Raw genomic sequence first — 288,358 nt, 5'->3', positions numbered from 1 at the left:
GATGGGACCCCAAGAGGCGAGCCTGTGTTCACTGATGATTGAGGGTTTGGCCAACCTGCGGAGGTGGCCTTGGCATTCACAGTCCATGAGAGATCGTCAACTGGCACTGTCACAGAGCTCCTCCACGGGGGTGTCTGAGGGTCCACAGGGCAGCTCCCGTGGGCAGTGGGGGATGGGGAAGCTGAGGGTGGGTCGGAGTAGAAGCACACCCCAGGATGACCTGAGAAAAGACGTGCCTCCCGGTTGCTCCGATCACCTTCGCCCATGGTCCCTGTCCTCCTGTGCCGTGACCTGGTGAGAGGACATTGCACAGAAACTCTCCAAACCAGTTCTGTTTCCTGTCTTCTATAACACCTGCCAGCCCTGCTGGAAAGTGACCAGTGGCTGTCTCTGAATGTCACATTTGAATACCAGATGGCAGCATTTGCCCTAATGGGCCCGGGTCCAGCAGGTCTTGGCTATATGATCCTGCCTATCTTGTGGCTGCCACACTACCCACGTACTTAATTGGTGGGCTCACAGCAGGGTGTGGCGTAGCAGAGGCTGTGTGTCTGCCTCCCTTGGAGGGAGGGGCCTTGTCTCTGCTGTAACTGAGGCCCCCACTTCCGTCATGCAGGTTTCCACTTGAAGCAGACAGACGTCGCCTGCAGCCTGCACCAACGAGGGGGCTGGGCCTAAAAGAGGGCTCCACATTGTTGCAGAAGGCAGGCAGGTCCTTGTTCTGAGGGCACCTGTGTCCCCATACTGTGTATGGAACTGGTGCTCAAGGATAGGGCAGCTGGGAGGCAGAGCAATGAGGTTGCTGCTCCCTGTTCTGGGCCACACTTCAGGGACCACCAGGGCCAGGACAAGTGGTCCAGGGAGGCAGATGTCCCTCAGCATTTGTTGTTAGGGATGGTGCCTAATCTACTGTCCACCCAAACTAGGAAACTTCCTAGATTATTTTTGTAACAATAAATAATAATTAAAGTCTGGAGTTCAATCTCTGTTTTGGAAAATTTAAATGAACATAGTTCACTTAAATAGTTTATCTTAAGAATGTTCCTTCTCTCTCTCTGTCCACCTCCTCCCATGCACACAATCACACCATTTATCTGTGTTCCTATGAAAATCTCAAGAAAAAATGGACACGGATTAGTGCTTTCTAAAACCTGAAAGAGCCAGAGCAGACACGCAGGCAACCAACATATTATTTGATGCCATTGCTTGCCATGCACAAAGGCAATCAGAATATACACACAAGCGTGAGGGTGACTGCAGCCAAGGAATTCCCAAGTACATTCAGGCTCCTGTACCTGCTCCCTGGAGCTGGAAGGGTCAGGAGGGGGACATCTAGGGCTGCAAGCAATGCTGGGCAGGACTGGGGTGGGAGGTGAACCACACTGATGTCTCGTTGGTCCAAGGTTTAGTCTCTGCAGTGACAGTCTGATGCTGTGTGTGCCATCTCTTCCTCTCCCCCTTATCAAATCCTCTGCTCCCAGAAAAGATCACTGCCATAGTGAACATGCGGGTCTCGGCTGGCCCGCCAGGGGTTCTCGCTGCCCCTAGGACATACACGCTGACTCTTGGGCACCCGGTGGCTGATTAAATGGAGTGGGAGGAAGTCATCCTGGGGAAAAACTTGCACTCCTCTCAGACTTACCTTGACACAAAAAAGCCTAAGTTTTTTTTTGGGGGGGGGATGTCAATATTTCCTTCAAATTTGAAATTGTGGTTTTTAATTTATGTCTTGAACTCCAGGGACAGATGGATGAGTCTTCTTGCACTGTTCTCAGGTTACCCTCCCCCGCGCATCTGCATCCTGTTCTCTGGAAGGCGCCATATATCACGGGGTCCTCCAACCTCAGCAGGGAGGGCGGAGGTGGAGGGAATGGAAGCTGCTCTGGTTCCTGGGGTTTTGCTGGGCTTCAAGCAGGAATGTTTCCAACCCCAGCCCATCCCAGAGAGCACTCAGTGTCTCCCAAAGTTAATAAGTGAGGACAAAAAGGAACATTTGCGCCAAGTCAAGATACGCAATTTGGGTTGCAGTCACTCCCCTGTGCTTGGTACTTATTTTGTTTCAAGATAGGCTCTAGCCCCCAGGAGTAATTACATGCATTTCACATAGAGTGGGGTCTGGTCTTAGGAAGAGCCTGACTGGCTGCATTGGGCTGTGGCTGCCTTGATGGTACTGGGCATGAAGAAAAGATAGATTTAGAGCAAAAGAAGTGCCAGGGGACCTGCTATTATCTCATTTGAGAATCAGTTTAATCCACAAGGAGGAGTCCAGATATCTTTGTTTGGGAATGAAGACCTTTACTTTTAAAGTTAGAGTATAAGCAAACTTCATAGGATAACATGATAGGGGTTTCTTGGCTGATATGCTGGCACTGACAGAAAATCCTAAAGTCTTAGGGCATCTGATCAGCCTTGGGCCTTCTTGTATAGAGCACTAAATATTCTCCCACATGATTTTTAGTCAGGAAATCACAACAATGCTACCCTTTCCCTGGAGAAGTAAGGATCAGAGAACTGGAATGAGATGAATTTCCAAGTCCTCAGCCTGCTGCTGCCCCACCCCCACCAGCGACCACCAGGCCTCACCCATGGCTCCCAAGATACATCTGCCCACACAGATGTACCTCTGATGCGTGGAATATTATTTCCTTAACAAAAAAAAAAAATTCCAAGCCGTCTACAGGACTCAGTTTCAGAATTTTCTTGGAATGTTGTGAAAATCTGTGTTTTTGCCATGGGAACATTCAGAGGTAGAAGTCTGGGTGGCTCCAGTTACAAACTGGTATGTCTGAAGTTGTCCTACACTAACCGGATATTCTCAGGCCCTGAAGCTCTCCTGTCCTGTGCAGCAGTGAGCCCAGGAGAGGAGGGAAACCACCTTTATGAAATCTCCTCACCCCCTCCTTTATTGCGTCTCCTTCCATCCCTGCTCAAGTGGATGCTAGAAGGTGCCATGTGGTTCCCTCCTGCTTCTTCCAGGGTACCCTTCCAGTCACCCTGATGCGATAGCCCAGACACTGCCAGGAACCTGGTGTTTCAAGAAGAAGTTGATACCTACAGAGCAGGCTCCACTTTCAGATATTTTCATTGTCATGACCAAGCTTTGAAGTCCATGATACTTAACACCTATAAAAAAAAAAAAAAAGTGGATTTTTTTTCTTTCACTCTAAAATGACAGCTTTGGAGAAGTCTGGCTTCCCCCCAAGCCCCAAGCCCCTGCCATTTTGGGCTGTCTGCTCTGCTCAGCTTGCAGACCTAAGCCTGCAGCTGCTCAGGCTCCAGAGTCTGACCTTGTGCAAGATCCCCACGAGACTGCTCTCCATAGGGAGGTCTGAAAAGAGGGTAGTGTTTCCAGAGCTGCCCCCAACTTGTCCCCTCAAGCATCTGACGGGTGGTTGGTAAAGTGGCTGACTTTTTCCATTCTCTGCCCATTTCCACAGGATCACCTCCATGCGGGACCTGCGTGCACATGAAGGGATGAGGGTGGAAAGGCATTGGCAGTGGAAAGAAATCACCTTTTAATTGGGGCCTTTGTGACTTGCGGTGGATTTTTTAGAAGTACAGAGATGCCACCTAATGTGGGTTGAATTGTGTCCCCACAAAGACAGTCTTCACTCCCACATGTGTGGCCTTAATTTGGAAATACATTATTTACAGATATATCAAGTTAAGATGCGATCATGCTGGAGTAGGTAGGCCCTAATCCACCAGCCAGTCAGAGACTGGAGCCAAAGGACAGCCAGCAACCACCAGAAACTAGGGAGAGGCAAAGAAGGACCACCCTCTTCCATGCCTTCAGAAGGAGTGTGGCCCTGCCAACATCTTGATTTCTCCAGCCTCCAGAACTGTGAGAGAATTAATTTCAGCTAGTTATAGCAGCACCAGAAAACTAAAATGCCATCTTTGATGTCCAAAGCTCTTGCATTGGGATTATACATCCTTGAAGGTCTCTGCACACAGTGAACAGTGAATTCTCATGTGAGCACTGAGTGGTCAGAAGTTGCTGAACCAACGCCAGCTTCCCTTCACTCATGGCAAAAAAAAGACTCGAATGGACAAGAGGTTGTGTTGTATAAGAAATAAGGAAATGAGAATGGATGAAACGGAAAATGTTCCATTCTACTTACTGTGCTGCAGAATGGTTTACATCTTTACAATTAGAATATAATAATGCAGTTACTTTGTGTAATTAAAAAATAATACAAGAGAAGGTCTTCAAAAGAAAAAAATAGCTACATCCAGCTAAGATGGGAAACTGTCTTGACAATGTGGATACTATCTTCCTGTCCAGCGGCTGGACCAAGTGAGGTACTCATGATATAAGCATAGTGGGTTTGAATGATCAGACTCTGGACCCAAGGCTTTTCTCCTGCTGGTCTTGGATTGGGATGAAGAGATGCTTATAATTTTTATTGATGGAGAGAAAAACAATTCAGATGGGAAAAGGAAAAGGAAAAAATGTTTTGCTTGTGCAAAGGATGTGTTGGTTTGGAAAGGCACTACAATAGAGCTTCACAGAAATGGATTGATGGCCACATCAGTCACAGTTCTGCAGGCTGGAGAAATCAAGATGTTGGCAGGGCCACACTCCTTCTGAAGGCATGGAAGAGAGTGATCCTTCTTTGCCTCTCCCTAGTTTCTGTGGTTGCTGGCTGTCCTTGGTGTCCTTTGGCTCCAGTCTCTGACTGGCCAGTGGATTAGGGACCACCTACTCAGCAGGATTGCATCTTAACTTGATTATGTATTTGTGTACCTGATAGTCTCCTCATCTAAATTTTGGGTAAATTGGGACAGAACCACATCTTATCTTTGCATTACTTGCTAATGTGTCACTGGAGTTCAATATGTATTTGTTCAAGTATACTCTAAATTTCTTGGATTAAAATCGCAGATATGGTTATGAAAGATTTTTTAATCATTTGGTGAGATGAAATTGCAAATTTCTCCAGAGAAACAGGACAACAGAATGTTTGTATTGATAGAGAGAAAGATTTATATTAAGGAATTGGCTCATGCAACTATGGAGGAGAGGTTGAAAGATCGGAAAGGAGAGACAGCAGGCCAGAGACAGGAAAGAGCTGTGTCCAAAGGCAGCCTTCAGCTTACAGGGAGGTGCAGGGAATTCAGATTTTTGTTTTAGTCAAGACTCATCTGATTGGATGTAGCTGGCTCACATTAGAGAGTGTAATCTGCTTTACTCAAAGTCCACTGATTTAAATATTCATCTCATCCCAAAAATACCCTCATGGAAACATCCAAAATAATGTTTAACCAAACAGCTAGGTTCTATGGTTATCTCTGCCAATTTGTGTTGCTGCAATGGGATACCTGAGATTTGTAAAGAAAATAAATTCACACTCACTGTTCTGAAGGCCTGGAAGTCCAAGACCATGGCACTGGCACCTGCCCGGCCACTGGTAAGGGCTCTGTTGCTACATCATAAAATGGCAGAGGGCGTCATTTGTCAGACAGAGCAAGCATGCTAGGTTGGGTCTCTCTTCCTCTTCTTATAAAGCCACTAATGCCATCCTGGGGACCCCACCTTCATGACCCTATCTAATTCTAATTACCTTCCAAAGGCCCCTCCTCCAAATATCATTAACATATAAATTTGGGAATTAAGTTTCCAACAAATAAACTTTTGGGGGACACATTCAACCACAGCAGGAGCCCAGCCAAGCCAGGACATTAAATTAATCACAGAAATTCTCTGAATCTATTTTTCATTGGTTGCACCACTGTTGTTTGGGGAAGAACAATACTTCTCTGTGCAAGGCTGTCCCCAGCACTGCCCAGTATTTGACATCCTTATTCTCTGTCCACTGAACAACCATAGTGGCCCTTGTTATTGTCACAACAAAAACTGTGTGCACACATTCTTCATCACCTTCCTGGGGCTGATTCTGCACAGCTGGAGAACCACTGGTCCAGGCTATCTCACTTTGCAGTAATGCTGCCAAAACACCGGCAACATCAAAGCGAACACTGGGCTCCTCTGGTCTAGATGAGCAGATGTCATATGGTGACAGCCATCGTCTAATCCAGGGATCGGAAAAATTTTTCCATAAAAGGCCAGAGGGTCAATATATTAAGCTTTTTGGGACTATATGGTCTCTGTCAGAATACTCAGCTGGGCAGTGGTAGGAGGAAAACGGCCACGATAGTACATGAATGAATGAATGTGGATGTATTCCAAAAAATTTTATTTATGGACACTAAAATTTGAATTTCATATAATTTTTAAATGTCAGGAAATATTAATATTCTTTGTTTTTTTCCCTGGCCATTTAAAATAGAGCCAGGTATGATGGTACATGCCTGTAAACATAGCAATTCAGAAGACTGAGGCAGGAGGGTGGCAAGTTCCAGGCCAGCCTTACCAACTTAGCGAGACCCTGTCTCAAAATAAAATGAAAAGGCTGGGGATGGGGCTCAGTGGTGCAGGACCTGTGGGCTCAATCCCCAATACTGGGGGGAAAAAAGAGAGAGAGAGAGAGAGAGAGAATAAAAATTTTAAAAATAAAGTGTAAAAACCATTCCCAGCTTACAATCAGAATTTAACTCTCCTGTGATATGCCTCATCCCTCAAAAACTCACTGTATCCAGCTGAGAATTGAACAAAGGTTTTAATGAAGGCTCACTGAATTGAAAGAAATGAGAATTGAACAATTATAGGACTTTTCAGACTTTTTTTTAACAGCAGAAACTTTTTGGAATTCAAATATGGTAGAATCCCTAGTGTTTTATTGACAACTTTTTTTTTTTTTTTTTTTTTTTTGGTACTGAGAATTGAACCCGGAATGCTTAACCACTAAGCCACATCCCAACCCTTTTTATTTTTTATTTTGAGGCAGGATCTTGCTGAGTTGCTTAGGACCTCACTAAGTTATTGAGGCTGGCTTTGAACACAATGATCTTGCCTCAACCTCCAGAGTCAATGGGATTTTAGGCATGTGCCACTGCACCAGGCTTACTGGCAAAATTTTATTTTACAAGTTCAAATGTATAATATTTGCATATTTTGATGAATATAACATTTAAAGAGAAGTTCCAGATGACCAAGTTAAGGTACTCTGATTAAACTGAGCCAGGTGGTTCTGCAGCAGAACCATTGTTCATATCTAACTGTAGTTTTCATTCTGATTCATAAGCATAAGTCAGACAAAAAACACCAAAAACTTACAGTAAGTGACAAAGATAAACTCATGGCTCAACATGTCAGAAACTGCTTTGCACAGCTGGCTCCTCTGGCATGTTGAAACCATGCTCCACAATTTTATGTGAGTGGATAAAAGCAAGTCTAGCTCTTTAAAGGATCAATGCTGGAGATACAAACTTCCTAACCACTGGCATATTTGCAATAAATGCAAACTTCCTGTCAGAAATTCCAGAAGCAGCTTGAGTCCTAGGTGAGTACAGAGGAAGCCCAGTTTAATCCACGCATTCTCTGATAGATTGAGTATCTCAGCATCTGTGCTGCACCTATTATAGTTTTTTAGTAGATGGAAAACATTTAATTTTTTAATTTTTAAAAATACATATAACATAAAATTTACCATTTTAATCATTTTTAAATGTAAAATTTGGTGGCATTAAGTATTTACATTATTGTGCAATCACCACCACTGTCCACTGCAGAACGTTTTCATCATCCCAAACAGAAACCCTGAGCCCATTAAACACTAACTCCCAGCCCTTCCCCCAGCCTGCGACTCATCAATCATTTTCTGTTTCTATGAATCTGCCTACTCTAGGTACCTCATATAAGTGGCATTACACAATATCTTTTCTTCTATACCTTGCTTATATCACTGGCCATAATTTTAGCAGTGGTCCACATTGTATCATATGTTAGAACTTCATTAATTTTTAAGGTTGAATAATACTCCATTGCAAATATACATCACATTTTATTTATCCATTCATCATCAATACACATTTTGACTATTCCCACCTTTTGGCTATTCTGAATAATGCTGCTATGAACATTTGGGGTATAAGTATTTGGGTCCTTGTTGTGAGTCCTTTGGGAATCTCTCTAGAAGAGGAATTACTGTATCCCACAGTAATTCTAATTTTTGAGAAATGTCCATCCTGTTTTCCACAATGGCTGCACCATTTTACCTTCCTACCAACCATGCCAAATCCAGTTTCCCCAGACCCTCACCAATGCTTGTTTTCTGGGAAGTTTGCTTTGTTCTGTTGATAATGCCATCCTAAAGGGTATGAAGTGAAACATTTCTTACCTGAGATCTTAGTTGACCATTTGCAGTCCCCGAAGCACTTTCACAGGACTCTAGGTCACTTGAGAGTTCCACAGATCACAATCTGAAAGCCCAGGGCTGCAGTTTTGACCTTTCTTGGGTCCGCATTGTAGGAGGAGGCCTTCCTTGACTTCATTCTAAGAGTAAGTGAGGCACTTGCTGTCCCGCTGGAGGCAAGACCAGTGAGGGAAATGGATGCCTCAGGCAAGGGCAGGAGTTCAGGGCCTGGCGGAAACCAGCCACCCCATCCTGTAGACCAGTCATCCCATCTCATCAGGACGTACAACTATAAGGCACCACTTAAAAACGTGGGGAAAATTTATGTAAATAAAAAAAGAACAGTCACCCTCCTCACACTTCCTCTCCCTCCTCCCCTGTTCTCTTCCTGCTCCTTTCTTCTCCTCGCCCCTTACCCTTCTCTCTCCCCGCCACACACACACTCCCAAGCAAGCACAGTTAAGACTTCATTTTCCTAGGCTCCATTCAGGGTTTCAGCTCTGACATGAGATGATCCTGGTTTAAAATGGTTCAAGTCAACAGCAGCTGGGGACCAGTGAGGTTTAATTCAGGTAGGCACACTGACAAACCAACCGAAAGCATCAGAGCCTCTGGAGGACCCCAAGCATTCTGGCAGGGGGTCCCCAGCTCTGCTCCGCCCAGTTCTTGCAGTCCTTTGGATTCCCTAAGGCCATGGCTCTGCTCAGAGCAGCAGCTGCCAAAATATCAAGTTCACTCCAGCTCCCAGAGTCCAATACTGTTCTCTCTCCCCACATGCCCCTTGAGAGCTGAGGTGCTTTTTGCTCTGGGGGAAGGAAACTTCCCTTCATGTAGCCCTAAACTGAGATGGCTCCTTTGGCCTCCCAAGTACAGCTCCTGTCTCCAGAACTCATAACAAATGCCTCAGAGGCCAGCCTGAGGTTCACTTTTCTACTCTCTTCCTACCTCACCTCATTGACCTCTTGCTGCTGAGCCACCAGGGCAGTGAGTGCCCCTGTCTCTGGATGACTTCTCAGCTTCCCCTGAGCTCCCTCTCTCCTGCCCACCACAAAGGGTTCATGACCCCCCTCACCATTTTGTAGTGTGTCCTCGTTCCTAGGGGGCACCAAGGACCCAAATTTTCTCAGATACAAAGGGGCTTGAGGCCTCACAACCAAACTGAGTTCCCAGTAACCACTATCTGGACTGAGCTGCAAATACCAGATGATCCCTCTTCGACTGGCCTAAGCAAAAATAAAAACCGGTTCTCTCTCAAGTCCTGACATAGGGCAACTCCAGGGAGGTTGATTCAGAGGCTTAATAACTGTCTTCAAGGACACAAGTTTTGCCACCTTCCTACCAACATCCTCATTTGGCTTGGTCCCCAGGTAAAGGCAAAGATGGCTGCCACCTTGAGAGTCATCACATGCAGAAACTGCACCATCCAGTAGAAGGAAAAAGTGCTTTATCTTCTTCATTCCCCTTTTTAAGAGCACTTAACTCTCAGTACACATTAATCAATTTCATTTACTTTAAAGGCTATTATTTCATAGTGTGGATATTACAATTTCTTACATTTTAACTAGTTTTCACTCATGAATTTTAGCTAGATTAAAAACATCCTGAGGCCATATTTTTCTTCTATGTCTCTGCACTTCCATACAATATCTTCCTAGAAAGTGGAAGTCAATTCAGAGTTACTGATAGAAAATGTCTCTCCCCTGGCCATGCGAAAGTTGTGTTAGTATTTCTGCCTGCCTCAGGTATAGCCCTTCTCTCAGTCAGTAGAAGGGGACACAGCATCATCAGCTTATCAGTTTGTCCCTCTTCTGCCTCTCAACAGCAGAGTCATTAATTTTGCACTGTTCCTTTGGCAATGTTTTCTGGGCTCAAATGGCACACCATCCCTGAGCAAACCATCAACTCGAGCACCTGGCTACTGGCAAAGTTACACATTATCTCTTTATTCAGCTCACACAGGAGCATCGGGGCAAGTCATTAACAGCTGGCACTTCCTGAAGAACCATTTCAAGGGTTACTAATGGTGTTCACAGACTGTTGGGTTGGAACAGTTATCCATATGCCTAGACACACACTCCTAATAACCTTTTCCAGGTTTTTTGAGGCAGTCAACTACATAAAATAGATTACAACTGAACCAATTCTAGACCCTTTGGAGGGGAGAAATTACTTCAATATGAGGCTATCACCTCAAAACAGACCAACCAGAATTAGGACTGGGATGAGCTTCTCAGGGCAACCATTCTCTAAGCAGATGTGGGTATCCAGACTTGCTGATAGCGTCAGTGATTATCATCTCAGGTCTTAGTGTGGATCTTTATACTTTTGAATCTACCAAACTTCCTGTAGTAGCAAAAAAAAAAAAAAAACCACTGTGCAGGAGCAAAGAAAATAAACACATGGCTCACAGATGTGCCCCCTGAATCAAGGAAGACTCAGGAACACTAAAAAGCTGGAACAATGAAAGAAAATCAAGTAATAGGAATAAGACTAAAATTGGTTTATGTCTCTCAGCTGATGATACACAAGGAGGAGTTCTTTGATGAATCATTTTAATTAACATTTATCATGAAAACCCTGGTCCCTACTACTAAGAAGTCTACCAATAATTTGGGAACAACAGTATTCACATATAAAAAGTTGGACAAAGACACAAAGTAGGATAGGATCAAGACTAAGTAAATGCCCACTGGGGGGCTTCAGAGGGATAATCCACTAAGATGGCAATACCATGCTTCCAAACAGGGCCAATTTGCCTGGAAACACCCTGAAAAGACTACATTTGACCATGACTGCTCACTTATACAACCATATGCAATTTTCTCTGGGAGTTCAGCCTGGATCTCTTTGCTGATTTTCATGCCTTTATTTGTGTCTACTAGGGCCAAAGGTTGCTTCCTCCTGTGTTCCTACCATTTTCCTTACCCTTGAAATTGCCATGACCATTGAAAAGCTTCATTTTTTTTTCCTCCCCTCATCTATACCCCTACTACCTCACTCCAGTTTGTGGCTTTCAAAGGAGAACAAAGAATCAGGAGACAATCTCTTGATAGAAAGGGTAAAGAAAGTTCTTCTGTAGGTCAGGGCCTTACTTCAAGGATTTGGCTCCATCATTCCCTGCCCTGTCATGGGTGTCCCCAACACCCCAGTAGGTGTTTCTGCAAATAAATGTTTTCCCAACATTGGATTACATGGCTGTAGATCTTGGGATTCAAAAGGGAAAGATGAAAACTTCACAGTAACTTGGAGGGTTTTTTCAGGGGGAATGTTCTTTACAGAATGTTTTAATTGGTAATTAAAGGTGGACAAAACTCTTCTGGTTTAATGGGTTTTCCTCCTCTCTAAGGCTGTCCCTCAAAGAGAAACAGGCACAGGCAGGGCCACAGGGCCTGTTCTCCTGACTACAGGCAACTGCTCCTGCGAGTTTATAGTTTGGTCCACTTTAATTTCTCATGTATCACCTTTCTAGGAGCTACAAGGCCCAACGATTTGGACACAGGCCAAGAAGTCAAGGACTGTTGAAGCCACAGTCTCCACTCTTCTACTGACACCAACGACCACCCAGCCCAGCCAAACCATATGGCCTCTTGTTTTCCTGATGTATGAGGTGGGTAGAATGCTTTTAACCCAAAAGAGGACTCCAAGGGATTAATTAGTTAAAATCTGTAAACATGTATCATTATAATTATTATTCCAGTTTCTATTCAAAACTGAACTGGCCAAAAGGAAAGAAAATACTGACAAGGCCTCCAAGGTTAGCTGCCTCTGCTTTTCCAGTATTTCCAGTCTGGCTGGTGGGTGAATGCACCCAGAAACTTGCTGCTTCTCTGGTCCAGTTCTGTAACTCTCAATCTGAAAATCAGGTGGCTGAGAATCCTACTGCACCCCGGACATAACTGGACTCTAGGTGTTTGCAGCTTTTGCTCTAGAAAAGCCTGGACACCCCACCCCACACCCCAAGTCTGCAGGGGATACAGCATGTATACAATAGGGACTTAAGCCTTTAAGTTCTTGGGGGATTAATAGGTTGTATAGGTGGCGAGTAAACAGAGTTTTGGTTTCTAAAGCATCAATCCAAAAACAATGACGCTTTCATTCTGAATGTTCAGGGCAGTACTACTCCGCAGTGACTCTCTCCCTCCACCACATTTTTGGGAGTCCCTGGATGGGTGCTTCACCAAGACTTCCCTTCTCTGTGGCTGTAAACATCGTCCCATCCCCATTCTTGCTTCCCTGTGGCCAACACCACTTCCAAACATCTACCCCTCTCAGAACTCTGCCCAAAATAAGAAAAGGCGCCGTTCTCACTCCCCAGCCCCAAGACTCCTTCAGGCTTGCCAGTAACTTCTGGCCTGAGCTCCTCCCAAGATGGCTGACACCGGAAGCTCCCTGCCCAGTGAGGCGGAAGTTCCCCACTAGGGCAGAAGCTCCACCCAGTGAGACGGAAGTTACACACACAGGCGGAAGTTCCGCCATATAGGAGTAGAGTGTGCTGCGCTAATATTTCCCCCACACATGCACATCCGGCGGCACCTGTGATGCTAGGGTCTACTCCTGCTCAACTACGGAAAATCAGGAGATAACCAGTGAGCACAACAGCCCTGCCTAGGGCCAGGTGGAGGCGGGGCAATAATTTGACACTGTTTAAACGGGTGGTTTTAAAGTATTTGTTCAGTATTTACTCAGAGGAAAGGCTCAGTGCTCTAAATAAATAAAGGAAGGGCCCATCAGGAGGAAAGGCCCCAGGGAAGGCATGCTCAGCCTCTCCCTTGCCTCCAGAGAATTCGTTTCTGAGCCTAAATTTGCAGGCCCCTCTCCGTTAAATGAAAGTCCCGCGATGAATGGCGCCTGCCTGCTCAACAAGGCAGTGTCCTGAAGCAGGTCCCCACTCTGGGCCCTTTCATCTCCCACACTACTTACTGCAAGGGGAATTTTTAAAAAGACTATGTCCCTACTTCTTGCTACTGGTTTCAGTGATGTTGCAGCCATTCAGTTGAACCTGGCTAAAAGATGTTGTTCCTAAGTGCAGTGGGAGACCTGAGTGCTCTGGTGTCCCTGTAGGGGATGGCCCTGTGCCTGCATGCCCCCTACCCACCACTCCTAGCTTCTTGAAGCCTCCCAACAGTATCTGTCAAATGGAACATGGCATAGAAGGGCATAGAAGTGTGCTTGCTCTTTGGGTCTTTATTGAGCTTGATTCTGGTTCCTACCTTGATACCCTCGTCAAGTCCCCTTTTTCATCTCTCCCAGCCCTGCAATGCTGTTTAAGATGTCCCATCATAAATGCAAAGGATTTCCACCTGTCCCCCATGGCTTGCTGAACTTCACCATCTGCTTCTTCCATTATTGCCACAAAAGGCAGTTTGAGTTACATGGAAACTGGCTGATTAACAATGAGCATAGTATTCTTCCTTTGTCTCTTCACGGCAAGTCCAGAACTATTATTTAAACACTTTTTACCCACAGCTGTGGATGAAAATGATCTCTAGAACATGAAATAAGTAGCAGAAAGGCCAAGATAGAGTAAATAGCATACTTTACAGAACATGCACAACTTAGGACAGCACTGAAAATACTCATTGGCTGGAAGTATTTGTAGTGGAGTGTGCTTCGATAAGGGCAACAAAGAATACATGACAAGCTCCTTCCCAGATTTCACTGGCTGAGAGCACAGAGCATGATGTGTGTGTGTGTGTGTGTGCATATATTTAATTCTGTATGTGTATGATAATTATATATAGCTTTTAAGAAAAATATTTCTGAGAACAGTGGTATCATAATGAATCAGCACTGTGTAGGGTAGAATTAGAAAAGAAAGGTGTGTCCCTCTTGTGAAAGTTAACAGTGCCACTGCTAGCCAGCACACTCTGTTTATGAAGCAGGGCCAGACAACCATTTTATATTTACATAACCAACCCTAAACTCCTTTCTTTTGGTTCCATTTCCACACAGTAATTAAACACTTGGGCAGTTCTCTCTGAATTTTTTCACATGGTGATGGCCACAATCCCTGGAAGCCATGGGCCCCTGCTGTACTGGGTTTTGTGGGGTCCCCTGAGGCAGTTATTGCTTTTTTCTAAAAATATTCACTGGCCATAGGTGAGAGCAAACTAGAAGTTGTTTTTCATTGTTGTTGTTGCCCATATCTCTTGAGCTTTAGGGACTGCTATTTTATGAAACCCCTTGTTTCAGGTTATGTCTGACTGATATTTTTTGCCATTTCTTCTTGCTCTTAATGCTCGCAGAGAGGACCTTGTTCTATATGAAATCATTGCATGTTTTACTTTTGAAATAATGAAACCATACAGAAGGGTATGAGGATAAAAGTGAAAGTCCTTCTCTCCAACTTTGTTACTTGACTCTACTTCCCAGAGGGGACCATTGTGAACAGTTTTTTATAAAGTTTTCATGATTCTCAGCACCCTCAAAATGCATGTGCTTCTTTTTCACACAAATAAGATCATGCTGTGCCTATCATACTTCAACTTCCTTCCTTTACTTCACATCGTGCCTCTAAAGAAGTATCTAATTTTTTTTAATGGGGTCTTGCTAAGTTGCTCAGGCTGACCTAGAACTCTTGATCTCCTTGCTTCTGCCTCCCAAGTTGCTGGGAGTACAGGCATGTGCCACCATACATGGCAGTATCTAATCTTTTTTTAAAACATGACTTTAAAAAAAATAGATGGGCATAATACCTTTATTTTTTATTTTTACATGGTTCTGGGGATCGAACCCAGTGCCTCACACATGCTAAGCAAGCGCTGTACCACTGAGCCACAACCCCAGCCCTTAACCTTTTTTTTTTTAACATTTATTGTTTAGTTGTAGTTGGACACAATACCTTCATTTATTTATTTTTTACGTGGTGCTGAGGATCGAACCCAGGGCCTTGCATCTGCTAGGCGAGCACTCTACTACTGACCCAAAATCCCAGCCCAGTATCTAATCTTTTAATGATACATTTAAAACTGCTGAGTTAAAGAGTATTTACAGTTTACATTTTGATAGATATCACCAGATGGCTTTTCCGAAAAAAGCATTGACAGTATGACAGCATACCCATGGCCATTCTTAAGAGCAACAAAGTGACCAACTCACATTTACTCATAAATGGAAAGCTATGGCACCTTAGACTTCCCTTCCATCAAAGCCAGATGATTTTGCTGGATCAAACCAAAAAGAAGTCTACTATGGAACTCTCACTGTGCCTGGATTCTGAACCTATATATATGAGAGTTGGCAATTCAGAGTGATTTTGCATTTTCTTTTCACTTTGAACACCTGAGTTCCTCTTGCCCCAGGGCCAATTTAGCTCGCTCTTTTATATGTGCGCTGAGCAAGGGGAAGCCTCTGTGAAGGGTGATGGTTCAGAGTCCCTGAAGAGTCCCTGAGACTTTAGGGCTGGTGAACTCTTGGTGAGCTGCTAACGGCAGGCTCAGAGGCTGGGGCTCCCATAAGTTTGCCATTCTTAGGATTTCTTTTGACCTTGATTCTGAAGTTCCCTCCCCCAGCAAAAAAATAAGAAACAACAAAAAATAAGAAAACAAAAACCCTAATCTCTTATGGGTTGATATTTTTGTAAAATACTGGAACTTTTGGAATTCAGTGCCTTGCACATGCTAAGCAGGTGCTCTACCACTAAATGACATTCCCAGCCTCCCAATTTCTTTTTATTAGACTTAACAGACATAACATTACAGATTTACAGTAAAAGCTTTGAAGTACTTACTCCCAGTGTCTGTTCTCATCTTACTGGAGATTGCTAGAGCCAAGTTGCTCTACTCTGAGCACATCTCTGGAAGTTTTGTGAGCTTCCGTTTGGCCCTGTAGCTTTTATCATTTTTCTGGGAGAGTAATTCTCACCCAACAGGGAGAATTTAGGGTTTTAGCCAGGGAGGTCCTAGGTCAATAACCAGCACCAACATTGGACTGGGATTTAACTCAGGGCCCTTTTCCACCCAACTTTTCCTGTCAGGACAAGCAGTGAATCTGCTATCTTCAGATTAGAAGACATCATATTTTTTTCCTTTAAATAAAACTTTTTATTTTATTTAAGTCCAACACTAGCCCTCCTATCAGTATTGCTATCTGTCCTCTAAAACCCACTGTAGACTAGTCATGAGATTGACACAAGTGAAATGTGACATCTGGGGATGTGGATAGAAGGGAGGCAACAACTTGTCCTCAAGGAGACAAGATGTTTCAATTTATTTTCAAATAATTTTACACTTCATGAAATATGTCAGATAAATCTTAACAAAGAGAAATACTGGAATACAGCTCCTCGAATTATGAAAATTTTAAGTCTTTTGTCTTAAGGGGTAGACTATTTCAACTTTAAATACTTGCGTAAAAGTGGTTTTCAGACTGCCTTTCAGAGCCTGAAGGAGCAGATCACAGCGGCATCTAGTGGAAGTTAGTGGTATAACAATTGGAGCCAAGTAGCAAAAGAACAGTGGTTTTAAAATACTTTGTTTATTAATTATAAGGCTCCTAGCTTTCTGTTTTTAGCATTTTTTAAAATTTGGATGTGGCTCATAATAGATTTAGTACTATGATTAATTAAAACTTATTTATCAGTGATCTTTCATCTAACAATGACATTGTAGGTCCATCAAAATATGGTTTTTCATATAATCTTTTGCAAGATGTCATCATTCCTTTACTCTTTTAGTAATATTTATTGAGCTTCTACTTTGTTTCTGGAACTTACTGATTTCTTATATTCATGATATTAATTGCATGTGTTTAGTTGTGTTGTATTCAAAACTCTTGATTGTAGTGCATAACAGACTTTTCTCCTGTGTGAAACATTGATGTACTGATATTAATAAGACATTACTGCATTATTTTAAAAATCCATTACTGCCAAAATCTAGTATTTCTCAACATTGGCTGCATGTTAGAATCACTCATAAAGTTTTCTAAATTATCACTTCCCAGAACAGACTTCTCAAGAGATCTGAATTTTTGGTCTAGGAGTGGGGCCCATGCATTAAAAATTGTTAAAAGCTTCCCTAGGAATCTAATATGAGCCTGGATTGAGAACTTTTCCTTCCTTTAGGACAGATGTATTCAAAGTTACAAAAACATTTTAATATAAATATGGTTTCTATTAAATATCCAGTGGGAAATATTCAGTGTTTTGTTCCATAGATAATAAGTAGTTTTATTACTATCATATTTTGAATGCAAATAAACTATATATTAAAAAATCAGTGGATAAACAAAGTCATGCTGTTCAAGGGGAAATTAGTTTCTAAATACATTCGTGTCAAATAATGCATGACCTGCATTTGTTTTTTACACACTCATTCACACAATATCATTTGAAGTGAACACCACCACAAGATCAGGAATGCTGGTGAAGTGTAAGTCAGTAGCTATAAAATTTACAAGATGTCACAGTAATATATCTCTAACATACCGTAGCCCTCTCAAGTAATGCTTGTGCACTAGCGGGGAAAATCTAAGGTATCATTTCCTTGCAATACTCCTTTCTCAGCTGAGGGTGAACTCTGATAATTCTAGGACTGACCCCCGGGCATACTGCAGGGATGTCATAATTGTCCCCAATCTTCTAGCTAGTGCAGAAGTATAATGTGACACCACCTCAGACCACAATGAGGGTAAGAATAGTATTTTGTGAGAGCCAACTTAGAGAAGAAAGGATCCCTTTCACTCTGGGCCTTATTTCTTGCTAATATTATAACGTCAGATAAGTCACTGGGCTCATTGAATCTCTTATTCCCCAAAATGCAAAACGGGGACAATAATACCTCAGTCAGCAGGGGATGTTAGAGTTAACATATGTAAACATGTAACACATAGTGGGCAGCCAATGTGGAAGTGTTACTCTTACTCATGGTGATTTCTTCTGAGTGTTCTTAGTTTTCTGTGGTGTTTTCAGGATATTGAAAGGAAATTAGCATTAACCCCTTCCAGCCTGCCTCACCCAGTATCTATAAACTGGTATTCAGGGTCCATGCCTGGGATCCAAGTTTTAAATCATAGTCTAGTCCCTTTTGAGTTCCTTGGATTAAGCCAGTAAATAACCTTTTAAATTCATAGGACTTTGTATTTATCCAGTGTTCTCTCATGGCCACATCATAAAGTCCAAATGTACACTCATCTCCATAACTACCTTCCATCAGAACAACGCCTATTGAGGGTTGGGACTGGCTCAGAGCCTGTGGAGTTTCCCTTCAAGTTCTTTAATTTAGGCCCAGGCTGCTGAAAAGAGAAATGAACATGACCCCTGCAATCAATCCAAGTAGTGGCCTAGTCGGTGTGGGCTGGGTCTGCATCCATGTCAGTACAGCAGATGTGGGGAACAGGAAGAAGGGGCCTTCCAGTAAGAAATTGTGATTTTCTTGGACTCATTCCCTAAAGCCCATATTTCCAGTTCATAGTCTCAGTCCCACATGTCCCACTCATTTCCCAGGGGACCTCTTCTTCACTATCAGAATCCACCCAACATCCACGGGCCTTTGAATGGGACCCTCCCTGGGTCAGGTGACCATGGCCATATTCCAACAGTCTCTCTTGGATTTTAACCTGTTTCTACCCTCCACGTTAGTGTAACCCAATTGTGCTTTCATTTCAAGAAAGCGCCACTTACAGAGACCCTCATGATAACATATTCATACCCTGCAGATGTGTTCCTGTAAACAGGTAACTTTCTTCATTTGTCATTTTGCTGCTATAAACTACATCTAAAGTAAATATGGGCTAAGATAAAATTGTTCAGCCCTCAGATAAGTTTGGCCCTACTTCAAGGCAAAGGAGGGCAGCTGAGGATGACATTGGAGGTTCAGGATGTGGCAGATCACCAGCCAAGTGGAAGCAATCACTCACTGAGAAGATGTGCTACAGATTCGCCCTCTGTTTGAGAGTGGGTCATCTTGGGCCACCCAGACTCCATGAGTTTGTTTCTCATCATGAAGTGGGATCTAATAATACCCTCTGCATAGAGTTCTGTGCGGATTAAATGAAACGATGCAAATGGAATCGCTGGCACAGATGCGATTATTATTAACATGTAACAAGGCATCTGTTTGAAACTTGAGCATAAACATCAAGAAGGATCCACAATTTACTATGGAAAGTGAGTTGACTTTTCAAAAAGAAAAGAAAATATGAACACAGAGTAGGTGCTAAAAGAACGGAATGTCTTCCTTGGTTGTTGGTCAGGCTATGGCAGCATGTGTCTGGAGGCATCTCTGAGGCCGTAAAGTCCAAACAGCCTGGTGCCCAGCCTGACCTCGGACTAGCTCCAGGATGAGGTGGGTCTGGGGAAACTTGACCCTGCCCTCCGTGCATCCTCTGCTTTCTGCTAGGTCTGGTGTGGGGCTCCTGGATATGGGGCCATGTGCTAACTCGCCATAAACAGGCTAAAAAGGGGGACTTTGCAGCTAAGCCAAGGCAAACACCACTGTGAAAACCTATCCTGAGTTGCCCCGAGGTGTTTCCAAAAGCAAAGCAAACATTATAAATGAACAACACGCTCTAATTCCCCCACTCAGGGGAACCCGAATGGAGAGACAAGTCAACTCTCTTTTTGCGGCTGAGGCAGGCTGCTGGCTCAGTGCTGCCCATGGGGTCACGCTGGAGACCCTCAGATTCTCCCCGACAGTGTTTGATTATGTGAGAACATCCTTCCACAACCAGAGACAAGGAACAGCAGTGCTGGGGGCAACTGATCACCTAGGAAGCACTCAGTCTCTGTTGGCTTTGCCCATCAGACTCTGTGAGCTATGTCGCTAGTATTGTCCCCTGCTGCACTAGCAAGCCTAGAGTGAACACTCCTGTCTATGTCCAGATCACCTTTACCATGCACCAGAATCACTGGTTGGGCTAGACTGACATAAAAGCAGATTCCCAGCTCCACCTCCTGAAATTCTGACTCAGGAGGTCAAGTTGGAATGCGCTGTCCACAAGCTCCCCTGCAGGCCCAGGGACAGACACGCCTTCAACTCTGAACTCTCCCTAATGACCCTACTCTAATCCTACTCATTTGTCATTAAAATCCTAAACTGACTCAGTCCCTCCTGGTAATTGTCTGTAGGAACCCAGCCCACAAAGCAAAGAGGCTTCATTACTTTTCATTGTAAGTGAAAACTTATGGACTGGTCTCAGTTTCTGTAATGTGCCACAGGGTAGAAACGCGGACATGCAAGCCCAATATAGCTGGGGAGGTGGCTTGTTGGTGAAACACCGTGAACCAGAGAGGCAAAGGGGAATTCACATGCCTGCAAAACACATCAGGGCAGCCTGGCTGAGGAAGAAGGATCGCAGGGCATCCTAGTCAGTGGAACCAACCTGTGTGGTTGGACCCAGTGCCCAGGAGGGAAGAGGAGAGAACAGAGGGCACAGTGGCCAGAGGACAGAGGATGGAGAAGCATGAATGGGAACCCCTTCGACGGTGGGAAGATGTATGTCGGGAGGGTGCTGAAGAGTCAGGTGCAGCCATTTGGACTTGACTAGGGCTTGGCTAATGGGCTCCCTAGTGTGATGGAGAGAGAAGGATGGCTCCTGCCTCCCAGAACAGACAGACAGGATTCTGCTGGGATGGGCGTGGCCCAGGGTACGCAAGCTGCGAGGATGGCAGCTTCCATCATTTACGAGTCAGTGAGAGGAAGTCTCGGGGTCGAATGATGCTCCCCTGACTTCATGTCTTTCCCAAACCTCAGGATGTGACCTCTTTGGAAAATAGTGTGGTAGATACTGGTAGTAAAGTTCAGATGTGGTCACCCCAGAGTATGGTGGGCACTAATCCCACTGGTGACTGTTCAGGCAGCCCCAGGAAACTAATGCAGGGGGCTCAGGGGAGAAGAGAGAGTTCAGGGCAGGTTTTCAGGCCTGTGGCAAGCAGTCCCTAGGGCTGTGGTGGAGACCAGGGAACCTGGTGGTCACCCATATCTGCTTCTTAAAGCATCTACTGGGTGACAGGACCATGTCCAGTCGGCACAGTGGCCTCCCCCGATACTGCGTTCCTGTGACCCTCCTTTTCTTTTCCGTCAATTTCCTAAACAGACATCGCGGGAGCCTCGTGTTTAGTGGGGGTCTCCAGGCCTCTTTGGGAAATGAAGGAAGGTTACTGGTGATTGAGTGTGTGCCAGGTGACTGTTCAGAGTGGGCCTCGTTCATCCTCTTTGGTATTGGGTTGTCTCAGAGGGAAAATAAAATGCCCATTCTCTTCACTAGTGATGGCCCTGGACTTTCTCTGTAAGTTTAAAATTGGAAAAGGCTGAAGATGGACCCAGGGCCACCTTCACATTCCCAGGAGCTGCCAGAGTCACTGGCTCTGTGTGGCCCACTCCTTGAAGCCCTCTGTCACTGATACATCTCTCCCCTTCCCCAAGAGCAACCACACAAAGCTCTAAGACTGGATAAGTTAACAGGGGGAAGGTCTTCTACCAAGTGGATAGATGGAGGCCCACAGGGCCTCACAGTGGCCACCTTAGCACAGGCCTGATGTTGCACAAGCAAACACAGCAGGCCTGAGCCAAGAACCAGGAGTCTCTTGACAGTGTCTGTGTAGCTGAAGGAAGAGCTAACAGCCAGCTCTGAGTCTTTCCTGGGTGGAGGGGACAAAAGCTTGGCCGTCTGTCTCAGCCATTTTCATGCCCCATCACTCACAACAGCGCTCCGTTTAGGAGGCAGATGCTCACAGCAGGCTTGCTGACTTTGAGGCTCGCCTTGCCCCTGGGACTAGAAACCTCCTATCTCACCCTGTCAGACTCTGCTGTGCAAGTACTTTGCCCATTAATTGTTGTTTGGTAGCTAACTCCAGATAAGAAATGAAAAATACAATTCCAGGTAGATTTTCCAAGACCAGAGAAAAGGCGTTATTATCATTATTTTAATTTTCTTCTCTCTTTACTCACAAAAGCACCCCCTCCTTGTACATGTCAACTCTGCAAGGTCCCCACCAGCCTCGGGGTCACCACTGAGACCCTTCATTTCCATCCATTTCCCTCCCACCCCACTGGAAGCTACAAAGGAAATGGAACCTCCTTGGCCACGAGGCCCCCACCCACACTCTGGGCAGCGGAGCTCTCCTGATTGGCATTTGGGAGAGGGTCTTCAGGTACCTCCAGGTGCTCAGGACCCCAGAGGGGCAGTTAGGGTGAGAGATGTGACCTGCACAGGAGAAAGTGATGACCAGTTCAACTGCGATGATGTAAGGGGTGACTTCTGGGCCTCCTTCCGGCTTTCCGGGGCTTCGGTCAGTCCTTTAAGATGATTTGTGTGAAACCTTTGAAGTTTGGTATTTTCTCAGCTCATGCAGGGCCCACTTGAGTTTGCTGAAAGATAAGAGTTAAGATAAAAGATTGGAGATAGGAAAGATCCATTTGAAAGGAAGGGAAAGAAAACAGACTCTAAGCTGCTTCCTTTCAGAAAGCAAAGAAAGTCTGGGTTCACGATGGACTCTTTCCTTCCCTCCTGGGCTTTCTCCTCACTTGCCGGAGGGAGTCCAGAATGATCCATAAGCATCTTCTGGAAGGGGCCCTTGTTGGGTGCTTTGAGCTGGGAGGGGGAGCAAGGGTGCTCCATGCAGAAGCATGTGAACCCCTGTGCCTCTCAGTCCCCTCCTGGTTCCCTGGAGGCCTTAGCCTGCAGTGGACCGGCTGCTAAGCCCCCTTTGATGTAGCCACCGCTTCAGGACCTCAGTCTATGACACACGTGTTCATTTCCCAGGGCAGCTGTTGCAAGGGTCCCAATCAGGCGGCTTATAACATTTGAAATTTACTCTCTAGAAGTTCTGGAGTCTAGAAGCCCCTAAGCAAGGGGTCAGCAGGGCCACGGTTTCTCTGAGGGCTCTAGAGGAGAATCCTTCCCTGCCTCCCCGCTCCTGGTGGTTGCCCCACTCCTTAGTGTCCCTGGGCTCATGATAGGATAACTGCCACCTCTGCAGCTGCCATCCTGTGCCTTCTGCCCTGTCTCCTCTCTTCTAAGGTCACCAGCCAGATTGCATTAGGGCCCACCCTGATGCAGGATGACCTCACCTCAACTAATGACATCTGCAGCAGCCCTACTTCCAAACAAAGCCACATTCGGAGACTCTGGGTGGACAAGAACTTGGATGGGTGCGCTATTCAAGCCAGCGCACGTGGTGATGACGCGGTTGCTTCTCGACTCATAGGCAGTTAGCCTAGAGCCCCGAGTTGTCCGGACTAGTCTTCATGGTAAACACCAGTGTCAGCTTCCAGGACGTGTGCAGAGTGGCTCCTGCTTCTATGATTCAGACAGTGCTTGCATTTTTGGTATGACTTCCTTAGGCTACGAAATTCAGGTAGGCAAGAATTTGTAGATTTACTTTTCCATGAAGACTTTTGTCTCAAGCCTCCATAATGAGTTGTGAAACCTGATGTTGGGCTGGGGGTGAAGCCTAGCGGTCGGGAGCTTGCCCAGCAGGCAGAGGCCCTCACAATTGAACAACACTCAGTCAATTCAGGGTAAAATTCATCCGGTCAGAAGTTCCAGTTCCCCTTCTGTGTGTGGATTAGATTCTCAGCCCTGGAGTCCCATGTGACAGCTGACACCCAACAGGAGTCAAGGCAGCACCAGGCTCCTGTGTGGCCCTCAGTGGACATGGTTGTCTGCGGGGAGGCTCCGTCTCCTATGGTCTCAAACACAGCCATTGTATCAGTCTGTGAAGGCTGCTGTGACAAAGCACCATGCTCTTGGTGACTAACAACAGAAATTTGTTTCCTTGCAGTTCTGGAGGATGGAAGCCTCAGATGGAGGGATCAACAGGATTGGTCCCTCCTGAGGCCACTCTCCCTGCCTGGTCCATGGCATCCTCTCCCTGTCCTTTCATGGTTGTCCCTCTGTGTATGTCTGCATTTTAATTCCTCTTTTCATAAGGACATTAGTCAAATTAGATTCATACCCATCCATGTGATCTTCTTTTACCTTAATTCCCCTAGAGAGGTCCTATCTCCAAATCCAGCCACATCTAACAGATTTGAAGAGAAAAAAAAAATGCCTTTACAGGAGAGATTAAGGGAAGAAACCAGGGATTAGGACTTTGATATGGGAATTTGGAGGAACACAATTCAGTTTATAACAATCATCCTTCCATGCCTGGGTAGCACAATCTCAGATTCATCTGAGATCCAGACCATTCATCTGTGCAGGGGTGATGTGGCTTCTATAGTTCTCTTCCTTGTGAGACCTTCTCCCACGGGTAGCAGAGGGATCTTTAATTTGTCATTAATTTTCTTTCTACCCCTCTGGTTGAAAAAAGAAATCTTTGATTGAAATGGATTCCAGTAGGTAAATGCCAAGAGTCAGATCTCATCCAAGCTCTTCCTTTCTCCCCACCATTCAAATGGCAGCAGGTATACAGGAAAGTTTGTGGTCTCCATGGGGAAGGGATATATCCCCTCTCTGTGCACTCTTCTTCAGGCCACTGTGCTGGTACTTGTGAGTATGCTGACAGGCATCCACCCAGGACCAGTGGTATGGGTCTAACTTTGGGGCATCCATTTGGCAACCCTGCTGAAGACCATGGCCTAAGGGACTAACAGCTTGAGTTTGGAGGCTCTTGTATGCAATCCCCACAAGGTCTGATGGGATTCTCACCCCATTCCAAGTCAAGATGGGCCATTAGTTTCCAGCCAGACTCTTGGCTGCATGCTATACCTGCTTGGAGGACATATGAGAACCCTTGGTCTCCTCCATGCCACAGAGGAATTGAAGGCAATCAGAATCCAACCTATCCCCATCCATCTACCTTCCTTCAGTCATATTGTGCCTCCAACTCCCAGTTGTACCCCCATGTTAAGATGGGTCTGACTCTTCTAAGGATCCCCAACAGGGAACAGAATAAAGCTCCCCTCCAACATGTTAGATTTGGGAAAGATCTGAGCAAAATGTGACTGGATTCCCCTTCTTGGCTCCACTTCTCAAGCACCAGGATTGGGGAATTGAGCTTCTCTGTTGGTAGGGGCTTATATATAATGTCCTGAACTTTCTAGATTATTATGAGAACCTCACAGATCCAATCTCCAGTCCTGAATCTCTACATGGTAATAAGAACTAAAGGAATTTTGCAAATTATCTCTTTCCCACACCTAGTTTACAAGAACACTATCTTGCTGAGAGCATAAAAACCTATCAGAAGCCAAAAACCTAGACTTTCTTGCTGCTTCTCCTCCACTCCCTGCCTCCCAGGGCAGCCAGAAGAGCAGCCCTCTCTGCTTCAGACCCCAGCTCAACCGGGACCTCTGCAGTGCACCCAACCTCAATCTGTGGAGCTGATCCTGAGAGCAGGACAGGCCCCTTCTCAGAGGCCCTCTTCCCCGTGGCTCACTTTCTTCTTTGTGCTCCAGAGAGCCTCAATCTCCCTTAATGTGGCAGGAAAACAGCCAGCAAACAAGTATTCTCCCAAGGACACTTCTGTCCTACTCCTGGTCCTCAATTCCTAACTGAAAAGAACCTGACAGGGTCCTTGGATCTGTGTCCCATCCCTCCCCATGAAGCCCTGGGCTCCAGTGCTCCTAGTCAGAAGGGGACCACCTGAGTTCCCTCCTACAGAGAACTTTATTCTCCCTCAGTGCTGGCAGCCAGAAGTCCAAACTCAAGGTGTCATCAGGGCCAAGTTCATTCCAAAGGCTCTCCCAGCCTTCAGTGGCTCCCGTGCTCCCTAGCGCTCCCTGGCTGAAGTCGCATTTCTCACTCTGGGCCTCCATCTTCATTTGACTGACTACCCCCGTGTCCCCCTCTTTCTTTAAGGACAGCAGCCATTGGATTTGGGGCCCATCCTAATCCAGCATACTTTCATTGTATTTTAATCACATCTACAAAGACCCCCATTCCCAAATTAGCTCACATTCTGAAGCTCTGGGTGGATGTGAGTTTGGGGGACACAAGATTCACCCACTTCAGGGATTCGTGGCTTAACGCTTCATGCTGCAGCTCTTCCCCCACTGGTGAAGCCCCAAGCACAGAGTGCGATGGTCAGGAAGAGAGCAGGGCCCGTTCAGCCTGGCCCAACCTCCCCACAGGCACTGAAGTTGTTCCAAAAGCATCCGTGTTTTCACAATGGCCCTACACACGACCTTCAGGAGTCTCCAGCCTCCTGCAAACACTGGCCTGCTGCCTGTGGGCCAGGCCCCTTTCTGAAATAGCTCTTTCCCTTCTCCTGATATTTTATGACCATTTGCTTATTTGTTTATACCCTCTTTATTCCAAAAAGGTTTCAGGCAGATGGTTTTTATTACCAGGCTACACGAACACAGCAAGATCCTGTAGCAAATACAGTCTTCCCAGCGAACATAAATTTCCATGAAGCCAACATGAAAAGGCCCAAAGGAACTTGGCAATTAGAACAATGGCATTGAGTTTGACGTGGGGCTCCCTTTCTTATTCTCGTTGACTCACTGAAACATGCTACACTCCCGCTCTTCTGTTTTTCAAAGTTTTTCAAAGTTTTTCTTCCTCATGGAGGCAATCGTGAACCAAGGGGAGATTCCTGATTAACAAGAGCTGAGCCAGTGATCGGGTGCCTATTTTTAGGGCACGAACCTCTGCAAGAAGCCTCTGTGATCAGAGTTCACTGGGATATCTAGGGATCCTTGTTTATGGGCCAGACCATGCCCTGAAATCATATGTGATCTTAGTTGGCTGGACCCAGGATTAGGGAGGCCACTGACTGAAGTTTTGTACTGACAAAGGTGAAGGATGAGCAGCTTCCTAATTTAACTTGAGGCAAAGGAAAGACTTTCTTGGGCTCAAAGTTATTCTCCTTTTTATCTTAACGGTGAGAATTCAGAAAGAATTCTGAATGGCTTCACTGCTGCCAAATGCCATTCCAAGGAGAAAACACGTATGAGTGTCCAGGTTTGCGTCCGTGTGTGTGGCTGCGTGTGTCTGTGCTCATGTCCAAGTGTGGGCTCGTGTTCCCATGTGTGGTATGTGTTCAGAGGCAGGAAGCTGAGGGGAGGAAGGGCCCAAGCTCTGCTCCGTGGGTATCAAATGGAACATTGAGAGCACTGGTCAAGCACCCAGTGGTGTCTGGGTGCACTTCTTGAGCCGCTGACTCCCTCATCCCATAATGCCTGATGGTGACATATTTTGAAGGTGTTTTAGGCCCCCTGCAGAGTCATCCTGGCCCCACAGCTGGGAGTGGGGTGGAGAACAAGACTATTAGAAAAACAGTGCTTGGGAAAGTTCCTACAGTGACTCCTAATCCAGTGCTCGGTGCCCAGGCCCACAGCCCTGCCTCACAGCCCCTTGCTCAGGACAACTGCCTCTTCTGACAGCCCATGGGAGGGTTGGCGACTCTGGGTTGGCAACAGGTGGAAGAAGGAATGTAGATCCTTCAGGTCAGCTGTGAGTGCTAGACGAGATGCCTGGCACCGATAGCAGCTACCTGCCTGCACAGAGCTGTGGGTGCCGTTGAACAACTCAGCGTGAAGACACTGAGGAAATTATAAGGCTGAGGCCCACTGCGGGCATGACACTCGGCGCCAGCAGACCTGTGCATCCAGGAGGTAGCAATCAAGCGGCATCCAGAACAGGTCTAACCTCTGTCCAGCGTGGCTCATTACAGTCTCCCCAGCCCATCTGAGGCAGTCTCCACACCAGCTCTTCCTGTGAGGGCCCCACCAGCAAGGGAGCCCCACACAGCACAGCCCTAAGGAGGAAGGGCTCGCTGCTTCAAGGCCCCAAACCTGGCAGCCACCCTCCTGGGGTGCATGGGGGCCTGGATTTGCTATTTGGCTCTCAGAATTAGGTAGAATGGAGATAGGAAGTGTTGTGTCAACTGATATCCAAGAACGTTTATGCCAATAAAACTCCTTACCTCATAAACTAAGGGACAGCTGCAAGATTACGTTCAATAGGGCGGTTCAGCTCAGAAAGCCTACAGCCCACCCGGCACCTTCCAGAGTTTAATAAGAGACTGCTCTAGTTTGGATCTGGAATGTCCCCAAAGGCCCATGTGTTGAAGGCTGAGTTCCCAGGGTGGTGCTATTGGGAGATGGTGGAAACTTCAAGAGCTGGGGCCTAGTGAGAGTCTTGAGGTCATAGGTGTGTCCTCAGAGGGAATCGGGGAGCCTGGCTCTTCATTTACCCTTTCCCGTCCCAGCCTGAGAGGAGCAGCCGTGCTCCACCACACCCTTCCCGTGACGAGCCGCCTCACCACAGCCCCAGAGCAGCAGGACCAACTGAAGGTGGACGGGAACCTCTAAAGCTGTGAGTGAGGGGAACCTTTCTTCTTTTAAGTTGATTCTCAGATATTTTGTTCCAGTAATGGAAAGCTGAATAATGAAGGTACGCATAACCTAAATTACCATTTTAACCATTTAAGTGGACAGTTCTGTGGCAGTGAGTATGGTCACCTTGTTGTGCCACCGTCACCACTATCTATCTCCAGAACGTTTCCTCTTCCTCAATCAAAACTCTGTACCCATGAAATAGTAACTCCCCATTTCTCTATTCCTCCAGCCCCTGCTATCCCAGCATTCTACTTTCTACTTGAATTTAACCATTCTAAGTACTTCTTCTAAGTGGAAGAATACAATATTTGTCCTTTGGGGACTGGCTTATTTCACCTAGCATAATGTTTTCAGGATTTATCCATGCTGTAACAAGTGTCAGAATTTCCTTCCCCTTTAAGATTGAACAATACTCCACCATATGTGTGTACCACCTATTGTTGGTCCATTCTCCCTCAGTGGAAACTTGGGATGATTCCACCTCTTGTCTATTGTGAACATGCGTGTGCAAAGATCTGTTTGAGCTTCTGCTTTCAATTCTTTTGATCGCTTTAAATTTTAAGACATAATTTTTTGGATGTCAGTCTTCATCAGAGGGTCCCTGGGCACCTTAGCTGGGAAGTAATTGGCATCTGTCTCTTCCAAACAGTTACATCTTCCAGCATCCAGAGCACAAAAGAACAATAAGCAAATACAGGACCATGTCAAAAGCCTGTTGCGGTTGTCAGCTAAATCATTGGCAACGGGTAGATAAAAATGAAATCCTATCCCATTCCCTTCCTATTCTGTGTGACCTGGCCAGCATTAGCCAAAACATTTCTGCAGTGACAAAGCCTGAGAAAGCACAGCCTCCAGTCAGTTACACCTCGCTTTTGAAGATGAAAGCATAAACAGGAACTGAGTTAATTCATTTCCCTGTTCTTCTAACTACATTTGCCACCAGTTAACTTTCCTATCCTCTATTTGTAATTTTCCTCAGCAAAATTCTCTCTGATTCTAAGTAGACTATGAAGTCCTATTAATAATGCTGGTTATTTATGAAGGGTTATTTCAAGAAACAGGAAAATGTCATAATTTATAACTGATGGGAAGGAGGGCTCTCCACAGTGGGCTGTATGGTCTCCAAACAGTGACCTGTTTTGCCTTTATTGTCACTCTGTGGCACTCATGTCAGGACCAGAGGGTGTCATGAGGCACAGGGGCAGCTTCAGAGTAGAGTGTGGGGTTGGGAGGCACCTAGCCTTTCCCTTGTTTGGAAATGAACTTGACTGTAGTAGCCATTGGTTCAGCATCTTCACTTTGTTGACTCACTGGAATTTGGGCATCACTGGCAATAGCTGAGCTCTTTCTCTTCCAAATAGAAATCACAGTCGCACTCCATGTATTAGAACTAGGGCTAAGTAACTGGTGGACACAGCTATGACTACCTGGTATGGGTTGAATTTCATCCCCCAAAAAGTCAAGCCAAAGCCCTAACCCCGGTACCCAGGAATGTGACCTTATTTGGAAATTAGGTTTTTGAAGGTATATTCAAGTTAAGATGAGGATGGTAGTGTGGGTCCTGTTCCAGTATGAGCTGGTGTCCTTATACCAAGAAATGCTACATGAAGAGAGATGAAGCAACAGGCCTCAGACTGCAGCAAGGCCGCCGCCAGCCAAGGAGGGCCAGGGACGACAGCCCCCACCACAGCCGCAAGAGGCGGGGAAGGGTTCCACCCAGCGTCTTGGGGTGCAGCAGCCCTGTTGACACCTTGGTTGTGAATTTCCAGCCTCCAGAACTGAGAGAGAAGAACGTTCTGTTGTCTTTAGCTCCCAGTTTGGGGAGCCCCAGGAAACTATGCTGGCCAAAGTTCAGGGCTATCTACTTGGTGAAAAGTAAGGATCTCTGAATTTGCGGTTCATTCTTCACACCAGAAAGCATGATCTAAAACCCAGAATCTGGGGCAAATCCAGACTCTAAGGGACATTCCTATGCAAACAGAATCTGACTCTCACCCGCTTCCTATCTCACTTGTCTTTAGGGAAATTTTGTGGGATTTTCCTTTTCTTCGAAACAATTTAAATCCATAACATCTGAGCAGGGATGATCTAGATGCCCTCCATACTCCATTCTGGTGACTCAGGAAGTCCTGTGATCTCATCATGATGACAGGAGACACCCATGCCTGATGTGGATATACCTGTCCCTGTCCCTGGGCGTCTCTTCACCTGTTGCAGTTGGGCCTGATCCTGGCTTCTTGCTTTGCTTAAACCCCCAGTGCCCTCCCTAGATGATGCCCTCAGAAGGCCCCAAGTCCCACACCAGCACCTTAGTGGCCAGGCGCCCACACACTTCATCTCCTTGAAGGTGTAGGCCAAGCTCTCCTCCAGCGGTGCCCATGATAGACAGGCCCAAGCAGCACTCTGCACCCGTCAACCGTCCTTCCAAATCCTGGGCTCTCTGCTCTTTGAACCAAAGACAAAGGAGCCCTTTGCCAGGCTGACAACGGCTCTGCCAGCCGTAGACAGTGAAAAGTCTCGTTTCCCTCACACCGTGGCTCCCATGACAGAGAGGTCTGGGGGAGAAGGGCTGGAGCCTCCAAGACAAACCTTCCTGCCCCTAACTTCCCTGCATGGCCAGCTGACCCCACGCCCCGACAGGGCGGGAGGATCTGCCTCGCTCACCAGGCACCCGGTGCTCCACAGGCTGGAGTTCAGTACGTTTTGGATGAATGAAAAACAAATCAATATTTAGGCCAAGTCACGTGATGTCCCTGTAACTTTGCCCTGGGGCCCAGGAGAAGCTGTTTTATCCATCAGGAGCCTCAGGCCTGGGTCCTCACATACTTCAGGCCAGAACAGGAATGATTGTTCCAAAGAAAATCAAGATTAATAAAGGTTTAATGAAATAGCTACAAAACATAACATTACGTCCACCTCATTCGTTGTTTAATGAAATACTCCTAAACATATCATAAATAATAAAATAATTTAGAGTTTACGTTTCTCTCTTGACAGGATTTCCCAAGAATACTCAATCAGTGCCAGGAAATCAAAGGCAGTTTTAAATTAAATGTATTACCTGTAGCCAAATCATCCCAAAGGCCAGATTACAGAAAGTCATCTCCAGAAACTTCTAGCATAAAATGGTGGATAATACGGGTGCATTTTACTACGGAGGCTAGTGCCCATAGCATGTGCCAGTGTTCTGAAAATATTGTTATTTAACAAAAGCAAACCTCAGGTCGGCTCACTCCTGCCACGGCTTCCTCTCCACCATGTAACTCTGCAGGTGGGGTGGAGGGTGTGCCAGGCAAGCTGGGGTGGCTTATGTAAGTGTCCTGGCACAGCGAGATAGTGTGCATGGAAGGACAACTCTGAATACAGGAGCAGCTGGACCCAAGAACAATCCTGAACCAAAGTGTTTTCATTTATGACTTACGACCTTTTCTTCCAAAGAGGTGGGGAAAGACTGTGCAGATTGGGCGGAGGATCATTTCTCCATCAATAACGCTTGACAGACACTTGTGAGGTCCTGGTGCTTCCCCTCCCTGCCCGTCCCCTCCCATTGCAGGGACCCAGAGAGCAGGCTTCTGGTCCACACCCAGAGTTCCAAACAGCATTCTTTTTTAAGCTCCAGCCAAAGCCGGAAGAGATTCTGATTCTTGACCATGGAGCATCAACAAGGAAGGAAAAAAAGTGCATGTCACGTCAAAGCAGTGACTTTGAAGACACTTTTGAATCCCAGAATCACCAGCAGCACACAGAAGGGGCTGGAGACTCCTAGCATGGCCGGTTCCCTGGGCCACACTCAGGGGCTGTCCTAGCCTGTCCCAGCCCTCCTGGGCCCTCAGGGCCAACGTCTCTTTCTTCCTTGGACACTGCCTCCCATTTCCCTGTGTCCCTTACCTTCAACTCAGGGCCCACTGTCCATGGTTCTGCACTGATCCGCTTGGCCACCCACGCCCTCCCTCCACCCACAGACAGCACCTAAGCCATTTACGGCCACAGTTGGAGCAGAATAAATAAAGCTCACTCCTTGATCAGTACAGGACCCACCGAGCTGGCAGGTTGAGAAACTGAGTTGCTCAAGAGGAGAAAAGTCCAAAGCAGTGTGGGGACAGCGGCCAGGTGAGCGGCTCAGAGGTCACTGTGGCCAGACGGCCGGGATCAGGAGGGGATTTGCTGAGGACTTTTGGTCACTGACAGGAATCGGGTGAGTCTTGAGGGAAGCCCTCAACAAGGCTGAAGAGAAGCCAGTGAACAACCAAAGGCCCCAGAGCAAGGAGCCGGGGCAGCGGGAGGGGCTGGGTCTCAGGCAGCCTTCCGGATACACCTGGGGAGGTAAGGACTCCCGGCCAGCGGCAGCCATCAGAGCATATTTAGGAAGGAGATGACCGTGTGCAGACACCTCGGGCATTCTTGTTCTAAAATGCAGAAAGAAATTTCTGGTTGGTCTTGAATGTCTGCCTGCACCAAGCCACCTCCTGTGGTTACACGGGGTAGTTAACCTTCTAACCCAAGGGCACGTGTGCCCACAGAGGCCCTGCTCAGAGCACGGTCATTGTCTAGGTGATCTTCTCTCAAATGCCCTGGACTTGACACTTCCCATCGGTGGAGGAGGGAAGACAGCAGCACCACAGCGTCCCAGCTGGGGTCCCCAGCAGTCAGGCGGATGGGACCCAAGTGTTCTGCATGTGAGTTTGGAGTGAAGCTATGAATTGGGGGGGGGGGGCCTGAGGTTGAAAGTCATTTGTGCCAGAAGCTCCGAGGCCCCTGCTGATCAGGTATGTGAGTGGGTGAGGCCAGTGGCACGGTTACTATGGCCTCAGCCAGAAAAACCGCTTCAGGCTGGGCCTGGAGCCCAGAGGACACTAAGCAGCCAGAAGTGAGGGCAGCCTGGCTCCTAAAGAGCCAGGTAGGACAAGAATGCAGCTCCTGAGTTCTGGGCAGAACTCTTGTCACTTGAGGGGCTTCAGTTTGGGAGCTAGGACTGACTCTGTGGGTGTTGAGACCCCCAAGTTGGCTGGTGAGCTTGTCATCACGTGCGCTTCTGTTGGCTCTTATTCCTTGGTTTTTCCAGCAAAGGGGGCCAGGCAAAGTGCACAGAGTTTCTATGCTTAGGAGCAACATCCTCCTCACCCCCGGAACCCCACCCCTGCCCACCCCATACACACACTGGCACTCGAGAAGGGCAGAAAATTTGTGGATGTCTCTTACTGAAAGACCCCTGTCCAATGAAAGACCCCCGTATCCCTGTCCAAGGAGAATCACACGAAACACTGGCTGCAAAAGCAAGAGGTTGGTTTATTGGGACACAGGCGCCTGCGGGTGCCCAGCAGAACCTCAGCCGGAGCTTTGGTGAACTGGCACACCGGACTTGGGGATACAGAGATTTTTATAGGGTTTGGGACAGGTTTCGCGCGCGCGGGAAGCAACAGGTTTCTTATTGGTTTGTTTAAATCTAGCATATAGGCCACCTAGGGGGCATAGGTCTGCATTCCAAAAACCACAGGTCTGCATTCTATTCTTTCTGTTCCTGCTTATCTGTTCCGGTTTATTCATTTATGCCTCAGGATGCAGGTGCTCTGTTCTTCAACCGGTTGTCCGGAGAGCATGCCTGGTGCCTGAACCTGTTTATGGCGTGTCTGGTATCTTGGTTTCATATCTTGGCCTTAGGTAACTAGGCTAACTGGGCTAGGGTCTTTCATTACCATGAGGAAAACCTGGTAGAAAGGGGAAATTGCATGCGATCTGATCCGTGAGTTAATCCTTCCACCACCTCGAGACCACTTTCCAACACAGTCTGCCCAGGATGGGCGGGAGGACCCCAGACAAAACATCAGGGGAACCACAGTTAATGCCCCAAGAGGGTCCCCAAACCGTGCAGCCACTCAGGGTGCTGGGTTTTGGCTGTTGAATTCCTCCAGTTTTCAAGACCAAATATCTCTGAAGCACTGGGTTTAGTTTTGAAGGCAGGAAACCAGGGGATTGCCCAGTCCTCGCGGCCCCCCAGCACCCTGGCCTGGCCTGGGGAACATCCTGCTGGTGCCTGCCTCTGCTTGTTCCTGTGAGTTTGATAAAACCTCAGCAGAGCACCCTTGAGTTTGTTGATGTCCTCCTCTGCTGGGCTTTCAGAGTCTGGGTTTTTGTTTTCATTTTTTGTTTTTGTTTGTTTGTTTTGTTTTGTTTTTGTGAGATGAGGGATCCAACCTGACTTTCAGGTTTTTACGCATATTATCTTGGCATCTTCTAGAAAAGCACTGAGAAGCCCTTGCTCCAAGGGAGACAGCAGGTGAGTCACGAGGGGCTGGGCTACTCATCCATGATCAGTCAGACCAGGCCCGGCCTCCCTGCTATCTGGCTCCGTCCGATCCGCCCATCTCTTAGGTTTACTGTGTTGCACTCACCCATCTGTATAATGGGGCCAGTGCATCTTTCTACAGAGAAAAACACAGGTTCTTCTTTTGGTCTATGAAAATATTTCTAATAAGATGGTCACCATGGCACAGGCTTGTAATCCCAGCTAGTCAGGAGGCTGAGACAGAAAAATCACAAGTTGGAGGCCAGCCTCAGCAACTTAGCATGACCCTGTCTCAAAGTAAAAACTAAAAAGGGCTGAGGCTGTAGCTGAGTGGTAGAATGCCCCTGGGTTCAAACCCAAGTACAGTAAATAAATAAACACACACACACACACACACACACACACACACACACACACACACATCTATATATAACTAATAAATATTTCCTCCGATTCATTTTTTTTTTCTAAGATGAAGGTCAATAAAATTGAATATGTTCATTTTTAAAAATAATTTTCTTGCTTATATTGGAAAAGATCTTGCCCTACTGAGCAGCCAAGTCTGTTTTGGAGGCTTGTGCTGAAGCAGGTGGTCAGCCTTGCCAGCTCAGGAGTGATTCTTGGCACTTTTAAGCTCAAAACATTCCTCCTTCCAGCTGACCTGCATCTTCCTCCCGTGGGCAGGCTGGACGGTCCACTGGGGACCTGAGGCAATGTCACCCAGGGAATTCTCCACCATGGGCCATTCACCTCCACCATCTTTCCTAACTGGGTGACTCTGTAGGAAAGGAGAGAGACAGTGGGACTCACCACCTAGCTTCACTCCTGCCAGGGTGGGAGACTGGAGCAGAGGAGTCTGGGGCAAGAAGCAGGCCAGGGGCCTCCAGCTCCCGTGGACACCAGGTGAAAACCGAGGCTCAGAGCCCAGGTCTGTTTTAACTGGTGGCCATGTTCGGGCACAGGAGACCAGCAGTGCTTTGTTTTCCAAAGGCTCCTCCTTGACAGATATTCACAAAGGCATCAGGGCCCCATTTAAGTGAAGAAAAAATAAAAACACAAAAACTTATTTTTATTCTACAGAACACTTCAAGAAAGTCTCCAGTTTCTTTCAACAACCTGACTAGATGCACTTATCCCTTTAAGAGAAGAAAAATCCCTACATCCAGTTTTTGGGCATGTCCACAACAGGCAGAGTTCAGCTTGGCTTGGCTTGCCACCAGCGTCACAAGGGAGCCCACACTTGGTGGCGCTCCGCACTAGGCTGCAGGTGCTGCTGCCACCACCTTGAAATTCTTAATGATTTACAAACCAGGGCCCTGCACTTCCATTGCATTGGGTACTGCAAATTCTGTAGCCAGTTCTGAAGGCAGGAAAAGGTAACAGGTGGCTTCAGAGAGGCAGCTTGGTCACCTCCTTGAAGACTAAGCGAGAAAGGCCATGTGCTGTTTTATTGGCAGGGCCTTTGCTTTGACCAGGACTTCCCAATCTGAACCTTGCATCTGGCCCAGCTAATTCTAAACTTCTTGAACATTTAAAAAATACATACTGGCTTCCCCTAGGAGTGACCTTATCATATTCTTACCAATGTTAATGTCGTTCTCTGGAGCCAGAGCCAGGAGTTTTATTTTCAAGGGTCATCCATGAAGATAACAATGTGCATGGGTGACCCTCTTGGCCAGGAGCAACCTCCCGGGGCTGGTTGGAGCTTAGTGGTACAGCAAGAGCCAGGCCCTGGGTTGCCTCCTAGCCCTGGGCAGGGGGAAGGCTGAGTGCTCAAGAAGAGCTGGGGGCCCAGGAAGAGGGCCCTGGTGGCTTAAGCAGTAAAGTGCTGGGGAGGTGGGAGCCAAAGGTGAGTAGGAAACCCCTTCTTTCCAGATTCTCAGCTGTCAAAGGAATTATAGAGGCAGGTGGAAGTTCAGGGTCAAGGATGGGGGAAGAACACAGATAAGATGACGAAGAGGATTTGAGACAGAGGGAGAATGAGAGCCAAACTGGTGGTAGATCAGGCAATATGCAGGGGACAGGGAAAAGCTCAGGCCGGGCATGACTGTCTCCATCTCAGGGAAGCCCACACAGGCAGGCCCAGCAGAGCAGACACTTGGACACGACTTGCTTCAACAGTTTCAGACTCGCCTCCCAGTCCCATGCCAGTACAGGTGAACCCACCTCTACACTGCTCTACATCCCCAGGCCTTTTTAGTTCTTACCTTGAGACAGGCTCCAAGTTGGGATCTTCCTGCCTCAGCCTCCCCAGTCACTGGGGTTATAGGTATGCGCCACCACACGTGGTTATCTTAGACTCTTTTAAAGCTACCTAGAGAAACTTTCAAAGTCATTTCAGTTGAGACAGTGGTTCTCAACCCTGGATGCATGTCCAAGTCACCTGGCTGGGGAGGAGAGCGCAAAAATTCCCACGTGTAGACCCAGAATCCAGGCACCAGACTCTGGGGGTGTCCTGGGCTTCAGGGTCTTTTTATAGCTCTCCAAGAGAGAGCTCCATCAGGGGTCAGAGGGCCCCTGAATTCTAGTCAGTTGGAATATAGAGATGTGAGCTGGGGGAGCTGAACCAACCAGCCCAGCCGGGAGGGCAGCTGCCTCTCCCAGCACACCCCAGGGCACATACCCACAGCCAAAGCTGCCCGCGAAGGCAAGAGGAGGAAAGCAGAAGAACCAGAGGTCCGTTTATCTCACCTGTCCAGTTGTCTGGGGTCTCACGCACACGTTCTGCCATGTCCCTGCCCAGATCAGAGGTCATTTCCCGACCCCCAGGCTCTCAGATCCTCTGAGTGGACAGCCACTGTCCTTCATTACTCTCCTGCTTTGCAGAAAAGAAGAGCTGCAGGGCTCAGAGAAAGAGGAGTGGCCTGTGAAGACCGCGTTTTTCCCACCGCAGGCAGTCCCCGAAGAACAGAGTAAAGGGCAGGACAAAGACTTGGGCCGAGAGTCAGCTCATTATTTTCTCCTAAGCTAGGATTGTCCTTAGAAGACGTGCACGCCTCCGAGCCCTGCTCTCTAGCCCCGTTCTCTCCCCTCATTCACAGGGAGCACCTAAATTAACCATCAGGGACACCTAAACTCCTGGTGAAACAACCAGGTGACAAGTTGCTCAAAGTGACTCATGGTGGCTCCTTTCCCCACAGGTGGCCCTTCCACCTCTCCCCCTGGTCCTCCATCCCCCCTCAGGGTCCCTCCCCTCTGTGATCCCACCCTGCCTACCGATGGCCACAGGCCTTCCCAATCACTGCAGCAAGCGTCCCCTCCCACCCTCCAGCGCACTGCCTGCTGTCCGTCACTACCGTCACTGTCTCCACCCCTGCACCTCCCTCCTTCCCAGCCTCACCTCCACGCCCGCTGCTCCACGGCTCCTCTGTGCAACTCCAGCTCATCATTCCCCTCGGGAAAGTCCCTGCCGGCTTCAGTCAGCCCTCGGCCACGCGGGGCCACGTGGGGTCCACACAGTGCAGCGCCTGTGCTGGAGAAGGCCGGGCAGCAGCCTCATGGCCACCCAGGCACCTGGGACTGACTCACCCGACCTTTCCTCCTCACGCAGTCGTGCTTAATCCCCTGCACAGACACAGCACCGGCCCCCATCTGCCTTCCCTAGTCACTGCTCTGCTTCCTGTTTCCTGAGAAAACTGAAGCAATCCAACAACATCTATGATGCCCATGGCCACATCTCCCGGTGCCCTGGACCAGCCTGCAGAGAGCTGTCTGCATGCCCGGCCCCGCTGTCCCCTACCAGGACATCTCCTCAACATCACAGTGTCTCCCTTCTCCCTGGATCATTCCCAAAGGCATGCAAATGTGATTTATTTCTCTCATCTTCAAAACAACAGCAGATCAAAACAAAGATCCCCTCTTGGCCACACACTGTCAGGCAGCGGTTCCTCGTGGTTACTTAGTTGTTGATGGTGACATTTGGGGATTGTTGATCATTTTGCCTGGGATCCCTTCAGCCTTCTGATGAGGCCCGAGCATCTCTTAGCCCATTGCTTTCGAATGTGCAAAATAATACATGGGATACTAAAGGGAGAGGACGCTATGGAAATGCAGTTATCTAGAGATCTCAAACAATTTGTCCATAGTGATTTATGCGCTTCTCTGTTGATGCATTATATCCCGAGATCTGGCAGGGGTTGAAACAGCGGCAATGCAAGCGACCTTCCCAGGTCTCTGCAACACCTGGAAGTTGATGAGAAATGTGGGTGGTTTCTGTTGCTCACAGAGTCCCAGGCACTGTCACATCGCCGTAGGTGCCTGCTCCATGCATAGTGAAGGAAATGCTGTCAATCAGACATCCCTGAAGTAAAACTGTGACTTTTTTCCTATCCCAGTTCACAGCTTGAATTTTTCAGGCTCTGGACCCTGTCTTACAACCATCGCCTCATCCCTCCTTCCCTTGGTGGTCCACGTCCTCTGAAGGCACCCTCTGGGCTCAAGCTCTCCTGTCCCTCTCTACATGACCCACTCCAATCACCCACGAGAACTGTACTTCCCAAGGTCTCCAGCTTCCTTTAAGTTACTAACCCTATCGAGCACCTTTCAGTGCCTGGGGTACGTGAGTGACCTGATTACGGCCAGACTCAGGGCATGGCTCTCTCCAGTGTGGACCATCCTCACTCAGCTCCCTCCCTCTGGGTTGACTCACTCCTTCCCCCTGGCAGGCTCCTGCCCCTCCCCCCATCTGTGATGCTGGACCATTGGGGAATCAGTCCCCAGCCTCTGCTCACCCCGTCTACATGCACTCCCTAGGAACTTGCAGTCTCAAAGCTTTCAATCCCATCTCCATGCTGATGAGTTCCAGTGGACTTCCAGTTCTGTCCCCTCCCTGAACTCTGCATTTATGTATCTGACCCTTATTATCCCACTGGATGGTGAAGGACGTCTCAAAACTGTCCACAAGCAGAGCGCCTCTTTTCTTCTTTTATTTTTTTTAATTTGCAGATATACCAGACAATAGAGTGTATTTCGACATATTATACATACAAGGAGTATAATTTATCCTAATTAGGATCCCATTCTTGTGATCGTATGTGATGTGAAGTTTCACTGATCATACAAGAACATAGGATAGGGTAGGTGGGGCTGGGGTTGTGGCTCAGTGGCAGAGCACTTGCCTCACACATGTGAGGCACTGAGTTCGATCCTCAGCACCACATAAAAAATAAATAAAATAAAGATATTGTGTCCATGTATAACTAAAAACATTTTCTTAAAAAAGAACATAGGATAGTAATGTCCAATTCATTCTACTTTCTTTCCTATTCTCATCCCCCTCCCTTCCCTTCACTCCCCTTTGTCTAATCCACTGAACTTCTATTCTTCCTCCTGCCCTTATTATGTGTTAGCATCCACATATCAAAGAGGACATTTGGTCTTTGGTTTTTTGGAGACTGACTTATTTCACTTAGCATGATAGTCTCCAGATCCATCCATTTACCAGCAAAAGTTATAAAGTCCTTCTTTTTATGGCTGAGTAATATTCCATTGTGTGTGTGTGTGTGTGTGGGTGTGTGTATATATATATATATATTCCATAGCTTAGCCATTGTGAATTGAGCTGCTATAAATATTGATGTGGCTGCATCACTGCAGTATGCTGTTTTTAAGTCCTTTGGGCAGAGGAGAGGAAGAGCTGGGTCAAATGGTGGTTCCATTCCAAGTTTTCTGAGGAGTCTCCATACTGCTTTCCATAGTGATTGCACCAATTTGCAGTCCTACCAGCAATGTATGTATTTTTCCCCACATCCTCACCAATATTTATCATTACTTGTATTATTTATTTATTTTAAATTTTTTATTTGCTGTAATTAGTTATACATGACAGTAGAATGCATTTATGCACTTTGATATATCATACATAGATGGTATATGATTTCTCATTTTTCTGAGTGTACATGTTGCAGCATCATATTGGTCATGCAGTCACATATATACACACAGTAATGATGTCTGTTTCATTCTACTATCTTTCCTATCCCCAAATCCCCTCCCCTCCCCTCCCATCACTTCCCTCTACCTAATCTAAGGTAACGCTATTCTTACCTAGTGCCCCCCAGCCTTATTGTGAATTAGCATCCGCATATTAGAGAAAACACATTTGGCCTTTGGTTTTATGGGATTGGCTTAGTTCGCTTAGCATGATATTCTCCAACCATTTACTGTCAAACGCATAATTTTACTCTTCTTTAAAGCTGAGTGATATTCTATTGGGTATATATACCACATTTTCTTTGTCCACTCATCCACTGAAGGACACCTAGGTTGGTTCGTAATCTAGCTATTGGCAGTTGAGCTGCTATAAACATTGATTTTTTGGCTGTGTCACTGTAGTATGCTAATTTTAAGTCCTTTGGATATAAACCAAGGAGTGGGATAGCTGAGTCAAATGGTGGTTCCATTCCCAATTTTCTGAGGAACCTCCATATTTCTTTCCATAGTGGTTGCACCAATTTGCAGTCCCACCAGCAGTGTATGAGTGTGCCCTTTTCGCCACACCCTCACCAACACTTATTGTTGCCAGTATTCTTGATGATTGCCATTCTGACAGGAGTGAGATGAAATCTTAGAGTAGTTTTGATTAGTATTTCTCTAATTGCTAGAGATGTTGAACACTTTTTCATATATTTGTTGATCATATATTTCTTCTTCTGTGAAGTGTGTCACTTGTATTCTTGATAATTGCCATTCTGACCAGAATGAGATAGAATCTCAGTGTAGTTTTAATTTGTATTTCTCTAATTGCTAGAGATGCTGAGCATTTTTTTATATATATATTTGTTGACCATTCGTATTTTTTCTCCTGTGAAGTGCTTGTTTAGTTCCTTTGCCCATTTATTGATTGGGTTGTTTGTTTGTTTGTTTGTTTGTTTTGGGTGATAAGTATTTTGAGTTCTTTGTACATCCTGGAGATTAATGATCTATCTGAGGTGCAGGTGGCAAAGATTTTCTCCTATTCTGTAGGCTCTTTTCACATTCTTGATTGCTTCCTTTGCAGTAAGGAAGCTTTTTAGTTTAAAACCATCCCATTATTTATTTGATCCAGATCCATCCATTTACAAGCAAAAGTTATAAAGTCGTTCTTTTTATGGCTGAGTAATATTCCAGCACTTTAGGAGTCTTGTGGAGAAAGTCGGTTCCTAAGCTGACATGATGGAAAATTGGTCCTACTATTTCTTCTAGTAGGTGTAGGGACTCTGGTCTAATTCCTAGGTCCTTGATCCACTTTGAGTTGAGTTTGCTACATATGGATTTCCAATTTTCCCAGCACCATTTGTTGAAGAGGATATTTTTTCTCTAATGTAGGTTTATGGTGCCTCTGTCTAGTATGAGATCACTGTATTTATGTGGGTTTGTCTCTGTGTCTTCTATTCTATTCCACTGGTCTTCATCCCTGTTTTGGTGCCAATCCCATGCTGGTTTTGTGACTACAGCTCTGTAGTATAACTTAAGGTCTGGTACTGTCGTGCCTCCTCTTCACTTTTCTTACTTTGACCAATCCAAGAGGATTGCTTTGACCATTCTGGGCCTCTTATTTTTCCAAATGAATTTCAGGACTGCTTTTTCTATTTCTATGAAGAATATCATTGGAATTTTAATAGGAATTACATTAAATCTGTATAATGCTTTTGGTAACATGGCCATGTTGATGATACTAATCCAGCTTATCCAAGAACATGGGAGATCTTTCCATCTTCTAAGGTTTCCTTCAATTTCTTTCTTTAGTGTTCTGAGGTTTTCATTTTCACCTCTTTTGTTAGATTGGTTCCCAAGTACCTTATTTTATTCTTTGAGGCTATTTTGAATGGGATAGTTTTCCTAATTTCTTTTTCAGCTGATTCATCATTGGTATATAGAAATGTAATTTATTTATGGGTTTTAATTTTATATCCTACTACTTTGCTGAATTCAATTATGAGTTCTAGAAGTTTTCTGGTAGAGTTTTTTGGGTCTTCTAAATATAGAATCATGTCATCAGCAAACAGGGATAGTTCGAGCTCTTTTTTTTTTTTTTTTGTATCCCTTTAATTTCTTTCTTTTGCCTAATTGCTTTGGCTAGAGTTTCAAGGTCTATGTTGAAAAGAAGTGATAAAAGAGGGCATACTTGTCTCGTTCCAGGTTTGGAAGGAATGCTTTCAGTTTTTCTCCATTTTAGAACGATGTTGGTCTTGGGTTTAATGTATATAGCTTTTACAATGTTGAGCTATGTCCCTACTATCCCTAGTTTTTCTAGTGTTCTGAACATGAATGGATGTTGTACTTTGTCAAATGCTTTTTATGCATCTAATTAAATAATCATGTGATTCTTGTCTTTAAGTCTGTTGATGTGGTGAATTACGTTCATTGATTTCTGTGTGTTGAAACAAACTTGCATCCCTGGGATGAACCCCACTTGATCATGATGCACTCTCTTTTTAATATGTTTTTGTACAGAATGCCTCTTCTCTTTACTTTCTGTATAAGTCAGGGCTGTCCTAGAGACATAGAACTAATAAGACGTGTGAGGAATTGGCTCACGTTATTATAGAGGTTGGCAAGTCCAAAATCCACTGAGTGGGCCTGGAGGTTGCAGGCCCAGGAGAGATGCTACTGCTGCCCCAGTCACAAGGCAGGCCCCTGCAGAACACGGAAGGAATGAGGTTGAAATGGGGTCTGAGGGCAATCTGCAGGGGAAAAGACTTTTCTCTTGAAACGTTCAAGAAATTTTAAGAACATTCAAGAAATGTTCTTAAATGTTAGTGCCCCCCCCCAAAAAAAATGAATATGTGAGAGCTCTAACCCACCAGGTGATAGTATTTGAACATGGGGCTTTGGAAGGCAATTAGGGTTAGATTAGGTCATGAAGGTGAGATGCTGTGATGGGATTAGTGGCCTTAAGAGAAGAGGAAAAAAAGAAAGGCTCTCTCCACGTGTACATAGAGGAGTGAGTGACTACACAGTGAGAACCCTCGCAGGAACTGAATGAGCCAGGACTTTGATCTTGTACTTCCCAGTCTCCAGAATTATGAGAAAATTCGTTTCCTTACCCTCAGCCACCACATGGGGTATGATGATACCTCGTCGTGGCCGTCTGAGTTGACGGAAGACACATTTTTTTGTTCTGTTCAGGCCTTCTACTGATTGGATAAGACCCACATTAAAAAGGGCAATCTACTTTACTTAAATTCTGCTGACTCAAATGTTAATTTCATCCCAAGCATTCTCACAGAGATTTTTTTTTTAAATAATGTATGACCAAATACCTGGCACCCCATGGCAATAAATGGCAGCTCCATTTCTCCAGTGATTGAAGACCAAAACCTTGGCCATGTCTCTTACCCCTCAACTAAACCACTGGCAAATCCTGCCAGTCCCACCTTCCAAATGTACTCAGACACCAACATTTTCTCGGCTGTACCTGCCTTTATCACTATGACACTAGCCCAGTGTCCCAGTATCTCTTACCTGAATGACCACAATAGCCTCCTATTGGTCACCCTGATTCAGCCCAGAAATGACCTTGGACGAGTTACTTAACCTCTCTAAGCCTCAGTTTTCCCAAATGAGGACAATAAACACATTGCAGATTTAAGAATTAAATAAACACCAATGGGAAGACGTAGCTGTGGGTTGGCATATCATAAATGCTGACCAAATTTTGCTGTGATTGGTTTTAGTCTTATCATTAATAACTAACAGCCACCCGGGCTCAAAATGAGCCTACAGAGAGCGAGCTTTAAACAACATTATTTTATTTAGCCTCAGTAAATCTTAGCCTTATGCTTTCATTTGACACCACATTTGTAACCACAGAAATATATTCCTATTTCAGTACTCAAATAATTGGCAGAGTCTTACCTAATTCACAGAATAGTTGTCTTGTTCATGAAGGCTTCCAGCCCAGCTGTGACAATGTCTTGTTGCTTGGGGTATTTTTTCTTTTCTTTTTGTTTCTGTTTTGATGTAAGTCCCAACTGAGCGGATACCCCACGGAGCTCCGCTGCATTTCTAAGGTAAAGTTTCTTCAGCCCTCTGAGTCACCTTATCTAAATCTGGCCTGCACCCCAAATTTGGGTTTTTATGATCTATGAAACCAACACATGTTGATTTAACAGAACCAGACATCCAGACCGAAAAGGTCAGCCGTCAGTCCGAGTGCTGCCCGGCCCCTGCGCACACCCTGGAGAAAGAACTCAGCCCCAAACTCTTTGCGGGTTAAGTGAACTTTACGTGCTTTTTAATCGTGGAGAGGCTGAGCCGTGGGCACCACTGTACGGGCTGTTGGCTGCAGGCAAGCCTCGCTCTTGAACTTTGACATCTATGAGGGCTTCCAGATTCTTCCCCCGGGATTCTGTCCTCCACACTTGGGGACGTGAAGCTGACTGCTGCTTTGCTTTATTCAGTGACAAATGTGAACAGGCAGATGGTTCTGGGCACCTGTTGGGAAGGAGACTCACTTTCCCACGCCCAGGTGTAAGCGTCGTTCATATCACTTGGTGCTGCCGGGCACCAGCTGGGCTGCCAGGACACAGAGTCACAGCCTGGTTGACAAGGGCCACGTAGCCCCTCACAGTTCTAGTGCCTGGAAGTCTGAAATCGAGGCGTCAGCAGGGCTGGTTCCTCCGGGGGCCATGTGGGAGAGCCTTCCCTGGGCCACTGCAAGCTTCTGTGGTAGCTGGCAGCGTCACTCTTCCCTGGCTCACGGCTGCACTGTCCCCGCCTGCACATGCCAGCTCCTCATAAAGACCAGTTTATCAGATGAGGAGCCACCCGCTTCCAGCATGCCCTCATCTGAATGGACCATATTTGCATGGTGGTAGAGCACTTGCCTTGCAAGTGTGAGGCACTGGGTTCGAACCTAGCACCACATAAAAACAAATAAAGGCACTGAGTCCAAATACAACTAAAAAATTCAAAAAAAAAAAAAAAACAAAACAAACAACTATTTCCAAAACAGGTCACATTCTGAGTTATTTGGGGTTGGGACACCCAGACATCTCTTTTGGGGGGATGTGAGTCAATGTCAAGCATTCTTTTAAAGTTTTCCCACAAAACATTTTACCAGTCATCTAAATTCATCTACCACTTTAGAAAATATCCTGTGTTCACTTATTTTTCTTTTTTAACTTTCCTAGATAGTTTTTTCTTATATGGCAAGTTCTTAGTCATCCAAACCTTAAAAAATGAAGCACAACAATGTGGAAGAGTTACACGACAATCTCATCAGGAGAAACAGCTCAGAAAAGGCACCTGTGGGTTTTATGAGATTAAATTTAATCGTTTCATTTAAAAATGTTGACCTACGGCATTTCTAAGGAATTCTAATGACCTTTGGTGAGTTGGAATTAGAGAGAGAATGCCTCCCGGGAAAGGGTTTAGAATTTTTGTGGTCACCGTGACTTAGGTTCATAGTTTGGTAAATCAATAGCCTTCCATCTTATTGAATTGAAAACGCCTCTGCTGGCCTCTAACCACACACCATGGTTCCCAGTTGTGTTGACACAACCTGTTCTCCAAACCAGTTCTTATTTTGAAAAATAGGTTGTTCTTCACTCGTCCAAAAGAGGGGAGGTGGAGTCAGCCTATGACCTATGACCGTCTTCTGTGTGACCTCGGAGGATGTGTTTCACATGGCTTTACCACGTAACATTGGCCAGCATGACCCTCATGACGTACCCAGCTCTGGTCATGCCATTATCCTAAGACTGTGGAGGGCGTAGAGAGTTCTCATAAGTTTAAAATATCCATGCCTTCCAGTCTGAAAAGTAACCCAAGGAAAGTTACAGAAAGTCTGGGACAGCAGTGAAGGAAACTTGACTTTTAGAGCCAACAACCCCACACAGAGGTGCATCCTCAGAGAATACGAAATGGTTTTTCCAAGGTAGTATTTGATGGCTTCATCATGATCCTTTCATATTTGTGTAAGAAGATGTGCTACAAACAGAATCTGCAAAATTTCTAGGAAATAAATCCACCTGCTTCCTACATGATTAAGAAAGCCAGCGTCCAGCGCGTGCGCGGGTGATGCCAAACTGGAGCTCTTTCATTCTGTGCAGAGTTCAAGTTTTTTATGTTCTCGCGTCGGGTACTTTTGCTGCTATATCTCATGTAAGGGAACCCAGTCTCCCTGGAGTTGATCTCCGATCCCAGATCTGAACCCTCAACAGTAGTGAAGAGGCAGTAGGGTCGGGGACAGGACGACCTTTCTCAAGTTGCTGAACGGGGAAGTCAGGGCCACTCCAGCCATTGCTCATTCCAAGACAGCTCTTTGTTTTTTTCTCTGATAAAGTTATTGGGAGCCACCTGTTTGTTGGGTCCTCCATCATGGATCCCACACTGTGTCAAGAGCATTTAGAGACAAGGTCACATGTGATGGCTTGTAACCAAGCAGCTCTAAATGTGCTCCAAATACACAACAGCCCAAAACTGAAATGAGGCACAAACAGGTGGTTCTGGGTAAGAAACTTGTACCATGCCTGGTTCATGCCCCGCTCCTCTGCACAGGACCTGTGCTCCCATTCTGGGACTGACGCATCCTTCACCAGTCCCAAGGGATCGGTGACAGGAAGCCATGTGTCCATGGGAAAGATGTCACGATAGGGGCTGATTTTGCAAAGGATTAGGTGCCAGCTGCAAGTAGCCAAAGGTGAGACTTGTGAGGGACAGGGAGGCACGGGATTCAAACACCCTCCAGGGCCCATGATCTGCAACCCTCTAAGAAACGTGGCTGGCCAAAGAGGCTGAGCGGATGCCCCAAGGAGCAGGAGGAAGGTCTTCAGAAGGCAGGACGATGTGCATGAGGACATTGGATGGACAAAAAGCAGAACTGTCCCATAGCACATCTGTCCCTTTGTCTTGGCCTGGCTGTCCCTGCTGGCCACGGCTGTAGAAATGACGCTTAACTTGGAGACGAAGCTGTAGGGTTTGCACAGCTGGGGTCCAGGCGCCTGGCAGGTGAACAAAGTGTGGGATCCCCCCACCCCCGGCTCTGCACGGAGGGTGCCTTTTTTTTTTCTTTAATTCTTTCCTTTAAAAATAAATGTAGCTCACAGACTACAGAGGAAGGAGACAACATAAAAATTTATATGGAAAAAAACCTTCATCCCTCAGAGCCAGTGCTCATAAAACCAGATCCAGTTTCAGGGGCCGACGGTAGCTCTGGGGTTTCTCACAGCTGTCCTTCACAGATTTTCACATCACTTTACAGCCGGGTTTTCTGACCCTGGAGGGAGGACAAGTCAAGTCAGAGTGTCCTCCTGGGCCTTCTATTGCCACTCACTCTTCCTCCTGAAAATCAAATTCTCTTATTTTCATTTTTTGAGTCAATTCTGTCTCACCATTGCCTCCAAAGAACTTTTTTTTTTTTTTTTTTGGTACCAGGGATTGAACCCAGAAACACTCAACCACTGAACCACGTTCCCAGCCCTTCTTTTATATCTTAGTTAGAGAAAGGATCTTGCTGAATTGCCTAGAGCCTCTCTAAGTTGCTGAGGCTGGCTTTGAACTTGCGATCCTCCTGCCTCAGCCTCCCTGGCTCCATAAAGGTTCTAAGTCTAAGGGATTTTTTTAAAATTATTTTTTAGTTATAGGTGAACACAATGTCTTTATTTCACTCTATGTGGAGCTGAGGGTCGAACCCAGTGCCTCACGCATGCTAGGCGAGCGCTCCACCTCTGAGCCACAACCCCAGCCCTAAGTCTAAAGGATTTTGCCCCAGTGATTTTACTTCAAGTTGTTCTTCAGAAAAGGGGATGAGAGGGTGTCTTTAGTCAAATAAATTTAGAAAATAGTTTGTTTGAGCACTCCCAGGAAAGCTGCGTGTTTTTGCGTGTTATGACGATGAAAAGTCTTGCCAGGGTCCAGCTTTTCTCAAACGTAATTGACTTTTATGTCCTTCATGTGAGACGAGCTGCAAAGGCAGCATTCCATGAAGCACCGCTGACAAACCCTGCACCAACGCCTCTCCCCAGCGCTGAGCCACAGGATACTGGTCTTGTTAGATTCGGCCCCACCCAGCCAGCCTATCAAGGTCTTCTGGGAACTTGACCTTGGAATGCCTTTTGCTTGGGGCTTATCTCTCTAGCCACACACATCAGTGGAGAAAGGGTAGCCACAGGCAAAGCCAAACACAGCCCTGGACCTGCGGGTTCAGCCCGAGTGCAGCAGCTCCTGTAGGCCAGAGTGGGCTAGCTCCTCCCTGTACACAGAGCCCCGAGGGGTGCAGGGTCTTGGGGTCTGGGGTGCCAGGGAAGAGTTTTCTGCGGTTTCCAGGGAGATGCACTCTATTGAAGTTGTTTTTTCATTGCATGACCCAAAGTGAAGGCGATTGCCGGGCAGTTGAATTATTACCTGACGCCTGCAGCAGCTGCTGCTGAGGAGGGAGAGGAGATGGGAGTCGGGGGTCATTAACACTCACTTCTTAAATTAACAAATCCTTATAGCACAGGTTAAAAATAGCAACCTCATGGTTTCTAAAATTAGCCCTCACCTCTTTCCATAAATATGCAGACCTCCCGTGAACTGGGGCTCCACTTGCCCAGCCTAATGGGGTCAGACAGGCTTAGCTTTCCTGCCACATTCTTCAGGATCGGCATACTTGGTAATTGACCTTGACAAGTGAGAGGCCACAGAATGTCCTGGACCCAGGACAGCCTGTGGGGCCATCAGCCTGAAAGTGGCTCTGGGCAGGCCTGGGAGAGATCTCAGGGTCCTTTTGGAGACATCTGCAGCCCCTGGGCCTGTTTGCTTAGGAAATCCCTGACCTGGGCGACCTCTCCATCCCCAGCAAAATGGGATGGTGGGTCACCCTGGCCACATAAACCACGGCAAAAGGACCAAGGTCACGGTTCTGGGACAATCTGGGGAGGGGATTCAGTGCCCCGGAGTCCACTCCTCAGCCGCTGACTGGGGGCCTACATAATCGAGGAAGGTAGCGTTTAGAGGAGGAAGGAAATCAAGGGCCAGCCAGGTCGGCCATGGGACGCTCCTCCCCTGCACCTCCCCAGTTTCCTCAGTGCAAGAGGGTTGGCAGCATGGCGCCTCAGGACATGGGGGACTGCCAGGCATGTGCCAGCCGCGTCCCTGTTACCCACCAGGTGCCCGTGCTCTCCATCAGAGGGTCAGACAAAACACACCGGAACAGGAACAAGACTTAGTTCTATGCTCAAGCCCCGAGTGTAAGGAAAGGACCGTATGAAGGAAATGAGGAGGGGAGAGGAAGCTCCGCAGCAGCCCAGGTTCACTCTGGCCAAAGCTGCAGAGGTGGACCCGGCGGAGACTGGACCGTCTCCCACTCACAGCCTGGGGTAGTTGTAGGGGCAAGAGGAAGGGGGAATTGTTGCAGTTAGGCCATTGCTAGGGGGTTGTCAGGTCAGGGAAGGGTCCTTCTGGCCGTCACCTCCATTCTTTGGGGTGGTCACTGTTCTAGGCGGAACTGGTGGGGTTATTTCAAGTTGGCAGGATGATGGGGTATTGTCGGGGTTTGAGGCCGGCTGAGTCAGAGCGACCTTGGGGTGATCTTGTCTAAGATGGAGGATGTTTCAAAATGGCACTGCCAGTGTCCAGTTCTTCCAACACCAAGGACACCCAGGTGACTTACATAGAGACAAAGGATGCAGCTTTTATGCCCTCCACAGGGCGGGCAGGGACCACCGTGTCATTAGGGGTGGGTTTGCGTTGCGCCTGTGCTCTTCATTGTGTCCCTGCACCTGTGACACGTCTACGTCTCCAGCCCTGGGGTGACTTTACTGCGCTGATGGAGTAAAGGTAACCAGGTTACCTCAGGCAGGACTCTGCACTTGCGTTTGCCCCTCTTCACCTGGCATCTCTGCCCCTGATGCTCTGGGACCGTCCCTGGTGTCTGTCCTGTCTCAGCGGGTTTGATCCTCGCATCTGGCTCCGGCCTCTCCGAATCTCCGCTGACCCCAGAGTCTCCGAAGGCTGCCCGACTGCCCGGCTCCGTCTCCAGGGGCCTTTTTAGCTCCACAGCCTTGAGGGCTGGTCTGCTGGGCAGCACCCCTTGTTCTGGAAAGTCTGACCGAGCAAGGCTCAGCGTCTCAACCCAGGGCCTCCGGCCGATGAGCTGGCGGTTGGTGGTGTAGCTGCGCTCGGGTGTGGGGCAGACCCCCAGCAGCAGCTCTGACCAGGTGGCCACGTGGGCATTGCTTGGGCCCCACTTCCTCCACAGTAGTGACCACAGGACAGCTGGGACTGGAATGGTGTCCCCAGCCCCTGGACAGGGTGTGTCTATCTGCTAAGTGGAGGGATGACAGAACTTCATGCAGGACCTAAGAAAGGCCAGCTGGGGACAAGGTGGGGAACCTCCTCACGCCTCCTTCCCGGGACGCCTCCTTCCCTCCCTGGTTCCTCCCTCCCTCCCCACTTCCTCCCTCTCCCCCTCCCTCCCTCCCCACTTCCTCCCTCTCCCCCTCCCTCCCTCCCCACTTCCTCCCTCTCCCCCTCCCTCCCTCCCCACTTCCTCCCTCTCCCCCTCCCTCCCTCCCCACCTCCTCCCTCTCCCCCTCCCTCCCTCCCCACTTCCTCCCAGTCTCTCCAGGTGTCCCTGACACTCCAGGTACTACCCAGCTGCAGGGCTCTTGTCACCACGGAGTGTCCTGGATCTTGAAACTCTGAGGTTCGTGTTTTAATGTTGACCTCTGGAAGGTTCCACACTCCCTCTCTGAAGGCCAGCTAGAAGCCTTGGTTTTGTGACCACTTCCCTCTGAAGGTCTTCACTGGGGCCGCAGGCTGGGGTGACCTGGAGGCCTGTGCTGGAGGAAGGGAACACTGGCCTGTCCCTGGCTGCGGCACCTGACGCGCTGGTGACCCTGGTGGCCCAGCCCCTTGGCATCAGCCCACCATCCCCACATCACATTTGTCCTGGAATCCTGAAGGCAGCACCTGACCATCCTGGAGGGCTGAGCCTCTCCCTGACTGAGTGGCAGGAAAGTCATCCCCTGCAGAAAACCCTGCATCCTGTGGCAGCCCAAGACTGTTTTCTAATCATAACCAGCATACGAGTCCAGGCTTGTTTAACAACTGCCACTACTGACCACAGAGGACGAAGTAAGACTCAGGTGCAGCAGCAGTGCTTGAGGGTAGAGACATGGTAGAACTTCCCACACATGGTGCTCCCATGCAGGTCCAAAAGGAAATCAGAAAAAGGGGCTCTGGAGTGCCCTTCCCTGAGGTCCCCTGAGGGGGCTGCCCAGACCTGCTGTCATCCTCCCCAGCTCTGGCTTTCCAGGGAAAGCAGCCTATTCTTCCTCTCAGTGAATTGTCAGAAACTATTTTTCAGAATGTTAATTGCTACACCAACTGCCTATGGAAACCCAGTCTCAGTGACAGAAATAAATGCATTGAGATAATATTTAACCTGCTTCCTTTCTCTCCTCCTCCCGCCTCCCTCGGCTTTATTAGGACGCCTGCAGGTGCCTGAGGAGCAGCGTGATCCCAGGGCACCAGGGTGCTGCCCGGCAGGGCTAGGCGGGCACGGCAGCCATGGCCAGCACAGCTGTGCAGCTCCTGGGCTTCCTGCTGAGCTTCCTGGGCATGGTGGGCACGCTCATCACCACCATCCTGCCGCACTGGCGGAGGACGGCGCACGTGGGCACCAACATCCTGACGGCCGTGTCCTACCTGAAGGGGCTCTGGATGGAGTGCGTGTGGCACAGCACGGGCATCTACCAGTGCCAGATCTACCGGTCGCTGCTGGCGCTGCCTCGTGACCTGCAGGCGGCCCGTGCGCTCATGGTCATCTCCTGCCTGCTGTCCGGCATGGCCTGCGCTTGTGCTGTGGTGGGCATGAAGTGCACCCGCTGCGCCAAGGGCACGCCCGCCAAGACCACCTTCGCGGTGCTCGGAGGGTCGCTCTTCCTCCTGGCCGGCCTCCTCTGCATGGTGGCCGTCTCCTGGACCACCAACGACGTGGTGCAAAACTTCTACAACCCGCTGCTGCCCAGCGGCATGAAGTTTGAGATCGGGCAGGCCCTGTACCTGGGCTTCATCTCCTCGTCCCTGTCCCTCATCGGAGGCACCCTGCTCTGCCTGTCCTGCCAGGAGGAGGCACCCTACAGGCCCTACCAGGCCCAGCCCAGGGCCACCACTGCCACTGCTGCCACCGCACCCGCCTACCGGCCACCAGACGCCTACAAGGACAACCGGGCCCCCTCGGTGACCTCCGCATCCCACAGCGGGTACAGGCTGAACGACTACGTGTGAGTCCCCCAGGGCCGTCCATCCCTGAGGGCCACCTGAGTGACAGCCGATGGATGCAGGGTGCAGCCCAAAGTTTACTGCTGGGTTATTCTGTATCCAAGGGATGTGCTTAGACACAGGGAAGGGGGAGAAATAAGAGGAGAAAACTCGGTATACCAAAGACTTTTTTAAACCCTTGCTGTTTTTTGTATTTATTATACGTATTTATGTGGGTGATTTAATAAGAGCTAAATAAAGAGAGACTCGGAGTTTGGCCTGGTGCTTACTTGCGACAAGGTTGTCTATGAAATGGTCGGCAGCAGCTTTGGTTTCCTTTGTGGCTCTGTCTCCAAGGTGCGAGGGATCGCAGCCGGAGCCTGGGGGACTTGGGGTCTCAAGGGCTGCCAGCTGGGCCAATGACCAGCTCTGCTGGCCGGACACCCAGCAGTGGCCACCACCGTGCATGATGGGAAAATCAGAGGGCAGTGGCTCAAACTCAGCCACAAGATGCTGGAGCGACACCCACAAACCCAGTCACCGTATCCCCACTTCAACTCCGAGGCAGGGCAGGAGGGAAGGGGCGCTCTCGGAGGAAAGAGTTGCCATAATCACAAAGTAGGGACAACGCGGCCTTCTACCATGAGCAGGAGGAGCCCACGGTAAGAACACAGAGTGAACAGAGAAAACAAAGCGAAGCACACCTGGCGCGACTCTCTGGGTGTCGGCAAGAAGCTCAGGAGCTCTGCTGCCCCCAGGGGCCCCGGGGAGACTCCTCTGGCTTCCTCTCTGGGGGGCCAGTCCCAGCCGCAAGAGAGCAGGTTGACTGCTCCTTCCGCCACAGAGACCTTCTGGGACAGTCGGGGGGACCTGACTGTTCCCAGAGCATTGATGTCCTTTCTGGCTGTGACCTAAGTCACATGGCCAGAGCGCTGTGCCTGGTCACACACATCCCCATCAGCACTGGGAGCCTGGGCCACTTGGCTTTAGCGAGTGGGACCTACCTAGACTGGAGGGAAGCCGTATCGACACCGAGGTCCCGGTGTGAAACAGGAAGGGGTGACACCAGAAGTGAGAGAGGCTTCTATTCTACAGCCTGTCAGCTAAAATAGGAAGCTGATCCACGCGAGACCTCGGTTCCCTCCCCAGGTGACAGGGTGTGAGAATGCAGTGTCCCCCCCACCCCCACCTCCTTCTCGCTTTCCCATCTTCCCCCACTCCCAGGACAAGCGCCCGGTCCTCTGAGCCTGTTATTTGCCACCTTATAGCCACATCCATCCAGGAGATGCCTGCTTCTGCCAAATCTCCAGGGCTGGGAGGAGTAACCCAGATGGTTCTGACAAGGACGTGGCCAGCTTTTGGGGGCAGGACACACAACTCCAAACCTTACAATGAAAAGGAAACACGAATCAACTCAGCTCTTTTCCAGGAAAACATCATTACAGGTATAGATCACCCCGCAATCCTCATGGATTAAGAAATGCTATTTCTTTGTTTCTCTAAATCAATTCAGAGTTGGCTGTGATCCAGAGAGGCCTGAAGTCAGCCATGTTTTCCGGCTCCCTCCTCCTGCGTCAGGTCTCGGGGCCCCGGTGCTACCAGAGGCCCTAGGCTTGGAAGGGGGAACCCCTCTTCCACCTCAGGGATGTCAGCCCAGGGCCTCCCGACATCTCACATTCACCTACGAATAGGCCTGAGACTCTTCTGCCATGTGGAACTTGGGGGAAAAATAACTTTTCCCACTCGTCCCTGGGAGGCCACTCTGGAGACAGGGCTGCCACCGTAATGGCTCTGGCCTTAGCCCTGGGTTTGGCCTTTTGAGATCAAAGGCCTCCTAAACCTCCCACAGGATCCTACTTCCATGTCATCCTAAATGGAGACATTTTGAAAACTAAAAACCGTACGACAGCCCATCCCATGAGGTATAGACAGAGGAGAGCCAGGATTTGGACCCTGAAACCAGGCCCCACTCATGGCTTCAGGTCAGGTGCTGCAGTGTCTGCACGACTGGAGTCAGAGGGGAGCTGGGAGAGACCAGGGGCCCGTAAGCCCAGTGAGGCCAAAATGGGTCACTCCTGCAGGAAGCAGACTCCAGGCAACCGAGAGCCGGTGACGCTGTGACCAGTCACTGTGGGACGAGGAGGAAGAAAGCAGAGAAACCAGGGCAAGACGGGGCTGAGGACGTTGAAGAGATTTAATTAAGATGAAAAGTTTTTAGAAAGCTGCTCCACATCTCCTTTAGCATCCTCACCCCTTTCTTGCCCAAGAAGAGACACAGTGGTGTGTGTGAGAGAGACAGACAGACACAGAGGCAGAGCGGCGAAGACAAGTAGTCTCGGGCCCTGTATGTTTTAAGCCATTTTCTTAATCAAAAAGCACAAAGTCAACTACTGGGCAACCCTCCAAAGGAGAGCAGAGAAACCTGGTTCAAGTAAATTATTTTAAAATACCACCAACTGGCTTCCGCAGGTGTGTGGAGGGGAAGGCATTAGTAAACAGCCCATTTCCTGCCTGGAAAAGGCCAGGAGAGGTCACCCCATAAATCAGGGAGGGCCCAGCCTCTGGGAGGCCAGTGGCCAGCCTCTTCCTCACTCTCACCTCCCACTCAGTGGCCTCACCCCAGGCGCCCAGCATGACCTGAGGCGCTTTCTCTTTAAAAGCTCAGCCCCTCCCCTGCTGCTGCTGGTAAATGATTGACAGGGGAGCCCTCCCGGCTGCAGACTGCCCACCAGTCCCCGCCTGGAGCATCAGCTCCCTCCAGCTCTGGGGAGGTCTGGGATGTTGTCAGTCATCCCAGGCATTTTTCCAAAATAAAGAATTTCCATAGGGTTTCCCAACCAAAATAATAAGCAGCAAGAAGGTCGGGTCTAGTGGCTGCGACAGGTGTCTGCGGGAGCCATGCCTGCCTTGGGGAGGAGCCTCCCACTGCCCTGCCCATCATGCATTGGAGGCAGTGAGGGTCCAGGACACTGGAGAGGGTGGGAGAATGGGGAGGCCGGGTGCTGGAGGGAGCTCCGCATCCCGGCCCTCTCCTATGTGTACCTACCCATCAGGCATCTTTATTTTTCCATCAAATCTGATTAAAGCCAGAATAAGACACCACTCCACACCCAGGAGGACAGCTGATCTTTAAAGACTGACCATGTCAAATGCCGACACGGGGGGTGGGCCAACTACAACTTGCTTGGGTGGTGGGGGTGGGGGTTTGCAACTTAGTGTAATTCCTTTAGTGACTGGAAGGGAGCAGAGAGTGGCAAGGGTCCCCCTCTCGACCTGGGAAGCAGTTCCACAGGTGTGTTCATTCTGTGGTCATCTAGCCCGGTGGACACTTAAAACTGGGACTCTTATTTGTTTTTATATTCTTCATAACTCAACGCTATGCTTCTCCATTTTCCCCAATAGACTGTGAACTTGGCCGTCCTGGTCACTTTTTTACTCCCGTGACACTGCACATGGTAGTTGCTCACCAGGGATTGATGGCTGAACGTGTGGCCCTGTGCTTTAGAGAAGCAGACATGCCACTCCTCTGACAGGTTTTACGTACGACTTAGTTCAACTTGAAAATCCACTGGCACAGAACGTCCCAGGACCATACTGTATGTCAAAGAGGCCTCCTGTCACCATAGGCCCTTCCACTGCTGGACAAGGGGAAGGTCTTGAGGGAAGCCAAAAGGGAGGAATATGTGGAAGGCCCATCCCTTTTCCTAAGTGGAAGCTGCACCTCGTTTCACCAGAAGGTCAGCAGTAGACAGCAGAGACGGACATTCCCCCACCAGCCCAGAACATGGTCAGGGTTATGGTCAAATCAGGGTCCTGGGGAGAAGCTCTGGAGTGTGATCCTAGGTGCTCCAAAACATCCAAGCCATCTGGTCTTCAGTGCATGAAATTCTTTTAATGAATGCAAAGCCCTTCCATTCCTATTTAAAGAAAATAGGCTTCCTCCATCTTCTCTCTAAATCTGTGTCACTACCCATCTTTACTTCCTGATGGCTACCTCCTAGGTCAAAGGCTACTATGCACGAGGGTTCCCAAGTCCTCCCGATCTCCCCAGCTGCTCCTTCGCCATTCTTCTCTGTCTTGTGTTGTTCAGTTCTTTGGCGTCCATCTGCTTTTCTATTTCTATCAACTACAGAGAGAAATGTCTGACTACCAATTGAGGAACTATTTCCCTTTCAGTTCTGTAAGGGTTTTTTTAAAAAACATTTTTATTTGTAGATGGACACAATATCCACAATATCTTTATTTTATTTAGTTTTTTTTTTTTTTTTTAAACGTGGTGCTGGGGATCCAAACCAGTGCCTCACGCATGCTAGGCAAGCGCTCTATCACTGAGCTGCAACCCAAGCCCCAGTTCTGTAAGTTTTACTTCCTGTATTTTGAAGTTCTGTTGGTAGGTGCTCCATTGTTCAGGGTTCTTCTGAGACAGAATATATATATATGAATGAAGATATAAGGGACGCCTTAGGGGAATTGCCTCACATAATCATGGAGGCGGAGGAGCCCCATGGATTCCAGTCTTGGAAATCGGGGATCCTCCTTTCTCCAGTGTTGAAGATTAAACACCCAAGAAACCCTGAGGCAAGCACAGAAAGCAAGTTGTGAGGGAGAGAAGGAGGTGGCTGTGTCTTGCCTTTTTATAGACCCAGGTTTCCTCTCCCTCCCCACCTGCCTAAGGGCAGGAAAAGAGCAGCCCAGGTGGGTAATCATTAGCAACTCTTTGATAATTAGTCAACCAGTCCTCATCTCTCCCAGGGATCATTCACTGTCTGCACTGACCACCTGTCCTCTGCCCCTGTCTCACCATGACAGGCTGTCTGCAAGCAAGAGACCCTGATATGACAGTAGCATGGCTCCATGCAAGTTCAAAGGTCCAGGAATGAGCCCTGGAGCCCAGATGCTGAAGAATCTGAGTTCTGATGTCCAGGGCCAGGAAAACAATCATGTACCCAGCTGTTCTGTCCTGATCCCCAGCTGATTGAGTAATACCTGTCCAAACTGATGGCAGGTCTTCCCATTTAGTTCACTCAGGCTCACATGCCAATCTTCTCAGAAAACCCCTCACAGACACACCTAAAAATAATGTCTTATCAGTTCTCTAGGCTAATCCAAACAAGTTATCAGTTAAAATTAGCCACCACAATGCATAAATTAGAAGTGTTATGTTCTGGGCTGGGGTTAGGGCTCGGTGGTACAGCACTTGCCCAGCACATGTGGGGCACTGGGTTCAATCCTCAGTACCATATAAAAATAAATAAAACAAATGTATTGTGTCCATCTACAACTTAAAATAATTTTTTAAAAAAAGAAATGTTCTTTTGATTTAAACCTAACCATATCAATAATCACATTAAATGTTAAAGCTCTAAATAACACCAATTAAAAGGCAGAGATTGTCAAATGAATGGAAAACAAAAAACAAGACCCAATAGAAATCTACTGAAAAATAAAGACATAATCAGTTAAAAGTAAAGGATAGAAAAATATGCAATATTAACTCTGATTTTTAAATGATGGAAGGATGTATTGAAAGAAGGTCATTCTAAAGGGATCCTAACAATTCTGAACAGTTTACCCTTTCACTTCCTTCTCATAAAACAGCCAAAGCAATCTTTAAATTCAGAGTTTTCCTTTCAATACAGTAAGACTAAGTTCATATGTTTGAATGCCTATTCCAACAACAAAGGGGATGGGAGAACAGTTATCAAGTTTTTGTCTGGCTGCTTTTAAACTTTTCTTTTTGTACTGGGAATTGAACCTGGGGTGCTTTACTTGCTAAGATACTTTCTTTTTATTGTTCATTTGAGACAGGGTCTCACTAAGTTGCTGAGGTCAACCTCAAATCTGTGATTCTCCTGCCACAGTCTCCTGAGTGCTGGGATTACAAACATCTGCCACTGCACCTGGCTTATTTTTTAATTCTTGAAAAGAAATTCTTTTTTCAATACTAGGGATTGAACCCACAGCCTCGTGCATGCTAGGCAATCATTCTACCACTGAGCTACACCCTAGCCCTTTTCATTTTGAGACAGGGTCTTGCTATGTTGCTCAGGCTGGTCTTGAACTTGCCATCTTCCTGCCTCAGGCTCCGGAATGGCTGGAATTACAGCTGTGCACCACCATGCCTAGTGAAACATAATTTTTAAATCAGGGTGGTGGGCTGGATGTCGTGGCACATACCTGTGTTCCTGTGACTCAGGAGATTGAGCCAAGAGGATAGTAAGTTTGAGGCTAGCCTCAGCAACTTAGCCAGATCCTGTCTCAAAATAAAAAAACCAAAAGGGGTTGGGGACACAGCTCAGTTGGGAGAGTGCTTGCCTCACGTGCACAAGGCCCTGGGTTCAATCCCCAGCACCACCTAAAAAAAAAATTAAAAGGAATAGAGTACCCTTGGGTTCAATCTCCAGTACTACAAATAGAAAGAAGATCGAGAAAAAGAGACCACCACTATCTTTTGTTAAAAACTGGGGTGGGGGGAAGCACAGCAGGGAGTGTGAGCAGGGAGTACTAGGACCCTGGCACATTCTAAGAGCGGGATCACGAAAATAGGAGGAGAGAGGGAGTGGAGCTGAGAACCCAGGGCCAGGAGTCCTCTTGTTCATGGCCCCCACCCACCCACGGAAGATTCTTCTAGAGCAATAAAGCAAACACCTGGAGCACAGGCCTGGCACCTCACCACAAAACCTGACGCTTGGCATTGGAGGGGGCCATCGTCATAAAACCAGCTGCCTCTTTCTCTGCAAAAGGGAGGTATCCCCTGGAGGAGTCCCGCTGACATCCACAGAGCCCTGGCCCCACTTCACCCCTTCACCCCTCAGGAAATCATCAGCCACAAAAAACCAACAAAGAGAAGAAAACTGACACCAGAGGAAACCGTCCAGGGAAGAGACGTCAGGTCTCCGTTCACCGATCTCAGAAACATTCACTGTTATTTAATAAGAATAGGATGCTAGGGGGCTGGGTTGTGGCTCAGTGGCACAGCGCTTGCCTAGCACTTGTGAGGCAGTGGGTTTGATCCTCAGCACCACATAAAACTAAATGAAGGTATTGTGTCTATCTACAACCAAAAAAGCTAAAAAAAAAAATAGGATGCTATAAAAAAAGATTAGAAAGCTCTTAAATATAAGATTTTAAATAAAATATTTTAAAGGTTTAAATAAAATATTTTTTTTAAATAAAGAGAATTGGAATATAGAGAAAATGTTTCAGAGCAGAACAGAGATTGAATACAAATAAAAGGGGGCCATGGACTAGCAGACAAAGACCCAGCGCTCCACGGGAGGAGCCAAACCTCTGACAGATAAGAGATCCTCAGAGGAGGAAACAGAAACACATGAGCAGAAATCATCTCTAAAAACTATGAAATGAAACTTCCCAGGACTGAAAGGAGACATGAATTTACAGATTTAAAGGGCCTAACAATTGTCAGATAGAATTAGGAACTGATTCTAATCAGGAACACACATCCTCGAGAAGTTTCCTGATATCAGGCCAGGCATGGTGGCGCATGCCTGTAACCCTGCCTCTGAAGCAGGAGAATCACAAACTGGAGGCCAGCCTCAGTGACTTAGAGAGACCCAAAATGAAAATCAAAAGTACTGGGATTGTAGCTCAGGGTTAGAGCGCCTAGCATGTGTGAGACCCTGAATTTAATCCCTGGTAGTGCACGCATGCACACACACACACACACACACACACACACACCATCTTCTTTCCATTTCAGCTGCTGACTTTATTCATGTGCAGTAGCACATGCCTGTAATTCCAGTGGCTTGGGAGGCTGAGGCAGAAGGAAAGTGCTAAGCAACTCAGTGAGACCCTGCCTCTAAATAAAATATTAAAAAGGGCTGGGGACATGTCTCAATGGTTAAGCAGCACCGTCCCTGAGTTCAATCCCTGGTACAAAAGAAAAAAAGAAAAAAAAGAAAGATTAAAAACATCCAGAAAGGGAAGAACACGAGATCATATAGACCAGCTGGTGCCTCTTCTCCACTCCCTTCCCAGTACTTCTCAGAGCACGTGACTGTTACTAACTTGGACCTACTTTCTTCTGACTCCTTCATTAGAGAGATTTCACCCAGGTCGTCCTCTGCTGCACATGCAGGGTCAGGGTAAATTATAGGTCTGCATTTTACCTGGGGGCGAGCAGGGAAGACAGGAAGCACCGGGCTCCTTGGCTAGCTGGCAAGTCCACTTTGACCGCGCTGTGGAACAAACGTCCGCTGCCTCAGCTAGTTCAAGTGCCTGAGGGTGGAGGGGAAAGGACGCCACAGGGGAAACAGGGTCAGGTGCCAAGGTTGTCAGGGGTCAAGGTAACAGGTCTTACACCACCTGGCGGCTACACAGCCGAAGGGCACTCGTGGGGGGCCTCAGTCCAGAAGCTGCATTTGAAAGGCAAGTGGAATTAACTCAAAGCGCAGGGGGTCACTGGAGTGCGAAGTCTGGGGGAGATTAGGGCACAGCGGGGAGGGCAGTGGGACAAGGAGGAGACTTGGGAGCCCCAGGAGCAGCCAGTTCCTTAGCCACCCTGTCCATCCAGACCCAGTGGGCACTGCTCTGCTTAAGCTCAAGGTTAGGTCAGCAGTGGACACTCAGCTCAGACCCCTCTACATAGACTCACGGCCTCTCACCTTCTCTCCCTGCTCCCCAGGCTGCTGCTGGTCACTGTTCTCGGCCATAACTTACTCTGCTGGTTCCAATTCCAATGGCACTAAAAGAACGACAGGTTCATCCAGCCTCTGCGCCTCCACCGTGAGGAGCAATCTTCCTGTCTTATTTCCTCTTTCCATTTCAGCTGCAAACCACAAAACCAGAGCAGTGTGTGAGGGCCAAGGTCAAACAGAATTCAGTGCCGCTCAAGGCGTGCACCTTCAGTCCACGGGCAGCTGGATCCATGGAGCACACCCAGCAGGCCAGGCAGGAGAACTGGACAAGCGTGAAATGACCACAGGAACCTTAGGAGCCACAGGTGGTGATTCTATCAACCTGTGTCGAGGAAGACAGTCCTAATTCAAACGCAATAATGACCCCACAGTTCTACTCCTGGGGATATATCCAAGAGGATTGAGAGCAGGCGCTCGAATATGAATGCGCTGCAGATGAACCCACAGCAGTGTTATCACAACAGCCAAGAGGTGGGAACAGGACGCATGTCCGTCTACAGAGAAATGAAGAAACAAAATGTGATATATCAGGACAATGAAACCACATAAAACATTCAGGTACTTCTACAGTGTGGATGAACCTCCAAGGAAAATTTTGGTCCCACTGGGACCAAAATTATAGAAACCAGATACAAAAGGTCACATATTGAAAGACTTCGTGCGTGTGAAATTGCATGATGTTTTTAAGATTCATCCACGTTGTAGCATGTACCAGTCCTTCGTTATATACCTCCTGGTGCCCTGCTGTACCACCTGATCAGATTGGTGGTTGCCAGGGCCCAGGGGGAGAGAAATGAGGAGTGAATCCTTAATAAGCAGGGGGGTTCTTTGGGGTGATCAAAATATTTTGGAACTATATTGATGTGGTGGTTGTGGAACACTGTGAATGTGTTAAATGTATTAAATGCTACTGAACCGTGTGCTTTAATGTGGTTGACTTTATTTTACCACAGTTTAAAGTGGCTAACTGTGTTAGGTGAATTTCATCTTCTTTTTTTAAGTATAACGCTGAAGAGTCTTCTAAGGCTGTAACCAAGGAGGAGAAAAGGAGCTCACAGCCTGAGGCTGCAGCTAGGAGGGAGGAGGCAACAGAGGGACTCAGCAGGGGGACCCGGACACCCCTGCTGTTCCTCTCTGACCACTCAGGGAGGAAGAGAAGCGATGGCACCCCCAGGGGTGCTGAGCACCAAACTTCTAAGGTGGAGGACAGGAGACCCCTGCTCTGCCTCCCTCCACACCCTTCAGTAAAGATGCAAAACCACCAACACCTGTGGGCAATGGGGAGCGTTTGCTGGGAAACTGAGGGGACTCTGAGCTCTGTGACCGGGTTGGCACAGCGTGGGACACACGTAGACTCAGAAGCCAGGACCCGGGAAAGAGGGATCGATGACTGAGTTTATGAAAAAGAAAGCTCCCTTTAGTCTGAAATTATGACAGGGCCCAACCCCTTATTACAACCTTCAAGACCATTGGCCAGAGGCAAGTGAGAGAGCACCAACCAGGAGCAAGCACAAGTGCGTCAGCTTATGGGCACAGCAAGTGGCGTGGACGAAAGAGAAGGAAGCCAGGCATGGCGGTGCACACCTGTAATCCCAGCGACTCAGGAAGCTGAGGCAGGAGCATCGCAAGTTTGAGGCTAGCTTCAGCAACTCAGTGAGGCCCTAAGCGACTTAATGAGACCTTGTCTCAAAATTTAAAAAAATAATAATAATAATAATAAGGCCTGGGGATGTGGCTCAGTGGTTCAATCTCTAGTGCCAAAGAAAAGGAAAAAGGAAGAGAGAGAAGGAAATTCTGAAGGCTCTCTCTCTCCACCCCAAAACAGCTCCTAGGAAAGAGCTCAGGCATGACTGGGCTCCCTCAGAACAGCCCTCCCACTGGGACCAACAAGGCTCCAAGAAAAGGCCGCCCGCACCCAGCACCCCTCCCAGTCGGGGCTCCTCTCTGCAGTTCCCGCCACCTGCTAAGCTTTTCCCTGGAGCAGCAAATGGTTCTTTCTTCCTTTACTTGGTCTCTGCTCAAATGTCAGCTCCTCAGTGAGGCCTCCTCCCCTACCTAGGAGACCTGAAGATTCACCTGCTGCTCAGCCACGGACACCTGGTGCCCGCTGCAAAGCATCCCCCCAACTCCACTTCCCACCAAAGAGTCTGCACAAGAACCAGCTGGAATCTAAAGGTTAGCCTTGTGGACAGAACAAGAAGCCATCGACCCGCTTTCCCAGGGAGTCGACAAAATCAGAGGGACCACAGGGCCAGAGTGGTCTGTCCTCCCCTGAACCTTCAAGCAACTGTTCAAGCCACTGATGCTCTAAACAGAGAATCACGCTATTCATATCCCACCTTCCACAGCAAATGCTAAGGGGAGGGTCAAACAGTGCTCAGGGACGCAGGTGCTAGGTCGGACTCTGGAATGTCCCTCAGAGGCCAACGTGATACAACGTGTCCTCAGCTTGGTGCTGGGGGTGGGGGCGGTACTTAAGAGCTGGGGGCCTACTGGGAGGTCTTTAGGCCATGGGGGGCCTGCCCTAAGAGGACACAGTGGTACCCCAAACCCTTTCTCCTTTTTGTTCCCCCGCCATGAAATGAGTGGATCTGTCCTGCCATGTGCTTCTGCCTCCACGGGCTGCCTCCACGGGCCCAAGAACCTTGGGCCAACAGACCCCAGACTGGAAGTCCAGGAGCCAAAATGAACCTCCTCTGTTTCTAGGTTGATCAGCTCAGGGACGAATTACAGTGACAGAAAGCTGACACACTAGGAAGAGAGGTTCCAACAGACACCCCACGTCTCCATCACCTCTGAAAGTGAGTCAGGCTCCTTTGCCACCTACCCCTCTTTTCTCCCCCAGCCCAGGTAACACTGTGCCACTCCATCTGTATAGAGCTCTAGACCACGCAAACAGGAATGATTTCACTTTGTCACTTGTCATGTGTTGTGCCTGTGTTCATTTTTTTTGCCTATTGTGAGATCCGTAACCTTTTAACCCTGCTGCATGGAAGTGTTGGAATCGAGCATGTTTATTGCAAATCTGGGGGAACAGCTTGGTCTTTCACCCTCTGCCTGACGTTAGTTGTAGTCAGTATCCTTAGAGAAGACCAAATGAAGGACGGAGGTCAACCAATTCCTGGCTATACGATAATGCCTTTCTGTTGACTTGTCACATGAATAATAACTTGGCTGGGTATAGAAAGTTGGATGAGATAGCACCCCTCAATCAAAGCCCTCAACAGCCATTGTCCCATTTTCTTCTTCCTTTTAAAATGGCTAAGAACTCTGAAGTCAGACTAATGTTTCCCCAGCAGACAATCAATTCCAACCATATTCCTTTTAACCTCGTCTTGCGATAATTTTACTCAGAGTTTATAGTTCCTTATTTTTGACCTGAATAATAAAGGACTCCTTTGATGAACAAATATAAGCCTTCCTTTATTGCCAGAAGCTCCATTTTTATTATACAGTTTAACTTTTTTTCCTATTCAATTTTCTCTACCATATTTTTTAGGGCTACAAACTAGCTGTACCTCAGTTATTTGGTCTGTCTGTCCCCTATATTGAGAATTGCTCTTCCTTGGGTGGAAATGTTTGTTATCTTTATAGTAGTGATGGTTTCACAGGGGTGTGGCTCTGTGTGTGTGTGTGTGTGTGTGTGTGTGTGTCTACATAAACTTCCAAACTCCACATTTATATATGTGCAGCTGCAATATAATTAGAAAAATCTACTTGAAGATGGAATCTGTTTGAAATTAAAATAAATAACTCAGAAGTGAGGAAGTCACGCAGTGAATAATCATCATTGAACACTGAACTTGTTACATAATAGTGACACCTAAATAATGCAGAAATTAAATTCTAAGGCTATAATCAATATGATTCCTGGGAAAGAGAGGAGCATTTAATTATTTTTAATTGGTGATGACATAGAGTAGGACAAAACTCTAGGAGAAGCAAAGACAATCGAGGGAGAGGGGAACAAATTCTCCTTGGACTAATTTTCTCATCTTTTATATGAGAAAACAGAGAGGGCTAGTTATGCCCTCCAAATTGGTACACCGTGAGAGAGACACTCAGCACACTACTGAAAGTTGCAGAGTAATTACTAGTCCAAGGCGGGGGGCTGCAGGTCTCCCTGACTCAAGAGAAAAGAAGTCAACATCAGAAAAGGGGGAAACCAAAGACACAGCAGGAACACCTTAAAAAGACAGACACACTCCTCCCTTCTCTTCCCGATGAAGGCAGTCCAGTAATACAGTCAGGCAAACTTAATAAAAGCCAAAAGTGTGCATAGTGTATTGAAAAAAACCCCAAAATCTAAATACATACTTATTTATTAAAAGCAAGTTAGAAAAGCTGAAAAAAAAAACTTAGGAAAAAAAAAACTTAGAAAACCTGAAAATCAAATTAAAGCAAAATCAGAGGCAAAATGATGGTACCTAAATCCAAAGAAAACAAAGTAAGTGATATTCATCTCCAAGGAAGCTGGCTTCAGGGAAAACTCCTCAGGTTACGTACAAGAGTCACTTGTTCTGATAAACTTTATCATTCACAGGAAAACACTATTTCTCAGGAACCAGAATAAATGACAGAAACACACTGATAGCAAGATATATAAACTCAATTCCTCCAGACCTAATCATCAAGCAAGATGGTCTGAACAACAGGCTAACCAAGACTGAGCACCTACATGTATATCTAATCCTATGCCCTGAAAAGAGAGAGAAAATACAGTGCACTGTCTTTTTAAAAGCAGCAAAAGACTTACAGTTTTACGATATGTGGGATCGGGAGGAAAACCTCAGTGAATTCTTAGAAGTGAAATACAAGCCACATTCTCAACCTGTAATAAAACTAAAATTAATAAAGTCGAAGCAAAAACATTAATAGTCAACCTATTGGAAATGTAAAAAAATCTTGTTTTTCCTTATTTTAAAGAGGAAATCCAAGGACGACTGCAACCCCTCTAGGAAATTACAATAATGAGGATATTACGTGTCGGAACCCCACGGGAGAGGGGCAGAGCTGAGGGCAAAATAATCATCACATCCTCGAACACTTGGTGGAATGCAAAAACTAATCAAGCATTTTGGGGGAAACTTGGAAAAATTAGTACAGAACTTAAAGAAGACAGAAGGGGGAAACACAGCAAGAACTGATAATGAAGTCAGGATTTATTTTCTTATTGAAAAACCAACCACAAACAAGCTTGATCTTTTTTCTAAAGGTAGGGGATGGGGGAGCACAAATACATAAAACTAGGATTAAGCACCGAAATAATCATAAGACAATGCTTAGGCAACTCTGCTGGTTAAGGATCTTGTAAGAAAGTCTCTCTTACTTACTAAAACTGCTGAGGAAGTGACCAAAAAACTAGTAGGTCTTGGAAAAGGTGACAGTGACTATTCCCAAGCTGATTCGATGGCAAGTTTTTCAACCTTCAGAAGGCAGGTGCTATCAGATGCAGTAGCGCACATCTGCAACCCGACAGCTTGGGAGCCTGAGGCAGGAGCATCAAAAGTCCAAGGACAGCCTCAGCAACTGAGCAAGACCTTGTCTCAGGAATGTGGCTCAGTGGTGGAGGGCTTGCCCAGCATGTGCAAGGCCCTGGTTTCAATCTCCAGTACTACCAAAAATAAAAATAAATAAATAAAAATGTTTTAAAAACTAGAAAGATGTTTTTAAGTAGAATATAATGTGGTGAAATTTCTTTAAAATGCTAACAGATTGTATGGACATGTGTGGACACTTACACACACAATAAAACCAATCAAACACAAAGCCCAGACACGGAGAAAATGGCGGCAGGGTCGAAGTGGCAGCAGAGGTGGCAGTGAGGGAGCCCAAAATGCAGTAGGAGAGCGGTGGCCCAGCGTGCCCAGGGGCAACGGGGCTCTGGGCAGGAAGGGTGAAGGAAAATGACCTAATCAGAATGAAAGGAGAAGGCAGACAAACCTAAAAAGAGAAGGCAATCGCTTTGAGCCATATGCGAATCCAACTGAAAGTTACAGAGCCTTCCTCACAATCCTACCTTTTGATGTGAAATGGCAGTCACTTAAAGACCTGGTTAAAGAAAAAGTTGGTGAGGTAACATAGGTGGAGCTCTTAATGGACGCTGAAGGAAAGCCAAGCGGATGTGCCATTGTTGAATTCAAGATGGAAGAGAGTACGAAAAAAGCTGCTAAGTTCTAAACAAGCACAGTCTGAGTGGAAGGCCACTGAAAGTCAAAGAAGATCCTGAGGGTGAACACGCCAGGAGAGCAATGCGAGAGGTGATGGCTACGACTGGTGGGATGGGTGTGGGACCAGGTGGCCCAGGAATGACTAATATCCCACCCAATATCCTAAATAATCCTAACATCCCAAATGAGATGATCCACGCATTACAGGTGGAAGACTTGGAAGCACAGTGTTTGTAGCAAATCTGGATTATAAAGTTGGCTGGAAGAAACTGAAGGAAGTTTTTAGTATGGCTGGGTGTGGTGGTTCGAGCAGACATTCTGGAAGATAAAGATGGGAAAGTCGTGGAGTAGGCACAGTGACATTTGAACAGTCCATCGAAGCTGTGCAAGCCAACTGCTATTTTTTAAAGCTTTTTTTATAACCTGTATTTTATTTATTTACTTTTATGTGGTGCTGAGGATCGAACCCAGTGCCTCACAAGAGCTAGGCAAGTGCTCTACCACTGAGCCACAACCCTAGCCCCGCAACTGCTATTTGCTAGACCAATGCAGTCAAAATGGATGAGAGGGCCTTACCAAAGGGAGACTTTTTCCCTCCTGAATGTCCACAGCAACTTCCCCATGGACTTGGTGGTATTGGCATGGGATTAGGACCAGGAGGGCAGCCTGTTGATGCCAATCACCTGAACAAAGGCATTGGAATGGGAAACATAGGGCTTGCAGGAATGGGAATGGAAGGCATAGGATTTGGAATAAATAAAATGGGAGGCATGGAGGGACCCTTTGGTGGTGGTATGGGAAACATGGGGCGATTTGGATCTGGGATGAACATGGGCCAAATAAATGGTGGAGGTGGAGGCAGTGTCCCTGGGATCAAAAGGATAGGCCCTGGCATTGACCGCATTGAGGGTGCTGGCATGGAGCGCATGGGCACAGGCCTGGGTCATGGATGGATCCAGTGGGCTCCGAAATCGAGCACATGGGCTCTGTTGAGCTCATGGGCTATGACATCAAACGTATGGGCCAGACCATGGAGCACACTGGCTCTGGTGTCCAGCGCTTGGGTGCCAGCATGAGTTTTGGCCTGGAGTGCACGGCCGCGCCCATCCACCGTGCGGGCCACACAATTGAGTGCATAGGCCTGAGCCTGGAGCGCAAGGTGCCCGCAGGTATGGGGGTGTGGCCTGGAGCGCATGGGCCCGGTGATGGATCGCAGGGCCACCGGCCTGGAGCTAATGGGCGCCAACAACCTGGAGCATATGGGCCTGGAGCCATGGAAGCCAATAATCTAGAGTGCATGGGCCTGGAGAGAATGGGCCAACAGCCTGGAGCCCATGGGCCCAGCGATGGGCCCAGTACTGGGTACTGGCATTGAGTGCATGGGCCTTGCCATGGGTGGTGGCGGTGGTGCCAGCTTCGATCGTTCCATTGAGATGGAATGTGGCAACTTTGGAGGAAGCTTCGAAAGCCATGCTCCTGGGGTGGCCAGAAAGGCCTGCCAGGTATCTGTGAGAAAACTCCCATTTGATTTTACACGGAAGATGCTAAAGGACAAACTCAACGAATGTGGCCACGTGCTGAACACCGACATCAAGATGGAGAATGGGAAGTCCAAGGGGTGCCCTGTGGTTAAGTTTGAGTCGCCAGAGGTGGCTGAGAGAGCCTGCCAGATGATGAATGGCATGAAGCCAAGTGGCTGAGAGATAGATGTTCCATAGAAAAGCTTAAGCAGTTGCCTTTTTTAAACATCAATTCCAGACCTGAATTTGTATTTCTTCTTGTTAACCATTTTAGTTTGCTGGATAATTTAACAAATTTAATTTGTTGGCTAGGGACTAATGAATAATGTGATTTGATGTTTAAAAAATTCAGTTACTTTTTGGGGGTAATTTGAATTACTTTTTTTAATGACTGGGGTTCCATTTGACTGTTTGCATTGAGATCACAATGTGCACAATTTTTTTATGTAATTGTGGCATCTTGTTGACATCAACTATGACTTTGATAATAAATACCAGTTCCTGAAAAAAATAAATAAAAATTTAAAAAAATAAAACCAATCAAGAGCATGTCTACTCTGTTGTTGAGCAATATCCTGGAAGAGTCTGACTATAAAATGAACAAGATAAGAAAAATCTGTGGTTGAAATTAAGAGGGGAAATTATATTTATTTTCTCATGCTATGACTAGAAAAATCTAGTTCAATAAAAATGACTGTTAAAGAATAGATAGATAAGCAAACAGACAAGATAGATAGGAGAGATCATAGGTAGGTAAGGTAGACAGACAGGTGCTTAAAAAGCTTTCATATTGCCAGGTGCTATGGTGCACACCTGCCATTCCCAGAGACTTGGAAGGCTGAGGCAGTGCAGCAGTCCGGCTGCAGCAAAATAACTGGGGGGTGACGAGCAACTTGTGTACATTGATACAGCAGGAGTGGGAGCCATTTATTATAGGACTGGAGGGGTATATATACATTCCACACAGCTTATCTTCATTAACATAAACTAGATACAGCAGTCAACCAATAAGGAATCTCCATACTTAATGGCTCGCTGGCGTTACTTCACAAACCACTCCCTCTGGCAAAATGCCAGGCTCCATCTTGACTTGTTTACAGACCCTAACAAGGCAGGAAGATCATGAATTCAAGGACAGCCTCAGCGACTTATTGAGGCCCTCAGCAACTGAGCAAGACCATGTCACAAAATAAAAAAAATAAAAAGGGTTAGAGGTGTAGCTCAGTGGTAAAGGGCCCTTAGTTAAATCCACGGTTAAAAAATAACAAACAAAAATGCTTTCATGTAACAAGCAATAACTACAGTATCAGGATCGGATGGGATCCAGTTAGGTAAACTGTGCTAGTCACAATGGAGAATACAGGGCATTCATGAAACAGAGTACAGGTGAGGAAAGGGGACTGTGACGGGCAAAAGAAAGACCCTCAAGGATGCCCACTAGTAGTGCCCAGAGCCCGTAAATAACATGAGGGTTCAGCCAGGGAATAGAGGTGGCAGGTAGAGTGAAGGAAATCATCAGTGGATCCTAAGGCCTCAAAAGGCAAGGAGATCTTCTGGGTTACCCAAGTCCACCATGTCACCACAAGGGTCCCAAGTGGAGGAAGGAGACAGGAGCAGCAGAACTAGAGAGGGAGCAGCTGAGAAGGCCTCCGCTGGTGTGGCTGGCCATGAAGGTGCAGCAGGGTCCAGGAACCAAGGACAGCAGCTGGGAGACCCAAAGAAGCAGATCCTCCCTGCAGCCAGGGGGAGCGGAGGGCTGCCACTCCTTGATCTCAGTCCTGCGACACAGGGTTGGACTTCCAGCCTCCACCATGGTGAGAGAGTGACGTGGTGCTGTTTGAAGCCACTCTATTTGTGGACATTTGTTAGCGCACAAAGGGAAATTCATAGAGGGCCACTCAGGCAGGAAGCAGTTGTCACCTGAAGGACGGGGAAGCAGAGGAGGAGGGGGGAAGCTTAGCGCCAGGTCTGTGGAGCTGGGCCGCACCTGAGAGGAAGGTGTGTCTGGCTGGAGCTGGGACCCCTGGCACCAGGCACCAGGAGGCTCAGGGAGTGTGGCGGTCACCTGAGGGGTATGGGTGGAGCCTAACGCACAGCCAGCTTCCCAAAGAGCAAGGTGGCTTGGAGCGGCAGCCTTGGCATCCCAGATAGAGAAGTGTGAGTCTGGAGCTACGAGACAACAGGGAACAAGTAGCACCCGGCAACTTAAAAATCATTGCTGGAAACGTATTTTCTCCTTTATATCAACTCAAGATACATTTTAAAATCCCCAAAAATACATTTTAAATCCCATTCGGATGCACAGATGGAATATTATTCAGTGATAAAAAGAAATGACCTGTCAAGCCACAAAAAGAAAGAAGGACATATAAATGCAAACTGCTAAGTGAAAGAGGACAATCTGAAAAGGCCACACACTGTCCGATTCCAACCACGTGATACGCTAGAAAAGGGAAAAGTACGGAGACAGCCACAAGACCAGTGGGTCCGTGGGTCAGCAGATCAGTGGAAGGAAGGACAAACAAATGGAGTCGGGGATTTGGGGGGCTGAGAAACAATTCCGACTCTTCCGCCCGACCCTGCAGCGGTGGCTCCCTGTCATCATACGTGTCAAAGCCCCTAGGATGTACAACACAGAATGAACCCCAGTGTAAACTAGGCACTAATGAATAACGTGCTGACGTTGATTTGATTGTAACCAATGCACCACATCAACACAAGAGGTCAATGACAGGGAAACTGAGCCGGAGGGGACAGGCGAGGACTTACGGGAACTCTGTACTTTCTGCTCAAATATTCCGTAAACCTTAAAACTGCTCTAGTAAACACAGCCTATTAAATTTTTTAAAGCCCAAGGAAGGGTCTGGGGGTGTGACTCAGTGTTGGAGTGCTTGCCTGGGTTCAACCACCAGCACCACAATCAATCAATCAATCGCCCAAGGAATAAGCTTCAGGAATACACAGGACCTTCATGAAGACTCTTCAGCGCTCCTGCGAGGAACCAGTAAAGCCAGAGAGAAGAGAAGCACCCCTGGGCTCACCTAGGACAACCAGGGTGCTGAGTGCCCCTTCTCCCCAGAGAGACCTAAAGTCCAGTGCAATCTAATAAAAGCTTTAACCTATTTTAGGGGGATGGCAAGAGCTTAAAAATATTATTTTTGAAATTCAAACATAAGAATCAACATATTAGGGGCTGGGGTTGTGGCTCAGCGGTAGAGTACTCGTCTAGCACATGCAAGGCCCTGGGTTTGATCCTCAGCACCACATAAAAATAAATAAAGGTATGTGTCCAACTACAACTAAAAAATAAATATTTAAAGAAAAAAAAAGAATCAACGTATTAGCCAGGGAATTTCAGGAAATGAAGAGAAACATAGGTGACATGTGGCACTCTGGGTCTTAAGCCGGCTTGTGGCTCATGTGCAGGAGACAGCTTGTGTTCTGGCCACCAGCCCCGCTCACCCTGACTTGCCCCTCTGTTCTGGTGGCATTCCCACATTTCCTCTGTGGAACCTTATCCTCCCCTCTCCCAGCCCAAGAACCCTAGGTGCAGTGACCCCACCACCATATTGACCAGGCTGCGCCTCAGGCCCCATCAGGGCCAGTGAGAGGTGACTGGGCTTGTGCAGGAGTCAGAGAAGCCTGAGACAAACCTGGGAGAGACAGGCCTGGCAACTTTGGCCCAGTGAGAGTAAGGTCCAAAGAGGGAAAAAGAAACCGTCCTTGGCAGTGCTAGCATTGACCCCGTCCCTGGGCTCCTCATTCAATACATCCCTGCACCCGAGCCGGGGTAGATGGATTCTCCCCGGTGGCTGGCAGAAAGGCACAGAACCTGCAGTGATTCAACCAGCGGCACTGCCACGGCACTGGGGAATTCACAGATGGTTCATGGAACAAGTGAATATAAAAACAGACTCCCCAATATATGGAAATGTAGCAAATAATAGAGGTGGCATTTTGAATTAACTAGAGGAATAAATTGCTCAAGAAATGGTGTTGAAACAGCTGGCTAACCATTTGGAAAATGAAGCTTGGGTTTCAGCCTCACTCCTGCACCTAAAGAATTCCACATACATCAGTGATTGGCTCTTATAAAGAAACCGTAAAACCTAGAAGAAAAGGAGTGAATATTTTTATAATGGGGGTGGCAATGTAGGCCTTTCTAAGCAGAAAGGAAAAAAAACCAAGAAATTTAGTTTTGTACTAAATACAGACTTTAAAGTTGGGGTAGGGGGAAAGTACAAACCCAAAAAATAATCCATATACTAAGAAAACAATTATAACACATTTATACGGAGCGCTGATGCATCAACAAGAGAAAAGAACAACTGAAAAGAAAATGGGCAAACAGACAACAGGGACAGGAGGAATTCAAGAATTCAAAGGAAAACAATAATATTTTTCAACTACCAGATTACCAAAGACTCTCTATTTAACTGACCTCACCTGTGCTGCGGGTGGGACTGCAAATCCCTGTCACAGTTTAGTAGGTGTTTGGTGACAACAGGATTACAACTTAACCTCTGTGCACCTTCCGATGCCACAGTTCCTAGGCCTGTCATCTACTATTAAGGCTGGGGTTAAACAGCATGTGAAGTCCACTAGACAGCCTTCGGAAGCCATTACCAGGCTCACAAGTGGCCCATCCCTGGCCTCTCCAGGTATACCATGCACCGACCCCCTTCATCTGGGAGAGCTTCCAGCCCAGAGACGCTGCGTGCTGTGGTACAGTCTCTCATCTTGTCCCCTTCAGACCCAGGCCTCTGTTCTGGACTTTCTTCTCTTCTCTGCCTGGCGGTTTCAACCAGCCCATAAATTTAAATTCTCATTCACATGCTGCTGGAGCTCTGGTTCTGCTCGTCCACTGCCTCCTTGATTGCTCTACTCCAACTGAACAGAGCTTAAAGAGAAGTTCGGATCTCCCCATACTCAGCAGATACTGCCTCTCCGCAGGCTCTCGGGCCTGGAACCCAGGTGTTCCTCGTTCCCCTCTTCCCCTCACTTCTTAGAAGAATGGCTCTATACTTAACAAAACACCTGAGGTAATTTACAAAGAGAGGTTTGTTCTGGCTCGGTTTCAAACATTTCCGTCCATAGTGTGTTGGCCCCATTGCTTTTGGGCCTGCAGCAAAGCAGCATGTCAGAGCAGGGGGTGCATGGTGCATCAGAGCTGCTCACCTCAAAAAAAGACAGAGGGACAGGAAGAAGGAGGAGGTTGGGTCACACAATCTTCTTTGAGTGCACACGCCCAGTGAGCTAAAACCTCTCAGCAAGCCCTACGTCAAAGCGGCCACCTCACCATAGCACCACCCTGGGAACTAGGCCTTTAAGACATGGGCCTGTGGGGACATTCTAGCTCCAAAGTATAGCAGACACTAATAATCATGTCCCTGTTGTTCCTTCTCATTCTTTCTGCCACACCTCCAATTTTGTTTCAGGGTAGCCATCCATGTTTGGAGGCAGATAAAGGCATTTATATTTCTTTAGTCTTTCTGACAAGTAGATTTTGGCTAATGGACTTGCTAAGGCTTCCAGAAATTTATTTGGCAGCTTTTAAAAAATGCCTGAAACACATTTGTGATGCTGGAAGTGTGTGATCACCTTGTGACTATGAGGCAACACATATGAAGTGGTTTGTTAAGTTTGGTTTTCATTTGTTTTTTTTATGGTGCTGGGGGTCAAATCCTGGGCCTCACACATGCTGGTCAAGTGCTGTACTACTGAGCTACACTCCTAGTCCTATTTCTATGTTTAAATCCTACAACTCTTTGGAATGCACCTTAATATATATATGTGTGTGTGTGTGTGTGTGTGTGTGTGTGTGTGTGTGTAGCAGGGCACCTTTATTTTATTTTTTATTTTTTTATGTATCTATTTTTTATTAGTTGTTCAAAACATTGCGAAGCTCTTGACATATCATATTTCATACATTTGATTCAAGTGGATTATGAACTCTCATTTTTACCCCGCATACAGATTGCAGAATCACATCAGTTACACATCCACGTTTCTACATACTGCCATACTAGTGTCTGTTGTATTCTGCTGCCTTTCCTATCCTCTACTATCCCCGCTCCCCTCCCCTCCCCTCCCATCTTCTCTCTCTACCCCATCTACTGTAATTCATTTCTCTCCCTTGATTTTTTTCCCTTTCCCCTCACATCCTCTTATATGTAATTTTGTATAACAATGAGGGTCTCCTTCCATTTCCATGCAATTTCCCTTCTCTCTCCCTTTCCCTCCCACCTCGTGCTCTTCCTCCCTGCTCTGTTACAGGGCACCTTTTTTTGAGGCACAGTTTGACATTTACCTGATCATTTATCACTTGTCAAGAGATCCACACTAGCTGTCCTCATGTTACAGAGTTTCAGCTCTACTTTCCAGCTCCTCCTAAATTAGAATTTACCTGCAGACTTCTAAAAGCTCCCTGAATTCAGCAAGCTGGTTGAAACCTCTTGTTCCCTTAACCTGGGAGAGCGAATTTATTTATTTATTTATTTGTTTGTTTATTTATTTATTTATATTTTTTTGTACTAGGGATTGAACCCAGGACCTTGTGCACGCAAGGCAAGTACTCTACCAACTGCACCATATCCCCAGCCCCTCAAAGGGTGAATTTTATTTTATTTTATTTTTATTTTTATTTTTTTTAAAGAGAGAGTGAGAGGAGAGAGAGGAGAGAGAGAGAGAGAGAGAATTTCCAACATTTATTTTTTAGTTCTCGGCGGACACAACATCATTGTTGGTATGTGGTGCTGAGGATCGAACCCGGGTCGCACGCATGCCAGGCGAGCGCGCTACAGCTTGAGCCACATCCCCAGCCCTCAAAGGGTGAATTTTAAAAGGAAAAAAGAAAATTCATCATTCTCACCATTCCACAATTGATTCTGCTTCTGCCCCCAGGCTGGAGAGTGAGGCACCAAGGGCAAAGAGAGGGGACCCTCAGGGACGGCTGGACCAGAAACTCCAGGTACCTAGGAGAGCAGAGCCTTCCGCAGATGGTTGCCAACAGGGCCCTCTTGGAACAACACTTTTCCCACTGAGCATTAGCACTGCCAAGAGGGCTTCTCAGTCCATTACAAGGAAAACAAAAGGAGAAACCTTTCGAATAGCCATTTTATTGACTTTTAGTGCTGACTTTTGTTTTTTTGTATTTCCCCTACTATTTCCTTTCTTTGCCCCTCTTTTTATCTCCAAAGGTACAATTTTTCTAAATGGACTAAATAAATAATCCTGTGAAAGGCCAAATCCATAGCAGGATATGGGAGACATGGCAGGGGTCTGGGGCAGGAAATGCTCTTGCCAGGGAGTCAATAAAGTAATCTCTCTTTTGAGGTGCACTTTTGAACTGGGAAAGAGTGAGTCTTTCAGGCAAGAAGAGGAGCAGCATGCACAGCCCCAGCTCTCTGCAAGCACAAGTCTCTACAGGACACCCTGGAAGGTGCTAGTGAGCTGCTAGGGACCCAGGGCTACTTTCTGTTAGTATCCCTTAAACCATGTGTCTTACTCTTGGAAACCTCTTTTCCCTGGACCAGAGCTCTGGACCCATTTAAGCATGGACTGTTCCAGAAGGGGTTACCCAGGGATAAGATGGAAGCCAGTGGAAGCTGAAACCACAGACGGCACTCACATGCAATGGGCTCTGATGGGTTGTGTGGGCACCATGGAGGGTTGGCGGGGACTGACGGACTCACTCCCAAGATGTCCACATCCCTGCCTTACAGACTAAAGGCCTCAACTCTGCCTACTCCCAGCCAAACGGCAAGGAGGCATGGCACTGTCTCTGGTCTGAAAGAGTGGTACCAGGAACAGGAAGGCCCACAAGGCAGCAGTTCATGTCCCTTCTGTTGGTCCCTGAGTCTTGGGCTGGATGCTGGCAACAGCAGTATGCTCAGGTCAGCAGGCCAGGCTCAGGTCTTCTCCTCTGTAAATGAGGCACTGGCCAGAGCAGCTGGGAAGTCCTGGCCAGCTCTCATGCTCCAAATGCTTCCTATTTCATCCTCTGGTGGCAAGAAGAGAAGCAAGGTTGGGTGGGCAGCTTCAAGCACACTTTCAGACATCTGCCGGCTCTCCCCTTGGCGGAGGATATTTGAAGCACAGATCTCTGGGTCAGACAGACCCACACCTGATCTCTGAATAGCCACGCCCACCCCTGTACCTGGGCCTTCTTGGATCCCTACATCAGCAGGATCTGGTGGACTCACTCAGAGCCACATTTTGAACACACACAACCTTCATTTTAGGACATCTCAAATGGGAACTGCCCTGAGCACACTGCGGACCCCACAACACTATTCAGTTCCACAGGGGCCCAGGTCCACACCAAGCAGCAGATGCACGCATAGGAGAAGGATGGTTGGTGGGTGGATGGTGACTTCCTGGATAGGCTGGTGGTAGTCCAAGGGTGGGTGGGCAGGGAGTCCAAGTGAGTGCCTGTTCCTGGAATGGTGGATGGTGGGTAATGGGCATGCAGCAATGTAGTGGGCAGGTGCAGAGCCGAAGTGAATGGGTAGGTGCACCAGTATGTGGCTATAGTAAGGAAGTACAAACACCCCTTCATAACAGCTTTAGAAGGAAACAGCTGGGTTCACAACAATTCCAACAAAACTCAGAAAGGGCAGTTTGAGAAACATGCACTTGGTACGCCCAGCCTGAGTCCACTCTTTGCAGAAGCATGCCTTCCACCAGGTTTTTATTATTTCCTGCCTGTCATTTCACAGTCGCACCACAGAGCTTTTCTTAATGGCTGATTCATTCATCCAACAGCTAGTCATTCACTGTCTGGATTTTGCAGGGCACCGTGCAACAGGTTGGTTCTATTTCTTTTCAAATAAAAAAATAAACACAGTCTAGAGTAAAGTATGCAAGGAAATGAATTTATAAGTGCAAGTTGTGATCAATGCTGTGAAGAAAATGATCCCGTAGTAGTGGAGAGAGTAACTGGCAGGTCCCTGATGGAGAAGGAGACACTGAGCTGAGACCGGAAGGCCAGGAAGAGCTCGTCAGGAGGAAAGCAAGAGAAAAGGGACCCAGGTGTGGGTACCAGCCTGTGCAAAGACCCATGTGGGGACAGAGTTGGCATCCCAGGGCACACAAGAGGCCAGTGTGGCTGACGGAATTGAGCAGGGTGACCTCTACCCTGGTGTGAACTCAAAACAGTTCCCCAGGCGATCCTGTTGTCCCAGCATATCTCTCAAAGACATCCTGGTTTGGATAATAATTGATGGCCACTCTGAATGTGAGCAAGAAGCAAATGGTAAGAAATGAGGTGGAAGGGACTGTGGGAGCCAACCACAAAGGCCGCACAAGGAATTCTAAGCTCACTGAGAAGCCACTGGATGGGGCTTCTGTGACGTCCCCCAAGGTATACTGGTGTACACAGCAAACACTGGTGGGAAGTTCCAGAGCAGAAATTCCCATTCACTCATAAATCCAAATGCATTTAACGAGCACACCAGAAGTTGCAATGTGCACGTGAAAAGCTCCTCCTTAGGGAAATGCAAACCAAGATCCCAGTGAGGTACCACTGTGCAAACCATCGTGGTTTGAAAAAAGAAAGAGCAGAAGTGTTTACAAGTCAGCTGAGAGGCTGGAGTTCCCCGACGCTGCTGGAGGGATGGAAAGTGGTGCAGCCACCGAGGACAGCAGCTTGGCTCAACACAGAATCACAGCACATACTGGCTTCTCAGGTCTGCCACAACTAACAAACTGGTGGCTCCTTATCTCACAGACTGGAGGCTGAAAGTCCCAATCAAGGTGTTGGCAGCCTGAGTCCTTCTATGGGGGAAGGGTCAGTTTGGGCCTCTCTCCCAGCTTCTGGGAACACAAGTATTCCCTGGTTATAGATGGCCATCTCCTTGCGCTCACCCTGTCCTTCCTCTATGCCTACTGTCTCTGTCCAGGTTTCACTTTTCTATAAAGACACTAGTTACACTGCATTAGGGTCCACCCTCTGAGCCTTGTTTTACTTCAGCCCTTCTATACAGACTCTATTTCTAAATAATGTTACAGATTAAAGTACTGGCTAGGGTCTCAATGTATCGTTTTTTTTTGGGGGGGTACATAATTCAACCCCTAAGCCAACTGTCACAGCAATCCCACTCCTAGGCAGACACCCTTAAGAATTGAAAACAGGAACTCAGACAGACACTTGTACAACACTGTTCACAATAGCCCCAGTGGATATCACCCAGTGCCCATCAATGTGAATGAATACACAGAGTGTGGTGTAGCCACACAAGGCAGTTACTTGTCCAGAGAAATGGTGCCAATACAAGCCTCCATGTTGAAGGAAACAAGGCAGATAAAGGACTGATAACATACGATTCCACTTAAAGGAAGTATCTAGAACAGGCAAATCCATCGAGACCCAGAGAGAGAGGATGCCCATGACGGAAGGGAACCACAGCTTCATGGACACAGAGCTTCTATCGGGGATGAGGATGAAGATCTGGAGATGGACTGTGGCAGTGCCACAACATCGTATCATGAATGCCATTGTTTATAAACTTAAAATGGTTTAAGATGGCCAGGTTTTGTCATATATGTGTTACTACAATAAAGAAGAACGAGGTCCAGTCCCTGCCCAAGTTTACAGGCTGGTGCTGGTGGTGATACCCTGCTGGGAGGGGAGTGCCTTATGCTCTAGAAACGCCCTTGGGGATGGCATCCATCAGTGGGGGGCTGGGAGGGGAAGGCTTGAAGCCATCCCTGGAGACTGTGGCTGGTGACCTGTGGAGTCCTGAGCTAGGGCAGGGACACCTAAGGATGCCTCTAGGACTTCCACCCTCCGCAGGTCAACAGCCAGCTCAAAGAGATACCAAGAGGGGCTGGGGATGTGGCTCAAGAGGTAGCATGTTCACCTGGCATGCACGGGGCGCTGGGTTCGATCCTCAGCACCACATAAAAATAAAATAAAGATGTTGTGTCCACCGAAAACTAAAAAGTAAATATTAAAAAATTCTCTCTTTAAAAAAAAAAAAAAGAGAGAGATACCAAGATGATGCCTGGATTTCCTATCAATGTTTTCAATTTTAGAAGTAAAACAAAGTGCTGATTAGCTTGGAGCAGTAAGGAGCACTTACTGCAGAGACAGGTGGTGCTCGGTTGGAATGTCCCCTCCCAATCTCAGGCTGAAATGTCCTCTCCATCATGATGGTGTTGGGAGGGGACCTTTAAGAGATGTTCCACATGGAGGGTCAGGGAAGGGGTCCACAGTAAACTCTGGGGAGCTGAGGCTCCTTCTGCTCTCATCTTTCTCTTGTGTACTTTCTCACCACATGATGCCCTGTGCCATGTCATGATGCAGCAAGCAGGCCCTCACCAGGGGAGGACACTCCCCCTTGGAGTTCCCAGCCTCCAGAACAGAAAGAAATCAATCAATCAACCACCCAGGCTATGGTACCCTGTCCTAGTAGGAAAGCAAGCCAACTAAGACAGCTGAGTACCATGTCACTTCACCCTCATGGAACACAAGGAAGGAAAGGCTATTCTTACCCTGATCTCTCCCCAGAAAGCTAAGCTACACAGAGACATGGGACATCTCAGGCGTCACTTGTTCAGTGACAGTCAGTCCAGGGAGACTACTCCCTTTCTGCCAATGGCAGCCAGAGTACTTCTCTGACAAAGCCAGGCAGGGAGTTGGCAAGCTCAGTCTCCTCTTGTTGTACCACCAGCTATAGCTGGAGTCCTCCATGGAATACTCTGGATTCTGCACAGGTCACCCAAGAATCTCCACTGAACCACTTCCAATCCTTCCATTCAGCTAAGCACACAGAATGAATGCCCCATGTTACTCTGGAACACAGGACTCCGACTGCACAGCTCCGCTTCTGAGCAGGAGAGCACCAGAGGCCAGCGTTCTGCCATGCCTGGGACTCGGGAGAACCAGAGGTGGTTTCTGGCCCCACCCGGCAGAGCTTGGGTCCATGCCCAGCAGACCCTGTGTCTTACACAGGCCTCTGGACGGCAGGGTTGTATTTCTTCCATCTGTTCATCAGCCAGGAAACAGGAGCCCCCGATTAATCCACAGCTCTGGCCTGAGAAGAAAAAATAGCCAGTGACTCAGGGGCCAGAGCTGAGACCAGACAGACCCTGTTCTGTTGCTGAAGCCAGGCTGCTCCATGGAGCTGTTGTGTTCTCTGCCACTGAAGTGGTTTCTTCCACTGGGGAAGTGCCGTGGTTTGGCAGATTGTGTGTTTGGAGGTCCCCCTCTTCCTGAGGGGTGTGCATCCTGGAAAAGAAAGTCCCAAACGGAAAGTGACATTATCTTAAATACTGAGAGGAGGGAGCAGCCTGTGGTGTGGCTCAGAGCACACAGGGAGAGTCAGGATTTGACTCCCTACAGAGAGGAACTGCTTGCTGAGGGCTGAGTGGAAATGGAGCTGGCTTCCCACTTGGTGGTGAGCTGCTGGTCACTGGGAGGATTCAAGAGAGGATAAGTGAGACAAAGCAACAGAGATGGAATAGTACTCCTGCATTAGAAAAAGGATTTGTTGGTGACCGAGAACCTATGCACCTTCCCCCATCCCTTCTTCAGGGAGACTGGGCAGACATGCTTGGTCCCATTGGCTTGGCTGCTTCTGGCCCTGAACCTCAAACTCTAAGGCTCTCCTAATAAGAGCTCTAGAAGTTCACATCACTAGCAAAATAACCACACTCTGTTGTCCCAATCATCAAAAATGGCCCTCAAATATGCCCATCCCTCTGCCCCCAAGCTGGCACTTGTCCAGGTCCATCCCTGCCTGGACCATAAGGGTAGCCTCCTGACCAGGGTTCCCTCTACAAGCCATTGTTCTCACAGGCTCCAGAGAGGTCCTTCTAAAACAAAGATGTGGACTTCCCTTTGCATTATGATTACAGCCAGGCTTCCTTCCCGGTCCCCACCCTCTTCTGTCCTTATCACACATCACCTGCCTGCTGGCTCCCCAGGCTCCCCAGCTCTAGGCACACAGGTATCTGCCTGTCCACTCCCCAGACAGGCCAGGCCTTCCCACCTCAGGGTTTCCGGTTGTTTCTCCTGCCTGAAATGCCCACCTTCATCTCTCCTCATAGTCAAGTCTCAGTTTAAATGTGCCCTCTCAAGTTGGCCACTTTTAAAAATAGGCCCACCTCCCTTTACCCTATGCCCATTCTCCAACACTGTCCTTTGAGACCACCAGCTGCATGGGCTGGAGCCAGTCAAGAGGGAGAGCCTTTTCTCCAGACACCCAGCTCACACCCACTTAGCTTCTGGTCTTCATCGGGATCTTCTCACAGGCTGTGTCTCGAGCGCCCCCTGGGGGTTAGGCGCCCCAATCCCACCTCTCTCTTTGACTACTGAAGGGAAAACAGGATGGATATGGCAAGGATTTGGACTGGCTTCCCTTGATGTCCTGGGGGTTTTCCTTCATGCAGGTACACCCAGGTTCAGGCTGGCTATGTGGTCTCATTCCCTGTATGATGATGCATTCTGGTAGTACAGTATGTAAGAGCAGGCTTCAGAGCCAGGGACTCCCAGCTAGGTTCTAGCTATAACTTTAGGAAACTAATCTTTAATGCTGTTTCAATATTCCTTCTTAAGCGCTCTCTGCTTCAGTTTCCTCACACCCCCAGGACCAGCTGAGGTTCCAGCAAGCTAGTACAGGTGGCAATTAGCTGACTTCACCAGTCTCTCTGAGGGCTATCACCCTCTCTTCCAGCCAGCACTAGCCAAGGCACCGGGAACTTGGAGGGCCTTGCCCAGCCAGCTGGGGACAGCTCAGAGGACTTGTTGCATTGTAGCAATTAAGTACTTTTTTTTTCCTGTTTTGGGTTTAGCCATGTGACACTGGCTCCTACTTTCCAGACAACCTTTCCCACAGGTCTGTCTTCTGGCCTTCCAAATTTCCACTCACCTGAGAGTCGCCTTATTTGGAAATAGGGTCTTTTTATACATAATTAGTTAAGGACCTTGAGAATAGATTGCCTGGATTAAAGTGGACCCTGAAACTAAAGGCAAGTTCCTTTTAAGAGAAGGGAGAAGACAAGAGGGCAAAAATCATGTGGAGACAGGAGCAGAGGCTGGAGCAATGTAGCCACAGGCCAAGGAAGACTAGGAGCCACCAGAATTGGGAAGAGGCAAGAAGAGTCTTCCCTTAGAGCCTTTTGAGGAGCACAGCCCTGCTGACACCTACAGAATCCAGAGAGTGAGCTTTTGTTAAATCACTTGAGATGAATTACATGGACTAGGATGTAGCTCAGTGGTAGAGCATGTATGTGCAAAGCCCTGGGTCAGTCCCCAGTGCTACAAAAAAAAAAAAAAAAGAAAGAAAAGAAAAAGAAAAAAAATTCATTATGGCAGCTCTAGGAAATTAAAAGACAAAGGCTCCAATACTTCGTTTCACACCAGCATGGTAGATGATGTTTTGTGTTACTTCCTAAGCACTGGCTATTTAAAACACCCTTTTGGGGCTGGGATTGTGGCTCAGCAGTAGAGCACTTGTCTAGCATGCACGAGGCTCTGGGTTCCATTCTCAGCACCACATAAATGTAAAATAAAGATACTGTGTCCATCTAAAACTAAAAAATATTAAACACACACACACACACACCCTTTTGCAACTATGGGTATGAGAGTCTCACTCAGCATTCAGCCATAACCAGAGATGCTAAAACTGGAGCCCTGTCAACCTGAAGAAGTGAACAAATTGTCATTTCAAGTTCCTGCAGCTGTCACAGGCTCCCACCTCCTGCCTAAGGTTGGCTGCTCCAGAGGCCATTCTGGTTTGGCCTTCTCTAGTGGGCATCCCCAGAGCCGGCCTCCTGCAGGCATCATGACTGCTCATCTCCCATCCCTCAGGATGCTCCAGGACCCTGCCTGCCTGCCACAGCAGGTGCTTCCTTGCCGTGAACAATGTGAATCCTGTCCTGCCCCAACATGGCCCCAAAGCTGGGATCTCCCCCTTTAATGAGTTCTGTTGATATCTCTCAGTGGCGAAGAATGCAATTACCCAGTAGGACTTTTGTGGAGTTAATTTTACAGCTTCTGGCAGAGCAAAGGTCATCTAGGAGGAGCAATGTGAGATGGGGCCCAAAAGCATTGTTTTTTAATCCAACACCTGCAGCACGTGCTCCCATTAAGGAGGGGGTCATGTTCAGTGGCAAAGGAGGTCAGAAAGGGGGCAAGAATGGCCAGAAGCTCATTCAGGGGTCACCTGCACCAGGTTCCCTACTCTTCCATGTAAGTCCATAATGAGGGTCTTTCTGTTACATTTTAAACAAGAAAAGCAAAGCTCAGAAAGATTAAGCAACATCATCCTTGGTCATGCAGCAAATGGCAGAATCCACGTTCAAGCCAGGCACAAGGGCTCAGTCTGCAACTTTAAAATCACTGTGATTGCTTAAGACCTGTTACAAGTTAACTCACAAGCACTTTTGGTTGTTTCTGCTATAGGAAAGAGACTGTTTTGATCTTTAACGCTGTTTCAATATTCCTAAACTGCTCTTTTGGAGGTTCTCAGAGTATCATGTATTCTCATTTTGTAGATGAGGCAATCTGGATGGAGAGGAGTTATCTCTAAATGTCTGGGAGGCCAGATTAGCCACGGCTTTGGGATCCAGACCAACTGCTGCTCAGAGTCTAGACTGTTGGTCAGCTCACCAAGCCACGTGCATGCATCTCAGTTCCCAGGGTTGGCCTGAGTTAGTGGTTAACTTTGTGTGTCAACTTGGCAAGTATTTTGGGGTGAGATTCACATTTAAATCAGAGAACTTTGACTAAATAGACTGCCTTCTATAAAGCAGTAGGCCTCCCCTAGTGAGCTGGAGGCCTGAAAAGAACAAAGACTGCCCCCACTGAATCCCAAGCAAGAGAGACTCCTGCAGAGAATCCTCAGGCTCCTCTGAACCACCATCAGCCATGCTGGGTGCCCAGAATACCAGTACACAGTGGGGATACTGGACTCACCTGAGTCCATAATCACATGAGCAAATTCCTTATACCAAAATCTCCCTACATACTCATGTCCTGTCAGTTCTGTCCTCTGGGGAATCCTAATATTGCGGTTAACCTCCGAGAAATCACTGAGAAAATAGAACTCAGCTTAAGGAGGAGGTACCTGCCTCTCTTAATCCTTTAAACAGACAAGTACAATGCTGCATTTCCTTTTAATAGATGAGGAAACTGTGGCCTGGGCAGGTGAACTAAAACATGCAGTCACACAGCAACTTAGTGACTGATACAGAAATAATTTCACCCCTCTAGCTCCAAAGTCCCATGCTCCTTCCACTGCCTTGGCTCCCACACTCAACAGCCACATTTTGGGGAGAAGTCCACAAACACTTGACTACTGGCCTAAGATCCCTGCCACCATCGTCCCTCACCAGTCCCTGTGTGCCAGCTTATAGCTTAAGGTCTAAAATTCATGTCATGTGCTGCCTAGATTCCAAAAACTGGAACAACCTCTAATGGCCTAACTGCAGGTGCCTTCCCCACTCTGCCCCTGCAAGGGGTCCCGTCAGACCACCCTCCTTATCACAGGGCTAAGTGTTCTGGGTACCTGAGAGGACAAAGATGTCTCACTCCTGGATGAACCCAGGACACCCGATTGATCTGACCACCTCCTTCTTCACCCTTCCTGAGTTTCAAGCCAGGCTGTAGCCAGCTCTTCTGAGACCCCTCACCCTGTTTTCCCATGGTCATCTCCTAATGCAAACCTACTTATGTTACTGTTGGCCCCCCAATCACATCAGTTCCATGAGGGCAGAGATGAATTTCTGCTGTCCTCTGATACGTCCTCCAGAGCCTAGAAAGTACTTGATAAACATTTCTTGAATGAACAAAAAAAGCAATGAGCAGTCATATATTCCTTTCATTATCCTCTCACCCCAGCTGCTGAGCAGTGCTTTACTCCAGGTCTGTCACCACAGGCCGAAGCTAGTATAGGTATCTGGCCCTACTTGCCCTCGCCCTCATCCAGGGGCAGTGGGCCTGAAGTGACAGTGCCTTCCAGCCTAGGAAACACAATTGCTGAGTAGATTCATAGTGGGAACAGTGACCTCCAGTGGCCATGAGAAGGGGTGTGTGAACAGTGTTTGGAGCTTGGATATACAGAGGAAGCCTGTGATTTTGGCCACTCATTCATTTGTGCACTCTAAGTTGCTGAAGCTGGCTTTGAACTTGCAATCCTTCTAGCTCAGCCTTCTGTGTTGTTGGGATTGCAGGCCTACGCCACCATGTCCCTGGCTCTGTATGCTGTTTTCGCTCAATTTCTCATTTCAGCATGGATGGCTCTCCTGCCCTTTGCTCCTATTCCCCTCCTCTAACAAGAAGGTAAAATCCAGGCTTTCAGAGCTGTAAAGGACCCTGTGGGAGTACACGAGACTCCAAAGTGGGAACAGGAGTAGACCAGTCCATCTTCTAGCACCCAGGATATCCCCAGAGCTAAGGCCTCAGGGCCACAAAGTTGCTTAAAATGGACACTGACAACTATTTTGGTTAGAAGGGTCAGGGCACTAGCAAAGCGCAAGTGCTTTCAGCAAAGACAACAGGGGCAAAACTGAGCAAAGGAGGACCAAATAAGACCAGACTGTGGCATCCGGACTGCCAGGGAGCCTTACCTGTGGGCGCCTCCTTAAGGCTGGTCAGCCTGGTTATCACTGCAGGCCCAGAGGCCCCTGCACCCTGGTGCAATGGAGGCTCTGCCTCTACTGCCTCTCCCCTCAGTGCTATCCAGGCCACCCATCAGCATCCCTCCTGAAACACCCAGGCAGTTTCCTGGGCCTCATTCCCTTCCAGCCACCTAGCAGCAGGGACTAATATTCAATAGCAGACTTACTGGAGACATCTGGAAACAACAAAAACCCCATATGAGCCCCACCCAGAGTGGCGGACTGTTTGTAAGAGGACAGCACCTGGCCTACAGGTGGGCTCCTGCGCAAAAGGCATCCCAAATGAATTATGCAGACAGACCCCAATGAATTATGCAGACAGAGATGGGCTGGGTTTTAGACCACAATGAAGTGACATCACCTGTCATTTATTGCCAATTTTATCATGTATATTCAAGAGTGATAGCTGATGAACAGGCAGTTAGTAGTCTGGCTGAAGGTGTGTCCCTGCCTCCCCCTTAATCCCCCCATTTTAGTTGTACAAGAAACAGATTTTTAAAACCTGACACTGTCCCTGCCTTGAGTGTGGCTGGGAGACAGCCTGCTCACTGAGATCAGGAACATGTGATCAAAATGATCAACAACCACCAGCTACATGTGTGGTTTGTAGCCGTTTCTCTGGCGGGGGCCCCAGGCCTAGGGGTGATGTCAGTTCTTGGTGTGACCTCAGTGCACAGCTACAATTTAGAACCACTGGTCAAAAGGGACAGTACATGACAAGTTAAACCTTTTCCTTCTTGATGTAACCCACACCTGCATTATGACAAATGCATACACATTCACCTGTCAGTTCTCCATGCCATGAGTCATCCTGACTTTACACCTTCTTATCTAAAGAATGGCAAACTCCTTCTGGTTTACCCAGATGTGGATTAAGCAACAAACTGATGCTTCTTCCCATTTTCTTTGTTGTTATAGACAAAGAAGAATGTTCTTCCTCTCCTCAGCCCACTCCATCCTTCACTCTGTGGTCTGTTCCAGCCTGGGAAGGAAGCCCTGGGCTCACCACCCTTATCTGCATGGCTTGTCCAGGCCATGTGTGAAAGCAGCAGGCATCATGCAACTCTTGTCAGCACAGCAGCTGCATGAGCTTCTAAAGTGAGCCCAGCCCATGTGCCATCAGGTAACTAACCACCTCTCAACCATATCACCCAGGAAGCACCTCCTGAGCTGAGAGGCTCCAAACTCCCAAGATAGCCGCCCTCAGACGACAACAGCCCCTCCTACACCCAGCACCAACTCTCACATTTATTCCTAATAGAAAAGGAGAACATATGATTTTCCTGGGTCCCAGGGAAAGCAAGAGACATAAACTGCTGGGTTTTTTTTTTTTTTTTGGGGGGGGGGGCTTTGAAAAGCCAATCTAAAAAGTAAACCTATTCAGATACAAATTGTATCTGAAGTAAAATCTCAGCTGTCTTTAAAAAGAAAAATCCATAAAAATGCTAAGAAAATATGCTTAGAAATCAACAAGAGTTTCTTCTAATAGTGAGATAACGAGGGAGTCTCACCTCCAGCCCCCATTTATTTTTTTTCTTCACTGTAGTTTATTAACTTTCCAGAATGAGCATTATTACCTTTAAAATCAGGGAAAAAACATAACTTCTAAAGTTTGAATAATCAACTAATTAGAAACTTAATCTAATAATCACTTCTAACATTCTAAAAATCAACAGCATAAACCTCCTCAAATCTCTTTCTCTTCTCTCTGCTCCTATGTTGCAAGTCCCCCACAGCATAGCTGTACTTTCCTGACAGTTTCAAGGAAGGATTTACTGATTTTCACCTCAGATAATGTTGAATGCTCCAGTTTCTGAAACTCACCAAAAAGAGGATTTAGTCTATTACAACAGACACATCCCCATGGTAAAGATGGATACCAAATACAAAGTATGCGTATTTCTGGAGAAAAATCAGTACATGTGCTTTTTCTGTTACAGAAATCAACTTCCCAATGTCTATTTGGCTCTGATGCCACTGGCCTGGGCGTCTCCCTCCTGGCTGCCTTGCTACATGCCCAGGCACTGCCCAGCAGGCCCATGGGCAGCAGTCAAGGTCCTAGCAAGGGTCCAGGCTTTGGGGGCTTCCTTGATCCTCGTCAAGTCTGGGCTGCTTGAGCTCTGGAGGACTGCTCTGAGGATCTCCAGGCATCTCTGAAATATCAATAAACACAAAATGGGCAAGTGAATGAGGACTTCTATAGGCTTAAAGCTGACATAACAAAACACAGAGCCAAGATGAGGAATGGAACTGCCAGCAAGAGCCTGTGTTGCTAAGATGGGATCTATACCACGGTTCTCCATCGGGGGCAACTGTCTGTCAAGGGAAGTGGGCAATTTTTGTGACATTTGAGAATGTCACAGAGCAGGGGTACAATCTGGGGATGCTGATAATACCCCACAATAGAACAAAATTATCCTGCCCAATCATGAAGTCATCAGGTCAAGAAACCCAATCTAGACCATTCTTCCTGAACCCAAGACAGATCACAGGGATTGCCTTATTCTAAGATAAACATCCAGGCAGGGATTCTTAGAAGACAGCTGCATCAGGATGCATCCTTGCTCTTTTAGAAGTGATATAAAGTTGGGTGGTGCTAATTTCCAAAAGAACAAAAGAGAAGCATTAAACCATTAACAACATCACTTACCTAACTGAATTTCTTCTGTGGAAGAGGTAGAAATTATACTGGTTGGTACAGAATTTGGTGGTGTATCTGTCTTTAAGGGTGTTAAATTTATTCTCCTTGATTGAAAGAATAAAAGGAAAGAATGGCTCATTAGTATTACAAAACTTATTTATATATGATATTAAATATCAAAACTACCAAAGTTCACCTGAGCTAGGCACAGTGGTCCAATGCCTGTAATCCCAGTGACTTGGAGGCTGAGGCAGAAGGACTACAAGTTCAAAGCTAGCCTTACAATTTAGCAAGGCACTGTCTCAAAAATAAAAAAATAAAAAAAATTTAAAATAAAAGAGGATAGGGATGTGGCTCAGTAGTTAAGTGCCCCGTAGATTCAATCCCTAGTTCCAAAAAAAAGCAGCTTAGACAATCATATAGTGCCCAGTTATTTAGAAAGAATTACATCCACCTACTAAGTTTAACTATCACACTTACAATGGTCAACTCAAACCATAACCAGTCATCTAAAAGCTTTAAACAAAACCTGAGTTCTGTTAATTAACAATGGTCCAGTGAGCACCTTACTGAATACTGCATACATAAGATTATCAAAATTTCTACATATGGAAAGCACCAAACAATCTTTTTTTTTAAATCCAGAGCCTTAATTTTTCAATGACTATTTTTCTCTTTTTAATTACAAATGCAAGAAACTTGGTAAATAGTTTAGAAGAAATCAGAAGAGGAAAGCAATTTAATACCAACAATATTTCAAAGAATGCCTTCCACTATCTAAAAACACACAGGAAAAAAAAAAAAACCCATACTTGCTATTCTGTAGAAATGAGAGATTTAGAAAGAGCTGAGCACTACACCTGAACCACACTGTGACTAAGCCAATAAAGACATAAGAGCACAGCAGAGAATGGGGGCTGTGCCTCACCTCCCCTTCCTGCCCTGCCATCTCCCTCTCCACTAGTCCATCTGGAACATGAGGAGGTAGAGGGATTGGTGGAGAGGAAGTGCAGAGTCACAGGGGATAACTGGGCATCAGAGGTAAAAAGAAAGGAAAACCAAAGGCCAGCACTGCTTGGCGAAAGAAGGACATGCAAAGCAGCTCTGTGGTGGGGGCAGCAACGTGGATGAAGTCAGCTGACTGGTGAGAAGGGGGAGAAATAGCCATAGCATCACAGGGAGCCCTTTGTTCCTGGTGACCAGGTAGCTCAGGAAGACATTCCTTATAAAAAAATGAGCACTACTCTGCCACAGAAAGGAGGGTATCTGGCATTTGCAACAACATGGATAAACCTGGAGGACATTATGGTAGGAAACCAGGAACAGAAGACAAGAACAACATAGTTGCACCATCTAGAATCGAAAAAAGCTGATGTCGTAGAAGTCAAGACTAGGAAAGTGGCCACCAGAAACTGGAGGGCAGGGTGGCAAGAGGAGGAGGGATGGGGAAAGCTGGCCAATGGGTCCAAGGTCAGCTAGATAGGAGGAATGGATTCTACTGCACAGCAGGTGATGTAGTTACAACAAGTGGCGTGCATTTAACACAGGATCCTGAATGTTCCCCACCATGCAAATGGTAAGTGTTTAAGATGATTTGATCAGGACATGAGGTATACATGTATCAAAATACTGCTGTATATGGGGCTGGGGTTGTGCCTAAGTGGTAGAGCACTCACCTAACATGTGTGCGGCCCGGGTTTGCTCCTCAGCACCAAATAAAGAAAAATAAATAAATGTATTGTGTCCATCTACAATTAAAAATATTTTTTAAAAAAATATTGCTGTGTACCCCACATTAACATACAGTTATTATGTGCTAACAGCCAGGCATGGTAGTGCATGCCTGTAATCCCCAGCAACTGGCAGACTGAGACAGGGGATTATAAATTCGAGACTAGCCTCAGCAACTTAATGAGGCCTTAAGCAATTTAGCAAGATCCTGTGTATCAAAATTTTAAAAAAAGGGTTAAGTGCTCCTGGGATCAATCCCCAGTACCAATAAAAAAAAAAAAAAAAAAAAAAGAACAAAATAAGGGGCTGGGGCTCAGAGGCAGGGCGCTTGCCTAGCATGTGTGTCGATTCTCAGCACCGCATATCAATAAATAAAATAAAGGTCCACTGACAACTAAAAAAAATTAAAAGAAAAGAACCAAATAAAATGGGTAAAGGTGCACTGTAAGTCCAGTTACTTAGGGGACTGAGGCAGAAGGATCTCAAGTTCAAGGTCAGTCTAGGCAACTTAGCAAGAACCTATCAGAAAATACAATGAAAAGGGCTGGAGTATAGCTCAGTGCTGGCTTAACATGTGCAAGGTTACAGGTTCAATTCCCAGTATCTCAAAAAAAAGAAGGCACTTGGCTATAGCTTGACTGAGTGTTGCCCAAAGGCCCACATCTAAAGGTTTGCTCCCAAGACTATGGCACTACTGGGAGAAAGAGCCATTGTGAAGTGGTACCGGTGGAAGTAAGATCCTGGCAGACATGCTCTTGAAGGGGATTTAGGTTCCCTGGCCTTTTCCTCCCTATCTTTGCTTCCCAGACTCCATGAGTGAGCAGGCTGCTCCACCACCGTTCCTGCCACAATGCACTGGGCTACCACAGGCCCAGAGCAACAGGACCAAGTGACTATGGACTAAAACCTCTGAAATTATGAGCCAAAGAAAGACATTCATTCCTCCTTCTAGGTTGACTTGTCTCAGACATTTATCTCAGTGACAGAAAGCTAACCAGCACTCCCTTTTATTTCCCACCTGTCATGAAGCACCTGGTACCATCTTAGGAAAAAGAGCACAGGTACAAAATGAGGACATATTTCCAGGATCATAATCTAACAGAGGAAACCGAGACCTAAACCAAACATCTGCTATTGAATGTGATGGGTGGTGACAGGGTAAAGGGCTGAAGGGCCACAAAGTCCTTAAACAATGAAGACACACTCAGATGGGTCTTTCAGGAGGACTTTGGTGTTACAAAGGGGACAGACAATACAATGAACCCAAAAGAGGCTGACACAGAGGCTGCAAAGGCAGAGTGTGCTCTGGGAACACAGATTAACCACAGCGAGTGGTTATGGTCCTGGATGGCAGGCTGTGACCAAATCTCAGTCCAGGTGCCTACACAGCAGCTAGGAATGAAGGAACTGGCAGAGGCCTGCGAGCCAGAACATGACACCCTCAGATTTAATGTCAAGTAACCTCTCATAACAGTGGGAAGGACTCACTGCAGACTTCTACCTTGAACAGACGGGGAGTGTTCACTTTACAATGTCAACTTCTTGTTTTGTCAAATGTGCTTACCGGGGGGTGGTCTTGCTCCAGGCTTGTAATGTGTTCAGAGTGACCCTCCGGGATGGGTGCGCTTTCGTGTTTTGACTACTGGGCTGTAGGGTCTTCTCCTCTGAAGGCCCTGGCAAAGAGTTTTTGATGCCAGGAGTTACTGAAGGAGTGTCCTTGAGAGCTGCTGGGGCTGGAGGCTGTCCAGATGACGAGGGACTTGTAGAGGGACTGCTGGAGTCGTGTATTCTGCTGCTGGGAGTCCCCTCTCCCAATCTGGGTCCTGGTGAAGATCCTTGGTGCATCTGACTTTTAGTTTTCTTTGCTTTATCAAGAGTTCTCATGCTCAAAACAGGCTTCTCTTTCAACGGAATGCCAAGTTCATCTTTCTCAAATGTTACAAATGAGCAATAACCATCTGTGGAAGAAATGGCCAGGAAAGCCCCATCGCTGGACCTTTGTTCCCAAAGCAGAGAAAAAAGTTAAAGACTTTAGTGACATTTACAACCCATATTTAACACTCTCAAGACTAATCAGAAAATAAAGTCTGATGAACTGGGTGCAGCAGCCTGTGACTACATACTACTCAGAAGCCTGATGCAGGAGGACCACTTGAGCTCAGGTGCTAAGAGTCCAGCCTGGGCAACAGGACAAGAACCTGTCTCAAAAATAAATAAATAATGGGTTGGGTTATGGCTCAGCGGTAGAATGCTTGCCTAGCACATGTGAAGTCCTGGTTCGATCCTCAGCACCACATAAAAATAAATAAACAAAACAAAAAGATATTGTGTCCAACTACAACTAAAAAAAAGAAAGAAAAAAAAAAAAAAACCCAGATCCCAGTGGGTGGCACTACTGGGAGGTAGTGGAACCTTTAGAAGGTGGGGCCTGCTTGGAAGAGGGGAGTCACCGGGCATACCTAGTCCCTGGTATACTCTCCCTTTCTGCTTCCTGAGTGCCAGGAGGTGAGAGGCTTTGCTCTGTACACACCTCCACCCTGATGTTCTGCCTCACGTTTGGCCAAAGGCTGAAGCCTCTGAGACCAAATAAATCTTTCCTCCGTAAGTTGTTTTTCTCAGGTATCTCACAGCAACAGAAAGCTGATAAACACAGCATGTAGCTAAGTCACCACAACTCATCTGCACTATTATTAACTTTCATATAAATAACAATGAGATAGATGATCTTTTCCTTTCTCAAGATTAAAAAAAAATTAAAAGAACAGAGAAATAAAAAAGAGCAATAAAGAATAAGAAATAGATGGTGAGTGGCCAGGCCCCAGCTAAAGCAAATGCAGGTCTAGGCAGGCAGCAGAGGCCAAATCAGGGACCAAGGACTGGGGATCTAGCTCAGTTGGTAGAGTGCTTGCCTTGCATGCACAAGGCCCTGGGTTCAATCCCCAGCACCACAAAAAAAAAAAAAAAAAAAAAAAAAAAATTAGGGACCAAAAAGTGGCCGAGGGAGAGCAGAGCGCCAAGTGACACCACTTCCAATGGCTTGTCAGTGAGTTTCCTTCAGAGAACCCAACAAGATCCCAAATGATGAGGAAGTCCCTAGGGCCTCCCTGCAGTTTATGAGAGCTCCACTAGTCCCATAGGGCAACCTGAATGACATCAAACCTACAGCTGTTAAACTAGGAAGCAAGCATCGCAGCAAACCAGAACAGCTTTCCCTTTAATGTGACTGGCAAATGGGACCAAAAGGGCCATTTTTAGTATTGACATATCTCCTAGCCCAAGGTGTACCCAGGTCACAAGACTCTATCTCCTCCTTTGCTCACTGGCAAGCACTCACCACGAAATATCACTCAGGGTGTGGTAATGTATATTAGACACATAGCCGAAGGGGAAAGGCTGCTGGGTGTCATAGAGTAGCACGGAATCCTCAGAAGCCACTGCAAACACCACGCGGTAGGGCAGGCTCAACAGTTCCATGGCTGGCTCGCGTGATCCCTGATCTGCAGGGGAGATGGGCAGAACAGAGGACAAAACCAAGTTCCCAAAGGAAATAACCAATTCCCTCAAAAAGCCCTGTCTCAGGGAAATGTAAATGAGAGCTTTACTAAAAAACAGTTTGCTGTTCTTTACAAAGAATTCTTTATATATGAATAAAAGAAATGTACAAAGGAACACAATATAAGAACAGTATGCCTTGGGCACCGAGGTCCAAAAAAAGATAAGAAAAGGGAAGAAGTAATTCTGAGTGGTCACGTTCCGATAAGAAAACACATGGTATATTTAGAAACATTCCACCAGGTGAGGCTATAATGCTCTGTCAATCTGGCTATATTCATTTACATTAAAAGTTAAAAAGTCAAAAACAGCTTCTGCTTCCAGCAGAATAACAGGAATAACAGAGACCAACCCTTCACTTGAAAACCACTAAAATACCAGGTAAAATATATAAAGCAAGTTTTCAAAACACTAGTCATCAGCAACAAAGGATGATCTCTGAGAGATACAGCAAGTGAGTTAAGTCCTACAATTGCCTCAAATTACTGCCTGGTGTGCTTCCAGGTGCCAAAAAGGTAGCGAGAACCTAGGTCAGGCCTCGCAGACCCCTAGTCGAGAAGAGAGAGCAGGCAGTGCTCACAGGCAGGGACACAAAAGCTACAGAAAGAGTTGCAGAGAGCTTTGAGTCATCACCTGAGTACTGAGCAGTGCATACCTGTGAGGACAGTACCTGAGGCTGAGCAAGATCTATCAGAAAGAAAGAGCAATCCCTGAAGCTCACAGCAGGCCAGGAATCCAGCTAGAATGGATGCTACAACTTGGATCTGGAATGTCCCCCATAAGCTCATGTTTTGAAAGCAAGGTCTCCAAATGCAGCTTTTAGATGATTGAATTTTGAGGGCTCTGACTTCATGAGTGGATTAATCCATTTGATGGATGACAGATTAATCCATTAGCTGAATGAACTACTGGGAGGTGGGACCTGTTGGAGGAAGTAAAAGTCACTGAGGGCAGCCCCTTAGAAGGGTTTATATTGTTCCTGGCCCCTTCAAAGCCCTCTTCAGCTTCCTGGCTACCATAAGCAGCTTTCTTCTGCCACACCTTTATAACATGTTTTTGCCTTGGAGCTAACCAACTGAAACCACAACCAAAATAAACCTTTCCTCCTTTAAGTTGTTTATGTCAGGAATTTTGGTCATAGTGACAAAAAAACAACTCAGTAAGAAGCTTCATATTTCACAGGGCATAGATTATTCAGAATGATTTGCCTCAAGAGTAGGGAAAATTGGCCCAAGACCAAATGCTACTGTGACGGCATCTAACAAAGCTTAAAAACAAGACCCAAAAGAATCAAAATGTTTTTAAGTAACTTCCCTACATCTCAGAGTAAACCTCAAGAAAACTTATAGGAATGAAACTATCCAACACATCCACTAAGGTAAATTGCTTGCGTAAGTTCAAAGCATGTGAGGAGCCAGGAAAATATTACCCACAATTAGGAGGAAATAAAAAAAACAACTTTATGTACAAAAACATTAAGTTATTGTAACTGTACTCTATAAGCTCAAGAAGCAAGAGAAAAGAAGCAACATATAAAAGACATGGGTTGCCAGGCACAGCCGCGCACATCTGTAATCCCAGAACTTTGGGAGCCTGAGGTAGGAGGATCAAAAGTTCAAAGCCAGCCTCAGCAAAGAGTGAGGCACTAAGCAACTCAGGGAGATGCTGTCTCTAAATAAAATACAAAATAGGGCTGGGGATGTGGCTCAGTGGTTACATGCCCCTGAGTTCAACCCCCAGTACCCTCCACACACAAAAAAGAAGAGACAAGAATATACATAAAGAAAGACTCAAACTGAAACTAAACTTCAAGAGATGAAAATTGCATGTCACAGATGAAAAATACACTGGACAGGACCACAGGTAGATCACACAGAAGAAAAATTAATGAGCTCAAAACACAGCTGTCAAAACTTCTAAATCAAAGCACAGAGAGGGAAAAAAAACCTGAAAAAGGAAACGGTTATCAATAAGCCATGGGATAACTTCAAACAGCTTAATACATCATCAAAGTCCCTGATGAGTAGGGCAACAATCACTTGCAAGAACACCCTAATTTGAAAAAAACCATAAACTGACTTAAGAAATTCAATGACCCCCCAAGCACAAGAAATATGAATAAAACTACATCTAGGCACATCATATTTATATTGCCTAAAGTCATTGATAAAAAGAAAAATCTTAAAAGCAGCTGGGGGAGGGAGTTAAAAACAAAAACTTAATTTACACATAATTTTACTGCCTAGAAAATCAATAATGAGGGGCTGGGGATGTGGCTCAAGTGGTAGCGCGCTCGCCTAGCATGCGTGCGGCCCAGGTTCGATCCTCAGCAGCACCACATACCAACAAAGATGTTGTGTCCGCCGAGAACTAAGAAAAAATAAATAAATGTTAAAATTCTCTCCCTCTGTCCCCCTCTCTCTCTCACTCTCTCTTTAAAAAAAAAAAAAAAAAAAGAAAATCAATAATGAATCAGCAGAAACACAAAACTAGCACTTATATTCTCTAAAGTTGTAGTAAGCAAGAAAATGTATTCTGGACAATGGGAAAAAAAAGCTGACATACATGTTGATAACATCATCGGTCCTTGCTCCAGCTTTTAAGGGTAACTTAACTGATGATCTCATAAAAGGCGAGAATAGAATAGCAATTACCAGATATGAGGGAGAAAAGAGGGAGAGGGAGGAATTAGGAAAGGTTGGTCAATAGGTACTAAGTTACAGAACAGGAAATAGAAATTCTGCTGTGGATGATGAATATAGATGACACGACTATCCTGTATATTTCAGAAAGCCTACAAGAAAGAATTTTCAATGTTTTCACAACAAAGAAATGATAGCTGGGCAGAGCAGTGGTGTATGCCTATAATCCCAGTGGCTCAGGAGGCTAAGGCAGGAGGACTATAAATTCAAAACCAGCCTCAGAAATTTAATGAGGCATTTAGCAACTCAGCAAGACCCTATCTCTAAATAAAATATATGAAAGGGCTGGTGATATGGCTCAGAGGTTAAGAAATGATAAATGTTTGAGACAGATATGTCCTGATTTGAACTTTACATAATACATACATGTATTAAAACATCATATTGCACATTAACATAAATAGGTACAATTTTTAAGTATCAATAAAAAAATAGGTTCAATTTTTAAGTATCAATTTAAAAAAATGAGTGAATCAAACCCACATACACACCTTTTCCCAAAACACATGCAATCCCCACCCAACCAGTGACCTGCCTCAGAAAGAACACAGCACAGCACAGCACTGTGGCCCTAAGGGTACCTGTTTCCATCAACGGCCTCAATTCAAAGTAGACAGGGCAGCAGCGAACAGCGAGTGTGGCTTTGCTAGGACACGGAAGATGGGCAATAGGCCTAAAAAATTAAACATAGTTTAGAAATAGTCACTGCTGCACAAAAGCACGAAGAGAGGGCAAGCATCTCAAATATTCCCTCTATTGTATACCTTTTGAGATTTTTCCTGGAGAAAACATAAGTTGTATTCATTACATTTTCACCGGATTCCACACATCCAGCTGTGGGAAAGAAGGGAAAGAAAGGTGAGCCAGTGTTAGGTTAGACTGTTCTCCAGCAAAAGTTTAAGAGCCTTCAATTCTGGTTTGTCATTTTTTCCCCCATAATGCTATTCTCTGGACAATGTTATTTTATTATTGAAGACAAGTACAAATATTCCATCACTATCTGTTCTTGCTCTTTACTCCAGTTCTACCTATCTGCATCTTCACCTGAGGGTCTGGCAGCTCCCTGGGAACTGGAACATAAAGTAGGGTACCCTTGCTATATAAAACATTTTTGAGAATCCAGGCAAATCAAGCTGATGAAGCCTGAAACTAGATCCAGCTGCCCAGGATCCGCCTAGGAGCCAACTCTCTGTCCCTGGATTTAGTCCTTGGTTGTCATCCAGAGACTGAGACCCGGGCTTTTCCCCATCTGCCTGATCCAGACTTGACTATGCGAGGAGAGCCAGCCAGTGCAGCGATCCCCAGCCTCAAGCAGAGCCTAACTGCTCTGGGGAACAGTTCTTTCTGACAGCTTGTCCTCACTAGATATACTGAAAGCCAGGGCAAAACCTGCCAGGGAGAGGCTGTGACATAAAAGTGCTCTTATAAACTCCTCCCTACTCCATGTTCGTATCTCTTGACACATACACATATCATTTTATATATGACCATTTCATATCTATCAGAAAGAGCAGTTAGCAGTACCAGCTGTCTATTTACTATTTCTTGCTTTGCTAACCCTCTACCCATCTTGTCCATCTTTCCACCTCCAAGTAATCCATTTTAATAAACCATTGTCACTTTTACATTTCTTCTATTCTCATATAATCAATGCAGACAGCTGTAACTCAACCACAAGTATACCCATCTGATAGATTCTTTTTAGAATCTTAAGAAATGAGATATTATTTACACTTTTCCTTATTTTGCTTTTCTCAGCCAATTACTCATGAAGGTCAATTTGTATATACTTATTTTTGGCAACTGGGAATTGAACCCAGGGCCTGACTTACACTAGGCAAATGCTCTACTGAGAGCTGCATCCCTAGCCCTAATGCATTTTTTTCTTAGTAGCTGCATACTATTTACTGGTATAAAACTACCTCCTCTGTTAATGAGTATTGCTTTGTGTTTGTTTTTTTTTTTTTAACCACTACAATGCTTGCAATAAACATCTTTGAAACATACCTTACATACTATGCATTTACTTTTTTTTTTTTTTTAAATGATTAAGGTGGTAAATTTTGTTGGGTATCTTTTACTACCATATTTAAATTAAAATGCTTATACCCATATCACCTTGCTCCAAACTATTAGCCATCTGGCAAATGTGTATTCATTTTTCAGCACATTACTAAAATGTTTTCTCCTCTGGTAAGATCTTCCCCACCCAGATAATGGGCAAGGTCTCTGGGCTCAAGATCTTGGCTTATGCCAAACCCTGGGAGGCCTCCATGACTCTCAGGTTAGATTCCAGGTTGCATTCACTTCTTAAGGAACTGGCTCTCAGAGTGGACAGATGGACTGGATGGCACATACATTTAAATGTTACCAGACTGCTTTCCAAAATGGTGATCCACTCTCCCAGCAACAATACCCACATTCTGCATGCAATAGTTAGTATTATTTTTCCAGTCTGATGGAAATAAAGAGACATCTAATTGTTATGATACTTCAATCTGTACTTCCCTACTGAGTTTTAGAATCCTTTTCTGTGGTCCACTCAATGTGTAGCTTTGCTCTGCTACAAACTGCCATTTTTCTTCTGAGATTTTCTTCCTCTGTGTATTTAGGATTGTTGAATACAATATATAGCAGCCCTTTCTTCCTTATACCACAAACACAAATATTATTTTCCAGTTCCACCATCCATCCACTAGTTCAACTTGCTGCATCTTTTGCCATTATCAAAGTTTTATATTAAAATGCAAACAGACCTGTTGTTTCTTTAGGAGTTCTATATTCTTGTATTTATAGATAAGTATTATATTTACCTGAAAAATTTTTTTCCCTTCTTTTTTTGGTATTGGGGAATTGCTTTACCACTGAGCTACAGCCCCATTTTATTTTTTGAGAGACAGTCTTGAAAAGTTGCTGAGGGTCTAAGTTGCTGAGAATGGCCTGGAACTTGGAACTTGTGATCCTCCTACCTCAGCCTCCCAGAACTTTGGGATTACAGGTGTACACCACAGTGCCTGGCTTAGAATTAATTTTTTATCTTCTTTCATACAGTTATTCAGTACCATTCTTTGGATAACCTATTTTCCCCACTAAAATTCCACCTATGATCATATGTTAAATTCCCTTATATCCCTATTTCTCGTTTCTCAGTCTAGTTCACTAGTTTTTAGTGTAGTCCTATTCCAATACCATATTGATTTGACAACAGTAGTGTCAGAGTGTTTTTTGGTATCTGATGAGGCAAACACTCAACTCTTTTTCCTTTTTTTTTTTTTCATATTTCCTCGGATACTTGTCAGCATTTGTTCTACTAAAGAAAACTGAGATTAAAAAAAAAAAAATAGGGACTAGGGTTGTGGCTTAGCAGTAGAGAGCTCACCTAGCAAGTGCGAGACCCTGGGTTCAATCCTCATCACCACATAAAAGAATTTTAAAAAGTATTATCCAACTACAACTAAAAATAAATATAAAAAAAAAACAGGGAGTTGGGGATATAGCTTGCTTAGTAGAATTCTTGCCTTGTATGCACAAGGCTCTGGGTTCAATCCTCAGCACCACAAAAAGAAAAGAAAAAGAAAAAATAAACCTATAGATTCAGTGGCACCCAACCATAATCCCCGCTACTCAGGAAGCTGACATAGGAAGATGCCAAGTTCAAGGCCGGCCTGGGAAACTTAGCAAGGCCTTGCTAAAACAAAAAAGAAAAAGGGCTGGGGGATGTGGCTCAGTGGTGAAGTACCCCTGGGTTCAATCCCCAGTACTACAAAACAAAACAGAACAAAAAACTCTCTAATAGGACTTAAATTGAAAATTAAACTGGTGATAATTTTTAGAATACAATATATTTCCATTTATACAGAACTTGTTTTATGGGGCTGGTTGTGGCTCAGTGGTAGTGTGCTTGCCTAGCATGTGTGAGGCACTGGATTTGATTCTCAGCACCACATATAAATAAATAAAATAAATGTCTGTCGACAACTAATAAAAAAATATATTAAAAAAAAAGAACTTGTTTTACAATCTTTAATAATCGAATCTAGAATTTTTCATAAACATTCTGTGCCTTTTTTTATTAAATTCACTTTCATGTATTTTATGGGTTTTTCACTAATATAAATGGATTCTTCCTCAGTGCTGGGATTGAACCCAGGGCCTCATTCATGCTAAGCCTGCACTCCACCACCAGGCTGCCTTCCTGTAGCCAATAAATCTAGTTTTTCCTTGCTGATTTTGCTGACTTTTCAGATTTGACAACTAAACTCCCACAGTTTAGTTCAACCAAACTTGTCCCTCTCCAATGAAGGTGCCTTCTTTCTTGAGAATAATAAAAATAATAGGCACTTTATTTTTGGCTTTAGAACTATGACTTCCACATACACATCTAATAAAAAAATCATTCAGTAAAAGGTTTTATTGGTAATTTTTTTAACCGAAAAATTTATCTAAAATAAACTGTTTATCACTCTAGTTTCATCATTCCCAAACTTACCTGAATACCAAAATCACTTGGAAATGTTTTTAAAATTCCAAAAGCCAGGTAATACACCCCATACCAATAAACTCCCATCTCTAGAGTGGGACACAGCACTATCTTTTTGAAGCTCCCTTGGAGGTTTCAATGTGCAGACAAGTTGGGGACCAATGCTCTGATCAGACTTCACTGAGTTGAAAAGAAGCATTACAAAAGGGCAGCACAGACACGCCTGTTCTGTCATACCCTTAGATCAAAAGCTGTCAACACACCTGGGGCGAGGAGCAAAGATCCATCAGGAGTAAAACTGAGTCTACGAAAGAAGGACTTCATACTGTCATCATGGAACATCCGGTAACTTCTCGCCTATAGCATACAAAGTTTAAACATTACTCTAAATCTCTAAATAAAGATTTACACATTAAATCTTTACCATTTATTAACGATGTAATAATAAATAAAATTAAAACATATTACAAATCAAATAATCATGAGAACTGAATATCTCTTTCTGTTAGGGAAATTTATATATGTGCATCTGTGTCTCCATATGTGTATGTGTGTTTGTATAATAATTTTTAAAAACTCTGTATACATCCCACCCCACCACGGTGGTTTGTCTGGAGAGTGAGACTGGAGAGAAGCAGGAAGACAACCAGGAGACCTTTGCTCTTACCAGGTTTTAACAATATTTCTTGAACTTCTGTGTGGGATAGCCTCTGCCACCATTTATTAATAACGTATAAACTGTTAGCATTCCATTCTCAACACCTGAAGGAAGCAGGCATTACTATCCTTCCTTTATAGACATGATCTCTCAGTGCAAGTCAGTTTACACCCACAGGGCCTTCCCCTGGCCCCTCCGGCTGGGTTTGCACCAAGTCCCCTTGCTGCTCCAAGAACTGACTTGCTCCCCCTCACCTAAGTGTCTGCCTCGAAAGTCATGACTGCTTAGGAACAGAGTCCTACTCGTTGTTCTTTCAGATCCTTCCTACTCCTCCTAACTACCAACCCTGTGATCTATGCTGGCTCTGTCAGAGCTCTCCAATGACCTGCAAGATGGTATACTATCTGCTACCGCTGAGGCAACGTTCAACCCACCTGCCTTTTTTTTGGTACTGGAAACTGAACTCAGGGGTGCTTTACCATGAACCACATCTCTAGCCCTTTTAGTTTTTGAGAGGGCCTTGCTAAGTTGCTTAGTGCCTCACCAAGTTACTGAGACTGGCCTCAAATTTACAGTCCTCCTACCTCAGCCTCCCAAATTCCTGAGATTATAGGTGTGCACCATCATAACTAACTTTTTTCTTTTTGGCACTGAGAAATGAACCCAGAGATGCTTTAAATTTTGAGACCAAGTCCAAGTTGTTTAGATTGTTTTTTTTTTTAATTTTTTTTTTGAGAGAGTTTTTTTAATATTTATTTTTTAGTATTCGATGGACACAACATCTTTGTATGTGGTGCTGAGGATTGAACCCGGGCCGCACGCATGCCAGACGGGCGCGCTACCGCTTGAGCCACATCCCCAGCCCTGTTTAGATTGGTTTTGAATTTGCAATCCTCCTGCCTCAGCCTCAGGAATTATAGGCATGCACTACTACCCCCAACTTGCCTTCTGCTGCCTAATACAAGAATCTTCCCAGATCAGTTGTGATACACTCTAGCTAGACCTGAGAATCCTGGAGACCCTGCTACCTCAAGCCAAAGGAACACTCACTTTTAATGCCTCCCAAGTGATTTGCTAGGTTGCAAACCACGATCATCCACCACTGGCTCTCTCCTGTCCCCAGATGTCCCCATTTCCATATAGACCAGTCTCTTTCCATTCCAAGAAGAAACCTTATGGTATAGTTAGTCCAGGTGTCCAGTCCCAAGGCCAGTGATTTAGCTACAAGGGAGGACCTCCTGACTTCCTAAGTCTCAATTAACAGACTTTTGAAAGGATGTCATGATATTTCATACCTCTCCTTCGGCCCCAATTCCAGACAGCATCTTTGAAACATTAAAAGCCACACGCTTCTTCTGTGTGCTGTACACCCTCAATACCCTGAAGAAAGAATAGATTTTCCTCTTCTAGCAAATGAATTATGATTCATACAGAAGCAATCTATTACCAATCTATGACTGCCCCAAGGAATCAGAGTCTGCAGACCAGTACCACTGACATTTAGACTTAATTGAAGAATTATGACAGAGGCAAATATTAACCACCTTAAGGAAACAGCAGTGGTAAAAATGTCACAATTTTATTTTCAGTGCATGTTTCAACTTCTCAAGTGAGACACACTTCAGGCCCAGTCTTGTGTTTCAGGTCTTTGACATTTGTCCCAGTGGCAATTTGTATGACTATAGTGAAGTTTGTTTTGTGTTAAAAGAGTCTCACTCTCGGAGAGTTAGAACATTAAGGGAACTCCAGCAGAAAATTGGTTGTTAACTCATATTATTCTTACTAACCAATCAAACTGGTTACTCCTGATTGCCTGAACAAAACACAAATATCATAAAATAAATGGCATCCAGAATACAACAGGAGAGTCTATGAAAAATAAACACTAACTCCTACATGTTACTTTTAGGCCAGGGTTATATTAAATTCAATTTTTTAGTTAAAAGTAGTTGGATGAATATTTAAAAGAACTATTATGTTAAACTACTTTGTTCTATGTTCCCAGATATTAAAGCTTAAATATACTACATATAATTATAATAAGAATCTAATTGTATTAATTATAATATTACTAAATAATAATTTACATAATATATAAACTCTAGGTTATGATTTCTAATCTATTTAAATGCGCTTATATCAATTTTATTAAAATATTCACTGAATTAAAAACTTAGAACTTAATGGGTTAAATAATACACCTGGAATTCCAGATCTTTTTTAACCCTTTGTTCCAAGAACATAATTAAATGCAATTGTACCAATAAATACAGCAACAAGACTTCTTTTCAAGAAGGACAAAATATTTAGTTTCTATTAAATTTAAATGCAGTCATTAAAAATTTAAATGGAGTCATTAAAAATCATTTAGAAATCACTATACTAGTAACTATCATCAAAAAGTAAAACATAGGAGCTGGGGTTGTAGCTCAGTGGTGGAGCACTTGCCTCGCAGTATGAGAGACACTGGGTTCGATCCTCAGCAATACATAAAAATAGGTAAATAAAATAAAGGTATTGTGTCCATCTACAACTAATACAAATTAAAAAAAAAAGTTAAATATAGGAGTTAGGGATATGGCTCAGTGATAGAGCACTGACATAACATGCATGAGACCCCAAATCCAATCTCCATCACCACAAAGAGAGAGAGAGAGAGAGAGAGAGAGAGAGAGAGAGAGAGAGAGAGAGAGAGAGAGAGAGAGAGAGCGCGCTAAATAAATACTCCAACTAGCTTTTTTTGTTTAAGTCATATTCATGAAAGACTTTTGGGGGAGGGTGTACTGAGGACTGAATTCAAGAACACTCAACCACCGAGCCACATCTCCAACACCTTTTTTTTTTTTTAAAGAGAGAGTGAGAGAGGAGAGGGAGAGAGAGAGAGAGAGAGAGAGAGAGAGAGAGAGAGAGAGAGAGAGAATTTTTTTTTAATATTTATTTTTTAGTTCTCGGCGGACACAACATCTTTGTTGGTATGTGGTGCTGAGGATCGAACCCGGGCCGCACGCATGCCAGGCGAGAGCACTACCGCTTGAGCCACATCCCCAGCCCCTCCAACACTTTTTTTGAATTTATTTAGAGACAGGATCTCACTGAGTTGCTCAGCACCTCTCTGTTGCTGAGGCTGGCTTTGAACTTGAGATCCTTCTACCTCAGGCTCTCTAACCGCTCGGATTACAGGCCTGCACCACTGCGCCCCACTCTTAAAAGACTTTTTAATTCTCCTGTGAAATCAAATGCAATAGTTCTTCCTACATTAATTTATCCCTTCAATAAAGATTTACCAAGTGCTAAATCTGTGTAAGGTACCTGCCCTAATCAGTTTCCACTTATTATAAGAGTATGAAAAAAAGAACAAAAAAAATCAGAGCTAGACTATTATTGATCTTGGTTGTAATAAAAATACCTCTGCAGGGCTGGGACTGTGATTTAGCAGCAGAGCGCTTGCCTAGCTTGCGTGAGGCAGAGTTCGATCCTCAGCACCACATAAAAATAAACAAATAAAAGAAAGGCATTCTATCCATCTATGACTACAGAAAAAAAAAATTAAAAAAAAAAACTTTCTGCAGAAAATACCAAGCAATACAAAGACAACTTGCCAAATACTAACATACCTGTCACAGCTTAGAGTAGCAACATATTGACCCAAAGGATCCCAGGTTACTCCTTGTACATAGCTTTTATGTTCATTAAAAATTGAAATCTTTTGTCCTACAAAAAAAGCAACAGATTACCAAAACCTCCTTGGGAACAAATTGTATAAACTATGACATAAATATTATTCCCTTATTCCACTGCATCATTCAGCAGGCAGCAAGAGACAGGCTGAGGACCCAGAACTGACTCCACACAACCCCCACACTCAAGCTCATAGAATAATGGAAAGCCAGGGCAGCTACAGACAGGTACAACACTACACAGATCAGAGGAGAAGCAGGAGTAAGCATCAGAGAAGACCCGATGTCTTCACATCCAGCAGGATGTAGGGGGAATGAAAGGGAAAGGAAGGGTATTCTACAACATCTGAGCTCAGCATAGATGGTGTAGTGACAAGTAACTGAGAACTGCTAATGGGTAAGGTGAGAGCCAAATCGTGAGGAAAAGAGATATAATCCAGATTCCCTGTGGGTGAGGAAAAGGCACAGGCATGAGCCAAGAACACTCAACTGGGAAGTGACCACGTTTTAAAGATGAAACTGAGGCTCAGGAGAGTTGGCAAAAATGGTCACTAGTTAGGAGCTCAGCTAAGAAGGGCCTGAACTGGAGCAATGTTAATAGGGATGGTGAAGAGACTTTGAGGAAAATACTCGGAAAATAAAGCCAGCAGCACAAAGAGATTCCCTGGATAAAAAGGAGTTATGGAACCTTAACCATTTTGTTCATCAGCCAATTTTTTATTTGTTCAATTCTTACATTTTAAGTATTCTCTGATGACATTCATCTGATGCCAAATCCTTAACCATGGCAGACTGCAACCAACTAATTGATGAAGTTCCCTGTGTCATTTTACAATGCCCTACCCATTCCCCTCATCTCTTGTCATCAACCTCAATCAGACTGATTTGATGCTCACACAAAAGGCTTCCACCAACTCACACATACAAGCCTATCGCACAGGATGCAAGCCTACAAGGATGCTACATTCATCTGCAGGCCTAGATTCTTCTGCAACAAACATCAGCCTGAAATCCTACTAATTTAACTTCATACTCATTTTGCTAACTTCTAAACAAAATGAGGCTCCCTATCTGCCCTTCAGAATGTGACTAGCGCCCCAAACTTACAGGTTTGCCAGACTGTTACACTTCACTCACAATAGGAGTGAAGAAGTATTGACACTTTAAATCATCATTCAAAAGCCTTAATCGTTCTTAAAAAAGGAACAAAGCAAGCAAGAAAAGCCTCTCAAAAGTGGTATGCAAGTCACTTTCCCAGCACTTCACTTTGCAGTCGCTCCCCACCACCCACCGAAACTGTCAATCTTCAAGCTGCCAGTGACATACACACACAACATGAACATACATGTTTCAGTCTAACTCCCTGCCCTTCTGCTCTACTTGATGGCACTTCTCTTTCTCTCTCTGAAACTCTTTTCTGGAAATCTGCTGGGATTGAGGTGCTGGGGTTGAGAAGAGGGATGCAGAAGACCTCTGAATGTCTGAAATAGCTAGTAGGAGAAGGCGAATGGGTCTGACCCTGAGAAGCAAAAGGAATGCAGGCTTGGAAGCAACTGCACTCAGCCCAGGCTGGGGTTTGTGAAGGTGGACGTGGAGATGGAAAGACAGTCAGAGGGACTGATACACAGGTATATGATTCTGTTGGGGAGCAAGGCAGGGGAAATAACAGGCCAGAGGGGCTGAAAAACAGTAAGCAGAGGACTTAGGATTTGTGCACACTGGAAGACAAAGCTGAGGGTAAACACATTCAAAATCCTGAAGGAGATGAGGTTTTAGTGAAAGAGCAGGACCCTTGGTTGACATTGGCAGAACAGTTAAGCATCAAGGGTCTAAGATGTATCCTTGACTTCAGCCACCCTGACAAAACTATTTCTCCCCACAGAGTCCCTAATCTCGGGAAATGGCACCAACATCCACCTGGCTGCCAAAAGCTTAGAATTATAGCCAGTCCATCAGCAAGTATTGTCAAGTCCCATCCTCCCTCACATTTACTCCATCCTGTTCCTTGGATAGAGCAGGCGACTCCTGCCACAAGGCCTGTTCTTGTAGTTCCCACAGGTGAAGCACTCTTTTCCTAAATAATGTACACAGTTTGCTCTCTCACTTCAGTCAGGCCTGTTTGTACAAGGGCCCAAAGCTCATGGTAGCTCTCCTAAACAGCCTTTCCTAGAACCTATTTTGACATTATACCAATCTGTGTATTTGTCCGCACCCCGCACCACTACCATGTAGCCATTTCAGATCCATTGTTGTCAGCAACTACAGTAGTGGCCAGCATACTCACAATGTTCAAGGTCATTACAACTGGCTTGAGGGGGTACTAGATGCACTGGCCTCACAGAACTGAAATCATTGAAAACAATGGCCAGATGTGGAGAGGACAGAAGACAGTAACACTGGAGCTGGGGCCGGAGCTCAGTGGTAGAGTGCCTGTCTTGCATGTGTGAGGCCCCGGGTTTGATCCTCAGCATCATATAAAAATAAATAAAAAGATATTGTTCATCTACAACTAAAAAAAAAAAAAAAAGACAGTGACACTGGTCCTTTATCATGCCAGAATACTGGGTATTGATTAGTGAGAGGATGACAGACATAGGCTGGAAAGAGGATGGCCCAAATGGCTGGATAGAACAGAGATTTTTAGAATAGATGAAACTGAACTGATATAGTAGACAGTAATAGCCAATGCCAACTCCACTCCTGGATTCCCTAGCCACGCACTTGGGTTGTGAGACAGTGAGTTGCCTGCACATTAGACAAGAGTACAGGAAGAGTCTGGGTGAGAATAAAAGGTCTGAATAAAGGATTGTAGGGGATAAAGATGACTGGGAATTAGCTACTATTGGGTTTGGAACTCACTGCTACTTATATACCACTGCAACTTCTGATATAGCTCCTGTCTCCCAGAACAGAGAACAAATGCCGTAAAGGCAGTGGAATGTCTTCAGCTATCCTTGATTTCCTAAAATGGAAACCTGATTGCACCTACATCAACCAGGATGCAATGCATATTAATTACAAATGACCAAGTCCTCCACTTGTTGCCTGTACCCCTCCATGCCTGCCTCCCAAGCACATGAGATTTGCTTCTCACAGGCACCAGTAACTCACAACACCACTGCAAAGCCTCCTACACTCTGAGTGGAGCCCTAAAAACTGAGTTGGTCCCATGGTATATGGGACTAATCTGTCTTCTGTTAGTACAACCACCAATTTTAGTTCACTCAAGAAACTTTTCTTATGGCTTTTAAAGATAAAGCAGGCTAGACTTTTTTAAATACTTAGAATATTCCATCCCCCACTAATAAAAAATCTCTCTTACCTTTACTAACATCCCATATGATGGCTGTGTTATCCACAGAGGCAGAAGCCATTAAATTCCCATCAGTTGCCCAGCAAATATCATAAACATCTTCTAAGTGGCCCCTAGAACCCAAACAGGACAGAGAGGAAAAAAAAGTCATTATCCCAAAAAGGAAAAGGTTGCTAAAATTATAAACACAAACTCTGGAACCATGCATTAGAATGAGATTCTAGAAATTTCCACAAGAATTATATTAGCACTGGCTATAAACAACTGCTTTTAAAGATATTTGTATATTTGATATTGATTACTTTCTACTAAGGAAAACTTTATAAAAGAAAATCCTCTTTAACTTATTTTATCTTTTATTGTCTTATGACTATCTCATATAAGTAAGTTTTAAGTTAGACATAAAGGTCAAAAGGCATATTCCATTTAATGTGTCAGGTGATAAAGATAAATCACTCCCATGGTCCCTCCTCAGGTCACCTCAGGGTTTTTACAACAGTCCAGTTCTCCTTATTCAGCTGAGCCTCATCCTCATCCTGAAAAGCAATCTGTTCTGGCTCCTTGTTATCATTCACCTTCCACAACAAAATGACAGCATCTGTGGAGAGATTCAATTTCAGATAAGCCATGCTTCACTGCACACTCTTCCATTCTGGATTTTTAGGACATTAAACAACATTTTTTTCTGTTCAATGGACACTGTGGCCATGATGATTTACTTTTGTTAAGAATCTGGACAGGAAGAATAGGCTTGCCTTCTAAACTAACATTACAAAAGAATCAACCTCAGACCAGAGCTATATAAAGTCACCTTAAAGAAGGATTCCCATAGTTGGCAAAATGCCATTGCCTTAACAAATTAAGGCATAAGCTACATGTAACTGAATAGGAAAAAAAAAGGGGGGGGGGGGCAAAGACCCACCAATGCAAAAGTTTACAAATTGTTCCTTTGAAACTTTCAGCAAGTCACTGAATATCTGATGACTGTTTCCTCAATACAAAATGAGGGGGTGGGAGGGCCTGTGGCTCAATGGTAGTGCACTTGCTTGGCATGTGTGAGGCACTGGGTTCAATTCTCAGTACCATATATAAATAAATAAAGGTCCTCAACAATTTAAATATATAATTTTAAAAATGACCCTTTAAAAAAATATGTATACATATAAATGAGGATAATGATAATATACCTACCTAACTGGGCTATTGTGAGGGCTAAGTGGGTCAATATGCATAAAGCATTTACAACATGATGCTTGGTACATGGAAAGCTCCATTTAAGTGTCAACAATTAATTCATTATGGATGTACCAGTCACCTTAGCCTGATGCTAGCTAGCTATGTCTTGTGCCTGATGACTCCTCACATTTTGACTCTACACTTCCTACAAAACCTTCTGACAATGATTTAGCTTCCTGTTTAAAAATGTTCACAGGAGCAAAGTAAATGGATTTTGCCAATGTATGAACATATGTGTCCCACTCAAACTTGACTGGAACCCTGGTTGCATGCATTAGTCTGGGAGTTTGGCTGACATGATTGGCTCTGACAGATGGATACTCTACATATACTGAAGAATAGCAGGTTTCCAGGTCTTCAAGGCCAAGAGGCTTTGCAAAACCAGAGCTGTCCTGTGCAACTTCACAGGAGACAGCCTTTGGCCTCCTAGTGGTCTTCCACCCTCTACCTTTTCCTGTAAACACACACACACACAAACCACATACATATGACACACTCTGAGCCTCATAGCACTGAACTCAACTATTTCCCTTTCCTCTTGTTCCAAATAAAAACATACTTTTGCTTTATCTTATACATTTTCTAGACTATTTGAAAGTATGGTAAAAGGTTTACTTTTCTGTACAGTTTTAGCAGACAGAAAATCTGAATCCATCTGCTCTTACCAAACAATGACAAGTTAGAAGGCTAGTCATTAAAGTAATTCCTGAAACCAATTAATTACACAGAGCCATGGAACCCACTCTAATCACCACAGATATTAAACAACCAAACAGAGCCAGAACTGTTCAATACTGACAAAAGACAAGCACCCTTCCTGCCTGATTCCAACCATCTTCAAGGGAGCAAGTGGAAAAGAACTGTTTTCAAGCAGGTCTTCTAAGTTTAATATTGTTATCCTCCATCTCCTCACTCTGACACACTTGCCCAAATAGTATTTTACTGAACTATCTAAATGCCAGATTGAGAAGATCAGTGATACCTGAAATAAAAAGGATATTTAGCTCAAATGTCACTAACTGACATGAGACAAATAGGTATGTAGATCCCAATGGATTTTTGAAGTACAATACTCACCATCTCCTCCTGATGCTAAAATTTCCCCAGTTGGAGAAAAACGAACCACATTGACAGCTTTGGTATGACGAGCAAGATTGGATAAAAATTCCACAATGGCTTTTCCATCTGGTCCTTTTTCTACCTTCCAGATCTGTTGATACCAAAACATTCACTTTAAAAAAAAAAACAAAGAATGAGCATTCACTACCTTGCTTGTACTAAAACATTTCTATGCTTATTTTCAACAAGAAAATTTAATTTTCCTTTGAAACACAAAATGAAGGAATCTCTCCTTTCAGACCATGAACTGTTCAAGAACAGCAGGCAGGCTTTGAGGTCAACAGATGTGGGTCTGATTCCCACCTGGCCCTTTCCTGACTATGGATTTGGGCAGGCCTCACACCCTTTTCTGATTCAAATTTCCTCATCTGCAAAGTGAGCTCAACCATACCTCAGGTAGGTAAATAATGAGAGGAGGAAAGGAGGTGTCCAAGTTCCATACCTGTGATCCTCCCTCCCACAGCTTTCTAGAGCAAATTGTTACTCCAAAGGAACCCAGACCAGGATTCTAACATAATGGGCAACCAGTTGGAACAATGTAGACACTATTACTCAAATAAGAAAGCTACTCTCCCTGGTGATGGTAGTGCACACCTGTACCTGACTACTCAAAGAGGTTGAGGCAGGAGAGTTGCAAGTTTCCCATCAGCCTGGGGAACTCAGCAGACCCTGCCACAAAATAAAAAGGCTGAGAATGTAACTCAGTGATATAGTGCTTGCCTAGCATGCAGGAGGCCCTGGGTTTCATTCCAAGTTAGATTTAAAAAAAAAAATTTTTTTTCAAACACTACTCTGTCTCACTTTCATTGCTCATTTCAGGTTCTAAGAATTTAGCATTCTGGGCTGACAGAGCAACCTGAGGAGGATGCCATAAATTTTAAATAAAAGAATGAAAACTGTGGCTCCAAGTGGGGCTTCCCTGGGTCTTCCGGTCTCTGCCCCTTTACCCGGACAGCGGTGTCCACCCCCGCAGACGCCAGTCGGTGGGCCCGGCCAGACGTGGCATGCTGGAAGTCCAGGCTGTACACAGGCTCCTTGTTGTGCCAGGCTATTTCACACGTGATGACTTTCATCCTGCCGAGTTCTGAAGGGCGGTCCTTTTTCCGAGCAGCGGGAAGCTGGATCAACTGAATTAAGTACCGGTGTTGGGCAGGAATCCCGCTGCCCGCCCGGGAAAGGACGCCCCCTACCCCGACGTCCCACCTGCGCGCTCCTCCCGCAGCGCGGCCTCACTCAGCGTCCCACCGCGCAGGTCTCTCGGGCAAAGCCGGAAGGCACGGCGGAACGCGCGGGCAGGGCGACCCGGCAGGGCGACCCGGCAGGGTGACCGGGGGCTGCGGCCGCCGCAGGAGCCCCGCTGGGCGCAGGCCGGAGGCGAGGGAAGGGTCCACTGTGGGGCCGCCTCGGGGAGAGCGCCGTCTCCGGAAAGGGCGCCGCGGAAGGCGGGGGAGGGAGCTCGCGGGCAGGGCCTCACGGGCGAGGGACGGCTGCGGGGTCCACAAGACCCCACCTCAGGCTGGGGCGCAGGGCAGCGGGAGCCCGCCCGGGCCTGGCGGGAGGAGGCTGCGCTGGGCGGGGCCGGCTGCCCGCACAAGCGCCGCTCGGGAGCCACCCCGGCCCCAGCAGTTTGCCCGCCTACCCGCCAGTCCTCAGCGAGGCCCTCTCACCCCGGCGCGGCGAGCGCGGAAAACCTGCGGGGATAGGGGTCAACCCCAGGAAGCCTACCTGCAGGGAAGCAGCCAGTCCGCGGCGCCACAAGCTCCCGCCGTTGCGCGCGCCTCTTCCCGCGCACCGCAGGCTCCGCCTCCCTGGGGGCGGGGCTCCGGACACCTCACCTTGCGGTGGGCGGGGCTCCGGGGTGCCCCGCCTCCGGCGCCCTGTCTGGTCCACCGCCATTCTGCGGGTGGCGAGTACGAAGGAGGGTTCCTCCTGCAGACTTAACGGATTCCTGCAGACTCGCTGGGACGAAAGAATGGATGAGACTATAAATTATTTACTACGATCACTTATTCCCTTGGTTCGATTTTTTTTAGAGGGGCTACCAGAGATTGAACTCAGGGGCACTCGACCACGGAGCCCCATCCCCAGCTCTATTTTGTTTTTATTTAGAGACAGGGTGTCACTGAGTTGCTTAGCTCTTCGCTTTGGCTGAGCCTGCTTTGAACGTGCGATCCTCCTGCTTCAGCGTCCCGAGCACCTGGGATTACAGGCATGTGCTACCGCGCCCAGCCCCTTGGTTCATTCTTGCAGCAAACAGGTACTAAGCATCTGCTATATGCTGGCCATATATGCTGGCACTGGATCCTCAGTAGTGAGCAAAGCTCAAACTTACCCTTGGGGTATTTACAGTCTCATAAAAGATAGGTCAGGTGGAGACCTGCCCAAAACGTCAAAATGTGTTCATGAGTAGTTGAGAGTTATCACCCTGAAAAGAGGCCAGCCTAGTCACTGGAGTTTCAAATAACAATAAAATAGAGACTGTGTCTTCCAGGAGCAATGTACACAATTACAATTAAAAGGTAAAGTGAGGCCCGGCCAGGTGGCGCACCGTGGCTCCGGAGGCTGCAATTTAAAGCCAGCTTAGCAATTTAGCAAGCCCCTAAGCAATTCACGGAGACCCTGTCTCTAAATTTAAAAATTTTAGAAGGGCAGGAGAGGTGGCTCAATGGTTAAGTGCCCCTTGGTTCAATTGCTGCTACTAAACAAACAAAAAGTACTGAGGAAAGAGCTCAGTGGTAGAGTATCCTGGGTTCAATCATCAATGATACACACAAGTACAAACGAAAGAGCCACAATTAAGGACTAGGGTTGTGGCTCAGGGGTATAGTGCTCCCCTGGAATGTGAGAGGCCCTGGATTTGATCCTCAGCATCACATAAATAAATAAAATCGAGATACTGTGTTCAGTTACAACAAAAAATAAATATTAAACAAGAGCAATAACTTAACATTTTGAAGTTGTACACCAATCAGTAGGCAAAGACAAATACAGCAAGCCTTTTTAAGTGGGGTAAGTTTCCAAATGAGACTTGGCCCACCCCTGAGCTTCCTATTAGATCAGGAAACAAATGTCATGGGATGCTTTGCTTTTGCTTGATAGAAGAAATGCACAGGTTCATCTGAGGAGACTTTTCCTGGCATTTTTTGAAAGCTGGCTAACCAGGTATGGTGGCACACTTCGTAATCCCAGCTTCTTGAGAAGCTGAGGCAGGAGGATGGCAAATTCCAGGCCAACCCCAGGGCAACTTAGTGAGACCCTCTCAAAATAAAATAAAATTAAAGGCTGGGGTTGTGGCTCAGTGGTAGAGCACTCAGCTAGCACAGGCAAGGCCCTGGGTTCAATCCTCAGCATCACATATAAATAAAATAAAGGTACTGTGTCCAGCTACAACTAAAAAATATTTTTTTAAAAAATTAAAGTCTGTAGCTCAGTGGTAGAGAACTCCTGTGCTCAATCCCTAATACCATTAATAAATAAATAGGGACTGGGGTTGTAGCTCAATGGCAGAGCGCTTGCCTAGCACATGTGAAGCACTGGTTCAATCCTCAGCACCACATTAAAAATAAATTTTATACATATATAATATGTATATTATATATATTAATGTATCTGTGTAGGTAGTCAATATTTTCTGAAAGAACATACAAAACTAGATGAGGGTTACCTGTCGAGAGGTATTGAGCAATGTTCCATTTACACTTCCTCCTTGACTGCCCCAAGGAGAAAATGGCCATGCTGATCCAGTTTGTTTCATAAACAACTTGAGTTCAGTATTTAAATATTCATGAGCAGAAGCTACAGAACAATAAGTCTCAGCTCTGATGGCACATTGGGGGTGGGAAGGCCTTAAAAAAATACTGTTATGGGGGGCTGGGGTTTTGGCTCAGTAGCAGAGCGCTTGCCTCACACGTATGAGGCACTGGGTTTGATCCTCAGCAACAAATTAAAAAAAAAAATGAATAGAGGTGTTGAGTGCATCTACAACTAAAAATAAATACATAAAAATACTGTTATGGGGTTGGAGTTAGTGGTGCACACGGTAATCCCAGTGTCTCTGGAAGCTAAAGCAGGAGGATCACAAGCTTAAGGCCAGCCTCAGCAACTTATTGAGATCCTGTCTCAAATACAAAGAGTGGAGATATGGCTCAGTGGTTAAATGTCTCTGGATTAAATCTCCAGTAATAAAAGCAAAAAAAAAGGAGGGGGGTGGGAGGGTTGAGGATGTGGTACATAAATTAAGCACCCTTGGGTTTAATACCTGATACAAAAAAAAATCCAAAAATACTTATCTGGGTTCATCCCCCAAAACTGACTTAATAAGAATAGAGCGCAAGCAGGTATGGTGGCGCATACCTATAATCCCAGCAGTTCAGGAGGCTGAGGCAGGAGGATCTTGAGTTCAAAGCCAACCTCAGCAAAAGTGAGGCACTTTATCAGCTCATTGGGACCCTGTCTCTAAATAAAATACAAAATAGAGCTAGGAATGTGTGGCTCAGTGATGCCCGAATTCAATCCCTGGTACCCCCCCCCCAAAAAGGAATGGGGTGCAGACTCACTAAGTGTGGTAAGGCATACTTATAATCCATCACCAAGTTCAAATCCAGCCTCAGTAACTTAGTGAGACTCTGTCTCAAAATGTAAAATTTAAAATAGGGGGAAGGGCAAGATGGGGATGTAAAAGCTCCGTGGTAAAACACTCCTGGATTCAATTCTCAGTATAGTACTTAAAAAGAAAAAAAAACAAAATCACTTAAATGATTCCTCAATGACCAGTATGACCCAAATGTAAGAACCAAGCATCTGAGATCACAAGGCAGTATGACCAACAGGACCTCCCCCCACATTAGAATTTGAGGCCCAAAGGAAGGACACAGGATATGTTCATTGCGCTTAGTCTGTGCCATCCCTCAGCATTCACTACTCTGTAGACTCAGTTGACCAAAGCAGGTCTAGACTGTGATTTTTTTTGGCTTCCTCATACTTTGGTTTTTGCCATTGTTAGTCTTAGAAAAAAAAAATTTTAAGACTTCCCTCCTACACTAGATTTCTACAAACTCAACAACAAGGAAAACTGATAAGTCTTGCAAAAGCCCTCGATGTCTTAAGTTTGTTGTTAGCTACATTTTCAGCCTCATATCTTGGCAATATTTCTTAAAGGAGTGAAAAATATAGAAGTACTTCTAAAGAACCAATTTAGAGCCAGATGGAAGTGGCACAGTCCTGTAATCCCAGCCTCAAGTAGGAGAATTGTAATTTAAGCCCAGCATGGGCAATATAGACTGTCTCAAAATAAAAAGAACTAGGGTGTAGTTCAGGGGTAGAGTATCTGGGCTTAACATTCAGTACTGCCAAAAATAAAAATAAAAAATAAAATTTAGCAACTTTCTCTTACTAATTCCATAATTATTTTTTCCAGATTAATTAAGATAGGTAATTCAAAAATATAAAAGCTGACCAGCAAAAAGGAAAAAAATGGCAAATTCCAAAAAAACCCTATTACATCAACAAGTATTCACAAACTTGTGTGATTTATACAGGTGTCATCATTTAGGCAAGTTTTCTCCAAATGAAATGCTTTTTTTTTTTTTAAACAAGAAAAAGTTTTCCTCTTGAATACAACAAACACATTCTCTCTTAAGAAAAACGAACTCAGCCTCAAACACTTAGTCTAACAATTAATTTAGTAGAATGAGCTCAACCTGATAATCTAAAGAATACATTTTTAGTTTTAAAATAATTTGAAGTTAACATTGATATCTTTTAAAAAGGATATCTGAAGAGGCAGACATCATATATTTTATTACAATGTATTTTAAAAATGTGGGCAGTTACAATTGAGACAAAACCAGTTTCATACCAAAAATACACTTTCAAATACTTTATCAAGCAAATAAAAACAATCTTCATTTATTTGCTCTTTCCAGAAGGTAATATACAATAGAAATTCAATATTGTATGACAGACATGTAATTAAGTACACATACAAAATGAATATGTATTGAATTTTCAGAAACAAAAGTAAAAATAAATAGCGATGATAAAACTTTGGAAAAAATAATGCCTATTTTAGTTGTTGAAAATATGATTTTTAATTATATACACATAGAGATATACACTTAATAAAAAGCTATTTCTTTAAGATTGCACAAAACATAAAACAATAAAGCATATATTATGGCATGTAATACTATAATCCTAGGGCAGTTTGTTCCTTAACTCCAGGATATAAAACACTTAGGTCTGTAATATAATAAAAGGTTTGCAGTATTGCTGAGAAAGATTGTCTTCCTCAACTCATATTAATCTGCAATAATCCTACAAAAGGCTGTACAGGAAATTTCACAAAAAGAAATATTAAATAATTATTGTGCCCACTCCATGCTGACTAAACAGCTAAAAATGGGCTTCAAAAGTAAACTTGGTGGTTATTTAATATTTTCAATACTTTATACTAACGATTGTTTCTTTGTTCTATAAAAACACTTTGTGTTTGATCATGATTGGCAATCTCAGCACAAGAAAAACCCTGGCAAAATGGAGTCAGTTTTTGCTTACAATATTTTCATGAATAATGTGTGTCAAGAGATAGGAATTTATAGAAAAGAAACACTAATGCTCATTCCCTTATAACCAGACTGTAATCAGGAGTGCTCTTACATTATTTAAAAATTATTTAAACTCCTTTATAAGAAAATCAAAGGTAGTAGCATTTTCATTTATATCATGGTACAGCCCTCAATTCCAAGAAAAATACTCTTTTGGCAACCAGAAAAAATTGCACAAAGCTTAGGGGCAACCTGAAAAGCTCTTGGTGAAAATCACTTATGTATTTTAGGAACAATAAAAAAATATGTATGGGCCTAATATTTACATTCAAATATATACATTCAAAACAGTCATAAGTTAGCTATTCAGCTGCTCAATACCAACAATTCACAGGCATTAAAAAAAGATGAAAATGTGCCCACAATATCTGTGACCACATTTGAATGCATAGAATACAGTAAAGACAATGGTTCTTCAGTCTGTTACCTACCAAAACTAAAGAACAAAACTGTTTATATTTTGAAAGCCATACAACAAAAAGGACTGGGCAAGTATTTTATTAATTCATGAGACATACTAAGTACTACTGATTTCACTCATTTGCTCAACAACTTGCCCTAAAATCTCATCAACTACATCAACATCATAATTCACTTGCTGAAGATCAAGATCAGGTACAATCATGGCCAGCAGTTGTCCTACATTAACTCGAAGAGATCGAAGTTTGAGGCTGCAAATACAAATAGGCGACTCATTAGATGAATAACAGTATAGATTACCCCACACACAGAATTTTAAAGTGAAAATGTTAGAATCAACTCTTTGCAAAATGAAACAGAGTTAAAAGAAAACTTAGTGGTTATTTAATATTTTCAATACTTTATACTAACGATTGTTTCTTTGTTCTATAAAAACACTTTGTTTGATCATGATTGGCAATCTCAGCACAAGAAAAACCCTGGCAAAATGGAGTCAGATTTAAAAAGAAAAGCAAAACTTCACTTGAAGAACTGGATTTAATCATTCATTTTATGCATTAGATTCATTAGATTTTAATCTCCTTACCCATCAAATGCTAGCCCAGGTCAAAGCACAGCGTTTCTACAATTACTTGCTTGGTCTGGTCCCTATTTATACTTTTAATTTGCAGACTGAAGAAAACATGGACTAGCAAAATATCTAATTTAAGTATCATTATCACCTGGAAAATAGTGATATGCTAGACAGCTTAAGGAAATGATTAAGAGCATGGAAAGCATACAGAATGGAGAAGATCTTGGCCAGCTACTCCTCCAATAGGGGATTAATATCCAAATATACAAAGAACTAAAAATATTTAACACCAAAAAAAAAACAAATCACCCAATCAATAAATGGGCAAAAGAACTAAACAGAAACTTCTTAATAGAAGAAACACAAAAGGCCAATAAATATATGATATAATGTTTAATATCTCTAACAGTCAGGGAAATGCAAATTAAAACCTCATTAAGATTCTATCTCGGGGCTGGGGATGTGGCTCAAGTGGTATCGTGCTCGCCTGGCATGCGTGCAGTCAGGGTTCGATCCTCAGCACCACATACAAACAAAGATGTTGTGTCCTCCGAAAACTAAAATAAATAAATAAATAAATATTTCAAAAGAAAAAAAGATTCTATCTCACTCCAGTCAGAATGGCAATGATCAAGAATATAAACAACAGGCCAGGCTCAGTGGTGCATGTCTGTATCCTAGCAGCTCATGAGGCTGAAACAGGAGTTCAAAGCCAGCCTCAGCAATGGCAAGGTACTAAGCAATTCAGTGAGACCCTGTCTCTAAATAAAATTATGAAATACAAAATAGGGCTGGGGATGTGGTTCAGTGCTTGGGTGCTCCTGAGTTCAATCCAAAAAAAATAAGAATGTAAACAACAAGCCAAGCATGATGACACACACCTGTAATCCCAGTGACTGGTGAGGCTGAGGCAAGAGGATCCCAAATTCAAACCCAGCCTCAGTAACTTAGCAAGACCCTGTCTCTTGATAAAATATAAATAAGAAGGGCTGGGGTTGTGGCTCAGTGGTAGCGCACTCATCTGGTATGTGTGAGGCACTGGGTTGGATCCTCAGCACCACATAAAAATAAATAAATAAAAGTTTTGTGTCCATCTATAACTTAAAAAAAATTAAATATATATATAAAAGCACAGGAGACATGGCTCGGTGGTTGAGCACTCCTGGAGTCAATCCCTGGTACAAAAAAAAAAAAAAAAAAAAAAAAACAATAAATGCTGGACAGGTTGTGGGGAGAAAGGAACACTGATTGTTAGAGGACTGCAGACAAGTACAACCACTCTCTCAAATATCACAAAAAAATAATGTACATAAAATGGAAAGCAGTTGGAAATTCCTCAAAAAACTAGGCATGGAACTACCATATGTCCCAGCTATCCCACTCCTGAGTATTTTCTTAAAAAAAAAAACTAAAAAAACTAAAATCAGCATACTAGGCAACACAGCCACATCAATGTTCATAGCAGCACAGCTCATAAGAATCTAAAATTATGGAATCAACCCAGATGCCCATCAACAGATGAATGGTTTTAGAAAGTGTGGTGTGTGTGTGTATATATATCTTTCTTTTTTATTTGAGGCAGGGTCTCGCTAATTTGCTTAGAGCCTTGCTAAATTGCTGAGGGTGACTCTGAACTTGTGATCCTCCTGCCTCAGTCCCCAAGCCATTGGGATTACCTGTCTCAAACCATTTTTTGTTCCTTCTAGGTTCTTTCACTTAAACAGAACCTTAACTGAAGGGATAATGATGTTACCTCTTTTGAATCTGTACAGAACACTGGGATGACAGCAGACATCAATGACTTCTTTTCATAGAACAATATTTAATGTGTGTTAATAGAAAAAAACAGCATTCTACTCTAACTGCAGCCCCAGCAAAATACCTCATTAAATATTACCTTTCCCCATCTGCATAATTTACAGACTCCTCAATGTTACTTGAAGTTGAAACATCGGTTCCTCTCTGAGGACTTGCAGATTTTAACTGTTCAATTTCAGTTTTGAGTTCTTCACACCGAGAACGAATCTGTGATTTTTCCATTTCCAATAATTCAACCTGACAAAAACATAAATTAACTTTATAACTAAAATTTAAAAATACTGTTGAAGTGCAAATTTAAAGTAAGAAATAGAAAACTGCCATGATAAAAATTTCCAATTATCAAAAAATGTTAAATACACCCAATAATTTTACACAAAGTTTCATTTGTTTAGCTTTACTTCTACATCTTTTTATAGTAAAAGAAAACAAAATATTAATAACTACATGAATGGTACCTAAAAATTGAAACTTTGAAAGACACTAATGCCTAAATTTTGCTGTCACTGTGGTTTTCATTTCTTACACACTTAATACCAACTTATAAGCTTGTATTGACTGTTATATAATTTGTCATCTAGATCCTGACCTAACATATCATGAAGAATGTCTGAATGAACAGTTATGTCAGCAATATTTCCAGAAAGGAGCAAGGAAACTCTCTGAAACATTACAAAATATAATGTACATAAAATAGATTAAAAAGGAGCTTCTTAGATTTCAAGTGGAAGCTTATGCACAGGCTACCTACCAATTATTTCCTGGTAACTACTGTTTCTCTCTTTCTTCAGTAAAAGACCCCTTAGACCGATTCCATTTCCCTGACAGGCACCCACTAACCAGGTGACTTAAGTTCTGCAAGATGGACTACAAGCAACTGCAAGAAACTATACCCCTTCTCTTTCTTGCAGCTTGGAAAGCAGATATGATGGCTGGTCCTGAAGAGCCATCTGAGAACACAACTGCATAATGAGAAGCAAAGGAACAATTAAGAAGTCTGTTTTTGGTAACTTCGAGATATTGTGCCATTTGAGAACAAACCTAATCCTCAGAGAGTTCATCTATAAGATATGGATATCAACATCTAACTCATTATGGTTATTGAAAGGCATACTAATAATGGATGCAAAATTCTGACTATATTGAGGAATTAAGTATGTAAAAGGGATGGTATCGGTATTCTGAACAAGATAATAATCTATCTTACAGCTATATCCTGTGCACTACAGAACTTACCTTTATCTAGATAGATCTACTCTTTTCCAGCAATCTCCTCAAATGTTAACCAAATACACCTACATCAACTACATGCCCCCAATAGGCCCAACCCCCTTGTTAAGAACCAGGAGAGTAACAAACACTTATTTATGAAATGAAAGTTCTCCAATCTAGCAGTTCCTTAAGTTTTAAATAGCTCTGGACTTTCAAGACTATGTGAAATGATATAACTCACCTCATTTTTGTACTGGTCCCTCTCAATACTGCATTTGTCCAGTTGCCTAAATACACTGTCAAGCTGCACAGCCATTTCATCCATCTCACTTTTACTCTCAGTATTAGAACACTGGCTGCATTCAGCCTTTACATGTTGCAAAGCACTACACTGTTTTTTCAGCCTTTCTATTTCTTCCAAAGCTTGCCGATACTGAGATACCACATGGTCTGGACTTTCAGATTTGCCATTAATACTCTCAAGTAAAAAAACATCAGTTTCAGTAGACTGATGACAAGTTTCCTTCTTCACATATTTGTCATTCATTTCTAGTATTCGTTGTTGTAATACTTTGATTTGGTCTGTAAATGTATGACACTGTCTCTTATAATTATCTTTTTCTTGAGTGACTAAAAGTAGTTCATTTCTCAGCTCCTGTAATTGGCAGCCAACATCATCTGCAGCCTTAGCAAAGGTTTCCTGGGCTTCCTGTATCTTTCCTTCAGCATCTACGCAGGAGGGCAGTATTGCTATATCATTTCTTATATCTATCTCATCTTCAATAATTTCTTCCTTTTTAATAACTAAACTTGGTGCTTCCGTCTGGGTGGCTGCAGTAGTACCCTGATCACACCTGGATGATGCAGTGCTTGTTGAGTTAGCCTGCCCACAAGGTTTAGCACTGCCCACAAGCTCAACTTGAACACTACTTTGTTCAATGTGACTCTGTTCTAGTTTAACTTCAACATCATGATCTACTGCAGGTTTGGGAGTACTGTTTTCTTCTAAGATGATCACATCTTCATCATCATCATTGTCATCTTTGTGAGCTGAATTTTCAAAAGTCTGATTACTTAATCTCCGATTCTTTGCATTCAAAATTGAGGAACGAGTAGAAAGCCTCCGTTTTAGGCTGGAAAAAAATTATATATAAAATGTAAGATTATATATTACAAACAAGGGGCTGGGGATGTGGCTCAAGCGGTAGCGCGCTCGCCTGGCATGCGTGCGGCCCGGGTTCGATCCTCAGCACCACATACCAACAAAGATGTTGTGTCCGCCGAGAACTAAAAAAATAAATATTTAAAATTCTCTCTCTCTCTCCTCTCTCACTCTCTCTTTAAAAAAAAAAAAAATTACAAACAAAATGGATGACCATTAAGTAATGATTCTAACAAATGCACTATTATAAATTTTTTAAAATAATAATAATTATTATTACTATTATTTTGGGGGTAGTATGGGATTGAACCCAGGGATGTTCTAACATTGAGCTACATTCCCAGCCATTTTAACATTTTTATTTTTTTAAATATTTTATTTTAGTTATAGTTGGACACAATACCTTTATTTTATTTTTATGTGGTGCTGAGAATCGAACCCAGCACCCCTCACGTGCTTGGTGAGCACTGTACCACTGAGCCACAACCTCAGCCCCTTAACGTTTTTATTTTAAGACAGGGTCTCACTACTGAGGCTGGCTTCAAACTTGTGATCCTCCAGCCTCAGCCTCCTGAGGAGTGCCACTGTGCCCAGCATTATCTTAAACTTTTAATAAATGCCCATGCTCAACAAATTAAAAAAAAAAAAAAAAAAAAAAAGCCCATGCTCATTAAAAAAAACAAAAACAGATTTACAGAATTGATCATTGAATCGATGAAGTCATTATTTTCTCCTTTTACAGATCAGGAAATAGTTGACTATTGAGATCTCCTTCAAGCACTAGATCTGTATACTGTAAAAGATCTCTTCATCTGAGCTCTTTGGAGCATTTCAAAGAATACATACCCAAAACATAAGGTCCCCACCCCAGATCTTATCTTTGTATTTTCTAGGGAATAGCACTTCCATTTTCATTTGTGCATCATAGTTTTTAATCAGCATTCAATGACCAAAGGTAAACCATAAAGCAAACTAGTATTCCCTATCATTTCAAATAGAACAGTTTCCCTGAATTAAACCTGCCTCATTTTCCATTTATATTTTGTGTAATTACTAATATATTTGAGGTTAAATACATACTTACATACTTTTATTTTTCCTTAATAATATCTGTTTCTTTTCTTTTTTGGTACCAGAGATTGGACTCAGGGACACTCAACCACTAAGCCACATCCCCAGCCCTTTTTATTTTATTTAGAGACATGGTCTCACAGAGTTGTTTAGCTCCTTGCTTTTGCTGAGGCTTTGAACTTGCTATCCTCCTGCCTCAGCCTCCCAAGCAACTGTGATTACAGACATGAACTACCATGCTGGGCCTAAAACCTGCTTCATTTTTTTTTTTTTTAAGTTGTAGACAGACACAATACCTCTATTTAATTAATTTATTTTTATGTGGTACTGAGGATCAAACCCAGTGCTTCACACATGCAAGGTGAGTGCTCTACCACTGAGCCACAACACCAGTCCTCATTTTCTTTATGTAGTTTCCTGTCAATTTATCACCAATGGATTACTTTTTCCACACTTGGAGGGCTATCTATACTGGTTTACTATTTGGGCAGTATGTTTGGCAACCTTGAGGATGAAGGAAAATTTAGACAATAAAAGCAAAGTAATTTGTCCTTAAGATATTTTACACTCATATAAACTGTAATTGCCTAGAATTGCACTATTGCCATAGGAATGTCACATAAAGGCTCAATTCAATATTCCACAAATAGAAAAACACAACAAACCTGTTGTTCTCAGGTTCAGACTGAGGTGAAACTCGATGATTATTTATAGGTCTTGTTGGATAGGAATTTGTCACTTCTGAATGATGTCCCCTTGAAATACTTTCCCTCACAGGAGAAAAACTCTGACTTGAAACAGGGGTTGTCCGAAACAGTTCAGCATTAATCTGTTGGAGGACCAAAAACAGATCTTTAAAAGAACTATCTAAATGTTACGAAGCACAAGATACAAGCTTCTCTTTTCCCATTATCTCATGGGATATTGAGAACTATCCTAAATATATGCTAACCAGGGAGTAAAAATACACCAATAAGCCAAATCCAGCCTAGAAATGGGCTAAAAATGGTTTTACATTTTTAAAGGATGTAAACACAAGAAAAAATATGCAATTAAAAACTCTGTGGGGGGGCTGGGGTTGTGACTCAGTGGTGGAGTACTTGCCTAGCATGTTTGAGGTACTGGGTTTATTCCCAGCACTGCATACAAATAAATAAAACCAAAGGTCCATTGACATCTTAAAAAAAAAAAAAAAAACACAATCTATGTGGGACTGGGGATATAGCTTAGTTGGTAGAGTGCTTGCCTCACATACACAAAGCCCCAGCTTCAATTCCCAGAACCAGATTAAAAAACAAAAACACACACAAACAAACAAAAAAACATACACAAACCCAAAAAAAGAGTTAGTAATGTGGTGACACTATAGTATAGGACTTTCTGAGAGATGCTAAGAATATATTTTTTGAGAAAGGAATGGAAGATATACATAAACCAAAATAAACCCACTCTTCTTTTTCCTTCAAGATCTTTCACCCCTAAACCCTCTACACTAAAACATTTCAATGAAATTTTAAGCAAACATACACATCCCACAGGAGATTAAAACTCCTTATATAAGAAATGTAACTACTCAGCAAAATTCCTTAATATCAGTAAGCAATAAGAAAGAAATGTGAAGGGCAGTCTGAGAAGTCAACAAAGGAGAAGAAATCACCAGCTTTGGATCATTTTCTCTGGGTGGCCCTGTGACTCTTTCTTTCCTCAACTGCCTAATAGTAAGATTCTTTTTATTTTTTTAATTTTAAAGGTACTGGGGAATATTCCACCTCTGAGCTACATCTCCAGTCCTTTTTTAAAACTTTGAGACAAGATCTTATTAAATAGATGAGGCTGACCTTCTTCTGCCTCAGCCTCTGAGTAGCTGGGATTACAGTCACTTCAACTAGCTAACAGTAAGATTCTTATTATAAGACTTTGTTTTGCTTTTACTCAGATGATGCCCAACTAAATACAACTGAACACTCTGAATGAGTTGCTTGGTTAAAAAGTTAAGAGTCAGAAAAGAGGGCATGGAGGGGTAGAAGGGGGAGGGGGAGGATTGTGAAATAAATAAACAATATTCCTTCAATCTGTTACGAAAATCCAAAATGTAAAAGGCAATTATTGGAGCCGGGGTTGTGGCTCAGTGGTAGAACACTCGCCTAGCATGTGTGAGGCACTGAGTTCAATCCTCAGCACCACATAAAGTGAAATAAAGACACTGTGTCCACCTGTAACTAAAAAAGTTAAAATTAAAAAAAAAAAAAAGGCAATTATTGGTTAAAGCTATGTACTACTAAAATTAATCCACAGCTATGAAATGGAAAGCTTAATTACCCGTGGTATCACTTCTGGTTGTCTGATCCTGAATTTTTCTTTGTTGCTTTAAAAGAAAAGATGAAAAATGAACATTTAAATTTACCTCATTTTTACACCTCCATCCCATTTCCTAATGTTATACCTGCTCCTTCACTACCAATTACTCAGATATGTGCACTAAACTTTGCTTTAATTTCATTATAAAGAGTGGCAAACCCTTAGAAAAGGGAATACTTTTTATATTTTTAATTAACTTTTAAACAAAATTTTGTATCCCTACAGACCTGAACTGCAAATCTTTAAACTAGAATATCACATAGGCTTCTAACTGGTTTCTTTAGTTCTAATACAGCTATTAAATTTAACTAAAGAATAGTACACCAGAAAGATTTTTAGTGAAGTCAGCTTCTGTGTACAGTAGTACATTAGCCTTAAGTTTTCCCATCTTATTTGCTCCACTTCCATTTTGCATTATTACCACTCACATATTTACTCTAATTAGGCTCTTACCCATCCTGCAAAGCCTATTATAAAAATGACCTTCTTCATGGAAGTTTCATGACCTATTTCTACCCACCAGCTCTGCAACCCCAGCTAGAGGACTCTCCTTAAGAGCTTCCTTATAATATTACAATGTACCTTTCACAACACTCGCAAACTTCTAATTTGTAACACACACACATCACCTTCTCTGTTAAGACTGTTAGTTCCTAAGGGTAATGTGTTCACTTACAGTTCATGAACAGTTCAAAATGATCAAAATACTTTATATAACTTATAAATAGGATAGCAATACCACCAAGTGATGAAGAAAAAGATGTTCACAGCACAAACTTAAGAAAACACAGTGCTTGATATTATGCATTCCATATCATCTTTTTTAGTTATACTAGCTTTGCCTTGGGGGAAACATCAATTAATGCTGCCAAACATTGCTACTTATGATTTAAGCATCATATCCTCACCAGACATGAATACAGCACTTACTTCTTTTTGTAGGTTTTTTCATAAGTGGGATGTACCAAATCTTCATCTTCAGGTTCTTCTGGAACGTCACAGTTTCTAGACAAAAATCAAATAGGAATAACATGTTACCAGTGCCTATTCATACATATTAAAAAGCACTTTCTGCCTTTTCAAAAAGGGTACTACCAACTATATGGTACCTGAACTGTGGGTCAGGGTTATTGGAGCAATACCATTTTTCTGGAAGTTGATCTATCCCATCTGGTAATTTTCGCCACTTCAGACAGGAATCACACTGAACCCACATTTGATCAGGACGTTTCCTGTAACAAAACAAAACCAACACTGTAGGGATACAGACCCCTGGGCTGGGGTTGTGGCTCAGGGGTAGACAACTTGCCTAGCATGTGTGAGGCCTTGGTTCAATCCTTTTTAAATAATAAAAAGGCATTCTGTCCATCTACTACTAAAAAAACTTTTAGAATTTAAAAAATATAAAAAAGAAAAGAAATATAGACCCTTAAGGACTTTATTTGATTTTTATATTATTTCTAGCACAAAATGTCTAGTCACTGAACTCTTTTCCTGAAAAATCTGTGACATAGCTATTATTATTATACATATTTAAAAAAATGATATTGGCTGTCTCCAAAAAGTTAAATAAAGGTCATAGGTCAATTTGAACAAATTTTATGTTTAATAACATACTATTAAATTTGTTTGATGATAATAACAACTTAAAAAATTACAAATGCCTTCTGAAATTTACATTAAGTTAGCATCTAGGACTGAGGTTGTAGCTCTGTGGTAGAGCCCTTGCCTAGCATGTGTGAGGCCCTGGGCTTGAGTTTCAGCATCACATACAAATAAAGCAATATAAAGTTCCATTGACAACTAAAAAAAATTTTAAAAAAAAAGTTAACATCTACAGTATTGAATCTATCTATAGTTTATTTATTAGCACAGTAAAACTCAGAAGTATAAAAAACAAAGAAACTACATTTCTATAATTTAACCAATTTTATGTTGTGTGTTCTTTTGCTTTCTTTTGTAATTATAGCATGTTTCTGAATTTGTCAAAATGTAAAAAAATTTGACATATAATATTGTACTTTTCTTTTTATGGAAGTTCATAGACTGCCCTTTTTATCTTTTTTTTTAAGAGAAAGAAAGAGAGAGAGAGAATTTTTTAATATTTATTTTTTAGTTTTCGGCGGACACAATATCTTTGTATGTGGTGCTGAGGATCGAACCTGGGCCACACGCATGCCAGGCAAGCGCAATACCACTTGAGCCACATCTCCAGCCCCTTGCCTTTATATTTTTCTCATTGAAAATTACAAGTTCTATAAATAAGTTATGCAGACCCAGCTATTGCCCTTCTCGGACTATTCCCTGAAGACCTTAAAAGAGCGTACTATAGGGATACTGCTACATCGATGTTCATAGCGGCACAATTCACAATAGCTAGACTGTGGAACCAACTTAGATGCCCTTCAATAGATGAATGGATTAAAAAAATGTGGCATTTATACACAATGGAGTATTACTCAGCACTAAAGAATGACAAAATCATGGAATTTGCAGGGAAAAGGATGGCATTAGAGCAGATTATGCTAAGTGAAGCTAGCCAATCCCTAAAAAACAAATTCCAAATGTCTTCTTTGATATAAGGAGAGCAACTAAAAACAGAGCAGGGAGGAAGAGCATGAGAAAAAGATTAACATTAAACAGGGACGAGAGGTGGGAGGGAAAGGGAGAGAGAAGGGAAATTGCATGGAAATGGAAGGAGACCCTCATTGTTATACAAAATTACATATAAGAGGATGTGAGGGGAAAGGGAAAAAAATCAAGGGAGAAATATGAATTACAGTAGATGGGGTAGAGAGAGAAGATGAGAGGGGAGGGGAGGGGGGATAGTAGAAGATAGGAAAGAGCAGAATACAACAGACACTAGTATGGCAATATGTAAAAAACGTGGATGTGTAACCAATGTGATTCTGCAATCTGTATACGGGGTAAAAATGGGAGTTCATAACCCACTTGAATCAAATGTATAAAATATGATATGTCAAGAGCTTTGTAATATTTTGAACAACCAATAAAAAAAAAAGTTATGCAGACCCATTTTAATATATTAAGACATCACCATAATGTCAATAACATTTTTAATCTAGTTTTTAAAAAACAGGAAGGGGAGAGTCTGTGTTTGGCATACAGAAGATCCTAGAGTAAATCCCTAGCACCAAAACCACAGGATAAAAATTCATTTTATAGGGGCTGGGGATATAGCTCAGTTGGTAGAGTGCTTGCCTTGCATGCACAAGGTCCTAGGTTCGATCCCAGAACCACAAAAAAAAAAAAAAAAAAAAAAGAAACCCTCATTTATATTGGTATACAAAACTTCAAAATAGTCCAGAAGTTTATGAAGTAAAAAGCTTTTCTTTCAGGAGACCACCTCTGTTAATTTTTTGAATCATGGAAAAAATTTTCCATGTTTATGAAAATACAGATGTGTATATGTATGCTCAAAAAAAAAAAAGTGGGGAGGGAATTTATACACTGAGCTGCATCTTTACTGTTTTTCATTACATCTGGGATATCTTTCCTTATTGATATATATAGATATTACTCATTTGTTTATAGGATTGTTAATATATGATATGTGTTATTAAGTACTTGTCAGGCATCATACCGTTAATACTTTATACATAAGCAGAACCAGAATCTGTACTTGTTTGGGTTTAGATTCATGCTCATAATGTTTACACTAGACCACTGTTTTTTCAAACTATAAAATGTAACTTGTTATGATTATGAAATCAATTTAATGTGTTGAGATGTGCATTTTAAAATGAAATAAGATATAAGCATGTATCATATAGATGGGTGAATACTGGCACGGGGTTCGATCTTAGCACCACATAAAAAATAAAATAAAATAAAATAAAGGCGTTGAGTCCATATACAACTAAAAAAATTTTAAAAAAGAGTTTGTGAAACAGTACAATCACTTTATTCTCCAATACCACATCTTGACAACAGAGTGAGTTGGTACTTTTTAAATGTACTTACTGTATATCTTCAACTGGCAAATTTAAAGGATATTCTGAATTTTTCTTCACTTTCATTTCATTCCAGTAATCATTCAACTTTTCTCCTAGTGCTGTTATTGTAAGTCTTTAAAAAGCAAAATTATAAAATCAAGAAAAAGCATAATAAAGATTTAATTTTTTCAAATACAAGAGAAAATGTAAATGATCTAAAAATCATTACATGGCCACCGTGAAAAGAAAAGATGTCCAGAATATATGACTAATAAAGAACATTCAAAGTAATGCCAAGTTCCTATAAGAACTTTTTGTAATTTCCTAGGAAAGAGAGAGGATCATCTTGGAAATAATACATAAAACAGTTGAAGAGTCCAGGATACAATCCGTAGCAGAACATTTGCCTAGTAAGTGTGAGATTCTGGGCTGGATCCCCATTCATTATAAAAAATAATAAGCAAGCAAACAAAATACTAGTGTAACAGGCCCTCCATTCAGAGGTATATTGTAAAGTAATTACTGGGAGACTACCAGAGGCTCCCTTCATTTCAATCCCAACCAAATTCAATTCAAATTAGAACTCAAAACTTTTTTTAAAAATATCTTATTTTTGTTTATTTATTCATTTATTTATTAAGGATCAAGCCCAGGGCCTCATGCACAAGGGGCAAGCACTCCACCACTGAGCTACAACTCCAGCCCCTCTTTTCTTTTTTTTTTGATACCAGGAATTGAACTCAAGGACACTGCGCCACTAAGCCACATCCCTAGCCCTATTTTGTATTTTATTTAGAGACAGAGTCTCATTGAGTTGCTTAACACCTCATAGTTGCTAAGGCCAGATTTGAACTCAGGATCCTCCTGCCCTAGCCTCCCAAGCTGCTGTGATTACAGGCACGCGCCATGGAGCCTGGCAAAACTTTTGATTTATGAAAAGTACTCATCACTACCAGCAAAAAAATATTAATACTTCAAAAGATCTTCTTTTTTAGTTGTAGATGGACACATGCTTTATTTTGTTTACTTATTTTATGTGGTACTGGTGATCAAACCCAGGGCCTCACACATACTAGACAAGTGCTCTACCAGTGAGCTAAAATCCCAGCCCATCTTCAAAAGATCTTATACTTTACAATGAAGACTTTCACTTTTCCCACAATAAGACATTAATAAATTCATGAAACCAAGACAAAGGCCACAACTAAATAATTAATTATTCATTAAACAACTACTGTAAGAGAAACCACATACAAAGAACTTAAGAGATACAAATAATACAACATTTTGAATTTTTTACAAGTTTTTAAAAATCAGGATTTCATATTTTACACTCTGGCAGGTTAACATTAGGTAGAAACCACCTCGTAACCTACCCAACTCACCATGGCATCACATTCTAAGTCTAAATGGGAATGTATCACCCCTCCCAAACCTGCTCCTCTCCTCATATCCCTTGACTCACTCTCATCTTTTTCTCATTCCCTGTATTCCCTAGCCTGTGAGACATTACTCACTTTTGCAAGGTCATAAGGTGTGCACTGATACTCACTTAATAGTTTAACAGCTTTCAAAAACAATTAAGGGGGGGGCATTGTGGCTCAGTGGTAGAGCACTCACCTAGCAAGTGCGAGGCCCTGGGTTTGCTCCTCAGCACTACATAAAAATAAATAAAATAAAGGTATTGTGTCCAACTACAAAAATAAACTAAAAAATAAATATTAAAAAACAAAATAAACAACAATTAACCATTTCCACAGATAGGATTTTTTTTTGGGGGGGGTGGTGCTGTGTATTAAACCCAGAGGTGCCCTACCACTAAGGAATATCCCAGTCCTTTTAATTGTAAGACAGGATCTATGTTGGCCATATTGGCCTTGAATTTGCTGGGATTACAGATGTATGCCACCTTCTGCATAGGACTGGTGATTGAGTTCTAACTGCTCTATATTTTGCCAACATTAGTTATATCTTTTTCATTTTAAACAAGTGTTTCATTTTGCCAAGAGGAGCAACACTTTTGGGGTTCTGATCTGAAAACATGCCTTACGGGGCTAGGGTATTCCTCAGTTGTAGAGCTCTTGTCTAGCATGAGTGAGGCCCTTGGGTTCCATCCATAGCATCACTTACACCTACGCCCCCTAAAAAACATCAAAACCCAAACAAAACCAAAAACCCACATAACATTTTTTTTTCTCATTCAGGTTGAAAAAATCTAGAATTGCCTTTCATTTGAGTTAAGGTTCCTTTTGTCCATATGGAAGCCAAGTGACCCAGCAGTTTTTAGAAAGATGATCATTTTTCCATTACACAATGATGTAATCTTTGAGAAAAATCAGGTCACAAGATACATACAAAATATAAGTCCCTAAACTATCTATCCTATCACTAATACCAGACTTCCTTACTTACTACAACTTTGTAATAAATTAATATCTAGTAGCATTTAAGTACGTGTAAGTCCCCCTGCTTTGCTGTTCTTGAAATGACTGTCTTAGGTAGCTTTAATCCTCCCAAATTCTCACAAAGAATTTATAATAAGACTTTTAATATCAACACCATCACATATATGGCAAGATTAAAAAAAATCAAATGGTTTAATTCATTTAATCATTTAGAGAAAAACTTAGTTTGTAATTTTCAGCCCTCCAATTCTTTTTTTTAAAATTTTATTATTTTTTTTATTTTTTAGTTGTAGATGATCACAATACCTTCAGTTATTTATTTTTATGTGGTCCTGGGGATTGAACCTAGTGCCTCACACATGCTAGGCGATTGCTCCATCACTGAGCTTCACAACTCCAGCCCTTCAGCCCTCCAATTTTTAACTCTGGTATACATACTTATTTACTTCTTAAATTTCTTTCTACATTATTTTATAGTTTGCAAGTCAGAGGTTTTTGCATGTTTTGAAAGTTTTATACACTTGTTACAATCAACACTAGATAATGAATTTTCTTCTACCTTTTTAATCCTTTTAATTTTAGTTTTCATTTATTCTTCCTACCTTGAACTAATTACTATTTCAAAAACAATGGTGAAGAGCTGATATCCTCATCCCATTCCCATTTTTTTAGAAGAAAGTTGTCAATAACAATTCACCATTAGAAATAATGCTTGCTGCTGGGTGCACACCTGTAATCCCAGCAGCTGGGGAGGCTGAAGCAGTAGGATCATGAGTTCAAAGCCTCAACTTACCGAGGTACTAAGCAACTCAATGAGACCCTGTCTCTAAATAAAATAAAAAATAGGGCTGGAGATGTGGCTCAGAGGTCGAGTAACCCTAAGTTCAATCCCCAGTACAAAAAAAAAAAAAAAAAATCAAGGTGATGAATTATACTGATTCTTGAATATTAAAACTGCACATGCTGGGCTGGGGTTGTGGCTCAGTGGTAGAATGCTCGCCTAGCATGCACGAGCACTGGGTTCGATCCTTAGCACCAATAAATGTAAAATAAAGATATGTGTCCACCTACAACCAAAAAATAAATATTAAAAAATAATACACATGCTATCTTCAGATATAGCTCACTTGGTTTTAATGGTATCTTTTTTACATGTCACTGGATTGTATGCTATTATTTTCAGATTTTATAACTAATTACAATTGACTAATTTTAATTAAGATGAGAGATTGATAAACATTTCCTTTCTTATAATGTTTTGAGCTTATTGTCCAGATTATGTGACCTCAGGATATCTTTAGAAGAGTTTGTGTATGACTGATACTACTTCTTCCTTAAATGTTTGAATTTAATATATGGGAAGTTTTCTAAGCAATGATTCAATTTCAAAGGAGTATGTCCATAAAAATAGTGAAAACTTGTTCAAGCTATCCTTTCAATGTTTTTATGCCTATAGGACCTACAGTGTCTTCCTTTTCACTTCCCATACTGATGATTCATATGTTCTTATTTTTTTCCCTTAGTCTTGCCAGATACTTATAGATTCTGTTAATCTTATTAAACAATCATTTGACTTTTTGATTATAACATTATTTGTTTATTGTTTTTCAGCTCCAAATTCCATCCATGTTCTGTACTCTGATGTTGTTTGAGTGGAGCACTGTACTCACAGAGGAGCTAGAGCTGTGGCTTTAGGCCATGCTTCTCCCACTAACAGCCCACTCCAGCAATACCAGGCACCTTCTTGAGATCAGGAATGGCCAGGCCTTCTTGCTACCTACTTAAAATTATTGACTTCTTATTTTGACTGTGGTGGTGTTGTTAATTTTTGATTTTTGTTTTTTTGGGTGGTGGTGCTGGGGATTGAATCCATGGCCTTAGGCATGCTAGGCAAATACTTTACCAACTGAGCTATATCCCCAGCCCCTCACTTATTTTGTAAATATTTTCAAAACTTTCTCCTCATCTAAATTTCTTGCCATAACATGGATATACATTTCATTTTACAAAATTAATACTACATTATAGAACTTTCAGGTAAATGGGTGGGTGAGGTGCTTACACAGAAAAGGCATTTAGCTATTTTCTTCCATCCTATAAATTCTAATCCATTCCAAGTGTATTCTACTATCTTTACTGATGAGATCTACTTCTGTGATTCATAAAAAATAAAGAAGATCCCAGATTTCTTAGTAATCCATTTCCAAAAATCTCAGTCAATAATTTAAATATGTAACATACCTGTACTCATTGGTATAGTCAAAATCTTGCTTATTATGAGTTGGCTTAAGGAAGTTACATTCTATAATTCCAACTACTCCAACACCCATGTTGTTTGCCTGAAAATAATAAAATAAAATCAGCATTTTAAGCATAACACATTGTGCTCAAAGTACTCTTAAAGATTCAAAATTTGTTTTTAAAAAATCATTAATCTGAGCTGGAGATGTGGCTCAAGTGGTAGCGCGCTCGCCTGGCATGCGTGCGGCCTGGGTTCGATCCTCAGCATCACATACAAACAAAGATGTTGTGTCCGCCAATAACTAAAAAAAAAATAAATAAAATATTAAATTTCTCTATCTCTTTCTCAAAAAAAATCTTTAAAAAGAAAAAAAATAATGCTTTAAAAAATCATTAATATATACTCACATGAGTCTCATGAAATTTAGACTGAATATTTTCATTTTTATTTTATTTTTCTGGGAGTTAATTACTAAATGTATTAAAGCTTTTCTCTTAAAGCATTCCAACCATACGTTTATACAAGTATTATCATCTCCAAATTTATACAAAGAAAAAAGAACTACCACAACCAGGATGCAATTTCTTTTTCTTTTCTTTTCTTTTTTTTTTAAAGAGAGAGAAAAGGAGAGAGAGAGAGAGAGGAAGAGAGAGAGAATCTTTAATATTTACTTATCTATTTTTAGTTTTCGGCAGACACAACATCTTTGTTTGTATGTGGTGCTGAGGATCGAACCCAGGCCACATGCATGCCAGGCGAGCATGCTACCGCTTGAGCCACATCCCCAGCCCAGGATGCAATTTCTTAAGACAGGAGAAACAAGAGGTAACTCATTGAGGAGGGGGAGGGGGAGGGGGAGGAGGGGGAGGAGGGGGAGGAGGAGGGGGAGGAGGGGGAGGAGGGGGAGGAGGAGGAGGAGGAAGAGGAGGAGGAGGAGGAAGAGGAGGAGGAGGAGAAGAATATGATGAAATAAAAACTTATGTCACTTGCACCAGTTATTTGGGGCAGACGAGAGTGTAACCAGGGATTGAACTCAGGGGCACTCAACTACTGAGCCACATCTCCATCCCTATTTTGTATTTTCTTTAGAGACAGGGTCTGAGTTGCTTAATGCCTTGCTTTTGCTGAGGCTGGCTTTGAATTCATAATCCTCCTGCCTCAGCCTTCCGAGCTGCTGGGATTACAGGCGCACACCACCACGCCCAGTGCATCAGTTATTTTTTGAAACTGTACTAGCTAAAATTAATCAATTCAAATTAACTGTTGAATTCTGATTATTTACATGCTATTAACAAGTATATTTTATTCACAATTATAGCTTATTTTTGAGTCTACTTACAAATGGAAATGGAAGAATATGTAACTTATAAAATAAAAATTTTCGTAGTTATTAATTAAACCATGTAAATCTAATCACAATTCTGCTCTTTTCAGAGCCATCAGTGGGGTCTAAGGATGTGGCTCAGTGATTTGCCTACCATGCATGAGACCCTGGATTTGAGCCCTAGTACAGTCAATAGTGGAGACAGGCAAGGTATTGCATGCCTGTAATCCTAGCTTTGAGAATTAAAGCAGGAAGATCACAACTTCAAAGGTCAGCCTAGGCAACTTAGCGCGAGACCCTTTCTCAAAAATAAATTTTTTAAAAAAGTGGTGAGGGAAGGGGGTTTGGAGAAAGGGTTCTGTGGTAGAGAACTTGCCTAACATGTATAAAACCCTGGGTTCAATCCCTAGTGCCACAAAAAATCCAAATAACAACAAAAAACATCAATGGTTCTTCATTTCAGACCACCAGTAAACGGTCATAACAAGACCCCTTTCATTTGTAGTTCTTTTTTTTTAGAGAATTTTTTAATATTTATTTTTTAGTTTTCGACGGACACAACATCTTTGTTTGTATGTGGTGCTAAGGATCGAACCTGGGCCGCACGCATGCCAGGCGAGCGCGCTACCACTTGAGCCACATCCCCAGCCCCTCATTTGTAGTTCTTGTCATCCTTCTTTCCAGCTTCATCTTCCTGTCTTTCCAATTACTTTGTTCCCCAATTACAATATGGTTCAGCCACACAAGTTATTCTTCATGTTGTTACACTCTCAGAAACTTCTTCCCCTTCCTTTGCAGAAGCTTGCTCTGCCTAGAGAGCCCTTCGCAGACTTTATAAGGCAGTGAAGTCAATGGAGACATCTCATCATCAGTCTTCAGAAAGACTTTTTGATGGTCTAAGGATATTCCACAGTACTCTCACCAAACTGAGCTGAGGGCATGCTCTGTGCCTCATCATAATTTTCTGCTGAACACCTAGCATGGTAAGTCTGAGCATCTGCATTTTGGCCCACTCCACCATCTGGTAAAGACAAACATTAAATGTTTGTTCTAAAAGCCTAATTTTACAAGGTAAAACTGAACGCTGAACTAGAAACTAGAAACTAGAAACTGTACATGATGAAAAAAAAAATTTATTTTTGTGGTGTTGGGGACTGAACCCAGGGCCTTGTACATGTGAGGCACACACTGTACAAACTTGAGCTATATCCCCAGCCTCCATGATGCAAATTTAACTGTGTTTCCAAAATGGGCCCTGTATCCTATGAAGTAAAATTCATAAATGACAAAAGAAAAAGAATTTATATTCTATAGCAGATAGATTATTTTTTTTTGAATCCCAAAGCACTAGAGAAATAAGGCATATTATCAAAAATGCATTTCTAACTACCAATGAAATTTATTAACTTAAATAGCATTATAGAATATTCCTAGCAACTAGTATTTTAATTGCAAATGAAAATTAGCATTTTAAGTAAATGTCATTTATATCTCATATCACAATTGCCAGATTTTTGCATTAATTTTCAAATGAAATTAACAATTACAAAGAAAAGCCCAACAAAGTTCACATACTTCTGCAAAAATGCTACTATTCTCGGCTCATGCCATGAAAATAGGTGAAGCAGAGTTCCAACCTATTCAAATAGCATTCAAGATAAATCCACATGACTATACTGTGTAGAGCTTACAACATTCTACAAAGAATTTAGAATAAAGATGAACAGAAAACAAAAACAGAGAACTAAAAAAAAAGGGGCTGGGGATGTGGCTCAAGCGGTAGCACGCTTGTCTGGCATGCATGTGGCCCGGGTTTGATCCTCAGCACCACATACCAACAAAGATGTTGTGTATGCCGATAACTAAAAAAATAAATAAATAAATATTTTTTAAAAATTAATAATAACAAAAAAAAAGAGCTAGCCTTTTTGTGTGTAAGGCAGACTCTCACTAATTTGCTTAGGCTGGCCTAAAACTTGTGATCCTTCCGTCTCAACCTCTTGAGTTGCTGGGATTACAGGGGTGCAGCACCACCCTGGCAAAATATACACCTAGCCTGAAAACCTTTTTTCCCCGGGTGGGTGCGGAGGTGCATGCCTGTAATCCCAGCAGCTCGCGAGGCAGCATCAGCAAAAGCAAGGCACTAAGCAACCCAGTGAGACTCTATGTCTAAATAAAATACAAAATAGGGCTGGGGGGATGTGGCTCAGTGGCCAAGTGCCCCTGAGTTCAATCCCCAGTACCCCATCCCCCAAATATTTTTTTAACAAAGTTGATTTTTAGAATTATTTGCATTATTGAGTTTCTACAAACCTCAAATTATTGAATTCATAGAAAATGCACACACACACCCTAAAAAATGCTTATGTAAATATGTACAGGACAGACAGACATAGTGAACTAGCTCATCATCTTAACATGAATTCTACAACAATGGAAACTTTTTAAGAGGACAGTCCCAATATATTTAGGAATTATCTCCTAAAAAGCAAATAGCCTATTAGATACTATTTTTCAGGCTATTTCAGTCAACATTAATGAAAATCTAACCAATATCATTCCAGTAAGAAAAAAAATCACTGATCCCATATCAAATGCAGGCAAAAGAAGGGCATCTATGGCTGAGATCCACACTCACTGTTAGATCTTGGGCAAACTGCACATCCTATTTATTAGCCCCAATTTTCTTATCTATAAAGTAGGAGCAAAATAAATATCCTAACTCCCCTTACAGAACTGTTCAGGATCAAATGAGAAATTAATACAAAATTAAAATGTAATACTAATATTATTTTTAATAGACTGGCATCTAAAAATCATGAGCAAAACCACTATAAAATAATTTTGCCTTTATCCCAATAACATTATTCTAATTTTTATTAAAAATAGTCCATTCTTTTAAAATATAAAGCTTACCCTTAGCTGACATCCAACTTTTTCATAAGCTTTGATGAGTCTATTTCTGTGATACATCATTATGCCATAATGATCTTTATTTCTGCAGTTGAATCCAAAAGTAATTCTCACTGTTTTAGTCTTAAAATGTTAAGGAAAATTCTGAGAAGAAAAAAAACAGTCCTCACTCTCCTCAAATCACTCTGTTTCATTTTAATGAACTCTGAAGTGCATAAATAAGGGAAAAGTTGAAGAGAATTAGAATCCCTATCAAGGGGAAAAAAAAAAAAGGAAAAGGGGGCAAAGGAGTGCATGCTTGATTGACATGCCTATACAGTGTCAAACAATAAAGGATACTAAAAATTTAGGTCGATAAACATCACGTTCAATGTAGGCAAGACTCTTCGAAACTAGCTGTGTCTTCACTTTCTGTCCACGTAAGATTATCTGCATTCTTGGCTTTAAATATAATATACTGCAGTAAGCCTGAAAAGAAACATAACAATATTGGTACTTTCTAAATAATTATCTACAGGTTTATTCAACATTACTTTGATGTAGCTTTAAACAGAAAGTTATTGCCTTGCTTTAAGAACAAACATACCACCATTTCAGTAAAATAATACATATTGTAGAGCTGGAGGTATATAACTCAATGGTAAACCATGTATTTATCAGCATATACAAGGCCCCTGAATTAAGTTCCCAGAGTCAAAAAATAGTAACAGCAATAACAGATTTCAAAGCGGTACAGTTATTCTAATTTGATTATTTTCACTAAACTGTGGTCAGAAAAAATGATATGGAGATAACAATCTAATGACCTAAAATTCAAAAATAAAATAATGAGCAGGATCTAATATAATTCAGAGAAAATTACATAGGCTTGACAAGTAAAAAATTCTAAATAATGCACCAATGCGTAAGCAGAACAGAGAAATACGGCACTTTTTCAAAACTGAGCTATGGTCAAAGTATGTTTTCAGTTTTTAATATATAAATGTTGAGATGCTTAATAAATCCGACCAAACTTCAGACCTAAAACATGTTACAACATGATCTATATTTTTTTTATTCTTAAGTTTTAGGAAGACACAATATCTTTATTTTACGTTTATGTGGTGCTGAGGATGGAACCCATGTGCCTATCTCATGCTAGGCAAGCACTCTACCACTGGGCCACAACCCCAGCCCCTACAACATGATCTTCTGAAACCTCTAACAGAAACCCCAGATGGAAATACATGAGTAACTCACAAAGAAAAGACGAAAGCTTCAATACAAACCTAACTGACCATTTCTTTTTTTCCCTAATTCCCAAGTTCAAAAGAAGTGGTGTTTGTCATTTATAAAATTCATTAATAGCTCAGTTGGTAGAATGCTTGCCTCCTACATAAGACCCTGGATTCAATCCCCAATACACACACAAACATACATACATACATACATACATACATACACACACACACACACACACACGCGCGCGCGCGATTAATATCTTAAAATACTGTACTTCTAGTGTATTCAAATCAAATCCCCTGGCTGCCTCTGGATCTGGTTCATATTTGAGAAAGATTTTCTAAACAGCTATGGCATCCCACAGCAACAGGAATAATACATTTCAGATTACAGTAATTGTTAGGATTGTAATTATGAAATCACATGGTAAAACATGTAAATGTCAAACAGATTCTCAGCTTCTAGTTACTACATAATTTTAACACATAAAATTTTAGCACATAAAAATGTACCAAAAACATTATTATCATGTCTTATACTAAGAAATTTAATATTCTTATATCAACACTGTTAAATTGAGATTTTCATTTCTTTGGTCTAGAAACATACCCATTTGTGGGCTGATACTTGCCTTGCATGTGCTGGATTTTATCCCCAGCAACAAAACAAAACAAAACAAAAAAAAAAAATCAAAGCCAGTTCTAAGGTCAAATCTTAAGAGATATTTATCATAAAACTATATTAATATATACTCTCTTCAGGATGATAATTAAGGTATAGTGAGTATTCTAGAGTATTATAAAAATTGGTTTAGGGGCTGGGGTTGTGGCTCAGTGGTAGAGCACTTGTCTCGCACATGCGAGGCCCTAGGTTCGATCCTCAGCACCACATAAAAATAAATAAATAAAGGTATTGTGTCCAACTACAAAAAAAAATAATATTTTTAAAAAAATGGTTTAAAACATTTTGGTGTTTTGTGATAAAATAATCAGTACAGGCCTAGGGATATAGCTCAGTAGGTAGATAGTGCTTGCCTAGCATGCACAAGGCCCTGGGTTCAATCTCCAGCACCATAAAAAAAAATTAAAAAATCAGTACAGCCATCATAAAATATGCTGATTCCAACAACGTCAATTCAAAGAATCTAAGCACATAGTAAAAACTATTAAGCACTGTTAGATCTGATGATTTTGCAATTACAAGGTTTTCTAAGCAAATGAAACAACCAGTGGGCCAATGAAAACTTATATATCAGTTCTTTCTGCAATGCTTTCCTATAGACATCACTGCCAACCTTTAGAAAAACAGGGGGTACTGTAAGTCTGCTAATAATTCCTTTACTCCATGACTTTCTCATTTCCATGAAGAGAGCTGCATACATACCCTCAAGGAATAGTCACTCTCAGGGGCAATTTGGTCCATTCTTTCTTGCTTCTTGTACCCTTTCTTCCCCGATGCCTCATCTAAATCCTCAGGAATTCTGATGTCATATTTATCCTTTTCAAAATCAAACTCCGTCGCATTTTTGTAGCTGTAAAAGTAATTTTCAGAAAGCAGCAAAAATTTAACTTCAGACAAGATAAGCATCAAATACTATCCTTAGGAAAAAAACAAAAATAAACTCACACCCAGTAGACTTCATGAGAGGGACAAGTATAAAAGAAAAGGAATTCCAAAGATTAGGGAAACTACCACTCACACATTGCTGGTGGCAATGTAAAACGATAAGAGAATTACGTTAGTGAAAAAAGCCAAAAGGTTTCACATTGCATGATTTCATTTATATAACACTATGTGAAATGAAAAAAAAAATTATAGAAAGGGGACAGAACAAAGATTGACAGTAATTAAGAAAATGTGGGTGTGGCTATAAAAAGGCAACATGAGGGATTCTGGTGATGATCAAAGTGTCCTCTACTTAGACTGCATCAATGACAATATCCTGCCATGATCAACAGAACTACTGTGAGATGTTACCATTAGGAAAACTGGGTATATGAGCTCTATTATTTCTTAGAACTGCACATGAAAATCTACAATGATCTCAAATAAAAAGCTTAACTGAAAAAAGAAAAAAAAATCCAGGAGGAAAGACAAGGAAGTAAAAGAAGAAAAAAAAAAAAGGAAATTCAATAAGTCAGAAAAGCACAAATTTTATTATTTATGACTCCCCCACACCATCAAAAAGCACACTTTTTTTTTCCCCTCAGTACTGGGGACTGAACTGAACCCAGGGGTGCTCTACCATTGAGCTACACCCCTCGTCCTTTTTATTTTTTATTTTGAGACAGGGTCTTGCTGAGTTTGCTTAGGCTAGCTGGAACCTGTGATCCTACTGCCTCAGCCTCCAAGTCACTGGTAGTGCAGGTGTGTACCACCATGCCTGGCTCAAAGCAGTTTTAAAGTTCTTTAGACTTACTGCTATTTGTGCTTTATTCCTATGGTTCAGTATATCTTTAGATATCTCAATGAAACAAATTGTTCTTAAATTTTAAAGCTTTTATTTACAAATATTTTTATCCTTGAATGGATAAAGAATCATAAAGTTTAGCAACACACATACAAAAAATCTCATCTATGATGCTAGATCATGCTTAGCTTTTTTTTTTTTTTTAAATGTTCTTTTTTTTTTTTTTGAGAGAGTGGGGACAGAGAGAGAGAGAGAGAGAGAGAGAATTTTAACATTTATTCATTTTTTCTTAGTTCTCGGTGGACACAACATCTTTGTTGGTACGTGGTGCTGCTAAGGATCGAACCCGGGCCACACGCATGCCAGGCAAGCGCGCTACCGCTTGAGCCACATCCCCAGCCCCCATGCTTAGCTTTAATGGACAAAAATGGAAGATTTCTATAAGCTGAACTTGTTCCTGGGACTTTCATCGTCTTTTTTTTTGAGGAGAGAGGCAGAATGATTGAAAATACAGTGCTAATGGAGATTGAGTGGCATAAACAGAAATTCTTTTCTAGTATTTCAAATTGAAGCCAAAGTGACTTCAATAAAATATCCTGAGAAAGATAAATCATTAACTATACCAAAATTACCTTTCCATGTATTTCTTCTTTGTGTAATAATGAATGTACTTAATGACATTAACCAACCCTAAACATGTACTTTACTTCCCAAATGGTCACCAACTAGCTGGGGTCTACATTTACCTTCTAAGATTCCAAATGATGATTCTTGTCCCCTTCTTACCCATAATAGCATCAAGTTCTGCCAGTAATTTCTGTTCCGTAGAAAACAGAGAATGTTCCAGAATCGCAGCAAGGCTTGCTTTTGATTCTGCTAAATTAATCATCTGACGTATGTCCTTGGTTAAAGACTCAGATCACCAACATGCTTTTCACAAATATAGTATGTAAACTTTAATAAATAGCAGAAAAATATTTTCTCAAGTATTTTCAAAGTTTTAAAATGACAGTTTGATTTCAAATGAATATCAGAAAGGATAAAAATTAAGTTTATTAATATTATTACTAATTTAATTTAATGCCTTCCAATATTTCAATGTGTCAGAAAATTTTCCTAAAGTTATCCTGCTTTTCATAATCATTAGCAAAATTTTCAAGTCATACCACAGACGTCTTTACTAATCCATAATAAACCTAAAATAAAAAGGAGAGCTATGGAAAAAGTTGTTTATTTCTTTTTATGGTGCTGGGGATCAAACCCAGGGTCTCACTCATGCTAGGTTCACTATAACCACTAAGCTATCCCCCCAGCCCTTGAAAATAACTTAACATTAAATGTAACTACCTTAACATTCAGGATTTCCATAGCACAATTCCAATAACAAACCCTGAGCTTCAGGTGTAGGGTTAAAGGCAGTTGACACAGACAAAAACTGGAATAGGTGTGATTAAAAAATAAGAATCTGTAGAAAGGCAAAAGGGTAGAATGCTTCCCAATATTTTTTTCAGTTTTGAACAGCTTCTATTTCAAAACCAAAAGGATATGGTGTTTGTTGAATGCCACTATTGGAACAACAACATGTTCTGCTTTTATGACTTCCAAGTAGGTCTGAGACAAGAAGCCCACACTCATGGTTTCTCCATTTTTGGTAAAAACTATTGCATCTTTACCCAAACGCATAGAACCTGACTTGAAGCCATTCCCATACAATCCAACCGGGACATGACCATTCATGGTGACTTTGTCACTGAAGCCAAAGCTAAAAGAAAAAGAAAAGATTTAAAAATAAACACTCATAATCTTCAATTTTTTCAAATTCAGCAAGTATAATACCAAGTTAAAAAAGCCTGGGTCCAAATGCTGGCCTTACCTTCCTGACTATATCATCTTGGGCAAATTACTTTTAATCTATCTTGATGTATCTTCCCATCTCTGAAGCAAAGGAAACCAAATCTTATCATAGGGGTGTAAGAATTACAGGTACTAATACAGGAGCTCGATGCCGGCACATCCTGGTCAATTAGTTGGCCGAGTTATAATCTGGGGTCCTGGGACTTGAGATTTTACCCCATGAACCTCTTCCTCTAAGTGTTCATGATTCTCTTGTTCTCAGCAAGCCTACTGTGATATGATTAATGATGGGATCAACTAAACCTTTTAGCAGCATAACATTTAAGGGATAACAAAAGGCCTATGCTTCTAAATTTTTCTTGTACCCTGTATCTATACTACAGTCTGTTTCCATTTCAGACACATTTGATTCACACTGGCATCCTATTCTCTGATCCTATAGCCCAAGACCTTAGGACTACTTTATGCTGCTTTCTCAATCTCTCAATCTATTTAAAGTTAGCCCCCCATGGTAAGTTTTAATAGAAATATGGTCAGAGGCAATCACTCACACTGAGTGTATGAAATTTCATGTTTAAAAAAACCAAAACAGGATACAAAGTATGACACATGGAATTCTTTAACTACTTAAAGCCTTGATCTTCAAATGTATGGCACATTTTTACATACCTTAGCATTTTGTGTAATTTATCTGATGTCATACCGTTCCCATTATCAGTGAATGTCAAGCATATACAGTCATTTATCACTGTTTTGTCAATCCATATTTGTTTAGCATTCACATCAGGATCATAAGCATTATCTGGGACACAAAAGGTTTTCATAAATTTTGAGTTTGCATTTTAAAGAACAATTAGAACAATCCTTTAACAAGCAACAGATTACCACATTTAGGACTACTTCAAAAGCTACAATTTTTAGGAATTCATAAGGTTTGGAAACAGGAAACTATATTCATTGTCTACTGCAGAATTAATCCTTCTACAGCTCTTCATATTAAGTATAGAGCAAAGACTGGTACCTGTCACACTAAATTGGTGTAAAACATCACTGAACCCAGAGATGATTAAGAGAAGGATCAGCCTGGCTATCATAAGGGAAACTGAGAATTGAGTGTCAACTAGCACTATGAATTGACATGGAAGGTACATAACATTTATTAAATAAATGAAAAGTCAATTTCATTTTCTGTTAAGCTACATATATACATATATATAAGCCACAGTCATAACCCTTGTTAGTTTAACAAAAGTTTCTTTGGCTTTTATTTCTATTATTGTATATTTAACATCCTTGTTTAGCTCAACTTAAAATTTCTCTTAGACCATGTAAGTATAAAGGAATACATTTAAAAACAGAAGATATTTTTTAATATTTATTTTTTAATTATAGGTGGACACAACATCTTTATTTTATTTTTATGTGGTGCTGGGGAACGAACCCAGTGCCTCATGTATAGTAGGCAAGCACTCTACCTCTGAGCCACAGCCCCAACCCAAGATTTTTTAATGGTACCAGAAAGTAAATCAACTAGTGATTCATCTGAATATTCCTTAACCAATCAAAATATATTTTGAAGACCTTATTATAGGTATTATAGATATTTTCAATTATCTGCCTACAAAGCAGCCTAGAATTAAATAATCTTTTTACTCCCAACCCCTTCAAGATAACTATTTTATTAAAAACTTAAAATGCTGGGCTGGGGATGTGGCTCAAGCGGTAGTGCACTCGCGTGGCATGCGTGTGGCCCGGATTTGATCCTCAGCACCACATACAAACAAAAATGTTGTGTCCGCCGAAAACTAAAAAATAAATATTAAAATTCTCTCTCTCTCTCTCTAAAAAAAAAAAAAAAAAAGTTAAAATGGGATATACCCCAAACAGTGCCATGAAAGTCATGGGAAGCAGGATGCCATAAAAATAAGAACTACAAAAAAAAATATATACAAAAAAAATAAATAAATAAGAACTACAATGTTAAAGCAAACCCACTCCAAGATTGGGGGGGGGGGGAAATCACCCAAATACATGTGTTAGTTGGACTACTTGGAAAAACCTAACTATAACAAAGAAAAGTGCTTGTTCAAAAAGTCCTTCTTTTCCTTGCACATGGACCCTTCCTTGATAAGGAATTTAATTATACCTAAGAACAAAGTGTCCTATTACTATATTTTTAAAACATATACTAAAATCCTAAAAAATATTCATCTGCATGAATCATGACCCCATAATGCAAATCTGACTGCAACCCTGCCTCTTTTAATGTTCATTACAACACTATTAAAATAAAATCCTAGCTGGATGTGGTAGTTCACGTCTATAATCCAGTGACTAGGAAGGCTGAGGCAGAAGGACTGCAGGTTCGAGGCCAGTCTCAACAATTTAGTGAGACCTTTTCTCAAAACAAAAACAAAGGGCCAAGAATGTACCTTTGGGGTAGAGTGCTTGCTTGGCATGTACAAGGTTCTTGGTTCAAGCCCCACACAGCAAAACATACATACGTACATACATACATATATAAAAATCTTTGACCCTGCTCATCCTATCTTTTGGATGAAGCAAGAATTTATTATCACAAATCTAACATATTAATCTTCTTAACACCAGAAAAACGATCCCATTCTATATATTATATACATTCTCTATTATATACTCAGTATATATTGAGAAGCATAATTCTCATTTTTAACTTTGATAATCAGAATAAAAATGTTTTCAATATAAACACTGTACAAACTTAGCAAATTGAATCCTAAATGTTATGAAATACTTGGGTAATATTATAAGGAAAGTAAAACAGTGATTTTTGACTCCTTTTTGCATAATTGTTATGCTAGGTAAGCCTTACTACTAATATTATTAAAGATAAAAATTTTTGAAGTACACTCGTATATTATTATTCAATAAAGTTTTAAAACTGTAAGTGCAAGCAACAGATAATATATGAAATGTCAATTTACATACCTATTAATTCAGCAACTGCACTGAATGGCCAAGTATGACTAGTAGAATTTGTATGTAAAAACTTCGGGCAAAGCTGAAACAAACCAATGATTCATGTAAATTAATTTAGATCTTACTTTTAAAAGAGAATAAAATCCAATATAATTTATTTGTCCTAGTGTTAAACAAACTGAGGCTGAACAAAAATGACTTAGCTCCAGGATATATCTGGAAAATACAACACAGAAGATTCTTGGAAACCAACTAAACAACTTACATATCAAGACTTGTTTCAAAACCCTTGCCTTCTTGTATCCATCCACAATGGCCCAATCCCCAACAGCTACCTGCCTTGCAAGACCTACCTTAAAATGACTCAGCCAAGGTCCTAAAATCCTATAAACATCCTAATCTTCCTACTCTGAAACACAATTGTGTGGGAGAGGGTCTCCTTAGTGTACTGGATCTAATGAACTTGCTTCATGACAGGTTTTTCTGATGGTCTCATGAACAGTCACTACTGGACCCTTTGACTTGGTTTATAACTCTTAAGTTCATTACAATTGTGTGACATTGGCACAGTATTCATCTAGAAATTCTTCAGACAATATCAAATATTAGTTCCAATGAAACAGACCATTCTTATTCCAAGGCTTTTAAGTCTGATTTTATTCACAACTCCCAACCCCTTCAAGATACTATTTTATTAAAGAATATGTGGATTAACCTCATACTATAGGGAACTCTCTTAATTTCCTGAATGATGTAGACAGCAAATGTATAAAATTGTACATATGGTTTTAAAAGGTTGAGGGTTAAGGGGCTGGGATTGTGGTTCAGTGGCAGAGAGCTTGCCTCGCATGTGTGAGGAACAGGATTTGATCTGCAGCACCACATAAAATAAATTTAAAAAAGTAAAGGTATTGTGTCCATCTACAACAACAAAAAATTTTTAAATCTTTTTTAAAAAAGTAAAAGATTGAGGGGCTAGGGTTGTGGCTCAGTGGTACAGTGCTCACTTAGCATGCACGAGGCACTGGGTTTGAGCCTCAGCACCACATAAATGTAAAATAAAGATGTTGTGTCTACCTAAAACTTAAGAATAAATATTTTTAAATTTTTTTAAATAAATAAATAAATAATAAAAGGTTGAGGGTTGAAAATTTTACTATGCAGAGAATTTCCATACAATCTTTTTTGTGTTTATTTTGAACAAATTTACTCATATTTAAAGAAGAAAAACAAAAAGAATAGGGAGCACTATGGTAAGTGTTAAGAGTTCCCCAAACTAGATTAAATCTAAAGCAAGCCAAGGACATTTACAATGCTCAGTTGCTGCCACCAGGTGTCAGAAAAAGGTCAATTTTTCCTTTGTCCACACTTGCTTTCAGATGATCCACAAAGTCCTCGGTACCACTCATTAGGTGAAATACTACACATTTGAGAAATCATATCCTGTAAAGACTGCTCTTCAAATTAGAAAATATGCATTTTGGACTTTCTACAGTTATATGTTTATAAAATATGAAATATATATAATTAAGACTTTCCTAAGAACAATACCATAAATTTCTAAAGAAAATCAATTTCCAGATTTACATCTTGTACAAGCTTTTTCTCAAATTAACCTACATGAGAACATGCCAGTGCTTAGATCTTTCAGTCCCAATTCTACCATTTATATAAGAATGAAACAACCTTCACCCATTCTAAATTTTACCCTGAGGCATGGTCTTGGGGTATAAAACTTCTGGATACCAAACAAGGAGACAAAGACTGGTTCAACCACCATAACCACCATGAGATCAGTCCTTCTATTTTTGCTCCATTTCATATATTCATAAGAAGTGAGGTCTAGGGCTGGGGATGTGGTTCAAGTGGTAGCGCACTCGCCTGGCATGCGTGCGGCCCAGGTTTGATCCTCAGCACCACATACCAAAAAAGAGGTTATGTCCGCCGAGAACTAAAAAATAAATAAATATTAAAAATTCTCTCTCTCTCTCTCTCTCCTCTTTCACTCTCTCTTTAAAAAAAAAAAAAAAGAAGAAGAAGTGAGGTCTAGAGTTAAAAAGGTATTCAGAGCCAGGCGAGGGGGCATAGATGGCCTGTAATCCCAGCAGCTAGGGAGGCACTTAGCAACTCAGCTAGACCCTGTTTCTAATATATTTTCTTAAAAAGGCTGGGGATGTAGCTCAGCTAGAGCACCCCTGGGGTTCAATCCCCCAGTACCAAAAAAAAAAAAAAAGGTATTCTGGTCCATGTTACTATACTAGGAATTTAAATGTAAGGTAGAGTGTGATGGTAGGAATTTCAATTCTCACTTAATTCTTAAGAGATTCATATAAGCAAAGAGGACAGCAGTAAAAACTGAATTCTACCTGGGCATGCTGGCGCACACCTGTAATCCCAGCAGCTCGGGAGGCTGAGGCAGGAGGATCACTAGTTCAAAGCCAGCCTTAGGTTGCTAAAAGCAGTACATAAATTAAATATTTGTTTAAAAATATAAGTGATTAGAATAATGCCTGAAAGACAACAAATATTTTAAGTGTCTGTTTAAAAACTATCTCTTTAGAAAGGAAAGTTACTAGCCAGGCCTGGTGGTATACACCTGTAATCCCATGGGCTCAGAATGTTGAAGGAGGACCATAAGTTCAAAGCCAGCCCCAACAATTTATCGAGGGCTAAGAAACTTAGTGAGATCCTGTCTCAAAATAAAAAATTTTTAAAAGGGTTGAGGATGTGACTCAGTGGTTAAGTGCCCTAAGGAAGGAAGGAAAGAAGGAATGGAGGGAGGGGAAGAAAAAGAAAAGGAAAGGTACTAGGGAATGAGACTGATCAAATTATGTTATTCACATGTACAAGTACAGCATAATGAACTCTACTATTATGCATAATATAATGTACCAATAAATATATATCCTTTTGGGCTGGGGTTGTGGCTCAGATGCAGACCACTTGCCTCACACATGAGAAGCATCAGTTCAATCCTCAGCACCACATAAAAATAAATAAGCAATATAAAAATATTGTCTCCATGTATAACTAAAAAAATATTTTTTAAAAAAATATATCCTTTATGGGGCTGGAGATGTGGCTCAAGCGGTAGCGCGCTCGCCTGGCATGCGTGCAGCCCGGGTTCGATCCTCAGCACCACATACAAACAAAGATGTTGTGTCCACCGAATACTAAAAAATAAAAAAAATATTTAAAAAAAAAATATATCCTTTAAAGAAAGAACTGAGCTCATATAAAATAAGGAAAATCTGAGATGTAACTCAATGGTAAGAGTGCTTCCCTAGCATGCACCAGGCCCTGGGTTTGATTCCCAGAACCACAAAATAAATAAATAATAGGATTAAGATTTGAATGGAAGCCAGGCGTGGTGGTGCACGCCTATAATTCCAGCAGCTCAGGAGGCTGAGGCAGGAGATCAAGAGTTCAAAGCCAGCCTCACAACTTATGGAGGCGCTAAGCAACTCAGTGAGACCTTGTGTCTAAATAAAATACAAAACAGAGCTGGGGATGTGGCTCAGTGGTCAAGTGGCCCTGAGTTCAATCCCCAGTACCAACAACAACAATAAAAAGATTTGAACGGAGATGCACTTGATATGAGAGTGGTGATATTTAACTGGATATACAAAGCTTCAGCTAGGACAGGAGAATTGTGAGTTCAAAGCCAGCCTCAGCAACTGTGAGGCACTAAGCAATTCAGTGAGACCCTGTCTCTTAAAAATATATATACAAAATAGGGCTGGGAATGTGGCTCAATGATTGAGTGCCTGAGTTCAATCCCCAATATCAAAAAAGAAAAAAAGATATACCAGATCCTTCCTCACCCTGAGTAGCCTTGAAATTGCCTTAGATAATCCTTATATAAGAATGAAGGTCTGGGCTGGAGATGTGGCTCAAGCGGTAGCGTGCTCGCCTGGCATGCAGCCCGGGTTCGAACCTCAGCACCACATACCAACAAAGATGTTGTGTCCGCCGAGAACTAAAAAATAAATATTAAAAAATTCTCTCTATCTCTCTCTCTCTCCTCTCCCATTCTCTCTTTAAAAAAAAAAAAAAAGAATGAAGGTCTGTTCTCTGGAGAAACTGATGGTGGTAAGCTCTAGATTCCTGTGACAATGGAAAACCAGTGGACTAAGATCAAGACAGTGAAGAGTCCACATACACATAAACCTCCATGTATATGGTGCCAAGATCATTTAATGGGAAAAAAGGCCAGTCTTTGACATTTCCTGGGAAAACTGGATATGCACATTATCTTAACCATACAAAAATTAGATCAAAATGAATCAAAGAGCTAAAACTATTTAAAAAAAACTTTAGGAGAAAGCACAGGAGAAAAGCTTCATGACACTGGATTTGAGAATGATTTCTCAAATATAACTATGTCATAAATTTAAATTATGCATCAAAAGACACATATAGTGAAAAGACAATTTACAGAATGGGAAAAATATCTGCAAATCAAATATCTGACAAGGGATTAATATCCAGAATATATAAAGAACTCCTACAATTTAACAATATGAGCAAAGGACTCCAAGGTATATAAATGACCACTAAACAAAACACATGAAAAGATGTTCAACATCATTAACAATTAGGGAAATACAAATCAAAACCACATTTAGATGCTATCTCACTCATTAGATTGGCTACTATTTAGAAAACAAAAACAAAAAACAGAAAATAATAAGTGTTGTCAAGGATATACAGAAACTGGATTTTTTTTTCTATTGTGTGAAAGTTGTCACTACAAAATGGAGTCAACTTGTGTCAAATCCTAAAAAAATAGAACCCAGGAAGGCCATAAAGGAAGGATCCTCACAAATATCTGCCTAACAGCACGTTTCCTATGTCCATACTTACTCTGCCACCATATTCTGCATTGCCAACAGCTTGCTTTCCCCAATTAACTCTTCATTTTGAAGAGCTATTCTCTATGTTGTTATTTAGGTTAACAGTTGCTAGGAATGTATGGTGCAGCTGCTATGAAAAAACAGAATGGTGGCTCCTCAAAAATTTAAATATAAGCCAGGTGTGGTGGCACCTGTGCCTGTGACTGCCTGAGGCTGAGCAAGGACTGTTTCAGCCTGGGCAACATAATAAGACTCCATCTCAAAAATAAATAAATAAGTTTGTTTGTTTTTTAAAGGGAATCACCATATAGTCTAGCAATTCTACTTCTAGGTTTAGACCCAAAGGAACCGAAAGAGATATCTATATATCCAAATTCAAAGAGCATTATTCACAAAAGCCAAATGGGAGAAACAACCCAAATGCCCATTAATGGATTAATGAACAAATAAAATGTGAGGTTTTAGGGGGAAAAGTTTTTCTATACTCTCATAATAGTTCTGATAAAAAAAAAAAAGTGTGGATTTTTCCCACACCAGCAAAAAAATTCTCCAACTCTTAATTCCAACACTAAATACCTGGAGTTAATGCAGACACAAGACAGACCCCACTTCAGATGCCAATTTTAAGTTCAGATCTCCTATACTTCACAGGTTGGGGGTTCACACAATCCCTACCTATTTGATAATTTGTTAAAATAGCTAACAAAACTCAAAGAAAGAAATAATTATGTTTATTGGTTCATTGTAAAGGATAACACACACACAAAAGAGATGAATAGCCAGATGAAAATCACATTGGGCAAAGTATGGGGAAGGAGATGGAAGCCATCAGGATCTTTTTTTATTGCTGGGGGGAGGGGGATTGAACTCAGGGGCACTTGAACACTGAGCCACAACCCAGCCCTATTTTGTATTTTATTTAGAGACAGAGTCTCACCAAGTTGCTAAGCACCTCGCTAAATTGCTGAGGCTGGCTTTGAACTTAGGATCCTCCTGCCTCTGCTTCCCAAGCACCTGGTATTACAGACATGGGCCACTATACCCGGCCTCTTTACCTCTTTTTTTCAGGACTGGGGATCAAACCCAGGGTCTCACATGTGCAAGGCAAGTCCCCCCCCACCCCACCCCTTTTAAAATTTTGAGACAAAATCTACATTGTCCAGGCTGGCTTTAAACTTTCAATCCTCCTGCCTCAGCCTCCCGAGTAGCTGGGAGAACAGGCAGGCAGCAAGCTCTGCATTATAAGTACTTCTACAGATCCCATTTACTATGCTGACAGGATAAAGATAACTGTGGGTTACTTCTGTGACTATTACACACATGGATTTGCCCCTCACAATCTGGAATTTGCCCCTTATCATGTGGGAAAGTCTCTAATGTTATTTTTTAGAACATTGCAGACTATTGTCGTGTCCCAGCGGCCTTGTCTTGGTGATTTTGCTTTGTCTGGCTCTAGCTTCTTGGCATTTCTGCTGACCACAAAACCCCAGAAGGCTGAGCTAACTTCTTGCCTGCCATCCATCTCCTGGCATGATATCATACTCCCATAGCTTTGAAGACTGGTGCACTTTTTAACTCCTAATTTTCTGGTACGGCTGTTAACCCCATAAGACTGAGAGCTAGCTTGGTCATCCTACTTCCCCTGAGAAGTCTTAATCCTAAGGATTCCTGTTTTGGGGGGAGGTCCCTGACTGTTTCAAAAACATGTGAGCAAAGGCAACAACTTGATACTCCTACCTCCCTCTCTCATGCCAAATTACCAGAATAGCTAGCAGCCAAGATTCTACATGTCATGGCAGATGACTAGGTGTGGTACTCCTCTCTAGAAACTGACTTCTAAAAGTTCTATTTGGTTCTTTTATAATTCTACCTAGCCCTCTAGATAGCTATTTTTATTTGAAAATAACTGTAAATTCACATACAATTGTAAGAAATGACATCCCATTTACCTTCTTTTACCATCTTACCCAATATGATAACATCTTATAAAACTGTTACTACTGATAGCAACTCCTTTTGTTCTCATTTTTTAAAAAAAATCAATGCTTTTGGTTGTTTTAAACAGACTTTCCCATTCTTTAGGGTCTACCACATACTTATGTGCAGTGGTCTCAATAAAATGGCTCTTTCCTACTTGATCAACCCAACAGTGAAGCCCATCAGTAGGACTAGCCCTACTCACGCAGGTACATCTAGTCAGTTTTTAGTATCTCACTTGAAAATGTAAACTGAAAGCTAACTATCTCCACACATCTGAAAATGCATAAATTAGAAACCAAAAATACACAGGAAAAGAAACAAAAAATAAATAAAGACAATGAAGTATGCAAAAGAAAATCACTAAAACGGGGGCTGGGGATGTGGCTCAAGCGGTAGCTCGCTCGCCTGGCATGCGTGCAGCCCGGGTTCGATCCTCAGCACCACATACAAACAAAGATGTTGTGTCCGCCAATAACTAAAAAATAAATACTAAAAAAAAAAAAAATTAAAAAAAAAATCACTAAAACGTTACAGTTAATATATCCGGCAATAGGCCAGGCACGGTGGCATATGCCTGTAATCCCAGCAACTCAGAGGGTGAAGAGGAGGACTGCAAGTTCAAGTCCATCCTCAGCAATTTAGTGTGGCCCTAAGCAACGTAGTGGGACCCTGTCTCAAAATAAAAATAAAAAGGGGGGATGTGACTCAGTAGTAAAGCACCCTGGGCTCAATCCCTGTACCAAAAAAAGTTAGATGACATCCAGTTACCTATCAATCAGAATCTGAACCCAGGAGGGCAGGCTCCAGAGCCTGTGTTGTCAGTCACTAAACTATAATGCTTGCAAAGAGTAAATCCCAAAAGAAAAATATCTGGGATGGAGAGACAGAAAAAGGAGAAGGAATTTGGAGAAAAACATTAAAGGGAAGTAAGTCCTCAAACAACAATGACTCTCAACTTGTAACAGGAACTTGAAGAGGGTGCCTTTGCCTAAAAAGCAGACTCTTGGGCCTGGGGTTGAAGCTCAGTGTTAGCGCGCTTGCCTGGAATGTGTGAGGCACTGGGTTCGATTCTCAGCACCGCATATAACAAATAAATAAAGGTCCATTAATAACTAATAAAATATTTTTTAAAAAAGCAGACTCTTCATTTGGGCCTGCAGTTACCCTTCACAATTGGTAACTAAAAGCAGAATAAAATTTGGCATCTCTAACTGCATTTTTGTGTATGTATGTGTGGTACTGGGGATTGAACCCAGAACTTTGTACATGTGAGGGAAGCACTTTACCAACTGAGCTATATCCCCAGCCCTTTGACTTCAATTTTTATCTGTCTCCTTTATTATCTTAAATTTTGGGGAGACAGATTCCCATTCAACTCTGCACCTACACAGGTAATCACTTAAGAAGTAGATCCTAAAACTGGTAATTCAAAGTTTATTAGCACTAAATTTACCTAACCAGTCTCATCCTGTTTCAAGACTGAGGCTGCCAAGATGGGAATACTAAGATATCTGCAACCCTTGCAGGAACATTCATCTGCCAGCTTTTACAACATCCTGTTCCAGATCCCCTACAGAATGCCTAGAAATGTCTAGTACTTGGGAGCCTTGCAGGCAAATCACCCCATGATGAGACTGCCCCCTAAGCAGAAGCAATCATCTTATAGGAACCAAATGACCCCTCTCCAGGATCACAGGTCTGACAGATAAAAATCCTACAAAGCAAATAGAGATTATCCCCTGAACAAGGGCAATTTCCTTTACAAAGATAAATTGTGTGACCAAAACTGAGATAAGGATCAATCAGATCACATTTTGACCAAATCTACTTAATTATGCATAACTCTTGTCTGCCCCAATTCCTCCTCTATTTAAACCTAAAGCTCATCTCAGAACCTCTGAAACCAAAGCTAAGGAGATCTGGCACCCCTTTCCTTCCCTGTGGAAGGAAATTAAGTCCGTTTCCTGTTTCGCAATTACTTTTTCCATTTGCCCCACCTGCTCTGTTGGGGTCCCTATAGCAGGGCCTCTGGCCAGACTCCAGTAACAAACTGACAAAATATTGGGTGTATCTGAACACATCTGGAAAAGATTTCCCAGTTCCTCTGAAAATCTGGATTACTGAGTGATCAGCACAAAGAAATAAAGCAAACAAAATGTAAGTTAATTATTAACTTCAGGGAAAATAAAAAGCCATATAGAAAAGAAAATGCAATTATAGTACACTGGCACATGAGCATAAAGTTAAGAGTAAAAACAAACCATATTAATAATCGAAACCCCCAAAAGTGACATATGCATTGGGAGAAGAGGAGGAAGTGAAGAGTGCTTGTGTAGGGTAAACCCAGAGAGGATTTCTGAAAGGGTGTGGGGAATCAACAACAAAGAAATGGTATAAGCATTTTACTTAAAAGAGAAAAAAAAAAAAAGCACAAATATTTTTAAAGTCTTGTCACTTTCATCCCATCCTGGGATCTCGGACTTCCTAAATAATTTTTTTTTTTAATTAATATATAGTGGGCTGTGGATGTAGCTTAGTGTTAACAGCATTTGCCTATGGTATCCAGGGCCCTGCATTCCACCCATCTCCAGCACAGCACAGAAAGAGAGAGATCTTTTTCTGATTAAAATTTGTACATACTAAGGAGGTCCCCTTTGACACTTGAATTCTATGGTTTTTATTAAACATTTTTTTAAATTTTTCAATTTTTTTTTTAGTTGTTGATAGACCTTTATTTATTTATACATGGCGCTGAGAACTGGACGGACCCAGTGCCTCCACATGCTAGGCAAGTGCGCTACTACTGCTGAGCCACAACCCCAGCCCAAATTCTATGGTTTCTGAGAAATGCAAAAGCTCATTAATTTTTGTACCCTCTCTTAATAGAAGCATCTGACAGCTGTAGGCAAATGAATGGGTATGGGTGTGCTCCAATAAAACTATGCAAACTGAAACTGTATTTCATATAATTTTTGTTATGTCACAAAATATTCTTTGATTTTTTTCCCCCAACCAAACTGTCCTGATCTTACATGCTATACAAAAACAGGTGCTAGGCTGATTTGGCCCACAAGCTTGCCAACTCCTATCCTGAAACAAAAGCAGAAACTGGTAGAGATACTGTCCAGAAGCTGCAGATGGGAAATCTCTTGTCAATTAGGTTCCAAACAGATCATATTACCCACAAAAGAAAGACCTAGCACACTGACAGCTGCTGCATGGAACCAGCCAGCTAACAAAACTGCTTTCTTTCTTGTTTTTTTTTTTTTAGTTGTTGATGTACCTTCATTTTATTTATTTATATGCAGTGCTGAGAATTGAACCCAGTGCCTCACACACGCTAGGCAAGAGCTCTACCATCGAGCCACAATTCCAGCCCAAAACTGCCTTCTTGAAGACTGTTTTGATTGTTTTGTGTTGCAGTAATGAGCATGGAACCCAAGGCCTCAAGCATGCTGGCCAAAGCACAATTTAGACAGTTTTGACTCTTGATTTTGTTTGATTTCTCACTTAAATATTTGGGGGTTGGGGTATAACTGGCACTTGAACTCTGGGGCATTTTACCACTTGGGTTATATCCCCAATCCTTCTATTTTGAAACAGGATCTTGATAAATTCCCCAAACTGGACTCAAATTTACAATCCTCCTGCTTCAATTTCCAGAATAGTGGAGATTGACAGGCCAGTGCCACATCAGGCTTTCCACCTCAATCTTAAAGAGGCAGAGACAACAAGTGCAAGGAGGCCAGGGAGATAAAACAACCAAATTGCAGAACCAGTTAAAAAACCAAGTCACTCCTATTGTCCACTACAGGTTTCTGGGCTTGACTGAAAATGACTCAAACTGGTCATGTTCTGCAAAACTTTAAAAAAGTCGTCTTTTGATACAGGATATCATAAAATTGCTGAGGACCTCACTAAATTGCTGTGACTGGCCTCAAATTTGTGATCCTCCTGTCTCAGCCTCCAGAATTGCTGGTATTACAGGCCTGCGCCACCACACCAAGCTAAAATTAGAAATTTCATTTTTATTTATTATTTCTGGTGCTAGGGACTGAATCTAGGGCCTCACACCCCCCACAGCTCTGAATAAGTATTTTAAACTGGACATGATCACACTCATATCTGAAGCCAAGGAAAACGTTAAGAGTGCCCAGATGCACACAGGTGAGAGGAAGAAATTAATAAAATTTAAAGGCAGTAATAAGAATAAAGCTGCTCTCTATACTCCCAACTACTAAAGACTACCTCTTTCAATAAGCCAGTTATGTAACCAAAGGACCTTTTTCCGGAATGTGTAAACAACTCTCATAAATCAATAAAGATCCTGCCCTCAAACCCAAGAAAAAGGAATTTAGGAAAATGGGCAAACGATTTAAACAGGGGGTTCAAAACAATAATGATGCGAAAAAAATGATCAACTTCACAAATAATCAAGGGAATGAAACCAGATTTGTAACACACAGGATTGGGGAGATGTTAAATTGGAACTCTACCAGGTGTTGGTCCGTGTCAGGCTAAATGAATGAAACAAGTGTCAAACACGCAGCATTTCAGTGCCAGCAGATACATTTTTGCCTAAGAATGCCAACAGTGTCAAATAAACTTTTCCTGGATAATCAGGTGAGGAAGCCACTCCCACATTTTCAGATCTAAGTCCGCGGGACCACTCCCTAAGGTTCCAGATACTAGAAATGCTAGAAGGATTTCCAAGAGCTCCCAGGGACCCGAAACAGAGCGTCCGAAGGGCAAAAGGAGAGCCCGGTGACCCAGAGCCGGGGCCTCGGTGCCAGGGAGGCGCAGGACCCGCAAAGGGCCCAAGGCTGGCCCCGGCTCTGCCCGCGGAGTCCCGCGGCCCGCCCGGGCCCGGCGTCCCTGCTGCGGACTGCGTTCCCGCCCCGCCGCCCGCCTCTAAGAAGGGGCCTCGCCCTCCGACGACAGCTGCTAGGCGGCGGAGACTGGACAAGAGGAGGGGCCGCGAGGGCAAAACGAAAGCCCGCGCGGAGGCCAGGGACGGAGGCCAGGGACGCAGCCCAGCCCGCCTCCGAGCCGCTCCGCGCAAAGCGAGATGGCGACCCCTTCCCCAGCCCCGCCGCGGCCCCGGCCGCCGCGCCGGGCCCTCGAGTCGCCACCGCCCACTGCCGGCCCCCCCTCGCTTGCCCGCCTGCCCGCCCTCCTGGGACACGGCCCGCTCCACCCCTCGCGGCTGCTCACCGCGCTGAGGCGGATCCCGCTGGGTGGCTGCGCCGCCATCTTGAGCGAGCTACAAAGCCAGGACCGGCCTCGGCCGCGACGCGACTCGGGTGTGCGACGTTCCACCCACTTCCGGGGCGGGTCCCAAACAAGCCCCGCCCTCGCTTCCGCCTCCAGGCAAAGCCGAAGTCCAGTCCCGGCGCTTGGACTCGCTGGGCTTGTTACCGCGGGCTGTGGTAGGCGTCAGGCCGGGCGTCGGGCGTTTGTTCGCCAGCCCGAAACTCCTGGGTCCGGTGGCGGTCCGGGTGCTTGACCTGGCATGTTGAATTGCGCTGGAGAAAAGCTTCAGTGCTCACTGCTGTCGATATTTTAGGAACCTCATCGACGAGATGAAGACAGGCCCGGGGTGCGCGGTGGCGCACGCCTGTAATCCCAGCAATTTGGGAGGCTGAGGCAGGAGGATCGCGAGTTCGGAGTCAGCCTCAGCAACCGCGAGGCGCTAAGCAACTCAGTGAGCCGCTGGCTGGAGTTGTGGCTCAGTGGTTGAGTGCCCTGAGTTCAGTCCCCAGTATCCCGGTATTCCCCCCACCACCACCACCAAAGAAAAGAAATTAAGACAGAACATAGTTCATTCTTTGGGAAGTTACCAGAAGATTATCAGCCTTCAACCCGATAAACGCCTTTAGCTGAACGCCCCGGTGCATGTCTGTAATCCCAGCGACTCTGAGGCTTTGGCAGAAGGATTCAAAGTTCCAGACCAGCTTGGGCGACATAGCAAGAACCTGTCTCAAAATTTTAGAAAGACTGGGGATGTAGTTCAGGGGAAGTGCTACCCTAGTAGCTTGAAGCCTAGGTTCAATCTCCAGCACGGAAAATAAATTAATAAAAGCAATATAGAAATTAAAAGGCTTACTCCAGATTTACTACTTACTAAATATTGTTTGCATTATGGGACTCCATTGAAGCAAGGTTAGAGACAGGCAGTCAATATAGATAGGTAATCAGACAGGATGGTTTGGGTCTGGGAAGTTGAAGGCTGCCTCTGGGGCATTGAAATGTTAATGCCTGCAAAGTCCTTACAACCTGTAGCTAAGGTAACCTGTGGCAGGAATTGTTCCTCCCTGAAGGGAATTGTAAAAGTTGTTAAAGAATGCCTTCTAGCCCAGAATTCTTCCCACCCGGATCACTCCACCTTTGGCCATTCTCCCTTGTACATTTGCTTCTCAGCTTTTGGCCATCCCAAGGCATCTCCTGGACCAAGTCAAGTGCGTCTGGGAAAACAGAGCTCAGCATTGGTAATCATCAAAGGTAACTCAGCAAAGGTATCACTACCTTTCCTACTCTTCTGCAATTTGCATCTTATCATGTATTTTAACTTGAGACTCGTAAATGTCAAGGATTTTTAAATTAATGAAAGAATAAGGAAATATAAAACCAAACAACCCTGTGATCTCTTGTCATCTTTGTCACTGAAGAATAAAGTAAATCACCTAGAAGTGCTAGTTATTACCATTTGCGAAGCTCTGAACCAGGCAAGTTCTCGGGTTTCCTGGGGCTTTCAGATTGTTTTGTTAGGTGCGAATCTCTTTCATCAACTGTGTATTAAGAGCCTTCTTGGTGTCTGGCAAAGTAGAGTATTGAAGGGTACACTGGTAAGCAAAATAGAGAAAGTTTCAAGACTCTTAAATGAGAGGTGGCAGTAATGACAGTGAGTTGTGAAATCAATGGTGAGTCTTAGCCTCTCTTGGTTAAAAGAAAAAGCATTTTAATATAATGGCAAAGTGCAAGGTCTCTCTGAGCTTCCATGTGTACTTACTAGCTGTGTGACATTCAGCATGTTACTTTATCTCGTTGTCTCAGTATCCTTACCTGTAAAATGGGGGAAACTATAGTACTTTCCTTGTAGGGCTATATGAGAATTTAATTATTTGGAGGGGGCGGGGGAGGGGTTTTGAACTCAGGGGCACTTAACCACTGAGTCATATCTCCAGGCCTTTTTTGTATTTTATTTAGAGATAGGGTCTCATTAAGTTGCTTATGGCCTCGATAAATTGCTGAGGTGAATTAGTGTTTTTTTTAATATTTTTTTATTTTTTAGTTGCCAATGGACCCTTATTACTTATATGTGGTGCTGAGAATCGAACCCAGTGCCTCACACATGCTAGGCAGGCGCTCTACCACTGAGCCACCACCCCAGCCCCATGAATTAATATTTTTAAAAGAGCTTTGAAGCTTACCTGGCACATGGAAAGTGCTGTATCAGGCTTGGTGGTGGTGCATGTCTGTAATCCCAGCAGCTTGGGAGGCTGAGGCAGGAGGATCACCAGTTCAGAGCCAGCCTCAGCAACACCAAGTTACTAATCAACTCAGTAAGACTCAAAGGAAATCAAGGAACCAGAAGACGGGCAGGTGAGAAATGAAAGATGGAGACCAGGCAGAGATGCACAGGAAAGTTTATTTGTCAGAGCTAACAAATAAAGGCCATCTCTCCATAGATGGAGATAGGCAATCCAGGCTTGAGTTCCTCAACTCTTATGGGGCAGGCTCAGGGATTAGAGCAGGGCAGGTCCTAATGTGGGCAGTTAAGGATGGGGTTGGTATGGTCCTTTCTCAGAAAGGTTCTTGGGTGAGAAAGCAAAACTTTTTCCTTAAGATGGTGCTGTCACTTACAAGAACTTACAAGACCCTGTCTGTAACTAAAATACAAAATAGGGCTGGGGATACGGCTCAGTGGTAGAGTGCCCCTGAGTTCTCTCCCCGTGACCAAAAAAAAAGAAAGAAAAGAAAGTGCTATATGAATGTTAAATGAACACTTACAAATTTGAGGTCTACTTTAGATACAGTGACAAGGGGAAGGCCGACCTAATGAGGCAAATGGGAATAGAGAGGAGTTTCCACAGCCTCCTGTGGAGGCATTTCAGGGAGATATGACTGCATTTCCAAGGACAGAGCAACTGCAAAGCCTAGAAGATTGGAGAAGGCCACTCACTAAAGCTGAGCTATTGCCTTGGCCCGTGACTGTCTCTTTGGCTGTATGCTTTTAGTCCTGAAGTCTGAATTTTTTTGTTAACTGTCATTTGGGTCCACCCCCATTTCCATCCACCACTCCCCACCCCCCCACCCCCCACTCTGGAGACAAAGGAATGGACCAGAATGCTAGCCTCACAGGGTTGCCTTTACATTTGAAAAAACCTTATCTGGGGTGTATTACACTCATGTATGGCCCATCACATCATGTTAATCAAGATGATTAATTTGCCTATCTTACTGGGGGGGTAAAAAATAAAAGCTGCTAGTCACAAGAAATGGGGCAATAGGTTCCAGTACTATTAAATAAAATTATAACCTGGGGACAAAATCGTCTCCACTTTTTAAGATCTAACAGGATGCCCTATTTGGCCAGAGGACACTTCCGAGTGCAGCCCTTCCTGTTGCCCAAAAAGCTAAAATATAAGGGCCTCCCTGAGTCTCCACGAATTCAAGCACCGATATCTTGGCTTCACTGATTTCTACAAAGAGGGGTCCCTAACAATCTTTGTATGGTCGCTGTGACCTTCATCAGACAGAATGAAGGTCTTCATGTATGTATGTATCTAGGACCTTCGTTTTCCCGCCCTAGGGAAATTGTAAGGGTCTAGCGGAGCGTCAGAGGGAGAGACCACACAAGAGACCAGCTTTATGCAATTGCAGGGGGAAGTTTTATTGAACCAGCATGCTGGGGCTCAAGGCTCACTCAGGAAGGGAGAGCAGCCCAGAGCCTAGAGCAGAGGTCAAGCAGAGCTTATGTACACTTTTTGGAGAGGGTGGGGGGCTTTGCATACATCAGAACAAATCATCTTGAGGCGCGGGAAAATTGAACAACAACTCTGAGCCATGATTAGTACATTCATTGGCGGGAACAGTCTGGGCAGGGGTGATTGGTCACTACTAAGCAGGGTACACATTTAAACTGATTGGTTTTGTGGCCTGGATGCTTTCTTATCGAGCTATTTGGAGCCCTTAGCTAATAAACAACCAGGGAATCAATGGAAATATTTACTGGGCAGTTCAGGTATTGTCCTAACAGCTACAGAGATTACAGGTTCCGGGGGTAGCAGAGGAATTTTAACAATACCTGGCCTATTATTATTTTTTTTTAGCCCAAGCCTTTCAATTTAGAAACCTTACAATGCCCAGTCTTTTACACTTTAACTCAGACTCTTGCAGCTTAGAAATTTTACCTTTACAAAATGAAGGCCCTAGATACATACATATTAAAAAGAGAATCTCTGGGTACAATTGACAGTGGGAAATTTACTTAAAGTTGATGGTATTATGATGATTATGATAGACTAGTCAAACAACAATAACCTGTGTTCCAACCCCATGAGTGCAAACTGGAAGGGAAAAAGATTTAAGGCATAGTTGTTGTTTTTAATATGCTAGCCTGTCTGATAGCTCACCTGGGATAAAATTTGTTATGTAAATTAAATGTACAAATAACATGCTCTCCCAAAAAGTAACAAATTCATTTGAAAGTGCCTTCCTGGAAAACAAAACAGAACCTGTTCTGCTAGAGGTCTCCTAGCAGAGAATAAGGCCTTAGGCCAAAGGGACTCTAAGAAAATGATCAATGTTATCTTAACCAAGATTTTATTTTAGGAGGAAATAACTTGCCCCCTGGGTGGGGGGATAACTGCTTAAGAAACATTAATGGGAATTCTGGGGATTCATTCTCTTCTGAACAGTTGTTTAAAATGTGAATTGAGTCAGCCTTTCCAGATATCTTACTCTGCCTATTCTTCCCTTTTTAAAAAACCTCACACTGATGAGTAACAATTGGTGCAAAGCTTCAGAGCTATAAAATACTAAAGTTTAGTGTCCATTACTTTTAGGATTTTTATTGTTGTTGTTGTTAGGGAAACAGCCAACTTACAATTTTAACCAGGCTTGATTTTTCATAAATAACCTAAATATATGTGTCTAGAGATATGTATATATCTGAAACTAAATATGTTTGTCTGAATCTTATCTCAATGTTCTGTAATATTTATAAAATGAAAGTTTATTTAGGTTTAAACAATAAGTGCTGTCTTTTATATTTTGCATCTGGCATAAAAAGGGCCACACTGCCATTTGAGAAACTGACTTATATCTGTCTGCTTTAACTAAGTCTAGTTCTGATCATTAACACAGTTCCCTAAATGTATAAGAGATTTAAGTCTATCCTTTGATTTTTGCTAGTACCGCTAAACTCTGCAAGCCTATAATGATCAACAGATTCTAAATTTTACTGTGAAAAATTAAACCTAATTAATATAAGGACATCTGTGTAATGGTGATGCTAACTATTAGTTCTTTGCATATTAAGTATACTCATGTTCTTCTAGTATACAAGTTTTAAAATATAAAGCTTGAAAAAGTACTTTACCAAACTAATGTTCTCCAAACTAAAGTTGTCTGAAATGGTAATTTTAAACTTAAAGAAAAAACAAATTTATTTATTTTTTTTAAGAGAGAGTGAGAAAGAGAGAGAGAGAGAGCGAGAGAGAGAGAGAGAGAGAATTTTTATTTTAATATTTATTTTTTAGTTTTCAGCGGACACAACATCTTTGTTTGTATGTGGTGCTGAGGATCGAACCCAGGCAGCACGCATGCCAGGCGAGCGCGCTACCGCTTGAGCCACATCCCCAGCCTGAAAAAACAAATTTAATTGGAGATTTATTTATGTCATTTAATGTTCTGTAACAGGACCTATTATCAATAAGATGTATGTAAAATTTTGGTACTTTTTACACTGGGGTAGAAATTTAAATGTATTTTTAAAAGATAATGAGAGCCTGATCTGTTTAAAGCTAAATATTACAAAACATAAAAACATTTTACCATTTTCCCTCACAAAAAAGGTTAAAAGCTCTCTAAACCAATTTTTTATTTATATTTCAGATGTAAAGATGTATTATGTTATTTGTGAAAAGCCCTGCCATTTCTGAGATAAGGCTCTGCCTCCCACCTTACCCCATGTTAGAATGGCTCCAAAATAGGCTAAACTTCAGCTCAATTAAAGTTGGGTTCAAGGGGCTGGGGCTGTAGCTCAGTGGTAGAGCGCTTTCCTAGCATGCATGAGGCACTGGGTTTGATCCTCAGCACCACATGAAAATAAATAAAATAAAGGCGTTCTGTCCATCTACAACTCCAAAAGAAAACTTTTTAAAATGAAATAAGTTGTGTTCAAAAGATTATTTTTATGTTAAAGATTACTGTGATCTCAAACGGGATATAATGTGTAAGTAAAGGTTCAAGATTATAAAAATCATTTTTCTTGATTCATAACTATTATATAAGCTAAATGTTTTTGCTCTGTTCATTTCACTTCGTATATTCCTTTTAGACTTTACAACTATTGCCTGTTAGTGTTTTACAAAGGTTCTGCTTCTAAAAACAAAACTCTCAGGTTAATTTGAGAGCATAAACCATCACCTACAGGACAAATAGTATATAATGGTGATTTCCAGCCCTAATACTAACCCGATTAAATAAAAGGGATAACTATAAAATTAAAGTTGTAACCTGTTACTGAAGCCAGATTTAAAGTTAGGTAGTTAGTGTAGTTAGGTAAATCCGGTCTAATACCCAGTGAAATCTAAAATGGAGGCCATGCTGGGAATGACTCAGGGAAAACAGGACAACTCATGGAATGTTAATGAAGTCCTGAAGAGGCCCTAGGCCAAAGTCCACCTCAAAGAAGTGATAATGAAGTCCTTCCTGACCAGATTATTTCTTTGGCCCACCGGTGTCCCACCTCTCGGGCCTTCCAACCTACATTCCATCACCAGAACTATAAAAAGGGGAGACAACCGCACTTCCACGGATTCCACCTTTTGGGTCCCCTTCTTCCTCCGGCAGAAGTCTTTTCTGCTGTCCTTTAATAAACTTTCTACTCTGACCTTGCCTCGGCGTGCTTCTTTGGTGTTATTCTTCAACATCGGTGAAGCAAGAACTTGTCACCGGTCAACAGCGGTAACATTACTCCCTCTTTAAGACTGGTGAAACTAGCTTGCAGGGTGTTAAAACTGGGAGACCAAAGTCAACGAAGTAAAAGGGTCAAGGAAAAAGCAGCCAATATTTGGCCTTTGCCCTCTAACGTCAGCCAGCACACAGAGAAGGATGGGACCCCTCTGAGGGCTCCTATACTCTGATGAGTCACGTGATCTGCCAATCAGGGAGATGGAGAGGACGAAAGTCAACTGGTGATACACATTCTGCAAAGGGGAGGGTCACTGGAGAATGAAATGCCTGATGTTTCCTGGAGAAGCAGTAGTGGCACCCCCTCCTTCACAGAAGATCTTAATTAAGCTTCTCCAGAAATCTTCACCATGATTGATTTTAGGACTATAAGTAAAAGAGTCTTGACAAAAGAGTTCAATGTAGTTAAACTTCCTATTTTCCTGTTGCTCTATTTTACTTGGCCACAGGCCTAAAAGAGATCACTCCAGGTGCTGAACGCCCCTTTACTAGTTTTTCACAAACATTTATCCAGCATAGTAGTTTGCAGAAGTGTGTTTGCAAATGCAAAATGTATAAAGGAATTGTCTTTTTTTTTTTTTTTTTTTTTTTAAACAAAGCCTCTGGCCTTGAGCTGGGCTTCTCAGAGATGTCTACATTTCTAAGATAAGACAAGTTACTAATTGACTCCATGGTAATAGCTGGCAGGGGGAGGGAAGAAGGTGGGGGAAGAAGCTCTCCCCTTCTCAGGAGCTGTCCTTGAAGGGTTAACTTGCCAGAACAGTGAAAGGAAAAGCTGCTTTTGTGTGAAGTTCTGAGCCCCTCCCCTTACCTGCTGGGTATAAAGTTCTGAAAATACCTGAACAAGGGGTTCAGGGGATTAATTGATTACAATGAAAGGAAGCTGTGCCCTCTGGACCTGACTGCAACCAAATAAAAATCTTCCCTACTATCATCTTTTTTCAGTGGTGCATGCCTTGGTACATGCAATGCAGACACTCTACCAAGTGAGCCATATCTCCAGCCCCTGTCTCTTGCTATCTTCAGTGCCCTGCCTGTCTGTCCTCCACCACAAAGCCACATATGTGGTCATCAAGACCCTGCCTTGACCCACCCTGGCCCATGATACCACTGATAAATGAAACCCAAAGGAGCCAGGAGGCTTCACACAGGTCCCCAAGAGTGATCTCAGAGGAATCTCAGCTGGCTCTTAAGAATAGATAAGAACAAGGTCAGTTTTTACCAGCTTGGTCTTAAACACCTGGCAGGAAAGTATAATAGCCTGAGCACAGTCCTATATGGACAATGCCTTTTTTTTTTTTTAATTTAAGATGTACAGTTGTGTCAGCCCTAACAAAAGTAAGTAAAACTGGAGGCTGTAAAGGAAGGGTTCTTATAAGAGTGATCAATAGTTAATTATCACAAAGAACTCTGGAGACACAAGCTTGTCTTGCATTCCAGAGACTGGCTGAAATACTAATTGTTTTCATATTAATTGTTTACCAAAAAAGTAATGCTTTTGCTATCTTGTTTATTGTTGTTCTAGCATAAACCTTGTCCTATGGATACCTTGTGCAGTCACCTGCCAATTGCCACCATGGACCTTTGGACTGCTGTGGTGCCTAATACTCTTAACTCTCCATGCCCCACCTGACAGAAAACAAGGACTTTGGGCTACTCCCCCCAACTTCAGCTTTTCAGCAGGAAATCACCTGCAGATGTTGTTGGCCACTTTTTATTTTTTAGTTATAGGTGGATGCAATATTCCCATTTTATTTTTAGGTGATGCTAAGGATGGAACCCAGTGCCTCATGCATGGGGCGAGCGCTCCACCTCTGAGCCACAACCCCAGCCCTATTGCCCACTTTTCCATAGAAATGGAAGGTAGAAATTGACAGTGGGGAAATGTAACAGTGGTAATGAAGCCAGATTTAAAGTTAGGTAGTCAGTGTAGTTAGGTAAATTGGGTCTAATATCGAGTAAACTCGAAAATAGAGGCCATTGTAGAGAATGAATTCTGGGAAAAGTTGAACAACTCTTGGAATGTTAATGAAGTCGGGAAAGGAAGGAAAACTCATGGAATGTTAATGTCCCCAAGGCCCAGAGCCCATCATAAAGAAGTGTTAATGAAACAGCTCCCAGCAAACTTGAAGATGCTGACCCCAAAGTCCTTCCTGCCCAGATTACTTCTTTGGCCCACCTGTGCCCCACACTTCGGGCCTTCCCACCTACATTCCATCACTGAAGGAAATGGGGAGACAACCGCACTTCCACGGATTCCACCTCTTGGGTCCCCTTCTTCCTCCAGGAGAAGTCTTTTCTGCTGTCCTTTAATAAACTTCTACTTTCCACTCTGACCTTGCCTCTGCGTGCTTCTCTGGTGTTATACTTCAACACAGGGGAAGCAAGGACTCGTCACCCCAGTCAGCAGCGGTAACAGTAACAACCTTCTGAATGTAGCTCTCATTGCTCTAAGACTTTTTTTTAAGTACTTTAAAGAATTTTTTTTTTAGTTGTAGATAAACACAGTACCTTTACTTTATTTATTTGTGGTGCTGCAGATCGAATCCAAGGCCTCACACGTGCTAGGTGAGCGCTCTAGTGTAGAGTCGCAATCCCAGCCCAGACTTTATTATTATTTTTTTAAATTTTTTTCCTCTCTTCTCCCCTCTTCCCCTCCCTAACAAAATTGGGGAGAGGGTGTTACTTTTTCTTCCCTAGTTAATTGCCCTTGAACACACCCACTACGGAAAGCAGGTGACTGCTGAGGATCTTGGAAGTAAACAACTCCCAAATTAACAAGTGAATCCTAACACGCTGAGGTCGGGCCTGCCCTGGGCCCCCTACCAGAGCACACCTGGAAAGTAACCCTTGAATTTCCTTTAAAACTCGCTGTCCCTCCTGATCTGGAGAGTCACAGGCTTTGGGACAGGAGTCTCCTGTGTTTCTCCTTTGCTAGCAAAGGAACAAATCTTCTTTTTCTCAAAACCATGACCTCATTAAATTGGCATTGATTGACACTGGGGACAGGGACCTAGCTTTTGGTTACAGAACGAAATCGGATGAGTGCATTAAGAGTCTGGCAGTTGGAGCAGAGTGTGACAGGACAGCGATAAGTTGAAAAGGCAACTGGTTGCACAGTACAGTGTATCTTCCAAATTTCCAACAGTGGAGAGAATTCTGGAAAGACGGTGTGTGGGTGTAGCTTTTCACTCTCCCGTTAGGCAGCTAGTCGGCCAGGAATGGGCTAGCAGGGAAAAGACCTCGCAGGGCAGCTGAAACCACAGGGAGACGTACCTGACAAATAAGCACTGGGAAGATGGGGCCCCGTATGTGACCACCTCTCCTGGCCATAATTACATTCCCGTAAGACAACATTGTTTCCAGGTCTTGCAGCACCCCACCAGCTGGCCCTGACCCTACCTCATCCCAGAAACGTCAGAACCCTCAACCACCCTAACCACCAAAATATCAGGACCACCACAGAGAAGGCTTGTGGAGGGCTACTCCAGGGTAATAAGCTGATTAAAGGGGCAGGACATTGAGGAAAACAAGGGGACTCAAATTCCTTAAAAATTCCAACTCTGTGAGCACTCACCCTCCTCTCCTGGAGGGGTCCTTGCAGTTCCTATGATGTCCATTAAAGTCAAAAGGAGGGGCTGGGATGGGGCTCCGTGGCAGAGCGCTTGCCTCACACATACCAGGCCCTGGGTCCAATCCTCAGCACCACATAAAAATAAGTAAATAAAATAAAGGCATTGTGTCCATCTACCAAAAAAAAAAGTCAAAAGGATGACCTGGGCAGTTCTTTCTGGAAGCTTCCTTGGACTCCACCAATAAAGCGGAGGACAGGAGAGACATATTGTCCCTTTCTTCTCTGACAGGAAACATTCTCTCCCTTGAGAGTGTCCCCTTTCTGAGGAACATGTCTGAAAATTTTCTGACTTGGTCACCAGAATCAGTGTTTGATTTTGCTGGAGATTGAACCCAGGGCCTTTTGCATGCGAGCCAAGCACTCTACCAACTGAGCTATGCCCCAGCCCCAGGAACCATGGCTTTGAAAGGGGGTCTTTGCACGGCCTCAGTTTCCTGGAAGGCCTCAGCCAGGCAAGAATTTCATATAAAATAAGCCATAAGAGGCTGGGGTTGTGGCTCAGAGGTAGAGCGCTTGCCCAGCACGCGAGGCACTGGGTTTGATCCTCAGCCACACATAAAAATGAAATAAAGACATTGTGTCCACCTCCAACTAAAAAAATATATTTATTAAAAAAGTAAGCTGCTGGGCTGGGGTGTGGCTCAAGCGGTAGCACGCTCGCCTGGCATGCAAGGGCCGCTGGGTTCGATCCTCAGCACCACATACAAATAAAATAAAGATGTTGTGTCCACGAAAACTAAAAAAAAATTAAAAAAAAAAAAAGTAAGCTACTTAAGAGTTGTGCCATAAGCTGGGCCAATGTTCTTACGGGAAGTTAAGCAGCTTTGCCTCAGAATCGAAACTTGGGAGCCTCTTGATAAAATGGCAAATCTAATATTGATCTGATGCCAATGTTGATCTGATGCCAATAAGCACTACAAAAGAATAAAAAGAAGCCTAGTTAGGCTGGGTGTGTATGTCAAAACCTGTCTTCTTTGGGGCAGGAATTTAAAAATCCCATACAAGGGTCAAATAGACTTATTTATTCAAATCTAGGTGCTTTCAAAATAGTCTATGAAGCTTTCCATCTTTATTCTTATTTTATATTTGACACTGGGGATTGAGCCCAGGGGTGCTCTATTACTGAGTTACACCCCTAATCCTTTTTATTTTTTGAGACAGGTTCTCCCTAAATTGCCCATGCTGATCTCACACCTGCAATCCTCCTACCTCAAATCTCCTGAGTAGCTGGAACTGCAGGCACACACCACCACACCTGTTTGTAACTTGATTTGTTTTGGCAGGGGGCTACTGGAGATTTAACCCAGGGCCACTTTACCATACTGCCCTACATCCCTAGCACTTTTTGAGACAGGGTCTCACTAAGTTGCTGAGGGCCTCATTAAATTGCTGAGGTTGGCCTCAAGGATGCCATCCTCTTGCCTTGAACTACAGGGGAGCACCACCGCACCCGGGTTGCAACTTGATTTTTACATTGATCAATATGTCTTGGAGATCCTTCTGCGTCAGTATTTTGCGCTTCAGTAATATTCCATTATATCAATATATTGTAATTTATTTAGCCAATCTCCCCCTGGAGGACATTTAGGTTGTCTCCAAAGTTTTGCTATTACTATTAATACTATAATGCATAATGTGTACATAAAAATTTTGTACATATGCACGAATATCACATAAATTCTTGGAAGTGAACTTGTAAGGTCAAAAATATGTCCATTTGTAATTTTGATAGAAACTGCCATTTCCTCCATCAATCAATTTATATTTCTACCAACAATGTTTAAGGGACTACTCTATTTTTGATTCCACAAAGTTAGTGAACGCAGAGCAATTTTCTTTCTCATCTTGTAAACTTGGGCATCTGGTCATAACAGAGCAAGGCGGTGTTGAAAGTCTCTTCCTTGGTGATGGCCGGCAGCAGCTGCCTAATTCCAGTTTCACTTTCCCTGGTACTGGGTTGATAGGCAGAACTCTCTAGTGAAAGGGCCCTAGGTTTCGATTCCTGGCCCTGAATCTCTGAAACTCAGTTCTGGTTTTTTTTTTTTTTTTTTTTGTTAATATTTCTTAGTTTTCAATGGACCTTTATTTTATTTATTTACATGTGGTGCTGAGAACCGAACCCAGTGCCTCACACGTGTTAGGCGAGTGCCCTCCCTGCTGCTAAGCCACCACCCAACCCCCTCAGTTCTGTTCTGCTGGGTTGCAGAATGGGTAACAGCCCTCACCTCCCAGGGCGGTGAGAAATGAAGTCCTGCCTGCGAGGCACTGGGAGCCCTGCCTGGCCCCTGCAGCAGGGATCCTTCATGCCCACACATGAACTATACTCCCACCAGCGCCCCCAGAGCTCCCTACATCTAAAAGTAGAACACAGCATGTGCTCCCACAAGCCCTGGCAAGCACCTCTCCTCCAACATACTGCCTGCCCTCAGTGTGGTGATCCTTTTCTCCTTGGGCCACATAAGCATGGAACTTAGAGCAGGTAGCTCTCCTGTTGAATGGAAAGAAGAAAGTATTAGAAATGCTCATTTTGTTTTCCCTCACACTTTGACAACTGTTTATAGAGGCCACAGAGATGGCATGGAGTAGCCTAGCTGCTACCTCTTGGGGTGGTAGCATCTTTTGGATCAGAACTGACGTCCCATTTTATGGATGAGAAAATTGAGGCACAAAGCATCTGCCCAGGCAAGTAGGAAGGGAAGCTGAGAGTCAAGTTCAGCCATGTGGACAAGAGCGCCAGCACTCTCAGCTACAGCAAACAGCTATGAGGAAAAAGAGATTTGGGCATTTATCACTTTAGGAATTCTTTCTTGTCAGGAGTGGTGGTACATGGCCTGTAATCTCAGAGACCGGGGAGGCTGAGACAGGAAGATCATAGACAACCTCACTAATTTAGCAAGGCTCTAAGCAACTTAGCAAGACCCTGTCTCAAAATACAAAATAAAAAGGGCTGGGGATGTGTCTCCATGGTTAAGCACCCTGGGTTCAAGCCCTGGCACACAAAAAAGAAAGACTTGAGTACTCCCAGCTAAACATAAATATGCAAGAGTTGAATCCCCATCTTTTAGGATTTCTAGTTAACAAATAAAGATTAAATCATATGTGGAATCAGTAGAAAACAATAAAGTATTTTAAATACTGGAGAGAAAAAAGCCAAAAAGTTGAACTTGTAAGTCTACATAAAGACTCAAGAACCACCTTTCAAGGCCTAATAGCTGCTGGTGATATAAATCAGCTATTGATTTTGTTGATAAATGTACATACACATCTACCTTGACATCAGCTATTAATCAAGGTAGGGTCAGCTTCACACAGCCTGAGTTACAGATAACTCAATGTGTAAGCAATTGTGACACAGAACTTACTATTTCACACTTCAATAATTTTAGTGACCAAACATTAAATGTTTTTAAGAATATCTCCTTGCACACAAAAATGACATACCCTCCATGTAATTTTCAACCAGTATTTGCGTGATGGCCTTCACATCCGGGGGTAATTTTTAGCTCTTAGGCAGGGAGGAGGTTTGGTGAGGCCAAAATGCTGTTTGAGCTAATGACATAACTGCTTTTGCACTGCACCGAATCAGTAGTCAGATGTTAAAGTAATACTACTAATCAAATTCCCAGAGTACCCTCGTGTGCAGTAGGAGTGGGTGGGTGTGTGAGCATTCACAGGAGAGAGGACTAAGCTCGCTCTGCAATGTGGACATGAGGAGGGGCTGGAGGACACTCTGTGCTCACCATGGAGAAGGAGCTCCAAGCCAGGAACTGAAGCAGGGGAGCGGGCAGAAGACAGAGGCTGCCAAGCCAGGGTTATCTGAATGTACAGCAGTGCCTGCCAAGTGGTACAGAAATCCCCGAGGAGACCGTAAAGAGAAAAGGCCAAGAGCGAGCGCTGACTGACTTGTATTACATAGCACGCACTTGGAAGGTACCCAGACGTGCCGCAGTCTGGCTGGGCACAATTCAGGAGCCACTTGTCAAAAGAAACTAACTTTATTTTTAGAACTACAAACGCCAAACAAAACAGCTCCTCAGGAAAAACCCTCAGAGCCCAACTGCCACCACCAGCTTCCACAAGCCTCTCACCCCCACACCAGCCTCTCCACCTCCCCCAATCCTCCTGCTCTTGAGGCCAATTGGCTGGGTTGTGTGGGCGGAGCCAAAGAAGTCCCCCAATGAGCAGCTCCGTGGAGGAGCCAATCAGCTAGATGTTGCTGGGGCCGCTGTGAGCCAATCATCAGCTGGCAGTCTGAAGGGCAGGGAAATAGCCCAATGAACATCACCGCAGAGGAGCCAATCAGCTAGATAACTAAGGTTACAGTTGTCAGAATTTTAAAACTACATAATTCTTATGCAGTGATTTTTGTGGTCAAGAGCCAAATATGTTGGTATATATTACACACACACACACGCACACACACTCACACAATTTTGGTACTGGGGATTGAACCCAGGGATGCTTTACCACTGATTCACATCCCAGTCCTTTTCTTTTTGAGACAGTGTCTAAGTAGCTAAGGCTGGCCTCAAACTTGTGATCCTCCTGCCTCAGCCTCCCAAGTCTCTGGGATAACAGGAGTGCACTGCCACACCTGGCTACTATTGAGATATATCCAAGTGCTTACCTCTGCTGAATCGGTAACAGGGCAATTATTATTTTCAGAAAGCAATATATTTTAGCTCTAAAATTCAGTATCAAATAAATGTTGAAAGGACATTTGTGTGAAACATTAAAGATAACATTCTTAAAAGTTTAAACTTTTTGAGAAAGACCCATTCATCTGCTTCAACAAAATGACTTCTTCATTTTCTTTATACTTTACTTCATATTATAAATTGTGCACTGCCATTAGATGATATATTAATTTTATTTCCATTACATAAATCCAGGAAGAAACACAGAATGAGATCCAGATATATTACAAGGCATTTAGGGAGGTGTGTTTTGTTGCCGGACAGAGAGTTATCTGAAATTAACTTCTGGAATTGAAACAAGAGTTGCTTAAAAGTACTATCCTGGCTCCTTTTTTGTATAGACAGTTTCCGGGTTTTCATTAAAGCATCAATAAATGAACTGAACAAATTCTTTCTTATGAAGTTAACATTCTGGGTGTTCCAAAAAATCATATTCCACACATTCCTCCAGTTGTCTCAAGACCCTTGGGCTCTCGGTGACGGGAAGCTCTGCGAGTGGAGCTGTGGGGGCATCTGCAGGCAGCTGACTCTGGGTTTTAAAAGCACAGTTGAGAGTCCTGAAGAACGGCACCAACTGCCGAATGCTGGGAATGGAGTGCTGGCGCAGAAGAGGAAACTCGCTCCTCATGGTGAGCTCATCTGAGCCGCTGATTTCCTGCAAAACCAAGACCACAAAAATGATGTGGCTTTACTAGGGGAGATGCCCACGAAGCACCTGAAGCAGCCACACCTAAGAGATGAGTTCTTCAAGAAAACTCATGCCCAGCTCAGTGACAGGGGCAGGGACTCAAACTGCAGGTCTTCTATTTATTTATTTATTTGGTTATAGGGGATTGAACTCAGGGGCACTGGACCCCTGAGCCACATCCTCAGCTCTATTTTGTATTTTATTTAGGATCTCACTGCAGAGGCTGGCTTTGAATTCCCACCCAAGCTGAGGCCTTCCATTCCTCCCAGTGGGCTCTCCCTCCTCCTGGATGCAAGAGCAAGCTGGGGAAGGTGACTTCCATGGGACTGTGCCACCAAGGGAGATGTATCTTAGCCACTGGATGACAGGTAAGAAAACAAGGTGGAATTTCTAGTCCTTTCAAGTTTTAAAACTTGTATTTTGAAAAACTTACAAGTCATTAAAATCAAGTCACATAGAAGTTACTTTCTCACTACTTAGCCCTTTTCCCAAAATATTATTATTTTTTGGTACGAGGATTTTTGTTAGAGACACTTTACCACTGAGCCAAATCTCTAGCCCTTTTTACTCTTTATTTTGAGACAGGGTCTCTCTAAGTTGCTTAGGGCTTCACTGAGTTGCTGAAGCTGGCTTTGAACTTGTGATGCTCTTTCCTCAAGTCTCCTGAGCCACCAGGATTACAGGTGTGCATCACTGTGCCTGGCATAAATGTAATTTAAAAAAGAAAATATTTACCCCATATTTCAATCTCAGAAGCTCTAGAATCCTAACAGTGTGGGGTTTGCATTCTTGATGATTCTCCTCTAGATCTGGTAGGAAGGCAGGGCTCTCTGTGTCCACCTCTGGAACAAATGCCCATCTATAACTGGAGAGAAAAACCAAAGGTCAGACATGCTGGATCAGAGCCCATGTAAAAATTTTTTAATTTTATTAAGATATAATGTTTGCCTCACCCATTTAATATATACCACCCAATGGCTCTTATGATGTTTGAAAGAATTATACATTTATAAACACGATGAATTCTAGAGTATTTATTACCCCCAAAAAACCCCTGCTCTCCTCGGCTCTCACACCTGGATCTCCTCACCCCTTGGTCCAGGCGGCCCACTGCTCTTCCTGCTGCCCCAGGGCTTTCCTTATTCTGGTGATTCCACAGGAATGGAATCACTTTATGTGTTCCTTACACGGGCTCCTCTCACTTAGAATAAGGTTCATTCACGTGTAGCATGTCTCAGTTCTTCATTTCTTTATGCTGTTGGGTGAGATTTCACTACCATCTGGGCAAGAGTTAGTCTCCACTTTTTGGCTAACACTACTGAGAACTATCTGTGTGTATCTGAACCCAGGTTTTTTTTTTTTTTCTTTTTCTTTTTTTAAAATAGATCTTTTTTGGTGATTTAGGTTCACATTTAAATCGAGAAATTACAGATTTCCATATATCACTTATCTCCCCTCATACTGAGCCTCCCCTACGACTGACATCCCAAGCCACTGTGGAAATTTGTTACAATTTGTGAAATTTGTGAATCCACATTGATACACCATTATCACACAGCATCCATAGTTTACATTAAAGCTCATTCACCCTTGGTGGTGAACTTTATAGGTTTTGACAAACATGTAATGACACATACCCACCATCACAGTAGTCTATAGTAATGCCCTAAAGACCTGAGCCCACTCCCCTTCTTCAATCAATCCCTAATAGCCACTGCATTTTTTTTTGTACCAGAGATTGAACCCAGGGGTGCCCAACCACTGAACCACATCCCCAGACCATTTTAATATTTTATTTAGAGACAGGGCCTCAACTGAGTTGCTTAGGGCTTTGCTAAATTGCTGAGGCTGGCTTTGAACTCGAGATCTTCCTGCCTCAACCTCCCCAGCTGCTGGGACTACAGGTGTGTGCCACAGCAATCAGCACCACTGCTCTTCATACTGTCTGTGTAGCCCTGTCTTTTCTAGAATGTCATACAATTTGGAATGATACAATGTGTGGCCTTTTGGTTTGGCTCTTTCAATTAGTAATACGCACTTAAGAGAACCCACAAATGTTTTAACCTCAAGCATTTCCGCAGGACTACTCCTTGGTGGGCCAGGACAGAGAGCAGTGGCCTTGGGGGCCAGGCATGAAGTTAATCCCCGAGCAGCTGTGTCGAGCCTGAGGGAAATGTGCGCCAGTGTGCAAAGTGACTGGACTCGGCACATTCTGAATAAAGGCATTCAGATTTAACTACAGATGGACAATAAAATCTATGTGAAGGCAGCGAGGACCACAAGGAGGTGACCCCCTGTTCCAGAAGCATCCAATAGCAAAAAATAAAAATGTATGTTCAAGCAAAAACCGCCCAAACTCACAACACGTGCGGGCACACACTTCGCAGAGACACTCGTGAACACCACTGCAGCCAAACTCGTGGAACGTCAGGGCTGTGCGTGGCGTGGCATGGGTTCCCAGCCCGCTCTGGGCCACTAGAAGCTCATAATGGGGCTTCTCGCTACTGCAGGGGGGAGAGCAAGCGAAGCTGAAGGAGAGGAAGGCCCCACTGGGAAGGGCGGCTGGTCTGACTTACATTTGAAACAGCGGCATCTTGTCGGGTGGGAAAGACAGCGCCGTGTCCAAGAACTTGCACGCAGATAAGTACAAGAGGAGCTCACTCGGGGCCATCTCCCCCACTGAGGGCCCGTTTCCATCAGCCACTGAAACTTTTGTTCTGTTTATTTTGCTGTTTCTATAAATTAGCAGAGACATTTTTGTTATAAATCTCTTCACATCTATGAGAGTTCATTTCCTTATGAAGAGTTCATAAGGTGAAGTTTTCTTAAGAGATTTTCACACTAGCTGGTCCCTTCACAAGTCCTCTGAGAAGACAGTACTTGGCATTAGACAACCCTCCGTCACACAGGAACGTCCCTTAGCCCTGACACACACACACACACACACACACACACACACACACACACACACCTGGTTCCACTTACCTCAGTGACTCGTCTTCCTCTCTCAGATCATCTTCAAGCTGGATGAATGTCTGAATCTTAAAGAGAAAATGTGTATTCAAGTAAATATCGGGAGGAGATTAAATCTACTAAAATCAATATGTCTAGAAGAACTAGCAGGGCTGGGGACACAACTCAGTGGTAGAGTGCTGGCCGAGCGTGTGGTGAGGCCCTGGGTTCCAGCCCCAGTGCCACGGAGGGGGGATCTAGCAAATAATATGAAATGGTACAAATCAATTGGCTTAACTGACAGGAGGGACTAAACCAGGATAAAATATTCTCTATTTAACAAGGAGCCGACTAGTACTACCAACCTGATTAACAAGTTTCAGATAAAATAAGATTACACATAAAAAAAAAAAAAAAAAAGATTACAAATGGAGTGGCATACTGCGCAACAATGAAAAGCATCTCAGAAACCCCAGCCTGCTCTCAGGACAGACAGTAGGACAGACAGGCGGACTCACCAGTTCAGAGACCATTATTGGCCACAGTGAGGTGAGGTGTTGAGGAGATATCCTTAGCAGCAAAACTCTGAAAAAAAGAAACATCTGAGCAGCAACTGTGGATGTCTGTCCAACTCTGAGATTGTCTGTCAGGCGCTCTACGGAAAGAAGATTTTAAAGATGTCACGCAAAGATGCAGCTTGGGGTTTCTCATTAGCCAAAGAAGAAAAAAACAAAACTGCTAACTGCTTTGACATTTTCATGACAGTGCTGGGGGGAGGGTTCTGTGCAACCCGCTGCCTGCAGCCCATTCTGGGAAGTGAGCAGGCCATGGCCCTGAAGGAGGGGAGCCAGATGGCTGTCAACCCCCAGCCATAGCTGAGGAAGGCATGGCCTCTGACAACCTGTGACACTTACATCTCCTCCTCCTCCTCTTTTTTTTTGGTACCAGGAATTGAACCCAGGGAGCTTAATGTCTTGAGCCACATCCCCACATCTTATTTTTCTTTTTGAGACAGGGTCTCAGTGTGTCGCTTAGGGCCTTGCTAAGTTGCTGAGGTTGCCCTCGAACCTGTGATCCTCCTGCCTCAGCCTCCCAAGCTGCTGGGATTACAGGTGTGTACCACCATGCCCAGCTACATCTTCTTCTAAGGATGAGAATTAGGAGACATGGGAACCAAAGGCAGCCTTGGCTGAGTGACGTAGATGACCTTACAGATTGCCCGGCAGACAGCACAACTTGGGGGGGGCGGCGGTGGATGGGAAGTGAAGCAAGTGAATAAAATAGATTTATCCAATAAAGTTTGGATTTGGTGACCATGCAAAAAATAATTCCTCAAGGGAGAAAAACACCCCAAGCTAAATTCTCCGACCTTTAACATTCTTCCCCACTGAAATCACTGTTTGTAGAATGAGAGTTTTAAGGGTTTCTTAGGAGTGTAACACTGCTAGAGCGAAAAGCTCAATGATGGTCATGCTAGCTAAGATCTGCTGCAGAACATCAGCAACTTCTCTTTTTTTTTTTTTTTTTAAGAGAGAGAGAGAGAATTTTAATATATATATATATTTTTTTTAGTTTTTGGTGGACACAACATCTTTGTTTGTATGTGGTGCTGAGGATCGAACCCGGGCGGCACGCATGCCAGGCGAGCGCGCCACTGCTTGAGCCACATCCCCAGCCCCAGACTTCTCTTTATTTGAGCTAATTTAGGTGGGTTTTTATTCTTTGTCTTTAAAAGTAGTCTGACCAAATGAAAGAAATGCACAGCTCAGATACTTGAAAAGCTGGTTTTATTTATTTATTTGGTAGAACTGGGGATCAATCCCAGGGCCTCACACACGCTGGCCAAATGGATGCACAGCATGAGGACTGTAGTTAATAATAGCGTGTTATATCTAGCAGTTAACCAGGAGCACACTCATGAGCTGCACCCCTCAGCACTCCCCACTTTAAACATTTTTTTAAAAATATTTATTTTTTAGTTTTCGGCGGACATAACATCTTTATTTGTATGTAGTGCTGAGGATTAAACCCAGGCCACATGCATGCCAGGCAAGCGCGCTACTGCTTGGGCCACATCCCCAGCCCCACTTTAAACATTTTGAGACAGAGGCTTATTAAAGTGGCCCAGGCTGACCTCAATCTTGGGATCTTCCTGTCTCAGCCTCCTGAACAGCTGGGAGTTCCACTGTAGCTGGCAAGCTGGTTATTTTTAAAAAGAGGTTCTCACTTCTGGTTCTAGACAAGGGGAAGGAAGAATACTACACCCTGTTCTTACTCCAACTGCAGCAGAAAACCTTGAACAAAATATGGAACCTGGAAGGCACGGGGCGAGGGAGATGAGAAAGGGAACAGCTACAACAGTGCATGACAATGAGCCATGCTCAGGCTGCCAGGCGAAGAGCCCTTCCTCTAGATGCACACTCTGGAGGTGCTATGCCAGCCCTCACCTTACTGAGGAAACAGCTCCTTATTTATTTTTAAAAAAGTTGTTTTGGTGTTTTTTTTTTTTGTGGTAGCTGTAGATGGACAGCATGCCCTTATTTTGTTTATTTTTATGTGGTGCTAAGGCTCGAACCCAGTGCCTGACACATGCTAGGAGAGCTCTTTGCCACTGGGCTACATCCCCAGCTCCTGGAAAAAACAGCACCTTGACCCCCTTTAAAAACTGTTTTGGGCTTATTATAGTTTCTCTTATGATCAATGTAAAATTTAAAAATCTGTATATGTGAGGTGTACGTGATGTCCCCAGGCTCCCAGTGAGACACAGGGTGATCAACATAGTCCAGCAAACCGACAGCAGCGCCATCTTGGAGCATCACTTTTCTTTTTTTGTTGCAAGGCATGGGTGTGCTCCTGGTTAACTGCCAGGATGTAACGTGCTATTATTAACTCAGTCCTCATACTGTGCATCCAGTGGCTTTGTACAGTGGAATTTATGTCTCCCCATCAATGTAAGATTTATGTCACTCTGAGCCAAGATGGGTGCTCAGCCCTCCACTCCATGCACATCGATCTCTTTCACTGCTATCTGATGGTGCTGTAAATCAGGGTGAAAGAACCTAACGAGAAATGTTAGAAGTCTGCCGTCCCTGCCCTTTTTGGTTGGGCTAAGCTATCCACCAGGAAGTGCTATCCCTCCTTAGAGGCAGACGTGGTCACTGTTCCATGGAGCATCTTGAGGCCAGCCAAGTGTCCCAAGACTCGGTCAGAGACTGCTGTGAATGCACTCCAGCCCCTCACACTGCTGGGCCTACCCAGGCACAGCGTTGGGGACAAGGACAATAAGTAGGAAAGAGCTTTGTAAACAGCTAATCAAAATCGAGAACAGGGTAAAAGTATATTATTTTAAGCCAGTACTTTTTTTTAGAAATGTAGCACTTGAGTGGGTGTAGTTTATTGGGAGACTGCTTGCCTAGTAGTGAAAGGCCCTAGGTTCCATTCCTAGCATTGGCAACAAAAAAGAGAGAAAGAAATGTACTTGTTTTACAAATTCTTTTCTTTCCCCCAAGAGCTCCCAAACCACCTTCTATTTAAGTCAGCAATATGCTGACTTTATTACATATGAAAAAACAAATCAGTATATTTGTGGATTTGGGGCTGGGGCTCAGTGGTAGAGCACCTGCCTAATGTGTGTGAGGCCCCATGTTCAAACCTCAGAAGCAGTAAATAAATATTGTTATATTATAATCATATTTTAATGTTATTACTATGTTAACATCATATTTTTAGTATTATTAGGGATCATCATTGTAATAGCGATATAAAATGTACATGCTAGTACACAGCCCCCAATTCTGTCCCTCAGTGGAATGATTTCTCAGAATTGTTTGGATAGACACATTCTGCACACCACAGCTTGAGAAAGGCTGCTTGCTGGCTACTCTTTTTTTTCATTCTAGCCTCTATGCAGCTGGAAGCATCTCTGTAGCTCTCTGGGCTTCACCCATGTCTTACCCAAGATGTGGGAGAAGGAAGGAGCTGGTGTTTGCTCTCAGACCAAAAGGAAAACAAGGTACATGCCCAACACATTCTTCATTTCCTACTCGCTCCTCTATCGATAAAGGAGACTCAGCGTTCCCATTGAGACTACTGTCCCCTGGCCAGGTTTGTAAAGCACATCCAGAAGCTGCATGTCAACTGTGGGAAACCTGACGCCCATGGTTTTCACCCCTGCATATTCTGTAGGCATGCATCCAAGTTCAGCTCTGATCTGCTTCCAGCCAAAATCAATGGAGGGCTGCCCTCGTCCTCACTGGCATTCTTGGTCTCCCTCTGATCAGATCAACCTCTTGGTAATTCACGTAAGGCATGCCATTTGCATCTGTCAATATACAAATATCTGCTTTCATGTATCTTAAGTGTTCAAGATATTATGAGCTGAAGATTTTAATGTGCATTACATGTTGAAGTTACGTCATCTGAAGCATAAAGACACTTCATTATTGCAAATATAAATTATTATAATTAATAGTCATAAAAGTTGTTAATATTTTATATTAAAACAATTAAGACCTTCCAACAGTTAGAAGCTTGAAGTAGACTGATGATTAATACTGATATTAAGAATCATATTGGTGAGCATAGTGGTGTTCGCCTATAATCTCAGCAACTTGGGAGACAGAGACAGGAGGATCCCAAGTTCGAGGCAAGCTTCAGCAACTTAGGAAAGGCCCTAAGCAACTTGCCAAGACTCTGGCTCAAAATAAAAAATAAGAAGGACTGGGGATGTGGCTCAAGTGGTTAAGCTCCCCTGGGTTCAATTCTTAGTTCCAAAAACAAAGGAGTCAATCCTGATGACTTCAGGAAAAGCACAAATGAGACTTCAGATGTTGAAGAACACACACATTGAGCTGACACATGTTTATAAGCAAAAAAATTTTTAAAGATCGGAGCAAAAGACACATCGTGTTTCTACCTAAAAACAATCCAAATGCCCTTCCATTGGTGAGGGAGTAAATAAACTACAGAATAAAATCTCCTAGAAAAAAACATTAGCTACTAATAAATGCAGTGATGTGGATTACTCTCAGATATATTATGCAAAGAGAAAGAAGCCAGACTCCAAGGCTATACGCCATGTGATCACATGTGAATGACATCAGGAAGCAGACTGGTGGCCCCAGGGGCTATGGGGAGGGGCTCACTCTCAAGGGCACAAAAGCTGGGTGCTGTGGCACATGCCTAGGATCCCAACTAACTGGGAGGCTGAGGCAGGAGGACTGCAGGTTCAAGGGCAGCCAAAGCAACTTATGGAGACCCAAAATAAAGTAAAATTGGTTGGGGGGTGTAGCTTAGTGGTGGAGACTCTTTCATGAAGCCCTAGTTCAATCCCCAGTACTGCAAAAAAAAAAAAAAAAAAAAAGAGGAGAGGCATGAGGGAACAATGAGGTGGAACGTTCTACACCTTGACTGTGGCGATGTCTATATGCATGGGCTTATCAAAATCCACAGAACTGTATAACCAAGGGGTGACATGAACTACATGTAAATTACACCTTCATGAATCTGATCAAAAGAAAAAAAGATTTATTCTATGATTTTATTTGTAGAATTGTTCATTATGGTAGCCTTTATAACATGAAACAACAAAATCTTGTACTAATTTTATTTGATGATTCTATTTAGGCCATGAGTCTTAAGAAAAATAAATTCCTGTTTGGGAATTTTTTTCATATCTTGGAGGAGGGTGAATTAAAAGCAGAGTATCCACTTTGCCACCTGTTTTGGTTTGGATCTGGAAAGTCACCCAAGGGCCTGGTCCCAATGCAGCAAGGTTCAGAAGCGGGGATTTTGGGAAGTGACTGAGTCATGAGGCTTGGACCCCATCAGGGGATTAATTCCCCGAGAGCTGAAGGGACAACTGGGAGTGAAGGAAGCTGTAGGCGGTGGAAGTCACTGGAAGGGCCTACCTTGTCTCTCTCTCTCTCTCTCTCTGCTTCCTGGCTATTATGGGGTGAGCAGCTTTCCTCTACCACACGCCTCTGCCATGATGCTCTGCCTCACCTCGGGGCCAAAGCAATGGAGGTGGCCAAGCATGGGCTGGAACTGTGAGTGAAAGTAGACCTCTCCTCCTTGGAACTGCTTTCCTCAGGCATCTGTCACCGCAATGGAAAGGTGACTAACACACCCCTTTAATGTTTTAAAGAAGAAAAAGAGGGGCTGGGGATGTGGCTCAAGCGGTAGCGCGCTCCTCTGGCATGCGTGCGGCCTGGGTTCGATCCTCAGCACCACATACAAACAATGATGTTGTGTCCGCCAATAAGTAAAAAATAAATATTAAAAAAAATTCTCTCTCTCCCTCTATCACTCTCTCTTTAAAAAAAAGGGGGGGGGGGCTGGGGATGTGGCTCAAGTGGTAGTGCGCTCGCCTGGCATGCGTGCGGCCTGGGTTCGATCCTCAGCACCACATACCAACAAAGATGTTGTGTCCGCCAAAAACTAAAAAATAAATATTAAAATTCTCTCTCTCTCTCCTTTCTCACTCCCTCAAAATCATGGATGATGTCTGTGACAGTTAATTTTTTTTTATGCAGACAAAAAATTTATATGAAGGAAAAAAGGGCCTTTACCAGCCTGTGTTCAAAGTGCTGATTGAGGGAGTTCTATCAACATGAAGTACAGTGGCTGTGGGAAGACGCCAGCAGGAGACTGGTGTGAAGACAGTAAACAGTCAGACTTCTGGGTCTGAAGGTCTGTCCTATCCAACACACTGAAATTCAATTGCCAATGTAATGCTATTAAGAGGTAATTAGGGGCTGGGGATGTGGCTCAAGCGGTAGCGCGCTCGCCTGGCATGCGTGCGACCCGGGTTCGATCCTCAGCACCACATACCAACAAAGATGTTGTGTCCACCGAGAACTAAATAAATAAATAAATAAATATTAAAAAAAAAAAAGAGGTAATTAGGCCACTAGGGCTCCACCCTCACAGGTGGGATAATCAGTGCCATTATAAAATAAGGAGTTTGACCTCCCTCTTGCTCTCCTGTCCTTCTGCCTTCCATCATGAGATGAAGCAGGAAGAAGACCATCATCAGAGAAATTGATGAGCCCGTTAATTTCCCAGCTTCCAGAGCTCTGAGCCAGTACATTTCTGTTCATTATAAATTACCTAGTCTCAAATAATCTGTTCTAGTAACTAAAGACAGACTAACACAGCCATCTTACCTTGTATCAATGGAAGGTAAAGGTGGTACTGATCAAGTTCTCCACTGAAGACAGCAAAAGCCTGGCGCTTTAACAGCATGGCTTTCTGCTCAAAACTTGAGAACAGTTTTAAAGAACTGCTCTGCATGTCTGGAACAAATATATAGCAGATAGATTGATTACACTTGGTAAGAAAACCACAGAGGTTAAGTGAAATTGAGTCCAGTGCAATTCCCATTTTCCCCACTGAAAAATCATGACATGATTAAGTGAGAGTGTGTGATAATTATTTTCATGTATTATTAAAAATACTCATTTCATTAATGATATATAATGACAGGGCAGTAGAAGAGGATCTGAGGTATAGAAAAATACTCCTGTTATGGAAAACAAATACTTTTGACACAAAGGTGTGAACCTGGCTGCTTTCAGCAGTATTTCTCCACAATAAAGTTGTAAAAAAGGCGTCATCAGGCCGGACACAGGCTGGGCACAGTGGCGCACACCTGGAATCCCAGTTCAAGGTCAGACTCAGCAACTTAGTGAGACCCTGTCTCAAAATAAAAATAAAAAGGTCTGAGGGGGTATAGCTCTGTGACTGAGCACCTCCGAGTTCAATCCTGAGCAATGAAGGAAAAAAAGAAAAAAAAAAAAAAGGGTTGTCCAGGCCTCCTAGTAAACAGAGGCAACGGGGAGGACACAGTCACGTAGTCCTGACAGTTGGCACATCTCATCACAGTTTAAGGCTCAGCACAGAAAAGGTTTGGGAGGGGTTCTGAAATGCATGGTAAGAGCCAGTTAGGCTGGCCTTGGTCCTTAAAGTGTGGCAAGGAACGCACAACTTACTCATTAGGTCCTTAAACATGGTTTTCTCATGAGTCAGAAGATGGTCAATAATGGACTTCCAACTGGATATTAAAAAAAGCAATATTAATTAAATTTGTGATGTTTGATAATAAAATTAAAAGCATCAAGAAAATAGCCTGCTTTTTAAATAAGATCTGTTTAAAAAAAGAACAAAACTGTTCTCTGAAAAGAGGCTGTTACACAAATACATAAGCTGTTGTATGAGGAAAGGATAAACCTTAGCATTTATTGTCTATTTTTAAAAACCTTTCTTTATGACCCTAGCATCAGGAAGAAGGATGCTCTGCCCAGCTGGCCATGAAGCCCACTCACACTGCCAGGGTGCTCTGGTTTCCCAAAGGTGCTCTTCAACATACCTATACCAGGCGATGCCCCAAGTTTTGTGGAGGGAAGGTGGTGGGTGGTGAAGACAAATATCACCCTTGGCTCTTACTTCCAAAGGGCTAATCTGGGTTACCCAGTAGAGCAAAAAGCTTATGGCCAGCCCTTTCCATACATCCTATCTGCAGACTCAGCCAATCATGGATTGAAAACACTCAGGAAAAAGATTGTGTTTGTATTGGACATGTGCAGACTTTGTTATTATTCCCTAAACAATACAGTAAAACAAGTATATACATAGCATTGACATTCTGTTAGGTGTTAAAAGTCACTTGGGGATGATTTACAGTACAAGGAGAATGTGTGTAGGTTCTATGCAAATCTAGTGCATTTTATATAAGATACCTGAGCATCCATGGATCTGAGAACCCACAGGGACAGAGGCTCCAAGCAGCCTTCTGGTGGCAGAACAAACATTTAGGGCACACAAAAAGGCTGTCCCAGGCATATGTGGTGGGCACACTTGTACGACCAGCTACTTGAGAGGCCAAGGCAGGAGGATTGCATATTTGTGACCAGCCTGGGCAATCTAACAAAACTGTCTCAAAATTAAAAAAAAAAACAAAACAAAAAAACGGGGGTGAGGGCTGGGGTTGTGGCTCAGTGGTAGAGCGCTCGCCTAGCATGTGTGAGGCACTGGGTTAGATCTTCAGCATCACATAAAAATAAATAAATAAAGATATTGTATCCGACTACAACTAAAATAAATAAATACACACACACACACAAATTAAAAAAAAAAAGAGAGAAGAGAAAAAGGGTGTGGTATTGTGAAGTAACCCTGTTATCTCAGCAACTTGAGAGGCCAAGGCAAGAGGATCACAAGTTTGAGGCCATCCTCAGCAATTTAGCGAGATCCTAAGCAGCTTAGTGAGACCCTGCCTCAAATTAAAAAATAAAAGGGCTGGGGATGTGGCTAAGCTACATCCCTGAGTTCAATTCCTAACACTGCCAAACAAACAAAAAACTCTGCCCCCATCTGCACTGTCTCTCCCCACACCTCCCTTGTCTTTAAAAAAGGCCCATTCAGCAAGCCAGGGGAGCCACTAAGTGGGTTCCTTGATTTCCAGGAAAAGGCACAGGAAGCACATCTCGCATCTGTGTCTCAGGTGATCTCTAATGGCAATGCGGGGCTTGGCCCACTGCAAGATCTCAGTATGAACTTGGGGTGTATGAGCTGAGAAATGGGGTCAAGATACCACCTGCACCACAGTGGGCTCTGCCACCTCAATGCTGGCCAAATATTCCATGATGATGATAAAGCAGCATATCTGGGCACAGTGGCACAAGCCTGTGGTCCCAGCTACTTGGGAGGCTGAGGCAGGAGGGTCAGGAGTTTGAGATCAGCCTGGGCAGCACATCAAGATCCTATCTCAAACCCACAAACAAACAAAAAATTCAAAGCAACACTGGACCAAATGTCCCTAGAACACCCACAACCCTATATTATGCTCTTCAGGAATAATGCGCTAACTCGCTCTCTCTCCTTTTTTTTCTTATGCTAGGGATCAAACTCAGGGCCGTGCATTCTAGGTGGGCACTCTGCCTCTGAGCCGTACCCCAGCCTATGCACTCTTCATTTAGCAAAATTATTCTTTTGATGAAAAAGGCACCTTTGTATCCTAAGAGATTCTGAGTGCCTTTCTGGTGAAAGCCTGGCTGACTACGAGCCTGTGACATGTGTCCTATGATCGGAGTCGATGCTAAGGGTGTGCTTCCATCTCCACAGTGATAACTACTGAACCACAACCCCGAGGTCCAGAGTGCGCTGTCCAGGGCAGCGTTTCTTACTGAACACAAGAAGTATCCATCTGAAAGAAAGCAGGGTCCAGAAACAGCTCCAGCACGTCCTTCTTCCAGGCGCGTTTCGTGTAGGCATAGCCGCTCAGGGAGCTGAGCAGCTGGGCGCTGGCCCGGAAGCTTGGAGCGTTGTAGGCGCTAAACGGGGATGGGAAGAGCACAAGTCAAGGTCAAGAAAACCCCTAGATTCTTCCTCAAAACACATTCTGCATCTGGGGGGATGAAAGGGAGGAGACAGTCTCACCTGTGGTTGCGTAAGTAGGGAAAGACGTAATAGAGCAAGCGCGAGATTAAGGGCACGGCCTTCTCTTTCTCGTCACTGCGGTAAACCATGTCCAGCAGAGAAGCCAGAACCTAGAAAGACCAGAAGGTAAGAAAACAGAAACAAATATCCTCAGGAGAAAAGCCCACGCTGCAGCTGGAGGCCTGCTGTGGTCTGGATGAGGCAGCTCCTCTCAAGGCTCCGTGGGTAAAGGCAGATCACCAGCCTGGGGCACTGTTGGGAGGGGGTGGGGCCTTAGTGCAGGAAGTCAGGTCACTGAGGACAGGTCCTTGAAAGGGATATTGGGGTCATGGCCCCTCCTCTTGGTACTTCCTGGCCACCAGAGGAGGGCAGTTTTGCTCTACCACACCCTCTCTACCATGGTATTCTGCCTCACTACACGCCCTAAAGCTTCTGAAATTGTGAGCCCAAAGAGACCTTTCTTCATTTTGACTTGATTTTCTCAGGTACTTTGTCATAGCAAAAGGAAGCTGACAAACAAGGTCCTCACTGACTTTGGAGCTCACCTGGGAGGGTGAGCCCACACTCACTGGCACCTGAGAATGAACACATGCCTTTTAGATAATTCAGGATGGCAAGCATTTCCACAAGGGACGACACTCAGGTGTGTATTTACCTCTGCCAGGAGAGAGAGGGCTTGCACACTGTAAACCGAGGGGGCAGACGCGGACACCATTGCTGAAGCCGCAGCAGCATCTGCTGACAGAAAGGCATTTGTGTTTAACTATGAGGGTCGGGTCACCATATACTGCCCCTAAAGCATCACATGAACCTGAGTCATGAGCTTCTCTTTCTTATTGACTGGGTTTAACAAAGACATTGTTCTTGGTTAACACTGAATTTCATCAACTAAGAATGGAGATATTTGGACAAAATAAATTAGCACCAACTCACCCTTTCCCTCCTCATTTCTATTCTTGTCATTATTTTGCAAACTTCAATATCCCCTTGGGTGATCCATCTAACATTCTGGTCCCTATGTGCCTTGACCTCTTCCAAAAATCTGTGACTGTGCTCCAGCCCAGTCACTAAATGTGTTTGTCACATCCCTGAGCTCACATATTTCCAAAACCTCCATTTCCAGCTATGAACACCCATAGGGGATTTCCTAAGTCCCTGTGTGGCCTCCAGTCCTCTACTCTGCACTAGGCCCTTGTCTCTTCCCTACCTGGCAACACCTGTACCTCTCTTGATTCTCTCTCCTCTGAAGAAATCACCTAAAAAAACTCAATGCTGGCTAACCCCAACCATCTACAGCTATGACTAGAATGTGGTTTGGCCTGTGGGGCCTTTCAGAAATGATTAGGTTAAGAGGGAAAAATGCCTTTTCTGCAGGATGGGGTTAGTTCTTGTGGGTCTGGATCAGTATCAGAGAGTGGGTTGCTAACAGTGAGGCCACCACTACTGTCGTTGATTCTTCTGCACATGCCTGCTAGCCCTTGATCTTTCTTATGACAGAACACAAAGGCCTCACAAGAAGCCTAGCAGATGGCAGCACCAAGATTCTGGGACATTCCAGCTTTCAGAACCACAAGCCAAAACAAACTTTTGACTTGCAATCCTCCTGTCTCAGCCTCCTGAGCTGCTGGGATTACAGGCATGCGCCATCGCCCGGTCAAAATAAACCTCTATATATTTCAAAAGGGACCTGATGCAAGCAGACAGTCTTGTCACATGTTCCTGGGTGGTGTGCTGGCTTTTCTCTCTCCGATACAATTCTTTTACATCCTCCCTCAACACCACTCCCACTGATAACATCTCACCCCATATTTCTTTTCTTTTTAAAAATTTCTTTTATTTTTTAAAAAAATATCTAAATAAAGATATTATGTGGTGTTGGGGATTGAACCCAGGGCCTTGCCCGTGATAGGCGAGTGCTCTACTGCTGAGCCAACCCCAGCCCCTTTCACCCCATATTTCATTGAAAAAATTAAGGCAATCAAAGGTCACCCTTTCATTTTACCACTAAGAAATTATTAACCCCAGTGTTTACATTTATGTTCTCTGTCTCATCTCCTATTTTAATAGACAGCTTTCTGGTTCTTATCAAAGAACAATAAGCCCATTTATGATCTCAATTCTGTCCCAACAGCGGTGAAGAACTCTGCTCTCAATTCTCCTCTCCCTCTCTTGCATTAAGAGGAACTAACTACCACATCATTTCATTGCCATGCACGCAGGCCCTGAAACACTCCAGCGTAAAAGCAAAGCATAAGAATAAGCATCTTTGGTCCTTAGTTCTAACTGGTTATTGCCCTACTAGTTAAGCTTCAAGGATTCTCTCCATCCACTGTCTCTACTCCTACCCCAACCCCTGCTTCACCTACTCCATTGAGTGTTCCCCTTCGTCATCCCAACCACATCCCCACGGCTTCGTATTGTCCAGTCCAGCAGGTCCTGTCCTCCCTTAACCATTTCTACTCCTGGAAACTCCTAGGCCCAGGATTCTGTGCTCTCTCAGCTTTCCTCCCCACCCCATGACTGCCTCTTCACCTTTTGCTAGATGCTTCTCTTTTTTATATATCTTAGCTTTAACCCATGTAAGACCAAGCTCAATGTCCCTTTCCAACCCAATGATCTCCTCCTTCGGTCTTCTCTACCTCAATAAACTACTTAAGCCCCAAACCTAAGTCATCCTCGATTGCACTCAATCCCCAATCCTCCTGCTGGCCTGAATTTAAACCACTGCTCGCCCTGCCTCCCAGCCAACAGCATCTCTTTCCCAAATGACTGTGAAATCCTTTAGGCTAGACTTCTGGCTTCCACTGGCTCAGGACACTCTGTATCACTCGGACAGCCTAGGTGATATTTTCTTTGGTACTGAGGATTGAACTCAGGGTGCACTTAACCATTGAGCCACATCCCCAACGCCCCCACCACCACCACTTTTTTCTTTTCTTTTTTTTTTTTTTTTTTAGAGACAAGGTCTCACTGAATTGTTTAGGGCCTCGCTAAGTTTCTGAGGCTGGCTTTGAACTCAACAGTTCTCTTGCCTCAGCCTCCCAAGCCGCTGGGATTACAGGCGTGCGCCACTGTACCCGGTATTTCTAATAATTTTTTGAAGCCAGGTAATCATATTACACAACACTGTCTCAAGGTTATATTTAATTGTTGCACAAAAGCCAGGCCCAGCAATACTTGATGCAATCAAGTTGCCAGAGCCCGAGGGGTGGGTGGAAGCGTCCTCAGCCAAGGCAGAAAGAAACGCCCAGTAGGGCAGCCAGGGAGGAGGGTGCACTCCTCCCCTACCACCCCCAGTCACAGCGCAGAAAGCACAACTGCTGGTTATCGCTCGCCAAGGGCAGTACTCAGAGTATCTTCATTACAGGATTAGGTGCAACTACTTCTTAGGCAGACCACAGGGCCAGCTATCTAGCAAATATGGCATAAATAATGGTGTGGTATCAAAATCTGCCCAGCGCCCTGCCCTTCCTCCTTTTGGGAAGAGAACCAACTTTTGGGTGAGAGCCCACATCACGTGGCTCCTGCCCTTCCTCTGGGTTAGGTATGTCACCCAGAAGAGCTACCAGAGTCATTTGAGCATCTGGTCACTCCACTGCTTAAAGCAGATATTATTAGCCCTGGGCTTTTCATGTGCAGGAGCCCAGAGTTCTTCATTTGGTATTTTTGTTTTTGTTCATCTGCAATAGACTTCTGTTATCTGTAAGGGAAAAGAGCCCTGACTCAAGGACGCGTCTTCCCTTGCATATAAAAAATGACCAACTTAACCAGATGAGGTGGCACATGCCTATAATCCCAGAAGCTTGGGAGGTTAAGGCAGGAGGATTTCAAGTTCAAAGACAGTTTAGCAACTTAGTGAGGCCCTAAGCAAATTACTGAGGCCCTGTCTCAAAAAAAAAAAAAAAAAAAAAAAAAGGCTGGGGATGTGGCTCAGTGGTTAAGCACTCCTGGGTTCAATCCCTGGTACCAAAAGAAAAAAGACCCATTTAGCATTGTTTCTGTGGATATATCCATCACTAACAATTCTGAAAGAAGAGTAATATAAGCTAAGGAGTTTTGAACATTTACTCTGTGGCAGGTACTGTGCCATATAGTTCATACTGAAAACAAAAATGTAATTTCTCTTCACTGTATTTAATAAAACTGGGACTAAACTTACCTCTCATCCTGCATTAAGCAACAGTCCCCATGTTAAATGAAATGCAGAACTAGCACAGAAAATCAATTGCCCCAAGGCACGCTGACTCCCAAGAGAAAACTGTACACCACCTAAAGCTAGCTCATCAAAACTGGCAGCGCACTTACCAAGAGTCACTTCTGGGTCCTCACCTCATGCTGCACCCACAAATCCAAACCACTAACTCTTGTGAGAAGAAAGGGACTAGAAGAAGCACAAGTGCGTGTGTACACACACATACACACACGCACACTCCTTAACCTTTGCCATGTGATGCTTTGTGCTGCCTGGGGACTCTGCCATCATAGAAAAGACCCCTAGACCTTGCACCCCCAGAACCACAAGCTGAAATAAACCTTCTTTATAAGTTACCCAGTCTATAGTACTGTGTTTTTGGGAAGAGAAAATGGATTAATACACCCACCTTAAAAGATCTGTCACAACTCAGCTCAGCCAAGGTCCTGAAACTCTGCTGGGGACTAGAAGGAAATTCTCCTTCAAAGATTTGCCTGACAGCCCCCTGGGAGACATCCTGCAGCTGGCAGTTTTACCACCCACATCCAGCAATTGCTGATTAGAGAGCTTCCCCATCCCCAGCATATAAATACCCCTGTGTGAACAATAAAAGTTTGCAGCTTGATCAGAACTTTTGTCTTGCTGTCACCTTTCGTGTCTCTTGTCCCTTCATTCCTCCCCCTCTAGGTTCGCTGATGTGTCCTGCCGGATGGGACAAAACTCTATAAATATCCTTGCCAACTACATTTGAGATACTCCTATGACACATTCCAGTGTCTCCCTTACTGAGTGCCATGCCCTGAGATCTGCCTGGTTGGCAGGTGTGCCTGCGGGTCTTTAGGGCCTGGCAATTGACAGCCTAAACTACCACACTGAGTTTGTAACAATGATGTAGAGGCTGTTTTTGCTAAAAAGCACTGACTCTTCACTTTGGCCTGCAGATGCCCAATGGGAAGCAGCATCTCTGCCTGTGTCTCTATCTCCTTTACCACCTTAAACTTTGGGTCAGAATCCTATTTGGCTCTCCAGGCATGTTAATCACGTAGGGAGTGTCTGTGTAAAAACAGGTACTACAAAGATGATTAGTCCTAAATCTACCTAATTTATTTTGTCTTCCTTTAAGACTGAGGACACCAAGATAAAGGGTAACCAGGGCGTTTTCAAGACCTCCTCAGTGGTGCCTAGAAGTCTCTAGTCACTGCCCAAAGCTGCAGTCACCCGGAATAGCACAGCCTTGCAGACACATCACCTCACAATGGATGAGATCACCGTCCTAAGCAGGAACAATTACCCCATGACAGCAACTGTGGCTCCCCCACAATTAGGAGTAATCATCTCGTGGGAACTGAACTGCCCTTTTAAGCAACAAGGACCTCTCCAGAGTTACCTTGAAAAACTGAAGGAGATAATGATCAACCAGACCAGTCTGATCAAGACTGCTCTGCTCTCCACCAGTACTGTTGTGGTTTGGATCTAAAATGTCCCCCAAAGACTCATGTGTCAAAGGCTTGTGCGATGTCCAGAGGTGGGGTTTTGACCTCACCAGTGGAGCCAAATTTGAGGACATTATTGGGAGGCGGTGGGTCTTTGGGAGCATGCCCTTGGGGACTGTTCCTGCTTCTCTCCTTTTTGCTGCCACCCCCCCCCCTGCCTCGCCTCCCCCACCTCCCATTTTCCAGCTACCACGAGCTACGCAGCTTTCCTCTGCCAGGCACTCTGCTGTGATGCTCTGCCTCACTCAGGCCCAAAGCAGTGGAGCCAGCCGACCACCACGAACTGAGACCTCTGAAACCATGAGCCAAGAAAAACCTTTCTTTCTGGTCATGTTTTTTTCCCCAGGTATTCTGTCTCACCAACAGAAACCCATCTAACACAAGTCACTCTAACCCCCACCCCAATTCTTCCCGCCCTAATTCTTCCTCTACTTAAACCTACAGCCCATGTCAGTAGCCCCAAAGACAGGGCCAGTACGCCTGATCCGTCTTCCAAGTACAGCTCTATTGATTACACGCCTTTCCTGCTTTCACCATTGCCTTTGTTTGCTGTCTTTGGGGCAAAGAGTCAGACCTGACTTGTTGGGACTATTAATCAATTTTTGACTCCAATGACTGAATCCTTTTCCCCCCTTGGAACTGTGGAACCAGTAATAAGACCAAGCACTAATTGAACAGCATAAGAGATTTTTATTCTTGGCCGAGAATAGAAGTGGGAGACAAATTTATGAATCAACCCCTTTGGGGCTGGGAGATTACCCATATTGGGCAAAAGAAATGAGGAAGACAAATAGGCTAATAAAGGGGAGGAACAGTCATTTCTTTTATTATAATGAAGCTAGAGATTGTCTGGTGGTCACCCTGGATGCCACCTTAGATCCAATTGGCTTTGGCCAGCCCACCTGAAGAGGGACTTCTGGCCTTCAGGCACCCCGTGCATGTGCATTATCTAGGGAGGTCACCTTTGGGACTCTTCCTGGGCCCAGTGAAGGTTAACATGGCATCTGTCCCTGGGATGCCATCAGAGGGACCCTACTGTCCGTTACACACACAACTTAAATTGTTAAGAAGTGAAGACTGTTCATTCACTTAGCTGCTGAGCACAAAGGGCACTTGGGTGAACGGAAGTAGGCCTAAGCAAGCAGGACATGCTTTTTCCTTAGCTTAAACTTTTCCCCCTTTGGTCCTGGGGACTGAACCCAGGGCCTCCCATTTCCTAGGCAAGTACTCTACCACTGAGCTATACCCCTAGCTTACTGTTTAATTTTGAGACAGGCCTCCCTAATTTACCCAGGCTAGCCTTGAACTTTGGATCATTCTGCTTCAGCCTGGAGCAGAGGGATAGGCTTGGGCCACCAGGCCTGGCCCTAATCTTGCTTATTCTGAGGACAAGAGGCTGGAAGGCCAGAAGTTCCTCTTTGGATGGGCTGGCTGAAGCTGGCTGGATCTAGGACAAGCTGCCAGCTGTAGACCAGACAACTTCAGCTTCATCACAATCCCATCTGCATGCTGAAGGAGTACTCTCTGGTGCCAGACAATTGACCATCATGACAATAACCAGAAAGAACCATATAAGGAACAAGGTGGTGCCCAAACAACAGGAAAATATCTACCCATTCCCCGAAAATACATGCATATTCCTTCCCTTTATTAGCCTACTCCCCCATTTCTCTTATTCTTCATCTATGACCCCCAACCCCCAAGGGGTGGGAACTTGATTTGCAAGTTCATCTCCCACTTTTATTTTTGGCCAAGAATAAAAGTCTCCTTCAGTGCTTGGTCTTGTTAATGTTTCCACAATTCCAGGAGGAAGCAAGCACCCAGCCTTTGGGATTGAAAACCAGTGCAGGGCTGGGGCTGGGGCTCAGTGGTGGAGCCCTCACCTAGCATGTGTGAGGCCCTGGGTTCGATTGTCAGCACCACGTAAGAACACATAAAAAAAAAATAAAGGTACAATGCCTTTGTGTACAACTACAACTAAAAATAAACATTAAAAAACAAAAGCAAAAACAAACAGTACCACCTTCACTTCCCAACCTCATAGCTTCTCCTCTCTTTCTCCCCAGGTGTGTCTGTCTGTCTGTTTTTGGTGGTGAGAACACTTAAGCTCCTTCCAAAGGCCAGCGAGGGCCCCAGGAGGGCAGCAAGCATTACCTCTGATGCCCCCACACCTACCGTACAAGTCCTCCTCAGGGTCAGACTCTTCCAAGGCCACCTGTGGCTGAGCCTTCACTTCCAAGTTTCTGCTGAGCCAGCTGGTTTGTTCCAGGGAAGAGCCAGCAATGTTCCCTATGGCTTCCAGGATTTTCTGGGTGATTTCCTGAGAGCCATCAGAGGAAGAGGAATGGAAGTCAGTTAAGAAGTTTAGATGCGAAGAGGCAGCACCATCCAATAAAAATATAACTCAAGGGCTGGGGCTATGATAGTGCACTTGCCTGGCATGTGTGAGGCACTGGCTTTGATTCTCAGCACCGCATATAATAAATAAAATAAATAAATAAAGTTCTATCATCAATTAAAAAAATATATATATAAAAATACATATAACTCAGGTCATAACTGTGAGCCATTTACGTAACATCAAGTATTCTATGGTCACATACAAGGTAAAAAGAAACAGGGCAGCTAATTTTTTTTAAACATTTATTTTTTTAGTTGTAGGTGCACACAATAGCTTTATTTATTCTTATGTAGTGCTGAGGATTGAACCCAGTGCCTCACGCATGCTAGGCAAGTGCTTCTACCTCTGAGCCCCAACCCCAGTCCTAGAAGTAGCTAATTTTAATATGTCCTATTTAACCCAATGTATCCAACACACACAATGTATCCAATCAATATAAAATTACTAATGAGGTTTTGCACTTTATTTTGTATCTGTCTGGAACCAACATGCATTTTACATTTCTGGCACATTCAATTCAGCCACACTTCCAGGTGCGCAGTTAGGCAGCAGTCAGACACAGGGGTTTGAGCAGTTAGGTCAGGGGTGTAAGAAAATACTCAGTGCCAAACAAATCAGTTAATCAACAGCACTGCCTCTGTGGCACCACAAGGTCTGAGAAGATAGCTACTTCAGGGCCCCACCTGATCTCAGCCCTATAAACTACTCCTCTTACAACTGACAAGATAAACTCAGGGGTTAAGCACCAAGGGCAAAGGTACGATTGCTCCAGAGGGTCTAGCTGCTACAACACCTTAAGCAAGGCCCTGCACAAACAATGCTGACCAGACTATGTGTTGGGTAAACATATAACGGCAGCAGCACCCCAGAGAAAAACCCCAGCATGGCGTCTAACGACCCTCTTTCTCCTCTTTGTTTCTTTCACTGGTGCGAAACGTTCCAGCTGGCGCCAATGTTCAAACCCTGCTGGTGGGAAGACTTAGCCCCAACTAGAATTCACTTCTTGGGCTCCAGAACTGACATATGGAAGAGCTTGCCAATAAACGGGCGACTTGTTATCTACCTCAGCCCTGTGACCCCTCCTCAGACCTATATAAACACACAGCCTTTTGTAATAAAGTGGAAAACTCTTTGGCACTCTGTGTCGTGTGGTGTGGCGTTTTCCAGTCTTACACTATGGCCTAAGATAAACACAACGCAACCCCGAGTCCCTGGGAAAGCAGGGTGACGAGGTCCAGAGCCCATCAGCCCATCTATAAAATAAGTTCCAACTGGAACTTGTCAGCTGGTCAGGATGACAGAGAGGTGCCCTGAGGTTATTAGCATAGCCTCGCCATATCCTAAGGAAGCCTTACTCCCCTTCTCAGGGGGTTCATGGAACACCTACAGGTAAAAGTGTTGTAGGGCAACTTTGGGAATCTAGTGGAGTCTGTCAATCCAGAGCACAAAGGACCTACTTTGCCTCCTACCCCAATTAAACCACACTCACAAAACAAATTGCTGTTCTCTTTGAGATGACCCATCCTCCACTCTGGGTGTTTTCTTTCTTAATAAACTTTGCTACATTTGTATGGTTGAGGTCTTGCTCAGAACATAAAGGCGATGGCATTTCTGGTAACGACAAGTGCCCAGTGGTTACTGTACTGGCCAGGTACACAGACATCAGGAATCAGACATACTCTGATAACAAAGGAGCACATTGTTAACAGGTTGGTCTTCTGGTTTCTCTAAGACCAGGGGTTCTTACTAGTGTTAAATAAAAATTACAGGAGACCACTTTTTGAACTGAGCTCCACTACTAGCCCTGACAGGAAGAGCCTAAAATGAAAATGGGGTCATTCATGCTGATGTCCACATCACCAAGCTGCAACTAAGCTGTTTATCCAACCCTCTGAAAAATCAGGACTAGCCAGGTAACAGACAGGTTCCCCAAACAGGTCAGTTTCAATTGGCTTAATACTGAAGTTCACTCTCTGCCTTAATTGTTGGATAAAAAGTAACCTGAACTAACCTATTGTTAACTAGTTAATTTAAAAAAAATTTTTTTCCATGTCTCCCTGTACCCTCATTACAAGAAAAGTAGCTTTAAAAAAAAATTTTTTTTTTAGTTGTAGTTGGATACAATACCTTTATTTTACATATTTATTTTTATGTGGTGCTGAGGATTGAATCCAGAGCCTCGCACATGCTAGGTGAGTGCTCTACTAATGAGCCCCAACCCCAGCCCAAGAATAGCATTTCTTTTTGGTACTGGGGACTGAACCCAGGGACACTTTATCACTGAGTTATATCTCCATCTCTATTTTAAATTCTGAGACAGGGTCTGGCCAAGTTGTTGAGGCTGATCTTGAACCTGTATCCTTCTGACTAAGCCTCCTGAACTGCTGGGATTACAAACTTTGTGCCACCGCAAAAACAAAGAATGTAAATGACTGTGGTCATTTCCAAGTTATTCTTGCTTTTTTCAGTCCTTTTTTAATCACACCAAGCTCCTCTGCTCAGCTCAATGGAGCACACTGTATTATGACATGAAGTCATTATTGGGAGATGTAAATAAATCCTCCAGCTTCACTTGCTCTTTTTTTTTATATTTATTTTTTAGTTCTCGGCAGACACAACATCTTTGTTTGTTTGTGGTGCTGAGGATCGAACCCGGGCTGCACGCATGCCAGGCGAGCACGCTACCGCTTGAGCCACATCCCCCGCCCTTCACTTGCTCTTAATTGACTTAAAAATCATTAATTTTGGAGGAGGTCACACAGCTGGGCAATACGTTACCAGCCTCCCACTAACTTGGTGCGGGTGACATCTCTGATGTGTGGTTATGACGGTAAGGGGAGCTAGGCTACTCTTTAGGGAGCAGAAGGCCACTTCTGCTGAAAACACTGGCTCTCTTCTCGGGCTTGCAGGTGTGAAGGCCTGCACCTCTACCTTCAGATTTGGCTGGTGTCCTCTGCTGCTGAGAGCCAGAGCCAAGTAGGAATGACGCATGGCATTTTGGGTTGAAAGGTGACCCTGCTCAGGGATTAGGGTGGCTCTGGGTTTAGGGTGGATCCTGCTGGGAATAGGGCGGCTCCAGGATTGGGGTGTATCCTGCTGCCTCAGGCACCCACTCCTTTGGAGTTCCCTTGAGTTCTCCCGGGGTTCTGAGAGAATTGGGACACAGAGCCCGGTGGAGGGAGTGCATTTCCCAGGTAGTGTGGGTAGAGTGCCCATGAGAGTTCCGGAAGAAAGAGTTGCTGTTTGAATCTACAAGGCTTTGTGGTGGCTTGGTGATTTTGTGCCCAGACAGACTGCGGCACTCTGCTGCCTTGACCCTGCCTTGACTCTACTCAGGTCTGCATGTAGATGTGTTGATCATTTAAGAAATGTCTCTCCCAAACTATAACACAAGGATAATTTGACCCAGGCTTTCTTAGCCTCTGTCCTCCTCCTTCAAGGCTAAAGACATCTATCAGCTGCCATAACCAGAAAGACCAGACTAAGAAGAGAGCAAAAACAGCTGGCACCTGAATTCCAGAAAGATCTCTGCCTATTTCCAGAAAAGACATGGATGTTCCTCCCCTTCATTAGTCTCCCTCTCCCTCCCAACCCCTGCAGTAGAGAAGCTGGCTGGGAAACACAGCTCCCTCTTTTCCACTCTTTGGCCACTGAATAAAGCCCTTCTTTCTCCCCAGTACTGTCCCATGGAACACTGAGTTTCTGTGGCTGAGCTTTGGGACTAAGCATGCCTGAGACTAGAATGGAAAATTGAGATATCGTTATGCTAAATTGTTGTAGTTTTGTCCTTTGACACTGGGATTGTATCTTTCAATAATATAAAAAATAAAATTAAATAAATTGGCTAGATGGGGGCGAACTTACAGGTTACCCACTCTCAGGAGCACCATCAGGGAAGAACTTGGTCAGCAGGTGAATAGACAGGAACCCTGAGCAGGGTTCATGGCCACTATAACGGCTGACCAACCACCAGCTAAGAGCAACTATAACCCCTGACCTCAATTATTACACAAGGTCCATCAGCTTTGGAGCTATTTTTAGGCACAAAACAAACACATCTGCCTCCCGAGTGGGAAGGGGGCGCACCTGAGCAAATGTGTGGCTGGCAAACCTGTATGTGTGTGTGTGTGTGTGTGTGAGGGGCGAGTAATGGGCAGAGTGAAAGATCAGGAAATGGGGTTTGTGCTAAGAGAATTCCCACGAGGATCATTGCACAAATATGTCCTGTGAAATACTTACTTGGTCTTCCTCCCACTTTCCTGGCATCTCTCTTCTAAAATCCTTGGAAATCTCCCAAACTATCTACCTATCATTTTTGAGACAGATATATATCTAGATAATATATATCTAGATATAGGTATAAATTTAGATATAGATTTTTCCACCTCAAAATGATGGCAAGGTATATATCTTTCAAGATGACTGAGATATATAGCCATCTTAAATTCATACATATATATATATATAAACTATATCACATACATATATATGTAATTTTGTAGATATTCCATTTTTTTTCTTTTTGTGATATGGTGATGCTGGGGATCGAATGCAGGAGTGCTCTACCACTGAGCTATATCCCCAGTCCTTTTTAAGACAAGGTCTTACTAAATTGCTGAAATTGGTCTATTTTTTTTTTTTTCCCCTGGTGCTGGGGATTGAACTCAGGGCCTTTTGCATGTGAGGCAGGCACTCTACCAACTGAGCTATATCCCCAGCCCCTTGAGGCTGGTCTTAAAAACTTGAGATCCTCCTGCCTCAGCCTTCTGACTTCCTAGGATTATAGGTGTATACCACCACGCCTGGTGAGGGTTGGGATTTTCAGCCCCATATTTCAACCACCTGTACTGAAACAGGACTAAAGGTTGAGCTGATCCCCAATGGACAGTGACTCAGTCAATCATTCCTTCATAATGAAGTCTCCATAACCCCCCCCCAGGACTAGGCTGAGAGATCTTCCAGTGAGCTGAACACACAGCAGTTCCTGGAGGAGGCCATCTGGGGAGCATGGAAGCTCATGTCCCTACCCACACCTGGCCTTTGTACTTCTTTACCTGTAATATATTTGATAATAAACTGGTAAATATGTTTCCCTAAGTACTGAATTGCCCCAGCAAATTAAATGAACCCCGATTTAGAGGACAATAAGCAGCACAGGCAAAATAACCTGGGTTGTGCATTTGAAATAAGGAACAGCCAGTGGGTTAGAGCTTTCCCCTTGTGCAGGCAGCTGACTCCAGGTAGATAAGCCTCCGAACTGACCTGATTTAGAGGCCACCAGGCTGGTATGCATTGGAGAACGCATTGCATGGTAGCAATTCACATGCTACCATGAGATAGAAATTTGGGGATAAAGGAAAAATACACTGAGTCTCAAAGGAGAAGCACCCATGAACTGTTGGAACCTAGGAAACACCCATGAATTTTTGAAATGCAGTGAGCAACTGTGAGCAACCCAGCCCATGTCCTTGGTCTTCTTTCTTTTACTCAGGAAGGCAATGTACACGCACTAGAAGAACTGTCAGGAAATCAAACTCCACACTCCCTCCACCTCCAGTCCAAGCCCTAGCTGCTGTTCTCTATAAATATCAACATCCCAGGGCAGCATTGCATGGTAATGATGCTTTCTTCTCCACAAGTTGAGTCCAAAGGAGCCACTCAAAACTTCTCATTATGCTTTATACAGTTCCTATTGTGGTACGTCCTGATACTGTTGCAGGATATACCTTATACAAATGCTGGGGATCATAACAATTTTCAATAATATCACTAAAGACATAAAACTATTAGACAAGCCTTGGGATCTACACATTCAATCAACCAGGAATGGAAGTATCGGAAAGAAAACTGTATTTGCACTGAACACCTATAGACTTTTTTCTTCAGCATTATTCCCTAAACAGTACAGGATAACACCTCTTTACTTAGCAATTCAGTACTTAGGGAAACATATTTTCCAGTTTATTATCAAATATATTACAGGTAAAGAGGTGCAAAGGCTAGGCAAAATAAGTATCCTAGAGGTGATTAAAAGAATCCAGGAAGATATGTACAGGGGGGCTGGGATTGTGGCTCAGCGGTAGAGCACCCGCCTAGCACGGGCGGGACCCGGGTTCGATCCTCAGCACCACATTTAAAAAAAAAAAAAAAAAAAAAGGCATTGTGTTGTGTCCATCTACACCTATAAAATAAATATTAAAAAAAAAGATATGTACAGGTTATATTCAAATAGTATGCCATTTAATACAAGGGACTTCAGCATCTTTGGACTTTTGTATTTTGTGTGTGGGGTCTTGGAATTGACAGATACTGGGCTGGGGTTATAGCTAAGTGGTAGAGCGCTTGCCTAGCACATATGAGGCACTGGGTTCAATCCTCAGCACTACATATAAATAAATAAAATAAAGGTATGGTGTCCATCTACAACTAAATATATATTAAAAAAGAAAGAAAGAAAACAATTGACAAATACTACACAGCTCAGGTTAAATTGAAGCCTTTGACCACAAGTCACCATCTCAATCAATCAATATTTTATAACAGTGGCAAAATAGTGATTTTTTAACTCCATCTTTTTTAAAGAATATTTTTTAGTTTTAGAATCTCAAAATATTTTATATTTATGTGGTGCTGAGGATCAAACCTAGTGCCTTATGCATACTAGGTGAGCACTCTACCACTGAGCCATAACCCCAGCCCCTCTAACTCCATCTTGAAGTCTACATATTAGTCAACTTTCTGCTCTGAGAAGTATTCCATATGAGCAAGTTGTACTTTTGTTTTTCAATATTTACAAAATTTTCTATAAGCATGCAATGCTTCTATAACAGAGAAAAATAAAGGGAAGAAATCTTTCTTCTTTTAAGGAAATAAATCTATGTGTAATGGCAGATGGATGTTTTAGTGAGGGCTTCACAGACATCTGCATACCCTGCAGGGTTGCGGGGGCCCAGTAAATTCTAGGGTAGGCTGCTCAAACACTAACCAGGAATCTTCATAGCAAATATAGGCCCCAAGCTTGCCTGCACCTCCATTGGCAGATGATGAACTTGATCAAAGGCAAAGCCAAGATGGGACTCTGCCAGTGCTGGTCATTGGTGGTGACCTACCCTAAAGATGACATCGCAGGAATGACAACATTCACTGAACACTGCACATACAGACCTGCAGGTCTTTTTGGTCCTTCTTGCTTTCCAGGTTGGGAGTTCTTGTTACAAAGTCATTCAGCATGCTGTTGGGGGACAATTAGTTTCTGATCAAAAATGCTGCAGAAATAAAATATGTTCTGACAGAAAACACTACCTTCATATGAATGTGGTGATGTGATACCTGAGAAGCAGAAAATATCCAGGTGGAGCCAGATTCAATTGCACAGATTCCTTCAGTACTCCCAACAGGGAAGCAAAGTTCTCCTGCAAGGCTAGTATTGGAAGCCTATTTAAACAAACAAAGGAAATAATGTTAGCATGGGAAGGCAGCTAGGGATGAGCAGGAAATGGATCAGGGAAGGATAGGAAGGACTATAAGAAAAGCCCCTTGCTGGGAACTGACGCTGAGGTGCCAGTCTCCTTCCACATTCCCCCTCTCTCCATTTATACTCACGGGCACGTATCATGTTCCAGAGTTATGCATGTGCCCATAAGTTGCCCCCAGAGTCAGCTGACCATCACATGACCTTCCACTTGCAGTCTTAGGCCAGAAAAGGTAAAATGGCCCAAAGTACACAGTTGCATGCCCTCAACACGTTAACAGCACAGGTGTGTGACTCCCCCCACATGGGGGACCCTACACCAACACCAGGCCAAGGAGGGGAAGCATTTGTCACTTCAGATTTTCTTCACTGAAAGCCCCACCTCCTATCCTAACAAAAGCAGAAAGCTGAATCATGTCAGGGGCCCTGGTCCTGGTTAAATTGAACGCTTCTGCCCTCCATTCTCTAGGGAGTATCTCCCTCTCCCTTGCCTCCCCAGCCTTACAATAAGCCTGCCTTGATGGTCTTTTCTTAAATGCCCTCCTGCAGGAGCAGAAGCTTCTGGCCCCAGGATCACCTTAACCCTCTGTCTTCGCCTCATTTGTCTTTGTGTGTTGCACTGGGGTAACTGTCTAATCTTAGACCAATGATACCAAGGGCCAGATCATAACAACCCACAGTCAACCTCCAATGACAAAAATATCATCCATGAACAACTGCAAATACATTTACTTATTAAAAACATTTTAGGCCAGGAGTTGGTAAGCAGAGAGGAAAACAGCACATCTGACTGGCCTGTGTTTTGTTTTTCTCCTTCGTGCTCTGGCAGGCAGCTGGAGTTAGGGGACCAAACCCTGCTGTGGCTTCCTCGTCAACAGAATAAAAGCCCGAGATGACTGGTCTCAGTCTCTCTCTGGCCTAGTACCCTGCTTCCCTGACAATGCTGGTGACACACATCGACCCCCAGCAGCTCTCGGGCAGGCTCCTGAGGGATGAGGCAGACCCTAACAGGATGGCCACAAAGCCAGGCAACAGTGCAGTCTTCTAAAGCTCAGGTGCAGACAGAAGTCCCAGGGCCTAGTTCTGGTCCCTGGCCACCCCGAAGGATAGCAAAAACCTACCTTGCAGCTGCTGGGAAGGTTCAGACACTATACAATACTGTCTGGGAAGTAACCAGCTCATCTTTAACTGCTCTAGGAGAGAACCGCTCTGAATGTAACCCCTAGACCCAGGGTCTCTGGGGTCATGGTCCTCGATTTACCCTCCTGCAACTTTATAACTTGGCAAGTTTGAATAACTGAAATGTTAAATGTGAACCAGGGAGACTGTAGCTGGCTGTGACACTCGGGGCAGATAGGTGAGGATACTGAGGCTTCCCTGAGAAGTCACTGGTACCCCTCCATCTGTGTTTACTGCACAGAATAGTCCCTGAAGCAGTACCCGGGGGAGCTGCCTTTTAAGAGCTCAAAGAGGTCAGCGAAACTTCCTGTGCAGGACTTCCACACCTCCATAGTTATCAAGGAGTCAAACAATGCAGAAGCACCCAGCATAGGCCAGTAGAGCCATGAGCACAATCACCAAAACCATCATTTCTCCTTTTGCTAAGAGAGGCCTTTGACACTTTGTATTTGTGTGTGTGTGTGTGTGTGTGTGTGTGTGTGTGTGTGTGTGTGTGTGTGTGTGTTAGGGGCTGGTATCAATTTAATGCAAATCTGAATCTTTTAAAGTTTAACAGGCCTCATATAAAGTTTTGCTGACATAATGAAGTCAATACGGATTTTTAAATGTCAGATTAGATCTCTGGAGAAGGAAAAATAAAGCTACTTGTCCATTCCCTTGCCCCAGGAAGAAATGAGGACACTTTTAAGATATTATCTGATCTAAGGCTCTCCAGTAGTCAAGAAATAAAACCAAGCTGGGCATGGAGGCACATGCCTATAATCCCAGTGATTAGGGAGGCCAAGGCAGAAGGGATTATAAATTTGAGACCAGCCTGGGCAACTGAATGAGAATTGTTTCAAAATAAAACATAAAAAAAGAGCTTAGGGATATAGCTCAGTGGTGATGCACCTGTGGTTCAATACCTAGTACTGCAAAAAATGAATGAATAAATAAAGTGGGGGCGGGGAGTGAGTCCAGGGATGTAGCTCAGTGGTAGAGCCCTTCTGGGTTCAATATCCAGTTCTACAAAAATGAAAAAAAAAAAGAAAGAAAGAAAACCAGAGTTGTCTACGTCCATGGTCACTGCAGTAGCATCTGCAATTCAGCAATGTATCTGAGGGGACTACATTACCTTTGGATAAAAGCATAGCAAAACTGCAGCACGGGAATATCCACAAGGGGCGACTTCTGAAAGTTAAAGCAAAACCAATTACTCCAAGTTGGGAGGAAAGAAGACTGATTATCAAAGAATCCAAATCAAAGAGAAATAGCTCTGCATCCGAACAAAAAACAGATTTTAGCCGAAAAATCTTTCAGATAAAACAAGACACACCATAGTAAAATTTGGCATTTTAGTTGAATCTCCCCGAACAGAAAGCTGGGCCAGTGTTGACCCTCATAAGTCCACTTGCTTACCTACAGACAGGGGACAAGAGCAATTCCACCTCTTAGCTACACAGATTCTCACAAAGCCAGCGCACCACCTCCCCAAGTGGCTGAACTCCTTTGTGGCTTTGAAACACATTCCGCGCTGCCCCCCACCCCCCACTGGCTTCTTCATAAAAGGTTATTTGTAGAAGCTGAGCTAAGGAACTAAACAAAATGTAGTTTGGGTTTGGAATGCTAAAAACCAGTCTGCCATCGACTTCCTCCTAAGGCCTAGACAAAACAGGAAGTTGCCAATATCTGTAGACATTCAAGTAATGCGAGGGAACAAAACCCACAAGTGCCCACTCTGTCTGGGCAAGCCACCACAGGGCCCTCTCCTATATACTTCCTATGCTTCTGCCACCATAGAGGCAGGGCAGGCATGGGCCACCCTCAGGGAGTGTCATTTCCTGACACCCACCACTTGCTCAGTCCTAAATCCCAGCAGGCCGAGGATGTGCTTGCCTCTCTATCCCTGCTCCTCTCTGATCTACACTGCTGCTTTAATATTCATGTACAGGAGTGAATGGCAGGGCTGGGGATATAGCTCAGCTGGTAGAGTGCTTGCCTAGCATGCGCAAGGCCCTGGGTTCAATCCCCAGCACAACAACAACAAAAAAAAGTGATCGGCAACAGGGGGACCACATGTTCTCGGAGATGCTGGGCCAGAGCTCCAGCAAACACTGTGGAAGTTATCTTGGGTTCTTGTACATCCTTATCACTTGGCTGGTGCCATAACCAGGCCTCTCAGTGTTAAATTTTAGGTGGGCTTCTCTTCTTTTCTCATTTATTTTCCAACCTAGAATATCAGGGTTAGAATGTGGACCAAGGGCAGGAACCCTTTTGCACAGCTTAGGATCCCCACCAGGCAATGCACAGAGTTGACTTTCCACAGATGTTGGAAAGGATGAGGTTCCTGAGCATAGGATGGGCTCACAGCCCACAGAAGCCAGGTCCTCGGCCCAGGTGTTTCTATGGAGAGGTGTCCTGTGCTACATGTGAGAGGCCCTTCCAGAGAAGACGAGGGCAGGACAACCACGCACAAGATCTCCAGCCCCCGGCAGCATGTCTATAAATACTGCTGAAGATAAGATCATCTGCAGTCATCTCTCACTATGGGGTAAAGATGATGGTGACTGAGAATAATTTTATGATTCTCAAATGATTTAGCTTTTGCTCACCAGCTTCTGAGGTAGGAGAGATGAAAGAAAAACACAGGTGGAAGGAGACTAAAGAAGGACAAGAACATATAACTTTAATCTAAGGCCTTGAGCTGAGCTCCACATGCCTCTCCTCCCAAGTCGGCTCTCGCCCAGGCCTGTCTCAAAATAAAACAACAAAAAGGACAGGGTACGTAGCTCAGTGGTGAGGCCTGGACCCTAGGCCCTATCCCAAATACTGCCAAACAATAAAAGAACTTCAGCATAGGGAATTTCCTCCAATCCCCACACTAGGAGGCTTGGGCAAATGCAAATACACACAGCATAGTTTCTAGTAGTGCCCTGGAATGAGAGCCCTAGTCACCACCCTGCTCCAAGTCCCTGCCTGGAAAGCTCAAGGCCACCAGAGGAATTCACCTGCTCCTGTCCACACTTGACTGTAGGCTCCTTACATCCTTTTCTTAGAACATTTTATTTATAAAAATAGTTCGTAATTATGAAAATTCCTTCTGTCCCTTTGAGGTGCCCATGTAACTCTTACAATGCAGGAATTCTTTCTCAAGGACCTCAGAGCCATCCCTTTGAAGTATAATGACAAAAAAGTCAAGGTCTTGTCTCCCAGTCTCTGGTAAGGTAGGAGCCTACCCACCCTGAGCAGCTATCAGCAAACCCAGCAACCCTCATCCGCTAGCTGCCCAGTTCTACATGGTGTTCTGTACCTTCCCACCTTCCCCGACTCTGCCGGAGTCCCTGCTTGTCGCTCACCCTACCTCCTGCTCTCCTTTAGTCCTTGCTGCACAAATCCTAATGAAGCCCAAACCCTTCCCCTACAGGAACAGTATTCCTGGGCTTCTCACCTCGTCCCCTTTGATCTGCAGTGGCCTCTTCACCACCTCCTTCACCAGGTGCAGCACTGTGTCCATCTGCAGGGTGCTGAGTGCACAGATCAAGTCCACAAGGGTGAGCTGGGATGCACTTGCCACTGGGACTATCTGCAGAGAAAAAAAGAATTCCTTGAGAGTTTGAGAGAAAACAAAAATAAATGACACACAAAATGTATGTTAGGGTAGCTGTTCCCAGAGACAGAAATTTGCTTTAATTATTTGAACAAATATTTCCTATTTGTTTCCTATTTTGGGTAAAGGGCTTCATTTGTGGGACTAGAGTGAGTTAAGCAATAGCCACAGAAACATAAATCAGGGATAAAAGCTGCAGTGGATGCTGGAGTAATACTGTTATGTCTGAAATGAGAAAGTATTTTAGGGGCTGAGGGTGTGGGGAAATGGACTGAATTTCCCCCCCACAAACTGAAATTGAGAATGGCTTCCTTATGCTGGGAAGAGGAATGGAGGCTATGACCCTCTCCCAATTCTTTTTCCAATCTAACCCTCCATCTCTTACAGCCTGTCTTTTGGTATTGTAAGTTTTAAAGAACCCCTGGTGGGGCTGGGGTTGTGGCTCAGCGGTAGAGTCCTCGCCTAGTGCATGCAAGGCCCTGGGTTTGATCCTCAGCACCACATAAAAAATAAATAAAATAAAAATATTTTTAAAAACTGAAAAAAAAAAAAAAGAACCCCCTGGTAATACTTTCTCTTCTCCTCAGTTAAAAAGATAATGTGTTGGGCTGGGGATGTGGCTCAAGCGGTGGCGCGCTCGCCTGGCATGCGTGCGGCCCGGGTTCGATCCTCAGCACCACATACAAAGATGCTGTACACGCCGATTACTAAATAATAAATATTAAAAAAAAAAAAAAGATAACGTGTTTATCTAAAAGGCTGACATAAGCAGAGGCCTGAAATCCCAGGGGCTTGGGAGGCCGAGGCAGGAGGACTGCATGTTCAAAGCCAGCTTCAGCAATTTAGCAAGGCCCTAAGCAACTCGTTGAGATCCTGTCTTAAAATAAAAAAAAAATTTAAAAAGGGCTGGGGATGTGGCTCCGTGGTTAAGCATCCCTGGGTTCAATCTCTGGTACTAAATAAATAAAATAAAAGGGCAATATAGGTGCCAACCTCCAGGAAGTCCTGGTTCTTCTGATATGCTAAAGGGCCTGTGAAGCATCCCACAGGTGCTACGGAGGGTGACCTGGGGACCCAACGCCTGGCTCTTCCTCAGAGCAGGAGCCTGCCCTGACCATGGAGCCAGGAACACTGTGGGGTTTCCAGTGTAGGCCTTCCTCTCTGAGGGAGGTCCCAGGTAGAACAAGGAATGTGCAGACCTTTTAGAAGGAGGTAAACCGAGTCCTGGAGGACGACACGACCCATGAGTTCACGGACAAAATGCATAGGGACACGACAGCGTCGTTTTTCTTTACTGTTGTGGACAAGTGATATTTTTACACATTAAAAAAGTGGTGATGCCAGGTGCAGTGGCACATGCCTATAATTCCAGCAATTCAGGAAGCTGAGACAGGAGGATCACTAGTTCAAAGCCAGCCTCAGCAGACAGGCACTTAGCAACTCAGCAAGACCCTGTCTCTATTAAAAAAAAAAAAAAAAGGGCTGAGGACATGGTTCAGTGGTTAAACACCCCTGGGTTCAATCCCTGGTACCAAAAAAAAAAAAAAAGTGGTGACCTGTAACTAGCACCAGGGAATAAATAACCCACAGCAGTATTCATAGGAAGGCAATGAGCCATTTCTTAAGCCAGGTGGCAGGTTCATGGGTGGTTTTTAAATTCCATAAAATGTACCTGTTATGAAAAGTTGAAGGGGACTATTAGAGAATAGGTCAGGGGACCAGGAGGGTAGGGAAAGGAGGGTGGGGGGCAGGGCTAGGACATGATCAAAGTATGTGCATGTAGGATCCTGCTACAGTGAACCTTGTTATTTCATATAATTAATATGCACTGATAAAAAAGGACATGTTGTCCACACCATTGTAGGTATATCAGAAAGCAGAAGGCAGAGGTGGGCTCCTCCCGCCCCAAACCCATATTGAGATGTGGCTGTATTAACTGAGACATTTAAAAGGGTGAAGTTAACTCAATGGTTTTCCCATTTGACATGCAACATCACCTGTGATTCCAACCCTCCAGCGTTTCTTTCTTGTTTTTTTTTTTTTTGGTATTGGGGATCAAACTCAGGGGCACTCTATCACTAAGCTATCTCCCCAGCCCTCTTTATTTTAAGACAGGGTCTCCCTAAATTGCCCACACTGGCCTTGAACTTGAGGTCCTCCTGCCTCAGCCTGAGTGACTGGGAGTACAGGTGTGTACACCATGCCCAGCCTCAGGTGCTTCTTTGTGGAGTAAGTGTACCCCTCCCACCACTCACCCTACCTTTGTCTTACTGAGCCGCTGAGCCTTCTTTCTGCTCCACACAGCTGCAACTGCTGCTATCAGCTGAGCCCCAAGGGGGGCAGTCAAGGGGTTTAAGAAGTCCAAAATCTTCTGTCTTATGGTCTAGAAAATAGAAAACAAAATGATTGCAGAAAAATATCAGGGCTCTCATGCAAGATACATTTGGCCACCACCTACTGTAAGCACAGAGAGCAGGACCTGTCACATTAGTGTCCCAATACCATCCTGAGACACTTCATAGCTGGGTGGATCCCAGGAAGAGGAAGGCCAGGAGTCCCCCTCCAAGAAGTTGGGTGTGTGATGGGGGTGTGCCTCCCACGCAGGCTCAATGCATGGCCAGGGTGGAGGGCACAGTCAGCTGAGATAAGCTGAGGTGATCAGAGTCTCAGGATGATGTCTATGGCCCCCAGCTGTGCGCAGAGTGCCATCGTATTTTTATTTTTTAGGTTGCTAGGGATGGAATCCAGGGCCTGCACATGTTAGGCAAGGGTTTCACCACTGAGCCATACCCCATCCCTGGATGAGTCTTGAAGAAGTCATGCAAAACTTCCAGAGACAGGGAGAGGAACCCAGGAGGCCCGGCCAGCGCTTTGCACCTAGGAACCTTGGCCTGAGCTGGCCTCCTGCAGCTGGGGCTGGCTTATGGCCATGTGGAAAGCTGACTTTCCATTAAGAACTATTTAACCAATGTATTATTAAAACAGTTTAAAATACACTGTTCCTGGCTCTGGATGTCACCCAGCTCTCTCCCTTTGGTCCTTGTGGATTTTCTGCTCCTTGGCTGTCTGTTTCTTGCTTTGCAGACTCAGAGTTCCCAGGCCTGAAATGTTCCACTCTCGCTAACTCCTCCTACCTGGAGTCTGCTCAGCCTCTGCCTGGTAACTTCAGACCAAGTCCAGTTCCTGCTGCATGCTGTCACAGCAGCCTGTCTCTCCTTGAAGGGCTTCCCCTCATCATTGGTCCTTGTCTCTGCCACAAGGGCAGGGGCCTTGTGTCTCCTCCACGTGCATAACATGGCCTGGCACACGTCAGCAGGCACAGGAATGACTGCTGGGTGCTGTGAACTTACTCCCCATATTTATTTCACATCAGACACAACTGAGCCTGGACAGAGGTGTCCTCTCCATTCTAGCAGGTTTCTTTTCTAGAGAGATAACTGGGAGTCCCACTCCACTGCCCTGGGGGCTTCGGGGAGGGTGAGAACGAGTGTTCAATAAGCACTCCCCATTACTATCATTAATCTTTCTACCCACGGGACAGAACACTAACCATAACCTTGTCTCACAGACGAAGAAATAGACTCAGACAGGCCCAGTGCAAAGGGTTTTTTGAAACTTTTTAGGGCAGGTTACTTGGTAGCTTGAACTACATCAGAATTCCCCTGCAGGGCAGCCTTGTAACCAACAGAACATTCTGGATCCTGTGCTTCATTGCACCTAAATGAAGGAATGCAGGATGGAAGAACCCGAGTGCTATGTGTAAGGAGAGGCCACGTGTGGCTCCTGGGGCACTGGACTGACAGCAGCTGCAGCAGGCAATTCTGAGCCACTCAACACAGTACCAGAGGTCGTCAGGGGCCAGGACGTGTGCCCGGAAGGAGACGGGAAAACCCAGGGAGATGTTCTGGGTTGTGTGCTGCCAATTTAATTTAAAAAGACTCCAAGGTGACCTGATGTGCCATGTTTCAAAGGTACTGCTAAGAGCTGAGCACAGAAGGAAGCAGTGTTTTAGCAGAAATTCCCTAGAGGCTGACTGAGTACTTGAACACCCTTGAAGCCATTTATGCTGCCTTGTTTCATGCATATTCACAAATGAACAAAGTGGAGCTGCCCACTTCCGACTTCCACCTGGGATCTACTGGCGTTATCTGTGTTCACCTTCCTATACATAAGAATTCTTTTGTGGGCCAATACAAGACAAAGTAAGTGATGGCAGAGAAAGGCCTTTCTCACTTTGGTGGTTTTAAAGTAAACAGAAGAGGATCCTTTTGTGGCTCCCAGGAGATCCACAGGTCTCTTTTGAGTCTCCTCCTTTCTGAGAACATTCCAGAGAAGGGCCATGGTGTTCACGATGCGAGGCAGCTCTTCCAAAATGGCATTCCTGGCATTTCTCAAGCTGGCAGGATCGCTGGCGGCGGAGGTCTGAGAGTCAGAAGGGAAACTGAGATGAGACTCAGCCCAGCAGTGATGTTTCTCTTTTCCTGGGGCAGTGGTGCCTTGGGGTTGGTGGGCCCCGGGCCCCCTCCAGGCAGTGTGCTTCCCGCAACCAGACAACACTTGGCTTCTTTCAAAGAGAGACAGCTGGGAGGCCAACCCTACAAACGACACACTTCCAATCATTCAACCAAAGCACCAGATGTTGTCTAGGATTTAATCCCAGTGAGGGCCAAAACAGCTACAACGTCTTACCCTCAGATTTCAAGAACATCATGACAGCAAGTAAAAGATGCGTTTAAAAAAAAAACCACACATTTGTAAATTTAAAATCAATCTTTAAAGCTTTACGCTTTATCCCATATGGTAACTGCTAGGACAGCGGGAAAGTTTTGACCCCCGTGCATGGGGGTCCCTAGCCACATCATCTACATAGCAACACACTACATGTTTGCATGATGTACATGCATGCATTTGCCCACACATTTGTACCACATGCAAGCATTTGCATACATGTTTGCGTCACACATAATTTGCATACAGATGCATGACTTCATGTGTACATTACTCACGTACATTTAACTTACTCCAAATAATCATAACATGATGAAGACAAAGCAACATGTGAAAACTGCCTTGAATTTAGGGGGGGAAAATGTACCTTTTTGCTCTGGTTGGGTTGTTCCAAAAGACAAAAATGACTAATGGTTGTCAGACCTTCCAAAAGCGTGAGTGGATAATCCGGAGAAATGTTTTCCTTCTTGGAGGTTGTGCTTTGGTGAAGAAACAAGAACAGGTTTTGAGAATTTTTGAGAATAAGGCCATAAAGGTTTGTAACCCTACATACAAATGCTATGGGCCAGGCTCTATGGGCAGTGACCACATAGACTCCATTTTACCTTGGGACTCCACATCATGTAAGAATGCTTCTCCCTGGGAAAGCCCCACCTCTGTACCCATTAATAATTACCTAGCATAACACAATTGGCAACAAAAAACAGCAATTCTTATACAATGTAAAATTGTTCTCCTTGGTTTCCACTTTTCTTGGGGAATGTATCTTGTCGGAGATCACTGTCTAGATCTTAGTAACCATTCTCTAATGTATACTGAACTAGGGTCATTTTGACCCCCTTCCCTCTGTTTGCTTGCTGCTATGCCAACCTGGAAAGTCCTGTGGGAGTGGGAAATACCAATGTACCCACTGCATTGTCTCGCTAACTGCCCAATTCAGCTTCTGTACCTATTGCTTGTAGCTACGTCAACCCAGATGTAGTTTTTGCCTTTAAATATCCTAAAATGCTCAGGCTCGGGGCTGTTCCTTGCAGAGATAGTCATGGGTCCTGCAGTGGGCAGTCACCAGCCAGCCGGCTAAGTAAAGACTTTTCAATTTGGATAAAACTGGTACTTGAGGGCTGGGTGGCTTATGGCTCAGTGGTAGAGCAATTGTCTCGAATGCATGAGGCATTGGGTTCAATCCTCAGCACCACAAAAAAGTAAATAAATAAAGATATTGTGTCCATCTACAAATAAAAAATTATAAAAAAAAAAAACCCAAATAAACCAAAAAACTGGTACTTGGTGTATTTTCTGTGCGACCTTCCCCACAATAAACAAAGCAGCCAGAGAGCTCTCACAATGAAAGACCATCATAGGAATGATATGCGTTTTGGTGCTATTTTATATTCAGTTAGGGCTGGGGATGTGGCTCAAGCGGTAGTGTGCTTGTCTGGCATGCGTGTGGCCCAGGTTCGATCCTCAGCACCACATACAAAAAAAACCAAAGATGTTGTGTCTGCTGATAACTAAAAAATAAATATTAAAATTTTCTCTCTCTCTCCTCCTCTCTCTCTCTCTCTTTAAAAAAATAAAATATATATATATACATATATATATATATATATATACATACATATATATATATTCAGTTATTGGGGAAATGGTTTAAGGTGTCTTAGGGTTTCTGTGAAGACGACTCATGTTTTTATTTCTGTTTTGCAAAAATGACAGTAAATGACTTGCTGGCAGCACTGAGCTAGCCTGGGAAGCTGTGGGGAATTAAAGGATCTGAACATTCAGTTCCTTGCTATCCCTCTTGACAACACTAAAGGGGTTTGGATTAGACTGTCTTATGCTCCAACTGGCATCCACAGCAAATTGTCCATTACAGAACCGTCATCAGAGCAGTAAGAGGCCTCAGAGTTAAACGTACCTTATGGAGAGCTTCACGGACTCGCTTTCATATTGCTTGACCAGCTCGTCCAAATTTTTGCAAATCTGGACAACAAAGGGTGTCACGGTCCATCCCAGGGACTTTCCAAAGTAAGGCAAGGAATGTGTGACCAGGCTCACCCAGGCAGGGTGCATGCCGTAGCCATAGGCAGGCTGTAGGCCTCTCACCACGGCTGAGACCAGTAGGCCCTGGGAGGTGAGTGGGTGCGGCTGCACATACTGCATGGCGCCGATGGCCTGCTGGAAGTTCAGGGCCCTCTGCCACTCCCTGGATAGGGTCGGCTGGCTTTCGGCCTCCTCCTGGCCCTGGCCCAGATGGTGCTCCAGGACGATGAGTGCTTGCAGGAGCTTAAGCAGCTCGATCTGCAGCGGGTGTTCGCTCCAGATCTGGTCCTGCCCCAGGTTGATGAGACTCTCCTCAAAGACACTGTCCTCCAGCAAGGCCCTGCCCCGGTCGGTGGCCAGGCCATAGCGCTTCTGGCTGGTGTACATGGACGCTGACAGTGAGAGCAGGACGAACTCCTGGACCTTGCACCTCTGCAGAAGGCTGTGGATGAAGTCCACGTTCTTCCCTTCTGAGGACTTGGCCACTGAGACCAGCTGTGTCATTATTCTAATCAGAACCTCAACGCTTTTGACCTGCACGTCCCGGTTGCCGAGGATGTCTCGGTGGGAGACCTTCAAGTAGCAGGGGTAGTAGGAGCGCAGGAAGCTCAGGCAGAGGTAGGTGAGGAGCTCGATCAGCAGAGAGTGGGGGCACACGTTGGGGGCCTGGGTCTGGAGCTTTCCGTAGAAACTCTGGCCAATGAGGGCCTCCTGGTGGCGCGCGAGTAGGTTGGAGATGAGGTTGAGGTGCGCTGTGGAGCTGGTGTCCATGCTGGTCTTGGACACGGCCTCGATAAACTCCTTTGGATTGGTTTTGAGCACGGCCTCCAATACAGAGAAGGCGTACAGAACCCGCCGGGAGTCATAGGGCTGCAGGTAGAGCAGGATGTGCTTAAACAAGGCCTGCAGTGTCTCCTGCCTTTCCCTCTGCTGCTTCAGCAGCCGAGACGTGGTGAGGGCCTGCAGCTCCAAGTCGGCCTCCTCGTCACTGGAGAAGGACTCCGAGGCCTGGGTCTTGTCCGAGTCTGCCCGCACCAGGCTCAATTTGGCACTGGACTTGAAGCTCTCTGGCTGGAAGGCTGCCAGCAAGGCTGAGCGCTTGGGGTACACCCTGCCCCCCATGGGGATGGGGGCACAGCAGTTCTCCTCATGGCTCAGCTCCTGCGGGTCGTGGGAGGGGGACGAGAAGGTGGATGTGTTCTCGCTGTCCGTGTGGCCAGAGCTTGTATCTGCCGATTCTGTGTGCTCACTGCTGTCTGGGGCACCAGGGCCCACCCTGTCCGGGAGGTCCACGTAGTAGGGCAGGTCTTCATCACTCAGCTCACCTCTGGGAGGGCACTTCTCTGGTTCTTTCTCCACTTCAGCCCAGATGGCTTCTCGATCAACGGTGGTGAACTGGTTCAGAGGGAGCTGTTCTTCAGGGGCTTCCTGAAGCTCGGGTGCCCCACCTGTCTCTTTGAAGGAGGGTTTCTTTCTGATAAACCAGCGATGCAAGTCCTCTGGGAATCACAAAGTGACAAATGACTTTAGAACATAAGAGTCAGCAATGATAAACTTGCCCTGGGGCAGTTTTTGTTTAAAATCAGAAAGGTAAATTTTTTTTTTTTTTTTTTTTTGGACCAAGGATTAAACCCAGCCAGGGGCTCTTAACCACTGGGCCACATCCCCAGTCCTTTTTTATATTTTATTTAGAGACAGGGTCTTGCTAAGTTGCTGAGGGCCTTATTAAGTTGCTGAGGCTGGTCTTGAACTCGTGGCCCTCCTGACTCAGCCTCCCAGCTACTGGGATTATAGGTGTGTGACACCCAGCAGAAAGATCAACATTAATAAAGTCCCCCATCAAATACACCACCAAAGTCTAGACTGCATTATGGACAACCCACAGACCAAGGAAAGCAGGTAGTTTTTTTTGTTTTTTTTTTTTTTTAAAGTTTAAAGATGGGACAGCATAATAAATTTCAGTTATCACAACTTTTGGGGGAAGGCAATCTGAAAAAAATACTATGATTTTGTCCCAGGAAGTCCCTTTCCAGAAATGTATCCTACAGAAATATTGGCAAAGCTATGAGGATAAGGGTGTTCCGTGAAATGTCTTGTGTGAAGATATGCTGAACTGCAGGCCGAAGACCCACAGAGAAGGGCTCACTGAACAGATCAGGTACATGCACGCAACAGACCACTGTTCCCAGTCAGGTACAGTGGCACACACCTGTAATTCCAGTAGCTCGAGGCCAGCCTCAGCAACCTACCAAGGCCCTCAGCAACTGAGAAAGACCCTGTCCCAAAAAATAAAAGGGGGAGCTATGGTTGTGGCTCAGTGGTAGAACACTTGCCTGGCCTGTGTGAGGCACTGGGTTTGATTCTCAGCACCGCATATAATAAATGAATAAAATAAAGTTCTGTCAACATCTAAAAAAAAACCTTTTTTTAAAAATAAATAAAAGATAAAAAGGGATGGGGATGTGGCTCAGTGGTTGAGCAACCTTGGATTCACTCCCCAGTACTAAAAGAAAAAAAAAATACATTCCCCTTTTTAATTAAAATATTTTTCAGGGCTAGGGATTGATGCAGGCCCTTGCACATGGTAGGCAAGCACTGTAACACTGAGCTTCATCCCCAGCCCCTAAAACATTCATTTACATGTGCTCAGAGGAGCAATGTGTGGGACACATAGAGGGAGAATCAAGATGCAGAATAATACTCTGTGCAAGAGCCTTTGGGGAGAGCATCTGTAAGAGTGAAAGAGACTGAAGAGGATCAGCCTCTCCTTCATCAGAACCAGCTCCAGGGACTGGCACTACCAGGGATTTCCATTCATGCTTTTACTTCCTCATTAATTCTAATTTAAAAAATAAGCACAATGGCACTTCTTAATCAGAAAATACACAGTACTTCTAAATATTCAATTCTCTTTGAAAAAGATATAGAAAGCCAAAATTATTTGATATTGCTGAAGATTCGTGTGTGGGTATGTGGTACTGGGGATGGAACCCAGGGCTTTGCCATGCTAGGCAAGTGCTCTGCCATTAAGCTACAGCCTCAGTGCTTTTTTTTTTTTTTTTTTTTTTAAGTACAGAGGACTGAACCCAGGAATGCTTTACCACTGAGCCACATTCCCAATCCTTTCTATTTTCTGAGTCAAGTTCTCACTAAATTGCCGAGGCTGGCCTGGAACCTGCAATCCTGCCGAAGCCTCCCAAGTCACTTGGATTACAGCTGTGTGCCACCACACCCAGCCTGGTGCCAAACATTTTTTTTTAAAAAAATATTTTTTAGTTGTAAATGGATCTTTTATTTTTTTTTTTATTTATATGTGGTGCTGATGATTGAACCCAGGGCCTCACACATGCCAGGCAAGTGCTCTACCACTGAGCCACAACCCCAGCCCTGCAAACATTTTTTTTTTTTTAAAGAGAGAGTGAGAGAGGAGAGAGAGAGAGAGAGAGAGAGAGAGAGAGAGAGAGAGAGAGAGAGAGAGAGAGAGAGAGAGAGAGAGAGAGAATTTTTAATATTTATTTTTTAGTTGGCGGACACAACATCTTTGTTGGTATGTGGTGCTGAGGATCGAACCCCGGCCACACGCATGCCAGGCGAGCTCACTACCGCTTGAGCCACATCCCCAGCCCCTGCAAACATTTTTATTAAACAGAATTCAACATATCTGTGCCATGAACACTAAGCAAGACTAAGAAAGGAGGAAGGATGAGATAGAAATCCATGAGCCAGTGGAAGTACATAGTAATATTCTAAAAATAGATTTCTACAGGATTATGTAGGTAAGATTGGGGTGGGCAGTGCACTCCTGGTTTCTTTCTTTTTAAATAAAAAAATTAGGATTTTTATTGAATTCTTCAAATTACTATTCAACTACTCAACTTTTTTTTTTTTTTTAAAGTTGTAGATGGACACAGTATCTTTATTTTGTTTATGTTTATTTGGTGCTGAGGTTTGAATCCAGTGCCTCACACATGCTAGGCAAGCGCTCTGCCACTGAGCCACAACCCACTCATTGGTAGGAGTTTTTAGTCAACCATTCATAATTGACCAAAAAAAGAGAGATTTTGTAATACCTCACAGGCATGTGGAAAAGAACCCTGCTTTTTGTAAAGGACTTAAATCTGAATAAAATCATGTTTTTCAATAAATCTCCACTGGGTTTTCTGGTAATTTTATAAAAATAACCCCATCAGTGTCAATGAAAAAATGTGCTGGCTGGACAGACAGACTTTCTTTCAGTTTACCCGTGACTGCACTCGTCTCGCTATCTGAAATTAACACTGCAGTTGGCAAGGGCTCCATGGGTTTATCACTGAAGACCACCTGCCTCCCAGGTGCGCGTCGCTCTCCTCTGGCGCTCAGTAGTTGAACTTCACGATGGCCTTCCCATAGAAAAACTCTTCCTCTGCATTTGCAAACATTTAACTTTGTCCTTCTGGTTGCTCCATCTCTCTTTGGAATTGTTTTTTCCTGCTTCCACAAATGTCTTACTAATCAGAAGTATGAAGAGCACTTCCCACGTGGCTTCTTAGTTTTGTGTGACTCTGCTCGTTCTTTCTGAAACTGCTGGTGCATGAGCAGAGCCATCTGAGGAGGGACATTAATGAATCTTCTGCTTAGGAGAAAGCCTGCAGGCTTGGTGGTGTCCTTTAAAAGCTTGTCCAGCTGTTCAACCAGGCTCTTTTCACAGTTCTTCTCACAGAAGCTTAGAAATAACCCTTTAATTTGTTCAGTACACTGAGTACCCTTTCTTTCAGTTAAATTTAAAAAGGCTATGAGGGGCTGGGGATGTGGCTCAAGTGGTAGCGCACTCGCCTGGCATGCATGCGGCCCGGGTTCGATCCTCAGCACCACATACCAACAAAGATGTTGTGTCTACCAAATACTAAAAAATATTAAAAAAAAATATTAAAAAAAAAATTCTCCCTCTTTCTTTAAAAAAAAAAAGGCTATGAAACCAAAAATTTCATCACTATCTACATCATCATCACTGTTTTCTGAAACATTTGTTTGCTAATCACTCTCCCAATATGGCTTTGCTCAATGAAAAGACCTGTTAGCTCTGCAGTGTTCACAGGAGCCATTAGGAAAAGCTGCTGCAGTAACTTCTGAATTCCGTCATGATCATTATCTGCGAGGGAATAAGCTTCAAATTCTGTATTCACTTCCTTGACAACAACCTCATCGTTTTCGTCCTCATCCTTGATTTCGTCTTCCCCTTTCTCCTTGTCCAGTTTGGCCTGGAACAATCTGTACTTCTTGTTTCTTCCAGGGAAAGAAAAGACAGAGCAAAGATGTCCAGTTGGATCAGGAGGCAGCAGACCATTCAGGCCCCTGCAGCTGGTTGGCAGAAGACAGAGCAAGGAAGCAGGAGGCCGTGCTGGGAGACTTGCGAAACCCAAACAAATGTCGAGCCAGAACTTTTCTCTTAAAAAGACAAACACTAAAAAATGGAGTGGACATGAATTGTAGCCAAACTTTTAAGATGATGCTTAGTTCATACTTTCAGTTTTCCTTTCTTAGACTGTGGAACGATCATAAATGTCTCCTGTTTGAGAAGGCAGCCAGCTTTCCTTTCAAAAGGAAAACCAGAGCTTATAGGTTCAGGCAAAGACCCTGCAGGGACAGGAGGCCACCTCGATGTCGCTCACTCATGGGAAGGGCTTGTCCTCCCTGAGAAGCACCCCTGGACCAATGGACCCCACAACCAGTGAGCTCCACAAACTGACTCAGGGTTCCAAGCCATTCTTAGAACACTGCAAAGTCTGAATCACAACAAACGAGCAGGAATATTAGTTACTCTGCATGAAGCACCAACCACTGTAGTTTAACGAACTGGCTAGGTTTCTAAAGATTTCCTTTTTTTTCCTTATTTCTACTTATATTCTTTTAAATTTGTGTTAAAAATGTTTCTGGGGAAAAAATAATGTTTCTGAGCCAGGCTCAGTGGCACACGCCTGTGATCCCTGTGACTTGGCAGTCTGAGGCAGGACGATTTCAAGTTTGAAGCCAGCCCTGGCAACGCATTGAAACCCTGTCTCAAAATAAACAGTAAAAATAAAAAAGGGCTTGGGATGTAGCTCAGTAGTACCGTGCTTACCTAGCATGCATGAGGCCCTGGGTTCAATCCTCACTACTACAAAAACAAAGAAGAAAAAGAAGACTCCTCTAAGAGGCCTCTGTAAATTCTGGGTACAACAAGGTGTATTAGGTCTGCCTTTCTGACAGCTGATCAACAGAACTCAACAGCAGCAAGCACCTTAAGAGAACAGTCAGGAAAAAACCCATTTACCTTGTAGTTAAAGGTTCACAGTAAGACGCTTTCATGGATAAAGTATACCTGACCAGGTTATACTTGGACACTTTCAGCCACTCACACCTGGAGGCCACCGAACTATCCTGCCTCCAGAAGCTGGTGGCAGATCTGGCCGAAGTGCTACCTAGTATACGTACACCTCACCTGGTGCCTGGATGCACAGCTATGAGTTGGCCAAACTCTGCAAGTGTAGCTCTGGAGGCACCTGATAGGGATCAGCTGGGTGGTAACTGTAGGCAGATAGGATGTGGCTGGAGAAGATGGATCATGGCGGTGGGCATGCCTTTGGGGTGTATATTTTGTCTGTGGTGCAGGGAGCTCTGACCCTCTCTCTGCTTCCCAATTGCCATGTCTTGAACTGCTTTTCATCGGCACACCTTTCCACCATGATGCTCTGCCTTACTCAGGCCCAGAGCAATGGAGCCAGCAATCTATGGACTGAGACTTTTGAAACTGTGAGCTCCAAGTAACCTTTTCCTCCTCTAGAATTGTTCTTGTCAGGTCTTTTGGTCACAGCAATAAAAAAACCAACTAAAACACCCACTAACTAGTAAGTAGTTTTAAGTTCTAGTCCATGGTCTTAAACTGTCAAAGTCCCCATAAGTCTATAAGGTATTTTCACACTACCTGGATCTAGCAAAACCGTCAAGTGGGTCTAAGTCCCTAAACTGTGACAACAGGCAGCCAAGCCCCTCCCTCCTGTGCCCAGGACCCTGCACAGCCCACTCACCAGCTGAGTTCTCCTGCTTGAGGCAGTGGATGGAGGTCCTCTGGGTTTTGGGCTGGAGCAGCAGCAGGAGCACAGGCTCAAGGATCCGTGCCACGTCCCCAAGGGACAGTGCACGCACCAGCCAGCCCTGGGCCGCTGCACTAATGGCACCATCCGTGCAGGCCAGGCTGTCCAGCACGACGAACAAGGACCTGCACGCAGAGGTGATACCACCAAGTCCACACCCTGCTGCCCTGCCTGCCAGTCCTGGTGTGCACACTGGGCACTCACTGTCAGCAACAGGGACACCCACCCCAGGAAGCTTCAGCAAGCTGGTCACAGACCAGGCAGAGGAGGGCAAGGTGGTGCAACCTCCATTTCCTGTTAGAATGATTCGGGGAGCTCCTAATGCTCTGAAGCCCAAGCCTCATCCCAGTGCTGTGTGCCGGCCTCACAGCCACCACCTCAGAGACAGTGGGGCACTTGAAAAAAGCAAAGTGTAGCAGAATGTGCCTGCAATAAAACTCACACCTGAAGGCGGTCGGCTGCACCACTGTATGCACAGTGTGGAGAGCGTGCCAGGCGAGGTCTGGACTCTCTGCACCGCCCCAGAAAGTCCTCCCATGGGAGTCAGTCACTGGTGACTGAGGCACATTGAGCTTCCTCATTCCTCCCCAAATCAAGAAAATTCTTCGCTGTGCTCACATTTCCAGCTAATTTCCCTCAGAGGACCATGGGTGCCATGGCAGGGCCGGCCCACATGCCGGGGTTCAGTTTTCAGCTTCACCCGCCCTCCATCCCCAGCCCTGCATGCAGACCAGGAACCTCCAAGTCTCCGTGGCACCCACCACCTCACCTATCGAAGGAGCGGTTGTGGGACGTCACTCGGCTGCCTTGGATCTCTCTCGTCAGGTGCCAGATCACAGAAAACCTGAACAGAGCTTCCAACCTTGTTCCCTTGGTCAGAAAAGAAAGGGTGAGGAGCTTGGTGGTATAAACGGATGCTGTTCTCAGCCACGGTGAATCTCGTCTCAATAACAAGTGAGTTCCCTGTCTCCTCCAAGGGACTGTGTTTTCATGCGGGACTTGGACAGCGGGAAAAGAGAAACTGGCCTCCTCCCTCTTTTCCTGCTGTGTACTGAGCGCACATTCTAGACTCCCCCTGAGCGGGGTCCAGGTCACTCCCGAGAACAGTGGTCCAAGGACTAAGCAGAGTGCTGCTTCCTCATGCCCTGGGGAAGTGCCAGGGCCAGGGCCTTAAGGAACAAGGCTGCACATCAACACTTAACAACTTCTGAAAGGACAACACATTCCGCAGCTGCCTCTTTTTGCCAACAGTCCAGAAGCCCTCAAGCCCTGCTAGGCAGCTGGTGCAGATCTCCCAGTGGCCTTCACATAGGAGGACACAAATCACATTGTCAGAACTCTAAAGCAGGCGGCTCGAGATCCCAGAGATCCTCCAGGCCCCGAGCTCTGCTCTTGAGTCAGGAGTCCATGGGGCTGGAAAGCCTTTGCTGGGGGTATATGAGTCTGCCTCGGGCAAGTAGAGCAGGGTGGCCCAGCAGGGGGGTGGTGGCAGGTTGGGTTGAAGGCTCACCTTATCGGGATCAAGGAGGGCATGGCAGATGATATCCTCGCAGATGTTGGCTGTTGGGGCCAGGCAGTGCAGCCGGTAGAATAGCTCCACACAGGTGATGTGATGCTCCCGGGTCTCTTTGTTGAGCTGATTCCAAAGCACACGGGCCACCCTCTGGGACAAAGAAAAGGTGGCAGAGACTGCGTGAACACAGGCAACACCAGCTCCTTTCCACCAGCCCATGCCCAGCCTGACATGCTGGCTTTCACCTATGTTTGCTAAGTGTTCTAGAATCCTTAACACCCAGATGCACATTACCAACACAAAACAAAGCCAGCACCCACCAGGAGTCCTGCAGCAACAGGGAGCATTATTGGTTAAATTTGGAGGTTTCTGACTGGCTAAAAGCACTGCAGCTCTTATCTAGACATAAATGTCACGTTCAGGAAGGGAACTGGCCAGAGGTGGATCTGAAGTATTGGAGCTTCTCAGTAAACACACACCAAGACTCAGCTTGTGCCAGCACTTGGCAAGCCAAAAACATGCCCTCTAGGGAGCCCAGTGGCTTCGAAGAGGCTATTAGGATGGCCCAGTCTGCAGCTGAACACAGTACACCATTCTTGTGGGCAGGCTCCAACCAGTCCCATGCAGCACTGGTGAAGAGTCACAGCTTGCCAGTGCTAACTGACGAACATGTCCATCCCTTCAGTGTCAGTACCCAAATCGCATCCCTAATCCAGCTGTTCATCTCCCTAGTCCTGATCTTAGCTTTTTAAACACAGGGGTCTGCAAGCAGCTGCAGCCCCTTCCCAAGTCCTAAGGACAACAAGTGGAGTTGCCTGACCCAGCGAGGCTGGGTCCCCACTCACAAGAGGGAGTTCTTTCAGGTCATGAAAACAGTTTAGATTTCAGACTGCTCTATCCTAGGCACACTTTAGGTCCCATAACATTTTTTTGGTTCATTTATTTCTATTTGACAAAGCTCTTCCTGGCACGAATCAATAAATTAACTACTGACTAATTTGAACCCCTAACCATTACTTTTTTATTTTTTTCTCTAGGGGAAAGTAATTTCCAATGATCAAATTACAATTAAACTTTGAAGACTTTCTAACTAAGCAAAGGAATCCCATCCCCTCCTTCTAGCCCTTATGGCAAATGCATATATAAAAGATTTCTTCTGGGCTGGGGATGTGGCTCAGGCGGTGGTGCGCTCGCCTGGCGTGCGTGCAGTCCGGGTTCGATCCTCAGCACCACATACAAAGATGTTGTGTCTGCCGAAAAAACTGAAAAATAAATATTAAAAAAATTCTCTCTCTCTCTCCCCCTCCCTCTTTCTTTAAAAAAAAAAAGATTTCTTCTGGAATATTTAAAAATATTTATTTTTGAACAAACATGAAAACAAATGCTTAATAATTAGCATACATGTTTAAAAATAAACTTCAAGGAAATTAAACTTTTGTGTAACAATCTAACCCAAATATGTATAAAATAGAAATCTCACTATACTAGTTCCTGAAAATTTTGAGGGGAAATTTTTTAAATTCGCCTAGTACTGGGGAATTAAGCTCAGGGGTACTCTACCATTGAGGTACATCCCCAGCCCTTTTTGTTCCTTTTTTTTTCCAAACATTTTTTTTTTTTTAAGAGAGAGTGAGAGAGGAGAGAGGAGAGAGGAGAGAGGAGAGGAGAGGAGAGGAGAGGAGAGGAGAGAGAGAGAGAGAGAGAGAGAGAGAGAGAGAGAGAGAGAGAATGAATTTTTAATATTTATTTATTTATTTATTTATTTTTAGTTCTTGGCAGACACAACATCTTTGTTGGTATGTGGTGCTGAGGATCGAACCCGGGCCGCACGCATGCCAGGTGAGCGCGCTACCGCTTGAGCCACATCCCCAGCCCTTTTTGTTCCTTTTTTTTTTCCAAACATTTTTTAATGTATATTTTTTTAGTTATAGATGAACACACAGTATCTTTGTTTATTTTTATGTGGTGCTGAGGATCAAACTCAGTGCCTCATGCATGCGAGGCAAGCGCTTTACCCCTGAGCAACAGCTTCAGCCCCTTTTTTGTTTCATTTCAATTTTGGGACAGGGTCTTGCTAAATTGCTGAGGCCAGTCTTGAACTTGCAATCCTCCTGCCTCAGCCTCCTAAGCTCTACCATGCCTGGCGAAGGGAAAGTATCACCTTGAAATAGAAAAGTGTAGGAAACAATGTAACAACCATCTTGTTTGAGTCTCTCTTACTGATTAGCATCTAAAGAAGAGGCAACACAGGCCCAGGATCCGCATTTCTTCCAAGGAGATGATCCAGTGGGAGTGGGGCAGGTGCTCCTAAAGGTGCTGGGAAAGGTGTGGTCTCTGCACACCCCAGGAGCCCTGGATGGTGGTGGTGAGCTGAACGGCCAAGAGTCAGTGGGGCAGAGGGCAGAAACTGTCCCTGTCCTCCCTGCTGTCCCAGGTAAGGAGCTACCCTCTGCCTCCAGAGTGGTGTCTTCTCCTCAGTGGGGGTGCACTGGTGTGGGTGCCCAGCCGTACACAGTAGCATCCCACAACGTCCACTTGAGGACATAACAGACCCACCATTCTTGTGGGTGCCTAGGTCATGCCCTGGTGCTGTGTGGCTACAGTCCCTGATGGTGAGGCATGGACAGGAGCAGGCAAGGAAAGAGCGAATAGGCATGGGGGAGGGGCCAGGCCCTAGCAGCCAGAGACCAGCCTTGGGTTGGGAGGAGAGGCCCCAACTCGCAAATATGGAAGATTAGAAGTCTGGGAGGAGCTTCTTTTTCTTCTTCTCTTTTTTTGCAGTGCTGGGGATTGACTAGGGTCTTTTTTTTTTTTTTTTGTACCAGGAATTGAAGCCAGGGGCACTTAACCACCAAGCCACATCCCCATCCCTTTTTTATATTTTATTAGATTCAGGTTCTCACTAAGTTGCTGAGGCTGGCTTTGAACTCACGATCCTCCTTTTTTCTTCCCTGTGCTTGCAGGGTAATTATATCGAACTTTCTGATCCAGGCAGGCAGGAACAAGGAAACACTTGCCCAATAACAGCTGCTTACAGTAGTGCTGGTCCTCGCTCCAAGTTCAATAGATTCAAGATAGACACTGTGACTCTGCTTTGGTAAAAGGGAAAGGAGGATGTGGTGTCCAAGTCAAAGAACAGTGCACACTGGCTCCCCAAAGGCCTGAACTGTGGACAGAGCCCTGCTTCTGAACCAAAGATGAGCCAGAAAAGCAGTTCACAGAGCCCTAGGGGTTGTCTTCCTAAAGACACCACCACTAACTGGTGAAGAACAACACTGGGACTATAGGATTATGCTAAGGGCATTCAGGAAATGGAGGAACAATTATTCAAGAAAATCTCTATCTTGGTAGAAGCAACAAGAGCCTATGGCACTTGAGTGGATGGGTTCCTTCTCTACTTCCTACCCAGCTCGGCCTGAGGGGAACTCGACTATCCACTCCTGGTGGGTGTGACCAAGACAAAGGGGTGCCCTCTTGCTTTGGCTCCGTGGCGAGGGCTTCTGCATCTCCCAGGGACAGGCAGGTCGCCACCATGTTGTCTTCCCACTCCTTTGCTTAGCAGAGGGCCACTCCAAGTGGGGGCAGAGGAGGGGTCCCAGCACCCTGCCTCCATCCAGCCCCAATTCATTGACAGAGGGTCCTCCCAGGCACTGCAGGCCAAGCTGCTCTTACTGTAGCTTGCCCAGTAGAGCCAGAAACGATGCCAGGAGCTTGGGATACAGACAGACAAGGCAGCCTTGGATCTCAGCAAACCTCTGGGTGCCCCTGGAGTTGCACGCTCCTTACCCTGGGCAGTCACTGCGTTCTTAGGGAGGACCTTAGGTGAATGATTCAGAGAGACGCCCACTCACCCTTCACCACCCTCTTCCTAGTGGGAAGTACCTGATAAAAGTCTGTTTTTTCTGCGATGATTTTCAATATGCCTGGGGCAATGGGAGGCAATGTCACCATCTGTAGCTTGCCAAAGAATGGGTTGTGCCCAGAGCTTTTGTAGCGTTTCATCTTGTCTTCAATGACAAGAGCAAGGGACTGGGAATGGTTTATCACTTCCAGCAGGGTGGAGATGGCCACGTTCTGGAGGTAGCAATCACTCACACAGCAGCAGATGGTCATGAGGGATTTCAGCCACGATGGGAAGCTGGAATCACTGGCTCCTGAAAGGAAGGCAGCCAGAGAGGACAGAAACAAGCAGATCCAGGTGAGATTGGTTTCTAATCCACAAATTCTACAGCATCCTGAGTCCAGCAGTAACTGGAGAGTCACCTGGACAGCAGTGTGCCAACCTGGGGGTGTGACGCTTACTTGGAAATAGGGCCTGTACAGATGTAACCACGTTAAGACGAGGTCATCAAGGTGTCCTTTATAGAGGAAGAGGCCACGTGAGGAGACACGAGGAGATCGCCAGGTGAGGGAAGAGGCAGAGACTGGAGAGAGGCAGCCACTAGCTCAGGAAGGCCAAGGTTGCTCTGGGAAGATGCAAGGCAGGTTCAACCCAGAATCTCAGGGTGCATGGCCCAGGGAACACCTTGACTTTGGACCTCTGGCCTCTTGGACTATGAAACAGTAAGTTTCTATTATTGATGTCACCCAGCTGTGGCCCTTTGTTATAGTGCCCATGCAAGCCATACATAAATCTCTAACAACAGGTATCATGGAATGGTCTGCTTACTATGACTGGGCACGGTTAATATGATAGATCTTTTGACGGGCTGTTCCAGACATTCAAATTTTAAAAACATAGACCCAGCCCTTATCAACTTGTTATATAATGACACATAAACTAAAAATGTATACAACTTCAATCCCCAGCATCAGACAAACATAAAACTATATACACCTGATTATAAAATAAGGAGGGAAACAACTGTGGCGGATATAAGCTAAGCATCACTTATCCAAAAGGTCTGGGACCAGAAGTGCTTCAGGTTTTAGATTTTAGGATTTCTGGAATATTTGCATAGCCTTAACTGATTGAACATCACTAATCCAAAATGCTTCAAAATCATGTGTCAGTCTCAAAAAAATTTGGATCTTGGGTTGGGATGCCCCAGCACAGTCCCTTCTTGGCTGACACACTTTTAGCTGGTCTGTAAGCATCAGCCACCTCAGTTACAGCGTCCTCAACATCAGGCTCCCTGCCTCCCTCTCACCTGGAAGCTGGAAGAGAGTTTCATAGAGCTGCTCTGTCTCCTCCTCAGACAGGTAGACAGGGAAGGTGGCGCAGTCCAGCAGCAGGTGGCAGGCGGCTGCAAAGGCCTCCCTGCAGTCCTCCTTGGAGCCCTCCAGGTGGATGACCACCTGGTCAACATCCCATTCTCCTCCTGTTTTTCTGCCAGGGCTACTGGGCAAGGATGACGGCGATTCTGAACTTTTTGTCTTGAATGGAGACCCACGTACGGTGAATAGGTCTGAAAGCATCTGCTTAAACTGGGGCACAGTGAGGGGCTTGGCCTCCCACGAGTTCTTCCTGCCCGTGTCGTCACCCACCGTGCTCTGGGGCCCGCCTTTTGCCCTCTGCCCTGCAGGCTCTTCAGACTTGCTTTCATCCCCAGACGTGGTCAGTGGTACCGTAAAGATGTTCCTGCTGGCAAAGTTGGCAATCAGCTCCTGGATGCAAAGGAACGTCCTCTGCATGCTCCCACCCTTCTTCCAAATGTCATCTCTTTCAGGAGAAACTCGAGGGACCCTCAAGTGCTCAGAAAGCTCTGGGGATGAGGCACTGAGCCCGATTCCGCTGTCCTCAGATTTCAGTGGGGGAAAGGAAGCGTCTTCATCCACCGGAACCACTGCCTTTGTTTCCACAGTGATTTCGCCTTTTACTGGACTCTGCAAAAGAAGAAAAACACGTTGTATTGTGAGCATCACTTAAGACCACCTGTGGTGGTCAGTGAATCAAGTGTCAGACGAATCAGACAAACGGTGAATGTGTTTCAAACCTCTTTTTCCAAAACATAACTCTTGCAACAAAAGAGTCCCCTGTAAAAGTGTGTAATAAGAGGGCAAGGGAGGGCAGGGGAGGAGATGACAGCTCCAGGGGAGGAACCAGCACGCTCAGCAGGCCGGCCAGCCTTGGAGTCTACTTTGTCTTATTTATTGAGACTCTTCAGTGTTCAAAACAGTTGTTTAAAAATTGTTTCTAACTGGGCTGGGGATATAGCTCAGTTGGTAAAGTGTCTGCCTTGCATGCACAAGGCCCTGGGTTCAATGCCCAGCACCACCACCACCACACACAAAAAAAATGATTCTAACAAATTTAAAAATACGAATAGGAAAATGAGTTAATGGCGAAATAAAGGCATGAAGAAATAAAGCAAAGAGGAAGCTGGCACAGAGCAGCTCCTCCAAAACATACACGCAGGTTGACAATCACTAATCTGAAATGCTCCAAAATCCAAACTCTATAAGCACTGACACAATGCTGGAAATGCAAAACTTCAAACCTGATCTCACATGACGGGTCACAATCAAAATGAAGGGGCACTGGGGCTGGGGATGTGGCTCAAGCGGTAGCACGCTCGCCTGGCATGCATGCAGCCCGGGTTTGATCCTCAGCACCACATACCAACAAAGATGTTGTATCCGCGGAAAACTAAAAAATAAATATTAAAATTCTCTCTCTCAAAAAAAAATATTAAAAAAAAGAAATACAAGAAAATTAAAAAAAAATGGGCACTAAAAATACTGTCTGAGGTGTATATACAACATAAAAGAATTCTATGTTCTGACTTGGGTCCCATCCCCATGATATCTCATTATATATATGCAAATATTACAAAATCTAAAACACATCTGGTTCCAAGCATTTTGGATAAGGGATACTCAACCTGTCCATGTCACACATGAACACACACATACAGTGACGACACTTCAAACATTAAACACTTTTCTCTTTTCCTACACTGTTCTTTAGACATTATATTCAATGCGAAATTCCTTAGCATTTACCCCACTGTGCTTTCAGGGAAGAATGAGACGGGGAATGTGGTTTTAGAAATGTGTTGTTACTCATATCTGTAAACTAGAAGTGATTAATGTTCTAGTTTGGATCTGGAATGTCCTCCCAAAGGCTCCTGTGTTGAACAATGAAGGCCTGATCCCCAGGTGGCAGCAGAACCTTCAGGAGATGGGAAAAAGCAGGTCACTGGGGCAGGCCACTGCAAGGGTCTAGCCTGTCTCCAGTCTGCCTGTCCCCGTCTCCTTCTCTGCTTCCTGGTTTCCATGGGGTAAACAGCTCCTGCCCTTGCTCCCACCAGGATGCTCTGTCTCACCACAGGCTCAGACACAATGCAGCTAAGTGACTGTGGGCTGAAGACCGAGGACTGTGAGCCCCATGAGTCTTTCCTTCTCTAAGCTGGTTCGCTCAGTGGTTTGTCAAGCTGACAGACACTTCAGCTTTGTACCTTGGATCTTATTTCAGAACGTTTTTTCTAACAGCTAGAACAGCCAGAGGAAAAAAGAACACTAAATTCTAAGTCTGTAATTAGTCTATAATCTGATACTGAATGTCTATCGATCACTCATTTGCCACCAAACCCTAATCAATACCTGCGACACTGTCTCTGAACGCCTCAATTTTTAGTCTGTTTGTACCCATCTGCCGTTGCCCTGAACTGGTTTCAAATCTCCAAATAAAGAAGGAAATAAAAATAATTCAAAGAACATGGGTATCAAACATTTCAGATTATCACTGTTTGTCTTTTTCGAAGACGTGTCAGCATCTCTCACAGATTAAGAGGCTGTACGTGCTTTTCAATCACAACCTGTTGTCAAAAATTCATCCTTCAGAGACACTGGCGCCTGTGCACGGTTGTAGAAGGAGGCTACCTGTGAAACTGCTTTGAACAGAGAAAAATTAGAAAGAACCCAAATGATCTATCTAGTTTTTTTTAGTACTCATGTCCCCCAAATATTGTCTGAGTGAAAGCCAAAGAAAGTCACAAAAGTGTGTGCCGTGGGTTGGACCATGAACCTCAATCCTAGCCCCGAGTGCCCTGGAATTTGAAAACAAGGTCTTTGCAGGTGATCAAGTGAGAATGGAGTGAGAATTAGGATAGGTGCTACTCCAACAGGACTTCCGTCCTCATAACATGGAGAAATCTGGACACAGAGATAGATGCATTCAGGGAGAGAGTCCCGTGAACATGAAGACTGATGTTTCAATGAACCAAGAACACCCAGGACTTCCAGCACTCCAGCAGAAACTGGGAAAGGCCTGCACAGTCTTCTTCTGTGGTGCACTCAGGAAAAGCCAACCCTGTGGACACCTTAATACTGCTCTCTAGCCTCCAGAACTGTGAAAAAATTTCTGTTGTTTACACCACCCAGTCTTAGGAACTTTGTTACAGCAGCCCTACAAAGCAATCCGTATGGTTGCTTGCCTTTTATTTATTTATTTTTTAATTTTCTTTTTAGTTATACATGGACACAATATCTTCATTTTGTTTATTTATTTTTCTTTTAAGAAAGAGTGAGAGAGAGAGAATTTTTTAATATTTATTTTTTAGTTTTTGGCAGACACAGCATCTTTGTTTGTATGTGGTGCTGAGGTTCGAACCTGGGCTGCACGCATGCCAGGCGAGCGCACTACCGCTTGAGCCACATCCCCAGCCCTTGTTTGTTTATTTTTATATGATGCTGAGGATCAAATCCAGTGCCTCACATGCGAGGCAAGTGCTCTGCCACTGAGCCACAACCCCAGCCCAAAAGCTTGCCTTTTAAGTAACCCAAATCACATGCATCCACACTTACACATCCAAAGATTTGAAGCCCGGCTACATGCAGGCACTGAGTGAAGCTGTGTAGTATGAGTTAGCTATATCTTGCCATTAACCCAGCTATGTAGCTTGGGAGGGGTGAGATGAAGGGAGGTTAGTAACACTGAAACCTTTCAAAGTATTCACGTGTTTCACAAGCTTACTTGATGTGTTACCTGTACATCTTCTCATCCATAACCCTCATTACCTCCCACTTCCCGGACACGAGAGCCAGCTCACTCCCAGTCACCTACCGAGTTTCTACTTGTGGGCTCCGTATCTAGGTAGGAGGGCGGCATCTGGACTTTGCTGAGCACCTTGAAACATGTCTTCAAGGCGTGCGTGAGCTCAGGTAAGCTTAAGGCTTCCACCTCCTCAGCAAGAGGCTGCACCAGGCAGCCGAGCACCTGAGGAAGGTACTGGGTCTGCACCTCTGAGTACAGCTCCTGTGGAATAAAAGCACCATTCATACACACGTTCCCAGTTTCCCACCCAGAAAAATAATGCACCTCAAAATGGCACTTCACAAATTTTTTTTTTTTTTTTGTCCTGGATTGAACCCAGGGGTGCTTAACCATTAAGCCACATCCCCAGACCTTTTTATTTTTTATTTTGAGAAAAAAGTCTTGTTAAGTTACTGAGATGGCCTTGAACTTATGATCCTTTTGCCTCAGCCTCCTGAGTTGCTGGGATTACAGGCACGTACCACCAAGCTTGGCTCAAGTGCACAATTTTAACTAGGAAGTATAATTGCTTTCACACCTAAGTAACTGTACTATCAGTTCATCCCACCATCTGGTTTATATAACTTTAGTTTTGCCCACTTACAACTGGCCAAATGTTATAATACCTTTCAAACGAGATATTCAAAATATAAAAGGACATAGCTCAGTAGTACAACATGTGCTTAGCATGAAGGAGGTGCTGGGTTTGATCTGCAGTACCCCCCAAAAAAGGAATAAAGGAAAAAAAAAAAAGAGAGATTATATCCAGACACACACTTCATAGTCAAACAAACATAAAGATCTGTGTGTGTGTGTGTGTGTGTGTGTGTGTATTTAGGTAAACCTGCTTTTCAGTACATTTAGGTTTATAAAGTAGGCTCTCAGCACTAATAAGAACATGAGCTGTCTGTCCTCAGCAAGCACCTACCAAGGGAATGACATCCAGAAGGAACACGAGGAGGGTGCAGAGCTCCGAGACCGTGGGGGCAGGGCTGACGCCTTTTCCAATAGCGTTACTCTGCTTCACCAGTCTACATTATTTAAAAGAAAGAAAATCAGATTCATCTTTCATCCTACAGTAATTTCAAGCATCTTATGATTTATAGTAATGAATCCATTTCAAACCTAATGAAAGACAGCTTTGATAGTTCTAACACCTAAGCTATGGTGACCAACTCAGAGAAGGGTCAGCAAGTGCCCTGAATCTGTCTCCCAACTCGGTTCCTTTGGTTTGAACTCCACTGGTGCAAATGTGGGTGGTTCCATGACTGCGTGGGATTCCACACCCAGCAGACCTCAGAGCTTTCAGTGTGCATATCCAAGGACCCCAAACCAAAGGCAGGTTCTGAGGAAACAGGCCTGGGCCAGAGACAGTGCAGGCCCTGAGACACCTCCTTCCTAGCGGACAGTCAGGAGCTCATCAGCAAGAGCTGCTTAGAATTCTCCCATGTCACAGAGAAGTGCAACTCCTAAACCCGAAGCTCTCCAAGTACTGCTGACATGGTGCCACGGGTGGGAACCAATCCATAGTCAGCTGCTTAGCTGATCCAAACTCAACACTTTTTACTCAGCAGGTAACTGGGTAAATGGTAAATGGTTAAAAAGTACCATCAACCTGGTGAATCCCTGAATTCCACAAATGTGGATCCAACCAATCACAGATGGCAAAAAACCCAAACAAATATTCATCTGTACTGAACAGGTACAAATTTTTTCCTGTTCATTATTCTCTAAACAATGTAACCATTCACAATGACAACTATTCACAGCACTGACATCATATGGAGCACTGTCAGGTCATCTAGAGATGATTTAGCATACACCGGAAGATGGGCATAGGCCATAAGCAACTACTGTCTTTCATCGCAGGGACCAGAGCATCCAGACCTGGGCATCTGCAGGGGATCCTGGGAGCAATTCCCCGAGGACACCAAGGGACGACTGGATATGTTGGTTCTCAAAACATAGTAACCTGGGATGCATCTAGCTGTCACAGTACTACTCGACCTGAGTTAGTGTGTTTTCTTGTAAAGCAACGCTAGTTTTCTTGGAGCTCACCCTAGAAGGAGAATTCCTGCAGAGAGCTGTAGCCCATGCTGCACCTCAGGGATTCTGCTTCTAGGTGTCTACTGGAAAGACAGTGTGCACCTACACAGACAGGGTGAACGTTCCCCACGGTACTACTCACACGACTGAGAGTGAAACTGGGCCACCAGCATGAGCTGCTACAGCGCCTCAGACACACAAACTGGATGAATGCGTTAAGATACAGCTGTAGAGTGCTAACCTCCAAGGAGCACCTTACAGGAGGGTGCGTACCACCTGGCGTCACTCAGGTAGCATGCAGCAGATGACACAGACTGCCACTCACGGACACACACTTGCTGTAACAGTACACACCAGCATCATGGGAAAGACACCAAGTGCAGGACGGGGACCAACCTGGGATGAAAGGAGGAAGCGCGGGCAGGTGGGCATTAGCTCTATCTGGGGAGCAACGTTTAAACAAGCATCTTGGGGTGGAGTTCAGTGGTAAGGCCTCCCCAGCCAGGCAGGAGCCTGGGTTTAATCGCCAGTACCACATATAAAACAAAACAAACAGCCCAGGGGCTGGTAGTGTGGTAGAATGCCTGCCTAGCACTAAGGTCCTGGTACCACAGTACCACAAACAAGTTTTTAGAAATTCAACAAAAAATAGCCGGGTTTGGTGAAGCATACCTATAATCCCAGTGGCTCGGGACATGAGGCAGGGGGATCACAAGTTCAAAGCCAGTCTCAGCAAAAGTGAGGTGCTAAGCAACGCAGTGAGACCCTGTCTCTAAATGAAATACAAAATAGGGCTGAGGATGTGGCTCAGTGGTCGAGTGCCCCTGAGTTCAATCCCTGGTACTCCTCCCCCCAAAAATATAGACTGGGATATGGATCAGGGGTACAGTACTCGCCTGGCATGAGCAAGACCCTGTGTTCTATCCTTTGGGATGAAGTTAAAGTAAATAAATAGCCCCAGGTGACCAAAGCAAGCTTCAAGCTCAGTACCACCTGGCCTTGCTGCTGCCTGTGGGTCCAGTGACAAATGACTCAGGACAGGATAAGCCTATCTGGCCTGGTGCTTGGGGAGGCAGAAGAGCCTCACTGCAGCAGTTGGGAAGTCAGATGCCCAAGGCAGGCACTGCTGGGTTCTAGTCGTGGCTGCCACTGAGGAGCGGATTCTTCATGTCACTGGGCTCTAGCTTTCTCATGTCAAAATCATGATGACAAAGTGCCTGTTTCTCTTGAGGATGCTCCAAAGCACTGAAGTAAGGCTATCTAGCCACCAGACATGCCCAGCACACTGTTTATGTGGAAAGCTTCTGTTACAGCTGGGCATGTGAATAGGGAGAGGTTCCAAGCATCGCAGCAGAGATTAAAAAGAAAGAAAGAAAGAAAGTTCTACCACAGACCTCAAGGGACAAAACAGAGTTGAAAAGGCTGCATTCCTCCTCCTGAAAGGCAATGACCTGGGAGAGCTCTCTGGGGAGCCTGCTGTCCCTGCTTGTCCCAAGCACAATTCTGAGGTCATGCAATTCACCCACAGATTAAAAGTAATAGCAAAGCTGATTACAGTAGTTTAAAACATTACTGCTTTTATCTGACCCGATACACACTCATTTCAATAAGAATTTAAAAAGAGTGAAGAGATCAAAAGCACTCCATCCAATCCCCAAGACATAGAACTAAGCTGCGCTAAGGAGATTGGGCCAGCAAGAGAACAGTGCACAGAAAGCCGATTTGATGAATATAACCAGAAAATGCACCGCGAGTTTTCTTAAGTGAGATTTAGTAAATAAAGCAGCTTCAGAATTATGTGGCAAAGGTTATGTGAATCATCTTCTTGGGGACATCTTTAATCCTGTGAGAATCTTAAGTGGATTCTTCCCAATCCTGTTTTGGCTGAATGCTGAAGCTCAGGAGAGATCACCTGACTTCAGCTCTTACGAACACTCCGCCACACTGAGCAGCCCAGAGCAGTGACACCTGCCCAGATTCCTACAGTGCCACACCTGCTTACCTGAAGCATTGCTCAAAACACCTCATCATGTAATCCCACAGGAAGTCCGTGCTGAGGGAGGAGACCAGCAAGTTCACTGTCTTCACGATCTCAGAGGCATTTCTGTTCTCTTTGATTGTGCTGTAAAAGGAGGGGAGAAAGGAGACACACCTATGAAAAGCCCCAAGTTGCAGAAACACTGAATCTGCAAAGTTGTAATAGATTTCTCCATTTATGAGATATTTCCACAGAGGCTGACAAATTCTAATCAAGATTAAAAATATTGTTGTTCAGGGGCTCAGTGGTAGGGTGCTTGCCCAGCAGTGTGAGACCGCAGGGGAAAAGATGACTTCTAGCTGGGTGTGGTGGCACAAGAACAAGACACAGGGGTCACAGGTAGCTGCACACTCGAAGCCAAGGTGCCTGCTGTCCCCAAACTCTACCCCTCTGCCTCAGCACGCGGACTCTGCCCTTGGTGTCCTGCCTCAGTCCACCGGCCGACATCTGGACTTCCTCCCCATCTGCTCTTCTCCCTGTGCGGGACTTGCCATGTGCCACCCTGGATCAAGCTGCCTTTGTTGCACAATTTGCACATTTCATCAGTGAACACCATCTGCACACCCAGGCCAGGGAAGGGACCAAACTCCTTCACGTTCTTCACTGGATTCAGTGGGGAACAATCAATTCGTGTTGACTGACTTAAGAGCATGGATTGCTGTCACAAGTGACTCAGCCTGCTCCATGTCCACTGTCTCTAGCATGTTACGACTTACAGTGAACTGCAGCGAAAAAGAAAATTTGGGCTCTGGGAGGGAGGAAGACATGTAAGGTTAGAGGCCATATCCATACCTTATCAGAAGATTTCCACTCTGAGTGTAGCTGAGCTTAAGGTCAGAGCCAAGGGCATCTCTACAGTAAGAATAAAAGGCTCTGATGACTTCGAGAAACAAACTCTCAACCACTTGAGGCCCTGTAATCAAAAGAAAATGGTCAGAGAAGGACTAAAAATCCTTTAAAAATCACATGCAAGGGGCTGGGGTTGTGGCTCAGTGGTAGAGCGCTCGCCTAGCACGTTCAAGGCACTGGGTTCGATCCTCAGCACCACATAAAAATAAATAAATATAATGAAGGTATTGTGTCCAATGACAACTAAAAAAAAATTTTAAAAAATCATATGCAACACACATAAAACATAGAGTAACTCCACATATAGGCCTTTTACTCCAGATCACACAGCAACATAACTTAAGGGGTGAGAATGACATCTTTGACTAGGGGATGACATTGATGAAAAAAGCCAGCACCTCCGCCGAGCTTGCTTTGTGCGGATTCTGCTGTTGGCACTTCACATGAAGACCTTCCTGAATCCTCACCACTGCCACACACAAAGTGCTCTACTGTTGTTCCCAAGGACACCTAAGGTGACTGGGGCACAGACAGCCTAGGCAAGTTGCCCAAGCCAGCTTCTGCTAGGTGCAGGCCAGCTGCCCGTGACATGTTCCAAGAGTGCACAAACGGCATGGCCAGACGTGTTACTCAACAGAAATAACCGCCAAGGAGGACCACTTCCCTATCCTCCGTTCTTCCCTATCTTCTATCATGAGCCAAAATAATGCAAAAGAAATAACCCCAGTCCTGAAAAGCCTATAAAGATCCACAAAAGAACTGCACTAGCTGGGCGTGATTGCACACCTGTGATCCCAGTGACTCAGGAGGCAGAGGCAGGAGGATCCCAAGTTCAAGGTTAGCCTTGGAAATTTAGTGATATTGTCTCAAAACAAAAAATAACCAGGGCTGGGAACATAGCTCAGTGGCCTAGCAGTAGCTGCACGTCAAATAGCTTTCTGCCAATCAGGCAGTACACTGGACAGGACATTCTGCTACAGCAGCCATCCAGTAGGCAGCTGGGGGATTAACACCTCCCCACATATTCAGAGGGATGGACGCATGTCAGTTCATAGAATATGAAAGTCTGCCAACACCACTGTACAAAAAGCAATAAGTAGGTTGAGCTAATCTCCCCCAGCCTGGATTTGTGGCACTGGGGGATGTAGACACTAAGCACACCCTACCACTGAGCTGAAACAAAGTCAAAAGATGTGCCTCTGAGAAAACTATCTCCAAGATAAACCTTGTATATATCTTATCTTTGGCGTAAGAATGCCAAATGTCTCTTACAAAACAAAGGCGATTTTGTCATTCCTGCTCTTGGAGGAGGAGGTCAGATATGGCTAAAAGCCCAGGTGCTGAGAGGACAGAGAGACTGGAAGGCTGTGCTGTGCCTTCCAGCTCCACATCAACATCATCTCCTTCCTCACCCCTGTGAACGCTGTCCCTCAGACAACCAAGTCATCAGGCCAGCAAATTAGTGGCTGTTATGACTGGACAGAAGCTGGACATCGTCCCCTTCCAGAAAATACGACCTAGAGATCCAGAGAGTAGCAGCAACAGTTACTTGGCTCACAAGACGCATGGCTCGGACATAAAACACACAGCTCCAAAACGCTGAGCTACAGTTTCTTCTTAAGTACTTGCCCAAGCCCCCAGCACATCAACACGACCGGCTTCAGTTTTAGTCTATAAACTTGTGGCTTTGGAGAGTGCAGTTATTCCACAGTCACAGAGGAAGGTTGGCAGGGGAGGGAGAGAAACAGGAGTCTGAGCAGCGCACAGACAGCAGAGGTAGTGCGTAAAGGCAGGGCTGGGAAGAACAGACCACCTCACGCTTGGGTTTGGTTGACAGCGGCTGGAGCCACAGTGGAGGCAAAGTTCCTTTTGTGGCACAGGAAGCATCTCAGGGATGGCTGGCCTCAGTGTACCCAGGCCAGCAGCAGGGTCTGATCAGGAGAGCTCGGGCCTCTGGGAAGCCTTGGACAAGCAGCTCACCTGGCTCAGCCTCAGGCTCCCTAGGCAAAATGGGTATCACGAGAGAACCCCCCTTCTACGGAGACATGTTAAGACCCACCATGTCCCACCATGACACTCATAGAGGACACTATAAAATCCTATAAAAACTGCTCAATTTAAGTGGTTATAGGTGTCCCATATACAAGATGGATTACAGGACACAATGGATTAAACGATATATGCAACCGGGTAGAGTGGCACCCAACTTGATCCCAACTATTTGGGAGACTGAGGCAGAAGAATTGAAAGTTGGAAGCCACCTAGGCAACTTATCAATACTCTGTCTCAAAATAAAAAATTAAAAAGGACTGGGGATGTAGCTTAGTGGTAGAGTGCCCCTGGATTCAATCCCCAGTATGGCAGAAAAAAACAATGTGTGCAAATCACCTGGCACAAAATAGTTGCTCAAAAATTGTCAGCTACTGTCATTATTTAAAAAAAAACAATACAAGGCAGGGGTGCTGGCTCATGCCTGTAATCCCAGCTACTGGGGAGGCTGAGTGGGGAGGACTGAAAGTTTGAGGCCAGTGTGGGCAATTCATCAAAAACAGTTCAGACACTCCAGGACTTCAGGGTGCCCTCCATCGATCCGGGTGAGGAGCCTCCAACCTCTGTGCACCCACAGAGCCTGACACGGCCCCTTGCCACACAGCAGAGGCTTTGTAACAGACTCAGCGAATAAAGGAAGGGCCTCCCTCCTGAGACCAGAGAGATAAGCACCACCAGAATGTCCTGGCTCCTGCAAGCAGGGGCCAGGGGCAGGGGCAGGCACCTGTAGGACACCGTGGGGCTGGCAGTGCGACGAGAAGAGGGAGCGTTCCCTGTCCCGGGCCCAAGTGACCAGATGTCAGATCAGACAGTGAATGGATACTGCAGAGAATGTTTTGAAAAGGCCAGAGAGGGGGCATCTCCGCCGATGCTCACAGGGCTGCGGAGAGTAGGAGGAGGTCCTCAGGGAGCCCAGCCTGGTTCGACCGCCATCATTTTACGGTAAAATGCTTCCATTTCACTCGGTGATGTGTTCATGGTCACAAAGCAGAAATTCAAGGCAGGTGCTCCCTTATCTAGCTGAAAATAAAGCCCAAGTGCTCTGGAGCAGGACACTGAGACCAAATGTTTCTCAGGAGCAAATCTCTACAGGCTCCAGGGGCACAGGCACCTGCACACGCAGGAGCCGACAGGCACTTTCCTACGAAAAACAGTCCAACCACTGGCAAGACCTCCAGGCAGCCTGGGGAGAGAACCAAACCTCCTGGCTTCCAGATTCCAAAGACCAGAGTATTGTCAAAACAACACAGTGATCGTCCTCACTGTATTTTAATTCTCTGAGAACAGGTGGTCCATGTTACTAACGTTACCTATTTCTGGCTTGTCAAGCAGACTGACGAGGATCCGGAAGGGCTTCAGGTAGGCGTGGTGACGGTCCTCCGTGTCAGCGTCTAAAAACTTCTGATGCAGTATCTCAGCCAGACTCTGTTTAAAAGCCACACACTAGGTCATTGCGTACGGTTAAGCACGACATTAGGTTGTCCTAACTGCTAAACAGTGGGAGAGAGAACCCTTCCCCGGCACACAGACATACCACGGTCCTCCCAGCCCCGTGGCAAGGGCCACTGTGAAGTCTCACAGAGAAACCCGCGACAGAGTCCTGATGAGGAATGCTCCAAAAGGGGTCAGCTTTCCAGAAATGTCCTTTACCTCAACTAAGAGATCCTTGGAATATTTTTCAAAAAAATAAGAAGACTGGTCTTCGTAAGAAGAGATTTTAGATTCCGGAACAATGGTGTTTCCCTTCATGTCTGAACCTATAAAAGAACACACATCACAAACAGTAAAGAGACCTATGCTTTTACAGGACTTCAGTGGACAAAAGTCTCAGACACTGATATCTTTAAAAACAGAACTCCTCCAATAGAACTCCCGAATCAGATCAAGCCACATCATTTTCCCCCAGTGCTGGGGATGGAACCCAGGGCCTCCTGCGTGCGAGACGTGAGCTCCACTCTGAGCGACACGTGAGCTCCACTCTGAGCAACACCCAGCCCCACACCTCCTGACAGCGGGGTGACTGAGCATCAGGCAGGCGGATTCCAGCTCCGTTTGTCCCAAGGATCCACCCTGCCTGGGACAAGTGTAACTGCAAGTATGTGGCAAAAGGAGGACTGCTTTCTAAAGCTGCCTCCACTTGTCCAGCACCACGTGAGGTGCTGGCATTTCCGTGGATGCACTACACACCCTCATTCTGAGGCACGGCAGTCCACGAGGTCCTCAGGCCAAGGACAAGCACTGTCCTCACGAGGTGATCAAGAATCTGGGGCTCCTGGGACACAGCTGGGGATGGTCCGGAGTCCTCACTATCCATGGAATATGCATTAACAGAGGAGCCTTCCGCTACACATCCTGAAAGAGCCCTGGCCATCATGAGTCCTTAGTGAGCTTCTTGCAACACCTGTTGGAGGCTATGTGCCTAGGGAGGTAAAGGGAAGAGCAACCCAGAGGACTTCCTGACTTGGGTGTGATAAGGTCATGCACTGATGGTGAACAAAAGCGATGGTGCTCAGTCACAATGGCTTCTCGCATTACCTTTCCTTAGGGACATGAAGAAGGGACTCTATGAAGTTCATAGAAGGGCTACCTTCAGTCCTCTGATCTCCTGGGCTCCGTGCCTTGGAAGCTTTCTGACCAATAGTCCCGGGCACTTTGCCTACGAGTCCACAGACCGCCTAGGGACACACATGCTCCTGCACAGAAACTCAGCCCAGCGGCTTTGTGCGCTCCAAAGTTACCAACGCCTCCCCAGGCGTCCCATTTACACGAGACCTTCTCTGTTATTTACACATATTCCAGTATTTGTGGGCTTTCTCCATATACACCCTCATCCTGTGAAACTTTTCTTTAGAATAGGCTGCTAATTCAGTAAGATTCAGCTACAATTATTTTGTGTGTGGTATTTCAAGCTCTTGAAATGGAAAATGGAATTCAGTTGGCATTTTGAAAATCCCACTAATTTCCCTTTTTAAAAAAAAAAGCTGCAAAGAACCCAAGCTGTGTGTGGGAAGCAGCCCTCGGCTGACCAGTGCTATACTTAGTGTGGCATCTTGGCATCTTTCCACACTCTGACTCAGAAACATCACCAAGACTGAAACTCATCCCCAAGTCAGTGCTAGGAGGTTCTGTGCCCCCTGACTCTGAATGACTGCGTACCCAGCAGCCAGGCATAGAGTCTTCTGTTGAGAGACATGTCCCTTCTCAGCAGGGTTTGGGTGGCGGCCGAGAGAATGTGCACGATGTCCCATCTGAGCAGGGGAATGGCTCTCTCGTTGGAATCCTGTTAGAAGGACAGAGAAGACCTTACTGCAAGGGACTGACACAGCAACCGCTGGCTCTGACACGCAGCCCTTCCTTCACCACCCACCCCAAGGGCAGTTCTCAAAAGAGGTGGATTTTTCCACATCACCCTTGGAAAGAAGCTAATTGATAATTGCTATGGAAACACCATCCTACAAAAACAAACAAAGGCCTTTAATTGGCAGAAAGCAAACAGTGACAATGCAGAGGCCTCGAGCTCTGCTCTCACGAGACAATGCTTGAGCCTTATGCTCAACTCCTGTGCCTGCGAAGTGGCAGGGACTTGTTCAGAAGGATTCACACGACTTACCAGACAGGAATAAAATGGGAAGAAGAAGAGAACAATCTCCAGATTATTTCTCTGTACAAGAACATTCGAGTCCAACAAGGATGCACATAGTGATTTCACCTATAAATGATAAATGACACAGTTTGTTCCAACGACATGTGACATCCTTTGCAGGCTGTCCTTTATAGTCATAAAAACGAAGCAACCCTTTGACAACACCACATTAGAGCATGCAGAATAGAATAAGCTGTAGGTCAGGACGGTAGGGGCTGGATATCTAGGGGTAGGGGTTAAGTGACATGGGGAAGATGCCCAGCTCGGACCGCGCCTGCTCCACGAGGGCTGCAGGAACATCAACCAGATGGTCAGCTCTGAGACCTCAAACTCTGTGATCCCAGAGAGGATCCGACAGGAATCTTGCACTAAATGAAAACTCAGAAGACATGATCCAGTGGATTCCAGATAATCAATACCTATTTCAAGTGTCATTTCTGAATACAGACAGCGATAATACACCTGCATCAGAGCTAAAAGCCAAAGACAATGTATCGTGAAAAGCCATGAGGGTCCAGAAGAGGAGGAGGAAAGCCCTTTCCACTGGGGAGAACTGGAAGCTAGGCTCCAAGGACAGGAAGCAGCCACACTGAGTTCTGTGTGGAGGAAGGGTGAGAGGAAGTTGTGAGTCACGAGGGAGGGAGCTGGCCGGGCAAATAGCCTCACGACCAGGCCCCGTGGGCAGCCCTGCGGAGGGCAGAGGGCCTGAGGGGAGCAGGTGAGTGGCATCTGGGAGCCGACTCAGAAAATTCGAGTTGGACCTTCTCTGTAAGCAAGAGGAAGTCAGACATCTTAACGGCATAGGACAGATATTAACAAAACCATGTTTTAGTAAAGCAAAACTCTTGGCAACTGGCGAGGACAGGATGAGTAGAAATCAGTTAGAAAATTACATTTTGATGGTAGAGCAAAACCTGAGAAGCCAAAGCAGAGCCATGAAAATGGAGAGAAAGAGACACTGACAGGGCAGGAAGAAAGGAGGCTTATTGATGTGTCTCCCACATTCCGGCCACTGGCAAGGTGATTTTCATCCACTTCGTCAACAGAAAGACCCTGTGAGGGAGAGCTACCATCCATGGAGGAACAAGCTCACAGGAATAAAAGGGAAATGAACCAAACAGACACTTCTCAGAAGGAAAAATACAAATGGCCGAGAAATACATGAAAAAATGTTCAACACAACAGAAGTTAGGGAAATGCACATCAAAACTACACCATGATTTCACCTCACACACGTCAGAATGGCAGTCGTCAAGAATGCAAATAATAATAAATGCTGAAGAGGATGTGGAGAAAAAGGAACTTTAATACCATGGTAGGATTGTAAATTAATTCAACCACCATGGAAATCAGCATGGAGATTCCTCAAAAGACTAGGCAGGGAACCCATGCCCATAAGACCCAGCTATACCACTCCTCAGAACTTATCCTAGAGAATTACTGTCAGCACACCACAGCAACGCAGGAGTACCCACGCCGAGGGCAGCACAACAGCCAGACTATGGGACCAGCCAGGTGTCCATCATTGGATGAATGGGTAAAGAAAACGTGGTACACAGTGGAGTTTTACTCAGCCATGTCGAAAAATAAAATTATGTCATTTGCAGGAAAATGGATGGAACTAGAGACCATTATGTGAAGTGAAATGAGCCAAACTCAGAAGTCAAGGGTCGTGTTTTCTCTGATGTGAAAGCTAGAGAGGAAAAGAAAAAACAGTGGAGGAGGCAGGGATCTCATGAAAATCAAAGAGAGATCAGTGGAGGAGAGGGACTGGGGGAGGAGGCCAGGAAGGAGGAGGGAAAGTGCTGGGGAGCGATATGTCAAATTATACTGTTAACTGTGTGCATGTACAAATAAGTAACAGAAGCCCCCTCACTATGTACAAATATTAATGCATCAATAAAAAAATGTGAAAAGAGGAAAAAAGAAAAAAGAGAGGAATGTGCTCAGAGACTAAGTCATTCTTTCAAACCTGTGAATTCTATTTGCCTGTTAAGTTCAAAGTGCAGGTCCACCACCAGGTGGCGACAGACAGCAAGCCATTAACAGGAGGTGGGTGGGGAAGAGCCATTCCCTAGGTTACTGAGAAGGGATGCTGCTGTCTCCAGGGAAGAGAGCTTCCTTGGAGGGCCAGGAGGTGGGCACCTGGAGAACCCCAGTGGTTTAGGCTGGAGAGCAGCCAAACGAAGGAACAGTGCCAAGAGCTGCAGGGATAGCAGCAGGAGGAGGGGATGTGTCAGCCTAAGAGGAGGTTGGTGTGACACAGTAAAGGACAGGGAGGAATCAAGATGGAAGCCACAGCAGCCTCCTTGCAGAGGTTTTCTGTGCCTCTGAGCATAGCAACCCGCTGTTGCTGAGAGGCCACGGGAAACTCCTAGGGTGTAAACATCACCTATGCGCATGCATAAACCTTAATGCATGAGTTTAAAAAAGGGAATCCACCACTGTCCTTGACCCACAGCGCCACGGTACCGCCCCTCGTCTTGCGGATCAGCTCATCTCACACCCCTGAACCTTGGGATGCTCTACTTCTCTCACCGCTGCCTGATGTCCCTTCGCAGCCTCAGGACAAGCTGCACGCAAGAGCCATGCCCACACACCCCCCTGGAGAAGCAAATCACCCACCGTGAGCTGGTAGTCGGTCCCCAGCATGTACTTCTGCTCCTTGCCGGGCAAGTCCCTGTTGATGTGGCTCACCACGAAGAGCGAGGCGGGGAGACGGATGGAGGGGCTCGCCAGAACACTCCCCCACAGGGCAGCATAGAACACCTCCCTGCCCACCACCAGGGACAGTTTCAGGAGCAGGGCATCTGTCCTAGGGGTGAGAGATGAAAGCTGTGAGGTCTGTCCCACTGTCCCCATCGCACGGTGCACAGCTCCATGAGCAGACTCACCCTGGCTGGGGAATCGCCACTGTTCTCATCATCCTGAGCTGTGGCCATCTCTTGCCCTTCCGTGTTTGTCCACCCAGCCATGGTGAATCTAAATTTGCTAAAACAAACACATCACCGAGAGGAGCAGCTTCCTGGCCAACAGGAAACATCTGGCTGGGTCGTGTCAAGGTAGCACAGAGACTGTCTCCAACACGCTTTGCCATGGACACAGAGAAAGAAAGGTGGCTCCATCAGCAGAAAGGGCACCAGCAGATCAGCCACTTGATGAAAAGCACAGGAGTCATTTGTGTGCCAGCAAACTAAAGCTGCTGGGACCGACAGAAGACTCGGCAACATACAGATGGCCCCAACCTGGGCACAGCCAGAAACGTGCCAGGTGACATTTGACTTCAGAACACTGGGACAAAACTGGCCAGCTTTCTGCTAGCCTGCAAACGCCCTTGTGCCTGGAGTGGTGTCTTCTTTCACCCTGCCCACAGCGCCTCCTCACGCTGACTGCGCTCTGAGAAGCTCCTGTGCTGGGGCCTGACAGGTACTGGACTCCTATCTTTACCGAGGCCTCCAAGACCCAAAGCCAGCACCTCCTCCTGAGAAGCTCATCAGCAGATCAGGGCCTGTTTTCCAACGACCACAGCCAACCCCATTCCACTGGATAGCAAGGTAACCTCCCTGTCAGCACCAAAAACAACCTGGAGGCTGGTGACAGCACCTGTCAGTGACCCAGCAGAGGCAAATTCCATGCAGAGGTTTCCCATGATGATCTGACTCATGATCTGCAAGGATTTCACTTGTCACATGCTTCCTACTCACAAGGGAGACGGGAAGACATGGCAACACTGGCCCAGTATGATGGAGAAGCTCCCTTTCCAGAATCAACCCTTCTGCTGTGAGGCTTCCTGGCTATGGGACCGAGGACAAGTTCACCTCCTGTGCATGTCCATACTAAGTGATGAGACAGAGCAGAAGCTGCTGTCCCCGTGTGAAAACTCAGTGCAGGAGAACAGGGCCTGCTTGGGCTGCGCCACCAGCTGTGACCACCAGCTCTGCTATCTGCTGAGGAGTGACACACAACAGACGGGGGGAAACCGTCAGATGAATGCCACTCTTTGACTCATGATGACACCAACGACCTGCAGCTCACTTTTCAACCATCAGTTCAGAGTATATAAAAATATTTCATACAAAGACTACACCCTTTATATATGGATCTTGTTCTCCTCAAATGATCTTGTTCTCTTCAAAATGAGTCTGCATCTTTTGTCTCATAAATTATTTGTAGGAAATGATTCACAATATCATCTTAGAAAAACAAAACTGAGGTATAAGTGGACAGCCAAAGGTTTAGGAAAGGTACACAGAACAGTTTCACGGCTGAAGTCATTGACTGGTCATCTATTAAAGGCTGAACAAACAAATAAAGGTTAGCTTTGACAAGGTCAGAAAAAAAATCACAGCAAAAGCTCTAATGCTGGGCAGAAGTCCCACTTGGCGACTGTAATTATGTCAAGGTGGCGAGATGGGTCAATAGTGCCCTGGACAGGCCTGCTGGGCAGCCTCTGTGTGGAGCAGACAGGATGGTCCTGTCTGCTTATCTGGAGACTCCACAGCAGCAGATTAATCAGGAAGCCCCTGGAGCACGTCTCCGGGATCCCTTCATGACAAGACCGATACCCCCACTGTGTACTGCACATGCACAGCCCCTTGGCCTAGAACACAGCATGCCCAAAGTACGTTCCACACAATACCAGCCACTAGAGGCCCTCTACAGAGGAGGGTTTCCACGATCAAAAAGCCTGGGAAAGGCTGGGGCTGGGGCTCAGCGGTAGCGCACTTGCCTGGCATGTGTGAGGCACTGGGTTTGATTCTCAGCACCACATAAAATAAATAAAGGTCTATCAACAACTAAAATAAATAAATAAATAAAAATAAAATTTTAAAAAGCCTGGAAAATGCTGTGTGTGTCATTCCTTTTCCAATATTCAGGGTACACTGGCTAGATTTCTGCATTAAAGAAATGTAACTTTATTCCTTAAGTTTTACTTTAGTCTAAAAAAAGTTAAAAGGTACTAACAATTTAATCACAATGGAGGAAAAAGCAATCACAACATGTTTTCACTATGGAAGAACAAAATAACTGAGGTTAAAAACCAAGCAACTCTCTGCTGAACGAGAGTCCCTCTGCTCATCTTGACTACTAAATTACAAAATGAGCACATAGCCTAGAAACCAAAACCAATGTTTTAATTCAAAACCAACCACTAACTCTAACAACCCCAAGTGCCCAGCCCTACGATTCCACCTTCCCATTTACTCTGGCTGCTGCCGTCCTGTGCCTCCTGCAGACACAGCCCACTCAAGTGACAACGACCTCTGCTCAGCGTGAAGTGGGTGAGTGGCCTAGGAATGGCATTTTGCACCTTTGGCTCTGTAGCCGCTCGTCCATCTGACAGCCACAGACTGCACAGCTTCCATGTGGTCATCTGCCACTGAACGGGCAGCTTGGTGACAACAGTGTCCTACGTCGTGAACCACAGGTCGGACACAGGGCTGAGGGAGGGTGAGAATGAAGCCCAGAACCAGCCACGCTCACTGTCACAGCGCTGGGACCCGACCAGAAGAAATGCTCAATCATTTAAACCAGGGTTTCTCAGCTGGCACAGCGACCCAGGAGGATGGCTGATCCCAGGAGTCTGAGACCATCCTGGGCAACACAGTAAGATCCTATCTCAAAAAAGGGAATAAACAAGTCCGGGCTTCTCTGAATACCCAGTTGCTGTGGGGCAGCTTGTGCACAGCGGTGTTCAGCGCCCCTGGCCTCCACCCTCGCGTGACAGAAACATCTCCAGATACTGCCAAAAGACCCTGAGGGAGGGGCACCGTGCCTGGCTGGAGAACTGCTGGTTTAAATGGAAATGTCTACCTAGGCAGTTCCTGCTTCCTTACAGACCACCGAAGACTCTCACCTCTCCTGGCTCCAGGGGAGAGGGAAACTCCTCTGGCTTCCCCGTCCTTCCTGTCGGGACAGCAAAACAGCTCGCAGCTACTCTACGGGCACTTTAAAAAAGGGTTTCTGGCCAGGTGTAGGCAGTTTGCAGGCTTCTAAAGGTGGGAAAGCAGAGAGAATCAGGCTTCCTAACACCAGCCAAGGTTTCCATCCCTGTGGTTCTCTAAAAAGTGCAAACCAGGAACAGTCTCCACCTGCAGGACACTTATGGGTGGCCCCGCCCTCCCAGCCCCAGCCTAACTTTGTCTACCAGCATGCACTTTTTTTTTTAAATATACTTTTTTTTTTTGTTTTTTTAGTTCTCGGCAGACACAACATCTTTGTTGGTATGTGGTGCTGAGGATCGAACCCGGGCCGCACACATGCCAGGCGAGCGCGCTACTGCTTGAGCCACATCCCCAGCCCCCCCAGCATGCACTTTTGACCCCTCGCACCCACCCACCCTTTCCGGGCTGCACACAATGGCTGCTGGGTGTTCCACTCAGTTCCTAAGCACTTTAGGAAATGTGGGCAAACTGCCTCAGGCTACAATGAAGACCTCAAGAAGACTGTGCAGTGCCCGCCCTGTTCACAAGGCCTGTGCACTCCCACGCAACAGAACCTTTGACCAGCGTCTGCCTTGGAAAGCTGATAACTAATAATTGCTGGGTGCAACAGACCCTGGGGCTTGGTGTTCTATGACAGCTAAGTCTATTCATGATTCATATAGCTACTCTGCTCTTGGTTCAATGTCAGGAAATATCACTGCAAAGCAACTTTAACCACTGTTCAAGTGCACCTCATTTATTAATTAAGAAAACAAGGAAAAACACTCTATTTACATATAGTTACAGTCTGGATCCAGAATGTCCCCAAAGGCTCATGTGTTCCAAGTTTGGACCCCAAGGTGGCAATGTGTGGGGCTTCTGGGCGGTGACTGGATCCTGAGGGCGCTGACCTCATCTGTGGACTAATTCACCAATGGACTCACAACTTGGGGCATTACCTAGAGGTGATGGAAACTGCAGGAGGTAAAGGGCACACCTAGTCCCTGGACTCTTCCTTTCTCTCTCTCTCTCTTTCCCTCTGCTTCCTGGCAGTCACAAGAGAGAAGCTCTACTCTGCCATATATACCCTCTGCCAGGAAGCTCTGCCTCATCACAAGCCCATGGTAATGGAGCCATTCATCTTTCTTCCTTTGAGTTGATTTCTGTCAGGTATTCTGTCACAGCAACAAAAAGCTAACACATACTTCTAGTGTGATTCACAATTACAGATTTAAAAGACAGTGATACATTTGGGGAGTTAATGTGTTCCACCCTCAGATGATAAAAGAAAATATACATGCGCTCTCTCTCTCTCTCTCTCTCTCTCACACACACACACACACACACACACACACACAGGTATACACACCCATCTGTTATGAGAACATGAATGCAGCAGAACTTCTGGAAAGAGCCTGAGACTAGAAGTCAAGAGGCATGACTCCAACTACCTCCAATGTGACCTTGACCATTCATAACTCAACACAGAACCCAAGCCTCACTACTTGCCAGCTGCAGCTCAGAGTGCCAGGATTAAAACGGCAATAAGACCAGTGCTCCTCTTAATGAAGTGACTGTAAAGGTGGGTTCTCCACTGAGAAGTGGAAAGTCACTACCTGGTCTGCATGAAAGCTTGGATGGTTGAAGTGCAAACCTCTGGTTAGATCTGTCAAGTTCTGGCCATAACAGCCCAAGCCACCTGATTCCTGGGTTTCCTCAAGTCTAGGGCAAGGAGCACTCCAAGTGGGGCCTGGATCGATTCCTTCATTCCGCCCCAGCCCCTTGCAGCTCTCAGTCATGGCCAATGCCACAGGCCAGGGTGCGATGGCTCATGCCTCAGCACAGGGAAAAGCAAGTGCTGCACCCTGTCACCAAGGGGAAACTCCAGGCCCAGTCACCCCCAGTCCCTGCAGCGGGGCCCTTAGAATGGGTCCCGTTAACAGGAGCTGATCGCTGCAGCCACTGTCAAGCGTTGGCAGGCCAGAAACAAGTTCTTCATGATTCTCAAAAAAAAAAAAAAGGACCCTGCTTCTACTGCAAAAGTCTGAGTGGACACACGCCCTCCCCCACTCCTAGGCAGCAACAAGAAAATCTCGTGAACTCCTACTCCTGACTCTACAAGTCTCTCAAGGTGCTGCTGAAACTGGCCAAGGGAGTCGCTTTTCCTGGCCCCGCTGCTCTGTGAACCTGGCTTTGTTTTCTTCTTCAGTAGCTCACAGAAGGGCTTTAGAACGTGACACCTAGGGCTTAGAATCCTGGCTCTGCCACTTGTGGCCTTGCGCCTGGGCCTCCTCCCCACCTTCTCACCCTCGCAGTGGTGGAGGCAGTTCTCAGAGCACAGGAGGCTGGGGACGAGGGGCAGAGTGTGTGCTGCAGGTGCCCTGCAGTCTGAGTCCCCCTCAGGGGCAGCTGCATCAAGCCTTCTCCAGCTCCAACTGTGACGACCTGGTGCCTCTGTGACAGGTGGGGATGTAGAGGAACCCTGTACATGGCCTCCTTTACTAACCACTACACTTCTCCAGGTATAGGGTCTAATCGCTCTGTTTGGGACGGCCCCATTCGGTGAGAGACACAGTGCAGTGCCAGGAAGCCAAGACCACACAGAGCCGCAACCATCCACCTCCCGCAGCACCCTCCCCCACTGCTCGAGTCTTGGTGCTTCTCTCCCTGGCTCCTGTAAAGCAGCAGAACCACCCCGGCCTGGACAGGCCAAGCATCACACTGGGCAAGAGGCCTACCCACCTGTCGTAGATCTCGGAGCCCTCCTCTAGGCCGGGCAGCAGGCCCACAAGGAAGGCCTGGAGACTGGGCAGGAGCAGCTTCTGCAGCGGGAGGAAGTACTTCTCATACAGGCTGAGCAGCACGGGCCGCACCGCCATGGCGGCGTTCGCCAGGAGCGGGAACAGACCGCAGCTTTGGGAAGGAGAAAAGGGAGGGTTGGGGAGAATCAGGTACCACTCAGGAGGACATCAGCCTGCAGGAGGCAGTGTCTCTGTTTGCAGTGCTGGGGATGGAACCCGAGGCCATGCACGTGCCAGGCAAGCACCACCACTGAGCCACAGGCCCAGGCGCAGAAGGGGGTCATGCATTCACTCACTCATTCATTCTGGGAACTGAACCCAGAGGCACTTAACTATTTAACCACATCCAGCTCTTCTTAAAAATTTTATTTAGAGACAGGGTCTCATTAGGGTCTTGCTGAGTTGCTGAGGCTGGCTTTAAACTCCCAATCCTCCTGCCTCAGCCTCCCAAACTGCTGGGATTATAGGTATGTGCCACGGCGCACAGCAAAAGGAGTTTTCAAGAACAAACAGACTGCCGTTTGAACTGGTGATATAGATGAATGCTGGCAATGAGATGGTCATAAGATATTGTTAAGCAAAGAGCAGGCAACCAAGCTGCGTGCATACTCTGGTTCTCCTTCAAACACATGTACAGTCTGGCCACAGAGGCTCTGGAAGGTGACCGTCAGTCACCTCCCAGTGGTGGCTTAGGACCTGTGTGGTGCATGCACCCCTCCCCCACATGCATTCTGCTTGTCGTTTTTTAATCCTGTGAACTGAAAGATGGATTGCTCATGTAACAGAAAGTCCTATGGCAGAGAAGCAATCGTACCTGTACAAGAACAAGTCCTTGGCCAGCCATTTGGTCCCCACAATTTTAAAGATAATCTCGTAGGTTTCCAGAGCTTTCAAGTGGACTCCACTGGGCAGGGCGGGGTGCAAACACTGAGCTAACCTCTTGCTGATAACCAGGCGTTTGGGCAACAAGGAATACTTCAGGTTGCTCTGGAGAGCCTGTGCAGTGAGGAAAAGCACGTGAGCAAGGCGGAGGTGATATCTGCAACGCAGAGTCAATCTGTTGAGGTGAGGAAGACCACGGTGTGGCCCCAAGACAGATATGCAGGATGGTGGGGATATAGTGGAACCCAGAGGGCCCAGGAAGGGCCATGAGCTAGGCTCTGGGACCACAGGTGGCTGGAAAGCCCCTAGCCAATGCGGGGGAGGAGGAAGGCAGTAGCATGACTGTGTCACCATCAAGCAGGTTTCTTAGCCACACCCTGGACACCACCTGCAGATGACGGCTTGGTGAACCTCCAGCTCCAGAAGAAACCAGTCTACACTCAAGACAAGCTGAACACAGGCTGCTTGGGGCAGACACCCCCTGTCCCTAGCAAAGCCCTGCTGTGCCAGCCAAGGAAGCCCTGTGCTTTGTTCGGGGACAGGAAGATGGCTGTGTCTTCCTTCGCTCTCTCTGCCGAGCTGCCCAGCCAGGTGGCTCTGAGGGGGGCTCACCTACACTGAGTGGGGGTGGGGGCACACTTCCTGGCATCTACACCAGCTGGGGTGGTCCTGGGAGGGATCCAGTGTCCATCGGAGAAAACCGCCACCACCCCGTTGGGATGAGCAATGGCGTCTCAGGCGAGGTGTCCAGGGGTGGGACCCAGGGCTGTGGCAAGAAGGGTCTGCAGGATGTGATGTGCCTTGCCAAGACACCGGGTCCCGAGCATGAGCAGGTCAGAGCTGCTCTCCTAGCTTCAAGTGACCACTGCAGAGCCCTGCGGCTGGGAGTAGCTGATGTCTCCGTGGTGCGGCACAGGGTCTGATGCTCTGCTACGCACCCACGTCACAGCACATCCTCCCACATGTGAGTCGCCGAAAGCCCCTGGGTGAACTCCAAGCTGCCTGAGGGCCACCCAGGGGCTTCCAGGCCTGGCTCCTGCCTGTGCTGCTCACTGCTCCCTAACACTCCAGTTCTAGCCTTCGCCACACACAGAGTAGTTCACAGGTCCCACTGGCCTGCTGCTGCTCCTCGCCTGTCCTCTCACCCTGAGCAGGGAACCTCCTGCATGGCACGTGGCACCGCGTGGGGGAGGGACTATTACCCATCTCTGCTGTCTTCAGCACTTCCTGCAGTGCCTAAACCAGAGCAGGCGGCTGGAACATCTGCCATGCCAACTGCATTCCACTTGGCCAGGATGGCCACCCTGGGCCATGTGCCCTGCAGGCCATGACAGCTGTTTTTTTACAAAGAAAATGGTCCCTCCTCTAACACGCACTCAGGTTATGTGGGAGGTAGAGGAGGGAGAGGAAAACAACATGTATCATCAGAGGCCTGAGGCCTACATGAACTCTCAAAGTCAATAAAATTACAGATGCACACCTATAGTCCCAGCCACTCAGGAGGCTGAGGCAGGAGGATCTCAAGTTCAGGGTCAGCCTGGGTAACTTAGTGAGACCCTGCCTCAAAATAATATTTTAAAAAAGGGTAGGGGATATAGCTCATTGGTAGAGCATGCCAGGGTTCAATCATCAAGAAATATTTTAAGACATTATTAAAAAACCTAGTATTTTAAACAAAGGGAAAACCAACAAAATAATTTGAATAATGTGCTTATGTTCAAAAAAAAAAAATCGAGGAGGCCACTTAAGTTACACACTGTAACAGAAGATGAGAACAAACAGAGATGCTGCAGATAGGAAGGCCGCACGGGCACTGGAAGGGAAGGGCACTGGAAGGGAAAGGCACTTTCACAAGGGACATTTTCAAACGTGAGAAAGGCAGGAGGGCCAGGAGCTGTCACCCAGCTGCAGCAAGTGTGGCTCCTGGCCAGCCCAGAGGACACGCTCCCAGAGAGTCCTTTCTACCACTGGTGGCTTGCGGGCATGGTGTGGGCAGGGGGCTCAAGGCTGTCTTCACTGGAAGTTATTTTTGATAAGATGGTTTTCTCTAATCTCAGTTTTGCTCAGTGTAGTTTAAGGACTTCTGCTATTTCTGGTGCCACAGATGTCCAGTCCCTCAGATGGCATTTAGGATTTGTGGGTATTTTGCTCCCCTCAGTCTGTGCAAAGCAGGATCCCATTGTTCTGCCCTTTGATCCTAGGATGGCAACAGGACTTACTCCAGCCAGTGAGGTGAGTGGCACTGTGAGCCGACTCTGGCTTGGGCTTTGAAAGCCAACCCAGAGCTTGTCAGGCCTCTGACCACTCTAAGACCAAGAAACAGAGGCTGGGCTGCGGTTATGGCTCAATGGTAGAGCACTTGCCTGGAATGTGTGAGGCACTGGGTTCTATCCCCAGCACCACATAGACAAATTAAATAAACAAAATAAAGGTATCGTGTCCATCTACAACTTAAAAAAAAAAAAAAGAAAAGAAACAGAGGCTGACTCCAGGGGCTTGGGAGGCCGAGGCAGGAGGATCACAAGTTCAAGGCCTGCTCCAACAACCTAGTGAGGCTCTAAACAACTTAGTGAGATCCTGTCTCAAAAAACAAAAAAACAAAAAACAACAAAACGGCTGGGAATGTGGCTCAGTGGAAAAGCACCTCGGGTTGGAACTCCAATACAAAAAAAAAAAGGTTGAGGGGGAAAAAAAAGGACCCCAGCCTGGGTCCTGAGAAACTGGAGAGACAGAAACCAGCTGCTGACCCAGTGAGCCAGAAGAACACCAGGTGTGAAAGTCAAATGGCTCAGTGGCAGAGCACTTGCCTAGTGTGCACAGGGCCCTGGCCTCCATCCCCAGCACAGCAAAAAAAGGTCTCTGAGATTTGAGGCTTGTCTGTTGCCACAGCATAACCACCATATCAAGATCACCTCCTTCTCAAATTAATAAGAGCCCCTCCTATCTGAATGGTGATGTGTCCCAAGACTCCCTGTGGATGTTCAATACCACAGATAATGAGCCTCTCATACTGCATTTTTGCTTACACATCCAATCTATAATAAAGTTTTACTTATAAGTCAGGCACTGAAAACAATAACAAAACAGAACAGTGAAAGCAGTATCATGTACCAGAAATTATGCAAATGTGGTCTCTCTAAGTACCTCACTGTACTGCACTGGCTCTCCTTGTGCAGATGTGAGATGACAGTCCACTTGACAAGATGAAGTGAAGTGCAGGACAGGCAAGTGATACAGCATTGGGGCTGCTGTCAGACCCCAGAAGCAACACGATGTTCAGGACAGCTTCTAGGTGATGAACAAGGAGGGCATGTACCAAGCTGTGTGGACACATTGGACAGAGGGAGGATGCATGGCCCAGTGGGATGGCAAGAACAGAAGCTTATCTTTTGGATGCAGTAGTAAGAGTTCCCTTACGAAAGAAAGAGCTATCCATTATTTATTCCCTCCTTCTGGATGCTAAAAGCTCAGAGCTTGATGGGGTCCTCCACTGCCCCAATTTCTTTGGTTAGACCCCCTGATTCAGAAGTTCCTCTGCCCATGCCCTTGGAAAGGAGCTGAGGCGCCTGGCCTACATGGCCAGCCACATTCTCTTCTGAGGACACTTCTCTGCAGGACCTGGGTGTTCCATGCCTCCTCTCTATTAGGGGAGATGGAGCGTACTATCTGTAGCTGCTGCTACTTTTGTAAAAGAAGGTATTCTAGAAGGAACAGCCCTTGCCTGGGAGGATCAATACTGAACACTGTGCACTGCTGCTGGGGATGCATACCACGTGGCCACTGTGGAGAACAGTGAGGTGACTCCCCCAGAGACTGAACATTTCATTTGCTTATCAAAGTGTCATCAGATCAACCAATCCCACGTCTAGATATATATCCAAAAGGTGTAAAAGCAGGGACGTTAGCAGATACTTGCAACCCCTTGTCCACAGCAGCAGTATACACAGCACTGCCAACGACAAACAGCCCGGTGTCCACTAATGATGAAGGGTTCAACAAAATGTGAATACACGGGCTGGGGATGTGGCTCAAGTGGTAGCGCGCTCACCTGGCATGCGTGCAGCCCGGGTTCTACCTCAGCACCACATACCAACAAAGATGTTGTGTCCGCCGAGAACTAAAAAATAAATATTAAAAATTCTCTCTCTCTCTCTCTCTCTCTCTCTCTCTTTCCTCTCTCACTCTCTCTTTAAAAAAAAATGTGAATACACAGTGGGCCATTCTGAGGCTTAGAGGGGAAGGAAGTTCTGACACAGGCTACAACCTGGATGAACCCCAAGGACACAGTGCTAAGTGAAGGGAGCTGTCATAAAAGAACAAATATCATGTGATTCCACTTAGCTGAGATCCCTAGTGTAGCTGAATTCAGAGAGACAGGAAGTAGAAAGGAGGCTGCCAGGGACTGGGAGGAGGGAGGAACAGAAATTATTATTTAATGGGTATAAAGTTTCAGTTTGGGAAGATGAAAACATTCTGGAGATGGATGGTGGTGACATCCACAAAACACAAATGCACTTTAATGCTATGCTACCAAACGAAGACTGTGTGTGTGTGTGTGTGTGTATGTGTGTGTGTGTTACTGAGGATTGAACCCAGGGCTTTGTACTTGTGAATCAAGCACTCTACCAACTGAGCTATTCCCAACCCATGAATGTACACTTAAAACTGGTTAAGATGGGCTCAGTGAAGTGCACCTGCAATCCCTGCCGCTTGGACAGCTGAGGCAGGAGGATCCCTTGAGCCCATGAATTCAAAGCCATCCTGGGCAACACAGCAAGATCCTGTCTCCGGGGGAAAAAAAAAGGTCAAAATGCTAACTTTTATATTATGTATATTTTACTACAATTAAAAATATAAAAGATTCAGTTTCATGGCAACTGCTCACATTGGCTAAGGCTACATAAACCATAAACTTGTGTGTCACTTCCACAACAGACCTTTCCCACACCAAACTGAAGACTCCTTCTTGACCAGATAACCAGGGGACATATTTCAGCAAACCCTCAAGAGACCCATGGCCACAGTCCAGCATCTGAAACTGAGAGTGAGCTTCAGTTTCTAATTAGGCTCAAAGGGCTTGTAAACTTCTGATTCCTGTGTGTGTGTGTGTGTGTGTGTGTGTGTGTGTGTGTGTGTGCGCGCGTGCATGTGTCCCCTCCTTAATGAACTAGTAAATTCTATTAAGTTCTGGTGGGTGTTCTTATTCTCTGGAAGCCTCTTCACCCTTTGCCCCACACCAAAGCCAGCTCGCACCTGCATGGGTAAATGACATTATGACCCACAAAACCTGGCTCAGAAAAAGTGAAGACATGAAGCACAGGGATGATAAAAAGGAAGCCATAGCTCACGGGCAACTCTCAAGCTGACCTCCTGATTCAAAACGCTGGACAAAGCAAGAGCACCTGCCCTCCTGTGCAATCTTGGTGATTTTTTCTCCTTTGGGCTAAAACTGGGCCACACGTGAAGTCAGCCTCTCTTCCCAGACTTTCCCTCATTCTCATCCACCTCCAGCTCTCCAAGAGCTGCCAGGACTGGCATCCTGGCACAGACGGAAAGGCTACCCTCTGTCTCTCTCTTTCCAGCCTCTATCCGGGCATTTTGTTCTGGCAAAAATCCTCTCCAGCAAGAAGGCTCAGCAAATACTTGCAGGACTGTTTCATGTTTTGGGTGGGGTTTTCAGATTGGCTGGCTAATATAGGTAGCTTGGAGAAATGTCCTACAACTGGGGAATAAATACATCAGAGAAATAGATGAACCTGGAAGGAAAAATGGCCATGTTTTCAAAATCACACTTTGAAAGTGCTATATGGGAAGGAAAAGCTACAATTAAACAGGAAATTAGACTTCCTTATTTCACCCAGGAACTGTACCATTCCAAAAGCATTTCTAGAACTATAATTAAGATATAATTACAAGATTTTTTTACCTCATTATATTTGTAGGCTTAGTAGGTTGATCTTAAAACAAAATAACAAGGGCTGGGGTTGGAGCTCAGTGGCAGAGTGCACACTTAGCATACACAGGCCCCTGGGCTGGATCCCCAGCACCAATAAGTAAGTAAACAAATATTTACAAAACACAAGAAAGGTGTCTCTCTCAGGAAAGTAGCAACTCAGAAGAAAACCTGGCTTACCTAAGGTCTTTGGGAGACAGAGGATACTTAACTTCTTTTGCTTCCCTTTGGCTGCAAACATGCATATTTAAGTTCCTCTGGATGGATCATATCTTCAATCCACAGGCTGAATTGGCCATCTTTCTTGACATAGGCCAGAGGCGCTGATGTGCAGCAGGTTTCTTTAGTCATCAACTATGACCTTCCTACCAACAGGGAAAACTACATCCACAAAATTGGCCGAGGTGGGCGTTCTGACTGTAAGGGTGTGGCTATTAACATGGCAGCAGAAGACGACAGAGGACTCTTTGAGACACTGAGACCTTCTGCAACACCTCCACTGAAGAGATGCCCCTTAATGTTGCTGACCTCATCTGAGAGGCTGTCCTGCTACCTAACTCCAGCCAGGGTTCAATCCTGAGGGCTAAGGTCAGCTGGAAGGGGGAAGGAAGGGAGCCAAGGGATGGACATCTTGTCTTTTTTTTTCTTTTCTTTGAATAAATGTCACTTTTTGAGGCAAAAGAAAAAAAATACAAAAAATAAAATCTAAGTTTATTTAAAAAGGTGGGGGGCTGGGACTGTAGCTCAGCGGTAGAGTACCTGCCTTGCATGTGTGAAGAGCTGGATTCGATCCTCAGCACCACATAAAAATAAATAAAGATACTGTGTCCATCTACAACTAAAAGAATATTTTAAAACAAAAATAAGGGGGTGGGGGGAGCCTTGAACTACATCCCAATATCATTCCCAAAGGCTAGGAAAGTTATCTCACTTTGTTTAACCCAAGAAAATACCTATGTTTTCCTTTGGCATTATACAATCTGACAGTGTGATATTCTCCAGGACTCTCCAGCTGATTTAGAAGGGTTCCACGTAGGAACTACAATGAAAATTTTCAAGACTAGAGCATGAACTCAAAAGGTAATTCAACAGACTTCAAAATGGTTAAGATGGTAAATTTTATATTATGTGTATTTTACTACAATTACAAATGTTTTTAAATGAACATATATTAATAATAGGTGGGAAGGAGGAAGAATTATGTTTGATTTTAAAAATGCTTTATTTAGCCTGTAAAATCAGTTTTAAAAAATGTTTTCTTTAAAAGTTCCCAGCACGGGCTGGGGATGTGGCTGAAGCGGTAGCGCGCTCGCCTGGCATGCGTGCGGTCCAGGTTCGATCCCCAGCACCACATACAAACAAAGATGTTGTGTCCGCCAAGAACTAAAAAATAAATATTAACAAAAATAATAAATTTTAAAAAATAATAAATAAATAAAAGTTCCCAGCAGGGAGTGGGATTGTGGCTCAGTGGTAGAGCGCTCACCTTGCACGTGCAAGGCCCTGGGTTGGATCCTCAGCACCACATTAAAAAAAAAAAAAAAAGATAAATATTAAAAAAAAAAAAAAATCCCAGAGGGCTAGGGCTGTGGCTCAGTGACAGAGTGCTTGCCTAGCATATGTGAGGCACTGGGTTTGATTCTCAGCACCACATAAAAATAAATAAAGGTCCATCAACAAAAAATATTTTAAAAAACAAAAAAAGTTCTCAGCAGAGAGTCCCAACCTCCCCTGCACAGGGCAATGACATGGCTCCAGCAGCCAAATATTTGTCCACAAAAAAACGTGAGTCATTTGGAAGCCTGTCTCCTGAAGCAAAGGAGGAACTGTGTTCACCGCATGAGAGACGGGCCTGCTCCCTCTGGAAGTCAGTCATCTTTAGAAGGATGTTCTTTTCATGCCATGAAACGCAGCTGTGAGACGGCAGTGAGTCAGACCTGACAGGTGGCACTAGTTTCAGCACTGGCTGTGTACTCGCCAAGGGACACCAGCAGTGCCCTTTACAAAGGAAAGAACAGACCTGCGCGATAACAGATTGGCCAGGACTTGCCACATTACAGCAAGCCAAGGCCCCACAGCCCAGCGCAGCATCATGCTTTCCTTGAATGGCGGTGCCTTGGGGGCTGAGAGAGAGAAGCTGAGAAATAGGTCCGTCAGCAAGGGCCCTGGGAGCCACTGCAGGAAGCTGGGTCCCACCGGCACCTGTGAGGTCACTTTTAACTGGGGGAGGGACATTGTCAGAACTGCTAAAACAAGGAGCTTCCTTCTCAAAAAGGTCACCAGCTGGAACACAGCCATGCTGCAGTCGGCCAGCCAGTCCTAGTTCCCGCTCTGGGCAGCTACCATCTGCAGCTCACCCCAGCTGCAAGACAGCCACTAGTGAGGGATGGAACTCCTGGGTTCCCTCTGCCTTCCACACCAGGGAGAGATGCACTAGAACACTTGTTTTTTCTTTAAAATTCTTCTTAAGAGTGTTTTACTTCTTTTGAATCCATTTACCTCCTTGCTTAGGCTTGCTCTAGCTAATACTGACTCATGCTTTCTGAGCAGGCCTTGTTCCTGGCAGAGGGCACGGAAGGCTACCACATGGACAAGCGACCAAGACTTTCAAAGGCACAGGTGGGAAGATGGAGGCAGCCAGGGAGTCCGGCAGGCCTGGCCTGATGGCTCTAGAAGCCCCTCTGCGCAATTGCCTGACCTGGCTCTGCAGGGAGGGAGTGCTGGTCTTGGAACTGCTGAGCCTGTTCACGCAGCCCAGCTGGAAACCAGACACCAGCAGCTCCATCTGTCCCCCTGAGGGTCACCTGAACACTCCACAGAGGCTTCTTCACACAGAATGTGTGCTGCCACCACTCACAGGCTGGCTTCAGAGAAGAGGGGAGCACACAGGCACGCGTCCATGTCCACCTCCTGGCCTCGCAGGGCAACACCAAATGCACAGACACCTACACACACAGACCGCCCAGGCATACACTTGCCACACACAAACACACACATGCATGCCCACCCACACGTTCCACACATGTAGGTGTCTGCCCCCACAAGCACACACACGCCCACGTCACATGCAACATGGATACATAAGTAGCACACGCCTACACATGTGAGCAACAGCTACCTTCACACCCACACATGCACACACTCTACACAGTCACACTCACACATGTGCACCCCATATGTGTAAGCACAGACTTACACATGTGCGCACACATGTAAACACATACCCACACAGGTACAGTCCACACAGACACCCCCACACATGCATACACATATACATACACACTGATACATACACATATCAAACTCATAAGCACACACCCACATACACACCACACATATGCACACACATGCCACCTATCCCCCCATGCACATATGTGCACCAGGGGGTCATGAGCAAGAGGCCCTCCAACCACACAGGTTGCTCCCAATCTCTTAGTTAAGATGACCTAGGTATCAACATTCTAGATCAGAAAACAACTTGTTACAACACAACGTGACAAACACATTGCTACCTCACCACACAGGCCACAGCACACCACTTCCGTGCCCCCTTCTGCGATTATTCCATTTAGGTTCCTAAAGCCACTCAGAACCACCTCTAACCCCTACTGTCCTACCTTCCCACAAAGATACAGGACAGCTGTGACACTGGGCGGCGCTCTCCCTGCTTCAGACTCCCCTTTTGCTCTTCGACAGCATCACATCCTTTCTTGATCCCACCACGCTCCACCCTGGGGGGGGATCCCCCGCAGATGATGACCCAGCTGAAGGACAGAAATGCTATCCACACAGCCCACAGCCAAGCGAGCTGCTGAGCTTCTGTTTCTTCATCACCCATTTACTAATGGGTGAGTGGGGCTGAGTTCAGAGGTTGGAAAAGCACGTTACAGGGGCTTACAAGGAAATCACACTATTTTGCGGGGCAGAGTGGGGGGTGGTGGTGTTAACGGCCAGCAGGCTCAGAAGTGGCGGGAGGAGGTTGAGGCAACGAAGTTTTATAGGAAGCCAAAGAAAAGAGAGTGAAGACAGGGAAAAACGTACCCTCAGAACCCAGACTAAACCTCAGAACACACGCCACAGAGAACACTGGAATTCTTACTTTAAGTGTGTGTGTGTGTGTGTGTGTATAAAAGAGAGAGAGAGAGAGATGCACACACACAGAGACACTGGGGATTAAACTGGGGGCTTAAGCTATATCCCCAGCCCTTTATTTTTTAAATTTTGAGAGAAGGTCTTGCTGAATTGCCGAGATTGGCCTTGGACTTAAGATCCTTCTGCCTCGGTCTACCAAGCAGCTGGGAAAACAGGCATGTGTCACCCTGACAAGCAAAATACTTCAGTATTTACACCTGTGTGTCAGAGATCTAACAGAAGAATGGAATTAGATATGGCACCTGGAAACGTCACCTTCCTTCTATTTAAATGTATTGTGATCCACATGCAGATAATATAGTTAACAATAACCTGTTAAAGTTCAAGCTGAGAGAAGAAAGGACATCTTAGGAACCGTCTCATCACAAATCCCAAACAGGTTTCAGTCCCAAAAATTCTACAGGTAGGAGTCAATATATACATACATACATACATACATACATATATATATATATATATATATATATATATATATATATATATGATTTGTTTATTTATTTATTTTGGTGCTTCTGGGGACTGAACCCAGGCCCTTGTACATGTGAGGCATGCACTCTACCACCGAGCTGTATCCCCAGCTGTCAATATTCTTCAAAAGTCATGCCTTGAGACCAGAGTGGGTCTGGTTCCTCGAGAGCACGGAGGTAGGATGGCTTCAGAATGACTTCCCAGAACTGGGGACATGGCCTCCAGAGCTCTGGTTCCCACTGGCACAAGATCCTCCTCTCTGGAATGCATGGGAGCTCCCCAGTGGGCTGGCTCTGCAGCAGGGCACCAGAGTGTAGTGCAGAGTCTCAGCAGGACATGAAAACACAGCTCCCTAAGGCTGTGAGCCCTGCTCAGCCTCATCCACCAGATCACGGTTTTCCTCCTCAGTGCTTTCCCTTTGCTTCCCTGTCCCTCAAACAAGCCATGTGCATGGGAGCAGAGCTCTTTGTGGCTGGGTGGGAAGTGGTGGTTAACAATGCACAGGAAATGTGACAAAGAATAGTCCTGGCTTCCTCCAGACCAATGCAAGGCCAGAGCTGACTTGTCTCCAAAATACCAGCAGCTCTAAAACTGTCCAGGGACACTTGGGACAAAGAGGTAGAGTACCATGGCTGCCACAGAGGCGGCACTGCAAGAACACGCCCTCGTGAAAATGCGAGGTTCTGCCTTAGAAACCTCTGCAATCATGTGGTAAAAATCTTGATCCCAGGCAGCAGCCCTCCAAAGCAGATGGCAAGGGTAGGGGTTGATGCGGGACACTGTGGCTTTTAAGGGTAACAGGTTCCTTCACCATCAGCAGACAACATGCCTGCCTGAGCCCACAGGAAACAGGCTCCAGCTCCAATGTGCTCAGGGTGGTCCAGAGTCCTGGGCTCAGTGAGGACACGCTGGGCTTCAGACCAGACTCCCTAACTGCACAGTTTAAATGAAGAAAACCCACCACCTCACGAGACCAGAGATCTAGGGCAGGTCCTCAGCTGGGTGGTTTTCATGGGGACATTTGGCAATGTCTGGAGACATTTCTGGCTGCTGCAATGGGGGTGAGGGATGGGTGACACCAGCAGGCAGCAGAGAGAACCTAGAATGTTAATAAACCCCTACAGCGAAGGGCAGTAACCCCTGCAGCCTGGATGTCCACTGGGCTGAGCTGAGACCTGGTCCAGAGCAGCACATGGCTGTCTTTGGCTTATGCAAAGGGCTCCTAAGAGGACCCAGGGTTTTATGTACCTATGTGCTGCCAAAGGCGAGTGGACTTGCAGCTGCCTCTTCCTGTCAAAGGCCATGGGTTCAGGCATTAGATTCTCCGACAAGTACACAGAAGAGCCAACAAAACAACCAAAAACACAAGTGCCTATTCTTCCCTATTCTTTGTATTAGAGGAAATCCTTCCCAGACACCAGCTGCAGCCTTCCCTGCACCTCGCATGGGTCACAGAAGGTCGTGTGCTGTGTCTGAATTCATCTGTGCCAAGGAACACAGATTAGGGTTCCATCCTAGAACCATATCATCTACCACTTGGGCACCATGGGAGAGCATGCTGCTACTGGACCCCTACACATAACTGGAGTTCCACTGGCTAAGACAGAAGAGGGATGACCAGCTGCTGGGGGGCAACCAGGAGTCTGCCCTAACCTGGGAAGGCAGGACAAGTCTGATTGTGAACCTCGGGGTCCAATCCTGCTCCTTCCTTCATCCCCAGCAGAACCTGGGAATTAGATGATGTTCCAGCCCCTATACTTCCACAGCATGAGGAGAACTTGGCCTGAGTATCACCTTCACCACAAGCACAGGATGGGACTGTGCTGCTGGGAAAAAGGTCGACACTCTGCACACTGAGCAGTAATGAGGTGACATGCATGTCTGCTATACGAAGAGAAGCAGTAAATAAATTCAGTAAGGAAGAGATGGATCCTTAAGGAGACACTCGACAGAGGGCAGCTGAGGGTTGAGGTAATGGTGAGCCACTAGAAGCCCTTCCTCTCCTAGTTATCAGCATGTGCCAGGTGCGGACAGTGTCAGGGATATGCCTTCACACCATGTGCCCCTTGTCCTGCAGTAAGGGGTGCAGTACGGCCATTTGTTCACATAGACGTGTTCACACTATATATTTTCCTGGTGTGCCTCGAGCATGTGAGCGGAAGTGACATGTGCCACTAAGGCCTGTCAGGACATCACTATGGGGCTGGATGCAGTTCAGAGGGGAGCCCTGCCCAGCATGCAGAAGGTCCTGGGTTTTATTTGCAGCACCACAAACAAAACACACAAACACTTCCCTGCGCATGCTTTCACACAACACTGAGTTTCTAGTCTTGTTTTAGCAGCTAACGTTACTGTAGCATCATTATTTAACCCTGTTCCAGAAAATGCTAGCAAAATATTAGGAAAAAATACACAAATTTAGTATTGGTGGATGGTGCACCTGTCTACCTGAAGAACTCAAAGACAAGAACCTAAGAAAACAAATACATTCACTAAGATAATCAGTTCTCAGTTCCACCGGTTGATGGTTTCCTCTCCTCCAACTAGTTAAAACAGAGGAGGGCTGGGGTGCAGCTCAGCGGCACAGTGCTCCCCTAGCCTATGTGAGGCCTGGTGCCACTTCCAGCACCACACACACACACACACACACACACACACACACACACTTCCAGCACCACACACACACACACACACACACACATGCCACTTCCAGCACCACACACACACACACACACACACACACACACTTCCAGCAAAACACACACACACACACACACACACACACACACACACACACACACGCGCCCAGAAAAGAAATCCAGTCACGATAGCAAAACGCATGTATAACATCTCCCTAATAACCTGAGGAACAGGAAGGACTTATGTGAGAAGAATGACAAAATCCTTAGGGACACAAGTGAATACTTCTTAATGACTGAAGAGACTCAATACATTCCCACGTGGACGGCCCATCTGTGTAAACATGTCGCTTCTTCACACAGAGTAACCTATAATTGTTAGCTAATGTCCACAAACCTCCCCACTTAACGGTTTTTAAACTTTACAAGTGATTCTAAAGTTCCCAGCCTGAAAATGCCAGAGGAATTCGGAAAGAGAGGAGGTGAGGAGGGGGGAAAGTGAACCGTCCTTCCAGATCAATGCATGATAAGGACAGCAGTTAACAGGTGGAGTCCCCAGCATCCACGCAGACAGATTAGTGGACAAAATAAGGCCACCAAAAGATCCTGTGGCCACAGCATTAGCCACAGGCCCTCTGGCACAGCAACACCTCCCCGGCCAGCTCACCTTGATGTAAACAGCCCTGTGCACAGAGAGGCTCACGACAGCTTTCTTTAGAATCATGAAAAACTAGAAGTACATTAGCACAACCATAAAGGGCTTCTAGATTTTGTGCACGCATGTGTGTGGCTAAGAGGCTACAGAGAAGTGTCAACCTGCCTTTTCTGCTCCCTCATTTCCTCACAAGCATTTCTCGTGTGCTCACGTCAGTGGACTTCAGGTCTGTCCCACTGGAAGGCTGTGACTGCCAGGGCACTGTTCTAGCACAGACTGCCTCGTGACCACACCCCTACAGCTGGTGACTACCTCCCACTTTTTACTATACACGATGACACTATGGAGACCCTCGCGGCTATCTTTGGGGGATGTCTGTCCATTGACTAGAACACATTCACAGCAGCCTGTGCTCCCCTCCTAGTCCTCGGTCATGGGGGAAATGCAGAGCCACAGTGAGGTGCTCACTCCACTGAAGTGGCTGAAGTTAACCTGACCCTACCAAGTGGGGCGAGGACACAGAGGAGCTGTAGCCTTAGCCACTGTGGCTGGGAATGCAAAAATGATACAACCACTAGGGAAAAGGTTGGGCAGTTTCTTAAAACAATTAAACCTATATCCTTGGATGTAACCCAAACGTCCATTAACGGGGAAGTGGATAAACCACCCGTATATATCCATGGGCCTTACTCAGCAAAAGGGAATGATCAACATCCACAACAACTCTCAAAATAGCTTTGCTGAGGAAAAGAAGCCAGATCAGAGAAACAGATGACTTTATTTATATAGAGTTTTAGAAAATGCAAACGAATCTATAGTGATAGGAAGCAGACTGGCACTCATCTAGGGACCAAGAGGGAGTAAGTGGTTACGAAAGTGCATGGGGAAACTTCTGGGGGTGACAGACACACATTCATTATCTTGATTGTGGCAAGAGTTTCACCCAGATATACACAAATCTCAACAGTTGCCAAATTATACACTTCAAATGTGTGCAGTTTACTTTATTATGTCAAGAAAATGGGAAGGGAAAAAAAGGGAAGTTAAAAACCATTTTAAAAAATAAATAAATGGGAATGCCCATATTAGGCTTAAATACCTGCTTAAATCACAACAGGTATTCATGTTCAAACAGCTGCCTTGAGTGAAAACCAGCCAAGTTTAACTTAGTTCCTTCTGTGTCAGTCTACACAGGCTGCTACAACAAAATACCACATACCGTGTGGCTTAAACAACAGAAAATTCACTTCTCCCAGTACTGGAGGTTGAGGTCCACGATCAAGGTGACAGGTGATTCAGTTCTCTTCCCACCTGGCTTAAAGAGAGCCGCCTCTGGCTGTGTCCTCACATGGGGTAAGGCGAGGAATGGAGAAAGGAGGGGGTGTCTCTCTTCTTATAAGGCCACAGTGATATCAGCTCAGGGCCCCACCATAATGACTTCATTTAACCTAAATTACCTGAAGACCTTGCTCCATAGGGAGTCACACTGAGGGTTATGGCGGCAACATATGAATTTGGCAGTGGTGGGTGTGGCAATTCAGTACATATGCCTTCCATACCAAGGCCTGCAAGACATTTCTAGCTGTATAACTTTCTCAGAAGAATTTATAACACATAAGTGGATCACAAGCCCTTTCCTTTATCCATAAACTCAATTCTGCTAGAGGAGCTTTTGTCGCTAGGAAAGTGGAGGGCTAATTCATCTGTCTAAACCTGGACTGTTTCTCTCTAGCAGGCTTGGAAAGGAAGAAAGGCAAAAGGTTCTTTTACTCAAACACAAAACCAGTAAGACCTTATTCTAGCTACCAGGAATTGAAATGCAGAGTCAATTCTGCTCGGCAAAGAGAAGTGCTCTCAATCCTACAGTGTCCAAGTGGCTTGCACACAGGCTGCTGATGAAGCCCAAGTTGGCAAGGCCCTTGCACAATCTCAGCTCCTTCCAGATGGCCTAGGGTAGGGAATGGAGCCAGAACGTCATGTCATCTGAGCCCTACAGTCACTGTGGCAAACCAGGACTGCACAACTTCTGCCACCCATTAGAAGCAGGGTTAGATGTGCCATACTTTTAGCTACATCTTCTCAATTCTGCTGCCAAGAACATCAGGATGCTGCCAGAAATAAATGGATCCTATATGTACTTTCAGCACAAGGCTACTTTACTTAAGAGAGAAGGGAGTCAGCATCCTCTCCACTTGGCCGCTTCTCAGAAGGCCATCCAGGCCATGTCCTCCCACCGCGACCCCTAGTATTGCACTATGTGACAACCTCAAGGTCACAGGCACGGAGACACCAGAAGGTTACTGGTGAATGGCTAAAATAGTAGTCCCTTACTAAGGTGCCACACTGTAACAGATGGGCCTATGAGAGAGGACAAGATGAAAACAGGCATCCTGTAGGCAAAGATGTCACCTCAGACCCCCCCACTCAGATCCAGAGTGGGGAGTTAACTGTGGCAGCAGCAGCCACTGAGATGTAGGGGCACCTGCAAGACACTCAGAAGTAGACACCCCACAATGCACCCTCCACGAAGCAGTCAGCACAGAGCTCTGGATCATCAGGAAGGATCTCTGACACGGATGTCCAGAGTCAATTCTTCTGTGTCAGTCTACATAGGCTGCTAAGTATGCAGGGCATCACCGCATCACTGCACACGCAAGAACTGAAGGTCTCTAGGGCACTCATGGGCACGAAGGAGATTAAAGAAATGACCTTTTAACTTCTATCAGGGGTATGACGAAAGACTACCTGGGCTTCCACCAGAAATGAGCTTTCTTAAAAAAGCTAGTGTGTGCAGAGACGATGTGCACCCCCTCAGACCTGGTTACGGGCTGAATCACATTGCCTGCAAAAGCCCAAGCTGAAGTTCCAACTCCAACATCTCAGGGTGTGACTGTGTACAGAGACAGGGCCTCAAAAGAGGCAATTAAGTAGAACAAGGCCCTTATCCCTATAAGAACAGATCAGAATACAGACACAGAGGGACAAACACAGGGAGAAGACACCATCTGCAAGCCAAGGAAAGAGGCCTCAGGAGAAACCACCTGGAGCCGCCTTCACCCTGGACTTCTGGCCTCCAGGATGGTGAAAAGCAAGCCCAGTGTGTGCAGCCCCCCAGCCTGGGGTGTCTGGTGGTGGTGGTCCTAGTGAACAAGGCAGGCTCAGAACTAGAGTGGCTCTATGTGAACAGATACCAGTCAACAGAGGAGAGGGGGTGATTTGGGCAGGGGTGAAAATTAAGATCCTGCCTGGACTCTGCAAAGGTCCAGAACAGCTCACCTGGCCCGAGCCCTGAGTCCATGAGCCTCCTGAACCTCCAGAACTGGGGTGCTCATTCTAAGACCAATGATGAGGAGGCTCTGCTCTACAAGGAGACCAAAATAAACCGAAGACTTCAGGAGCTGTCCGGGGATGCCCAAGGTCCCTAGCTGTCCATGTGGTTCAGGAAACCTGCCTCTGGCCATCTGTGAGATTTATGGTGTCTGTCCTCAAAAGCAGCAAAAAGAGATGGGTCGCTTGGGGCACTGGTACTACCAAGGAGAATTTTTAAAAAAGAAGATTGGTCATAAGCTTTTAAATCCACAGAGGCATTCACTCTATCCTTCATTTTGGGGCTGGGAGCCACCATGCGCCGCTGAGCTTCTTTCTTTCTAACTGAAATCTGGTATCCTTTAACCAAGAGCTCCCAGTCCCTGGCCCCCTCCTCGACTCTCTACCTCTAAAGCTCAGCATTCTTCCCTCCACTGGAGTTCAGACTGCAGTATCCATCTTTCTGTGGTAGGCTTAGTGCACTTAATATAACCTTCCTCAGTTTCATCCATCTGTCCCAAATGACAGGATGCACTCCTTTTTTTGAAAGCTGAATGGTATTTTATTTTATAAATTTTATTGATTAAAATTTATCTAAAAATAATTAGATGATGGCTTGAAGTCTCAGATGAACAAGTAGCCAAAGCTACCCTGATTATGCTGACACACCTAAAAACTACAAAAGCTACACAATACCTTAAAAAAAGTCAGTGATACCTTATTGTAGAAAAATTCTAGAAATTGTATTGAAAATTTAACAAATTGGTAAAATGATACAATTAGAATCTGTCTAGAGTTGGATAAAGCAAGACCTCTCAGGGCTCAGTTTTCTGTTAGTAAAAAAAGGTTGAGCAAGAAGCATCTGCTCTTCTGAATCTATGGTTTGTGCTTACAGCCACCCACCAAGAGAGCATCTTGACCAAACTCACAGTATGGTTTGCATCTGCATCATAACAGTTTTTATTAATTCAATGCTAAAGTAACTGAGTTCTGTGCATACATTAATCTAAGAAATCCCACCACATTAAACCTTAGGAAAAAATCTCCATGCACATTGGCTCCCCCAGGTCCCACAGAACACAGAAGCTACAAGCCTCAGAGAAGCAGTAACAACTAGAGTTACCCTGTTCCAACTTGCTCCCTCCCGCGCCTCCAAACCCTCAGCCAGTCACTGCTCTCGGGCTACAGGTGCCCACCTCCACCAGGCCTCCCGTGCTCTGTGGCAGCCAGAGGGATCCTCTTAACAGGTAAGGACAGGTCTCCTTGCTCAAGTCCTCCCAGGAAGGGCTCTCAGTGGCTTCCCCTCCCCCTGCCCACTCTAGAATAAAACCCCAGTGAGACCTGGCCCCACTGCCATCCAGGCCATGTCCTCCCACTTCGACCCTAGTATTGCACTATTTGACAACCTCAAGGTCATGGAGACACCAGAAGGTTGCTGGTGAATAACTAAAATAGTAGTCCCCTACTGAGGTGCCACACTGTAACAGATGGGCCTACGAGAGGACAAGATGAAAACAGGCATCCTGTAGGCGAAGATGTCACCTCAGACCCCCGACTCAGATTCAGAGTGGGGAGTTGACTGTGGCAGCAGCAGCCACTGAGATGTAGGGGCACCTGCAAGCCCTCAGAAGTAGGCACCCCACAATGCACCCTCCACGATGCACCCTCAGGCCTATGCCCCAGAAGGCCTTCCCGCCAGCTTGCCCACTGCATTCAGGCCTCTGCTCCATGTCCTGTGATCAGAGTTGTCTCTAAAACAGCACCTGGCCTCCTCCTCACCACCCCACACCCCAGGAGTATCTCCTTCTTGGTGTTCAGCACCCATCACGTATTTGTTGCTGATTGTCTGTGTCCTGCCAATGAAGCCTCCCACTCCATGGGAGCAGGAGCTCTGTGTTGGCACATCGCAGCACCCAGGCGTACAAGTGTCTTGGTTTTGCCACTGTGTTTGTGTGCTAGGGCTGCAGGAACACAGCACCACATGCCGAATGGTTCCAACCACTGAAATGCATTGTCTCGCATTCCTGGGGGCCAGAAGCCAGACATCAAAGTACCAAAAGAGCCAGTCCTTCTGAATGCTGTCAAAATCTGTTCCAGGCCTCCCTGGTGTCTGCAGGTTAACATCGGCCTCTGGTGTTCCCTGGCTGGTGGATGCCTCGTCCTCTCCGGGTGTTCTCCCTCTGTGCAAGTCTGTCCAATTTCCCTTTCTTTTGAGGACCAGTCAGACTGGATCACCGCCACACCCTAATGACCCATTTAGCTTGACTGTCTCTATAAAGATCCTATTTGCAAATTCAGTTACTTCTAGGGGTCAGGACTGCAACATGTTCTTTTTGGAAGACACAATTCAACCCTGTTACCACTAGAAGCTATGTAACATTGGGAAAGTTGGTCAATAGTCACTGGTAAAATGGGGCTAATGGCTATACCCACCTCCTTTGGGCGAAGGAGTCAGGGTCCTTGGTGGTGAAGTGGCACAGTCCTTGGAAAGAATGAAAACTTGGACAAGCACAGGGAGAACCCAGGCAGAGATCAGGATGATGCGCCCACTGACTAAGAAACTCCAGAGACTATCAGCAGCCAGCAGACGCAGGGAGGCCTGGTACAGACTCTGACAGCCCTCAGAAGGACTGGCTCTGATGCCACTCTGATTTCTGACTTCTGGCCTCTAGGAGTGAGACAATACATTTCTGTGGTTGAAGCCACTCAGTGTGGTACTGTTTCCAGCAGCCCTAGCACACGAATGCAGTGGTAAACATGAGCTTCACAGACACTGACATGGAAAAGCCCGGGAAACCCTGCTCAAGACCACAGATTCAGCTGGGTGCAGCAGCACACGCCTGTAATCCCAGAAGCTTGGAAGGCTGAGGCAGGAAGATTTCAAGTTCAAAGCCAGCCTCAGCAACGTAGTGAGGTCCTAAGCAACTTAGTAAGACCTTGTCTCAAAAAATACAAAGGGCTGGGAATGTGGCTCAGTGGTTAAGCACCCTTGGGTTCAATCCCTGGTACCAAAAAAGAAAAAAAAAAAAAGACCATGTGCCCAGGGCCAGGCTGTGCTAGGTCTGAGTCCTCCCCCTGTGGCTGGCTGGCTGGCTGGCTGCGGCCCTGCACAAGCTGCTTAGGTTAGACCTGATCTCAAGATATGTTGCAAAGGTTACACAACAAAGCTGAGGACACCAAGTCATGGGCAGATTGAGACAGGCCTGATTGTCACCTTTGTCTCTCTGACGCCTTGAAAATCTTTCAGGGTGGCTGGTGTAACTTGTTGCTTAATTACAATGACAGAACAAGCAGCACGGCCAAGATGAGACAGTGGGAGTCCTGGAGTCACAACCACAATGACAAGTTGTCTTTTAAAACTTCTAACCAGTACAATACTATAAAAGGAGTTCAAGTTAGTGAATGAGTCTTTGAAGAAGGAAGGCATCTGGAAGTGCACTCTGGTCCTGCCATGGCTGGAAGAGAATGAATGGAGGACTCCTTGTGCACCACTTGTTCCTAGAGAGTAGAAGTGGGTGTCGATGGATGGCAGGCCAACCCCAATCCTGCAGTGCACCTGTGAGCTGGGATAAGAAAGGAAAATGATGCCCACAACAGGCCGTACTAAGGGATCAAGTTCTTCAAAATGCCACGTGGGGCAGATGGAGACACTGTCCTTGCCACAACACATAAGTACGCAGCACCCACGAACGTCCTGGGCTCCAGGAATGTGGCAAGAGGGAATCAGAGTCTGCCCTTTTTTTGCGTACACTGGCTGCACCGTGTGGTAACAGACAGGCTCTGCGTGTTCCCGCTCTCCTGGATTGATGGAGGATGGAGTCAGTTATCACACACAGCATGCCTGGACTGGGCCACTCTGTGTTAGCTAATCTGACATTTATGGACTGAATGGATTAAGATGGCCTTTTGGTCACATTTTATATTAGGGGACTGAGAACCCAGAGAGACTCATTCACCCATCCACGGCCTGTGAGCATAGCTCAGGAATGGAGCACATGCTTAGCCTGCTTGAAGCCTCAGGTTCCATCCCAACACAAAAATAAATAAATAAAAACAAAAACAACCCCCCCACACCCACAATGTGGTACTAGCAATAAGTATACATGTACAGAGCAATGGGAGAGAACTGGAGTTCAAACACACCCGTATCTCTGCGGACAGTTGGTTACCAACAGTGCTCCCACACCTTTCAATGGGAAAAGACCAACTAATGCTGGGGCAACTGGATCTCCACAGGCAGAGGAGTGAAGCTGGACCCCAACCCTACATCGTGCACAGAAATTTACTCAAAAGGAATCAAAGATCACAACACAAGAGCTAAAAACTAAAAGAGCTCTTAGAAGAAAACACAGGGCAAGTGTTCATGATGCTGGATTTGGCAGCCATTTCATACAGAACACCAAAAGCTCAAGCAAAAAAACAGTTAATTGGACATCAAAATTAAAAACTTTTGCACATCAAGGACATCATCAGAAAATTTAAAATGACAACCCACAGAATGGGGGAAAAAAAAAAACATTTTGTAAATCATATACCCAAAAAGGGCCAAGCATCCAAAATACATAAAGAACTATAAATCAACAAAAAAAAAACGGGCCAGATATTAAATAGAAATTTTTTTGAAAAGGGTATACAAATAGCCCATAAACACATGAAAAAGTGCCCCAAATTATTAGTCACTAGGAAAATGCAAATCAAAACCACAATGTGATATCGTTTCACACACTTTAGGAAGGCTATTATCAAATAAAAACTGAAAACAAGTGGTGGTAAAGATGAGGATAAATCAGAACCCTTCTGTGTTGCTGGTAGGTGAGTAAAATCGTGCAGCTGCTGAGAAAAACAGGCTGGTGTTTCCTCAGAGAGTTAAACACAGGCTCCACAGGACCAGCAACCTCATTCCTACATGTATACGCTAAAGTACGGAAGACTGGTGTTCAAACAAACTATATGCACAAATAGAGTCCCAGCATATTCACAACAGCCACAAGGTGAAAACCCATCACTGATGGACAGTCTTTCTAGACAGTGGAATAACAGCCCTAAAACAGCGAATTCTTGTAGATGCTGCAAGATGGATGAACCTTGAGAATCTTACACTAAGTGAAATAAGGCAGACTCAAAGGGCTACACAGTGTGTGATTCCATTTGCAGGAACTGTCCATAAAGACAGAAGTAGGCTAGTGGTTGCCTGTGGCTGGGCAGGGGAAAGGGGAGGTTGGGGGAAGACCGTGTCATGTGCATGGGTTTCCTTTAAGATGATGAAAACGTTTCAGAACTGAATAGGAGTGCTGATTGCACAACTATGTAAATGTACTAAACGCCAAGCAACTGTTATGTTTTAAAATGGATAAATGGTGAATTTTATGTTAATTTTATCTCAATTAAGAAAAAGGAAGACAGAAATAATGAACACCCCACACATACACTCACAAAAAACCTCTTAGACTCCAGGTGAGCCAAAATAGTGAAATACAAAGTGCTAAACTAGTAAAATACAAAGCTGAACACACCTCCATCCCAATCTTCCATTTTGCCCTAAAATAGCGACCTCCTCCAGGTGAGCAGGCGATCACTGTCTTCAATTGAGAATTCCTTATTTGCAGCTGGATGACTGCAGGAAGCTCAGGCTCCTATCCGGTAAGAAGACCTTAGGAGCAGATGCTTGTCCACCCCAGCCAGCACCCAACCCTGACATTTACCTGTTGTAAATGTGCCTTGCAAGAGACCAGCTGTAATAACCACCTATCTCCACTGAGCGTGACAGCCACCTCTCAGGGACTGAGAGCACATTTCAGCATCAGGGCTGGACTACTGCCCAGGCAGTGCACGGGCTCAACCTGCTCACGTTCTTTGCTCACACCTGTTGCTGGAGGGGAACGGAGGAGACCTCCTTCCTCTCCAGAGAGGCCTGTTAAGAGTTCCCTGTTGTGTCTGACCTGAGGAGTCCAGGCCTGCAGGGTACAGCTGGGAGTCTCCCAATTCCCACCTGGCACACAGGTTCCATACTCAAGTGCTGGCCACAGAGCTGGGCACCACCTCTTTGAGAGCAAATATTCTCTACTTATATGCCACACTAGTCATCTGAGCGCTTAAGGGTGTCTCTGTCATCACCCTCTGGGCAGAACAGGAAAATATATGATGGTCTTGGCTGTAGGCCATCTAAGAGCTCAAGGTCAAGCCCACATCTGACCAGTGTGGGTCCCCCCAGATCTCGCCCCTTGCTCTTATCTGCACGCGCGCGCGCACACACACACACACACACACACTAGTGTGGGGTGGATTTCAATGTTCATTTCATCCTTTAATCTTCTGGGAGTTACCAGTCAGGAGAAAAAGGATCAAAAAAGTAAATGAAAAAAAACATAGTAAAAATCCTGGGCCGTGTATAAAGAGCAATCTTTGAATAACAGAGCTGATGACTTTAAACTTTATCTTGTGCAGACATAATTATTGAAAAGAAGATGGTTTAAATGTGTGAACACTATAATGTTAGGCTCAGCAAGACTAGGAGACATACAGATGATTAGCAGAGGGTAACTGAGGTACAGCACTGGGGTGGTTTTTCTTTTCTGTATTGTTTAATTGTTATAGTCACCACAAATTCCTTGCAATAAATACTAAAAAGACAACTGTGTCCCCACCTCCAAACAGTACCTGTCCCACGTACCTTGTTGAGCTTGCCAAGTGAAGATATGAGATCTGCCCATTCACTTGAGGACTCAAAATTTCTTAAAGCCTTTTCAATCCCTGAGGAATAATTTCTGTATCTGTAGTCATTTAACAGCTCCTGCTCCTCTGGATCCATCTTACATTCTCACAGTGCACAGAGTATCTAAAGCAAATCAAAGAACAGACAAATGAGGGATCTGTTCAGGGACACAAATACTTCCCAGCGCAGAGCCATGGGCGACACATGTCCACAAACACTGCCGTGTAGATGCACTTGGCAATACAGTTCAAATATTTAGCAGGGTTTCTGGGCCAGGCACTATGGTAAATAAAAAGATCAGTGATTCCAACCTCCAGGATTCTGAGGGAGACAAACACGCCCAGCAGAAAGGAGGCGGCCAGCTTCCACCTAATTGACAGCATTAATTCTAGGAGTGAAATTTGCTAAACTACTAAACTATATATTGTTGCCAGGTGCCGATTCTCAGTGCAGTCAGCCCATCCCCCATCACAGGGTATCTGTAATGCCTAAGGACATGCTCTTAAACCACATGGTGTATTGAGCACCTGAATCCTCTCCATGACACCAGAAGACTGGAAATATTCTACAAGAAGATCTGGTGAGAAAAAAAATATATATATAATAGGATGTATGTGCGCTGGGGAGGTAGCTCAGTGGTAGAGTCCTTGCCTAGCATTTGTGAGGCCCAAGGCTTGATCCCCAGCACTGCAAAAGCAAAGAAAATAAGGATGGGATATGAAGCACCTGAGAGCAGCACTGTTCCTCACAGCGGACGGCAACGAGGAGGAACTAAGTGCTGACATGGGCTACAGCGCAGTGACTCCTGAAAACCCAGCTGAGGGGGCGGGCGGGGGTGAGGGGGGGAAGAAGCCGAGAAAGACCATATGCTACACGACTCCATCATGTGAAATGCCCACAGCGGGTGAATCTTCACTGACAGCAAGGCTGGCAGTTGCCGAGGGTGGGTGGAAGCAGAGGGACCCCCATGTGGGCACACATCTCTCGGAGGTGGTGGAAATATAGAATATGACGATGGCCACACAGCTCCGTGAACTTACTAAAATCCACTGGATTATATCCTTGAATGAATGGACTTTATGATCTTTCAATTATATCTCAATAACACTACTATAAAAACTAAACTCTAAATTCCACTCACAGAGCATGCTTCTTCCTGTATTCCTCTTCTCAGAAAGTGGCACCTGTGTCCCTGGGACATTCTGTCATCCTGACTCTTCCTTCACCACACCCAACCCCAGTCCTGTTGGTTTCTTTAGAAAATGCTGTTGACTCCATCCCATTTCAATGCACAGCAAGCCTCCTGCCCCATGCAGGTTTGCACAGGGTTCCTAACAGCTCTCTCTCACATCTTTGTCCCTCTCCAGTATATTTCATAGGTCAGGAATTGTCTTAAAACACACATTAAGAAAACATCATGGCTATGTTTAAAACTCTTCCTACATTGTTTATAATAAATTCAAACTTCTCCCTCCCCTGCCTACAAGGATCCACCTACTACTCTCCTTACCACACTCTGCAAGACCCAAGACAGACTTGTTCTACCACAAGGCCTTTGCACATGCTGTGTCCCCTCTGCAAAAATATACTGTGCTACACATATGCACCCACCAAACAAAATCATTCATGGGAAGATTGTCCCTTTTTCTGAAATATAATTCTTCACACTGTTTGAAAATATTAAGGAAAGAATGGCAATGAGAGGTGGTAATTTGTTTATTTTGCCAAGAAAAGACTGAGAAGTTGGCATATCCAAACAGTCCATAGCTTTTTTTTTTTTTTCCCCCTCCCCTAAGAAATTTCCTGGCCTGAAATCCAGCCTAACTACAGCACCACACTACTCCATGTACAACCTGTTTACTTAACTAAACATCTAAGCACTGGGGAAAGAAACCTGAAGATTACAGGGTTCCTAGTCTCACTGTATACAGCCTAATAAAAAAGGAAATATCTAAATGCATAATTTCAACTTAATGTGCATACACAGTGACAGAGATTAGGCTGAAGTATCAGAAACAGGCAAGAAGAAAGAGGAAGCCTTACAACAGGACAGAAGTCCTCAAGGTCCACAGGTGTGGGTGGCTCACAGTACCAGGAAGAGCTGCACCAGTGATAAAGTTGTGTGTTTAGGAGGTGAGGTGGCAAAGGTGAGCCACTGCTCTTGGCAAAGAGAGCGCCAGCCAGGCAAGAATAGGTAACTGAAGCAGTTCAATGCTATGGCTACCCATATGAAGAAAGTACTATTTGGTGTAAGAGCAAAATGAGAAGTTTGGAAATAGTCATTCAAGCAAGCTCCTTTATTTATAAATACAGGGCATTTGATATGATGACACTATACCAGTCTTCTGTGTGAGCTTGGTATCCCATCATTCATGCATGCATTTATCTCATGCAATACACAGGAGTCTCATGAATATTATCAATTCCAAGATGAGGATATTGGGAAACAGGTCACTCAGAAAATTCTGAAGGCCACTTAGCTAGCGGCTGGCTGAACCAGGATTCCAGCTCAGGTCAGTGAGATGCTATGTTATGCTAGGGCAAGAAGGACTAGTTCAGTCCTTAAATAGTTTTTTTTTTTTTTTTTTTGGTTAGATTTCGCAATCCATCCTGGATACAGCTTTGTGAGGGATTTGATAGTTTGCTAAACTGGTAAGAGTTATAGCCTACAAACCATTATGCACACAAACGAGTAATCACACAAATGTGTCTGACCAGATATGTTCACCTTAAGACTAAAAATGTCGGTAGGATATCTCTACCTTACCCATTCTTAACTTCTTAGAAAAACAAGTTCAAGTGAAAAACCATCTGCTACATCTCAAAGAAGTTCACTGTAAATACGGGTACAAGGAGGAACAAGTTGGCTAAAAACAAAACAGAGTGAAAATTGTAAATAGCCACTAATCCATGAGCGAGATTTACTCACAGATAGGAACAACCCTTGATCTATGGCACACACACTCACAGCCAGTTGGCTTAATCAACTGGAAGACACATTATTTAGAATTTGGTCTTTCTAAGTAGTAATTGTACTGAAAATATACTGAAAAAATTAAAGACACTTGGTAGGAGTAGGCTTTGGAGTGAGGCTGTCCAACACTTTACCCAGCCACCTCCCAAAAAAATACCTACAAAGGTTTCCCCTCCGTTGCGGAGCCTGTCGGGCTGCTGTCTCCAGGTAAGAGCAATACCTGCGGGTGACAGTGTTGTCAGCAGCCGCTCTTGGAGGAGCTAAGGGGATCCCCATGCTGCCCGCAGCCAAGAATCCTGCAGGACGCAGGGCCAGGCCGGCAAAGCGCGCGCACTGCGGCTGGATCCCTTCTCCTGGGCACAGTCGGGGGAACGAGGTGGTGGTAGGGGGGTGTTTCCTTAACAGGAGAGCCCTCAGTTCGGAAAGGCCGGCGTCCCCAGCCTCCTCCCCAATTGGGACCGCACCCGCAAACAAAGGCAGAGCTCCTCCGCCCTCCGCCAGACAAGAGGATGGCCGGGTGGTGACCCACCTGACCTCCACCCGCGCCCGGCCCGGCGAGGGCGTGCCCGCGCATCCTCCACCGCCGTGGCCCGGGGAACCCGGAGGGGACCCTCCCAGGCTGCCCGCGGGGTGTCAGGCCGGCGCCCCACGCCCACGCGCAGCCTCGGCGGGCCATCCCCGCACTGCAGCAGCGCGCGTCCGGGAGCCACCTGCACCCGGGACCGCCCCTCGGCGCCGCCCGAACCCTCCGCACCCAGGGAAGGACGCCCGCGCCGCCTAGCCGACCGCGGGCCGGCAGGGAGGCGACGCCGGGCGGCCGAGGGCGCCAACGCCGGGCAAGGCGCGGGCACGACTTACCTGTGGCGGCGGCCCTGGTCGGCGGGCGCGCCCACGTGCGGCGTGGCGGAGCCTGTCGGGCTGCGGGAGAGCGCGGGCGGGGGCTGCGGCGCGGCGGGGACCCGGACCGCGGAGCAGGCGCTGTGCCCGAGCCCAGCGGCCGCGGCTCCGGGGGCGGGGCCGGGGCCGAGCGGGGCGGGGCCTGGCTGCTTGGGGGCGGGGCGGGGCCGCAGGGCGGGTCGGGAGGTGGATCATCGGCGCGAGGGGATGCGGCGGGGGGCGGGCCCTTGGCCGGGGGCGGGGCCTCGGCGCGGCCCGCGGCTCTGGCGTCACCACCGCCGAGTCTAGGAGGCCGAGGCTTCCGAGCCTGCCCCGGCGTGGGCGTCGCCTCGCGATCGAGCTCCTACTGAGAAGGCCTTACTCGGGTGGGCAGGGTGGTGTCCGCCCCTCACGGAGGGTTTTCCCGACCCAACCGAAGGGAAGGGGCAGCAGTCAGTACTTGCCCAGAGTCGTCTACCTGCGCTTCGACCCTCGGAAAAGCGTCGGAGTTACCGACGAGGATAACCACGGGGCCCGAGCAAGGTGCATGGTTTGTTCCATGCTTTCCTTCAGGCTAGCCCCTAACCTACCCTCAGGGAGGAGACAGGATGGACCCCTACGTGCTCACGGCGCAGAAGGCTTGAAGCCCCTCCTTAAGGCATCCCCTACCCCCGGCCCCGCCCCAGGCCTGTTCTATCCCTAGAGGTCAGGGGAAGTGAGGTCACTTCTTGGAATGATCCCTTCATGGGTGCTCTGGCCCAGGAAAGAAGACTTCATGTCAACTCTAGCATTAATATTTCCGGACTAACCCTCACCCCTTCCTATCATCTAGACCCACGCCACCTGGCCTGACAGCTGCAGAGCTAGAAGCAATGAGTGAGGCCGAGGGAGTCACCCTAGCTTGCCCTATCCTGGAATAGGGCATTGGCCCTGTCCTGGTTGCCCCAGCTGCGACTCCCAGCCAATCAAAGTACTGCCACCTGTTGATTCAGGTTGTAATGTCTGTTGTGGCCGCTCCCCTTTTAACCCCTGAGAAGCCCTTAGGAATTTTTGGATCTGGTCTGGGCTTCACTAAAGCTAAGAAGTCCACGAATGAGCTTGGGGAGTGAAGAAAGTCCACCGACATTTGGAAATTGTATAGAACACTTTGTATTATATGTATGTTTCTGGAGTAGGGGGTGTATAGTTTGTACCAGATTCCTAAATGGATCTATCACCTCTCCCAATGCACCAGGATGCTGGATCTCTGGCCTAGCCACACTCCTGATTTGATTCTATCTCCATTTGCCACACTCCAAGTATCCCAGATGTAAATCCTTTAATTATCACTTTTAGGAGTCATCTTAAATAGAGCAGAGAAAAATTAAATGGTTAAGCCACATTTAGCAGGGGGAAAAAGGCGAGTTTTATGAAAATTTATTTCCTAATAAAGATATGATAAACTCTGTTTTCACAAAATGGCAGACAAAGTGGCAAAAAAAAAAAATTGGCAAATGAGGTTTTTTTTTTTTTTAGGTTGTTCAAATCCTAGCCACACTCACTGCAGTTCTGAACTAGCAGAGATGAAAGAACCTCATTATACTGAACATTAAAGAGAAAGAGCCTCCATTTGTGTCCAAGCCAACATCTACAAATTTGCCCTAACATACTTATATAAATTTATGCCTTGGAGATATACCACCTGTCTGTAAAGAACTCCACGTGTGAGAGGGATTCATTTAAAATAAGTTTGACACACTCAAGTATTGCAAACCCTTAAAAAAAACCCTCAATTTATAATCAAGATTGATTGTTATATAATTATATATATAATATATAATATAATATATAATTATTATATAATATATAATTATAATGTTATAATCAGGAAGCATTATAACATTAAGAACCAAACAGGGGGCTGGGGTTGTGGCTCAGTGCCAGAGCGCTTGCCTAGCACATGTGAGGCATTGGGTTCAAACATAAAAATAAATAAATAAAGGTATCGTGTCCATCTACAAATAGGAAAAAAAAAATAATACGCTGGGAGTATAGCTCAGTGGTGGAATGCTTAGCTAGCATGTGCGATGTCCTGGGTTCAACCTCCAGCACCACTGAAAAAGAACTGACTATTCTTAAGGCAAATTTGTTTTCTTTCTCAACTTGTCTTGTCACATTTAAAAGTCTATTTCATCTCTTTAAGATGTGTAAGTAGAGCTGGTTCCTTGTGTAACAGTATTCAAACTAATTAGCATTTCAACTTTAATTTACATCTGAACTGTAGTATTCTCTTGATAGCAAAGAAGACTTTGTATGCCAGAGCCCATTACATTCTCAGACTAGGGCTGACCCCCATTGGAGACACTGTCCAGTTAAATGCATTCTCAGTTTTGATATGCAAATATTGGTGACCCTTCAGGCCTGTTCTATAAAGTATTTCTGCTCCACCCAGCAGCATTCATCCTAGCGTTCATCCCTGCTGCTCTCTTAGTGGAAGAGAAATCTTGTGCATGTCTCTATTTGATGCTGCGCCCAATTTGTGGTCAACTTGCAGTAACAAGGAAACCTTTGTCCTGCTCATCATTATCACCTATTTCATCTCCACATGACATTGCTGTTCAGAGCTTTGGTCTGTCACAATTCCTTTTGCAGTTTGATAAAAGAAGGGAAAGGCGAAGGGCCAGGTCTAAAGCTGGTGTTATTCGTGGGTTTACCACACAAGCATGAACCTAGAAAAGCACACCACAGAAAAGCTATTGTAGAAGTGTCCATTGGCTCCATCAGTACAGGAAGACCAATTTAAAATATGCTGCATTTAAACCGTACTTCATTTCTCCATGGAAAAAATATATCCAGGATAATTTAGGGATCTAATGGCCAGATAGCTTACAAATCATTTAGATTAGCTATATCTCCCTTATTTTTGAAAAATATTTATTTTTTAGTTGTAGGTGGACACACAGTATCTTTATTTCATTTTTCTTATGTGGTGCTGAGGATTGAACCCAGTGCCTCATGCATGCTAGGCGAGCACTCTACCACCAAGCCACGATCCTAGCCCATCTCCCTTAATTTTTACACCAAGAGAGTTATCTGTGGTTTTTAGAATCACAGCAGAAGCTACAGATGCCAAGCACCAAAGAGTTTTGTAGTAAGATAGTCCTGGATATGGTCCAGGCTTGACTCATAGCTCTATGATCCTAAGTATATTAATTAGCCTCTCTCATCCTTTATGTCTTCATTTGGGGGAAAAAAATGACCTTAAGGGACTGTGGTGGAATTATGTAAAATCATGTTGGAAAAGTACTAGTATGACAAAGCTTTGCATGCCATGGGTTCTCACTTCATGATTTTGTTTTCCTTTTGATCCCAAGCCTAATTATTTTCTCTGCAGCATACCATGAAATATTTTAGTGTACTTCTATTTACAATGTTCCTTTGGATCACAAGTAGCCACTATCCAATTTGACCTAGTTAAGGAAAAGGGAAATTTTAAGGAGACAAAGCTATATTAGTCAGATTTCCATCACTGTGATAAAATGTCTGAGAAAAACAAGCTTAAAAGGAGGAAAGATTTATTTTGGCTCATGGTTTCAGAGGTTTCAGTCCATGGTCACTTGGGATCTGTGGAGATAAAGAACAATTGGTGGGGAACATGTGGCAGAGCCAAGCTGCTCCCACATTAGAGTGGCCAAGATGCAGAGAGAAGAAGGGACTGGGGTTCCTTCAAGTGCATGTCCCCAGTGACCTACTTCCCCCAGCTAGAGCCCATCTCCTAAAACTTCCATCTCAGTAGCACCATTGGCTGAGGACCAAGCTTTCAACACAGGAGATTCGGGGACACATTAAGATCTGAATCACAATAAAGGGTATCTTGTAGCATCTCCTACAACCCAGAATTTCAGGAATGATCTGAAGCCAGGGAAGGGATGCCACTGAGGGGAGTGGCCTTCTCCAGAGAAGTTAAATGTTCCTTTTGAGGTTTGACCTTCTTCTCTTGTTATGGCCTGGCTCCCTCTGCTCCTGGGACCATAATGGATGAGATGTTGCTGAATTACCAGCTCTGATCCTATCCAGCTGGTCCTACTTTTTAGAAGAACCTGGAACAGTCAACAGAGGCTAGCAGGGCAAAGTCACCTTCCAGTTGCTGAAGCTCAGCTCTTGAGGAAGCAGAGGGGAGGCAGGAGATACCTGGACAGAGGGTGCTGGGGAGACCATCCAGCGAGGGCCCCTGCAGCACTTCTCATGGGAAACGTCATTCTGGCCAACAGCTGACAATTATGTGTCTTCCAAGTGAGCTACATGCTAATCCAATTGTCAAGCTGGAACTGGCTAGAGACAAACAGGAAGTAGAAATAAAATCAAGGAGTGGTTTATTTGTGTACTTTCTGTCTGTGACTTAGCCAGAGCCTGAGTTCTGTGGTTCCCCGACTATTGCTCATCATCAGCAGGAATCTGGAAGTTGGCTGGAGGGAGAGACCAGGGTATGGGAGATATTCGGGAAACTTGTTGAAAAACCATCAAAGGAGGAGCTATGGCCTAAGGTAAATAGATATTGGACTTACTGAGTGATATAAAAATGGGTTAAAAGGAAGTGGAATGCAGTCTGGGTGGGATTCAGACTTCTCTGCATGCCAAGGGGATGAAAGAGTGAGGTGACAGTTAAGCTGATACTTTGAGGTGATGGAGAAAAATAGATACCTGCCTACACCGTGGGATATGCCAGAAATAACAGAGTTTCCTTGTTTAGCCTTGGTCCCCCAAATAAACACAACCTTGAAAATTTCTATGCTTCATTGATTCCTTATGTCTGAAAGGAACTGTTAGGACATAGGCTGTGACCTTTGTGAATACAATGATCAAGTATACCATCACTGGTTCACACTGAACAGCTGTCATATACTTGGTGATGCGAATGAATTTGCAGTTTCTCCCCCTTTGTATCCTCTCCATCATATAACTGTTGAATTGTTGGGGTCTCCTTTGGTTAGCCGCTCCTTCTCAAGTCTTAACTCCCTTACAAACCTTTGCCAGTAATTTCTCCTCTTTGATAAGATCATTTGGTCTCCAGGTTTTTGTTTTTTTTCTATAAGGCATAGCCAGCACTCAGGAGTCTCAAAACCAAGCCCACTTGAAAGCAATGAGTCACTGCGACTCACAAGTGGACTCTCTTGTCATGGAGACTATAAAAGGGGCTCAGGGATTCATCCAAAAAATCGCCCTGGGCTGTAGCTCAGAGAGGGGTATCAACAGGGGAAGGAGATGATCTGCAGTTAGGAAAGCACAATGATGAAAGACGTGGCAGGGCAGGCTTGGGCAGTAGTGCAGACACAAAACCCAGTATGGCTGGGCATGGTGGCACACACCTATAATCCCAGCTGCTTGGGAAGCTGAGTCAGGAGGATAGCAAGTTCAAATCCAGCCTCAGCAATTTAACAAGGCCCTATCTCAAAATAAGAAATAAAAAGGATTGGTGATCTAGCTCAGTGGTTTAGCCCCCCTGGGTTCAAACCCAGTATGGAGGAAATCACATCCTAATAAAACAAGACCTTTCTCCTGAGTCTTTCAAGTTCTGTTTCTTAAATGAGACATTGGTTTTGGATTGAGCTCCTACACTAGGTCTACCAGACCAAACTAGGTGGAGTTGTTCATGCTAAAGTTATACTTCACCAGGTCAAAACTAAGAAACCCAGGAGAGAGATGATAGCCAAATTTCTAAACAACCTAGGTTTAGCCTGCATACAT

General features: G+C 44.8%; 4 protein-coding genes, 1 long non-coding RNA gene, 2 other non-coding genes and 2 pseudogenes across 24 annotated transcripts; 4 read left to right on the top strand and 5 right to left on the bottom strand.

The window, feature by feature from the left end:
- Nucleotides 1-32,564: 32,564 nt before the first annotated feature.
- On the top strand, nt 32,565-53,215 carry Cldn14 (claudin 14). Of its 3 annotated transcripts, none has more exons than XM_078044617.1 (3): nt 32,565-32,684; nt 33,041-33,165; nt 52,170-53,215. In XM_078044617.1, exon 3 carries the CDS (start codon nt 52,251-52,253, stop codon nt 52,968-52,970), a length of 720 nt encoding a protein of 239 aa, XP_077900743.1. In that variant the 5' UTR covers nt 32,565-32,684; nt 33,041-33,165; nt 52,170-52,250; the 3' UTR covers nt 52,971-53,215. The 3 variants fall into 3 exon arrangements, with proteins under 3 accessions (XP_077900743.1, XP_077900745.1, XP_077900744.1); XM_078044618.1 differs by lacking the exon at nt 32,565-32,684 and adding an exon at nt 32,691-32,812; XM_078044619.1 differs by lacking the exon at nt 33,041-33,165.
- A 14,469-nt stretch (nt 53,216-67,684) lies between these two features.
- Nucleotides 67,685-69,491, top strand: LOC101957033 (heterogeneous nuclear ribonucleoprotein M-like; annotated as a pseudogene).
- A 17,760-nt stretch (nt 69,492-87,251) lies between these two features.
- On the bottom strand, nt 87,252-113,993 carry Chaf1b (chromatin assembly factor 1 subunit B). 4 transcript variants are annotated; one of them, XM_021725304.3, is made up of 14 exons: nt 113,756-113,868; nt 112,978-113,157; nt 111,989-112,121; nt 110,156-110,273; nt 109,685-109,788; nt 106,300-106,396; nt 103,981-104,065; nt 102,291-102,384; nt 98,312-98,381; nt 98,129-98,220; nt 94,628-94,790; nt 92,858-93,289; nt 89,572-89,666; nt 87,252-89,074 (listed from the first exon to the last, which is right to left on the bottom strand). In XM_021725304.3, exons 2-14 carry the CDS (start codon nt 113,101-113,103, stop codon nt 88,980-88,982), a joined length of 1,704 nt encoding a protein of 567 aa, XP_021580979.2. In that variant the 5' UTR covers nt 113,104-113,157; nt 113,756-113,868; the 3' UTR covers nt 87,252-88,979. The 4 variants fall into 4 exon arrangements, with proteins under 4 accessions (XP_021580979.2, XP_040142957.2, XP_077900742.1 ...); XM_040287023.2 differs by lacking the exon at nt 113,756-113,868 and adding an exon at nt 113,234-113,715; XM_078044615.1 differs by lacking the exon at nt 87,252-89,074 and adding an exon at nt 91,239-91,266 and having other exon boundaries at nt 113,756-113,993.
- Nucleotides 107,472-107,543, bottom strand: LOC120890477 (small nucleolar RNA SNORD101). The gene has a single exon (XR_005734690.1). It is a non-coding gene; the product is annotated as a small nucleolar RNA SNORD101 (small nucleolar RNA).
- A 3,817-nt stretch (nt 113,994-117,810) lies between the features above and the next one.
- Morc3 (MORC family CW-type zinc finger 3) lies at nt 117,811-160,706 on the bottom strand. 4 transcript variants are annotated; one of them, XM_078044612.1, is made up of 18 exons: nt 160,584-160,706; nt 148,543-148,615; nt 146,245-146,377; nt 145,270-145,483; nt 144,468-144,616; nt 142,695-142,842; nt 140,430-140,558; nt 140,094-140,213; nt 135,853-135,950; nt 131,235-131,339; nt 128,360-128,482; nt 128,181-128,255; nt 127,212-127,257; nt 125,558-125,721; nt 122,901-123,792; nt 122,341-122,409; nt 121,527-121,684; nt 117,811-119,306 (listed from the first exon to the last, which is right to left on the bottom strand). In XM_078044612.1, exons 1-18 carry the CDS (start codon nt 160,620-160,622, stop codon nt 119,153-119,155), a joined length of 2,889 nt encoding a protein of 962 aa, XP_077900738.1. In that variant the 5' UTR covers nt 160,623-160,706; the 3' UTR covers nt 117,811-119,152. The 4 variants fall into 4 exon arrangements, with proteins under 4 accessions (XP_077900738.1, XP_077900739.1, XP_040142955.1 ...); XM_078044613.1 differs by lacking the exon at nt 122,341-122,409; XM_040287021.2 differs by lacking the exons at nt 144,468-144,616; nt 145,270-145,483.
- On the top strand, nt 160,049-169,903 carry LOC120890384 (uncharacterized). The gene is made up of 3 exons (XR_005734586.2): nt 160,049-161,884; nt 168,513-168,718; nt 169,093-169,903. It is a non-coding gene; the product is annotated as an uncharacterized LOC120890384 (long non-coding RNA).
- A 6,149-nt stretch (nt 169,904-176,052) lies between these two features.
- Nucleotides 176,053-282,771, bottom strand: Dop1b (DOP1 leucine zipper like protein B). 10 transcript variants are annotated; one of them, XM_078044606.1, is made up of 37 exons: nt 282,617-282,771; nt 278,743-278,907; nt 254,832-255,013; nt 253,959-254,129; nt 247,918-248,107; nt 245,260-245,358; nt 244,806-244,929; nt 243,300-243,406; nt 242,960-243,074; nt 239,544-239,664; nt 238,716-238,835; nt 235,596-235,698; nt 234,698-234,889; nt 230,841-231,516; nt 229,573-229,844; nt 225,688-225,840; nt 224,947-225,047; nt 224,112-224,302; nt 216,944-218,567; nt 215,393-215,504; nt 214,531-214,719; nt 212,558-212,680; nt 210,139-210,273; nt 207,826-207,881; nt 205,391-205,495; nt 205,226-205,292; nt 197,836-197,980; nt 190,631-190,713; nt 189,976-190,085; nt 189,723-189,869; nt 187,530-187,591; nt 186,705-186,833; nt 180,057-180,193; nt 179,572-179,627; nt 179,163-179,321; nt 177,322-177,451; nt 176,053-176,553 (listed from the first exon to the last, which is right to left on the bottom strand). In XM_078044606.1, the coding sequence occupies exons 2-37, from the start codon at nt 278,878-278,880 to the stop codon at nt 176,302-176,304; spliced, it is 6,876 nt and encodes a 2,291-aa protein (XP_077900732.1). In that variant the 5' UTR covers nt 278,881-278,907; nt 282,617-282,771; the 3' UTR covers nt 176,053-176,301. The 10 variants fall into 10 exon arrangements, 7 of the variants coding, with proteins under 7 accessions (XP_077900732.1, XP_077900734.1, XP_013213258.2 ...); XM_078044608.1 differs by having other exon boundaries at nt 190,631-190,710; XM_013357804.4 differs by lacking the exon at nt 282,617-282,771 and adding an exon at nt 282,288-282,419.
- LOC101974375 (BRCA2 and CDKN1A-interacting protein pseudogene) lies at nt 220,495-223,769 on the bottom strand (annotated as a pseudogene).
- LOC120890478 (small nucleolar RNA SNORA67) lies at nt 260,925-261,095 on the top strand. Its single transcript, XR_005734691.1, has one exon. It is a non-coding gene; the product is annotated as a small nucleolar RNA SNORA67 (small nucleolar RNA).
- Nucleotides 282,772-288,358: the final 5,587 nt, after the last annotated feature.

Source organism: Ictidomys tridecemlineatus, chromosome 3 (assembly GCF_052094955.1).
Source record: "Ictidomys tridecemlineatus isolate mIctTri1 chromosome 3, mIctTri1.hap1, whole genome shotgun sequence".
In the NCBI taxonomy this organism is placed as follows: domain Eukaryota; kingdom Metazoa; phylum Chordata; class Mammalia; order Rodentia; family Sciuridae; genus Ictidomys; species Ictidomys tridecemlineatus.
Note: the sequence above shows the minus strand (reverse complement) of the source record. Positions and strands in the feature narration are given on the sequence as shown.

Bases quoted from the DNA above. Each gene is read 5' to 3' on its own strand.
- Dop1b (XM_078044606.1), bottom strand. From the start codon at position 278,880: ATGGATCCAGAGGAGCAGGAGCTGTTAAATGACTACAGATACAGAAAT. The intron at 210,274-212,557 runs GTAGGGTGAGTG...TTTTCTCTGCAG, and splicing joins AGCGGCTCAGTAAGACAAAG to ATAGTCCCAGTGGCAAGTGC. The intron at 177,452-179,162 runs GTAAGTCAGACC...TTTTCTCTCCAG, and splicing joins AAGATGCCGCTGTTTCAAAT to TTATAGATGGGCATTTGTTC.
- Chaf1b (XM_078044615.1), bottom strand. From the start codon at position 113,926: ATGGCGGTGGACCAGACAGGGCGCCGGAGGCGGGGCACCCCGGAGCCC. The intron at 109,789-110,155 runs GTGACCTGAGGA...TTTGGGTTCTAG, and splicing joins ACTGTTGTAAAAACCCTGAG to GGGCCACTTAGAAGATGTTT. The intron at 93,290-94,627 runs GTGAGTGCTTGC...TTGGGAACAAAG, and splicing joins ACCCTGAGTGATATTTCGTG to GTCCAGCGATGGGGCTTTCC.
- Morc3 (XM_078044612.1), bottom strand. From the start codon at position 160,622: ATGGCGGCGCAGCCACCCAGCGGGATCCGCCTCAGCGCG. The intron at 128,256-128,359 runs GTACCATATAGT...ATTTTTGTCTAG, and splicing joins AACCCTGACCCACAGTTCAG to AAACTGTGACGTTCCAGAAG. The intron at 123,793-125,557 runs GTTTGTTGTGTT...ATTTTTTTCCAG, and splicing joins TCTGAACCTGAGAACAACAG to CCTAAAACGGAGGCTTTCTA.
- Cldn14 (XM_078044619.1), top strand. From the start codon at position 52,251: ATGGCCAGCACAGCTGTGCAGCTCCTGGGCTTCCTGCTGAGCTTCCTG.